This window comes from Equus asinus, chromosome 25, assembly GCF_041296235.1.
Source record: "Equus asinus isolate D_3611 breed Donkey chromosome 25, EquAss-T2T_v2, whole genome shotgun sequence".
In the NCBI taxonomy this organism is placed as follows: domain Eukaryota; kingdom Metazoa; phylum Chordata; class Mammalia; order Perissodactyla; family Equidae; genus Equus; species Equus asinus.
In genome coordinates, this window is record NC_091814.1 from 42,890,394 (window position 1) to 43,109,402 (window position 219,009).

The window sequence follows — 219,009 nt, forward strand, 5'->3', positions numbered from 1 at the left end:
TGCTCTTTGCACTCCAGCTCTTTCCCATACTTCAAGGGGTCTCGTGCCCGTACCTGTAACGTCCCGGTCTGCACATCTGAGCTCATTCCACACCTCCTGCAGATAGCTGCTCCTGGGTTCCTCAAGAGGATAGACCTTGGGAAAGGCCAGGACAGTCCCCAGAAGCTGGCCTGGTGCTGTCGGGGCCGTGAGTTCCAGGGTCTCAGGTACTCACAGTATGATCTAAGAAGGGGTGAAGAGCAGGTTTTTGGGGTGGGCACATTCCCTTGGCCCATGGGCTTCTTGCTCTGTGGAAAGGGGCGTGGCCAGAAGAGGCCTAGAGAGCTCAGAGGCCAAGATAGGGGCTCCTCTTGCCCCAGTCTTAACGCATTTCTAACAAGGTAACATTTGAGCCAAAGACCCAAATGAAGTATGGGAGGGAGGCTTGTGGCCATCTGGGATAAGAGCATTCCAGGCAGAGATCTGGAGGTGGGGCCTTGTGATCCCTTCAAGTGTTCATATTCTCTGTGCCCAAAGTCTGGAACTGTATAAATTATTTATTGATCAGGTGGAGTGTTAGTGCCTCCCCAACTCGCCCAGCCAATTCCAGATGCTGGGTACTCCTCCTTGGGAGTCAGCTTCTACTACCCCACTTCCCTCACTCCCAGAAGCCGCTGGGACCAGGCCTGGCCCAGGGTCATCAGGATAGGTGATCCCCTATCCTAACCTTGGATTCCAAGTGTTGGAATTACTCCAGCGCCCGGATCGGGCGCCAGTAAAAGTCAAGTGCCTTCAGATGTCTCTCTTGTTAAACTGGGTTGTAGTTCTCCTCCCCGGGGGCCTGGGAATTAAGGAAGAAATGTCTGCTGAACATGCTGACTGCCTGGGAAAGACTCCCCAGGTGAGCACACACAGATTGGCTTGTTCACATGTCTCTTTCAGAGCATCAGAGATGGAAAAGAATACAAACTGTTTGAATGGAGTAGAGAAAGTTTCTTGGCAATGGGGCCAAAGGAATTAGGACCAAGAGTTGTAAAATCTGGGCCCTCAATACCTCAGAATAGGGATTTTCAACGTTTTTAAGTCGTGGAAGCCTTTGTTTAAAAGACTCTTGAAAGGAAGCTTAAACAGAAAAAAAGCAAGCTGAAGGGTGTGACCTAGAGCAAGTCCACTTCCAATGGTCTGTGGGGCTTCCTGGGAGCCCGGGGCTCCGAGGCCACCATTTGAAAACCACTGGTCTAGAACCAAGAGCAGAAAACATAAGAATCACAACTCGCCCTGCTTGCCCTTCCAGGAGTGCTGGGATGAAAAGGTGGCAGAGAAGGAAATCTCCTCCCGGGTGGGGTGTGGAGGGGGAAGGGTGCTGAGGAAAGCATTGAAAGTGGGAGGGGCTTCGGCATCCCTGCCCAGGTGCCCTGTTCTCCTTCCCACATTCAAGCTGTAGGAAAGTGAGTCAAGACGAGCAGATGGGAGAGAATACTAATAGTATTAGCTAATACTGTGCACCTGCTGTGCTAAGCACTTACAGATGTTACTCATTTAATCCTCACGCCAACTCTATGACGTTGATAGCGTTATTGTCCCATTTGCACAGATGAGGAGACTGAGGCTGAAGGAGCCCTGTTGACTTTCCCACTTGTGAATCATTCATGTGTTGTGTGTGAATAAAAGAGAGGGAATCTGGGAGTCCGTCAACCAAAAATGAGATGGATGGTGAGAGGAATGCAGCTTATACACCAATACAGATAATATGATGAGCAACTGAATAGGGCTTGGTAAAATATGTCACAGGTAGCAGAGCATTAGATGACTTTCCACTTACTCATTTGCGTTCAGGATCAGAGAGGGTGTGTTCAGCTGGAAGGCAAGTGCCCAGCAACAGGAAGTGTTGCTTTATACCTTCAAAACTCGCCTCTTGGCCTTCCAGATGAACCTTTCCATAACTGGGGTCAGTTAGAGTACCAATTCTGACGGTCGGAGGAGCGGTAGTAAAAGTCTGTATCTGTTAGGTATGGCAGGAAAGAGAAGGCACATTCGAAGGGTTTGCTGAAGAGGGTTTAATTGGGAGGACTCTTACAGAGGTGTGTGCAGGGTGAAGGGAACTGACAAGAGATGAGAGGTCCCTACTGACTGACAACAGCAGGAAGTCCTTTTGGCACGCCTCCGCTGGAGGAGCCGAGGGGAAGGAAATGTGATGAAAACCACCGAGAGCTGAAGTCAGGGAGAGGGGCCACCCACCTGGAGCTGTAACTGAAGGAAGCCATCATGCCAGCAACTCAGGGAAGCGGGAAGGGGAGCCGGAGGCCCCGGGAAAGCCTCACTTCCACCTCTCTCTCCTCCTGTCCTCCTGTGTCTTGCCAGTGTCTCCCATTGGCCAAACCAAATCAAAGCCAGAGGGTGAGGGTGCCCGATTACAATCCATAGAAGTTGGCTTCCAAGATAAAAGGCAGGTTGGAGAGTGGAGAATACGGTACCTAGTACAGGATCCCTACACTTGGGCCCTTTAAGGCCTTCAGAATGTGAATGGAAAACACGAAAACCCCTGATGGTCCCTCTGTGAGTCTCTTGGGTGGGAGTCGGGGGCTAGAAGTCTGCCCGGCCACCGGAGAGAGAAAGCCCGCGAACAGGGCTGCTACGCAGTTGATTCCCAAGCTCCTCGGTCTTTCCTGTTCACACTTAGTCCAACTGCCTTATTCTTTACCTGTAGAGGAGACTGAGGCCCAGAAAAGTGAAGGGACTTGCTCAAGGCCACACAGCACGGTAGTGGTAGAGTCCGATTTTGTCAGGCTTTCAACATAGCTGTTGAAGTCTTGAGAAGGGGACATCTGTGAAGGCGATATTTGGGGCAGAACCCTGTGTTCAGGTAGAGCTTCCCCGGTCTCCAGGTCACTTGCTGGCAATTCAAAGGGAATAGGCATCTCACCCCCTCAACCCCCATCCCCCACCCGCCCCCCCACACACAAAGATAAGCTAATTATTTCAAGTGGAATGTAGACATAAGGTTTATACACTCAAGGCCTTGTTGTTTGGCCTCTCTGGCCAATGTTCGAGATGAGGACTCTTGGGAACCTGCAAGTCATCAAGTGAGGCCTGAAGTCAAAGGCAAGAAGGCCGCGTTGCTGACTTGCTGGGTGGAGGTACCCAGTCCTCCCCATAGTAGGCTTCTGGGCACCTTGCCAACTTTGTGATACTGCACGAAGATTTATTCCAGGAGCTTTAGGCTTCTGGAGTAGATGACCTCATTTAAAATATTTCCTGCTATGACTTAAGGGTGTATCCCACAGTTTTTGTATAACAGATAAGTGCATATAACTATAAAGTATAACAGTGTTCCTGTGAAAGGACAGAATTTATGAACTTCTTTGTTTATAATGAGAGCGTTCTCAGAATGTGCCTGAAGAGAAGACAAGTATGATGATGTCAGTCTGTGTCAGAAGCTGCACGGTGCGTGTGTGTGGAAGGAGAGGGGTGGGAGGAGCAGGGACAAGTTGGAAGAGGGCAGTCAACTGGCTAGAATGGGGACACCCTCCTTCTCCCGCAAGGCCAAGTTTCGGAACTCTCTTGGAAAATCCTGGGGTGTGGTAGACGAGCGCTCGGTCTTTAGAGTTAGGATACTTGGGTCTCAATCCTTGGCAACTGCCTCCACTTCCCTGAGCTTCAGTTTCCTCATCTGTAAAATGGGCACAGAGGTCATTTTAAATGCTGAGTTCTCATCTGTGAGTGCTGGGGTCATCGTGTCTTACTCAGCTGTGGTTCTGCCAGTCCTCAGACTACTCTAGTTCCAACCCACGGGGGAAAAGCAATTTTCTATTTTGAAATTATATTTTTCCTGTTTTCTTAAATGTTTCTTTTAAAAATGAAATGATTAAGGCATGACTAGAAAGAGCACAGTGAAACTCTTCTGTATGATACTGTAGTGGTGGATCCATGTCATTATACATTTGTCAAAACCCAGAGAATGTACAACACCAAGAGTGAACCCTAAGTAAACTATGGACTTAGGGTGATTATGACGCATCAAGGTAGGTTCACAGGTGTAACAAATGTGTCCTCTGGAGCAGGATGTTGATGGTGGGGGAGGCTCATGTGGGGACCGGGGGTATCTGAGAACTCTGTACTTCCTGCTCAACTTTGCTGTGAACCTAAAACTGCTCTAAAAAATAAAGTGTATCAAAAAAAAATGAAAAATTATCCTTAATGCAACAATTAAAAGTTCACACCCTATTTGGTCCCTGAAATAGTTTGGAAATTTTGCTGGCCCATAAAAATCACAAAAAGGAGTTGATGTGGTTGACTTGTTGTTGAATGTGTAAAGGCGAGGCCAGACCTGGGTATGGGGGCCGGGTCTTGCTGTCAGAGCGAGGGCGTTTCTTGTGCCCATTACCCAGCTGCAGAAAGACGTTTTCTCCGATCTGGGGTGCAAATCGTGGAGAGAGAAGGCCCTCGGTGAACTGTGCAGGGGGACCGTGACCCTCCTGGATCTCAGCAGAAAGCTAACAGGAATATTCCCGCATTTTGGAATGACTCAGGGTTTACTGCAGGCTGAGCCTGTGCTAAGTAAAGGGGTTTGGGGCAGGGGAATGGGGGTGTGTGTCAGTGAGTAATACCCTTGTGTCCCCTCTCTAAGGAGGAACAAGCACGGGCTGAGCCACACTTGGGAGTCCTTTTTCTAAACTCACCAACCAAGTCACTCGTCCTCCCCCCAGTGAGAGGGAGGTGAATGAGGGCCAGAGAGAAGCTGGGAGCATGCTCCTGTGGTTTGCTCTCCTGTGGGGATGCGTTGGAGCGGAATTCCACTTGTCAACCTTGGGTGTTCTACGTGTTTTGTCTCACTTAATCCTCAGAACAATCCCGTAATGTTGTGATCTCCATTTTACAGACATGGTTATTGAGGCGTAGAGAGCTAAATAACCTGCCCAAGGTCACACAGCTGTAAGGGTGTTAAGAGAGCAGAGGTAGATTTGTGTGTGTGTGTGTGTGTGTGTGTGTGAGGAAGATTGGCCCTGAGCTAACATCTGTTGCCAATCTCCCTCTTTTTCCTTGAGGAAGATTGTCACTGGGCTAACGTCTGTACCAATCTTCCTCTATTTAACGTGGATGCTGCCACAGTGTGGCTTGACAAGTGGTGCTATGTCTGTGCCTGGGATCAGAACCTGAGAACCCCAGGCTGTCAAAGCAGAGCGCACAAACTTAACCGCTACACCCCTGGGCCAGCCCCTAGATTTTAACACAAGGTCTCTGTGTCTTCAAAGCTCATGCTTAACCACAGATCTGCACTGCCCTCCAGGGTGTCCTGGAGGGAGCTCCTGAGTGGTGGGCTTAAGACCATGCCCTCCAAATTCAGCAGTGCTAGTGAAAATGGCTCAAGTACATATTCTTTGACTATATCTGTGACTTTGTGTCTATAAATATATCTCACAGATAAATGTGTGCAAATGTCTACAGGACTATCTCTCAGGCAGGGCCACTGGGGAGGCCACCCTGGGTCTTATATTTAGGGTGAATCATAGGGCCCTGTTCTTAGTGACTTATAAGCCACCCTGAGGATGTCCCTATGTACAAATAAACTTAATGCACATGTTAAAACTGGAAATTTAAATGTCTGAGGCTTAGCTAATAACACTGGGCCAGACTAGCTGTCAGGGGTTTCTTTTCTTTTTCCTGTCACACAGCCATTAAAAATAGTGAGGTGGACTTATATTAATGACACAGAAAGATGTCCAAGATATTTTACAGTGAAAAAAGCAAGTGATAAGACAATATGTATCATATGATCACATTTTTGTAAATATTTCAAAGACATACATGCTTATCTATGCATTATTCTTAAATAAATGCAAGTCTAAATTTATAGAAAACCTCTGATTAACTTTCCAGCATTACTTGTTGTGTTACCTCTTGAGAGGCCGTGGTGGGAAGGAAAGTTTTTATTTTATGACCCTGTTTTCTTTGAAAGCATGTTCATGCTCATGTATTACTTTTTAAAAATCAACTTTATTGAGGTATAATTTACATACAATAAAATGCACTCATTTTAAGCGCACATTTCAATGTGTTTTGAGAAATGTGTATAGCTATATAACCAACAGTTTAATCAAAATAGAGAGCACTTCTGCCTCCCCATAGAGCGCCCCTGGGCACTTACGAGTCCATTAGGAGCGGAATTTCTGGGTCATCGAGTTGGTGTATATTTAGTATTAGAAGTTGTCAGACCTTTTTTCAAAGTGGTTGTACCATTTTATATTCCCACCAACGATGTCTGAGAGTGCAGGTTGTACAATACATCCTTGCCAATATTTGGTTGTATCAGTCTTTTTTAATGTTAGCCATTCTGGTAGGTGGGTAATAGCATCTCATTTTGGTTTTAATTTGCATTTCCCTAATAACTAATGTTTGGACATCTTTTCATGACTATTCTTAAATCTTTTTTGTGTGTGAAGTATCTATTGAAATGTTTTGCTCCTTTTTTTTTTTTTAAAGATTTTATTTTTTTCCTTTTTCTCCCCAAAGCCCCCTGGTACATAGGTGTATATTTTTAGTTGTGGGTCCTTCTAGTTGTGGCATGTGGGATGCTGCCTCAGCGTGGCCTGGTGAGTGGTGCCACGTCCGTGCCCAGGATCCAAACCCGTGAAACCCCAGGTCGTCAAAGCAGAACGTGCGAATTTAACCACGCGGCCACGGGGCCGGCCCCATGTTTTGCTCCTTTTTAAAGATTGGGTTGACTTGTTACTGAGTTGTAAGAGTTCTATATGTATATATATATATGTGTGTGTGTATATATATATATATACATTAGATGCAAATCCTTTGTCAGATATACACCTTGCAAACATTTTCTATTGGTAAATAGCTTGCCTATTCATTTTCTTAATGGTGTCTCTTGATGAGCAGAAGTTTTTCATTTTTATGAAGTCTAATTTATCAATTTTTTTTGCGGTTTGTGCTTTTTGTATCCTAAGAAATTTTTCCTTACCCCAGGTCACAAAGATTTTCTTGTATGTTTTCTTCTAGAAATTTTATAGTTTTAACTTTTACATTTAGATCTTTCATCCATTACGAGTTAGTTTTTCTGTATAAGTTCAAGGGTCAGAGCTCATTTTTTCCCCATACAAATATCTGGTTGTTTTTGCAACATTTGTGGAGAAGATTATCTTTTCCTTACTGAATTACCTTGGTAGCTTTTTCAAAAGTCAGTTTGCCACATATATGTGGGTCTATTTCTGGACTCGAGATCTGTTCCATTAAAATATATGTTTCTATGTAAAGATATATATATATAAGGATTGGTATATCCTTACACCAATACTGTACTGCCTTATTACTGTAGCTTTATAGTAAGTCTTTTTTCATTGAGATAAAATTAATATGCCATAAAATTCATCCTTTTAAGGTATAGAATTCAGTGGTTTTTAGTATATTCACAAAGTTGTGCAACCATCACCACTATCTAATTGCAGAACTGTATCATCTCCCCCAAAAGGACCTCTATGCCAATTAGCAGTCACTCCCCATGGCCCCTTTCCCCAGCCACTGGCAACCACTCATCTACTCTCTGTCTCTATGGATTTGCTTATTCTGGACATTTCTTAGAAACAGAATCATACAATATGTGGCCTTTCGTGTCTGGCTTCTTTCACTTAGCATGATGTTTTCAAAGTTCACCCATATTGTAGTGCATATTACTTCATTCCTTTATATGGCCAAATGGTATTCAGTTGACTGGATATACTACTTTTAGCTTATCCATTCATTATTTGATGGACATTTGGGTTGTTTCCACCTTTGGGCTAGTATGAATAATGCTGCTATGAACATTCATGTACAAATTTCTTGTTTGAACATGTATTTTCTCTTCTCTTGAGTATGCTCCTAGGAGTAGAATTGCTGGGTCCTATGGTAACCCTATGTTTAACTTGTTGAAGAATTGCTATAGGAATTCTTTAAATCAACTAGAAGAAACCCTGTAATTTGGTTTTTCTTTTTCAAAATTGTTTTCCTATTCTAGTTCTTTGCATATCTAAATGAACTTTAGAATCAGTTTGTCAATTCTAAAATTTAAAAAAGCCTCCTGAGATTTTGACTGGGATTGCATTGCATCTAGAAGTCAATTTGGTTTGCTACCTTTTAGTTTTAAAGTTAGCTAATTTTTTAAACAATGCTCTTTCAGGAGTCAGCTCACAGCTAGGAAGCAGGGGATCCAGGCCGGATTGCTGAAACCTTTGCCACATGCTTCAGGAATGAAGCAATTTCAAGATAGCTCGTGCAGGAGACGAGGCCCGCAGGCCCTGCCACGAGCTCTCTGAAGACGTCCGCTCCGTAATCGTGTCTGTTCTGTACACTGATGACCTCATCTGATTTGTTTGCTTGCTGTTAGCCTCAGCAGCTCTTTTTCAGTCAAGTCTTTGAAGATTCCAGCCTATCTTAGCAGTGTTGAGACAGATATTTAGTACAGAGCTATGAACTGGAGCCAGAGTGGTGGGGGTAACTCTAGAGGAAGCAAGAGAATTTCAAAGGGATGTCAAAACTCAGAGGAACAGGATCTGAGCCTCTTGGTCAGCTCAAGGGGCTGCCTGAGATTCTGAGTTTTGTCTGATTAAAAGAGCACCTTAAAAAGACTCTTGGTTACACTCAACAGAATCCTAAACTTAACTAACTGAAGCAGGAAAGTGGAATTGATTGCCTCAAAGAGCCCAGTCAAGGATAGCGCAAAGCCATACCTGGCCTCAGAGCCTCCATGACACCATCTTTCTCTCTGCCCTTCTAGTCTCTGTACATTGGCTTGATTCCCTCAGCCTGGCTGCCTCCAAAAGTCTAGAACTCTGGTTGTATGCTTTCATCTTTGAGATCAGAGGGAGAAGACAAAAGTTCTCTTCCTGGGGCCGGCCCGTGGCCTAGTGGTTTAAGTTTGGTGACTCCACTTCGGCAGCCAGGGGTTTGGTTCTTGGGCGTGGACCTACACCACTTGTCAGTGGCCATACTGTGGTAGCGACCCACACACGAAATAGAGGAAGATTGGCACAGATGTTAGCTCAGGGTGAATCTTCCTCAAGCAAGAGGAAGATTGGCAATGGATGTTAGCTCAGGGTGAATCTTTCTCAGCAAAAAAAAGAAACAACCAAACTTCTCTCCTGACCCTGGTTTTAAAAATACTGGGGAAAAACTCTGGCCAGGCTTGGGTTATGTGTCCATCCTACATCAATCACTATGATCAAGGAGATGGGGTATAACCATTGGCTCATCCCAGGCAATGGGCTTGTTCCTATAGGTAGCAGTATGAACACGGTAACTGGCAGTGCCAACAAGAACTACGTTTGGAGTAAGAAAGGAGCATTTTTCCAAAGTAAAAGGAGTACTGTTATCAGGGGCAGAGGTCAGAAGGGGCCACGCAGACCAAAGCAGATGATGACCACCACCAGAAGGCACAAGTGTGCAGATCAAACAGGAGAATGTGAGTCTGCACAGTGCCCAGGCTAGCAGGGCTTGACTGACAGTTGTTTTTTTAAAATAGTAGGAAAGGCTGAGGTCTGAGTACATCTGGAGGTCACAATACCTATGTCAAAATGTGTCTTGAACACCAGAGATTTTCAGGTGTCCAGGTAAACTCCATTCAAGCCTCTTGGGTACAAAAAGGGGGAGAAACATACATAGAGGAGAAAGAATATCTTGCAAGAATTTGCCTCGTCTACCCAGCAGGCACTAATGCTTATTGGATGAATTGCCCAAACGAAATATTGAGTGTTTTTATGTTCTCAGATGACCACATCAGCATCCAGATGTCTCATTTTATTTTAATTAATTAATTAATTAATTTTGGTGAAGCAGATTGTCCCTGAGCTAACATCTGTGCCAGTCTTCCTCTAGTTTGTATGCAGGGCACTGCCACAGCGTGGCTTGATTAGTGGTGTGTAGGTCTACACCCAGGATCCAAACCCATGAAGCTCAGGCCACCTAAGCGAAGTGTGTGAACTTAACCACTACGCCACCTGGCCGGCCCCTGTCTCATCTTACTTTATGATGGCGTGGTCATCAGCAGACACCCTGAAGGATTTCTTGAGGCTCCACCCCTCCTTCTTCATGGACCTCACTTGCTCCGTGCTGTTGTCCATGGTTCAGCCATGCCCCTTCAGCCCTGGTTTCCACCCTCCTGCCCAGACCCTGGAGAGGATGCTTCTGTTGGACACAGGGGCTTTCTGGATTGGCTGTGCCCAGATGCAGCTACCCTATCTCCCTATTGCCAAGCTCTGCAGTTTGGTGGTTGGCCCTGCCTCATCTGCAGCTGGGCACTGTCGGCTCTGGTCTAGAAGGGGCGTTTGAATGCATTATCTGCTACTGTACTTTCCTGGAAACAGAAAATGCCCTGTCAGCCACTTGGTGAGCCTGAATTTTCCTAGCTGATCTTCGTGGTCTCCTCTTCCCAACTTTGCCTTACCATCTGAAACAAGCTACCTATCTGCCAGTCCTCTCTGGCAACTTGTTTATATCATTCTTGTCTTCAAAGTGATCACTCTTGTGATGGTCTCCCTTGCCCATTCACCGGTTGTATGAGATGGGATCTCTCTTCTCTTCTCTCGTCTTTGCATATCCCAGCTGATGCTCAAATGGCAGTAAGAAAAAAGATAATGGTATCATCAGAGCAGCCATGAGTCATTGAGCATCTGCTGTATAGCCAGGGTGGTGCTAGGTGCTGGGACTATGGTGCTGAATAGAGATGGACGTACTGAGCAGTTAACAAAGATGAAGCTTCAGGCGCCTCTCTTGCACAGCCTGGTGATTGCTGGGAGCTGTTGAGTGTTCTACATAGGCAGAGGAAGACTCATGACCATCAGGAAACATTTCTATGAACGTATTTCTACTAAATTGTCTAAGTGAGCTCTCAGAAGGGACCTAAATCTCCTAAGCTCTAGGAATCTGTGGCACTTTCTATTCTCACTCTAAATGAATATTCATTTATAGTTAATTTTATATTTATAATTGTATATTTATTTTCTTAAAGAGGACTCCCCCCAACAATGATAAAATCTTCAGCCCCCACAAAACTTGAATCTGCCCCTGGTGGTGAACATAAGACATGGTCCTTGCTCTCGAGGAGTTTACAGTTTAGAGGAAGAGATGCTGATCAAAGAATTGCACAAATAAATATATAATTTTAAAGTGAGAAAAGGTAATGAAGGAGAACTATGGAGCATGATGAGTGCAACAGGAGAGAAGGCGTCCCAGAAACTTTTCTGAGCTCAGAGCTGACGGGTTGAGTCGACTGCAACTAGGCCCGGGGAGGGGCTTGATGCTTCTGCTGCACTGTCACTTAGCAAAGAGTTCTGTCCCCCAGTCCCAGACCTGCAGCTCTCCTGGACACAGGCAGAGAGGCCATCCTGGCCGGTCAGTTGCAGACTTCTTCCTGGTCTCACTCCTCGGCACCCTTTCCCGGAGTACCCCATTCCCTGCTTAAACCTTCCGGTGACTTCCCAACCACACAGAAAACCCACATTCTGCCCCACGGCCTAAAGGCAGTGCCGCCTCTCAGACCCCATCTCTCCATCCTGTGCTCGACCCCTCACCGGCCATGCCGCAGCCCTGTGCCCACTGAGGTGGTTTTAATACTGTCATTGGCCCTAAGTGGCATTAATTTTGTAGGCATATCGACTGTACTTAAATGCACCAACATCTTTGAATATATATATATATATATTTCAGAATAAAAGCTTTAAAAGCAATGTTTAGACTTATGTATAAGTAATTCCTTTATTTTATAGTGGGTATGACTTCTCAGTAATTATTGTGCATACTGAGGAATTATTACAAAGCGAGAAAGTCTAACCAAATGTAAAGCAGCTTTTACGATTAAGTTAACAAGCAATGAAGATACGATTACATTTATATCATTTAGGTAAACATTTATTAACATTAATTTGCAGGTTTGTTTTTGATTTTGGAACCAATCTCCCCCTACTCCCCGCCTCGCCCCCCGGAACAGCAGACATTTTCTCAAGACCCAGAAAAGCTCAGCGGCCTGGGAGCTATTTCTGGAACGCCTACGGGATGACACCGCGCTGGCTCCTGCCACAGGCCTTTGCTCTCGCCGTTCCTCCTGCCTGGTCTGCTCCTCCTGTGGCTACGTCTAGTGAGTCCGAGAAGGAGAGTCCCAAATGCTCCCGCCCTCACTCACTGTAGTCATTCCCTGGGGTTGCCGTAACAAAGTACCACGAACGGGGTGACTTACGATACAGATTGATTGTCTCCGTTCTGGAGGCTAGATGTCCAAAATCAAAGTGTCCTCAGGGTCGGCTCCCGAGGCTGTGCGGGAGAATCCGTTCCGGGCCTGTCTCCTAGTTTCCGGTGGCCCCAGACGTTCCCTGGCATGAACATGACTGTCTTCTCCCTGTCTCTTCATACCATCTTCTCTCCGTGCCTCTGTCTCCGTGTCCAGGTGTCCCGTTGTGATGAGGACACAGGCGGGTTGGATTAAGGCCCACCCTAACAACCTCCTCTGAACTTGACCACCTCTGTAAACACTGTCTCCAAACAAGGTCACATTCTGAGGTACCGGGGGTTAGGACTGCAACATCTTTTTGAGGAGGCACAATTCAACACACAACACTTGTGATTTATTTATGCGATTCTCTATCTCCTCAGTTAGAATGTTCTCTCTGGAGAACCTGTCCTGACCCGCCTCTTTGGAGCCCCCTTCCTCCCGGCTGCCATATCTTTCCCCCAGCTTAGCAACGTCGCCGTGGCAAGGAGCCCCTTCCCGGAACTTCTAATTAATTCCGTGTTCAGATCTATTGCCCCCTAGCCTGGCTTGAAAAATTTTTATTCTAATTTTCCTCATGATATTTTCTGTGACCATGAACTATTTAGAAGTGTGTTGTTTATTTTCTAAATGTTTGGGATTTTTCCTAAATGTCTTAGTGTTATTGATTTCTAATTTAATTTCATCGAGCTCATATTTGAACTTTGTACAGTTTCAGTCATTTTAAATTTGTTGAGATTTATGTTATGCTCCTGCATGTGGTCTCTCTTGGTGAACACGCCACACACAATTTAAAGGAACACGCGTCCAACGCTTGCTGGGTATGGTCTTCTGATCAGTTGGGTCAAGGCGGCTGATAGTGTTGTTCAGCCCTCTTATCTTTACTGACTTTTGGTCGAGTTCTATCAATTGCTGAGAGCAAGAGAGATTAAAAATCTCCCACTGTGATTGTGGAAGTGTCTATTCCTTTCTCCTGTCGACTTTTGCTTCATGCATTTCGAGACTCTGTCATTAAGAACATACACATTTATGGCTTCTTTTTTATCTATACATTCCAAAATGTCCCTTTTTATCTTTAGTAATACTTTTTAATCTTGAATTCTATTTTGTCCATTACTGATATACCCTCTACACTCTTCTCATGTTACCGTTTACATCGTTATGTCTTCCGTCCGTTTACTTTCCAGTTATTTGTGCCCTCATGTAGAAAGTGGGTCTCTGAGACAGCGTAGGCTTGGGTCTTGCTTTTTATTCATTCTCACAATCTCTGCCTTTTAATTGGAGTGTTTAGGTCATTAACACACAAAGTAATATTGATATGGTTGGATTTATATATATCATTTTATTATTTACTTTCTGTTTTTCCTCTGTTTGTTCCTCTCCCTTTCCTGACTCCTTCTGGACTACTTGAATGTTCCTAGAATTCCATTTTAATTTATCTGTTGACTTTTTAGCTATACCTGTTTGCAATTTTTAGTGGTAGATTTAGGGCCTTGGTACTTAACGGGGAGGCATTTGCCCCCAGGGGACAGTTGGCAATGTTGGAGACATTTCTGACCGCCACAAGTAGGGAGAAGGGTACTACTGACATTTAGCGGGTTGAGACCAGGGATGCTGCTCAACATCCTACAATGCTCAGGACAGGCCCCTGCAACAAAGAACGATCTGGCTGAAAATGTCAATAGGGCCACTATTGAGAGACACTGACTTATCATCCTCTCCTTAGAGTTAATATTGTACCGCTTCGCATAAAATGCAGAAACTTTGCCATTGTAAAGGTCTATTTGCCACCCCACTGCCTCTGTCCTTTGTATCAGGGGCAGCAAACCTATGGTTAGTGGGCCAAATTCAGCCTGCTACCTATTTTGGTACACAAAGTTTATTTGGAATATAGCCACACCCATTCCTTTACGTTTTGTCTCTGCCTGCTTCTGCACTACAATGCAGAGTTGAGTACTTATGACACAGACCCTATGGCCTTCATATCTAAAATATTTACCATCTCGCCCTTTACGGAAAATTTTGCCATCTCCTGCTTTACATTATAGTTGTCATATGTATTAATTATTTCTACTTATATTATAAAACCCATGAGAAAAATGTTATTTTTTTGCATCAGATAGTCATACGTATTTTAAAGAAATTAGGAGGAAAAAATAATCTTTTCTATTTATCTCAGTAGTTACCATTTCCAATGCTCTTCATTCCTTCTCGAAGAGCTGAGTGTCAATCTGGTGTTATTTTCCTTTAGCATGAAGAACTTGATCATTTCTTGAAGTAACGCTCAACTGGCATGAGTTTTCTTAATTTTATTCTATCTGAAATTGTCTTCATTTGCCTTCATTCTTGAAGGATGTTTGTACTAGATACAGAATTGATTTTTTTTCCTTTCAGCACTTTAAAGATGTTTCCATGGCTTCTGATGAGCAGTTAGCAGTCATTCATATCATTGTTCCCCTGTATGTAATGTGTTGTTTTTCTCTGACTGCTTTCTCTTTCTCTTTGCTTCTCAACAGTTTGATTTGATGTGCCTAGGCATGGTTTTCTTCATATTTACCCTTCCTCAGGTTCACTGAGCTTCTTGAATCTGTACATTTATATATTTCACCATATTTGGGAAAGTTTCAACCATTATTTCTTCAAATATTTCTTCTGCTCCATTCTCTCATTCTTCTCCTTCTGTGACTCCAATTATAAGTATATTATATACATCTCCCCCAGGTTCCACAGGTCTCTGAAATTTTTCTCTGATTTTTAAAGATTTTATTTTTCCTTTTTCTTCCCAAAGCCCCCTGGTACAGAGTTGTGTATTTTTAGTTGTGGGTCCTTCCAGTTGTGGCATGTGGGATGCTGCCTCAGCATGGCTTGATGAGTGGTGCCATGTTTGCACCCAGGATTTGAACTGGTGAAACCCTGGGTGGCCGAAGCAGAGTGTGCCAACTTAACCACTTGGCCAAGGGCCAGCCCCATTTCTCTGATTTTTTAAAAAATTGGTTTTTCTTCTTTGTTCTTAGATTAATTTCTATTGATCTATCTTTGAGTCATTGAATTTTTCTTCAGTCCTCTCTATTCTGCTGTTTAGCTGATTCCATAATTTTTAATTTTAGATATTATAATTTAATTTATTTCATAGATTGTAATTTTTATTTCTAGAATTTCAAGTTTATGATTTCTATTTTTCTTCTGAGATTTCCTACTTTTCTATTTATTGCAAGCATATTTTTCCTTGCATCATTGGGCATAGATATATAGCTGCTATAAGTCTTATTTTCTGATTCCAGCATCTTACTCATTTTGTGGTCATTTGCCATTGAGAGTAAGTTACATCTTCCTGTCTCTTCATATAGCAAGTAATTTTCGGTTGTCTCCCAGATGTTGTGAATATTATGCTGTGGAGACTCTGGATTCGGCTGTATTCCTCCAAATACTTGATTTTTTTGGTTTAGTTTAATTTTAGCAAGCAATCAACTTAGCTAGACAAGTTACAAACTGTCTCTTGGGAAGCAGCTCAAAATCAGTTCATGTCTTCCTGCTCCAGCTGAGCTGATCTGACTCTGCACCACACACGCGTGGTTCAGGGGTCAGCCAGAGATTTGGGCAGAGTTTATACACAGAACTTAGGACTCCCCCTCTTTGACTCTCTCTTCTGGAATTCTTCCCACATTTTTCAGTGGCTTTTCATGCCCTGAACTCTGTCCTCTGGTTCTTCAGGCCAGAAAATATTGCTGGTTTCCTATCAAAGTTTTGGCTGCTCTGCACACAGCACCAAGTGCAGCCTACCCTGAGGCTAAATGCCATAAAACGGGGTACTTTATTCCATATTGTTTCTCTCTTCCCAGTGTTGACTCTCCTCCAGGATCTGCCTCCCTTTTCTACTCTCCAATGCCTGAGTGCAGTTCCTTTGTGTGTGTGTTTCTCTAGAGATTAGACTTCTTCCCTGTGAGAAGGTCAGTCCACAGGAGCTTGCTTGGTCACAGTGGAAAACAGAAGTCCAGCTTTAAAATTTTTAAATTTGTTTTTATATAAATAAGACCATAGCAACAAACAGAACTCAAAACACAAGAAATAATTTATCCACTATTATCTTTTCTCGATTTGTCCATATTCCCTTCCATTTCTTATTTTTATTCATATCCAACTTTAACTTTGCTATGACAATGGTAGACATACAACTTTGTGCCCCCTTCCACATGGCATTATAGCCAATGCCATGACGGGGAATGTTTAATAGCTTGCTCTCTGGGGGTGGGGGTGAGCCCTTCTTGGTAGCATTGCTAATTTCCCTGGTGGGAATACTCCCACCATGGCTGATTTCGCACTACTGACATGACATCACCGAATGTGGAGTAGGAAAGAATGCACACATTTGACTCTTTCAAGTCAGTATGGGCTGGCTCCAGCACACCACTAATTATAGTGGCCGTATAATGTTCCATCATGTAAATGGATAACAATTTACTCAGTTATTCCCACAACATTGAATACTGTGGTTGCTTTTGACGTTTCATAGTCATAAACACTTATGCATGTCTTCAGTGTTTGTATCTCTTTTCTCAAAAAGTTTTTCTCAAAAAGGTCAAATACATAAACAATTTTATGATTCATGATACACACTGTACTTTCCAAAATTATTGTGCCAATTTATATGACCACAACTATATACAAGTGTTCAAACTTTTTTTTTGAAAGGGTACCAACACCTTCTACCAGGGATTCCACTGTGAATATAAAATAAAAAACAGTGGGGCTGGCCCTGTGGCCCAGTGGTTAAGCTCCCACACTCCGCTTCGGCGGCCCAGGGTTTCATGGGTTCGGATCCTGGGCGCAGACATGGCACCACTCATCAGGCCATGGTGAGGCAGCGTCCCACATGCCACAACTAGAAGGACCCACAACTAAAATATACAACATGTACAGGGGGGATTTGGGGGGGAAAACAAACAAACAAAAAGATTGGCAACAGTTGTTAGCTCAGGTGCCAATCTTTAAAAATAATAATAATCATAAACATTATCAGTGCATTCCCTCTCTTCCTATTTATTTATTAAAATTCTAACACAGGGGCTGGCCCTGTGGCAGAGTGGTTAAGTTTGCATGCTCTGCTGCAGGCGGCCCAGTGTTTCGTTGGTTCAAATCCTGGGTGCGGACATGGCACTGCTCATCAAACCACGCTCAGGTGGCGTCCCACATGCCACAACTAGAAGGACCCACAACGAAGAATATACAACTATGTACTGGGGGGCTTTGGGGAGAAAAAGGAAAAAAATAAAATCTTAAAAAAAAAAATTCTAACACAAAACCTTATGCCAGAGAAAAGTTCTGGGCTCGACATTCTGCTCTAGAGCTCCTTCTGGGAACCTTGGCCTTGAACAATGGAACAGGTCCACAGAGCTGCCACATAACTGCTCGTGTCATCTAGAAATAGAACAAGGGCACAAACAACAGAAGTGAAGTTTTTTGATAAGACATATTAGAGGGGCTATTTCCTTATTTCTCCGTATATCCCTTATCCACTTTCTTTTATTTGTCTTTCTCCTCCGCCATTTGAACATTTTTGTGAGATGTGAGGGAGTTCTATTCCATCTTCATTACCCTGATAATTTTCTTTTCTCTCCTGCTTCCCATTCTGGGGAAAAATCCTTTTTGTGGCATTAGGGGCCTGGGGAGAGGAGTAGAGAAGATGTTTGGAGAAGAGACCATGGTGTCTAGCCCTAGCATTACTTTCCCGGTCCTTCTGTCTTCAGTGACAGGTTTCAAACCTTGAACTTGGCGTGGCTTCCACGCCAGAGCTTACCCGCTTCCTACAGACCTCCGGTTGCCAGAGGTTAATCACCAAACAGTGTCTGTCCCTGTCACCAGGGGAGACTCCAGGCCGTCCAGAGGTGCACCTTTCCCTCGGCTCTCCTGTAAAGAGGGCCGGAGAAGAATCCCGAGCCCTGGTCTGCAAGCACTCTGTAAGTGCTGGCTCCTTCCCGAGCCCTGGTCTGCAAGCACTCTGCAAGTGCTGGCTCCTTCCTCCTCTGCCCTTTCCTGGGAAGCAGCCAGGCTTGCTGGATCCAGGGAGGCGCTGTGATGTGGCGGAAGAAAACCTGAGCTGGGAGTCAATTAGACCTGATTTGCATTCACAGGTCCTCAGCTGACCTGTGTCTGACCCCTGCTTTCCATGGGCAGAATGCTCCCTCTCTTTGGTCACAACGAGACTTATTTATCTGATTTTTGTAAAGTAGCCCTTCTCTAAACCTCCAGAGACTTTCGCAGGGAACCTGGGTTGGAAGACTTATTGCCACTCTGGGGCAGCCCCAGAGAGCAGACAGTCAGCCAGTGGCAGGGCAGGACCAGCCTGATGACAGCTGCAGACATGGCTGGAGGAGCTCCCATGGAGAGCAAGCCCCAACAGAGAGTTTTTACTCCCTTTGCTGCAGGTATCAGGAGAGCAAACTCAAGCCTGAGTTTTTCAGGCCTCCTGGGTCTGGGTGGAGGTGGAAGGAATTGCTCACGCTTTGGGAGCGAGTGATCTCAGAATGCAGAGGCTGCTACCAGGCAGACACCTTCCTCTACACTCATCTCCAGCCTTTGGGGAATCTCCACCTTCCGTGGCCGGGTGTCATAAGATGGACTCACCCATAAGGAAAGAACACACTTGGACAGGGCTGGACAGTCCGAGAAGCACTTGGGCACACGCTGGCTCGCTTGATGGAAGTAGGGGGGGCCAGCATGATTAAAATGATGAAGCTGAAGAAACTGAGGCTCAGGCAGGCTAAGAAAGTTGTTCCAATTGTATGTCTAGTAAGTGAGATACTCCGCAGCCCAACCTGGACCCAACGGACCACTCACAGTCCCAGCGCCAGGGAGAGAAGAAAGAGACGGCAAAGGCCACTTGCTGCCTGGAGCAATGCTGCGCCACTTGTGTAGTCAGGTGGCTTCCCGCCTTCTAAAATAAACTATTTTAAATCTTCTTCTCTCTCCTCAAACCTCCAACGAGCCTCCCTCTCAGCATATCCTCATGTGAGACCTCACTTCAGTCATTTTGATGACAAACCAGAAGCCATCAGTCAGGAACTCCTTTTCCTCCCACCATGAGACTATGACCCCTTGCACCTGTGCTCATCTTCTTTGTCTTCCTTCCAGCTCCTTCCTCCATCAATACCACTCCTGCTTTTGCTCCGGGTTGGGGCTCTTTTATCACTCAAGGACTTTCCTCTAGATCCCTTCCACCTCCCCTTGCAAGCCTCTCTACCAGATCTCTTCCTTCAGCAAACAAACATGTTCTCTGGCTCCCACTAAAACCAATAAAACAAAATTCCTGGATGACCATACATCCTTCCCCGACATGGTCCCATTTCCTTCCTTCTCTTCACAACCAAACTTGACAACAGAGGCGTCTATATTCACCGCTTCCACTTCCTCACACCGCCCTTTATTCCTCAACCCGCTCCAGTCTGGTTTCTGACCTCACCACTCTGCTGAAACAGCTCGTCAGGTTAATGACAAGCCCGTGCTGCCCATCCAGTGCTCACCTGTCTTCCTCGTAGTCAACTGCACGCGGCCTTTGACTCACTCAGGGCTCCCTCTTTCTCGAAACACTTTCTTCTTTTGGCTTTTAGTTGAAACCACATGTTTTCATTTCCTATTGCTGCAGTAACAAATGATCACAAACCTACTTGTCTTAAAACAATGCAAATTTATTATCTTACAGTTCTGTAGGTCAGAAGTCCCACTGGCCAAAATCAAGGTGCTGGCAGAGCTGTCTTCCCTCCTGGAGGCTCTAGGAGAGAAACTGTTTCCTCCGTCATTCAGGTGGTTGGCAGAATCCAGTCCTTGCAGTTGTAGGACTGAGGTTCTATGTCTTTGCCAACTGTCGGCTGAGGGCCGGTTCCCAGCTTCTGGAGGCCACCACATACCTTGGCTTCTCCATCTTCAAAGGCTGCCATGGTGGGTCAAGCCCCTCTCATGCTTCAAATCTCTTCTGCCTCTTCCATCATCATGTCTCTCTGACCCCCTCTTCTACCTTCCTTTTCCATTTGTAAAGACAAATGGTTAGTTTGGGCCTACTCAGATAATCCAAGATAATCTCTTCATCTCAAGGTCCTTAACCTTAATTGCATGTGCAAAGTCCCTTTTGCTACATCAGGTCATGTGGTTTCTGTGCATTAGGGTGTGGATCTCTTTGGAGTCCACTGTTAGGCCTACCACACTCTCCTTGCTCTCCTCCGACCTCACCAGCACCTCCTTCTCAGTCTGCTTTCCTGCTCTTCATCATCCCATGACCTTTCACTTTAGAAGCCCTGAGCCTCAGCCCTCAGCTCTCCTCCTTCTCTCCTACACTTTCTCCATAAGCAATCTCACCTACTCTTGTGCCTTTAAAATACCATCTGCAAACCCATGCTCCAAAATTTTTATTGTCAACCCTAAATTCACTCTTGAGTTCAAGATTCATCTATCTGACTCCACATTTCCACTTGAATATGTAACTGCCATCTCAAACTTAGAATGTCCAAACTGAGACTCTGAGTTTTCTTTACAAACCCTGTTTCTCCCCTGGCCTTGGCCATGTCAGTAAAGGCATCACGCCAGCCCCTTGCTCAGGTCCCAAACCTAGGCAGCATGCTGGATGTCTGTTTTTAACTCACCCCTTCATGCAGCCAATCAGCCAGCCTCATTCACTTGCTTTCCACCCACTTGTCTCCACGCTCACCACCCCCAGCCTGACACAGACCCACCGCCTTTCACCTGGACCACTGCTCTTGCCTCCCAGTTTGCGCCCAGCCCTCACTCTTACCTCTATCCCATTCTCCACACTGCAGCTACAGCAAGCTTTAAAAATATAGCCAGATCAAGTCATGTCCCTGCTTAAGGTTGTCCAAAGTCTTCTCAACATAGTTACAATAAAATCTATTGCCAAAAGCCTCGCTACTCAGTGTGGTCCATGGACGAGAAGCGTTGTCCTAACCTGGGAGCATGTTAGGCATGCAGAATCTCAGGCCCCACTTCAGACCTTCTGAATCCGAACGTGCTCCCGAGATGCTGTGCAGGCACGTTACACTTTGATAAGTGCATGGTCTGACTTCTGTCTCCTATCACCATTCTCTTTGCTAATGAATCTTCCTTCTCTCCCCCTCCCCTGCCCCAAGAAGGCAAGATGAGTGAAGGCGGGGCCCTGATCTGTCTTGCGCATTCCTGGGGCCTAGAAAAGTGCCCGCCCCAGACATATTTTTTGAATGAATTAGCAGCAAATGCTCACCCTTCTCTCCATCCCACTCCCTCCTGTTCCCCTCTCTCTGCAGTTTCCGATCTATTGCAAGCTCTGGCCTGAGGACCGATCAGGCTGCCGGAGTGTCTGGTTCTTAGAGTTTTCCAGGTCTCCAGGAATGGCTCTTGCCCATCCCCAGTCACGAAATGAGTTTTTTTGCAGCGCTCAATCTGTTAACAACTTTGAGGATGCCTAAGTCCAAATAATTACATCTAATTGATCACACTTACATAACACTTACTATTTACCAAGCAGTGTTCTAAGCACTTTACTCACATTGAATAAGCCCACTTATTCCTCAGGTATTCCTTATTGTAATTATCTCCACTTTACATGGAAAACGTGGAAATGTGGAAAACAAGGCAGAGAGACTAATTAATGTGTTCAAAGTCTCACAATAAGGAAGTGGCAGTGACAACCTCCTTAGGCCCAGATTGGAGGGGCCTCCGCCCTGGGTGGGCCTCATGCTTTAGAAGGCCCTGCTCTGGAGATGTCCCTCCCCACAAGGCAGAGAATCTGTGAGGCCAAGGGGAAAGCCCAGACCCCCGTTCTAGACCAGGCTTGGACACCCGGGACTGGAACTCCCAACCCAAATGGCCACGAGTCTGCTTCCAGGGCCTCCTCCCTGGGTTCTCCTTCCTGTGGCTGGATGACACCCCTGAGTGGGCCCAAATGGCGGCCAAGTGGCAGGTTTTTGCAAAAGGCATGGGCAGAGCTTGAATATGCAGGCCTAGTGTCCACGCACGTGTGGGAAGGCTCCTCAAGCCACATGACAGAGCAAGGCTGAGAGGAGGGCCAGCCTTGGGTTGGGGGCCCACTTTCCCCACGCTTCCTCGTTCAGACAGAACTCTGCTGAGCCCAAGAATTCTAAATCCTAAATCCAAACCTAGCCTCCCAGGTCATCATGGAAGTTTATGTGTCAAAAGAGGAGAGAACATATCTTATTTCACAGTTCCTTAGCTTGATTGATAACTTTAAAATATTTAAAATGTTTAGACGCATGGTCTGCGGCCTCCATTTGTCCTCCTGCGCTGGCCCCACAAATGTTGGACGCGGGTCTGGGCGGACCGGCAGCCTGGCCTGGGCGTCCTCCCGCTGCTGGAACTCAGCAGCCTCGGCGCTCCGAGTCACGCGCCTTCTCAGAGGACTCTCTGCTCCCGCAGGCCCGGCACGGTGGCCGTCCAGTCCTGTCCTCCAGCTCCTGCTGCGGAAGCTCAAATATTGGTCATCTCTGCTGTATCCAGCAAACACTGGGATGCTCTCTCACCGGTGCCCTATGAGGTTGAGGGCTTAGGGAGGCCTCCTCTGGCTCGTGTCCCAAAGCCGCACGTGCCTTGGGTTCAAATCCCAGCTCCACCACTTATTAGCTGTGTGAGCTCGGGCAAATGACCTAGACTATCTGTGTTCTATCTTCAAAGATTAGGCGGGAAAGTCTACACACTCGGAATTGTTGCTCCGAGGCCCAGTGACAATGCAATATGGCTCAGCTGCCTCTCCTGGAAGTTGCCCAAGGCTGACCCCAAAGCACAGAGTGGGCCAGAACCAAAATAAAGAGCAACAGAGACCATACTGGTGAGTGCTGGGGCCTGGGCAAAGCGAGCTGAGAGGCAGCGGGCAGGTTTTCCCTGCGGGATTCTGCACGCACGCATCCCTGGCCTCTGTCTTCTTGATGCTCTATTTCCTTTCAAATGCTCCTGCCCGTGAGCTGTGCCCGCCGTGGCCCACCCCTTTGCTCATCATGACTGCACCACACACTGACATACACAAATTAGACATGCAAATTGTTTTAGGTTAGGTGATTTGTAGTGGCTAAATATAGACCATCGCTTGACAAGAATTTGATGTTCTTATTGAGAAATGAAGGCTGTCTTTCAACCCATTATGAAACTCATCTCAAGCAAGACGTTGCCATGGGTGGGGCTGAGAAGGAAGTCACCAGGGTTTTCTAAAGAACAGGATGTTGAAGCTGGCATTCCTTCCTTTGCCCTATTTGGGCAGAAGCGAGGTCCGGATTCATACACAGGAATTGAACCTAGGTGGTCCTAGTCGAGGCCAAGCTACTGTCTGAAGGGCCTGGTCGCAGTGCTGGCTGCAAACCCAAATGATTTTCTTTCTTCTCTGCACCGATACCTGGAAGTCAGGCTTCAGCAACCTGTTTCCCGAAGAAAACAAGCACCCAAATTCAGGATCTGAGGGCTAATGCTGGTAGGCGTCTGCGGACAGATGCAATGAGAGCTCTTGGTCTGAGTATTTGGCTTCAAATCCAGCTCTGTCACTTGCTAGATGAATGATATTGGGCAAGTTAATTACCCTCCCTATGCCTTAATCATCTTATCTATTAAATGGGTCTACTAACAGTATCTGCTTCATGGGGTAGTTTTCTGATTAAGTGAATTAATGTACATTAATATGTGTCAACACTTGGATGCAAAACACTTATAACGGCGACTAGCAAGACTAGATACTCAGTTATGCTGCTTATCATTATTAGTAACATTCGAGGAGACCATGCCAGCAGCTTGGGAAATGGTGCCACCACATTACATTTTTAATAAACTGCCCAGTGGTCCTGACGTTGGCCTGAGAGTAGGTGTGTGATGAGGACATGAGCCCAGGCTGTGGGGGCTTTGCGGGCTGTGCTAGGGGGGTTGGTTCTATTCTGAACAAATGAGGAGGTATTTAAAGTCTTTAATTTTGCTGTGGACAGTTCTTGGGGTCTTATCTAGGATGTGACCTGAGGCCTGAGGTTGCCCTGCCAGAGTTACATGGGAGACGATGGAACTCATTCTGAGTTCTGAGGAAGATGCTCCAATAGAAGGGACAATGACCAAAATAAACAATGGAAAAAAGGCTTGGCTTTGGGAGCCAGGCAGACCCAGGTGAGTCCAGGTTGTGTCACTCGAAAGGTCCGTGTTTTTGGGCAAACAAAACCTCCTTAACCTTTAAATTTCGATCTCCTCCCAGTAAAACAAGCCTTCCTCATAAAGTGGTTGTGGGGACTAGATCCAGTGATGTATGCGAAGTCCTCAGCACAGGGTAAGCTAGTGCTCAATGAGTCATCCTATGTATTGTGACGGTTTTTGCTGGAGAGTCTGAGAAGCAAACCTGGCAGTTGTGCTGGTCCACATTGTCCAGGAGGAGAGAAGCTGAGTGGAGACGGGAGCAGCCAGGCATCAGAGGGGAGGGAGAGCATTTTCTGGGCCCAGGTCTGGGTGCAAAGTCCCTCAAGACATTGGCTCCTTTCCACGCTCACCAAACTCTCTTCTAAGTATGATGCAGCAGCTTCTGGGATAGGAAAGGGGAGGGGGCAGAAATGGGGGGATTTGGGTCTTTGGAAAATGACACTCTCCACTGTAAATTAGTACGATGGCTTTCTGGTTTATTCTTCCAATTTATGAGGCTTATTCTGATTTCTCCAGAGTGCCTGCTCGTCTCTGGGAGAACTGATATGTTCTAGTTTCTAAACCTCTCGCATTGGGGAACTGACCCCTGGTTGTGGTAAATTACACCAAGTATTTAATGCCTCGCAGTGAGGCCTCTTGACCCTCCTTTGAGGCCTCCCACCGTTCAGACATTCATACCTGTGAGCACACCTGTCACCCTGTGGTTGCTAAGGAACAGACTAGAGGAATCATCTACTAAATAAAGTTAAAAATGGCCGTAATGTGGTCTTATCACAGCTCTGTCCTCCCGTGTGAACACTGCTACAATCAGGACAGCCTGCCTTTCCATTTTGAACTCATAGTTTCCCTTGGCAAGAAACACCCTCCGAGCCTTCTCTTCCTCAAGCCAAATGCCCAGGACACACTCCCTTCTGAAGGATTTCTTTGGTACCGTAGGTCACAGTCGTCTCCCCCCAGTGAATAATCTGAATTTATAAGTGCCACGAGGCATCTTGGCCCCAGCCTTCCTCGTCTCTGTCAATGGCACACAGGCCACCTGATGTCGGGCCCAAGTCCCTCCTTCCCTCACCACCTGCATTCAATCGAGCAGCAGTCCCGTGGCCTCTGCTCTGAGATCTCCCCTCTCCATCTCTCATTTACAGCTCACACTCCAGTCCACGTTACTGTCGTCTCCTGCAATAGCTTCTTCATTCGTTGTTCTGCTTCAGCACTTGCCCCATTAAAATCCATTCTGCACCCAGCAGCCAGAGGGAGCTTTTAAAAGTGCAGGCTGGATCATGTCACTCCCCAAGTCTCCAAGGTGACACAGTACCTTGAATACATCCCAACCCATCACCATGGCCTTTGTGGTATGGGCCAGTCTCAGTGGCTGCCATTCTCTCTTGCTCACATCAATCTTTTTTCTGTTCCTCATTCCCATCTTAGGGCCTTGGCACTGGCTGTTCTCTCTGCAGGGGCTGGAATGCTCTTCCCTCAGATCTTCTCACAAATGGCTCCTTCTCATCCGTCAGGTCTCAGCTCAAATGTTAGTTTCTCAGAAAGGCCATCTCTGCCCTTCCCTGCCCCCATCCCCTGTCTTACTTCCCCTGTTCCAGTGTCTTCCCAGATCTTATCACTACCCTCCTTATGCATCGGTTTACTTGTTTATTGTTTGTCTCCTCACACTAGAATGTAAGCAATTACAACAGGGACCTTGGTTTCTTGCTTTCTGTTGGGATCCATAGTCCACAGAGCAGTTCCAGAACATGGTAGACATTTTTGGACTGAATGAATGGATGGATGACCCTAGCCCAGGATGGGTATTACCTAATGGTGTCCTTTACTTATTAATATGTGTGGGTTTTGTCTCCACACCCTGATTGTAAGTCATGCAAGGGAAATTTGAAGATCAAGAGTAATGGCTTCTCTGATGCTTTTAAAACTGGAGAAATTGCTCCATTCTGGGGCTGTCTGGCATACGGTTGTACCCATTGGGTGGAGGGATGGCCCTTCTGGTCAGACCGGAGCACACAGAAGGGTGTTGGCATGAGAACGCAGCAGGTCAGCAAGTGTTCCTCAGTGACACCTTTATTTAGTCACAAACTCATCATTTTACCAAGAAAGTCAGCGGCTTGGCATCTATACATTCGCAGACACTGCTGGTTGTGAAATAAACAGCCATATTCCCAATCTGCTTCCTGACCCACGGGACCTGTCTTCAGAAGCTGAAAATTCTGGATACTTGCTTTCTGAGTCTCTTACGTTTTGAGGAGGGCACTGTGGCCAACAACACATAAAGGAGGTTCGCTGGGGACTTATGGGAATAATTTTAAATATCTTTTAAATTAAAGTTTTTAATCTTTTTTGCTCATATGAACCCATTTCTTGTTTGCTCACATGAATACTTTTTCAATAAACACATTAATTTTCTAATGTCATTTAAAAAGAATTATCCATTGTAATTTCTGGGAGTAATTTCACTCTCCAATTAAAAGAGAGAATAAGATAAACAGAAGTCCTTCCCTCTCTCCTCGCTTTGGATGTGGCTGTGTGAAGACAGGGTCCTTGGAGCCGATCTGGCCATCTGATCATCATGACCAAGACAATTGAGGAGGAGTTGACACAAAGCTCTGACACTGAAAAGTCATCGACCAACCTGGTGTTATCTACCTCTGAATTCCTTGTTGTGTAAGAAATATAAGCCACTGGTTTTGATCTTTTTTTTAAAATTGCGCACCAACATGCTTCTGGATTTCCTCAGCTGTAACTGCTATGGAGAAATCGCTCTTTTTTTTTTTTAAAGATTGTCACCTGAGCTAACATCTGTTGCCAATCTTCTTCCTTTCTTCTTCTTCTTCTTCTCCCCAAAGCCCCCCCATACATAGTTGTATGTTCCAGTTGTGAGTGCCTCTGGCTGTGCATGTGGGACGCCACCTCAGCATGGCTTGACAAGTGGTGCCATGTCCGAGCCCAGGATCCAAACTGGCAAAACCCCAGGCCTCCCAAGCGGAGCGCGCAAACTTAACCACTCGGCCAGGGGGACGGGCCCTGTTTTTGATCTTTTAATCAAGTATTCTGTTCCTTGCAGTCAAATGCATATTAACTGTTCTGGTTCTTCTCAGTAGAGTTTCCTTTTCATATTGGGTACTTCACATACTGAGATCCTTAGCTCTTCTTGTAAGTAAAGATGGAGAAACCAAAAAGACCTTGTTTCCATTCACTGGCCCCTCTTTGAAGAGCAGAATCCCGCAGTGGTTCAACTTCTTCAGAAACCAGCAGATTCTCCTGTCTGCTGTTCTGGGTCTCCCAAAATGATGAAAATAGTGCAGATGCTTCTTAAGACAACTCTCGTGTTATGTATATTTTGGACAACTCCACTTTCAGGAAGTAGAATTAACAAGATAATGACCTCAAAGGCCGGAAGCAGGGACTATAAATACTGTAGCTCCTGAGGAATTCTTGAGTAAATGCCTTTTCTATCCCTCTTCTCTAAGTGAGGAAACTCAACCTTGAGACTCACACTAGGAATTTGAAGTTTAATCCATTTAGCTCATCTAATTGTTTAAATTAATTTTCTCAAAATAGTAGCAATAACGTTGACAGACCAGTTAAGGAAGCTATGTAGAGGATTATTATTTTAAACTTTATTTTTATTTTTTTACTGAGGAAGATTAGCCCTGAGCTAATATCTGTGCCAATCTTCCTCCACTTTATATGTGGGTTGCCACCACAGCATGGCTGATGAGTGGTGTAGGTCCGGGACCCAAACCTGCGAATGCCGGCTGCCGAAGCAGAGCACACAGAACTTAACCACTATGTCACAAGGCCAGCCCCTAGATGACTATTATTTTGAAAAATATTTTGACTGGACTTAAAATGGGTCATCACGCATGCCTCCCTGTGTTGTGGAAACTCAGAATCCTGGAATGTGTTTGGAGCTAAAAGAGTGGTTTCACGTTTCCTGACATGCATTCTTAAGGTGGGAGAGAAGTTGCATAAAATGTATTTTAAAATGATATTCTTTGTTCAAAACAAAAGCACAAGAAAATTTGATATCTATTTGCAAAAGATGCCAGTATCATGAAAACAAAATAAATTTTGGTAGGTAGTAGAGTTATAGAACCAAGAGAAACTTTGGCCTCCAGAGTGTGGTTCTATGCAAGTTGACACACTGAGGCCAGCAGTTAGTGACACAATATGTCAATTCTTTCCCCTACCCTATCCACCTACCATGAAATGTACACCTTTCATCTTTTTTTTTAATATGCAAAGGTACTAAAATATTTTTAATTATGTTAAATGAACCACTTAAATTCTACATGACAGCAACACTTTTTAATTTCTTTGAATCTAATTCTTACTTGAAATGAAAAATATTTAGGTTGAAAAGCTGCGACCCAAATATAGCTTCCGTAGACAACAGTACGGCAATTGTTTGTAAGTTATAAGAGGAAGGAGAGTATAATTCTATCTAAGTGTGCCCTGTGCACATTTAGCAGAAAAGTAAATGAAAAGAGGTTGAATATGTCCTTTTTGGTGATTCTTTATTTTTTGGGAAAGAGAACATGAATTTTTATTATAAGGTGATACCTGTACATAGCAAAAGAAGGCTTTTAAATGTGTACACACACACAGAGGAGTCTTCAGCCTCATCCTCCCCTCTCCAGCATCCAGAAGCAGCCATGGTTAATGATCTCATTGCAGCATCTTTGCTCTGGTCTTCACCTCTCTATTAAAAAAAAAGCTATCTCTTGAGTCATTAGTTTTATACTTTAGCCATTGACTTCCTGTATTCCTCAGAGTTTTCCAGAGAAACAAGTGGAATGTGTGTGTGGAGGGAGAGAGAGATGTTAAGGAATTGGCTTGTGTGATTATCGGGGCTGGCAAGTACACAATCTGCAGAGTAGACTGGCAGGCAGGCTGGAGACGGAGGGAAGAGCTGATGTTGCAGCTCAAGTGCACACGCAGTCTGGAGGCAGAATTCCCTTTTCCCCCGGGACCTCAGTCTTTTTTTCCTCTTAAGACCTTCATCTGATTGGATGAGGCCCACCATATCATGAAGGATAATCTGCTTTATTCAAAACCTACTGATTTAAATGTTAATCTCATCTAAAAAATGCCTTCAAGAGACATCTAGACCAGTGTTTGATCAAACATCTGGGTACTGTGGCCTAGACGAGTTGACACGTAAAATCAACCATCACACTTCCTAATATGGTAGACGCAGATTTAGCTGACACCTCCCTTCCCTTCCCCCATCTTCTCAATAACAGTGATATCCCAATATTCAACACTTACATTATTGTGACTATGCACATTGCTCATAGCCGAGAAGTGTACCATGATTGTCCCTTACTCGTACTATGCTTTCTTTTCCCTCATTTTCTCATTACTCACTCTTCTTTGAACCTACTACTACGTCTTTTCTCACCCTCCAACAGCTTCTCAATTAAAAGTTGTATGTGGCTAAAAAGAGGTCATTTCTTCTCCTCCCTTCCCCGCTCCCTCCTGCCTGGAGACCCTCCTTCTGGAGCTTTCTGTCCCCCTGCTCTGATCTAGACTGATGGCTCTCTAGGTGTGCAAGACAGCTGTCGGCCTGGGAATTTCCCTCACGGTCTTCCTGGGGAAGGATCTCATCCTGTTTCTGAGTCTCCAGTCTTTCTTTCATGGTTTCTGCCCTCTGAGAAAGGACAGGAAGGAAGGACTTGGCGTGTCTGAAACTGACCACATTCTACCTTAACGCTTGATTCATTGTTTGGCCAAGTGTAGACTTTTGGATGAAAATAATTTTCATTCAATTTTTGAAAATTCTGCTGTATTTTGTTAAAGCTGCCAATGTTTCTGTTCAGGAGAGTGATGACGTTTTTACTCCTAATCCTTTATCTGCAATGTTTTACTTATTTCTATGTTTATAGAAATGAACATTTCTATAAAATGTTTATTTTATAAACTCAGAATAGTTTCTTTACCCGTGGAGTCCTAATATATCACAATGATATGCCTTACTGGGGGTTTATTTATGGTGCTGGGCACTCATTGAACCATTGCCAACTGGAAACTCACATATTTAAGTTCTGGAATTTTTTCTTGTACAATTTCTTCATGTTTTCTCTGTTCTTGTTAGATGTCCAATTAATTAGATTTTGGATTTCCTGGATTGGTAGTCTAGTTTTATCTGTTTCTCTCCTATTTTTATCCACCTTTTTGTTTTGCTTTCTAGAAGATTTCCGCAACTTTATCTTCTAACTTTCTACTGAATTTTACATCATGGCTGCTATACCTTTAACTGTCGAGAGCTTTGTCTTCTATGACTCATTACTCTTTTAGAGCACCCCCTTCCTATTTCATGGATGCAAGGTTGCCTCAGCCGAGGATTCTAATTATAGTTGTTTTTTTGTGATGTTTTCTTCTCTGCCGTGCATTGTTGTTTCACCAGAATTCGTTTTTTTCTTTTTGGTTTGGTCTATTTCATATTGGCTTCTCTCAAATGTCTTGAGATGGTTGGCTATTTGTTCACGTATGGGCGATGTGCTAAAAATGGATGAGTAACTCAATATGGATGGATGGGTGGGGCTTCTGACCGGCCAACTTCACTGAAAGGAGGTCAGGTAGCAAGCCAACTTTTTCTCTGGAGGAATCTCCAAATGTCAGTAACTACAGGGCTTTCCTCCAAGGCCATTCCATTTTTCCAGAGGAGCGTCCCCCAGTCTTCTTCCCGGGAGAGGGGATGTGAAATAAGCTTGACCAGATCCCTCCATTCCGTCCACAGACCTTAACTCAATCCTTATTTCAGTTTGTTGCCTCATTTTTGTGCTTTATTGTGCCTGGAATCCTCAAGTTTAGGACCCCTCTGGTTCAGTTTTTCCAGAGAATCAATTATCCCCTGAGGGCATTGGAGAGGGGATTGGCAGTGACCTGGATCCTCAATGTAGGGCTGGGTCCCAGGGGCGTCTGAGCATTTCAGACTTCTAGCAGTTTCTCTGTTTTCATCCCAGTTGGGAAACGCAGTCATGCGCAGCTGGCCGCCTCCTGCAGGGTAACATAAGAATGGGCCTTGGGGTGGAGCTCTTCCTTACCAAGAGCTAGAGTCCTCACAGCGTGTGCTGGGTTCTCACTTTGCGGGTGAATACCTGGCCCTGCTTCAGACTCAACGTGTACTCCTTTGTTCTGCTTATGCACATGTGTCACTGGCCCTTGATCAGGCATGTCCCCAGCTTTCTGTATTTCAGACTTCATGGGGAGGGGTTGGGGTCCTTCCACTGCAGCACGAAGTGAGGTGTGTGCCATCACATCAACCCCTCGGGCTTCAGAGTGGACCTGCTGGCCATGGGGGACCGAGGCATTGCAAGGGGCTGGATCTTGTGCACTTTCTCTCCTCTCTTGCTGTCAGGAAACGCTGTACCACTTGACCCTGGGGTGCTGTCTGTTCTCAGCGACTTCATATCACACACTGGTCTTCTTCCCTGCACGGCACTTATCTGCCTTTTAACCTTGGCCACACAGCCTGGCCACCAAGTGAATGGTGAAACGATGCTTCACACCTTTTTCTGTGGCAGTCACTGCCTCCAGTTTCTGAGCTTTTCTGGGATTTTGTAGAGCATTGGCTTGTTTCTCTAGTACTCAATTCTGCAGGCACTCGCCACTTTTGGTCTCACCATTCTTGGCTCTGCTGTGTCAATTGCCATCCTCCCATCTACCATTTTCATATATTTTGATTCAAAGATACACATATTTGGGTTTTTTCCCAAGATTCAACCTGTCATTACTATAGTGTCCCTTAGCACCACACACACAGTATCTGGCACATAGTGGGCACTCCAATCTCTTTTATGAGTCAAAAAATTCTTAGAATCTGCTGCAATTTGCAAGTCTTTTTCTAAGGATTTCTTTAAGTTCATAGTTGTACAGGGGTTAAAGGTGTAGCAGGGATGGCCAGCATGAGGCTGCCAGGGGAATTCAGGCGAGATGACGGTGGTTGCTTCTAATCTGTTGGACCAGAGATTATCCTGAGCGCCACAGATTTCTCTGAAATTTTTTTATTCTACTATATCTCTAGCTTCATTCTTTTCCAAGCTCATATTTCTACAAGTAAATTATAGCCTCCACACCTAGCCATCAGATGGTTGCTCTTCTTCATGGTCTGCTTAATTGTGTGACTTTTCTGTATGTGTTATTTTGCGAGTGTGATCAGAATTCAAGTCATCTGGGAGAAAAGACATTTACCGTGAATTACAGGGAAGAAGCCCCTCATCACAGAACAAGTGATAATTTGTCAGGTAACTCTGACTCACCCCCGCCCTTGTTGGGTCCTTTTATTACATATTCTTAAGCCCTGTGTATGCTTCCTTTGCGCACCTATTGTAATCTGTCATGCATTGTTTTTGAAATTATTTTCTGATGACTCCTTTTCACTAGAATCTAAGCTCCATGAGGTCAGGAACCACGTCTGCTGTCTTTGCTATCTCCCTAGCACTCAGCACAGTGTTCAGAACAAGAAGGTGTGCTCGACGACTGCTGAACGAGCGAGCGATGACCGTCAAAGCCCAGGCTGTGTGGTGAAGGCTTTTATGCAGAGCAGCCCAGGCTGCTCGGACGTGCGTGGTGAAGGCTTTTATGCACAGTGAATAGCTCCCACACGCAGCTCACCTCATTCTATTGCCCAGTAAGAAATCAGAAATAAGTGAATTTTACAGGAACTGGCTTTCCAAACTTGGCTTAAAAGGGGAAAAGAATGAACATTTAACATGAAATTAATTTATAAATCAGTTTATTTACAGATTTTATTTTTTCTTAAAGTACATTTCAGTTAACAAATCTATTTACACAGGTATACATGGGAATTCATCCCAGTTATTTTACAGATCATACTTACAAACCACACCCTAAGTCTTCTGTGCAAAGTTGCACTGGATGTGACTATTGGCTGAAAATGGCCTGATGACCAGGCTATTTACACATACACAGTAAACGGGTTTGTTTTTTCATGTCTGCACAATACAGTACACACACGGAGGCTGGGCCTCCCAGAGAACGCTTTGCCATGTGTTTCCCGAGAAGGCTTTGCAAAGTCCGGAAGGAAAAGCTATTAAACATAGGTTAATTAGAATGACAGTACCGCCTTTACATCAGTTTACATTTCTCTTCACATTTTTATAATACAAAGATATTTTATTGAGTTGCTGCACAACCAGTTTAAGATGATTTGTAAACATGTAAATTCCTACAATTTGCATTAAACATCATTGTAGTTTCTATCATTTGCTCTTTGAATTAATATTTTATTCACTAGTATTCTTAAGGTAGTAAAAGATGTAAGTTTGAACTTCTTGCAGAAAAGTTACGAGTCTCTAATGCTGTGCGAGTACACACTTTATTCAAGTATTGCAAAAAGCTAAGGCCACTTTTTTCAAGACAAGAAAGTGAACAAAATTGTTTTTATCAATAGGCCACAACACTCTTATGAGCAATGAAATCTCTTTTGAAAGATAATTTCTCAGAGACCTGTAGTCACAGAAGGAATTTTCTTTTCTTTTAGGTAAAAGAAAAACGAATTACCTTCCTAACTAACTACTTTTGAGCTCTTCCCACTTTTCCCTAGAGTAAAAATTCCTGTTTAGACCTGAAGAGGGAGTCTATACCCTGTACTTATTTAACCCAGAGTTAAGGACCCTGGATAGCACAAATTATTTTGGACTCAGAAATAAATCTGAAGCCTATATGTTGGTTTACTACTAAATTCTGATAGTGCTATTCTAAAAGATATTACTGCTGATGCAAAGATCTTTTTCTTAGAGGAATTATGAAGAAAGAGTGAAAGAGGATGGGGGTGTGGGGAGAAGGAACAAAGATCAGAAAGAGGGATATTTAGATTCTTGATTAAGAGGCAGAGCTTGATTAAAGATCTCAACATGAAACGAGTGGCTGGGTATCCATATTTATCATTCCTAATCCTAACAATAAACCTTTTTTCAATTATATCCAAGTAGTTAAAATAATAAAAATCTGCTAATTATAGATTTCTTTGTTTTCTGCTATCAAACTATGGACGACCATTTCTAGCAAGGAGTAAGACTGATGTATTCCTGTCTCTCTGGAACCCAGGACTCTCAAGATAGTCAAGACAGCGGGAGAATGTCAGGACAGCCACTGCTACATTCCTGGCAGCATTCTTACCAGGGAACTCGAAGTCCAGATTGCTGATTCCACAGATTTATATAATCTTTTTTCCTTTTCTGGAATCAAAATGTCATAAAGAGTAAAGATAAACTTTCTTATTAAAAATTGGTTTAGGTCCAAATAATAAGGATGTAGAAAAACAACCTATATTCCTATTATATTATTTTCATATTCATTTATAAAAAATTTACAGCAGCTGTAAAGTTTCAGTATCATAAGGACAACATAATCCTACAAACAGCCAAAGGATGTCGACAAGATATTTTTCTGTCTTCCAAATAATACAAACTGAAAAGAAAAGCCTTTGCTTTTCCTTGGCCACATGAAAATACTATCTCCACACTACCGGTTAAGAACCCCAAGAAACCCTAGCTTCTCTTAGTCCATTTGCTCATTATGGCTACAAGACTAGAGCTCAACACCAAAAGCCCAGAAGAAATGCTGGCAACACATCAATGTGAGCATTTCCCGAGACCCAATCACAACATTTCAGTGCTTTCCTTATTTGTCAAGAGCTATCATACCAGTCATTGTGCAAAATGCAAATATTCCAATGATTATTTCAGTAAGCTTTTCATAATGACAAGATGAAACCAAAGAAGAATGGAAGTGTGCATAGTGAAACAGTTGAGACGCAAAGGCAAGTTTGGAGGGAAGATGCAGAAATGAACGAATGTGCACACTGAAAGATTATACCATCTTTGGGGTTTCTCTAACATATTTTGAAGCTATAACATTCCAGGATATTTATATATGTGAATCCAGTGGATGTCTATATCATGCTTCTAATCAGGACCTTCAATATTAAGGCATTTACATTCACGCCTAAGATTATCCACATTCTTCTAGATTATTTGAAGAAGGACAGGACTGATTAGGAGAAACCAGTCAAGAAGGCAGGTACTGAGGTCCCAGGAGAGCATCACGTATGCTCTCATGTAGCAGCTGGAGTCTATATTTTTTTCAGATACAGGTAATTGTTGTGAGAAGCAATGCTGCAAGAGAGGCAGAATTGAATTTTACAGTGTCTTTACATCATTTTATCCCCTTCCTGCTACTGCAGGTGATCTTGGGAAAGCTCATCTTCTTTTCACTGAATTGAACTGCCTTCTTCGATATGTGTGATGGTTTGTTAAAACCGCAGGTTTCCTGTGCAAAGACTATGAACCATAGAAGCTTCAAGACAGAAGTTTAACTATTACAAGAAGAATCTTTCACTTCTGAATAGGGACACACATTTTCAACTTAATAATTTATCTTAAAATAAATTAAAAAGTTCCAGAGCACGAAACAAGCACACAAACAATAGACAATATCTTTGTGTCTTTGGTGCACACACTCATTTCCTAAATCATTCAAGTAACAGCGTCTCTGACTTCTTGGGGGAAAGATGGGGGTTGAAAGTTTGAAGGCCAAAATGAATTATTTCCACTTTTGCCGTGCCTGGATGCCTGAGATGGTCCTGAGGATCTGGGATTCTGGGAGCAGCTGGCAGAGGTTCAGAAGGAGTAAGAAAAGTGCAGGGTAGACAAGGGGTAGAAGAGCCAGCCCTGCATCAGTCCTTTGAGCCCAGTCTTCAGTGGGGCATTTCTTTGTTTTCATGCCCATATAGAGAAAACTAAAAATAATACAAAGGTTTAAAATTCTTTAGATGGTGCTCAGAAAGCAAGGCTACCATTGATTTCTGTTAACTTGACAGTCCACTTGGTGCTGCTCAACTGCAATAATGGAAGAAAATGGTCTTCAAAAAGAAATGAACTTCAGAATGTGAAATAGGCACACATTATTAAACTTGCCTATTTAGAAGTGGTGAAGGGTTTAATACTGTTTAGAGACTATCATGTCCATCTATGACTTTCATGGTGTAGATCAGGATTACACTTCCACAAAGGTATGATGCATTTATCTATATACTTCTCCTGCCTGACCGCAGACTCAAGGAAGTGATACCCTAGTTTAAGATAAGAGGTAAGTCTGGTGTTCAGCCCTCATCTGAGACCCCGTAGATACTAATACAAGGTGTAGGATTATACTGTGTGTCGACAACAGGAGTACAACCCTGCCCACTGAAAATAACCAATTAATCCAGTGGACAGTCTCTAAAGGCAAAGGCTGTAATACCAGATATACCGCATTGTCCCATGTACTCCAAACCAGCAGTCTTTAGGAACAGGCATGAGGTCCAGAAGCACTCTTGCTATGACGGAGATGGGGTGTGTATCAGGAGGCAGAAAGGCCCAGGACTCATGTTAGCACTCAGTGTTCGATTTATTTGCAAGATGTCACACAAGTAGCATTCTCCCCTGTTTTTCACTGATCTGATTCAGAACATCAATAGTATCTCTGATCAAGGTCTCAAAGATCCCATCAGCCAGCTGCATCTTCACACACAACTCATCCTCATCATAGTTTACCCACTGTGCCTCCTCCTCGTGGAGCTCCTGTACCTAGAGTTTAGAAAACAAAAAGGTTAGGAAATCACTGTCATAAAAAAGCTAGGAAATTAATTATATTTGCTGACTTTGTAGTCCCATCTCTGGAAATACAGACCAAAAAATAAGCCAGAGAAAAAAGGTAACATATAATGATAGCAATACCCCTTTTAAAGTTGCAAAAATTTTGAAAAAACTCAACTGTCAAGTAAAAGTGCCTTCAAAACTGTCAAAATGGCTTTAAATCTGTCAAAATGGAATTTGACAATATTCTAGTATTTTATAGATATTAAGGATTACAAGTATGCTATGTCAACATAAGAGAATATGTATAGGAATTCAAGGGAGAAGACACAAATTATTACAAATACAGACTTAGAATTATAAAATACATATATCCGAAGACAATACTGGATATGATTCTGGACTACTATAAATAAATGAATAAAATTTAATACCCATTAGAGTATTTTTTAAATGTACTATTGCTTAGGTTTATTTTAAAAATCACTGTTATACAACACTTGCTCTTTTTGCATTTTAGGACTTGGGATTCCTAAAGTAAAACCAAAATTAACCAAATTAGAACCAAGATTTTTCGCCTGTTTACATTTTTAAAAAACTACTTATAAAAGAAACATGTTAGACTTATTATACATAATGATATTGTGAGCGGGATGGAAGCCAGGTGGAGAACGTAGATTGTAAACTCTGATCTAGTCACAAATTCAGCAAAGCTAACTGCAGTGACGGGGGTCTCTACTCAGAAGTCTAACTTGGCAAAAAAGTCATGTGACAACAAGCTCCTTACTTGCTCTGATCATAGTTTCATCTCAAAAAAGTCAGAGGAAGCGAAGAAGGGAACTTGTACTTTGGTTCCTCTTATGAGGAAATGAGAAGAGTTGGGAGAAAGAGACCACATCATCCTGAGAAAGAGTGAGAGAGGGAAGAACAGCATTGCCCAACAGAGATCCTGGCCGGGGTTGACAAATAGATGACAAGGTGGCTGCCAAATTCTTTCTTTTTGAGGAGGGTTACCTGAAGGATATGTAAAATGTTCATTTCTCAGTTCCCTAACTTATGCTCCATGAACAGATACACCACCAGAAAGGGTGCTATGGTCAAATAAGCTTAGAAAACTCCCTCTGGGAGTTTCACGTTATACATTAGTCTATTAAAGAGAAATACAACAGGAAAGAAACTTGGTTAAATCAGAGCTTCCTGTATTTATCTGATCAAAGAATCATTTTGTGTGGATGTATAAGAAATATTATTAACCTGCCAAAGAACTAGTGCTCCTCTCTTATGAAGGATGCTGTAAAGAACAGCCTAAGGCCACACTTCCCAAACTGGTGCTGGGGGGAACCATCTTCTAGGAAAGCTATAGGTGTCTCCACAAAAGATTTCATATTTCCCATGAATTTACTTGTTCAAAGTTGCACAGCTTTCCTTTTTACAAGTTCTCTCAGCCTTTAGTATTAAATCTGTTCTCTGAGCAATTTCCTCCCTAATAATAAAATTAGGAAGCACTGTCCTAATGAAATTGTTTTTGCCCTTACAGTAGAAATAGATGCTCAGGACATTATCCATTAAATTTCCCAGTGTACCCTCGATGAGCCCCCACAGTGCCCTTGTCAGTATTAACAAAAAGCTTTGCCCCTACTTAACAACAGGAACTATTTTCCTCTCAGCCAGTGAGAACTAACATCATGTTTTCCGTTTTGCTCTGGCCATCAGAAAGCACAAAGCCCAACTTGGAACTTCAACCACGGCAACTGAGGAATCTCGACCTGCAAATCTGCCTCTACTTTTCTCTTCTGGTTTTTAGAGTCTATTCTATTCTATTACACATTTCCCCTGCCCTTGCTCCTGAAGATGTATGTAAATTAATATATATTATATATAAGTTAATAACATTACATTAAAAAGTCAGTCTAACAATGACTTCATTTTCTTCTTTTTTTTGGCAGGGTATCAGGTTGGTAGAAAAGGGAACTGTGGCAAATAGATTGTGGCCAGATTTCAGCAAGCATATGTCAGGGTCTTTCACCATATCCTTGTGAACCAGATGGGGAAACAGAGACAGGTCAATTGGGTGGATTTGTACTTTTTCGATTAAAGGATAAGACAACTAACAATCTGGAAGGAAGTTTCTGCCTGGAAGACTCAGGAGCTTTCTCCTCTGTGCTCCCAATCTATCTTGTTCACATTCTACTGGAGTAATTACCCTGTGCAATTGTATTCTGTGTATCAGTTCTCCCCCCTGGCTGTGAGCTCCTCAAGATTTTTCTTTTTATTTATAATTTTCCAGTGACCAGGAAAGTGCAAATAGAAGGTATTAAATAAATACCTGGCATATGGATTTTTTAGTGAGTGCTAAAAGGCTGTCTTTGGATCTGTCCAGTTCATCATTTTTAGCAATGACCTAGCATGAAAGCAGGTACACCAATTTTAGATGTAACATGAAGTTGGGAAATATAATAACTATGTTGGAAGAAAGAACTCCAAAATGTGTTGGTAGCTTGGAATGAAGGGCCAAATTTATCTAAGTGAAGGAATAAAATAAGGTCCTGTACTTGGGCCCAAAAAATAACTGCAAATGCACAGGTTGAGATTTGGGTCTTGGGGTCTTCCTAAGCTTTTGTGAGTTCCGTGAGAATGAGATATAGCTACAAATAAACAGAACAAATGTGATTATAAACTGCATTAATCAAGGTATAGTATCTAGAAAAAGGGAGGTTACATGACTGTACTACTCAACAATACACAAAATATTATATGGTCAATTCTAAGAACTGTAGTTAAAGAGGGATACTGACAAAGAGCCACAGCGGATAATGCTGAAGGGCCTCGAAACCCCATCAGACAACAGGAGAGAACATCAACATTTAATAGGTAGAAAAAGACTCAGGTGAAACATGACAGCTGCTTCAAAGGCATGCAGGAAGAATTAAAATTGTTATGTAAAGCCCCAAAGCTGTCAAAGAAAATTAGAATTAATTATGTGAAAACCAATTTAGGCTCAACAGGAGAAAGAACTTCATCAACAGTAAGTAGAAACTCAGGAGCTATCATCGAGTACCTTATCAGATTTTAAGTTGTAAAGGAGATTCAATCATTAGCTAGGTGGTTTCACTCCAGGATTTGTCATTTTAAGTGCAATTCTACCTATAAGAGGGAGATTTTCCAAAGCTACTGTACATAAAGGATATACAAAAGTTGGTCTAATTACTTGTTACTCATTCCACATCATACATACTTTGAGAATGCACTGCCAGAAGTAGCTGATCAGATTCTTAGCTAACCTAAGATATAAACTAATCAATGTCTTTGTGAAGTGGTAATGGGACAGTGAATGAGAACTAGAACTGAAAGAAAGATATCCCTCCTTTTTGGGTAACAGAGGACTTTATGTCTAAAAAATATTCTTTGTATCTTACTCACCTCAAATAATGCCTAAAGATACTTGTATAGTTAGCCTGATAGGGACTTTCCTAGTCCAAGCAACAACAACTAAATTATACATTTTCTTAATCTGGAAGAAGCAAGTGTTTACTATGAAATGTTTAATATAATAGCTTATCATGTTACAAGTATATCAAAGGGAAGTTAACATTCAGTTGAGGCCGATCCTTCCACTTGTGTGGGTTCCATTCCCGTCTATTTGGGGATACTGCTCCAGCAGTATCCTCTCTCCTCTGCATCATCTCATTTTCTCTATCAAATTTTTCCTAACAGTATATATTTCTTTCAAGCTAAAAGAACCCTCTCTTGTCACCATTACCCCCTCCATTTTTCTCTTCACAAAAAAACTTCCTTGAAGTGGCTATTTTTGCTCTCCCTGATCTGTTTCTCATTCTCTCTTGAAACCTACTCAAATGAAGCATTCACCTCATCCAAGCCACCAAAACTACTTGTATTAATATTAAGATCAATAAAGACCTCTACTCTGGTAAATCCAATGGTAAATTCTCAGTTTTTAGCTTACTTGACCAATTAGCAGCATCTGACACAGATGATGCCTCCCTCCTCCTTGAAACACTTTCACCTGGCTTCCAGGACCCCACACGCTCCTGGCTTTCTTCTACCTCATTGGCTACTCCTTCTTAGTCTTCTTTGTTGGCTTCTCCTCATCTTCTTAATCCTTGAAACATCGGAGTGTGTCAGGAATCAGTCCTTGGATCTCTTTTCTATTCATCTACACTCTCTTTCTTGGTCTCATGGCTTTGACTACCACCTATATGTTCACCACTCTCCAAATTCCTATCTCCAGCCTAGGTCTCTTGTCTGAGCTCCAGACTCATATATCCAATCATCTACTCAGTATCTCCATTTGGATGTTTATTAGACATCCCAAATTTAACATGTTCACAACAGAACTCCTGATACTCCTTCCAAACTCACTTCTCTCAGTCTTCCTCAAATCAGCAAATGGCAATTCCATCCTTCCAGTTTCTCAGGCCAACCCAACGGAGTTAATACCTTGCCTTCTCTTATACTCCACATTCAATTTATCAGCAATTCTGTTGTTCCATTTTGAAAATATATCTGGAATATGACCACTTCTCATCATCTCCAATATGGCCAGACTGGTCCTAGCCATGATCATCACTTGCCTGGATTATTACAATATTCTACTGGTCTCCTTGCTCCCACCTTTGCTACCCTTCCTTCAGTCTATTTTCAACAAAGCAGTCAGAGTGATCCTGTTAAAATCACACCCTGATACTTTTGGGACATCATCTCCTATCACTCTTTTCCACCCCTCACTCTGCTCCACACACAGTGACTTTCCTCCAATATGCAAGGCCCAATGTAGCTTTTCCACAGAATGTTCTTCTCCTGTATGAGCAACTGGCTCACTTCCTCATTTTCTTCAGTAGTTTATACAAATGTCATCTTCTCAGGGAGGCCTTCCCCAGCCATCCTATCTAAACTGTAACCCCCCGATATTCCCGTATTCCTTCTATATATTTAATTTATTTTTCTTATCTATTTCCCTCACTAGAATGAAAGCTCTTTGCATTTTGTGTGTTTTGTTTACTAATGGATTCCCAGAGTCTAGAGTACTACCTAGCACATAGCAGGCACATAAGAAATAATTATTGATTGATTGGATGAATTTAAATTGGCCACAGGTGCTCCTTGCAGCGCAGTGGATCCTTTTCAATAATGCTTTAGCAGGGAAATATCTAAATAGTTTCTCTATTTCTTTCTTATTATTGTTATGAAGCATGGTATTTATACATCCATCCATCCATCCATCCATCCAACCGAGTCCCTTTTCCAACTGTACTTTTTTAACAACTCTGTGTTAATAATAATCTTGTCTTTCATCACAATGGATTGTGGTGACAATCCAGTGTGATGAACGAAAAGATTGGAATTGCTCAGAACACTGTATTGAAAAACTTGACAATATGGCTGACACACAGAAAGATGGAATCACAAGATTCTGGGAATTAAATCTACTAGTAGTGTTAGGATCTTTAGAGGTGACAGCTCCTGCCTGTTCTTAGTCAAAGTGCTTTTATCCTCAAGAATGCTAAATCAGGCATAGGTGGCATATTAAAAACACTACAGCTGAAATGGCTTTAAGTGCACATATATTTTTAATAAAAAGATGGAATTTTTACTTTCATATCTCAAAAAATAAAAATCTTCATAGTTATATATCTTATAACAGCAAGTCAAATTTCTGAGCCAAGTTCTAATCTACATAATTTGGACTCTGGCTATTTGCAGACAGGGAGAGCAGGGGTCAAGTAAGAAAACTATTGTAAATCAATGAAAACAATCTATTAATAATATCTAATATTTTTGAGACCTTCCTATCTGCCACTTAACATATAGTATTTCATTTAGTCATAACAACAACTCTATGAGGCTGTCACTTTATAGATGGGGAGACTGAGACAGAGAGCAGTAACTTATTCAAAGTCACAGAGCTAGTAAGCGGTAGGGACAAGACTGGATCCTTACAAGTAGTCTCATTCCACAGATCTTCCTCCTAACTGCTATGCCATATTTTCTCATTTAGTGCAATGAGAGCATTTTGGGGTTCATTACATCCAAAAATATTAAATGAGGCTCAGAAAATTTCAGGGCCCTTTAAAACTACAGATCCCATGCAAAATTACCAACAGTCAAAACTCTAGAAAAACAATAAAACTCATCAATTTTATAAGATGGCTTCATTTTATCTACAGTATTGGGCTGACCAAAATATTAACCACTGTTTTCTCCTCCTCTTTTGAATTACAATATCCAAATATTACTTATAATTATAATTTGAAAAACTCTTGGAGCACATTTAAAAAACAAACTGTGTAAGAAAACTAGCTGGCAAGACTGTCAGTTCCAGCAAAAACGGTAGAGTAAGATAATGCAGGGGCCAGCCCCATTGCCGAGTGGTTAAGTTTGCGCGCTCTGCTTCAGTGGCCCAGGGTTTCGTTGGTTCGGATCCTGGGTACGGAGATGGCACTGCTCATCAGGCCACACTGAGGCGGTGTCCCATATGCCACAACTAGAAGGACCCAGAACTAAAATATACAACGATGTACTGGGGGCATTTGGGGAGAAAAAGCAGAATGGAAAAAAAAAAAAAGATTGGCAATGGTTGTTAGCTCTTGTGCCAATCTTTAAAAAGAAAAAAAAGATAATGCAAAAAAGTTCTCATACAAATACGTACATATATTGGATAAAATACAACAAAAACTATTTGTAATGCATAAAGAAATCTTGAGAAAGAAGGGAAATCTTAAGTACCAGAACTAGTAAGGATTTAAAAGATTGGCAAGTGCTGTAACCACTTAGGGAGGAATTAAGAGCTATAAAAGAGAACAAGGCCAAAGACATGTCTAAGGAAGCACCACAGGGAACTGGAAGAACTGGGGAGAGGCAATGTTCTAAGAGACAATAGCTGAGAATTTTCCAGAATTAAGTAAAGCTATGAATCCATAGATTCAATAAGCAGAGTGAGTCCAAAGCAGGAAAAAAAAAAATAAATCCACATCTAGACATACCAAGAGAAATTGGAGAACAAACACACAAACACGCACACACAATCTTAAAAAGAAACCAAAAAGAAACGACAGGCTCCCCACAAAGACTGTCAGCAGATTTCTCAAGACCAGCCACAGAGGTCAGATTACAATGACGTAAAATCTTCACACTGCTGAAGTAAAAGAACTTTCAACCTAGAATTCAATACTCAGGTAAACTATAATTCAAGACTAAAAGTTGAAATAAAAACATTTGCAGACAAAGACTGAGAGCTTACATTAGAGACTTAAAATTAATGAAATACTAAAGTATGTACTTTAGGAAGATGGAAACAACTCAGAATGAAATAGAGGGATGCAGAAACGATGGTTTCTGTACTATTTTCTGTTCTTTTTTGTACTTAACACGTAAAAGATTTAGAATAGTCAATAAACAGGTAAAAAAATTAACCTCACTAACAATAAAATTATATAGAGCAAAATGAGCTTATTCTTTTAGTAAAGATAAAGAAGTTGATAGCTAATAGCTAGTACTGACAAAAGTGAGAAGAACCACCACCCTCTTATCATGATGGCGAATGTGTATAATTGGTGTCACCTTTTTGGAGAACAATTTGACAAGACATACAAAAGCCTTAACATTCTGAATATACTTCTAAATCAGCAATTCTATTTCCAGGAATTTATCCTAAGGTAATTATTGGAAATAGGTGCAAAGATATACCATACTGCAAGATGTTTATTACAACAATGTTGTTTAGAAGAGCAAAAAAATTACTGACTGGTTAAATAAATTACAGTACCATCAATACAATGGACTACTATATTTCCACAAAAAATAAAATGGAATAAAGTTATTAAAAAGTGATATAAAATAGAGAAACATTTAACGACAAGGAAAACATCTACATTTTATTAAGTAAAAACGATCATATTACAAAAAGAGACTATGATCCCAATTGTTTAAAAAAATTCTCTGTATAAAAACAGACTCTAAGTCTACACATCAAAATATTAAGAGTTATCTAGGTGTGAGATTATCATGATTATTTTCTTTTGATTAATCAGGATTTTCTAAATTTTCTAAAATAAGTGTGATTATAGTAAATACAATTTTAAAAACTTCTTTAAAATTCCTACTTTTGAGACCCTTTTGTACTAAAGGAAAAATTTTTGTTTCATGTGTTATAAAAAATTTTTATTTCAGGGTCAGCCCGGTGGCGCAGCGGTTAAGTTTGCACATTCCGCTTCTTGGTGGCCCGGGGTTCACTGGTTAGGATCCTGGGTGCGGACATGGCACTGTTGGCATGCCATGCTGTGGTAGGCGTCCCACATATAAAGTAGAGGAAGATGGGCACGGATGTTAGCTCAGGGCCAGGCTTCCTCAGCAAAAGGAGGAGGACTGGCAGTAGTTAGCTCAGGGCTAATCTTCCTCAAAAAAAAAAAAAAAAAATTTTTATTTCATGTGTTATAAAAAATTGTTTATAAAAAAATGTAAAAACAGGGCCAGCCCTAGTGGCCTAGTGGTTAAGTTTGGTGCCTTCTGCTTTGGTGGCCCAGGTTCAGTTCCTGGGCGCAGACCTATACCACTCATCTGTCAGTGGCCATGCTGTGGTGGTGGCTCACATACAAAAAAAAAAAAGTGAAAGAGGAAGACTGACAGCAGATGTTAGCTCAGGGCAAATCTTCCTCAGCAAAAAACAAAACAAAAAAACCACATCATTAGAATCTCCAAATCTAATAGTGGGAGAGGTGACTAGTTTATTTAGCATTTCTAGTTAATAATTAACTCAATGAGCTAAAAGTATCATCTTGCTGAACATTAAGAAGAGTGAACTCATGAAAAAAGTTACATGGGTCTAGGTCTCTCTGTAGAAAGTTTAAAAATATTTTATGACCAGCAAGAGGATCTTCACATAATGTATATTCTGTTATTGTCTCCCAATTTCTAAACATCTTCAATTTTTATACACAAACATCACCCTCACCCAAGCTATAATAATCTTACATTTGCAAAAGAAACATTTTGTTTAATATTTGAGAATCTTCTGACAGCTGGAGAGATGTGTCTAAGTGACCCCATCTGGCACAGCTGGAAGCCTCCACCATCCAAGGATAAGCCTTGTTTTTGGTCATCTAATAAAGAGCCAGAAATCAACCTGCTTATTGTTCACTTCTTAGATATATTACTTGTTATTTCTGCTTAATAGTTCAGGTCGGAAGATAGCTCCAAATTGTTGCCTTGCCTCCCCCCACCTCCTTATATTTAATCCTTTCATTATTAAGATGACATTTTTATAACCATGTGGAGTAAAAGCTGTCTGTAACCAGCTGGAAGCCTATGCACTAAACCTCCACTCATTTTGAACTGGAATACTACCTGTGCTAGTTTCCTCATTTACTTTGGCATATGCTCAAGATAAATTTATCTAAGAAATTTTGCTTTAATATACCTAAACAGCTACCTTTCCCTTATAATAACCCTTATTTGTTTTTTTTTTTTTCCTCCACACACTTGTTTCTTTTGAAGCATTTCTCAAGCGATTTTCTAAAACTGCAAATCTGATCTTGATATTTCTCTTGCTTAAACTCCTTGCTTTTAAGATAAAACCCAAATCCTTAACGTGGCTTACAAGGCACTGCAGTACACAGACTCTCTCTCTCCAGCTTTACCTGATGCTCCCACCCCCCTCACTCTCCAGCCACACTGACATTTCAACTCAAATCCAAGCTCCTTTCCCATTTCAGGTCTTTGCACATGTGGTTTGCTTTCCCTGAACTGTTCTTCTCTCTACCATGGAACTCAGTTAACACTGATGTATCTTCAAGAGCTCAGCTCAAAAGTCACTTCCTCAGAGAAGCCTCCCCTGACTATCTTCATTAGATCAGTTTCCTCTGGTTTATGCTTTTACAACAGTTCCCTGTTCTTCTATTTTTATCATTTAATTTGTAATTATACACATGTGTATATTATATATTAACAGCTAGCTTCTGCTGGCAAACTATAAATCCATGAAGATGGAGTCTATGTCTGTTTTGCTTACCATTGTAACATCAGTCCTTAATACAATTCTTGACTCAATGTGTGCAGAGAGATGATTTACAGGGGATATGATAAATTTAACTGATAGGCGGGTAAATGAATGTCTCTTGACATGCTTTTTACTTAATTACTAAAGAGGCAGAAGAAGTAACATCTTGGAAATTAATAATAACTCAAACTTTAAACCACCGTAGAAATATGAGAACAAGTTCACCTTCTCGAGAGGCAAAGATCTATGAAGAACAACATGGTTAAAATCTTGGCTCTTCTTTGTTAGACAAGTCACTTAATATCTTTGAATCTAAACTTCCTCATTTGTAAAAGAGAATATTAGTCCTTCCTGATGAGGATCAAGGCTGCCTCAGGGAGAGAAGTCCAAGGCGTCCTGGCCTACATACTGATCTATATCATCTTCCAGGAAGCATAGGATGTGCTGACCTGATCTCACCTGATTCCTATCCAAAGTTATAGGACCACCCAATAACCAGACCCAACCTGCACTCATACCATTTTAATGATTTTTTCCATGATCTTTCCTTTGTCTTATAAAGAGATAACTCACATACCTATGCCTTATAAGTTTAGCCCTATCCTCAACGCATTGCAGCTCTTTAGTGCCCATGGGTCCTGTCCCCATGCTACTCCGTGCTATTCTCTGAATAAAACAGCACTACTGCCAGACCTTGAGAGTCCAAGAAATCTTTCTTTCGACTCCTTGGCTCACTGAGCCTGCATCACTTCCTACTTCATGTAATTATTGTGAGGTACAAATGAGGCATGAGAAAGAATGCTAAACTGTAAAACACTAAACAAATGTTTATCTAGTATAGTTATTGCTGAGTAAATGAAGCATTAGAAAGAAACATAGTTGGGGAAAATGGATACCTCTAAGCATAATACTTTTTTCATTATATGAATGTAAATATAGACAAGATAGAAAGTTCAGAATGAAAATGTTTAGAGATAAATCTGAATCAAGTAACATCTGACCCCACAATGTGGATAACTGGGCAAATCAATGAAATAAAAGCCTAGCACGGAGGGACATGATGGACCCAGGGCAGGCAGAAACTACCCTGGTACCAAGGGAAAATATTTCAATCAGCAATGCTTTCATCAAAAGATTATTGATCAAAAGGGGAAAATGACAAGAGATTTTCACATATTGTGGTGTGTGGGGTAACTACTGGAGTTCAAAAGTGACTAATCTTGAACTAAACAGCCTGACTTAAGGCCTATCAAACATACATTGTACATCTGCTTAACCATTAAAGAATGCACTCTCTTAAGATAAGAATGCATACTTTCCCTCCTACGTCCTATTGTTAATGCCTGAATTAGTCCCTTTCCTGACATCAGGGTCATGTTGACCTGCTAATTTGCAACTGAATACCTCTTTGAAATTTGGATGAAAATGCATCCTGGGTGTGTTTAATGTTCTTTGTTCTAAAAAGATCTAAGACTGTACTGAAACCCATGCTTCTCCAGAACGCCTTCTAAGGTCTTCCCAGGGGCTTATAATCCTCACTCTGTCTCAAGTAAATTCACGTTATTTCTCCTTAAATAAAAAAAAAAAGTAGCATCTGAGTCTCCTAAGATTTCCTGCTACTTAACATTCTTTTAGGGAAGAAAGGATGACAGACATTTTTTTTTGGATAAACATTTTTCTAATACTAGAGAAATACATTGCAAAATGGAATAATCCTATCCAGCTAAAGTTCTGGATAATAATAATGATGAAATGATAACAGCTAATATTTACTGAGTTATGCGCAGGGAACTGTTCCATATATGCATATATAAATACTCATTTAATCCTCTTAATCATTTTATCAAGTAGGTACTATTATTAACGTTTCTCATTTTGCAGATAGGGAAACGAAGCTCACAGAAGTTAGATAATCTGTCCAAGATCACAAAGCAAGGAAGGGGCAGAGCAGGGATTTAAACTCAGGCCTCTGGCCCCAGAGTCTACACTGGTCCCTTTTTGGTTTAGTACCTTAAACTTTGCTTCTACTCAATTTTTTATTTCTCAAGTTCTCCACACCCACAAAATACTGTTAAGTTAAATATTCATCTACTGAGTTCAAAAGAGCAATTTCCAAAACTGAGGGGCAGAAATGCAGCAAATGAAGAGTTTAAGATTCTACTATCACAGACTTAGGATCAATTATATTCCCTTTCCTTTCAGAATCTAACTGCATTCTGATTTTCGAAGAGATAGTCAAAATAAAAATAGTTCAGTTATACACACTAACCAGGATATGATCCACTCGGTCTCTTTTCTTTCTTCCAAATTTCATCATTTTCTGCCAATCTGTTTTGTGGTTTGGCTCCTTTTTAAGACTGAACAACTTGAGTACTTCAGTTGCTATGAAGTTCTGTGAAAACAAAAGGAATGAATGAAACACAGACAACAAAGTTTCTGAGATTTAGTGCTTATTAATGTAGTAAACAGATTTATGCTAAGTACAATATTTATAATAAAAGATCATACAAAATTCTTCCACTTACAGTTCCACTTAGCAATTTGAAGAGAAAAGCATTCCAAATGCTCAGACTTTATTCACTTAAAGAATTTTTGTTTTTTACATAACATACAAAAGTAAAACCCATTGATGAATCTGCAAAGAAAAATCACTTTAGAGTTCCCTCTACCCAAGAACCACCATTAGCTAACTTCAAGCTAGCAAGACTACTAAAGAAAGCATAAAATAAATCTCTGAACCTGAAAAAGCCCACAGAAATTTTGGGAGCAATGCTATGTGGGCAAAGTACAAGGCTTTGGCCAGGACAGTTTATTTTGAATCACCACGATTTGAATATGTTAAATTAAGAAAACATTAATCAACACTGCAGTATGAGAAGCATGATAATTTTACTGCTAACAATATTCGAACTACCATTCTTAAAAAAAAAACTTTACATAATGCTATTTCAATAATAAAATTAGTGGGCAGCATCATTGTGTGTTATATTGATGTATGCATTCTGATGATTGCCGGTATATATTATACATCTTATCTTATTTAAACTTATTTGTTCTTTGTTCTTAAAATAATTTGAGTTTTTATTACTTCTATGACTGTTCTGTTAAAAAAATAATGTTCTTAATGGGAGAAAGGATACATTTATGAATCAGAATCATTAGAGAAGATTCTCAAACCATCAATGTGCCCCTAAACTCCACCATTCCCTGCCGGCACACACAGACACAGACTCAAGGATGCAACTGTGGAGGGCTGAAGGGACTGAGCACACCAGTTGTTTTGAAAAAGTTCCCCAGGTGATGCTGATACTCCATTCCTCAAAGCTGAAAATATTTTAAAAGTTTTTTGGTTTTCTTTTCTAACGAGTCAAATTCATCTTTGAAAACTTTTTTTTTGCTACTTACTTTAATCTAAGCAGAGGTCTGTAAACTTTTTCTGTGAAGAGCCTGACTGTAAATATTCTAGGCTTTACGGGCCGCACAGTTTCTGTTACAACTACTCAACTCTGCTGTTGTAGCAAGAAAGCAGCTACAGACAGTATGTAAACAAAGGGGTGTGGCTGTGGTCCAATCAAACTTTATTATAAAAACAAGTGGTGGGCTGCACGTGGCCTGTGGGCCATAGTTTGCCTACGCTTGATGTAAGTATACATTATATCTCAGAAATATCTGTTGGTGTTCTGTCAGTAAAAAATATTTTTTAAAAGCTTTCTATAGTTAATAATACTGTACTGTATTTTTGAAAGTTGCTAAGAGAGTAGATCTTAAAAGTCTTCATCGCAAGAAAAAAAATTTGTAAAAAAAAGTGTGTGGTGATGGATAACTAGACTTACTGTGATCTTTTTGCAACATATACAAATATTGAATCAGCATGCTGCACACCTGAAATAACACAATGTTCTAAGTCAAATACATCTCAATAAAACAAAAAGACTAAATTGTTTAGGCAATGCTTCCACGTTATACACCAGAATAATGTATATGTTCCTTTAATGTATTTTGATAGTCCACATTTACTCCTGGATGATATAAGAAAATACATCAGTAAGATGAGTAATTTGAAATACGCTCTCTTGGAAAAAAACAAAAAGCTTTCTATGATCAGATAAGTTTGGGAAACATAACTCTAGAGCCCTGCTACTCAGAGTGGTCCTAGGATCGACAGCATCAGCGTCACTTGGGAACTTGTTAGAAATGCAGAATTTCAGGTCCTACTTCAGGTCCTGCTTCAGACCTACTGAGTAAGAATCTCCATTTTAACAAAATTTCCAGATGATTCATATGCACATTAGAGTTTGAGAGGCACTACACTGGAAATATAACCTTTGCTGAATTAAAGACACAAGTGAATAGGCAGAGAGATTTCTACCAACGTGACTTTAAAGTTGGTTTGTTGGGAGTCCTTGTAGTGTCAGAGTACTTAATCTTTTCAGGGCCTTCTAAGATAACAAACAATATTTTTTATATATCATATTACTATCCTAAATATTTCAAAACCACATTACCAATTTGAAACCTCCAACATCAAAGATGGAGAGATAACAGCTACGTGTTCAGTGCTGGCATGTTTGAAATGTGATGTTTTTAGGTGTACTTCTAGAATACTATACCTATCCCTAAATTACCAGAAACTCACCTAAAACTCCTATGAGTTGCAATAATTTCTCTATTTCCTATTTTTTCCTCAAATATTATATATTATGTATATATAGGAAATGACTGTTAAAAGTTATGTTTTCTTTTGCAAAACTTGAGGATTCAGGATTTCCTCTTACCCGCATCCTACCATTGCTCATGGATTCAATGAATTGACAAGTATTTATTGAATACCCACTATGGGACAGGCCTTGAGGATAGAAAAGTGAATAACACAGAAGAATACCTGCTTTCACAGCATTTATGGATCTGTATAAATAAACAGCAAGTCAAAAAAGGAGATACTCTATGGTTTGCAGTTACCTTGATTTCATCAAGGTTATCTGGATTTTTCACTCGTCGGAAATAACTAGAGTTGATTCTACATGGCTTCATCCAGACAGGTTGATTCAAGTTGGGGTCCTCAGCAAATATTTCCTCAAAAATCTCTTTTGTTAAATCAAAAACCGCCTTGATAGAGAAAAATAAAACAAAATAAAATAACTAAGAATCTAAATTTCAGACAATGGAGAGAAGCTTAAAATTTAGAATTATCCTTCCATGTTACATACCTGTTTGTAGACTCTTTTACTAGTGCTTTCTATATCTAGACCCTTACTGGCACAGCCAAGCAATTTTGTAGGAATACTGATGCTATGAAGATCATGACCTAATTCTTTCCATTTCCAAAGTTCTTCTGCTGCATTATGTACAAGAATTTCTACTTCCTCTGCAGTATGTGGGACTGCCAATAATGTTTCACATGGTTTTTGGGGAGCTCTTTTAGGTTCTGCCATTAGAGGTACAATTGTTTCTTCTGCCTTATTTTTTTGGATCTTGTGAGAAGAACTCAAACCAAAGTCTTCATCAAACCAGTCTTGATCATCTCCTAACACGCTCAGGAACTCCCGGCTGATCTCAAGTTCAGCAAGTCTCTTAGCAAGCTCTTCCTGCCCACTGGCACCAAATACTGGACTCTCCTATAGAAATGGAACCATTCAAACAGAGTACCATTTAGTGACCACAGATCAGTTAACAAATTTTGGGTCTGCTTTTTTTTCCTAAAAGACAAAGCAAATATATTATTTGTATATTTACTATTTCTCCATAAATAAGCAAAACAAAAACAATATGGTGGCTACTAATTAACAATTTAAGACAAAACCACCGTTTCCCATAATTAGCCTTATAACTGAATTTTTATAAAATGTTTATTGATCAATTTTTTTTCCTTTTTGTATTATCATTATTCTGTTTCTGAAGGACCATCTTGTCTCTGGGATATGGAAATAGGATATGAAATTTCTTACCTTTGGTGATTATCTGGCTCAAGGTACTCAAAAGCATTACATTTGTTCAATTGCCCATGAACAACCTAAACAAGTTGATGGTCTGAGTATATGTCACAGTGGATATATTTTAGTTTTACCAGAATCATTATTGTAACCAGTAATCTCTGCGGGGCAACTATGACTGAGTAGATATGAGGGCAAAAAATTTCATAGGCAAAAACGAAGTGGGTTGAGAACCATTGGGAAGCTCCATGGAATAAATTTGTTCAGGGAATTTAATCTGTGGACAGTATACAGGGGTTGTCAATCCAGCATAAACCTGCCAGTGTTTGTGACAACCCTACAGTGACTACTCATGACCTAATAGAGGACAATTATACTTCAGACAGAAAAATAGCTATAAGGCCTTTAAAAACTGGTACAGTGATCTTTAGCTAATAAACAACACATCACACAAAAAAATTATCAGGAGCTACTGAATTAAAATGTACTACCCAAGGTAAGGTTAATTGACATTTTTTTTCTAGTCATCATACTTACAGGTCTGGGACACATATCTGGTGAGGATATCTCTTCTTTTTCATCTTCCAATTCTGACCTTAAGAAGCAATCTGGAACACTTGGTGATTGTTCCTCAAGATTTTGGGATAGGCCTTGGGGTGGTACTTTCTTTTGATCATCATCAAGAAGTTCTTGATTGCTAAGCTGGATTTTCTCATTCCTAGCTTTCTTGATTTGTTGTAGTTGACTGACTGTGTCCTTCACAAAGACTTTTAGTAAACTGTCTGTCAGTAAGCTGACTGTCTCTAGCTGTTGCTTTGACTTTTTTTCCTCACTTAGTGATGACCTCAGTTGGGCTTCCAATTGCTTCTTTTCTCTTGCTAAAAGGTCCAGAAGTGGGGTAGAGAGTTTTTCTGAAGTCTCAGGATATAGGTTCTCTTCCTTTTCTGTAAACTGCTGTTGCTTTTTCAATTCTTCAGAAAATGTATTGTCTAAAGTATCATCTTCTATAGCAATGGAAACCTTTTCTGTGGCACTAGAAACAAGGTCTTTATTTTCCTTTGAAGAAATCAGTAAATCCACTTCAGATTGCTGGTGAACATGGGCTTCAAGTACTCCAGAAATATCCTGGATATTGTCTGTTTCTATTTTAAGGTTTCTATCAACTGAGGCTTCTGTATCGTGCATACCGGGTAGAGATTTCTCATAAAAATATTCAATTGCATCCTTTTCTTTATCAAACTTAGAATTCTCTGTATCTTTTTGTTCTTGATTATAGTATTGATATTGTTCATCTGAGTAAGAGCCTTCATCTTCATTTATGTCTACATAGTCATCGAAGTTTTCTGGAATGTGAGATATTTTTTGAGGAGGAGCAAAAATACCATGCTTCTCTTTGCACACAAAGTATACAATGCCATCATATGTTCCATTGTTATTTCCTTCAGGTTTATCCAACTCCACTCCGGCCCAAAATCCTTTAGCAAAACTAGTCACACCTTTGAATCGAAGAGTTCCTGGCTGAACATTGCCAATTAACACCCTATCACCAATGTGGAAATCAAGTAATTCATCCGTAACAGAAACTGAAGCCAAGGAAGGGGATTCGGGAACTCCCAGCCCGTGCTCTACATCACTGCGCTCCTTACTTTTCATAAGCTCAGTAGGAGACCTAAGTTCTAACAGCCTTTCAGAGTGGACGTTGCTACAGATAGAGAGGCTTTTCTCACTGAGGCACTCACTGATATCATCATCACTACCAAAGCTAGTGGCTCTACTTCTAGAGCTCCTTGTTGGCTGTGACTTATCTCTGCAAGACTGAGAATCTTTCCTGAGTGACAACAAAGATGATACCTCAAAGTCATCTTTGTACAATTCAGCTGAAATGTCTTTCTTGAAAGAAGACACTTCAAAGTCTTCAGAGTATGTTATCTCTTTAGGAGCAAACAGATGTTCTGACAAAGAGGAGTTCCTTTCCTTTATGTTCTTTTGTTGATGAAGGTCTTTTTCTGATTGGCTGTTTGGACTATGATCCATATCTTGATCTGACTGTCTCTCTTTCAACTCTTTTTTATGAAGATTTTCAATGGCTAATCTAACAAACTCTTTCTGAAAATTTGTAGAATCTAAAGGAAGATCTTTCCTTGAAAGAATTTCAGATGAATCTCCATGTTCCAGGTCTAGCTTCATTAAGACATCAGACTTCCTAGATCGTTTAGAATAGGTATCTTCAATCACACTCTGATCCAATTTTGTGTATTTTACTTCTTGTATTTCTGATTTTGGACTAGATTCTTCTTCAATCTTGGCATCTAACACATCCAGAATTCTATTAGTGGCATTTAATTCTTTCAGAAGAGGTAATGAAGGTACATTTTCTAGAGAATCTCCAGATCCTGCTCTGGCTTTCCTTGATGATCTGAGAACTGGAGATGAAGTCTGAAAATGTTCTTCTGTTCGACTGTCCAATTCAGTCACTCTCTTTGCACATGCAGATAAAGACCTTTCTGATATTGATCTATCAGAATCTGCCAGTGAAGCATCTTAAAAGAAAAAAGAATCACATTAAAATTATTTAATCACAATCTTTCAATTTCTGGACCCAAAGTTTAAGCAAAAGCCAAATCTTTGTGAGGAAAAACTCTGGTCAATAAATATGACCTGTTTCGGTTACAACATAAGGTAAGTTTTTCTTTTAAGAGAATATACTTGTGACAACAATAGATGGAACATTTAAAATTACTGAAAATCTCAAGTTTGGAGTAATTCCTTAAGGGTTAACTTGTAAAGTGAAAAAATATGGATCTAAGTTTATTAAGACATTGATCTGCATGATCACTCCCAAATCATGTAAAAAGAGAATTGTATGATGGATAGTACATACATTCTTTAAATAGGAAAGCAATGAAGGTGGGATAAATATACTTCTATATATACTTTTTCTTTTTTGCTTTCTTTTCCTGAAATCCCCTGAGAACAAAGTTGTATGTTTTAGTTGTGGGTCCTTCTAGTTGTGGCATGTAGGACACCGCCTCAACATGGCCTGATGAGCAGTGTGATGTCCACGCCCAGGATCCGAGCCTGAGAAACCCTGGACCACCAAAGCTGAGTGTGCAAACTTAACCACTCAGCCACAGGGCTGACCCCTATATATACTTCTAAAAGAGTGAGTTTCCTGGGGACTTCAACTAAGCTCTTGAACGTAAAAAAAGAAAAAAGATCAACTATTTCTGCAAATATAGCATTTTAAGAGCTAAAATTGCAAAAGACGAAGAAAATGAGTAAGATTTGATGAACTAACAAACCAAGAATTAAAAGTTTTGAATTCAAATCTATGTTGTCACTGTTGCTAGGTAGGCTTTTTTATGTTTCAGTTTTGTTTTATTTCCTCATTGAATTACACTTTATTTTCAATAACTCATCTTTCTTTGGATTAAACTTTAAGAAAAATGTGTATAACCACTTATCCTGAGAAGTAATATAGGCTGAAAATATACATAATCAGATACAAAATCTGATTAAGGGAGAGTTTAAAGATGCTGATGATACACTCAGCCCTTTTAGATTAATGTCTTTATGCCTCAGTTTTTGTCATACATTTGGGACAATAAAGATTGATTCATGTAACTTATACATAACCAACAAATCACTTTAAAATACAAAATTAGCTTAAAATAGTAAATAATCTATTATCTTTCAGAAATTAATTTTTTAATTAAAAAGCTGTAGAGGTAGAATTGTGTAGACATTTGCATAAATCCTTAGTCTGTGTAGATGAGGCATAATTATTTTTTCTAGTTACATACCACCACATTCAGCAATAGATTCCAGGGATCCTCTGGAACGTTCTGACTCTGTTAGTGATTTCCAATTCTTTGCTGTTTCAGATCTGAAGTAGAAAAATTAATGAACAGAAATAAATATATAGCTGATACTATAATAACTGGTAACAAAAAGCAGTCAATTCTGAGACAACTACTTCTTTCTTCTTCTCCACAGGAGCTATTCCAACCTTTGCCACTTTCATCAAGCCTATTTCTGATCTTGCCTCTTTTAATGAGAAAAATAGAGGGCATCGGCATGAACTTCCTTACCTTCAACTTTTCTACCTACAGATTTATCTACATTCACAGCCATCGCAACTGCCTTTCCTTCTGTCTATAGGGAAGGAAAAGTACCTCTTTCATACTTGCTCAAAGCTAATTGTTCGAAATCTTTCGGCCCCAAACCCATACATTTCCACAGCCTCGTTGATGGTACTCCTCAACCATCCATTCTCTTTCCTACACTCTTTAGTCTTTCAATCTGGAGATTGTTTCCCCCTCAGCTTATGTCTCAAGGCTCAAAAGAAATTTCCCCTTCAATTCTTCATTCCTCCATCTCATGCTACTGTCCTCTCCTTTAAGTTAACAGAAAGAGCTGCAGACACTATCTTTATTTTCTTGCCTTCTCTTTATTTGCTAAGTCATAATATTTGGCCTCTACTCCTACCTCTGTGTGTTGCTATTTTATGACATTTAATACTTGGCTCCCTTTTATTTCCTCTGAATCCATACCTTCTGTGGGTGATGTTGCTATATTTATGGCTTCAACCACAATCCATATGCTGATCATCCCCATATATCTAATTCTGATATCTTCCCTGGATAATTCCAATTAGATGAACAATAGGCACCTCAAAATTAACATTTTAAAACCAGAATCATAAGCTTCCCACGAAAGAACACCTGATTTTCCATTTAGGTTAATGGAACTTTGACCCAACCAACTACTTAAGAGAAACCTGGGAGTCCTTCTGGATTTCCCCTGCTTCCCTATACAGCACTTTAATTAGTCAAGTCTACTTCTTAAATATTCCTAAAATCGATCTCCTTTTCTTTATTCTTATTACCACTGATTATTTGAGCTCTGATCTGCTTCTAAGCTTAGCCCTTTCTATTGTTGCTTCATAGTGTAGTCAGAAAGATCTCTCTAAACACAGATCTGATTGTGTCATTCCATGGTTAAAATCCTTCAAGTAGCTTGGTTAATAAAACTACAAAACCATTCAATAGTATAGCATGTAGAAATTAAAATAAAATTTAGTTTATAATACAATGGAAAATGTATATATAACAAAAATACACATAAAATCTAAGCATAAAAAATTCTAGAAGGAAATATACCTACTTATTGACATTCGCTATTTTGGGATAGGTGGGTGAGATATGATTTAAACTTTTTTCTTTTTACTGCTTCCCTCAATATTCTAATAATAATAACAATAAAAGCAACTAATACACAGCACTAATCGTGTGCTGAGCCCTGTTCTAAGTTAAGCCTTTAGCCCTTATAACAAGTTTATTAGTCAGGTGTTGTTATAGGGATATAAATCCCTACTAAAAAACTGAAGCACAGAGAGATTAAATAACTTCCCCAAAGTTAAATAGCCAGCTGGTACTTGGGCCAGGATTCAGGAAATGTTAAATTAATTGTAATGAGCCTGTATTACTTTTGGAACCAACAAGAAAACCCCAAAATGTATTTTTAAAAAACTTTTAGAGGCTTCACATCTTCTAAAAAGTAAAATAGAAACTACTAAGAATGAGTGAGTACTAGGTTTTTACAACTTGGTTTTTATTTATTTTTCCAACCCCTTCTCGTAACTCCAGCAACATCATATTAAGTTCAGCTTCTATGATATGCCAAGCCCTTTGCTGGTTCTGATCATTCAAGAATGCCCTTTTCTCTGAAATGGCCCCTATTTCTCAGTTCCACTGTCTGCCTAACCCCTACTCACTGTTCACAATTTAGTTTAAATATTTCAACCTGACTTATTTTATATGCCATGTTATATATTCTAATGTTACTACTTGGTATCTTCACTATTTGCATTTACTGGCTGCACAATATTCTACCCCTGGAAAGAACCATAGTTTGCTGGACTATTCACTCTTTTTGGACACAAAGATTGCTTCCAACGTTTCATTAATATAAAGGACATTGTGATAAATATTCACATAAATAGAGATTTTTTGGTAGGCCACATTTTCTCAAGCTAGATTTCCAGAAGTGGAATTACTTAGTCAAAAGTTACAGTTTAGGGGCCAACCCGGTGGCATAGTGGTTAAGTTTGGCATGGTCTGCTTCAGTGGTCTGGCTTCATGGGTTCGGATCCTGGGTGCAGACCTACACCACTCATCAAGCCATGCTGTGGTGGCGACCCACACACAAAGTAGAGGAAAGACTGACACAGATGTTAGCTCAGGGCCAATCTTCCTCAAGCAAAAAGAGGAAGATTGGTAACAGATGTTAGCTTAGGGACAATCTCCTTCACCAAAAAGAAAAGTTACAGATTGTTTTTGGCTTTTGAAACATTGCCAAAGTGTTTTTCAAAAAGTATATACCAACTTACAATGCTACCACTAGCAATACTGGAGGGTATTATTTTCATTGCATCCACCAGATTTCAGGATTCAAAATATATTTTTAAATCTGTACCTTATTATAAGTTTGATTTGTGATTATATCATATATAACAATTTTACTAGCGAAACCGAAAATATAAACAAATATTTTTACTTCTGTAATTTCACAGTTACTTAAAAGACAGCGTCCAAAAATCTTTCCTTATTCTTTTTTCAAACAAGGCAGAATATAGGTAAGTTGTCAAAAATTTCTACCTGTGTAGTGGAAGGGGCTTGATCTTGGGTTTTTCAGAAGCTGAGGAGAGTGTTTTAATCTGAGGCTTGGCTGTTGGTGATGTTTCCAAATCGCGGCTAAGCTCGGCTTCGGTTTTCTTAATGAATTCATCATATGACTAAGTTTAGAAAAATCAGAGGAGTCACTACGTAGAATTTTTTACAACTATTTTAAATTAAAAAATAGTATATATTATGGCAACATATTCAAACGGTAAAGAAGATATAAAACTCTTTCTCCCGGGATCCGTATCATTCTCCAGAGCTCTGGAAACAGTCATCCTTGTATATTGTGCATACAATCCTTCTTGAAACAGAGTATGTATAAGTAAGATGTACAATTGTAACCCTAATACCAATTAGGAAATGATAAAGCCCCATCGAAAGAAGCTTAAGACTTACGAAGCAATAATTCAGGCCCTGCCGCATTAAACAACCTCTCTAGCTGATTATATAAGTGTTCTTTAAAGGGTGTCCGAATACTGTAATAGCATTTTTTAGAAGTTTGGCCATTATACTGAATTTCAATGGCAGTAAGCTTCTTGAGGGCTAAGCACTTAGGAATACAAATCCTGAAGAGAGGAAAGGGTGTGTGGGAGTATGACAGCTCAGAATTACAAAATACGTTTTCTAGATATTAGCCAATCTGTAAACAAAACTTCACTAATTTGTAATTCTACTTTGTATGAAATGCAAGGGAAGCCCTCCATCTATTATATCTCTCCCTGATTTTCTGGGCTAAAATCCCTACCTGTACATCTCTCACTATTTGAGACTAAAGCTGTTTTGTTCAACACTGTATGTCCAGTACCTACTCACAGTGTCTGGCCCAAAGTAGGCTGTCAATATTACAGAACGAATGCACAAGCAGATGAGTGCTTGTCAACTGCTATAGTCTAAAACTTGGGCTAAAATCCCTACTACAACTCTCACCATCCATCTTACCTTTCTCTGAATTCTTAATGTTTTGATAAAGTAACTTCTGCTATTAAACATATACTACAGCTATGTGGCCTAGCTAGCTAGGCATATATGAGGACTATGACTTCTCAGATCTGAAAGCTGTACTTCTATGAATATAGTTCACTTTTTAAATCTGTGATCAAATAAAATCAAGGTTTATTTTAATAAGAACTTCTATGTATTATATATTTCTTCATCATATACTATAATTTTAAAACCTAAATACAGAACTTGCTTTTGTCTTCATTTAAACTATTTAATGAAATGTTGAATGAGATCGATCTTTATGGCATTTCTCTAGAGATCCTTCTGGCTGACATATCCATTAATGAACATTTTTGAGCGATGTTATTCATTCTAATAGTATTTCATTTAGCTTTCAGTGGCTCCTCAATACCTATAGTATTGTTTTTAAATCCTGGGCCCCACCCTAGACAAATGAAATCAGAATCTCTGGGAGTGAGCCTGGATATTTGTATTTTTCAAAAATCTCTTCAGTTAATTCTAACGCATAGTCAGGTTGAAGATTACTGACTTCATCAGTCTGATTTCCAAGGTCCTGAACATCATCTTTATTTTTAAATTTTATTTCCCCACTACCTTCCAACATGAACTTCCCAGTATGGCCATTGTATCTTAACCACTTTCCTTACTTCTGTGCAAGTTACAATTCCTGTTCCCATCTCTGTATTGTGTACCTGTGGAAATATCTACATTCTCTAGATCTGTTAGCAGCCCTATTTTCTAGGTGGAAGATAATGTAGTATAATGGTCAGAGCACAGAATTTGGAAATTAGAGCTAGATTAAAATCCTAGCTTTACCACATATGAACTGTGTGCCCCTGGATATCATAAATCTCATTGAAACTCAGTTTCCTCATCTGTAAAACAGGGATAGTAATAGCCACACTTTGTTGCTTTGATGATAAAATGAAAAATACATGTAAAGTAATGAGCTGAATTCCTGGCAGACAAAAAGGCACCTGAATATTTGATAATTAAATTAATAAACGTAGAAGGATTGCATGTTTGGTGTTACCACAACAAGGATAATTAAAAGGAGAGAAATTTTGGCTAAACCCAACAAAGAGGTTTCTAATATTTAAAAGCACCTAGAGTCCAACAGTGAAACCAACTGCCTTGAAAATCTGAAATTTCCTATTACTGGAAGTGTTTGGGTAAAAGCTAAATGATCTTCTCTGGTGATGCCATGAGAAGGGAATCTTGTGATGAGTAGGAAGTTCAGACCGATTCTATAACGAATGTGGTGTTTTAGGAACACTAAGCTGGCAAAATGTACGTACACAATAGGGAAGCAACTAGAGGCAGGCACATTTAAGAGGCTATGCAGATAGTAGAGGCAAGATGTCATAAGGGCTCCAAACAGCTTGATGACAGTAGGAATGGAAAGGGAAGAGCAGGGAGCTTTATAAAAAAAAAGAATCAATGGGATCTAGGGGCTGGCCTGGTGGTATAGTGGTTAAGTTCACGTGCTCCACTTTGGGGGTGCAGGGTTAGGGGGTTCAGATCCCAGATGCAGACTTATACACCGTTCATCAAACCATGCTGTGGCAGTATCCCACATACATAATAAAGGAAGACTGGCACAGATGTTAGCTCAGTGACAACCTCACTCAAGCAAAAAGAGGAAGATTGGCAACAGATGTTAGCTCAGGGCCAATCTTCTTCACTAAAAAAAAAGAAAGAAGAAGAAGAAAAGAAAAGAATCAAAGGGATCTGAATAAACAGGAGAAAACAGAATGAGGAAAATATCAAAACCAGATTTCCAGGCTGGGGTAGAATCAGAGAAAGATGATAGAACTTGAGCATAAAGTCAAGTTCAGAGATATCATCTAGGAGCCATCCAAATAGCAGAAAGAGTTGTACTAATAAAGTTGTGTGGCATGAAACATCATTCTGCTAAAAATTTAAAAATTAAAAAAAAAAAAAAAGGTGGTGGTAATTCCAATAGTTAGAATTATTTATCTAATGGTTCTTTGCTTAAGAGGGCATGGGTATCAATCTTTCTTTCCTAGGCCTAATCTTTCTCATTCAGAAAAAAGCTCTAAGGGCCGCCTGGTGGCACAGTTGTTAAGTGCTTCGGCAGTCCAGGGTTCACTGATTTGAATCCCGGGTGCGGACATGGCACCGCTTGGCACGCCATGCTGTGGTAGGGGTCCCACATATAAAGTGGAGGAAGATGGGCACAGATGTTAGCTCAGGGCCAGTCTTCCTCAGCAGAAAGAGGAGGACTGGCAGCAGATGTTAGCTCAGGGCTAATCTTCCTCGAAAAAAAAAAGAAAAAAGCTTTAATACTTTAATATTTACTTTAATATTTGATATTATAATATTTAATACTTTAATTTAATATTTAATGTCTTAAATAAGAGCTTGTTTTGATAGCCTCAGAATTTTTTTAAGTGTTAGGATAAAATGTAGCACCAAACTAATATTGAAAAATCCTAATCCATTACTTTATTAACAATATTAAAAACATTTTAGGCTTCACATACATGTTAGCCTTGAGATTAAACCCCTTTCCCCATATGTCTAACCTCTAACTGTTTGATCAGACTGGCTTCTTGGGCTTTCAGCCTTTCCTTTTGCCTTTTTTTCTGTTCCTTCTTCAGCTGGTCCACAACTGATTTTCTTTTCCGCAGCTCATCCTTCAGGGCTCTAATCCTACCTTCAATGTCACTTTGGTCAGATGTAGTTTCTGAAAGAGATACAAAATCTTGTATTTAATTTTAACTTAAGAATAAAGTTAATTCAGGACTATTAATGAAAAGCAGCAATGTAATACTCCATTTTAATAAAATCAATCTAACAGTTAAAATTAAGAAATTTGAGCTTCTGAAAAAAATTTATTAGTGATTTGCATTCCTCCTTTCCCCTAAATCTCTATTTTTCATGTGTGTGTGTGTGTGTGTGTGTGAGGGGATGTCCTCCTATTTATTTTCTCTTTCTAATTGTACTATTTGAAACTGCAAATAAATCGCAAGGTACCCTGTCCTGGTAAGATAAGTAGCTGAAAGTTGAAAAACTTTCAGGTTAGTGAAATTTGGACATTCTGTAAGGAATTACTTCCTGGTGACAAGATAATCATATTTAACTGTCCTTCCTCTTAGTTATTAATAGATAGTTTAATAGTTTTTAAGTCAGATTAAAATCAAACTGGAATTTCACCACTTGAAGCTGACTGTGACTCATCAGCTGATGTCTTAATATCACAGAAAGGAGCAATTATAAAGAAACATACTCTGCTGTAATCTTTGGAAGCTTTTAAAATATTTAAAATACCAGAAACGAAGCTAGTTAAATCTTATTTTCTTCCCAACAGTTCATATACATATATGAACACACACAAAGTAGACGTCCAGTCATAGAAAAAATCCTGAAAAAGACATTTCATTCTAATAAGTTTCACACACATGCTATGAAAATAGGTATCATTTAAAGACATTGCTTATTTCACTACACATGGAAATTATATAGAATAAAAATGACTACTTAACACACCTCCTTGAATCACACAATGGTGTCATTTCCACACACTAATGTTGAACAAGACATTTAATATTTTTAGAATAGAAATACTATTGTATACAAATCTGAAGACTACAACATTATGTCATAAATAACCAGCTTTTTTTCAGGTACTTCAGATTAAATTGCGTAAGATCTAGTTACTAGTTACTAGAATTTATTTAAATGCAAAAAGATTATAGTCTGTTTTTGTAGTGTGATCCAAAAATATCTGGATTAGAAATAATGAAATCTAAATTCCCGTCACTTCTATGTCACTGACCTTAGTAAGGTATACTAGGAAAGTTACACCTATCTTATACCAGTAGTGGCACCATAATGAGCCCTTAGCATTGGTAAAGCTCACTATTTACTGATCAACACTCATAAAATAAAGTAATAGTGAAGGCCATTTTCAACTCTGGATTGGTTACTAGTAACTGGCAAGGTGTCTGGCCCTTACTGACTTCTAGAATTGGTGTGAAGATTACATAAGATATGTAAAGCATGTGGCAAAGTACCTGGACTACTATAAAAGCTCAATAAATGGTGGTAGTATTAATACTCACATAAAATAGACATTTTTACATAGCCATATTTTACATAATGTATTTTTTGGATTAAAACTCAAAAAGGTGGTGGTGAGGAGAGAGCAACTGAATATCTCCCTCATGCTTCTTTTAATTTCTGAAGAAAATAATCAGCTGGTTTCAGGGTTAAGAAGTTCTGAACCCTTCGTGATAGGCTTTATAGAGATACAACTGATGATTCCAGCACAACAATCTGGGGTAGGAGTACAGGCTGAGCCAAAAATCATCTTTCTAAAATGAAGTATAAACTCATACCTTTGCACTTTCTAGAACTGTATTCTTTTAGCTTGATAAGCTTTATGTGCTTCCAAAACTTAAGACATTACTTCAATAAAATTTTATAGGAGACCACTACCTCCTATAGACTTAGTTTAAACTTTGCCAAAAAAAGTGATTATTTTAAACTAATCTATTTTAAAAATTGCATAAGCTAGTAGTGATTTTTCTGATAAAAATATCTTTATCATCTATAGTTGTGAAGATTTCATAGTGGTTGATGAGAAACAGAGTTTTTAGATGAAAGGCCTTGGGAAATGTTTATATTTTTAAGTACTAAAGAAACCAAAAAGGTACAAATGAAGAGCAATTAGGGACTAAATAAAAATCTATGAGGGGCTGAGCCCATGGCTGAGTGGTTAAGTTCCTGCACTCTGCTTTGGCCGCCCAGGGTTTCACTGGTTCAGATCCTGGGCGCAGCGGATACGGCACCGCTCATCAGGCCGTGCTGAGGCGGTGTCCTGCATGCTACAACTAGAAGGACCCACATCTAAAATAAACAACTATGTACTGGGGGGATTTGGGGAGAAAAAGCAGGGAAAAAAAAGGTTGGCAACAGTTGTTAGCTCAGGTGCCAATCTTTAAAAAAAAAAAAAAAAGTCTATGAGAGTGAATGGGAATACCTATCTGCCTAAATCTAGTATTACTGCATAGTGTTTATCATCAATATCATCTAAGAGAATCTCTAGAAATTGGTTTTTTTCATCCAAGCAATTCTCTAGATAGAGACATTGTCTTTGTGGAATTCTCTCCTACAGGGTTTTCTGGGAGGTGAGGGAGAGGAGAGGTGGCAGGTAAACCATACTTCAGTTTGGTGAAACAGTCAAGACAGAATAACCTGACGGATAGAATAATTTAATGAAAAAATTAAGTTTCTGATTATTTGACACCACTGACTATACTAATTTGGTTGATAACAAACTTCCATCACTCAAGTGAGAAAGGTATCATATAACCCCACTACATTAAAATTTACAACTTCCATAAGTATTACATATAATGATGTCATCATGAATAGGTAGATAGCATCTATAGCTTAGAAAGCTCAAAGTTATTTTTTTAAAACTATTCTTACTTGGATATGTTTTATCAATAAAACAATATCTTACAAATATCATCATTAATCCTTAGTGTATAACTCATGCACGGATGGTTAAGATATTATTACATTGCTACAGATGGAAAAGACTATCCAATATGGAAAAGAAACTTGAAGAAAGTCTCCAGTAAGTAATAGAGCCAAGATAAGAATCCACGTTTCCAAGTATCAAGTTTTTGTCTACTGACATGTTACTCCACTGGCAGTAACTTTTCATGAATACATGAAAGCAAATATAGAAAAATATTAATAACTTTCAACAGATAAATACAATAGATAACATTCTTCAACTGGCTCGACCCAGTAATTCCATTTCTAAGAATTTATTCCTATTGAAATATTCAACAAGAAAATGTATATATGAAGATGTTCAATACAGCATTATTTGCAATTTTGAAAATTTTGAGGAAACCTAAAGACCATCACAAGGGAAATGGTTAAATACATTATGGTATATCTACTCTATGAAATATTATGCAGTTATTCAAAGAAGGGAGGATCTATAAAAACAAGTGTGAGAAAATTCCATGATTTACTATTGCTTGAAACATTGAAAACAATGGGGGTATAGAATAGGATCAAACCCACCCCCCCCAAAATTTTTTTTCACTTTTCCTTTAGTAAATGTCTAGTCTCAAAAGAAAACTAAAAATGAGCTCAAAAGGCAAACACTCTGTATAGTATTAATCTCAGAATCCTACATGAACTGAGCATTGTCTGTCTAGATATGCTTTCGAAGATCAAAACTCCTTCAAGTCTTTTAGAGTAGAGGCTGTTCGTTCTTTCATAATCTACATTCTACAGAGATTTAGAGTAGGACAGAGGTTATGGGAAAATAGATTATGCTGCCCTCTGCCATTTGCAGTCTATTCTCTACTTTTCCTCCTTTGAGACTTAGGCTATCCGGTTCTACTACCTCCTGTCTCTCCTCATGGTCACCATTAATTCATTCAAGAAAGATTTACTAAATACCTACCATGTACAAAGCAGAGTACCTGCTAGGTCCTGGTGCTACAACTGTTAACAAAACATAGACTCTCCTTCCCAGGAGTCTACATTCTAGTAGGGGAGGCCTGCTGAGTAACGTTTGGTTATAGTTTACGTATCGTCTGGTGTAACAAGTTGAAGCATAGAGCGCTATGGGAACACGTAAGCAGTGCTCGACACGTGGAAAAAAATTCAACAAATGTCTGATGAATAAATGATTGTCTATTAACACCTGAGAATGTAAAAGTTTGGCATATTTTGTATAATTAGGGATATAATTAGTTACCAATGAAAAGCAAACAATTATGCAATTTAATCTTGGCAAGAAAAAAGCCTTTATAAATGCAACAAGGATAACATTATACTAGCATACGGTTAGACAAAGCTTATTAAAGAGGAATTCAAATATGGTACAAAGAAAACAAACTCCTCATTATTAGTCTTACCTGACTGCGTCATTGATAATGACTCGTCTGACCAACTATAACAGTGTTGATGGGACTTGACAGGTAGACGACACTGCCCTCCCGTCCTATGACTTCCTTTGCTAGACTCCTGCTTTGACACAGATGTGCAGCTTTTGGGAGGTGACTGCTCAAACAGAAAATCAAACGGGAACTGTTTTGTGATATAGTTGTAAAGTTCTATTTAAAATTTGAGATACCAATAGTTAAAGATAATATTTACAAAGAGTTTTAAATAACTCTACAACAAAGTTGAAAAAAGTATACAAACTACAAATATAAGACCTCAATTTTTTTAAAGGTACAGAAAAAAGCTATAAAAAAGAATGCCTTTAAAAATGTTTATAATAAACTAGGAGTGGCTATTATATAAGTGACATTCACTCCCTTATTCTTTTTAATTTAAAAAATACTAAATATGGAAGTGCAGATATCTCTGACATAGTGATTTCGTTTCCTTTGAATATATACCCAGAAGTAGAACTGCTGGACCATATGGTAGTTCTTCACTGATAGGTGAATGGATAAAGAGAAAACACACACACACACACGTACAATGGGATATTATTCAGCCATAAAAAAGGAAATCCTATCATTTATGACAACATGGATGGACCTTGAGGGCATTATGCTAAGTGAAGTAAGTCAGAGAGAGCAAAACAAACACTGTATGATCTCACTTACATGTAGAATATTAAAAAACCTTAGTAAAAAAGAGATCAGACTTGTGGTTACCAGAGGTGTGGGGGGAGGCAGGGGAATTGGGTGAAGGTGGTCAAAAGGTACAAACTTGCAGTTCTAAGATAAATAAGTAGTGGGGATGTAATGTACAACATGACGACTATAGTTAACACTGCTATATGGTATATCTGAAAGTTGCTAAGAGAGTAGCTCCTGAAAGCTCATCACAAGAAAAAAAAATGTTTTTGTAGTTGTATGAGGTGACGGATATTAACTAATTTATTGTGGCAATCAATTCGCAATATATGTATGTCAAATCATCATGCTGTACACCTTCAACTTACACAGTGCTGTACGTCAATGATATCTCAATAAAACTAAAAAAAACTTTTTAAAATACTAAATATGTACTACTTTTATGGAAGGAAGGAGAGAGGTAAGGAGGAAGAGAAGAAAACAGAGCATAAGAAGAATGTCCAGAAGAGATTATTATTATTATAAAGGAGATCATTTCTACCCTGACACCAAGTAGAAGTGAGGATGCCTGACTCGATTCCTAGCTATCATCATCTCCTATCCGTGTGACTTTGGGCAAGTTTTCCTAATGGGCTAGGCTTCAGAGTGGGGCTTAAAAGAGCATCTATAGAACCGCTGTGAGGATAATCCACAAAAGGCATTTAGCATACGACCTGGCACTTGGTAAGGAGTACGCAATAAATGTTAGTTTTTATTATAAAAATCACTTTTGGACACATTAGTTTTGATTTCCGTGATATATTTTCTTGTGAGGAAAAACCCTAATTTTTAGCATTTGATCAGATGATGGCTATCCTGAACCTCAATAATGATGCTAGGCAGAGTCTAATCAATTTATAGGAAGTAATAAAATAATAAGATTGTGTCAAAATGGGGAGTTTGGTAGTGAATTCCTGGCAGGCAGGAATCATGCTACAAGTAAATTATACAACAAGGCTATTATCACATAATAACTAAGAAATCACTAACACTGTAATTTAATTAGAAGGTTTTAAAGCACTGGAATATTTGGCAACATAACATGGAACAGGCTCTTCATTGGATAAAAAATATTTTTCCTCCAGGGGCTGGTCCCGTGGCTGAGTGGTTAAATTAGTGTGTTCCACTTCGGCAGCCCAGGGTTTCGCCAGTTTGAATCCTGGGCAAGGACATGGCACAGCTCATCAAGCCATGCTGAGGTGGCGCCCTCACATGCCACAACTAGAAGGACCCACAACTAAAAAAAATACACAACTATGTACCAGGGGGCTTTGGGGAGAAAAAGGAAAAATAAAATCTTTAAAAAAGAAACTTTTTTTCCTCCAAATCCTTCAGGTGCTATTAATACACAGGAATCTGAGTGATTTTTCAATAGGGGAACTGCAACTCATTCTTCATATCCACAATAAAAATGAAGATTCTAACAAAGGATATTCCATTCTGAATTTAGGTGAATTCCTTTTTTAAACATAGAGAGGCCTTAACAATGCTTGTGTTAGCTTAATATTTAATATTGTTATGCTAATCCCTTTATATACTTTATACAATGAAGTTAAAAAAACAGTTAGGTTCCTAGCTTAAATTTTTACCAGATAGTTTTTTTCTTTTAATTAAGTATAGAATTAAGGACAATATGGAAAACCCTCTTATTCTAATAGTGACTATTATTCTAATTTAGAATCAATAACCATTTCAGAGCTGCCTTAAAGAGATAAAACCATTACTTTTATTCTGATTATGAGTTATAGAGCAGTTATTAACTAAATTATAGAAAAGGCACACTGTTATGGTTTAAGGTCTTATTGTTTCCATTAGATGATAAAACACAGATTATAATAAGAACTTACGTTGTTCCCACACACTATCTTTATTAAAGACTTTAGAAGTTCCTATCCCCTCAACACTAATAGACTTAACAGCATGTAATTTTGTAACTGCCACTAAAGCTATAATTCATATATTTATAAATATTTAAGAGTCAATGAAAAGCTTTATTTCTATTCAAATGTCATATACTGTATGTTACAGGTATAGGTGATAGTCAACGTTGTCATTATTAGCAAGAATATAGCTGTTATATCTTTTAGACAGGTTTTTTCTAAAGAAGCTTTAAGATATAAATATACCTTACTAAGATATAAATATACTTAACTAACTTACATGTTTACTAGGAGAGGTAGAGGACTCCAGTTCTTGCGAAAAAACCATTTCTTCAGTAAGTACACTGTGATCTGGACTCCCTGGCCGCTCCTGAACTAAAGACTCAGATGGTATATACTCAACAGCAGGGCTGCCCAATTCTTCGGGAACAGAGCTTTCACTGTGTAGATGAGAGTAGGAAGGTATTGGAGATTCTGCTTCACTTGCTATTTCTAGGAAGAGAGGATGAAAACAAGAAAAAGTACATGATCTTGGTCAAGGGAAATGTTCAACTGTTACACTTTCCATTTGTTTTTAGCATAATTTCACTATCTGCATTTAGATATAATTTCTAATCTCATAAGGTAATGAATCACATTTACTATAAAGTCTGTTAGTCCAAGAATTTTGGCTAACGCAAACTGAGAAAAAATACCTCTAACATATAATCAGCAATGCTAGTGACTGATGAATTAAGTGGTGGTGAACACGCAGAGCGATTACAACTCACGTATTTGTTTAGGAGTGGAAATTTGTCCAACCACTTTGGAAAACAATTTAGTAGTATTTGGAAAAGATGAAAACACTCTATGAGCTAGCAATTCCACTTCTAGGCATACATCTTAGAGAAATCTCGCATATACGCAGCAGGACACATGTACATGGGCATTAACAGGATTGTTCTAATACTCAAAAGCTGGAAGAAATATAAATGTCTACTGATGGTAAAATGAATAAATTGTGGTATATTTATACAACAAAATGCTATATAGCAATAAAAATTAATGAACTAGAGCTGCATGCATTGATAGCGATAAACTATGAATTTTTATTTAGCATTTTCAGAATTTGTAGTACAGTCTTTCCTGTGGAATTTCAAGTCCATTGTGGCCTATGCTCTTTCTTGGAAAACAGAAATATGTCAACACTTAACAGAAAATTCTTGACATTATACTTGTATAACATTAAGAATGTACACTGTTATCCTTCTTTGTCTCCATAGGTATTAATGCCCCACAAGGATTAGGTTACATAGCACTTTGGGTCAGTACTGCTAAAATTTGATATACTCAATTCTAAAAACATTACTTAAGATTTGGGGCCTGAAATCTGTGAAATAAGTTTATTTAACATAAGAAATACCTATACCCTAAAGAATGTTTCACTTTAATCAGCAAAGATGACCTGACATTTAAAAGCATTCCAGTTAAAAATTTAGAAAGGTATATTTTTATATTGTGTATGTGCAGTATAATCAGAATGGGTGAATGAATGAATGAATTCTAAAAATCCTCAAGGATATTCACTTATTCCAAGGCAGAGCATAGGTAAAATTTAAAATGGTTTAGAAAATGATTTAATTTTAGGTAGTGTGGAATAGAAGAATCTTCTACCTTTCTGCTTTATACCCCTTGACATAGATATTTTATTTTTGTTCAATAACAGTAACAATATACTCATTTTAAAAGTTTAAACAATATACACATTGTATGAAGAAAAAAATGAAAGTTGCCTGTACTACTACCTCCTAAGAGATAGCCACCGAAGTTTCTCCAGTCTGGTGTCTTTGTGGAAGACTTCATTTTTTTGCCTTTCCCTTATTTTTTAAATTATAAAAGCAATACAAGAATGTAATAAAAAAGCAAAAAACTTCAAATAATACAGAAGGATGTAAAGTGATTACTTCACACACTCATCTACAACCACTTTGATCTGCCCAATTTCTATACTGCAAAGATAAACCAGGGGCAGTCAGTCAAGTACGGTCGATGTGTCTGTCTTTCTACATCTTTTCCTATACTCCCTGATTTTTTAAAAATTTCTGTTTTTAAATTGTGGTAAAATACACATAAAATTTACCATCTTAACCACCTTTAAGTGTACAGTTCAGTGGCATTAAGTACACACACTGTTATGCAACCATCACCACCGCCCATCTCCTGTACTTTCTCATCTTCCCAAACTGAAACTCTGTACTCATTAAATAACTCCTTATTCTCTCCTCTTTCCAACTCCTAGCAACCTTCTACTTTCTGTCTCTATAGATTCGACTACTCAAGGTGCCTCATATAAGTGGAATCATAAAATATTTTCCCTTTTGAGACTAGCTTATTTCACTTAGCATAATGTCTTCAAGGTTCATCCATATTATAGCATGTGTCAGAATTTCCTTCTTTTTAAAAGCTGAATAATATTCCGTTGTATGTATGTACCATATTTGGTTTATCCATTCATCTGTTGATAGACATTTGAGTTGCTTTTATTTCTTGGCTACTGTGAATAATGCTGCTATAAACATGGGTGTACAAATATCTCTTTGAGAACATGCTTTCAACTCTTTTTAGTATATACCCCGAAGTGGAATTGCTGGATCACGTGGTAATTCTATCTGTAATTTTCTGAGGAACTGCCATGCTACTTCCATAGCAGCTGCAACTACTTCACATTCCCCTAGCACTACACAAGGGTTCCAATTTCTCCAAATCCTCACCAACACTTTTTATCTTCTGTCTTTTGATAATAGCCATCCTAATAGATGTGAGGTGGTATCTCACTGTGTCCTTCACTTTTGAAAACAGAGTTATTTGTCAACAGGAGTCTTGCAACATTTAGACACTATGGACAATATTGGCCAATTTTCAGCATTCCTTTTTCAATATATCTTATATGATGTGACACAAAACTAAATGGAAAAAATACCAAAACTCTGTAAAATGTATAATCTGCATTCACTGGCCAATATGGTAGCCATTAGCTACATGTGGCTATTTAAATATCAATTAAAATTAAATAAATCAAATTCCTCAGTTCTACTAGCCAAATTTCAAGTGCCCAATAGCCACATCTACCTAGTGGTTACCACATCGGATAGCACAGATACAAAACCTTTCCATCATGAAAGTTCTATTGGATAATGCAGATAGAGTCTAACAAACTTAATATGTGAAACATTAAACTTAACAAAATCCAGATATATTTTGATACTGTGGAGGGTCTGAAATGGAGTAGTAGTCAGTTACACAGTAAGTACACTCTTCAAACTGAAGTGGACTTTCCAGCGTGTGGTTGACTTGATTACTACTGTATACCTATTGCATATTGTTGCACAACTACAAACACATACTAAATGTCATACAGTCTCATTCTACAACCTAATCATACCTACTGTGAAAGAATTTAAGAGTCATTATAGCTATATTTTACATTTCAAATCCAGAAACAAAAGGGGCATTTTTTTTTGTTTGGTAGGCAAAGGTGGAAGTCATTGTATCTGTAGACTGTTTAAAAAAAATCAAGCTTTGGAAAAAGTCTGAGAGATCTTTCTTAACAATATTTTACAATGCTTTACAAAAAAAAGGGACATGGCTTGACCTCCTGCTTAGAGTGGACATCTGTCACATTTCCTGGAGCTCAAGCACATTTTTAATTCCTCACTGCTATTTGATAAATTTCCTGCCACAAGAGTTCCCTGCCACCCAAGACAGAACCCAGCAAATGAAATTCTCAGTCTCCCTTGCTGCTAGGACTTAGTCATTGGAACTAGGAGTCTCCAATCTGATGTCTCTGCAGAAGACTTCATTTTGGAATTGAATAACCTGAGGAAGAAGGCTCCATGTGAAATCTATTTAAGGTGGCTTTTGGTAGTGACAGCGGATTTTTCAGTGGTTGCAAGATTGAATCTCTGGTGCAGAAGTGGCATTAGTGGGGAAATAATAATAACAATAGTTTTTGTTAGCTCTGTTGAATAGCAGCTGGACCAGTTTTCTCATCAGGCCAGTTCTGTGGTGTGATTTTGGCACTGTTCCTGGAAGCTTAGTGTGGAGCTTACTCTCCAGCCATCTCAAAAATTTTATGAACCACTGAATATCCTTTAGTAAGTTATTTTTCTGCTTGGTCTGAGTCAGGTTGGGCTGTTGCAACAATGTGCCTAAATAGCTACACTATCATTTATTTCATTATATTGTATTTCCTTTTTTTCTTGATTTTTTTCTTTATGTCACTTTACCTTATTAAGTTCTTCAACTATTTAAAAGCTGTATTTGATGAGATTAAAATTGCACTAAAACTGCCTTTGTGGGGCCAGCCTGGTGGCACAGTGGTTAGGTTTTCACACTCTGCTTTGGCGGCCCAAGGTTTGTGGGTTTGGATCCTGGGTGTGGACCTACACACCACTCATCAAGCCATGCTGTGGCAGCATCCCACATACAGAATGGAGGAAGACTGGCACAGATGTTAGCTCAGGGCCCATCTTCCTCACCAAAAAAACCCCAAAACACACAGCTCAAACTTTGTTTAAAAAAAAAAAAAAGCCTTTGTTTTAATCACATTTACCCAATAATATTTTCCATGATTAAGTAGGTCAATAGTTCCTAATAAATGTAGGCTTGAAGAGCTATTCTTCATTTGCCTTCCAGCCATAGTGAGAAATGTCTACATCTATTATAGCCCATAATGAAACCTGAGAAATTGATTCTCTTTTCCAGGTCCTCTTAAATTCCCTTCCAAGATGGAGAAGTCTATAGCAGAATTTGAGGCTACAGAATGAGGATGAGGAAGCTGACAAAGTAATCCTCTGCTGAATAAACTAAAAAAAAACTGTTGAGAAAAAAAGGAATACTACAGGGGCCGGCCCCATGGCGCAGCGGTTAAGTTCGCACATTCTGCTTTGGTGGCCCGGGGTCCACCGGTTCAGATCCCAGGTTCGGACACGGCAGTGCTCATCAAGCCGTGGTGTGGCAGGTGTCCCACATATAAAGTAGAGGAAGATGGGCACGGGTGTTAGCTCAGGGCCAGTCTTCCTCAGCAAAAAGAGGAGGATTGGCTAAGGGCTGATCTTCCTCAAAAAAACAAAAGAAGGGAGACTACAGATGAAGTGAATTTATTGCATCATTGGTTTTCTTTATGTATTACTTGGCATGTAGAGCTAAATAACATCACTTAGTTGTGCATGCTTCTGAATTTTCTATAAAGGGAATCAAACTGCTTGTAGTATTCTGTGATTTGTTCTGCAATTCTTGTATGCTGATTTGTATAGCTATAATTTTTTCATTTTCATCAAGCATGATATAATATATGAATATACCACAATTTGTTTATCGATTCCCCTATTGATGGAGAGGTGGGTGGTTTCCTTTTTTTTTTTTTGCTATTTCAAATATTGCTGCTATGAACAATGTCATATATATCTCCCAGTATATAGATAAATATCTAAGATATCTATATATATCTATATAGGTATTTATAGATATATTTATATCAATCTATGTATTCTCTCTCTCTCTCCAGCCACCCAACCAAGCATCTGTCCATATATCTACCTAGCTATGTAAAAGTTCTCTACAGAAGTGGCTTTCAGACTTTTTAACTTTAACAATAATATTTATCCTTACTATATGTAACATAATGATATTTTGTATTTTATTTCAACTTTGAACAATGCTGACTGCAATCCACTAAATGGATTTCATGCATCTCTAATGGGAAAATCCACAACTTGAAAAACATTGCTCTAAGACAGCAGTTCTCAAACATTTTGGCCTCAGAACCACTTTACATTGTTGAAAATTATTGAAGACCCCCAAAAAGTTTTAGTTTATGTGATTATAGATATGATTATAGCTATCAATATTTACCATACTAGAAATCAAAATGCAAAAAAATTAAAAATATTTATTAATTTATTGAAAAATAACAGTAACAGGGCCAGCCCGATGGTGCAGAAGTTAAGTTCCTGCATTCCACTTCGGTGGCCGAGGTTCTCTGGTTCAGATCCCGGGTGCAGACCTACGCACCACTTATCAATCCATGCTGTGGCAGGCATCCCACAAAAATAAATGAAGATGGACACAGATGTTAGCTCAGGGTCAATCTTCCTCAGCAAAAAGAGGATTGGTGGCAGATGTTAGCTCAGGGCTAATCTTCCTCAGAAAAATAAATAAATAAAAATAACAATAATAAACCTTCTACATACTAACATAAATAACATTTTCTAAAATTTAAAATAACTACATTTTTCAAAAAAAAAGCTTTAGTTAAAAGGAGAGAAATTGTTTTACATTAAAAAAAATATCTTTGGGCCAGCCCTGTGGCCGAGTGGTGAAGTTCTCACACTTCACTTTGGCAGCCCAGGGTTTCATCAGTTCAGATCCTAGGGACGGACATGGCACCGCTCATCAGGCCACACTGAAGCGGTGTCCCATATGCCACAACTAGAAGGACCCACAACTAAAATATACAACTCTGTCCTGGGGGGATTTGGGGAGAAAAAGCAGGAAAAAAAAAAGATTGGCAACAGTTGTTAGCTCAGGTGCCAATCATTAAAAAAAAAAAAAATCTTTGACTTAACAGAAGATAGTTGGATTCTTATATCTGCTTCTGTGTGCAAGCTGTGGTTATATGTTGTTTTAGTTGAAGCATATGCAAAAAATATGGCCTCACACAGATGATACATAATTAGAAAAGGGAGGAGTATTTTAATAGTCTTTACAGATAATTGGGGATATTCTTTTTTGATGCTATATCAAAACCTGACAATTGATAGTTTCTTAAATGTTACCCGTAATGTGAAATCTGAAACCATATCAATTAACTTTTCATCATCTGTTACATTAAAATCCACTGGTCTATCTTGCACTTTGAATGGATCTTTCATGCATCCATGATTTTCCAAATCAACGTCGGTCATTTGGAAAATACTGGTTCACTGAGTTTATAAAGATGTTCCAAATGTTGACACATTTCATCACACAATATGAAAAGATGACTTTGATTAAGAGCATCACCCACCATATCAGAAAAGTCTTGGAAGTACTGGAAAGCTTGTCAAGCCCATGGTGGGAAAAACATCATTTCTAAAATTCTAATTTTCACTTGAAAACTTAAATTTTATCACAGGCAATAAATATTGTCAGTTGTTTTCCTGAAGAGTCATACTTGCTTCATTTATTTCTGAGAAACTGTTTGCCAAACACCCAAGTTGGAATAACTATAGTTTGTCAGTCATATGTAAAAATGGTACTCCATGACAAAAACGGCTAGTTCAGCTTGCAACTCAAACAACTACATTAAGTGCTTTTCTTCAAGACAACCATCACGCTTCAGCACACACAAGTGCTTTATGCATATTTCCTATTTTGTCACACAGAATATTAAAAAGACACATACTCAAAGGTTGAGATTCAATAAAATTAATATTTGTAAATGTTTGTTCAAAGACATTCTGACATAAAACTGGCATGTTTTTATTGCGAGTGAAGGGTGGTGAAGAATATAATGACTAACTTACACAGTTTGGTGCCACTGCCTTGATTTACACTAAGGCATCAGTAATTTTACCCACCATCAGTGTAATGTCAACACAGTGTAAAAGGCCAACAACATGTTAGTATTATTATAAAAATAACTGACTTCTCAGACCCTTTGAAAAAAATCTCAGAGACTCCCCCAGAATGTCAAAAACCATGCTTTAAGAACTGCTGCTCTAGACTTTAAACCTGGGAATGGATCACTGAATTGTAGGGTATGCGTAGCTCATTTTTACTATTTTATTGACTATTTTTAACGCCTCTCCTTTCAACCTACTTTTCAAACTAAGTTTCCAATTAACACTTACACCAATAGTTCATTGTTCCACCTACACACCAACAGGTTTGCTGGGTATTGTAAATGGGTGGAAGGATGGCCCCCCAAAAGATATGTCCATGTTTTAACCCCCAGAACCTGTGAATGTAATCTTATTCGGAAAAAAGGTCTTTGGAGATATAATTAAGTTATAGATCTCATGACGAAATCGTCCTGGATTATCTGGGTAGCCCTAAATCCAATGACAAGTTTCCTTATGAGACAAAAAGGGAGAAGACAGACATGGCAAAGAAGACTATGTGAGATTAGAGTTACGCAGACACAAGGAATGCCTAGGGCCACCAGAAGCTGGAAGAAGGAATGAAAGAATTGTCCCCTGCAACCTTCAGAGGAAGCACAGTCCTACCAACATCTTGATTTTGTACTTCAGGTGTCCAGAAGTGAGAGAATAAAAATTTCTGTAAGCCACCAAATTTGTGATAATTTGTTACAGTAGCCCTAGAAAATAAATACAGGTATGCAATGGTATTTTTTTATGGTTCTTACGCCCTGATTACTAATGAAGCTGAACATCTTTTCATATGTTTATTAACCATTTGGAGTTGTCATCTGTGAAGTGTCTGCTCTTACGCCAATGTTTTAAAATGTGGTTGTCGTTTTATTATTGATTCATAGGAGTTGCTCACATATTCTTTATACTATTCCTTTGTCATTCATAAGTGTTGCAAATATCTTCTCTGTTTTATTGTTTTACTTTCCTTACGGTGTATTAATGAGCCACAATTTATTGAAGGCAAATTTATCAGTCTTTCCTTTTGTGATTTTTGCTTTGTATAAGATGTTAAAGAAATCTTTCCCCCTCTTTGATGTCATAAAGATACTCTTATATTGTCTTCTAAAAGTTTTAATTTTCACATTTAAGCCTTTCCCTCCCCCATGAGAAGGCTCTTTTTACACTGTCATGTAAGGATCCAACTTCATTTTTCCCTTCCACGAAAATTTATTAGAAAGTCTCTCCTTTATTCACAAATCGGCAAAGTTACCTGTGTCAGAAGTCAACTTTCCATTTGTGTGCGGGCCTTTTTCTGGCCTCTCTGTTGCATGGTCTGTTTGTCTATATCTGTGCAAATATCATATTGTTTTAATTATTATACTCTTTTTTTTTTATTTGAGGAAGATTAGCCCTGAGCTAACTACTGCCAGTCCAGTCCTCCTCTTTTTGCTGAGGAAGCCTCGCCCTGAGCTAACATCCATGCCCACCTTCCTCTACTTTATATGTGGGATGCCTACCACAGCATGGCGTGCCAAGAGGTGCCGTGTCCGCACCCGGGATCCGACCAGCGAACCCTGGCCGCCAAGCGGAACGTGTGAACTTAACCGGTGCGCCACTGGGCCAGGCCCAAAACAATTTTTTTTTTTTAAAGATTTTTATTTTTTTCCTTTTTCTCCCCAAAGACCCCAGTACATAGTTGTATATTCTTCGTTGTGGGTCCTTCTAGTTGCGGCATGTGGGACACTGCCTCAGCGTGGTTTGATGAGCAGTGCCATGTCCGCGCCCAGGATTCAAACCAACGAAACACTGGGCCACCTACAGCAGAGTGCACGAACTTAACCACTCGGCCATGGGGCCAGCCCCTACTTATTATACTCTTAGAAGTCTCGATGTGTGGTAAAGTAAGTTCCTGAATTTTGTTGTTTCTTCTTTAGGAGTGTCTTTGCTTTTTTAGTCTTTTGCTCTTTCATACAAATTTTAAAATGAGCTTATTCAGCCCCTATGAGGAAATCTTGCTGAGTTTCTCATTTAAATTGTTTTAAATCTACAAATAAGTTCAGATAAGTTAAATCTATCTGTGAATATGGAAAATCTTTCTATTTTGGTCTTCTATAATGTCTCCTAATAAAATTATAAGTTTTTCTCCATAAAAATCTTGCATACTTTTTGTAAAATTTATTCCTAGGTACTTCATATTTTTTATTTCTATTATAAATGATATTTCTTTTAAAAATTAGATTTTTCTAACCAATTTCTGCTGGTCTATGGACATGCAATTGAGTTCTGTTAACGGATTTTATATTCAGCAACCTTGCTATAAACTCACTTATTAATTCTAAGAACTGACATGTAAATGCTGGACTTTCTATGTGTGTAGCCTTATCATCTGTAATAATAAGAGTTTTGCTTCTTCCTTTCACTCCTTAGATGAAAATAAGCATCTTCGTCTTATTTCCAAATTCAAATGGAAAGCTTTCTATGTTTTATCATTAAGTATGATGTCTGTTATAGGTCTGGTTTTTCCCTTTATGACTACTTTGATCTGAGATTTATTTGGACTTTTTAGTATGTGTTAAACTCCACTTTGTTATGAAATAACCCATTTCCATTTCATGGACTTTACCCATTTCTTCTAAGCAGTCATTCTTTTCAATTTCTCTAGCATTTATAGTTGTAATTGCTGCCTTCACCCTTAATCATTCCCTTTTTCCCTTTTTTTTTGCTGAGAAAGATTGCCCTGAGATAACATGGTTGCCAATTTTCCTCTTTTTTTGCTATAGCATGGCTGCTGACAGACAAATGGTGTAGGTCAGCACCCAGGAACCCAACCTGGGCCACTGAAGCAGAGCAAGCTGAACTTAACCACTAGGCCACCAGGGCTGACTCTATCATTCCCATTTTTTTAAATAATGAAGTAAATCTTCCAGTTATGTTAGGCTTTAGTTTGTAGTCTGAACAGAGTTAGTTAGTACTTATTACCTTTCTGTTCTGTTCTCTGGTCCTCCAGTTCTTTTTTAGGAGTTTTAGGTTTTATTAATTCTTTGTCCCAGGCAGCCAAAGCTTGTTTTTCCATTTGACGAATTTCTGCTTCCTCTGCATCTAAACGTCGCTTCCACTCCAGAAGCTCCTCTGCATGTTGTCGCCGTTGCATTAGTTTTTGCTCTCGCTTTGTCAGAAACCTATGGTCACACCATGAAGAATAGTGAGAGAACAAATCTACAGGCAGAAATCACTTTGAGAGCTCTATCACTCATTACCTTATCAACAAGCTGTGTAAAAATAGGACATTAATACTATTCCCCTGAAAAAAGCTTGAAATAATAGAAGCTTTGATGAGTCAACTTATTCAGAAAATGAGAGAATTTAGCTTTTACTTGTAATTGTAAGATTAGCAAAGGAAAAATAGCAGTAGATTCAGACAAAAAAACTTCAGAATATCTGGAAAACCATGACTGATAATACTTAACTTACATATTCATTTTTCATACATGATTCTTTTTCATAACAGAAGATATATAATGAATTTATTCTGAAGGCTCAGACCAGAAAACACACAAACCCAAAACAACAAAGACAACAATAGCAAAAAACAAACTCCAAAGCCCCCAAACAAACAAGCAAACAAAAATCATGTTTGTGTCCTTTTTTGACTTTTATTTTCAAATTCAGTCTGGGTTTGCTTCAGGTATAAATGAGTTTGGTTCCTACTACCTAAGAGATGCAAAGTCAGGTGACAATCTGTTTTTCACAGAGAGAACACAGAGCGCCACAGTCAGATGTCTTATGCACATAAATATAACTATTTATTTACTTGAGTAAAAGGATGCACCGAATGCCTCAAATTTCTCAATTTAACCTGATCTCTGAAATTAAATAGCCCAGTGTATCTTAGCTCCAAAGGGTTAGGAGAAATTACTAATCTAGGAAAAGTTATTCGAGTAATTAAAAAACTACTATTAAATTCTCCTCAAATGTAGGTGCCGTAGCTAACTAAAAGATGGGCTGTTCGTATTACTGGTGCTAGATCTGTAGCTGTAGCTAACCAATAAAATGCATTCACGCATCAAACAAACACAATAAAAAGCACAAGAACTGTCACTCCACTTCTTTAACAATCAGCATGTCAAATTAATGTCGAAACAAAAAGGTAAAATCTCTGGGACATTTGACAAGAGGCCTCTAGGCTGTTAGAAAAAAAAAGCAAAAAAAAAAAAAAGCAACCAAAACAAACAAAAAGAACAGAGCATGCTCTATCAAAGAGTGCACTGAAAAAGGTGCAAAGTTACCTGACCAACTGGTTGTAGATATACAGCTGGAATTTGGGATGAAGGTTGGGAAAACAGACACTGAGAGAGGCCCAGTGATGAGACGTAAAGACAGAGAAGAAGTAGTGAACAGGAGAGCAGTGTCTACAAAATAAGGAGGAAGATTTTAAAACCAAGAGATCAAGAGGCAGAAAGAATGAGAAAGGGAAAGCATAAGAGTTGAGGGAAGAACTTTTAATATGCTTCCTGAATAACAATATAAGCTACGTAGTTAAAACAAGCGTTACACTCTGTGTGACATATAAAACATGTACTTTTATGGATCTTACCAATGATTCCTGAATAAACGTGCTTTTCTTCTCAGATGCTGCTTAGCCATCATCTACACTTTCAGGGAAATTTACTTGTTTGTGAATAAAGTAATGAGAAGTACAGTGTGGAGCTGTATAGGTTTTCCCACAAACTTTAACAGAGCACAACAATTACAGCTGCGAACGTAGCATATCAGCAATTCTACATACATATGTAATCCTCAGCAACTGATTTTTTTATCTGTACCTTGTCATATTTTAAGCTTGAAATTAAATCAAAAAGACTACATTTGCCTTACTTAACGTTACCATCATGACAGCTTGAAAATAAGAATATAATTTAGAAAATCAATTTATAGTAAGAATACCTTGTTCACCTCTACAACATAAAACTTACTGCTAACAGAACCTACTGGAGGTATCTTGCTTTATATTTAACAAAAGCTCACTTAAATAATAATACAAAATACAATACCCATCCTATAAAATATCAGGACGCATAATTAAGAATAAACTAAGCTAGTCTGAATAAATACTGCCAGTAATTAAAAAAAACAGATGCTGTGGACAGCTCAATCATAAAGTTAAAGGTAAGAAGAAAATTACAGGGGCCAGTCCCTTGACCAAGGGGGTAAGTTTGCATGCTCTCCCCTTCAGCGGCCCAGGGTTTTGCCGGTTTGGATCCTGGGCGCAGACCTAGCACCACTCATCAAGCCACGCTGAGGTGGCGTCTCACACAGCAGAACCAGAAGGACCTACAAGTAGAATATACAACTATGTACTGGGGGGCTTTGGGGAAGAAAAAGAAAAAAAAAAAAGAAGAAGACTGGCAACAGATGTTGGCTCAGGTGCCAATCTTTTCAAAAAGAAAAAAAAAGAAAGAAAATTACACGTTAAAGTTATAAAAGTAGGAAAAACCCCCCCACTACTTTCTCTTCTTTTTAAGTAGTAAGTAGATCATTATGTATATGAAAGGATAAATAAGTCTAGTAATAGTTTGGAAAGACTAACTCTCTTTGACAGAGCATGCTTCTGTTCACATGCACACAACAATAACTTGTAGATCAAGGCAACATTTATTGCCTTGGAAGGGCAAGGAACAACATTGGTGTGTCACAGAAGTGAGAAAATCTAGGTATAAATCCAGCTACTCATTTAGATTTTTTAAAAAGTATGTAGAATCTTGCCTACATGCTTATCTTTAGATAACAGACTATTTTGATGCCTGTTTCCCCACATACAACTCAATATTTCACCTTCCCTTCATCTACTTATACACACACACACAGACACACTCATATCTGGATTGCCTTGATTTTGTACACTGAAGTTCAATGAAAAACAATTTTACCAAATTTCAGTAAGACAGTGCAATCTTCCTTGCCATTCTTTGTGAATGTATAATAAACTTATTATTATGCAAAAACAAATGCACTTGGCAAAAGGTCCAAAAAAATCTATTCATAGCATTCAATATCACCCACCCTCTTAAGCGTATAACTGCTAAATGGATGCATGACCTAGTACAAAAAGTAGAATAATATTGGAACATGTGAAATAAACTGTAAAAATAACACAGTTTAAATTTTTTTGTCCAGCCCAATGTAGAGGATAATAATTTTCTCTACTAGAACAAGTACTGATTATTTATTTTTCATTTATAAAGATTAATAAGTATATTCAAAAGCTATAGGTTAGAAATGGACATCAAAAGAAAATGGCTAATAGAAAAGAAAATAGTTTAAGAAATAGTGTAAGAAAAGTTTAACTTAAAGCTAGAACTTCTTCCCAGAAACATATTTCCTTATTTAATATATATACAATCTAGAAAGTGTCCTTCAAAAGTTGAATAAAATAAAGTTGAGATAAAAGCAGTACTTCACACTAGAATTAACAATCCTTCAAGATGCTGCATAAGTAAGAAATAAAATTTGTGAATGATGGAGACATAAATGTCTATTAACACACTTTATGGTTGGTGTCAAGGCATTCCTCAACAAGGCCTCTGATGACAACAGAACATTGGACTACGATTAGACATATAATAGAGTTAACATAGTATGGAAATCATTATGTTCCTATAATGTTTAATCTTAAGGAATTGATGAATAATTAATTTGCTTTTAAAGTCACATTTTTACACTCTAAATTTGAGCTGTGCAGTTCAACTCCAGTAATCAGCCACTGAGCACTTTCCAAGTTTCAACAAATTTAGAAGGGTCAGTTTCCTCTGACATAACTTTACGTCATCAATGTAGTTTTTTAAAAAAAAACCTATGAGGTTGAAAGTAGATATGCTAATTTACTTCAACTTTAACTTTAGCTGGCTAAAGCCCAGAAAGCAGGGTTCTATTTCTAGCTCTGCCATTAGGCTGTGTGTGTGACCTGGGACAAATTACTTGATCTCTGTGGGTCTCCATTTCCTCCTGTAAAATCCAGGGACTAGACCAGATGACTTCCCTAAGAGCACTTCTAGTTCCAACGTTTTATGATTCTTTCTTTCTCTATTCAAGCACCTCCTCACACTTTTTAACACCCCAACACACTGCTAGACCATGTGACATAAATGAGAAGCTTTTTTTCCCCACTGAGCTAATTGTAGACTGTGTTCCAACAGACTATAAAACCATGGTATAATGCGAAAGAGCAAAACGATGATCTAAATTTTAAATGAAACTTCTAGTTCTAAAACCATTTGATTCTGAAAGATATTAAAACAAACAAAAACTTAATACTTTAAATCATTTTAAAATTCTTTCTGATCTATAATTCTTTAATTCTATATTGTTATAAATAAAAATGAAACACAGTGCTTTAAATTTTAAAATAGATTAATTCTTTCAAGTCCTTAAACATTTTTAATGATATTCAGAAAGGAAGATAAATGAGGATATGGATAGTATTGACCTAAACGAAAATACAGTCTAGTATTTTTTTCCTACAGCAAAATCTATTCTATTATTTAAAATTGTCTAATAATTCTCATATACTTAAATAAAGAAAATAGCAAAGGTACTATTCCTAAACTAGGAAGTAAAGAAAATAAAAACACATTATCAGATTATCAGGATTTATTTTGCTACTAAGTCTAGAACCCTAAGAAAATTATATTTCTAATTTAAGGCAATGAAATTTAATACATTATTTAAAATTCTAATTAAAATGTCTTCTTAAATGGAGTATCAAAAGGCTTCCCAGGGCTGGCCCCATGGCGCAGTGGTTAAGTTCGGTGTGCTCTGCTTTGGCAGCCCAGGGTTCACAGGTTCAGAATCTGGTTTCGGACCTATACCACTCATTAGCCATGCTGAAGCGGCAACCCACATATAAAATGGAGGAAGACTAGTATAATGTTAGCTCAAGGCTAATATTCCTTAAGTAAAAAAAAAAGAGGAAGATTGGCAACAAATGTTAACTCAGGACTAATCTTCCTCAGCAAAAAAAGCCGCCTCTTGCAAATCCTTAGCTTTTTAAACTTAGCAGATTAATGGTGAAGATTTCAATATTGATCAGACAATACCATAAATATTTTTAGACAGAGTTATGTCATACAATATTTATCTGTTTAACTTTTGGAATATTTAAAACAAAATTAAGTTAGTTTGCTCCTTTAACAGCTTCTAAGCTAACTGGGAATATTTAAAATATTTGAAAGAGATGTTTCACAAGTTTTGTGACTACTGGCTTCATTTTTTTATGCTAACTTGGCCTGCAGTGATCAAAACAAAAAATCACTATATTGTGGGGTTTTTTTTACTTCTTCATATGCTATAAAGTACTTTCTAATTCAAAAGTATATTTAGCTCTAAACACTCACCCATGAAAATTTCCTTGATATGTTCTTTTCACTAAAAATTTCTTCTTCTTCTTAATTTCCTTAGCGATTGATTTATATACACTTCTCTAAAGGAACCAGACACTGTTCTTTTTTCCACCTGCACTATAAACTCTTTGAGGGCAGAGTTTATGTTTGATGCATCTTCATACCCCTCAGAACCTAGCACATTTAGACATTTCCCAATAAATAACTGCTGAGAGAATAAGTATATAATTAATAAATAATATGGAAGAACAAGCTGCTATTAACAAATGACAAAAAAGCACTGTTTCCTATTTTAACACTGAAAGATGAAGATAACACCATTCTTTCAGTGTTTCATTTGCTCAGTAAACAATTTTCCTGAAATGGAATTGGCAAAACAACAGGAAAAGTCAACTGCACGGTATTTTTTTCATGAATATGTTTCACAATTACAGGCAATCAACTTAATATTGTAAATAACACCCCTCACAGTAATTTAAAAAACTCAGATTTCATTTAGCATTAACACCAAAAAGGGCTATTCAGTCTGCAGCTTTTGCAAACATATTTTCATTATTATTAATCCTTTTCACAGTTTAAATTTCTTTTGCCTTTCACTATAGTGAGAAATGGATGTTATTTATAAAATGTCAACTCAATAAAGAAGTCAAGAAAAGCCATAGATTTAAAATGTAAATTTTTGGGCCGGCCCCATGGCTGAGTGGTTAAGCTCGTGCAATCCGCATCTGCGGCCTGGGATTTCACTGGTTCGGTTCCTGGGCGCTGACAAGGCACTGCTCATCAAGCCATGCTGAAGTGGCATCCCCCATGCCACAACTAGAAGGACCTACAACTAGAATATATAACTATGTACTCGGGGGCTTGGGGAGAAGGAGAAAAAAAAAAAAGAAGATTGGCAACAGATGTTAGCTCAGGTGCCAATCTATTAAAAAAATGTAAATTTTAACAAAGGCATTATTGTCTCTGTGAAACATTAAAGAAGGAAATCTTTCATTGTAGCCAAGAACAGTTTGATCATTTCAGAAAAATATCTGTCACAAAATCAGAGTTCAGAGGGTTAACCATGCGCAATAATACATAATGAAAAGTTAGCTAAACTTATTGAGAGGATGACTACTTCTTGACAAGTGTTTTACATCAATAAAATAGTAATCTCTCTCAAGACTGCCTCTGCAAATCTACGGAACAAATGATAGCGCAAAGGCTCAAATGATTTTGTTAGCAGGTGTCTACTGTAGCAAATGACTGCCAAATTAACTCACTATTTATTTGTTGAGCTGACATTCCAACAGTGTTGAAGGAGATTTAACTCTAAAGCCTTGGTGATCTGAATGGTATTTAAAAACTAGTTTTCATACTACTTTGTTCTGGTGATTAAAAAATACTGTATAACCGTAATTTTCCTTTTAATGCATCACTAATTTTGGAAAATATTCCAGTTCATCCTCATCCAAACATTAAAGCTAATTTTTTTGCCACCACTGTCCCTACCTCAACCCTGAGGTCTATTCTCTTTGACAAACTTCTCAAAAGTTTACTGCAGTAGTTGACAAAGGCAGGTAGAATAGTAATACAAAAATTCTAGGTGCTTAATATTTTGGATTCTGAGAAAAAAATTAACAAAACTTAGAACAAAGGCAATAAATTCAACCTTGAATTTATTTAGGATTTTTAACACTAACCAAATCTGAAATAAACACTCAAACATAAACTAATTGCACAGACTGGCACTGGCAGTTTCTTCTACAGATGTGATAAAAATTATTGGAATATTATTCATAGAGACCAGCAATGAACATCTTACCAACATAGACAAGCAAAAGATCAATGAAGAAATTACCCCTGAAGCTGTCTTTTGTCCAACATTTACCATTCAAAGACATTTAGACACAGATATAAAATGTCAAATCAGTTATGAAAATTTATGAGAGAGATTATTCTGAATTCAAAGATCCCTGGAGCAAGATAGCATGCCTATACTGCTATGGGAAAATTTTATCAGGAAAGAAAGAAAGCATCTTTAGTCTAAATTTCAATAAATTCCTATTTGAAAAAAACATAGTCTATCTTATGGCGATCATCCAAAAGGAATACTTACACATTTGTAAATACTTAGTTTCACCCCCTTTTAAAAGTTTGTATTTATTTAAAAAAATATTTTCATAATCAATTTAGGTATTTTTACGTTATGAGATGCCAATTTTAAGTCGCTGAAATACAATTTCAATTAAGCAATGAAGTGCCAATGTAGAACCCTGTACCTACAGTAAATAAGATTTGACTTACAACTGCTTGACCGTTCAGAAACTAATTAAATCACAGGTTGATGTCACATATAAATATAGAGCATTATTAAATTTGGTGATGTGTGGTACACTGTCAAAGGATATCAAGATACAACTTCAGTTCAATCTGTGGTTCAAATTGCTAACTTAAAATAAATTAGCAGCCAATAAAAATTTTTAACAGGTCCTTCTTCCATATTTAAAGAAGGTAGAGGTTATGAAGTCAAGGACAGGATTCACAAGCAACTAATTTACAAGTGTATTTAATTAAATGTGTACCCAAAAGAGTAAACTCCCACATAAATGTCATTTTATATGGTCAAAGCTGACATACAACTGAGCTATATCTAAGTAGGAGTAGCTCTCTTTAAAAGAGCCTTTAAAGAATACTTAGAAATGTTCTAGAAGAATAGTAGACTGCCAAATCATTCAATATCCCAGGAGAACTTCAGTCTTTCTGGTTTCAACTGAGCAATCCACATCCACTCACAAGGTTAAAATTTCACTCTTCTATTCGAATGTGCCTGAAAGCTGTCAGAGCCACGAGATGAGACCTCAGGACATACCATTAACTGCTCCCCCAAGTCAGCAGACACGTCCTTAGATTTCAGAGAAGGTACAAATTTCACACTCATAACTTTTAATCAAAGAAGGAAGAAAACATTATCATGGGTATATGTGCAAATACTACTTTGGTTTTTAAAATACGACACCTGGCTGTATTAAAAACAAAATTTGTTTTATAAACGAGATCTACAGTTAAATGACTTCTAGGTTGATTTAATAATTCTGCTAAAATGCTACCGAATCCATAAATTATGTCATATCAGTCTCATCTAATGAAGGACATTAAACATATTTGCTACTTTCAATGTAAACAGAGACATTTATAAAATTGAATTACTTTTCATCCATGCGGCTTCTCATTTTCTTCAGTTTCTGCATAATGCTGCTGGTTTCACTGCTGGAGATTGAAATGGGGGAAGGACTACGGGTCTCCAAGTCAGTTGGACCAGGACTGGTTGCGTTATTATCCTTTGTACCATCATCACTATGAGAGTCCTGCAAACAAAAGGAGGTAAAGTGTCACAATTTTACTGGAATTTAAGATCTCAAAGTGATCTTAAACACTGTCATTTCAAAACAATACTCCTGAAATAGCTGAAATTAAGGTATTACTTCAAGGTCAAAATTATATCACACGTTTAAAAATGGCTAAAATACAAATTTTATGTTGTGTATATTTTACCTGTATTTATACGTAATCACAAAGTGTAATCGTTTTTTAAACGTAAAAAAAAAAATCCAAAAAACTTCTGCTACTAGAAATCTAGTATCTCAATGTCCCAATTTTTAAAAATTGAACCACTCAAGGAATACAAAATTACAGACACTATAGCAATATAAATCATATGTACAAACACAAAGAATGAAGAGAATACCTAACTTATTTTAATCATACTGAGGGATGGATGTTTTTTCTTTAAATATTTCTTATGGAAAATAATATTTTCACAAATTAAAAAGTAGACAATGAAAACATTTGGGAACTACTGGTTTAATCACTGTATTATTTCTGATGAGCAAAAAGTAAAACTTTAATTACTTAGTAAATCTTTCCCACAAATAGTAATTTATTCTCATAACTTTTCAGAGACAATCATGATAGTTTCTATTTGTGAACAATACAAACAAACCAGGGTATTTCTCATTCCCTTTTCCCTTCCTGAATGATTCAGTCTTAAAGTCATTAGATGGAAGAGAACAACACAGGTATCCATGCAGGGATGGAGGGAGACAGGGTGGCCAACAGTGGGGTGACCCAACCTGCGTGGAATGAAGAGGGTATTTAACGCAGGTGGGTGGCCTGGGTGGGGAAACAGAGCCCAAGTGGGGCAAGAGGATGTCCATATGGGAGTGGTCCTACATTGCAAGTCACAAGCCCAAACAGAATGAGGTGGCATTCCTACAGAGAACAGAATCCAAAGAGGGTAAAGAGGCTATAAAGAAGGGCAAGGAGATGGGGAATAGCCTGACTCGGGGAGTCAGTGCCCAGGTAGGGTGAGAAGGGCATCCACATGAAGAAAGAGGTGGCTTATGGGAGATGGGCTACATAGGAGGAATGACCAAATCATTAACTATATTAAAGAAAATGGTAACTAGTTATCTGTCAGAGAAAGAAATTCCAAAAGAGAGGAAGCTAGAATGAATCTTGTGGGGCTGGATTGAAAATGGAAGGATCAGCATGAACTTCTGATTTATCGGTATGAATTCAATATATACATACTATATGTATTATACATACACAACTAAGTATACATGTAAAATGTTTGTATTTATCTACATCTATATATATTCATATATTCCTTAGATTTGTTGCTTAGGAGGTGCAAAACCTGAATAGCAATGAGCATGCTGAGCACCACATCTTGGTTTCTAAAGAACTTTCCTCTTTGAGGAAATGGCTAATTCCAAGGCTGGGGCAAGTTAAGCACATGATGACCCTGAAACATCTTGTTCCAGAAAACATGGACATGCTCAAAGACTGATGGCGGACATGTCAAAAGGACACAGAAACCTGCTTGAAGAGGCTCCCAATGGCCCGATTTGGGACAAAGTGAGCATCAAAACAAATGATGATAGTAACAGACTGTAATGCTGAGGTAAAAGAGGAATCCATGAGTCCATAATGATATAAATAAAAGAATAAATTTAAGTTTGACGAAGAACAGGAATTTATGTAGTCTCAAAACACCTCCGCACAAAGTACTTATTAATTACAAAGGGAAAGAGAGTAACTTTACAGTGAAGTCCGGTAGACACCACCTTAATCAAGTTATCATCATCAGTAATGAGATAAATCAAAATCAGGGGCCACCTGATCGAATGCAATGAGAAGAACACCACATCACTTCTGTGATATTGCTGCCAAAGATGCACAGCCTGAATCTATTATGAGGAAACACTAGACAAATCCACATTGAGGAACATTCTACAAAATAATTGGCATGTTAATTTTCCAAAGTGTCAAGGTCATAAGAGTGAAGGAACTTCTTCCAGACTAAAGGAAACTAATGAGACTATGAAAACTAAATGCAATATGTGATTCTGAACTTACCTTTTGATATAAAGAACATTATTATAAAAATTGGAGAAACTTGAAGTCTGCAGATTAAATGGTAGTAATGTATCAATGTTAGTTTGTTGGCAATATACTCTCAACTAAGGAAAACATAGTTCTTCATACTGTTTGAAATTTTCTAGAAATTTGAAATTGCTTCAAAATTTAAAGTGTATTTTAAAAATCAAAGTGGAGAATATTAGAGATTTATTTAACTATAACGCTATATAGTCTGGGTTTCCCAACACTACAATGACACTTCACAGTATCTTAGAATAGGTCCAAATTTGGTTTTTGTCTTAATATCTCCTTTGAATCTTATATCACTGTATTAACATTGGATAGGTGAAATAAGTATCACATAAAGACCAAAAATAGTCTCTCCCATAATTCTGAGGAATACTATTTGAATTGATAAGCAAGAGCAAGGCTCTCTGTCCCAAATGAGTTTATAAATGGAAAACATTTTTAAACTAATTTATGAACCATGTGTCCCTTTCAAAACTTGAATATTCTATGGGAAAAAGAAATAAAAACACTCACTATACATAAAGGCACACAAATACAATTTTATCCTAGTTCATTATTGTATCACAGTACTGGAATTAACAAATCCATTAGGTATTAGCAAGCAACATGAGGCAGAAAACAAACTAATAACAATTTCACGCAATTTACCAATTTATTTTCTCCTGCAGACTTTAACTTCTCCTGTAGTTTTATGGTGGTCTGTCGGATCCTTTCTATCTCCTCCTGCTGTTTAAGAATCAGTTGTCTTTCCTTTCGAGCCGCCTTATTGGCTTCCTGAAGACGCTTGATTTCTGCCTAAGTTTTAAAGAGTTAGGAAAGGGATTGAGATTTGGAGGAGACAAGTCCAAAGTAATATTTTAAAAAGAAAATCTAATCATCACATATATAAAAAATAAATAAACATAGTATTTCAAGATAAAAGTAGTAACATTTAAAAGTTTTAAAGTAGTGGAGGAAAAAGTGTCATATAACTCCAACTTGACATGATCCCTTAAAATAATTCTAATTACAACAGACTGATAATTTTACATCTTTCTAAACTTAATATACCCTTCACATTTTTCCATAGTGATACTCCATCTTTACACTTATTTGTCTAAAAGTGGCATATCAAGTAAACTAATTAACGTAACCATTATCCTATTGCTAAACTCTTAGGCCCCATATAATTTTCTACCATCCCAAATAAAGCTTTAATGCCTCTAATTGTTTCATACTATGGATTTGTTCTTTAGGAGAGATTCCAAAAAGTAGGACAAACAAGGCAAATAGGATGAATCATTTTATAGCCCTTAAAATAGTTATAAAAATTTGCTTTAAAAGGGGCCAGACTCGCGGCCAAGTAAAGTTTGTGCGCTCTGCTTCAGCGGCCCAGGGTTTTGCTGGTTCGGATCCTGGGTGTGGCCATGGCACCACTCATCAGGCCACGTTGATTGAGGCAGTGTCCCACATGCCACAACTAGAAGGACCCACAACTAAAACATACAACTATGTACTGGGGAGATTTGGGGAGGAAAAAAAAGCAGAACAAAAAAAAAAAGATTGACAACAGTTGTTAGCTCAGGTGCCAATCTAAAAAAAAAAAAAATTACTTTAAAAAAAGAATTGTCTTCACTTAAAATGCCACCAGATCACTTAAGACTACATTGCACCAAACTCTCTCCACCCAGGATGTTATTAAGTTTTCTGTTGCTAATTAAGTGGTCAGAAGATGATACACTTCACTGTTAATAACTGTTAAAATTTAACAGAGATTGTTTTCATAAATTTGTTTTAATCTTTCTTGTCAATAAAGCATAATACAGAAACTAATAATTTGTTACTTTATAATTTCTTTTAATCATGTTTGATTTTTTCAAACTATCTGAAAATGCAGAAAAGTGCATAATAAACAACTAATTTCCAAAATCCCAAATTGACAACTGTTAGCATTCTGTCATATTTTCTCCTAGTCTTTAATTTTGTAAAGAAATAAAACATTACAGAAAAAAACCAGTCTATAATTCCCTGCCTCAACTCCTTACGGGTAACCAAGTAACCACTATCATGGTACAAATCCTTCCAGCACATTCTTTTTAAAGTCTTCTACAAATATTTGTAATTGTCTGCAAAAAACATTTATTGTTTGGTTTATGTGTTTTTAAATATTTTATAAGTAATACCATACATACATATTTTCAATCATGCTTTATTTACCAGACATTGCTTTTGATATCTCTCTGTGTTGATTTATACCTAAATGCTGCATAAAATTACACTGGAGATATGTACATTTCATTTATCCATTATCTCTATGGTTGGGATAAGATTGTTGTCGACTATTACAAACAATGCTACAATGAACAGCCTTCTACTTTTTGTCTCCTTGGGCACATGTACGAATTTCTCTGGAGCAGTAGTTCTCGAAGTCCATGGGCCCTTGGGGGTCCCTTTTTCATTCTCATTCTCTCATGAGTATACAATGGCATTGTATGCATTTTTAAGAAAATAACTATATTATCCAAAACAGAAAAAAATTTAGTGAAAAGAGTAGTACTTAGATTTTTGTAAACCTCTTTACTGTCTGGCTTGATCTCTTTTTTTTAACATCATGTACTGGTTATTTAGAAAATGTTGGTTCATTTCCAAAATGTTGGTTCAATCTTCTAAATGCTGATGAATTTCATTATATAATAACAAAAAATCACTTTCATTAATATCACCAATGATCTCAAAAGAAAAATTTTTTAGTATTGGGTGGTGGATAGAAATTTTTCAAAATTCTGACTTTTGCTTGAAAAACTGAATTTTACCATTGGCAAAAAATACTGTCAGTTGCTTTCTCTGAAGTTATAGGCATACTTTGTTCATTTTTGAGAAAATGACTGTCAAATACCCAAATCTGAATAAGCACAGTTTATCTTCAAATAATTCTTTCAAGTAAAAAAAAAATGGTATTCCATGAAAAAAAGTGGCTAGTTTAGCTTTTTTCAACTGCACAACTACACAAATGCTTTTCCTTGAGTTAATCACTGTACTCTGGTATCTAGCAAAAGTGCTTAATTGTGAGCTTCCCATTTCTGTCACACAGAATATGAAAACGACAAGTACTCAAATCTCAATATTCAATAAAATTAATTTTTACCACTTAATCAGGACATTCTTCAGTGAAACTAGCTTTCTTTTAGCTGCAAGTGTGTGGCAGTGAAACATGTGACAACTACTAGTACAGTTTGGTGCCCTTGCCCTGATTTGTGCTAGGGCATCAGTAGTTTTACCCACCATTGTTATTGCACCATTTAGTGCAAATGTCAACACATGAAAAGGGAAAATTTATATCCAACTATCACTATGAATATAGCTTTGAACTCCCTGACCCATAAAAGGGTCTCAGGGACGCCCAGACTTCCACAGAGCTCATTTTGAAAATTGTTACTAGCTTAGGACTAAATTTCTGAACCAATTAATGTATAAATTCACCTCATCTGAGCCTAGAAGAAAGAAGAGGGGGATTTTTGAAGGGGATTCTAGGGGGAAAAGGCTTGCTGCTCCCTTAAGAATAAGTCACATAGTTGTCATAGTTGTACAAACTGTTCATTTTAAAATGCTTAGTGGTAAAGTGAATTATTCACTTTAAAATCGTTATTTTATGTTATGTGAACTTCACCTCAAAAAGAAAAATACAACACAGGAAAATATGTTTTTTAGATATAGTTTTGCAAAGATAGTTGGCGAAATTGCTTATAGCCATCTCACTACAACTCAAAATAATTCTTGTTGATACAACTGCAATAAATATCTTAGTACATATATCCTTATACTCTGGTGCTTTTATTTCTGTAGGGCAACTTTCCAGGAGTAGCCAGTTGGATAAGAGAGCATTTTTTCACATTTACTTAAAAAACATTCTGAAGTACTACAAACATAATATGCAGAAAAATCAGCCACTCAAACATCCACCAGTGGGATTGAACAGTTCACCATATGTGTTGTATATCTCTCTGTTTCAAACACAAATAACTACAGATGAAACTAAACTCTATCCAATCTCTTCTTCCATTTCCTCCCCAGAAATATATCATTCCTACATGTGCTTTTGTACTTTTTAATGCATGAGTAATTGCACAGAACATACATTACTGATTGGTGACTTTTAAAAATTTACAAGAATGGTATCAAACTGCACATATTCTTTTGCATCTTGCTTTTCTGTAAAAACCAATGGATTTTTGATAAACGAAGATCTACTGCTGTACTGTTCAATATGGCAGTCACTAGCTACATGTAGCTACTTATATTAAGACTAATTAAAATAAGGGAAATTAAAATTTCAGTTTCTCAGTTGCACTAGCCACATTTTAAGTACTGAAAAGTTACATGTGGCTAGTAGCTACTATATTGGACAGCAGAGATAGAGAACATGTACCATCACTTCAGAAATCTCTCTTGGACAATGCTGATATCTAATGCATTCGCTTTGCTGCAGTACTATACTCTCTTACGGGAATATGCCTTGTTTCATCTATTCTCTTACTGAAGATATGAAGCTGTTTCCATTTTCCCCTGTAAGTGTGTGAAAGTTTCTCTAGGATATATACCAAGACAGAGAATTGCTGAGTCATAGATTATATGTGTCTTCAATTTAACTAGATATAGTCAAACTGTTTCCAAAGTAGTTACACCAGTTAACACTCCCACCAGTTACACAGAACTGGAGTGACAAAACTGGAGACTTCAGGCTTCAAATTCAGTCTCCCCCTCAAAGTATTTGCCAATTCTGAAGCAGCACAGATGGAAAGCTAAGGTGCCAAGCCAGAAAACTCTCAACAGCAGAGCAGAAATCCCCAGTCTCTTGTGCTGGTAAAAAAGGTTCACCTGACTTTCAGCTGAAATCCCTAGAGGGTCACAACCTAGGGTCAATGTAAAGCAGAAGTAGACTGAGGCTTACCAACTCTGCAACCCAATACTAACCCAGCCCAGTCCTTAAACGGCTTACAGTGAACAGCAGACCACCCTAACTGCATAGCAGAGGAAAGGATAAATCTTCTCCAGGGGAAGATATCATCTGGAGCCTTTGCAGTTATTTATACAGTGTCCAGCATTCAATAAAAAATTACTAGGCATGCAAAGAAAAAGGATCATATGATAATAAAAAATAAAAACACAACAGTAGCAGACACGGAAGTTAAAATGACTATGAAAAAGGTGTTCAAAAAAACAGAAAAAGATAGAAAAACAGATGAAAAGGTAGAGAATTTGAACAAAGAATTAAAATCTACAAAAAAAAGAACAAAATGAGTATTAGAGTATTATAGAACTAAAAAAAGAGTCAAATTAATAACTCATCAAGGGCCAGCCCCAGTGGCCTACTGGTTAAGTTTGGCTCACTCTGCTTCAGTGGCCTGGATTCAGTTCCCAGGTACGGACCTACACCACTCATCTGCCAGTGGCCATGCTGTGGCAGCAGCTCACATAGAAAAAGAGGAAGATTGGCAGCAGATGTTAGCTCAGGGCAAATTTCCTCAGCAAAAACAAAACAAAACAAAAAGAACTCACTGGATGGATTTAACAATACTCATGACAGTGCAGAAGATATAACTAATGAATTCAAAGACAGGTCCATAAAAACTTTCCAAATTGAAGCATAGTAGTTTTTTTTTTATTATTTTGAAGAATGACATAAAAACAAAACAGAGCAGAAGAGAGATGTGGTAAATGGTCAAAAGGTCTAAAACATGTCTATTTGGAGTCTCTGAAGGAAAGGAAGGAGAGAATGGGGCAGAAGCAACATACAAAGAGATGATTTTCAAAGACTGATGAAATACAACAAACAATAGATTCAAGCTCAGCAAACCCTAAATAGTATGAATACAAAAGAAACCACACCTAGGCACATCATAGTAAAACTACTGAAAAATCAAAGATAAATTTTTAAAAATCTTAAAAGCAGCCTTCAAAAGAACAAAATTGAGACAGTTGAGCTCTCCACAAAAACAATGGAAACCAATAGACAACGGAAAATAATATCATTAAAAATGCTGAAAAGGGGCCAGCCCGGTAGTATAGTGGTTAAGTTTGTGTGCTCAAGCAAAATAATTCTGTAGCTAGTAAAAATAATTTCAAAGATGAAGGTGAAACAAGTACATTTTCAAACTAACAAAAACAATGTGTTATCAGCAGGCATGCAACAGAACATTAGATTCATCAAAATTAAAAAGCACACTATTAAAGTAAAAACACACCACCACACAAAGACAGAAAATATTTGTAAATCTAGTCTTTATTTTATAAACAGAAAGGTACTGTAACACTGTAAAAAGTTATTTACCTATTTTAACTAAGAAAGAAATTTAAATTATTTTAAAAGCCATTTTTTTCTGGATTAAAAAGACATGACTTCTTTTTTAAAAAAAAATAAAGTTGAGAATTCCTTCAAGTTCACATGATCAGTGATGTTTCCTGGGGCAAACTTAAAAGAAAACTATGTAAGTAATAATCCAATGCATAACGCAAATGATTAAGTGCATAAATCATCCAACACAGTAGCTAGTACCTGGCAACATCTCAATAAGGGGAAAAAAAACCCTAGAATCTACTAAATACTTACCAGGCACTGTGAAACACATTTTTATATATGCTACCTCACCATATCAAGTATAATCTTACTCCTACAGATTAGGAAATTAGGTCTCAGAGAGTTACTTAACCTTGACCATGATTATAGTTGCAAGTGACAAAGCTGGAATTCAAATAACAACTACTAATATTTATTGAGCACTTACCTTTGTGCCAAGGTCTAAGTTTATTATTATATGTATTAAAACTTATTTATTCCTCCCAACAACCCTCAAAGCATATTGTCATTATTATCCTCAGTTTACAGATAAGGAAACTGAGGCACAGAGAGTTTAAGTTACTTGTCCAAGGTTATGAAACTAATAGTTGGCAGATTTGGGACATTAACCCAGGCGATCTGACTCCAGAGCCTGAATTTTTAAGCACTACAGCATGCTGATCTCTAGGATTCAAACCCGAGGTCTTTCTGAATCCACTAAGCCAAAATATTTGTCAATTTGTAATTAATACGTCTTGAAAATCTATTTGGGGAAACAGTGACTAAAAAGTTAATCCAAATAGATTCTGTCACAAATATCTCAATTTTTAAAATACGCATTTCAAAAGATTATTTTATTTTACATACCAAATGAAGGCAGAAGGTTTGACTCTATACTATATTAAGTTAGCAGTGACACACAATCCCAATTTAGGAGAAATATGTAGATTATCAGGAAACTCCTGTAATTATAGTGGTATAGGCATAAACAGTGGTAAATATCAACTAAATCTCATTTAAGGCGGTGATAAGAAAAAGAGATTAGGTAAAATAATAGATTCCAAAATCCAACTTGCCTCTGATAAATTCTCTTAAAGGAATGTTTTTCCTAACTTACCTTTTCTTGCTGCAACCTTAAGAGCAAACCACGCTGTTTCTTTCGGAGTGGGGGCATTTTGTCATCTTCTCCTTTGTCTCGTAGATGTCTGCAAATATTTCCCATTGAGACGAACATTAAATTTCTATTCTAATGTCAAGAAGTCTCAACCACTAAAAAGTCTCTAAACCAATTTAACATTTTCAAATGTGGAAAACAGCTGGTGCATGCAGCAATTCCTATCCCAACAAATATTTTACTGTGTATATAATATATGCAAACCCTAGACTCTGTCCTTTAAAGACAAAATAGCTTTGAGAAATTTACAGCAGAGTAAAGGAATTAAGTATAAAATAACAACATAAGAGTCAGTTAAGCAATAAAAGAGAAATGCAAAGAAAGTGTATGAGTAGGTCTTGAAAGCAACATGATTCAAGGATGACTGCTGCATTTCTAGCTTGAGAAACTGGGTTGATCAAATCAAATTAAATTAAATGAGGAAACAAAAACACCTTTAAAAACAAAGCATTTCCTTTTAATGAAAGGAGAAGTTGAACAGTGAAAACTATGTTCACTGAAAGAACTTACTTTTTCTGATGCTCTAGCCAGGCCAATTCAGCCTTAGTTTTCTCCTTCAAGGCCTTTTCACGGAGACGCAGCAGTGAAGACTGGTGAGCTGCCCTCATTTCCTCTTCTTTCATATACTGTCGAACCATCTCCATAGTAAATTTGGAAAAGCTGTCTTGTCCTCCTGAGAATGGCATGCTCAGCTCCTAAAGTAGAGAGTTTATTTTCAGTTTATCACCATTGGAACTTAATTTCATTAAAAGAGGTATGCACTTATAAAAATAAAATATGTATACAAAAAGGCTGCCAACCATGTAAGAGAACATTCTTCAAAAAAGGCACACAAGAAGGGGTAATATTCATCTTCTAATTTATTCAGCCAATAAAATTTTAACAGCTACTGTAAGCTAGGTACTGTCCCGGGGATATAAAGTGGGGTAAGAATTTGTGCCTGTTACTCAAAAGGCTCATAATTTAGTAAGAAGAATGATATAAGTGTAAATTAGAGTGAAGCAAGTGTAAAAGCTAAAGAGGTAACTTTTGCTCAGATCCTCAAAGGCCTTATATACCATTCCAAGAAATACATCTGTTTTCTACCTTGTGAGGAAAGCAAAGCCAGATTCTATAACAAAAATACAATGTAAAATTGATCTTAGGAAAATCATTCTGGTAGCTGACAAAGGAGTTCAAGCACAAAATGTATCCTCACGCCTTTTCAAGAACACACAACTATTTATGAAGAACTCCCACAGGTAAACTGAAACACACCTTGGCAGAAGACAGTGTAGTCTTTTCTGGGGAAGTTTCTTCATCAGAGTCATCATGATGGCCTCTTTTCTTTTCCATATTAAATCTGCGATGACTCTCAGAAGGCAATAAAGATCGAAACGATTTTTCTTCTATTTCATCTTCTGTCATGGACTCATCAAATTTCAGGGAATATTCTGTTGCAACAGAAGTTGAATCTAAAAGAATATGGAGCAAGTAGATTTTATCATTGTAACAATCTACAGTAGGTATTCAATTAGTAGCCCTTGCTGCCTCTTTATAGGACAATCTAACATAAACTCATAGAACTGATTGCTAGCAGGTAATAGGTATGGAATAATAAACAAAATACACTTAACTTACAAACAAGAAAAAAATCTCTACAATATCTAAAAATACTAATATAAGAAATATAGTAAAAGTGTAATGTACTTCATACATAAAGAGCTCTTACAAATCAATCAGAAAAACCACTAATAACCCTAAAGAAAAATAAGAAATGGTAATGATCAGATGCTTCACAGAGGCCAAAATTTAAAAAGTTTATTACTAGCAAAGAAATGCAAATTAAAAATTTTTTTAGAATTCATCAATTTAATGCTTAAAAACATAACAGCTCTTTTAGGTTCGTTCCTGTGTGCCTGTGACATGTCCCTACCCCCATGCATTTGTTTACTTAACATCCTTACTTTCTGGTACTACTAGATGTTCGAGGTTCATTTTGTATTTTCCCCGCCCAGTCCTAGAATCAGTCACTCCTCCAAAGAGCTCTGGTTTCTTTTATTGGAGAATATTTAGAAACCAGCTGGGTACCAGTTGTCCTTCTTACTACTGGGGTATCGTTGTTTCTTGACTCTCTTAGTGGGCAGACCTAGGTAATATATGCATATATACTAACCCATGTACACACACACACACACGCATACACACACACCCCCACCCGTTCCAGTATTCATCCATCCAAACATGGATTCATACGTAAGCATCTGACTGTAATCCAGGACCACAGCATCCATTCTAGTCTTCCTTTCTTGTGTATCTGTAACTTCCCTCTCCAACACTGAGAAATCTGGTTCCCACGATCCAACATCTATTTACTCATTTGTTCAACCCCAATATATACGCAAAGAACTGGGATTTTTTTTGAGGAAGATTAGCCCTGAGCTAACATCTGTTGCCAATCCTCCTCTTTTTGCCGAGGAAGACTGGCCCTGAGCTAACATGAGTGCCCATCTTCCTCTACTTTATGTGTGGGACGCCTACCACAGCATGGCTTGCCAAGGGGTGCCATGTCCGCACCTGGGATCCGAACCAGCGAACCCCGGGCCGCCAAAGTGGAACGTGGGCACTTAACCGCTGTGCCACTGGGCTGGCACCTATATAAACAATTGTTAACCAACACCTCTGTGTGAAAAACAAATTTACCAACTAGAATACAGTTTTTCTATACTGTTCCTTTTGTATTTAGGCTTATAATGTCCACTCAAAAATACCATTTTCCAAAGTTACTTAGGCCAGCCCCTTTTTCCTCCACCCCCTTCAGTGTGGTTATGCCATATATTTGTAACAGAGTTAGATTCATTTGCCACAGGCTAACTAAGCAGTTTGCATACATTAAAGTTTACTCTTTGTGATTTGCAGGTCTAGGGTTTTGACAAATGCATAGGATCAGACAGTACATACAAAACCACACAGAACGTACAATACCTTACATTAGAGTTGATTCACACTAAAAGTTCTCCTGTGCATCTGCTTTATAGTCAACCACTTCCTCTTCCACCTAACAACTGGGAACCATTAATTTGTTTTCCATCCCTATAGTTTTGCCTTTTCTGGAATGTCATATAAATGGAATTATAGAATACGCAGGCTTTTGGGGCGTGCTTCTTTCAATTAGTAAAATTTACTTAAAATTCATCTATGTTGTTGCATGAGTTAATAGCTTGTTCCTTTTAATTACTGAATCTTATTCCATTGTATATTTACCAGTTTGTTTATTCATCCATCTCACAAGACATCTTAGTTGCCTCCAGTTTTTAGCAATTATGAATAATGGTGTTATGAGTATTAGTATACAGGTTTTGTGTGGATATAAGTTTTCAAATCACTTGGACAACTACCTAGACATGTGATTTCTGGGTCATTATAAAATACTGTGAAAATGTCTCCAAAGTAGCCATACCATTTTGCGTTCTCTTCAGCAATGAATGCAAGTTTCTGGAGCTCTGCATCCTTGCCAACTTGTTGTCAGGTTTTTTGAATTTTACTCATTATAACAGGCATATTGTAGTATTTCATTGTGATTTTAATTTTCATTTCCCTAATGACACATGATATTGAAGATCTTTCCTATGTCTATTTGCCATTTGCATATTTTCTTCAATGAAGTGTCTGTTCAGATCTTTTGCACCTTTTTAAATTAGGTTGTGGGTTTTCTTGTTGTTAAGTTTTCAGAGTCCTTTACATATTCTGGATACAAGTCCTTTATCCAATATGTGATTTACAAATATTTTCTACTAGTCTGTGGCTTAATTTTCATTCTCCTAACAATGTCTTTCACAGAAAAGAAATTTTTTAATTTTGAACAAAGTACAACTTATCAATTTTTTCTTTCATGGATTGTACTTTTGGTGTGGTATCTGAGAAATCATTGCCAAACCAAAGGTAACCTAGATTTTCTCCTATGTTTTCTTCTACATATTGATGTTTTAAATGGTTTAATTCCTTTGGATCTTGGTTGGTCTGTGAATTCTAGCTGCCTATGCTCTCCAGGCTCCTAATTCCATTTTCTCAACTCAGGGAGACTGCTGGGCTCCATGCTCTGTGGTCTGGAGACTCTCTCCAGGTAGTAAGCCAGGGGTAATAACAGCGCTCATCTCATCTGTTTCCTGTCTCTCATGAATCAGTATCATTCACTGCCTAATGTCCACGGTCTTAAAAACAGCTATTTCATACGTTTTGTCTGACATTTTAGGAGGGAGGGCAACCTGGTCCTGTTCCTCCATTGTGGCCAGAAGCAGAAATCCAAATAATTTAATTCTATATTGTTTGAAGAAGTTAAATAAATCAAAAAGTCACAGTTTGTGACATTTCAAATTAGTCACTTGACAATTATTTATTCACAGTTTTTGGAGGCCACACACCATGGTAAACACTTGAGTTACACCATTAAACAAGTCATATATGTTCACTGTCTATTCTTCTGAGTCTCACAGACACTATCAATAATTAACTGCCATCAGTACTTTAATTACAAACACTACTATTAACAAGATAAAATTTAGTAAAGGTTAAATTCATTCTGTAAGAGAAACGCTATTATTCCTCTACCCTTAATTTCTCCCATGAGGTGGAAATTGTCACTATGAAGCCTGATCCTAAAATGAATTTCATTAGTGTTTAATCCAGCAGGCCACAAAATATTTTTGATTGTGTATATTTATCAGTAAAAAAAATATGAGCATGCTTGTCAATATTTATAAACTACTGTCTTAGTCTGTCTGGGCTGCCGTAACAGAAGACCACAGACCGGGGGGCTTAAACACCAGAAACTTATTTTCTCACAGTTGTGGAGGCTGGAATCCAAGACCAAGACGCTGGCAGGGTTGTTTCTGCTGACACCCCTCTTCTTGCTTGTAGACTGATGCCTTCTGTGTCCTCACAAGGCCTTTTCTCCATGCACGCACACTCCTGGTGTCTTCTCTTCTTCTAAGAACACCAGTCCTACTGGATTAGAGGTCCACCCTTATGACCTCATTTAACTTTATCTCCTTAAAGGCCCTATCTCCAAATACTATCATATTGGAAGTCAGAGCTTCAACAAATGGATTTTCAGGGGACACAATTAAGTCCATAACATTCCACCCACTGGCTCCCCAAAACTCATTCCTTCTCACACGCAAAACACATTCACCCCATCCCCACAGCCCCAAAAGTCTTAACCCATTCCAGCATAAACTACAAGTCTAAAGTCTCATCTAAATATCTCAATCAGGTATGTGAGAGGTATGTGAGACTCAAGGTAAGATTCATCCTGAGGCAAAATTCCTATCTAGCAGTGAACCTATGAAACAAGACAAGCTAAGTGCTTCCAAAATATAATGGTGGGACAGGCATAGAACAGACAACCCTATTCCAAAAGAAAGAAATTGGAAAGAAGAAAGGGTGACAAGTCTCAAGCAAGTCCAAAACCTAGCAGGGTAAATTTCATTACATCTTAAGGCTCAAGAATAATCCTCTTTAGCTGGATGCTCTGCCCTCCAGGCCCACCAGCGTGGCTGCCATGCTTTCCAGGCCCACTGGGGTGGCCATTCCTCCTCACCCTTGAGGGGCAGTCGCACTCCCTCGGCCATCAGCAGTGGCCTTGCTCCTGAGACCCTGAGCAGGGGCAGCCTGGACAAGTGAAACTAAGGAGATGGCCCCACCCTCTGAAACCAATGAGGGGACAGCCTTGCCATCTGGGCCTGTGATGGCAGTGGCTGCTCTGATTTCTGAATCACCCTCAGGGTTATTCTTTCACTTTTCTTGAAGGATAAGGCTTATTCACAGCTGGACAGCTCTATTGTCTCATCCCGTAGAATCCCAGAAATCTGAAAGCCTTCCTATATTTCATCCCATTTCTTGCCCTTTAGTCCAAATTGGCCATGTCTCTGCTGGGATGATCCCATCTCTATTCCTGGTTTCTGCTGAGATGGCTGATTAAATCCATGGGTAATCTCTTTATGGAGTGATTGTTCAGTCACACCCTTGGTGTTCTCTCCAGAAGAGCTTTCTCATTTTTCACAATATGGATAGGCTAAAAATTTTCCAAATCTTCAAGTTCTGGTTCCTTTTTGCTTTACAATTCCTTCAATTTATCTCTCCTCTCTCATTTTACTATAAGCAGTAAGGAGAAACCAGGCCATGCCTTCAACACTTCCTTAGAAATCTCAGCTAAATAGCTGAGTTCATCACTTTTAACTTCCACTTTCCATAAAATACTATAATGCAGTTCAGCCAAGTTCTTTGCCACTTTATAACAAGGACTGCCTTTCTTCCAGTTTCCAATAACATGTTCCTCATTTCCATCTTTATCAGACTTCATCAGCATCACCATTATTTAATGTCCATAGTCCTACCAACAATCTCTGCAAGGTAGGCTTTTTCTAGCATGCACCTCAAAACGCTTCTAACCTCTACTCATTACCCAGTTCTAAAGCCACTTTCACATTTTAGCACTTGTTATAGAGCACCCCACTTCTAGGTAGGACTGCCATAGCTACAGACTGCTATACCCATATATTATATTCATTATAAAATTTACAAATATTTTAAAAGAATGAGAAAAATTTAAATTTAAATATTTTCTTCTTGCACTCCAAAGACTGTCTTGCCTATTCTACTTTAAAGACTATAGTTCTAAACTATCAAGCCAAAACAATGCTTAAGAGCCAGTTATTTAAAAAATAAATTCTAGAATGGAGGCTGTTAACATTCTGACTTTGTCTTAAAGGTGCCATTTATTGCCAGATTCTGTTTTCTTCATTATGTTATTTACTACTTATTATTTGATAGGAGTACAGCTTTGTTTATGATCTAGGAACAGTTAAGTAATGAATTTTAATCTAGTTATTATATCTGATATTAACATTTATTTAAAAAAGTATCCTTATTGTATTGTTAACAATTTAAAGTTAATTAATAATGTAGTTTCCTTTTTATGATTACGTTACATATCCATAATAGGAAAAAGTTATTTTTTTCAGTGTTGAGTATACATTTTCCATTCATATGCATGTTCTGCTAGAATTAGTTTTGCCACCTCTTAGGATTGTGACACACAATTGTGTAAAACATTGGCACGGGCTACCAGCATAGTGTATGGCCTTGAAATAGTTTCACCTGGACACATTTAATATCAGACATGTAACCGTGTCATTATCACCATGTTCTAATTATATTAACCAGCTCAATCACAAATATCTCAAAGGGCTGGAAGCCTCCCCAAACAAACAAATATACATATATGTGCAAGAAAAGTTACCTTTCTCATCGGGAAGAGATGGTACGCTATCACTCCGCAGAGAATCATCTGCAGCAGTCTGAACCTGTTCATCAATAGAACTCTCCATCTTTTCACCATGAAGTTTCTTCTCATTTTCCTTAGAAGATAGAACTGAAGGACTTTCTTGACGGCTGCTACCACTACTACTTCTGTTTATGGATATTATGGAAACAAACCAAAAAAAAAAAGGCGACAAAGTGAGGATCATTAACTTCAAAGTAAACTTATTTAGACAAAGAAATGTGCCTTATGATCAATATATAAAATGATGAAAGCTATAACATAAAACATAAAAATGCTAAGTAGACACAAGTCTGAGAAGAAACTGCTTTAGAAAAGATGAGTAGGAAGGAGGAAGGTTTCACTTTTAAATAATCATGATGGGTATCCACTACTCTCAGGCGATCACTCCCCTTTATCCTTTTATTTTAAAATCAAGCTCCTGGGAAAGGGGGCTTCTACTTGCTGTTTCCACTTCCTTACTTTTCATCAACATCACGATTTATCACAATCTGCTTCAATCCCAACTATTCTACTGGCACTGTTCTTGTAAACTATACCTGAACTCTAACTGCCAAATCCAACACATAATTTCTTTTTCTGCACAACATTAGATGATGTTAACCTCTATCGTCTTTAAAAGCTCTACTTGCTAAAGCAAATGTAGTAAAATGTTAACATTAGGGTAATCTGGATGAAAGATATTCAAGAACTTTCTATCATTCAACTTTTCTATAACCTTGAAATTATATCAAAATTAAATGTTAAATAAAAGAGCTCTCCTTATATTCCCTGACTCTACTCTCACCTGCTTCTCTTGCTTATCTTCCTAATCAAGTTTCCCTGTATTTCTTCCACTTCCTTTTAATTTTTCTATCTTTCCTTAAAACAATGGTGCTTTCTAGAATTTTGGTTTTGGTAGCTTTCTGTTTTATGCTACATACTCTCTTTGGGCAATCTTACACACCCCTATAATTTAAACTACTATCATTTAGATTGAGCCTCAAATCTGTACCAGTAGCTCTGCCCTTCTCCTGATTTTAAGCCTCAAGTTTCCAAATGCTTAGTGAACTTGTTTTCAAGTTCAATGTTTTCCACCCTCCTCCTTCGCTTTCCTTAGTTTATTCATTCACTTAAATATATATTTGTTGTCAGTACTGTTGAGTCGATTCTAACTCCTAGCAATCTTGTACAGCAGAGTGGAACCCTGCCTGGTCTTTGTGTACTATCCTCTCACCTTCTGGCGCTATGTCAGACAATGTCCCACTGCTATTCATAGGGCTTTCATGGCCAATTTTTTGGGAAGTAGGTGGCGAGGTCCTTCTTCTTAGTCTTAAGTCTCAAAGCTCTGCTAAAACCTATCCACCATGGATGACCCTGCTGGTATTTGAAATACCAGTGGCATAGCTTTCAGTACCATAGCAACATGCAACTGCCACAGTTAAGACAACTGACAGATGGGTGGTGTGTTTCCCTGACCAGGAAACGAATCCAAGCTGTGGTGGTGAGAGTGCCAAATCTTAACCACTAGACCACCAGGACACATAAATATATATATTAATATTTAGAGTTATAAGGAGCTTATATATATACACACATACATATATATATATCAAGGAGCTAATCATGAGCCAGGTGCTGAGATCCTCTGCATAAACAGATCCTTTCTGCCAAGGTGCTTGTGGACCCCTTCTCCCACTCCCAAGGAAGGTTTGGTCACTTCTGTCTCTGTGTTGATACTGCTTTTTGTGTGTGTTCTTATGATAGTATTTATCAGAATATTATCCAATTATTTGTCTGATTTAATAAATGTTTTTAACAGGATAAATCATATAATAAAGTTATAAGTAAAAGATACAATGCAGGAGACAGCAAATGCTTTGGAGTCAGAAAGATACGGGGTTAATCTCAATTCTTCCACTTAGTAGTTATATGCCAATCATTCCCTCAATAAACATGTAGTAGATTGCCTACTGTGTGCTAGGGCTTTTGATAAGTTCTGGGGATACAAGAATAATATGGTCTTCATTAGGATGGGTATAACGAAAAAGAAAGACAACAACAAGTGTTGGTGAGGATGTGGAAAACTTTTATATTGTTGGTGGGAAAGTAAAATGGAACAGCTACTCTGGAAAACAGTTTGGCAACTCTTCAAAAAGTTAAACAGAGTTACTATATGATCCAGCAATCCTTCTCCTAAGTATATACCCAAGAGAAATGAAAACAAATGCCCACACAAAAACAGTTAAAAAGTGGAAACAATCCAAATGTCCATCAACCGATGGATAAATAAAATGTGGTAGATCCATGCAATAGAATATTATTTGGCTATATAAATAAAGTACTGATATATGATAGAGGAACCTTGAAAACATTATACTAAGTCAAAGAAGCCAGTCACAAAGGACCACACATTGTATGATGCCATTTATATGAAATGTCCAAAAAGACAAATCCGTAGGAACAGAAATAGAAAGTAGATTAATGGTTGGCAGAGGCTGGGGAAGAAGAGGCATAAGAAGTGGCTGCTAATGGGTACAGGGTTCTATTTGGGGTGATGAGAACATAGACCTCAAAGAATTCTAATCTAGATAACTGACGAGTAAAGGAACAAGGATATAGAAGCTAGTAAAGGCTGTAAGAGTTATGTTCAGAGTATTGTGGGAGAACATAGAAGACAGATCTACAGCAGACCAGGGGTAGCACTGATTCTTGAAGCAGAAGTAAAAGTAACCCAAATGAAATGGACGGAGAGGGTCTAAAGGAAGACGCATTAGATGCAACGGCACAGAAGACAAAGAGAGCATGGTTTTAGAGATCTGAAGTAGTTAGAATTAGTGGAGTGTGACAAGAAGGGAAATGCCAAGAGACACAGCTGCAGATGGACCAAAGGCTCAATAACAAAGGCACTTTCATGTTATATTAAGTGGCTCTGAGAGAATACTGAGGGTTTCAAACAGGTGAATAAACAACTGGCTGCAAATTTTAGAAAAATCACTGATTACCATGTGGTTAATGAATAGAGTGAGAAAAGGTTAGAGGATGGGGAAACGTATTAGGAGTCCACTGTAGTAACTCAGATCGTGGCCTAAATGAAGTGTCAGTGAAGGTTAAACGAAAGTCACATGGTTCCAGACACACAGTATGTACTCAATAACTGTTGGTACTTACCTCACATTGATTTTCACATGTTTTTAGAATCACGATTTAATTTTTTAATTGAGGTTTTACTACACTCTGACAACGTAGGTATCCTACCTCTAAGAATTCTGGAAAGAAGCCCCTAAAACCTTCCAATCCAAGGACAGAATCATAATTGAAAACTATAGATGTTAATAATGTCCCAAGTACCAATGACAAAGTACTCAATCTTCTTTTACAATAATAAAAATTAGCACATACAGTAATGTCAAGAAATATGAATGTCAGCAAAGCAATGTAGATTCTAAGAAACAAAGGCTTTGGAGCCAGATAAACCAAGGTTCAATTCCTTGGTGTGCCACTATCTATGTGACCTTCGGTGAGTTTCTGAGTACCTCTCTGAGCCTTTGTTCCCTCATCTATCAAAGGAGGATAATATCTGTCTTGGAAAGTTGTTATGAAGAGTAAATGTAGGAAAAACAACTTATACAGTGCCTGTACAATGTAGGCTCTCAAGGAATGGTAGCTATATTATTACATGGAACAACTAATTTGTAAATCAGCTAATTAAATGGGGGAAGCCAGAACTTTGAAGGGAAGACACTATCTCATTTAAAGAAATGAGACTAAAAATTAAAAAAAAACAATGTCTAAGCCATTTATCAGACTTTACTAAATCAAACTCACCTTCTATCATGATTCTTGTATCTTGAAGACTCAGAATAACTATCATATGAGGGGGAATACTTCCGATGCTTTGAGTCAAGGGTCCCTTCTTTACTCTGAGACAGTGAAACAGAATGACTTTTCCTACAAAGAAAAGAAAAACTGATTAAACATTTAAAGTCTCTAATAAAAGAAAAATTTTAAACACTGTTTAACATTAACGAGATAAAATCTTGAATTCATAGAAATAATGAAGTCACTGTTACAAAGTTTTTGAGAAAGAAAGGCATTCACTCATAGAAAAGGGTATATAGCACATTAAAGAATATCTTCTCATATAATAAATATGAGAACTACAAATCACCCCAAGTATCAACGAATGTGAACTGAGACTTAAAATCTACAAATTAGAGACTGTCAAAACGTGATGCAAAAAACGACACACACAAACATGATCACATATCCAGCCCTGCCTAAAATACTCTCTGATGACCTTTCATTGCTCCTAGAATAAACTCCAAAAGCCTGAAGGTCTGCAAGGTCCTACCATGATCTGATCCCTGCAGCACCTCCTACCATTCTCCCCTTTGCTCTCTGCCTCCAGTCACACTGGTTTCCCTTTACTTTCTTTTCCTACATTTGCATGTATTGACCTGCCTACTCTTTACCTCCTGTATATCACTGACTCCCTTTCTTCCACTAAATCTCACCATAAGCTTTACTTCCTCAGGAAAACTTTCTCTGACCTCCTTGCACTCCCAGGCTATTCAAATTCCTTTCTTACATATCTCAGAGACATACGTTCCTTTTTTTCACAACACTTATCTCAGTTTTAAGTGTTCATTCACTTAAGTGAATATTTGATTAATATCTATCTTCCCTATATATTCCCAAAACTATATTCCTAGTACCCACAATAGTGCCTGAAACATACTAAATACTCATTACATGTTTGTTGAATGACTGAATATTAACCTATCTGTTTCAGCTCTGGTCCTCAGTTGCTTCACGAAGTCGGGAGCATGTTGCCGCTGGTGGTCATACAGTGTTACTAGTGGAGCTCCTGAAGCAGTGACAGCATCTGAGATATGAGTTCGAGTTAACTCTGCCATCTAAATATGAACACAAACAAAGCAAAAGCAGATGTAAAAAAGATAATATCACAGAAGAACTGAGAGGGAACATAGTGTTTTGGAAAGATCACTGGATTGAAAGCAAGCAAATTCTGCAATAATAGGTAAAATATTGTGGGTAAGTCATTTAGACGCTTTATGTCTCAGCAGCTTCCTTATAAAAATAATGGGTTGAACAATATGATTTCTATGGTTTCACCCAGCTATAACAATCTATGAATTACATAGAAAACCTTCAAGTCATAGAATAAGACACAGTAAACCAAAAATCAAATCTTGCTTTAAGAATCAATTCAGTTACTACTTCCTAAGTCTTTTCTGACCAAGAAAGTGAAGCATATTTTCCCTACTCTTAGCCACTACTGCAATTGCTGCATGCTTTATTCATACAGTATTCATTCAATCACTGCCTTGATGACTTGACGTATTTTTGAAATCTTTATTACTGTTGTCTAAAATTTTTTTGAGAAAAGAGACTCCACTTTATACTTATTTGCACAATCCCATAGTACTCAACATATAGCAGGTTCATGGCTTTCTAATAACAGAATCACTTCAACAAACGGTTCTAAACTGTAACTGCTAAAACAAACTGAAACTATATCTATAGATTATGATATTCTATATGGAGACAGCAGTAAAACTATTTCTGGCTTTATCCTTGGTACAGTAAAAGAAAAGACACCAACATCACTCTGGATAAAAATGAAACATCTTGATACAAAGCAGATCAGTGGCTCCCTGGGAACCAAGTTGGTGACTGACTACAACGGGACAGGAGGGAACTTTTTAGAGTGTTAGAAATATTCTTGATTTCTTGATTATGGTGGTGTTTACAGGGATAGATAGATAAGATATAGAAATATAAAGATATCTATATATATGTATTTGTTAAAACTCATCAAACTGTATACTTAAAATGGAAACATTTTATTATTTGTAAATTACACATCAATAAAATTGGTATGTTTTTTAAAAGTTTACTCAAGGGCAGGAATTTCTAGTTCTTCTCTATCTTTTTTTCTGGCTCTATATCATTCACATGTATAACACCCTGCAATAAATGTGCTTCTTATTTCAATAGGGTATGGCCCCCATTGAAAGTCACTAATTGAAAGTATGCATTTGCAGGGCCAGCCCTGTAGCCCAGTGATTAAGTTTGGTGTGCTCCGCTTTGGCAGCTCGGGTTCAGTTCTCAGGCATGGACCTACACCACTCGTCAGTGGCCATGCAGTGGCAGCGACCCACACACAAAATAGAGGAAGACTGGCACAGATGTTAGCTTAGGGAGAATCTTTCTCAAGCAAAAAGAGGAGGATTGGCAGCAGATGTTAGTTCAGGGCGAATCTTCCTCAGTAAAAAAAAAAAGTATTCATTTGCTGGATGTTAGAAACCCATTACTGCAAAGAGCAAAGTTACTGACATTGACTAAAAAGAACTAGAAACAAAAATGTTCTCCATGGCTCTTACCTCACAGATCTGGCGTGCTGCATCTGTGGTGAGGCGAGCAGCCTCTGTTTGCTGGGCAGCTATTTTACAAGTTGCTTCCTGCAGGACTTCAGTCACATCCCGTTGTGATTTAACCACCTGCTGTAATGATTCCGCATGGACCTGTAAATAAAAACGGGTGAATAGAGAACTTATGTCTCAGTCTCTCCCCATTCCAAATTAGTTTTTATTAGTAAATTTGTTTCATGGATTGAATGCCTTGTAAAAGAAAAAACCATTTGACTACTATTTGGCTTTCATATCTTAAAATCTAGAGTTTAAAATCTGGAATCTTAAAGTCACTGCTGGACCTTAAGTCTTAACCACTGTTCACGAGCTGATGTGTCTGCAGACAAGGAATCACTATACACCTCAGTTTCCACTTCTCTAAATTGGAGACAAATCTTGACTACTTAATTTCACAGGGCTGTTACAAGAATCAAATGACATGAAATTAACCCATATGGCATAATGTACTAAAACATTATTTATACCTTTTCTTTTTTATTCCTATATAACTAATAGAATACTGAAGTAATTTCAAAGATAAAAATTTAAGTTTAAAGAACCAGTACACACTGCAAAATAAGTTACCTGAGCTGCTTTGTTTCGGGTTTCTTCTAATTGTCTCTGACACTCCAGAGCCTCTTTTTCAGCCTTTAATTTCAAAAGGGCCAAGTCTCTTTCATGGCGCTGCTGCTGTGCCTTCGAAATAAAGAAATAATCAACTACTAATTCTATGATACTAAATTATTTTAATACAGTGACTATATTTAAACTCAATGCTATTTTTCTAACACAAATATTTTGAAGCAACAAATTAGAGCCTAAAGGAAAGAAGGTAAATAGGATAGACGTTAACCATTTATCATCTATCAAAATGTTTAGTGACCACCTACTATGTGTCAAATATGTAATAATATAAAACATTCCCAAGGCCTACAGGACTAAGAACTGATAATAAAAAGTTGGTGTGAAACTAAAAGCTATGGTGCCTAACTCTTTGAAAGAGATTAAAATGTCCTGTGTGTAAAAACAAAGATAATGCTTCACACCTCACACTTCTATGATTCCTTTATTTTGATTGGAAGAAGCAGTTTCATAAAAATGTTGGCCCAAAAAAGGTCTTCTTTTCACCAGGACCCTTTCTTACCAGTATTCCATAAAATGCTATCTATAAATTTATATATTGTCATTTCTTCTGGAATAGTGCTAAATAATATAGCTCCTCTAAAGGTGGGAAGGCTGTGTATAAAGCCATATAATGCCCTGTCCAAATCTGGAAACCCAGAATTATAACATATCCCTAAAATGGTAGAAAACCTCAGTGCTTTTTCAGATTTCAAGGTAAGTACGCGTGGCCACTGCAATGGGGCCATTTCCTCAATCCAGTGATTTTTAACAAAGTTGTTATCAGTCCCTTCCTACTCTCCACCAGAGAGCATTTGGAAAAGTCTGGAGAGTTTTTGCTGTCACAACTGGATAGCACTACTGCTATTTATTGGGAGGGGTGCATGAATGCTGAACTCCCAACAAAGCATGGGATAGTTCCACACAAAGAACTGCATATAGGTATTTTGGGAGGAACAACTATAAAATGAAATTGAAAAAAAATACCATTTATGACAGAATCAAAAGACATAAAATATTTAGGAAGAAATTGCAAAATGTATAAGACCTCTACAGTGAAAATTACACTGCTGAGAGAATATTTAAAAACCTAAATAAATAGAAAAAGATACCATCATGATCACGAATTAGAAGATGCAATACTGTCAAGATGTGAATTCTCCCCAAACTGATCTACAGATTCAATGCCATTCAAATCAAAATCTTGTCAGGCTTTTTTTTTTTGGTAGACACTGATAAACTGATTCTAAAGTTAGGCAGAAATGCAAAAACGTTATAATAGCCAAAACCATCTTGAGAAAGAACAAAGTTGGAGCAATTACACCCTGATTTCAAGACACAGTGTAAAGCAATAATAAAACAGTATGGTAATGGCATTAAGGACCAACAAATAGCAATGGAAAAGAACAGAGTCCAGAAATAGACCTACATATAAACGATTACTTAATTGTTGATAAAGGTACCAAGGCAATTTAAGTCTTATTGAGAAAATGGTGCTGGAACAACTGAATAACCATATGGGGGAAAGATGAACTGTGACCACTTCCTCACACTCCATAATTAACTTAAGATGATTCACACACTTATATATAAAAGCCAAAACTATAGAGCTTTCAGGGAAAACATAAAAGAATATCTTTGTTAAGTGTACGCTAATATCTTATTATTTATTTATTATTTTTGAGGAGGATTAGCCCTGAGCCAACATCCACCACCAATCCTCCTCTCCTTGCTGAGGAAGACTGGCTTTGAGAGTACATTAGTATCTTGGAGTAGGCAAAGATTTCTTAGAAAACAAAAGGCACTACCGTAAAAGAAAAAAATTAACACTAAATTTCATCAAAATTAAAATATTCTGCTCTTCAAAAGAAACAGTTTAAAACAATGAAAAGGCAAACCAAGGACCAGGAAACAATATTTGAAATATATCTGAAAAAGACTTGTTTCTAGAATAAAGAACTCCTACAACTCAGTAATTAAAAGATGAACAACCGGGTATGAAATAGGCAAAAGATTTGAACATTCACAAAAAAAGACTTAAGAATGGTCAATAAATACACAAAAATATGATCAATCTTATCAGTTATAAAAGAAATGCAAATTAAAACCAGCAATGAGATACTACTTTGCACTCACTAGCATAACTAGAATACCAAATAACAGCAGGATATGGAACAATTGGAACTCTCATACACTGCTGTACAATGGTAAGATGTTACAACTATTTAGTAAAAGGGTATAGCAATTTCTTATAAAATTAAACACATACTTACACTTGACCCAAGCAAGTACATTCCTAGGTATTTAAGCAAGAAAAATGAAAATCTGTGTTGAATACAGAAAGCTGTAGAAAATGTTCAGGGGCCAGCCTGGTGGTGTAGTGGCTAAGTTCGCATGCTCTGCTTCAGCAGCCCGGGGTTCACGGTTTTGGATCCCAGGCATGGACCTACACACTGGTGGCTCATTAAAGCCATGCTGTGGTGGCATCTCACATACAAAATAGAGGAAGACTGGCATGGTTGTTAGCTCAGCGACAATCTTCCTCAAGCAAAAAGAGGAAGACTGGCAACAGATGTTAGCTCAGGGCCAATCTTCCCCACCAAAAAAACAAAAAAGTTCATAGGAGGAATATTTATAACCGCCAAAAACTAGAAATAATACAAATGTACATCAATAAGAGAATGGATAAAAAATTTTTGATACATTAATTCCTGGAATATTTGGTAGAAAAATAAAACTATGGGTAAAACAACAGAGATGAATATTAAAAACATTATGCAATATAGAAAAAGCTAAACACAACAAGTACAAATTATACTTCAGTTTATATGAAGTTCTAGAACGAGCAAAAATAAACTATGGTGATAGGAATCAGAACAGCAATTGCCTCTGGGAGGAGGGGTTAACTGAAAAGGGGCATGGGTGAACATTCTGGCGTGAGAGAAGTATTCCATATTTTGATTAGGGTGATTGTTACACGGTTACACTGGTCAAAACTTATGAAACTATACACTTAAAATTTGTGTATTTTATTATATGTAAATAGTACCTCGGTTAAAAAAAAAAAATCCCAATAACACCCCCACCGAGGAACACTGCTTACACACTGGATTTTTGTTAGCAAAGGAAAAGTCCAGATTATCCTGGCTTTATCAAAAACCCATATCTCAGAAACTTTTCTCTTTGGTACAAATAAAGCATTAAAAAGAAAAAAACTCAGTCACCTGACTTTGTCAGTAAAAAGAGAAAATATTGAGAATATTTGATTAGCTGATTTTCATACTGTCATTAAAAAAGTAGAGAATGTGGAAAATGAAATATTTGAGAGAGAATGATTATATTATTGTTCTACTGCCAAACATTGCATGTTTAATTTTCTTTTCAGTACTCTATATGATAGTTTTTCCTAGGGTTATTTATAGCTGCTATATGGCAAACTATTCTTTTCTACTTGGCAGGTTAAACTTTTTTTTAATTCATCATTGACTATTTTAGATAGCAAAGAGAAGAGGAAAAACACAGAAAGCTAAAGAAGAAAACTCCACGAATACCTTTATGATCTGAGCCAGAGACACACTCTCCTGTTGAGCAAGCGAAATGCCTCTAACTCTTTCTACATCTGATAGCTGGCGCACCGACTCCTCAATGGCACTCAAGTAACTGAGTTCTGCTACCATACGATGCTGGAGGCCAGCAGGAGAAAAGCGCTTAGAACCTGGAGGGCATAAGAAGTGTCAAATGTAAAAGTTCACACGAAATTACATCTCAGATTCTAAAATTCACTTCTCATTTTAAGAGCCAAAAACAATACTAATTTCCTATGTAGGAAAGACAGTGACTTCTTAGTACAACGTATCTTAGTAGTTACTCCTTTTGTGTGTGGGTATGGGTGTGTATGCATGTGCATGCATGTGTCCATACAAATATAGATACCTACAAACACTTAGGAGTACATATATGGGATACATTTTTCAGGTGTACCTGACTAATGCTGGCAAGATGGGAAAAATCACCACTATTGAATCACTCATACTTTTCAATATTTATTTTCCTGCATAGTCTTTGTTTACTACTTCAAAAAGTAATCACAATCACTTGAGGGGCCAGCCTGGTGGCGCAGCAGTTAAGTTCGCACGTTCCGCTTTGGTGGCCCGTGGTTCACTGGTTCGGATCCTGGGTGTGGACCTATGCACTGCTTGTCAAGCCATGCTGTGGTAGGTGTCCCACATATAAAGAAGAAGATGGGCACAGATGTTAGCTCAGGGCCAGTCTTCCGCAGCAAAAAGAGGAGGATTGGTGATGTTAGCTCAGGGCTAATCTTCCTCAAAAAAACCAAAAAAGACAACCCTCCCCCCCCACCCCCGAAAAAAGTAATCACAATCACTTGAAAGAACATTTCCTTATGGTTCAACGGAAAGAAAAGAACTTTTCAGGAAAAAAATTAACATCTCATTTTTTAAATTACAGATGCATGGATCTACTTGCCTGGTGCTGAAGCCATCTCTGTATTTGTTCTGCTGGCAGCCAGGTTCATATCAGTAAAAGCTGCATTAGGCTTAAATCCTGTTACAGTTGGAGTCATTATTACTGAGGATTTAGATCTTTCTAATGAAGTTCCTGGCAGGTCAAATGGCAACAATTTCTGGGAACTTGGAGATAGGGGAGAAGTTGGAGTTTTCTGAGATCTTCCCTTGTCTGATGAGACACTAGAAGTTTTGTTTCACAAAGACATTAGAGAAAGGAAAACTACTTCAAGAACCAGCTAAGTTCCTAAGAACAGCATGCATTATCTTCTTTAACATTAGCTTTAAAAAGCTGTGATTCAGGCATTTATTCACTCCACATAGTTGCTACGCCAAATGAAGGCCTATGAGGACTCCTCTTACTGCTACATTTACAGTGGTCCACAAGCTAGGGACAAACCCTGCGCACAATAAAACGGAAAAGGAGTCTCTTGATTAAACTGGCACCTAACTCTCTCCTCTGCAATGAATATATGTCATGAATCACTTATTGTAGTATGAGGCAAAACCCTCTAAAATACTTAGACTTCATATAGCAGAAAAATTATAGCCATATATAAAAGGTAAGGTCAAGTCTATCTTATAAAAAATGTCTTAAAATATGTCTTTGAAAGAGAATAAAATATCATTTTGTATTAAAACTTAAGAAATGACAAAAACTACTCTTTTGTTATTCCTAACCCATAAGTCACAACAAAAAATTATTTTCATACTCACCATCCCTAAGTACTTTACACATGTCCTTTTGTTTCTATCCATCTTTTAACATTATAGTTCTTTCCTGAACTTTCTGATAAGAAGCAACCTCTCCCAACAGTTTGATTGGAACAATTCTCAAGGCATTTAATTCAACACAAGGCACAGGTCTAGCTCTTCTTCGAGAAATTAAGCTCACTAAAGGTATTGTTTCTCATAACAAGAAGCATTTTGCCTTGCAAGAAATATTTATTTATTAAATAAATGACTCAAAGATACTCTATAAAGCATGTTAGCATAGTGAACATATTTCTAACATTCAAGTTTACTTTTTGCTTTAATAAAATTATGAGTTTTCAAAGGTAAACATTTTTCTTATACTCAGCATGTAAATACTTGAATAAAATTGTTCTTGAGAGGCACTTGCCTGTCTACAGTGACCTTTAATTTTCTATTGATTATTTAGAGAAACACTAGTTTTAACAGTCTGACAATTTCATTTATGGAACCTAAAAAGAATTATCATTACTTCTGTCTCCTAATAGATTTCCATGAAAGAATTCCAACATGACATCGAAACAGTACTCTGTCTGAATTTGAACCTTATGGTTATACAAGATGAATTTATATTTGCTCTGCAGAGAAGATTCACCTAGACTAGCATTTCCAAAAGTATGTTTCCAACGATGTTAATAAGTTTTCCAAAAAGTAAAAAGGAAAGAAAGGGGAAGATCTTGGGGACAGGGTGTCTACAGCCAAATAAGTTAGAAAAAATGGGCTAAATAATTTTTTGAAAAATCTGGACTCCTCCTTATTAACCCTCGAATTATTTTATCCACTGTAAATCACCATATATGGGGAAGAGGGGGTCCAGATTAGAGTATAGGGCATTTATCAAGCTTACGTGGCTATGGATTCTGTTTTAGAAATGTTTGATTTTGCAGATTTTGCCAATTAAATCATCAGAGTATCTCTAAAGGAAAGATAAAGTTTCCCGAATTTCAAAATCACTGACAAAGAAACTAAGATTCAATTTTAAATATAGCAATGATGATATTAATGATACAACATTATTTGTAACATGAAAGCACTAAAAATGATTATCTGTAACACTATACTAGAAAAAGCACATAGTTTTAAAAGAAAAAAATAAATCCATGTCTTCTCAGAGCTTAAATTTCCACAAGGACAAAACCAGTGCAGCAGATAAAAAGTCATGTGGACAAAGGAGTAGGAACTGTACATGAAGAATAAGTGATGGTTATTTGTAAGCAATAGGCTAAGTACATAATATATGATATTAAAAAGAAGAAGAAAAAACCCACAGAGTGCACAAGCTCCATAACCAATATAAGAGTGAGATTTCAAAATCTGCTTGAGCCATCTAATAAATTGAGCAGGAGAGAAAAGTTCAGAGGAAGAAATAAACAATGAAACAAAAGGATGCTAAGTAGTTGTGATGAAAGAGTGGAAGAACACATTTGAGAAGAAAATGTATAGACAAAGGAAATGAGATAGTTTATGGTAGCATAGAGAAAAACACTTCAAATAAAGTTATTGATCCATAGGGTAACTATGAGCTCCCCAAGTACCCTAAAGAGAGTAGTGATAGTAATAAGATAACAATTATTCACTAAAATTTGGTTTAAAAGCATTGAGTCAAGAAAATAACTGTGGGAAGAGCATTTAGAAGAAAGGTGGGTTGTGCTAGAGGCAGAGAATTCCTGACAGAGAAGTTATAATACTTTGAGTGAGAAATGACCATATTCTAATACATAAGACTAGAGCTACAAACAAAACCAAAAAAATCTATTTAGAAAATACAAAAATTTATTAAATGGATTCTCTGAACATCAATGACACTGTAACTTTAAGTAAATATGAATTCTAGTATAAAATATACATTACTTTACCTTAAAGAAGGCCCAGAAAGATCCTCCAAAGTACTATCGGTGTCAAGAGTCTCCTCATAACCTTTAACAGAAATTTTGCTACTGGTCCCAGATTTCTTTCCTTGAAGAGAGCCACGTTCTGAGCCAGAGTGTACTTTTTCCTCATCAGGAAGTGAGTTCTGAACATTTCCAGTGAGTGAATCCAGCCCTGTAAAGTAAATTTCTTATAAAGCTGATTCCCAATATTAGAAGTTACTGAGAGATAACTGATACCTAGATTTCAATAAAATTATAAAAAGTGCAGGCCAGAATGTTTTTAAATTGACTTATTTTTAAAATTTGCTTTTCATCTCTAAAATAAAGCAGTTCATTCTCTGCTTCCATTTAAGGAAAGTGAAGTTTCTTCCATTAATAGCTCCCATTTGCTATTAAAAAATAAATTGTTTTAAACACATGGATAAGGAGAACAGACTAGTGGTCACCAGAGGGGAAGGGGGTTGCGGGGAGGGCAAAAGGGGTGAAGCAGCATATGTATCATGACAAATAAAAACTTGACTACCGATGCTGAACATGACGCAGTCTCTACAGAAACGGATATATAATATTGCAGACCTGAAATCACACAAAGTTATAAGCCAATACGACCTCAATAAAATAATTAAATTTTAAAAATTAAAAAAAACTGTTCTTAAATCAAATGGTAAAAAAGATAAGCATATTAAACAAGAATTAAGAACTACTCTACCCCTATGAAAAAGTAACAAAAAAGAAGTTTTTTAAGGATAAAACCCAGAGCTAGGAGACAAATGTTATCAACTGCCAAGTGAACTACAAAATCCTTTTGAAAAACTCTATGGCAAAAACAATGTAGCCAGATTCATAAAACTTTTCATATCCTCTGATTCAGAATCACTTATAGGGGTATGTTAAAAGATTATTTAAACAATTATGCAGATATTCAATGTATAACTTTATAATTAAAAAATTTCAACCTATAGTTCCAACAACAGAAGAGTTGTCTAAACCACACAGATAATAGTAACTTAAACACTTAAGTAGCACTTTGTAATTTAAAATGCACTCCATATATATTACCTTATTGCTCTGAAACATCTTATGAGGTGGATACTGTACGCTCAATTTGCTGATGAGGTAACAAGAGATCTATGAGGCTAAGTAGCTTGCTTAAGGATATACAGTCAACAGCAGAAATAGGATGTAAGTCCAGGCTTTATGACTTAAGTCTAGTGTGTCATTCACCTTGATATGTTTCAATAGCAGCATGAGAAATATTTATCATGTGAAAAAAAGAAGCAGAAAAAAGAACTGCATGTATATTTTAATGGTAGCTAAAAATTTTTTAATGTAGATATATGGTTAAAGATCAAAAGAAAATGGAAAAGTCAAAAAAACAATTGTGCTGTACATCCATGTCCACAGCATCATTATTCACAACAGGCAAAAGGTGGAAGCAACCCAAGTCCTTCAACACTTGTTTATGAACGCATAAACAAAGTGTGGTACATATATACAATAAAATATTAGCCTTAAAAAGGAAGGACATTCTGACACATGCTACAACATGAAAGAACCTTGAAGGCACGCTAAGTAAAACAAGCCAGTCACCAAAGTACAAATATTACATGAGTATACACTTATATGAGGTACCTAGAGTAGGCAAATTCAGAAGCATAGTAGAGCAACTGTCACCAGGGGCTGGCGGGAGGGGAGAAGGAATTATTATTTAATGAGTATGAAGTTTCAGTTTGAGATGACGAAACAGTTGTGGAGATGGATAATGGTGATCATTGCACAACAATGTGAACGTACTGAATTCTACTGAACTGTACACTTACCAATGGTTAAATTTCCTAGTCAAATTCATAGAGACAGAAAGTAGAATGGTGGCTGCCAGGGGTTAAGGGATGGTGGCGATGAGGAAGGAATGGGGAGTCATTGTTTAATGGGTACAGAGTTTCAACATGGAATGTTGAAAAAGTTCTAGAGATGGATGGTGGTGATGGTTGCAAACAGTGTGAATAAACTTAATGCCATTGAACTGTACACTTAAAAATGGTTAAAATGGTAAATTTTATATTAGCTATCTATTACCACACAAAAAGTAGACAAGGTAAAAATTACACTCTATTATGCTGTAGTGATAGTAATAAGGTAACAACTTTTCATTAAAATTTGGTTTAAAAAAGGAAAAATGAAAACAGTCATAGCATATGAAAAATACTAAACCCAACTAGCAAAGAAATGCAAATCACTTCAATGAGATGCCATTTTTCTAGATTAGCAAATACTTTTGAAGTAATGAAACCTTGAGAGTCATTCAGCACACGCAGGAAAGGATACTCATTCACTGTTTTCATGGGAGTGCAAACTAATACATCCTTTCTGGAGGACAACTTAAAATATATAGAAAAACAATTTTCCATCCCCTTTGACTGAGAAATTCCACCTCATTCATAGTAATTCATCCTAAGAAGCCAGGTAAAGGTGTGTACCATGAATTAGATATGCTGATTGCATTGTCACAATGGGGGGGAGGGGAACACACAAATAATCTAACGGATTATTAATTGAGTAGAAAGGATTCTATAATTTAAAACCTATTTATGATCCCTAGGCTAGAAGCAAATTGTTAATATTGGCTATCTCTATTTTTTCTATAATAAAGATGCATTCTTTTATAATAAGAAGACTTTGTTCATTTAATATTGCTCTTTGAAAATAAATACACAATTTAAAAACTGCTCGATTTCAAACAACTAGAAATTGTAGACAATAACAATGGTCTATGCAAGAAAGACCTAAACTCCAATTAAGGGACCCATATACAAAGAAATGTTTGCCTCTACTTTAAAAGATCACCAAATGAAAGTATATTTATATGTTTTAAATTAACATAAAAAAATTTTTTTCCTATGATTACCACTTTAATCTACCAACTACTTTTTTTTTTTAATTGAAGTATGATTGACATACAATATCCTATAAGTTTCAGGTGCACATCAGACTGATTCAATATTTATATACATTACAAAATGATCACTGTAAGTGGTTACCATGTGTCACCAAAGTTATTACAATATTGACTATATTCCTTATGCTATACATTATATCCCCATGCCTTTTTATTTGAAATGTCACTATTTTTTTATAGTAATTTTATTGAGATCATAATGGTTTATAACATTGTATAATTTTGGGTTCCATGACATTTATTTTATAACTGGAAGTTTGTACCTTTTAATCTCCTTCACCTACACACCTCCCCCCCAACCGCTCCCCACTGCTGCTACCCACCAGTTTGTTTCATGTATCTATGAGTCTGTTTCTGTTTTTTGTTTATTTGTTTTGTTTTTTAGATTCCACATATAAGTGAAATCACACAATATTCGTCTTTCTCTGTCTGACTTATACCACTTTGCATAATACTCTCTAGCTCATCCACGTTGTCACAAATGGCAATATTTCACTCTTATTTATGACTAAGTAATATTCCATTGTGTATGTATACCACATCTTCTTTATTCATTCATCTATACATGGACACTTACATTGCTTCCATATCTTGGCTATCGTAACCAATGATGCAACGAACATAGGCGTGGTTATGTGTCTTCGAATTAGTGTGTTCGTTTTCTTCAGATAAATACCCACAAGTGGAACTGCTAAATCATATATTAGTTCTATTTTTAATTTTCTGAAAATTACTCCATACTGTTTTCCATAGTGGCTGCATCAATTTACATTCCCACCAACAGTGTATGAGGGTTTCCTTTTCACCACATCCTCACCAACACTTGTTATTTTTTGTCTTCTTGATAATAACCACTCTGATAGGTGTGAGGAGGTATCTCAGTGTTGTTTTGATTTGCATTTGCCTGATTATTAGTGATAGTGAGCATCTTTTCATGTGCTTGTTGGTCATCTGTATCTCTTCTTTGGAAAAATGTCTAGTCAAGTCCTGTGCCCATCTTTCAACCAGGTTGTTTTTTGATGTTAAGTTGTGTAAGTTCATTATATATTCTGCATATTAAATATATAATATTTAATTTGGATGTTAAATAATTGTATTCCAATTTTGTATTAAATATTTGTACAAATATTTAATTAGATATTAAATTAGATATTTGCAAATATCTTCTCCCATTCAGTAGATTGCCTTTACATTTTCTTAATGGTTTCCTTCACCATGCAAAAGTTTTTTAGTTTGATGTAATCCCATTTGTTTCTTTTTGCTTTTGTTGCCCTTGCCTGAGAAGACCAGTCCAAAAAAACATGGCTAAGATTGATGTCAAAGAACTGACTACCTATGTTTTCTTCTAGGAGTTTCATGGTTTGAGGTCTTACATTCAAGTCTTTAATCCATTTTTTATTATTTTTGTATATGCTGCAACATAGCAATCCAGTTTCATTCTTTTGCATGTAGCTCCAGTTTTCCCAGAACCATTTATTAAAGAGAGTGTCTCCCCATTGCATATTCTTGTCTCCTTTGTTATAGATTAATTGACCACATATGCATGGGTTTATTTCTGGGCTCTCTGTTCTATTCCATTGGTCTATGTGTCTGTTTTTGTGCCAGTACCATAGTGTTTTGATTACTATAGCTTTGTAATATAGTTTGAAATCAGGGAGCGTGCTACCTCTGGCTTTGTTCTTCTTTCTCAAGATTGCTTCGGCTATTCAGGGACTTTTGCAGTTCCATACAAATTTTAGGACTCTTTGATCTAGTTCTGTGAAAAACACCATTGGTATTCTGATGGGGATTGCACTGAATTTGTAAATTGTTTTGGACAGTATGGACATTTTAACAATATTAGCTCTTCCATTCCATGAGCATGATATATCTTTCCACTTATTTGTGTTATCTTCAATTTCTTTCATTAATGTCTTATAGTTTTCAGAGTACAAGTCTTTCAGTTCAGTTAAATTTATTCCTAGGTATTTTATTCTCTTTTAAGCAATTGTATATGGGATTGTTTTCTTAATTTCTCTTTCTAATAGCTGTTATTGATGTGTAGAAACACAACTAATTTCTGGATATTAATGTTGTATCCTGCATCTTTACTGAATTCATTTATTAGTTCCAACAGTTTTGAGTCTTTAGGGCTTTCTATATTTAGTATCATGTCATCCGCGGGTAGTGACAGTTTTACTTCTTCCTTTTCAATTTGGATGCATTTTACTTCTTTTTCTTGCCTAACTGCTGTGGCTAGGACTTCTAAAAATATGTTGAATAAAAGTGGTGAGAGTGGGCATTTCTATCTTGTTCCTGAAAGCTTTCAGCTTTCCACCATTCAGTATGATGTTGGCTGTGGGTTTGTCATATATGGCCTTTATTATGTGGAGGTACATTTCTTCTGTACCCACTTTGTTGAGAGTTTTTTTAATCATAAATGGATGCTGCATTTTGTCAAATGCTTTTTCTGCATCTACTGAGATATCATATGATTTTTATCCTTCATTTTGTTAATGTGATGTGTCACACTGATGGATTTGTGGGTGTTGAACCATCCCTGCATCCCTAGAATAAGTCCCACTTGATCGTGGTGTGTGACCCTTTTAATTTACTGTTGAATTTGGTTTGTTGAGAATTTTTGTGTCTATGTTCATCAGGGATACTTTTGTGGTGTCTGTCTGCTCTTGGCATCAGGGTAAGGCTGGTCTCATAAAATGAGTTTGGAAGCATTCCTTTTAATTTTTTGAAATAAATTGAGAAGGATAGGTATTAACTCTTCTTTAAATGTTTGGAAGAATTCACCTATAAAGCTGTCTGGTCCTGGGCTTTTGTTTTTTGGGAGTTCTTAAATTACTGATTCAGTTTCATTACTTATAATCAGTCTATTTGGATTTTCTATTTCTTCATGATTCAATCTTGGAAGGTTGTATGTTTCTAGGAATTTAATCATTTCTTCTAGGTTTTCCAACTTATTGACACAGTCTCTTATGATCCTTTGCATTTCTGTGGTATCAGTTGTAATTTTGCCTCTTTCATTTCTGATTTTATTTGGGCCCCTTTTTTTCTTGATGAGTCTGGCTAAAGGTTTATTGATTTTATTTTCTTTTCAAAGAACCAACTTTTAATTTCACTGATCTTTTCTATCATTTTTTTAGTCTCTATTTCATTTACTTCCACTCTGATCTTTATTATTTCCTTCCTTTTATTAACTTTGGGCTTTGTTCTTTTTCTAGTTCCTTTAGGTGTAAGGTTAGATTGTTCGAGACTTTTCTTGTTTTCTGAGGCAGGCCTGTATCGCTATGATCGTCCCTCTTAGATATGATTTGGCTGTCTCCCAGAGATTTTGGAAAGTTGCGTTTCCATTTTCATTTGTCTGAAGTTTTTTTTTTTTTTTTTTTTTGAGGAAGATTAGCTCTGAGATAACTGCTGCCAATCCTCCTCTTTTTGCTGAGGAGGACTGGCCCTGAGCTAACATCCATGCCCATCTTCCTCTACTTTTTATACGTGGGATGCCTACCACAGCATGGTGTGTCAAGCGGTGCCATGTCTGCACCCAGGATCCGAACCGGCGAACCCCGGGCTGCCGAGAAGCAGAACATGCAAACTTAACCATTGCATCACAGGGCCAGCCCCTCAAGGTAGTTTTTAATTTCTTCATTGACCCATTGGTTGTTTAGTAGCATGTTGCTTAGTCTCCACGTGTTTGTATTTTTTCCAGTTTTCTTCTTGTAATTGATTTTTGGTTTCATATCATTGTAGTTGGAAAAAATGTTTGATATGATTTCAATCTTCTTAAATTTATTTAGACTTCTTTTGTGGCCTAACATGTGATCTATTCTGGAGAATGCTCCACGTGCACTTGAAAAGAATGTATTCTGCAGTCTGGGGATGGAATGTTCTGTATATATCTATTAAGTCCATCTGGTTTAATGTGTCCCTTAAGGCCAATGTTTCCTTATTGATTTTTCTGTCTGGATGATCTATCCATTGATGTAGGGATGGTATTAAAATCCCCTACTATTATTCTACTACTGTCAATTTCTTCCTTTATGTCTGCTAATATGTGCTTTATATATTTATGTGATCCTATGTTGGGTGCATAAATGTTTATGAATGTTATATCGTCTTCTTGGATTGACCCCTTTTCATTATGTAACGCCCTTCTTTGTCTTTTGTCACAATCTTTCTTTTAAAGTCTGTTTTGTCTGATATGAGTACTGCTACCCCAGCTTTCTTTTCACTTCCATTTGCATGGAATATCTTTTTCCATTTCTTCATGTTCAGTTTGTGTTTGTCTTTAGATAAGAAGTGAGTCTCTTGCAGACAGCATATAGACGGGTTTTGTTTTTTGACCCATTCAGCCACCCTATGTCCTTCGATTGGAGAATTTAGTCCATTTAAAGTAATTATTGATAGGTATGTACTTACTGCCATTTTGTTAGCTGTTTTCTGGTTGTTTTTGTAGTCCTTCTCTGTTCCTTTCTTCTTCTCTTGTCTTCCCTTATGGTTTGATGGTTTTCTTTATTGTCATGTTTGGGTTGCCTTCTCTTTGTTTTTTGTGTATCTATTTGTAGGTTTTTGGTTTGTAGTTACCACGACATTCATATATATCAACCTCTCTATATAACAGTCTATTTTAAAGTGATAGTCCCTTAAATTTGAATTATTCTAAAAGCACTACATTTTTACTCCCCTCTCAATGTTTTTGATGTCATATTTACATCTTTTTATTTTGTGTATCCCTTAACTACTTATTGAAATTATAGTTGACTTTACTTTTGTCTTTCAACCTTCATACTAGCTTTTTAAGTGGCTGATCATTGCCTTCACTAAACATTTGCCTTTACCGGTGAGATTTTTTTCATTCATGTATATGGCCTTTTCTTTTCCACTTAAAGAAGATGCTTTAACATTCCTTGTAAGGCCAGTTTAGTGGTGATGAACTCCTTCAGATTTTGCTTGTCTGGGAAACTCTTTATCTCTCCTTCAATTTTGAATGATAACCTTGCCAGGTAGAGTTATCTTGGTTGTTAAATTTTCCTTTCAATAGTTTAAATATATCATGCCACTTCCTTCTGGCCTTCAAAGTTTCTACTGAAAACTCAGCTGATCGTCTTATAGGGGTCCCTCATACAGTCATGCACCATTTAACGACAGGGATATGTTCTGAGAAGTGTGTCGTTAGGCAACTTTGTTGTATGAACATCATAGAGTGTACTTATAAAAACCTAGATGGTATAGCCTATACCAACCTAGGCTATATGGTACTAATCTTACAGGACCACCATGGTATATGTAGTCTGTCATTGACCAAAACGTTAAGTAGCACATGACTGTATGTGACTTGTCTACCAACTATTTTCAACTACATTGGGAAGGAACGTTTGTATAGAGCATGCAGACACTCTTTCACCACCAGATGGAGTATACACAACAAAAGTTACACTGATTTTAGAACTTGGGGATGAAGGAGAAACTATGTGTAAGATGTTGCTGTGGAAAGTAAAATATATATAGGCTTTTTTAAGACACTGTGAGAGGGGATCAGGGAAACTGAAAGCCAGAAAACAGTATCTATATTTCATCTAATCATGCTTTAGATTACAATTTTTAAAAACCTATATTGAGTCATAGTGCTTATAACCATATTCAACATATGCTATTTTAAGTTGTACAGTTATTGTAATAGAAAGTAACCTAGAGTTCGGAGTCAGCAGTCAGAATCCACGCTTTGCTAAGTTAGTGACCTTAGGTGATACTTAACACAACAAAGCACAACAGTTGCAAAATAAAAGAATTGAGCAAGTTTGGCATTTCCCTAAATGCATTCAGCTGAATTCTAATGCAATAACATGCTGTTTGAAGAAATGATTCTGTGGTCAAATAAATTTGTAAAATACTTCATACTACAGCCTCATCCTCATCCTAAAATAAATAATGTATATTATCATATGGAAAGCGTTGATGAATCCTGGAGGAATGAAGGTTGTTTCACTCTAAAAGCATTTCTGAAATGTATGGAACCATAGTTCTTTTATCCTCAGAACACTATGAAACAGCCTATCCCACTGAATCAGTATTTCACAAGAAAAGACAGATTTTGGGAAAAGCTGGCAAAATGATGTTTAATGTTCCTACCAAAGACCTTGAGAATACTTCTAACCTGTAAGAGAGTTAACTAGGTTAATGATTAAGAAATAATTTCTCCTGGCACTCTCATACTGGAAGTATAAAGTGGCACTACCTTTCTGAAGGGCTATTTGGCAAAGTGCATCCTAATTTTAAACATGGCATATTCTTTGCCCCATATCACACTTATAGGACTTTCCTTTAAAGGAAAGAACCATCAATTCAATGCAGCAGTGTTTATAATGGAAGAAAAATAGAAAATAACCTAAATGTTCACCAATGGGTAACTAGCTAACTAAATTACAACATATTCAAATAACAGAATAGTAGGTAGTCACCAGAAAGAGTAACCCAAATTTACTGACAGAGATAGATATCTGTAACCACTGACAGAATAAAACAGCATGTAAAAAATAACATTGCCTATTTACCTATGCCTACAAATTGTCTAGAAGGATTCTTACTAAAAATGTTAACATTTCACACCCATTAGGATCTCTTTTATTAAAAAAGAAAAAAGTGTTGGTGTGGATGTGAGGAAACTGGAACCCTTGTGCATTCCTGGTGGGAAGGGACTATGCCACAGCCGCTATGCAAACAATACGGCAGTTCCTCAAAAAATTAAACATATAAACACAAATTGACATACAAACACAAAGTCCACATCTGGGTGTATACACAAAAGAACTGAAAGCAGGGACTCAAACAGATATTTGTACACAAATGTTCATGGCAACATTATTCACAATAGTCAAAAGGTAGAAACAACTAAAACGTCCATCAACTGTTTAAAGGATAAACAAAATGTGGTATATACACACAACAGAATATTGTTCAGCCTTAAAAAGGACAGACATTCTGATACATACTACAACATGGATGAAACTAGAATACACTATGCTAAACGAAATAAGCCAGAAACAAAAGGATAAATATGATATCACTTAAATGAAGTACCTAGAGTAGTCAAATTCATAGAGATAGAAAGTAGAACAGTGGTTAGCAGGGGCTGGGGGAAGGGAGGAATGGAGAATTACTGTTCAAGGGGTACAGAGTTTCATTACGGGGTGATGAAAACGTTCAGGAGATAGTGGAGATGGTTGCACAACAATGTGAATGTGCTTAATGGCACTGAACTGTACACTTAAAAATGGTTAAAACAATAAAATGTATTTTGTGTATATTTTACCACAATAAAATTAAATTAAATTAAAAATGTTAACACTGATTACCTCTAGGTGGCGGGATTACAGGTGATATTTTAATTTTTAAATAGCTTTCTATATTTACTGATTTCTTCTCCCCCACTTTTTTTTCAATTCAATGAGCAATTTTTTATAACTAAAAAAAACAATTTTGGAAGCAAAATCATTCCCTAGGGGCCATCTGTGAGTTTAAGAGGTCTTTGCCTAAATTACTGCATCTTCTCACCTCTAGGCCTACAGAGCAAATTATAGCCAAGAGTAAGAGGGGACCGAAGGGTATTCTCAATCACTCAAAGATACTTAGAGTGCCAGCAACTGTGCTAAGTACACATTATATTTGTTAATTTCATATAAGCTTCAAAATTACCATACAAAGCCTCTATTATCATCTTTATAGATAAGAAAGTTTGAGTATTATATTTAATTACGCTCAGAGATGTACATGATACACTATAAAGTTTTTCAAAAAGCAGTTACAAAACAATATGATTTCAATTCTGCTTTTTTTTTTTTTAAGGATTTTTTTTTTCCTTTTTCTCCCCAAAGCCCCCCAGTAGTACATAGTTGTATGTTCTTAGTTGTGGGTCCTTCTAGTTCTGGCATGTGGGACGCCGCCTCAGCGTGGTTCGATGAGCAGTGCCATGTCCACGCCCAGAATTCGAACCAACAAAACACTGGGCCGCCTGCAGCGGAGCACATGAACTTAACCACTCGGCCACGGGGCCAGCCCCTCAATTCTGTTTTTTAAATAAAGACGTGTGTGTGTGTGCATGGTTTTATGTTTTATCGGAAAAATAAGCACCAAAAATGTTAACAGTAGTTATGTCTGAGCAGAAGGATCAATGGAGATTTATATTTCTTAGACAATTGTTTATCTATGATCCTTATTCTTTTTTCATTGCAAATGTAGTCCTTTTGTACTAAGCAAAAGATGTATAATGTTATATATCAAAAGTTATTGTAATGATCAATATGAAAGCTAATCACATATTATCATAAAGAAATTCATCTAACTTCTTATGGAATCAAATCATAACTTTAGATCACTATCACAAAATCAATGGTGAGAGAAAAAGTCACCATGTAGAATTCCACTTACACTCTGTCTTTTCCTTTTTTCTTTTCTTTCCTTTAGAAGAAGTAGACGAACGAGACGATGTAGCAGACTGGACCCCTGATGAACGCTGGGAGGTAATATCCACAGAGGAAAGATCACAGGCAGACTTTCTGCTAGAATGGTCCTCTGGAATGCCTACATTGCTGCCACCGATACTGTCAAAGAGTAAATAATAGTGATTAAAGAAATAAAAAGCAGCTAAAACTATAGATATTTTAAAATCTATTTAACCACAAGGAGACTATAACTATAATCAAAGATGCCTTCCACTTTTTTTTTTGTCTTCTTACTACCATAAGCCTGGACTGTTCCCTATGGCTCAATTTATTACTGAGAAAAACCTCAGGGAGTTGTTTACTGAAGTGAAACCAATAAAAATGGACAATTCAGACACATAAAAGAAAAAATAAAATGTTGGATACTGGAAAATGTGACCTCAATTTCTACTCAAATTTATAATTTCATACATTATAATTATTTTCCTTCTGATAATCTTATAGGGAAAAATAATTTAATATGTTCTACTTCAACCTAGAAATAAAATGCAATAAATCAGGGATCAACCCAGTGGCATAGCGGTTAAGTTTGCACACTCTGCTTCAGTGGCCCAGGTTCACCAGTTCAGATCCTGGGCACGGACCTACACACTGTCATCAAGCCATGCTGTGGTAGCATCCCACATAAAAGAACTAGAAGGACTTACAACTAGGACATACAACTATGCACTGGGGCTTTGGGGAGAAAAAAAAAAGAGGAAGATTGGCAACAGATGTTAGCTCAGGACCAATCTTCCTCAACAAAAACAAACAAAAATCAATAAATCATATTTATTGGTTGATATTAAATGTCACCAAAATTAAATCCTTCAAGTTTTCATTTAAAAACTTAATCTTTTCTTTAGAGCTCAGAATTTAAAAGCACTATAATTGTAATAATACTTATTTTCATTAGTCCAACTAGATATAACTAATTTTAAAGAGATCATCCAAAAATTTTATGCGGATTATAATTTGTAACGTGCAAATAAAATTATATTAAATGTGAATAATTACAGATTATTTTATATGGTAACAAAACTTAGGGGAGAAATTCTTTCTAGCAAAGTTTGATCCACTTACTAAATGACTGTGCAAGTAGGTTAACCTTGGTGCTTCAGTCTCTTCTCTGAAGTAGTGAATAGTAGAAGCAACCCTTATCACATCAGGCCATTAGAAGAATGAGCTCATACAGGCAAAGCCCTCTCAGTCCTCTCAGTGCCTTGCATATTAAGTGCTCAATGAATATTAATATTATAATATTTTCTTTGCAAAATTTTAGATGTTATCCCAATTATTAAAAAAATTAACTCATTACTTGGGATCATAGAGTCAAGAATCTATCTGGTCGTCCTCAATTCTATCACAGACAACCATTTCTTAATCTTCTTACATTAGTATACCACAGGCTAGTTTCCTAATACTATCCTCTACTAGGGATTCACAGATTAATTTAACAACTTACATTATGCTTACTATGTGCCAGCTCCTGTTGTAAGTACTTTGCATTTCACTGAATATTCATAACACTCTATGAAGCAGTTACTATTATTTTCCCCATTTTACATAGAAGGAAACTAAGGCACAGGGAGGTTTGGTAATATGCCCAAAGACAAACAACTAACAAGAAGAGACAGGATTTAAACTCAGGCAGTCTGGATCCAGAGCCCATGCTCTTAATAACCACTATGCTATGCAGCCTCTACAAGCATCTTTAAACAAGTAAAATTTGACTAATATTCAGATCACAGTTCTCATTTGTACATTTTTCTCACTCTTCAGATTTGATTCCATATTGTCAACATATTCTTACTTTTGTTCAAGAGATGATTTTTTTTCTGTCAAAGTCCCACTCCCTGGAGAGGAGACAAAATCATCTTCGTATGAAACACTGCTTAGAGGGGTTGCGGTGGCATTCAAAGGCCGCAGTGCTGATATTCCTCTTTCCAACCTGTCTTCACTCCCTGTTAAAAGTAATAATTGAGATGCCTTTTAAAACAAAAATTTTAAAAACTACAAGCAAAGTGCTCTACAACAAGAGGATTAACAATGTGGATATGGGGACATTTTAGTTTGCTTTTATTAGTGCTACTTTTCAATTTATCCTTATATCTAACAATACATTTTTAACTTTTTATTAGGAAAATTTTCAAACATACATGAAAGTAGAGAGAATTGTATAATGAAACCAATGTATCTATCACCCAGCTTCAACAATTACCAATATATGACCAATCTAGTTTCAATTAAACTTCCTATTCCCCTCATCTCTCACTCCCCTCACAGATTATTTTGAAGCAAATCCCAGATAACATATCATTTCAACTCTAAATATTTCAGTATAATTATAAAATCTTGATTAAAATCTAACAGAAAGATTTAAGAACAAACTCAATTTTCTTATGAAAAAAACAAAGGTGTTGATTTAAAAGCAACTTGCTTTCATCAAAAGAACTTTAAAATCCAAAGAACTTTAAAATTACCACCTACAGAAATAAATGTTAAACAAAAGAGATGAACAGCACATATAGGTCTACACAAGATCATAATGAAGTGGCTAAATAGGAATTCTAGGAAAATGCAGTGTGATATCCAATTAAGCATAAGATGAACAGATGAAATCAATTCATTTGTCAAATAAGTTGCTCACTAAGTAGACTAGAAATTAAAAAGCCACAGCACCAATTGCTGACTTAAGGCTCAGCCTCACTCCAACTTGGAAATTCTAAGGCTCTGTTAGTATAAGACAGATGCAATCCACCTATGGCAGGAAGAACAGAGAAAAGGAATTGAGCTCATCATAGAAAAGGAAAGTTGTGGTGCAGGACCTCAGGGATAATAAGGGAACTTTACAAGCTAATTGTTTCAGGATCCAAATATACAGCTCCATTACTGTTCAAAGTCTGACTGTTTTTCAAATTAGTTTGACAAACAGTGATAGATTTGTTTCTATATTAGAAATGTTACAGTTGCCTCTCTCAATTCTTGACCACTATATTCCCAAAGATTCACAAATCACTGTATTAAGAAATATACCTATTTTCTATCTAAATATATAACTATGCCACAGAAAAACTAGTATGCACTTGATACATACCAATGCTCAACATCACCTATGAATTTCTCTAAATTAGACCAAAATTTTTACAACTACCTATCAACTATTCTTTTATGACAATAACAACTAAAAAATGAAATTAGTCTTTAAGACTAAATTACAATGCTAATTGAAGCTTGCAGATAATTTTAGATTAATTTAGACAATAAGTCTCCCTTATCCTCATAATAATGAAAATTTGTACTTAAGCATTCTCTTGTACAGAATTATGAAATAATTTATCTTAACATACAAATATTAGGAGGCTTATTTTTCTCACCTTTTCCATACAATTGATATGATTTTGTAAAAATATTAATGACACTATGTGGACTTCCCTTTGCCAATTCTTCCCATGGTCCTTTGCTTTGTGTGCCACCTATGTGCCCAAAAAGTGGCAGGAATTTTTCAGCTTCCTTCTGAAACTCTTTGATGGGTTCATAAGTATTTCTTTCTCCAGCACAGAATTCCTTTTCTTTTAAGATTTCTGCTACTTTCAAAGGGGGCTGTCCATTCTGGCCCCCCTCTTCTTCAGACAGACTCCCTTCACTAAGAAGAGGCCCCTCACTGACTGAATCTGTGCTAGAACCAAGAGACACTTTGGCTTTATCTTGAGAACAAGCTTGCATATCAGAGCTAGAAGAGTCAGTCGGCCTCTTACACAACTGTGCCAGCAGCCCTTCTGGTTTGGGACCAGGGGACCTCATTCTGAAGCTTGATATGGCACTATGAGGTCTTATCATCTCCGGAAGCTTTTTAAATTCACTAAGGTTACCTACACCAGGAAGATCATCATCAAAAGTTGCATGAGATACACAGGTTCCCAGCATCTTTTGAATTCGGGCAGAGAAAACATCTTCAGTATCCTCTTTCACAGGTGGACTTAGAGCCTTGGTCCAAGGTCCATCTTCTTGGGGTGTTTGCTGCACATCATAGTCAGTGTTCCACACTGACCCATAATTAATGTTAGCCCCAGCTAATTTCTTGGCTTCACTTTCAATCCTGCTGGACAAAGAAGCAGCTGTTGCTTTCAAGGCTTCAATACGATCCAGTTTACTCTTATATTGGCTGGCACTAGGTTTTAACAAGGCATCTGGATGAGGAGCTGGTGAGGTCAGATAAGGTTGAGGTGTAAAAGTTAATGGCCCTGAAGCCATATTTTGATTCTTCCTGGTTGGTAAAACAGATTCAAAATCCTTATGCAAAATTCCTACATGCTCTAGACTCAAGAGATGGGAGAGCAGATTTCCAGCTGTTCCAACATGAGGCTGTGGTTGAGAATAGTGGACTCGTGGGCTCAATCTGTCAGGCTGCATCCATGTAGGTTCCATCAAGTCCCTTCTGGAAGTGAAAGTCACAATATGTTAGTTAACAGAGTAACTCATAACTAAGCCACCATTTTTTCTTGAAGTTTTGGTTTTTTTCTGAATATAAGAGTAATGCATACTCACTGCAAAAAAAAAAAAAAGAGGACAGATGGAGAGGGTAAAACGATAAAGATCACTCATAGTTAAACAATGAGAAACAGGCACTATTAATATTTCATTTAGAATTATATCTTCCCAAACATTTTTCTACATGTACGTTGTGTTTTAGTGCTGTTATTTTCACAAAAATGAAACCTTATCATACACACTGTTTTGCAAACTGCTTTCTTCAACTAAGGCATCATAATTTTTAAACTATTAATTAAAGAGAAGGCATTATAACCTTTAAAAATCTTTGGACAAAATTCTTTACAACATTGGCTCTACTCTTCCCTTTAAAAATAATGTTATATAAAAGAGAAACGCTTAAGATTATTAAATATTAACATAGGTATGATATACATTACTCCAACAAATATTTAATAAATGTTGAACATTTATGTTTAACATTGTACATGCTAAAGAAATAAGGGGATTATTACAATCTAGTTCTAAAAAAAATTAATGAACATCAAACACTGAGTCCCAATGCAAAACTATGAGTACCAATTATAAATAGATGATACAGGCTAGGGTGTCCATAAAGTCTAGAAACAGAATAAAGATGTCCTAGCTGACATTATATATAATTCATGTATGTTTTCAGATGATGAACACCTGTGTTCACACTATATATATAGTATCCCTTAACATAGAAAGGTTAAAGGCTGATATTAACTATTAAGAAGACCCACAGAAAAAATAACATGAGGTTTCATCCTTGGCCTTGTCCAATACTTTTGGATGATAACATGAAAATATGCTTATCAAATCTGCAGATGACAGAAAGTTGGGAGGCACAGCTAACCCAACAAATTATCAAATTATGATTCAAAGTTATTTGGACACGCTACAACCTTAGACCAAACTAGTATGGATAAACAGGAAGTCCTACCAATTAAGTTCAAAAAATCATCTGGAAGAGGGTAATCAGTGTGTTAAGGGAACTGAAAACCATGTCATGCAAAGTTTGGCTGGAGGTTATGTTGTAGCAGTCTTTTATACTGAAGGGCTGCTATGAAAATGGAATGAAGGAAGAAAAGACTAGTGCACACATTCCATGCCACCGAATACAGACTATTACAAATGCAAGGCGTGAGGTTATTTAGGACCAAAACTAAGCTGGCAGTAATGGGAATACAAAGGAAGTTATAAATATAAAAGATATTGTTGAGTTTTCTCATTGAACTCACTGCTGAGTCTGATTTTTTTATCCAAGATCTTTAAATTCAAGTATTTAGAACGCCAATTTTGTGGTAGACACCATGGTGATGGTAGAAGAACAGAAGACAAAAATAGAAAGACTTAATCCAGTTAAGACTTAATCCTTACCCTTTATTTTTTTCAAGATCTAGCAAGGATAAGAGATTAATAAATAGCTAATGTTGTAAGTACTAATACAAAGATATTTAAAGTTCAACAGGTTGTAGATAGGGAACAATGAACTCTGCTAGCCAAGGAAAGTGACTTTTGAGTTGGATCTTCAAGGTCAGATATGTAACTTGGAGTTTTCCAGGTAACTAGTGCAGAATGATGGGAAATGAAGGGCAAGGCAAAAAAACGCTTGCTTTTACACATGAAATAACTGAGATATGTTAAAACTATTAACAGCAATGGGGAAGCTAAGGAATGAGTAGAGAGAAAGTGGAGGCAATAGGTTAGATAACACAAGTCGGCGAAGTGTGATATTAAAAGAAAGGAGCAGAACATGTGTAAGGTAATAAAGTCCAGGAATGGATTTGTTTATGTGTGGTTTGTTTTTAATATTGGGTAACTTGTTTAGAGTTAGAAGGAAACTCAGGGAAAGGTAAAAATTGAAGACGTGAAGCCAGCAGGATATGTCTGACAACAACAATGGGACTGAGATGAACTGGAAAGTACACCTATCTAAAGGTATTCAAATTCAAAAAACTTTTTGTTTATTTATGCTTAAAATTTGAAATGCATTTACAACCTTAAATCATAGGAAACAATTCATTTATTGGGAGGCAGTGTGCAGAGTGGTTAAAAGCACAGGCTTCTGGAATCAGACTGCTTAAGTTCAAATCCACCTCCACCACTAACATTTCGACTTTTGAGAAAGTTAATTCAATTCTAGGCCTCGATTATCTCTTCTGTAAAACAGGAATAACAACCGTGCCTAACTTAAGGAATTACAAGAATTAAGTAATATAATACAAGGAAAGTACCTAGATCAGTGCCTGGAACCTAACAAGTACTCAATAAATGTTAGCTATTTTTGTAAGTATTATTATTCTCTATTGGTCAGGGACACGATGGGGTGAGAGGACTGCGTGTATCAAGCCAAAACTGGAAAGTGATTTGATTTTTATTTGTGCATTCTCAAAGAAGAGTTTCACAATCTTTCTCTTCCCCAAATGGTTATTTTAAAGAATAATTTATAACCATGCAGTCTCAAAATCACCTTAACTTTCATGCATAAAGTTTTTTTTTACTTTATTGCAAATGATATATTACAGCAAAAAACTTTTTTTTAAAGAAAATATAAAGTAAAATAGCTCTTGATCACCAAAAGTAAAAGCAAATCCCTTCTTAGTCCTTGTTCATGTGTTCACATGCATATCTAAATATATCTTTTGAGAGGTTAAGATGGATAAACTGGTATGAGCCATATGAAGAAATTCTGAATAGTAACATATAGAAATGCTTTTTGAAAATTATCCACTACAAATACTTTAAAATATTAATTTCACATGATTCATTCATGCAACAAAATTTAACTGTATGTTTACTTTAGAGAAGGCAAGAATGTTTCCAACTGCAGGTGATCCCCAGGAGCTGACGTTTACATTGGCTATTAAAGGACAGCTAAGAGTTGAACGGTAGAGCAGGGCATGCAGTAAGGATAGATGTACACCATGCTTAAGTATAAGTATTAAGTGTAAGAAGATATTAACCAATTTCTAAATAAACTTGTTCACACAGAAGGTCAGTCAACAAAATTCACTGAGCATAAACCACTATACTGAATTCCATGGAAAGAGAGAACCTTAAGCATCTTTCATTCTCCCCTTTTTACCTTGCAAGAGGCTGTGAAGGTTCTGACAGAGACATGTCGCTACTGGAAGATGCACTTGGGGGACGTTCCTGCACTTTGTTTTCTTTGTCAGATTCTCCAGATGGTTGATACCCTGGTCTGGTCTAGGAGAAAAGGACATCAAATTTATCTGACTGTCATCACAAAGATAGATTCAGGAAGCACATAAGATACATATTAAGTCACCTGAACTTTACCAAGATTATGAAAGGTAGGGGCTTTTTTCTCTCAAATAAAATCAATTCAAATTTAGTTTGTCTTAAAAACAGCCACTACAATTTAATAGTAAAATTACATCTGAAATCCAACAACGACACCTGATACTAACTGCATAATTTGGAGGAAGTAATACTCTTTCTAAATCTCAGTTTTTTCAAATAAGTAGAAATACCAACAGTACCTACCCTTCTTGAGGTTACGAGGATTTACTGATGCTTAAATCTGTAAAACCTTTAAAATAGTATGTGGCACATGACACGTACTCAATCTTATTCTTATTATTCTTAAAAACAGTAGCAGTACTCATAAAATTATTACACTAAAGTAGGATATTCTCTTTTCAGCATAGATCACAAACTAAGCTTTTTATTAACATAATCTAACTTTACTTGCTTAGTAATAAAATGAAAACTAGGCAAGATTGTAACTAATAGCAATGATGAGAAGAAAAGAGATCACTAACAATCACTCTAGGAAACCCTAATTGAGGACTTACTTTCAATCATATTTATCAAACTACTCTTCACATAAAATAAATTTCATGAAAGACCATCATTATTACAAATATTGTTTGAGCATATGTCTGAATATTAGGAGCAGTAGGTACTTTTTAAATAGTACAGCAAATAAGTTTTTCCTAACAATGAATTACTGCCCTCTGTATTCTGTCACTCCTACTACCTGTGTTTCCTGGGTAACATGCTGATGAGTCGGCTCTTCGAGCAAGGTCTTTTCTAGTAGCAATGTGGAGTAGGTTTCCTGCAGTCTCCTAGTGGCTGATGGCTCAGGAGGCACACTTTTCACTTTAGCCAAGGCTTCTTTCTGCTTCCGGTAGAGCTCCTGTAATCGTTTGTTCTTCTGCTCAGTGGCCTCCTTTTGAGCCTTCTTCTCTTCATTTTGCTTCCTTTTCCTTTCCTCCTGCTGCCTAACAATGTACTGTCGCACTTCATCTGTGTCATAGTGGCGCTTTTTGGAAGTAACAGGGGGATCTTCATTAGCTGTTATTTTATCAGGCTTTCTTTTTACTGGGCTATGACTCCTAGGAGCTTGTACTGGTGCTGATGACTTCTGATTTTGTGACTCTCCCATCTCTTGCTTTGTAGCCCGAGCTGTAGAATCCAATTGTAGGTCATCAAGAATTCCACGAATTTCAACAGGTAAAAAGTCCTTATTTAAGGCAGGATTTTCTTCCTGTTCATTATCTGGAAGAGATGGAGCTAATTTCTTTATATTATTTTCAGACCGAACTCTACTTCTCGAACGTTCTGAATTTCGTGGAAGATGTCTATGTAACACATCCAGCCTGGGATCAGATTCTGCTCTTCCAATATGACCTCCTGCAAAGTATGAACTGTTAGTGATGTATTAAAATTCTATACTCATTCCTAAGATTTATTGCACTAAGGAGAAAATTATGGAATTTCACTTTATCCTAAACTCAAATTCAAATATTCTATAAAGTCTTCTAAAGAATATTAGAGAAAAAAAGAAAAACACCTTTTTTTTAGCAGTAAGAGAATTTCAATCTTCTGAAAAACTATACTTCCTTGGCATTTTAAAAAAAATGCATCTTTTAATATATCTGAAATAAGCACAGATCTTACTGTTGATGTGAATATTTAACTATTAATAATTACTAATTCTCTCTCATGTGCATATTTAATGTTGCTATTTCTCTCCCTCCCCAGATCCCCAATACAGTTGTTAAAAAAACCAACAATGTTAAGCTGCCACAACTTTCCAATGAATAACAGAAAAAATTAAATATATAGAAAACAATCATTTTATCATCTGAATGTTTGTTGATGTGGCTTACTTTTAGACTGAGAATGCACATGAGTTTTTTTACAAGCTAGATGAAAGTGAAGAGGAGCAAATACAAAGTATATATTCACTTCCATATGCCAAATTATAGTTGCAATTCTCTCTCTTACTGAATCCATCCCAGAAGCACAAATTAATTGAGGGAAATTTTGCTACTGAAAAGGAAAGCTGGCCTAGAGGTATTTATATTTCATTTCCCAAAATTAGTGTTAGTGAAAAAGTGACTAGTTATTTTAAATAGATTCAAAATATTTTGAAAAGAGAAAAGCAATGGACTTGAGGGTCAAACTAAAGAGTTGTGGATCCTAGATCACATTTTGCCACCCACAGACTGTACACCCTTGAGAAAAATTACCGCTCTCTCAAGGCCTGTTTCCTAATCTGTCAAATAAAATAACCAACCTTGTGACTCTACCTGCGTTTGTTTATGTAGGGATAAGACATCAGACTTGATTCTGTTAAGGTCCCTAAAGTCTAATAAGATTTGATTAAATGATGTTTTGCTATTCATAATGACAGCTAACTGTAATTAATAAACACAAACATAATTCTTAATAAAGATCACCATAATACTTATTTGCAGAGATTATCCACAGACAAGCCCAACAGAACACTTCCTCCTTTTCAAGCTACACTCACAATTATAAAGCAAAGTCTTAAAGCATTCTCAAAAGAGTATTTTCACCTTTTCTAAGCACTTATACAAGCAACTTTTACTGCTTTTCTCAACAATTTTAATTATTGAGATAATTTAACTTAATAATTAAATCACTCACCAGATTTAGTAGTTCTTTCTCTTCCACTTCTGTCACTTGACGCTGTTCTTCGCTCTTTTTGCTCCATTCTGGGTGCAGGTCCCAGAATCTTCTTTACTAATTTTTGCCCATCTCGCCATGAAGATGTACTTATCAGACGACTGCTACCTAAAATATATATATATATATATATATAGGATTGAATTTAAAACTTAAATTGTAGGTGTAAGAAGTATATCTACTCAACCACACAGGTTTTGTAATTAATCTTATGCTTAGCTTATGCCAAAGTCAAAAGGTTTACAATCTAATTTTATTTTTAACCCTAAGTCCCCAAAATCAATTGAGAGTTTGTTTACATCTCGATTTACCCATACATCTCAAATAAGTATAAAATGCTTTGAAAGTTAAGTACCAAACATTAATAATTTCTTCTTCTTCTTCTTCTTCTTTTCTTTTTTTGGTGAGGAAGATTTGCCCTGAGCTAACATCTGTTGCCAATCTTCCTCTTTTTTTTGCCTTGAGGAAGATTAGCCCTGAGCCAACATTTGTGCCAATCTTCCTCTATTTTGTATGTGGGTCACCATCTCAGCATAGCTGACAAGTGGTGTAAGACTGCGCCTAGGATCCAAACCTACAAACCCGGGCCACTAAAGCCAAGTGCACCAAACTTAATCACTATGCCACAGGGCCGGCCCCTGTTAATGATTTCTGAAACCTCAAGAACCAGGGCAGTGAACCTACCAATTTTGGCACAGAACAAAAATATGTCTTAACTATAATAAGCGTTTCATTTACCAATACTGGGAAAATATCTGGCAGAGAGTAAAGCATATGTTTGCTGAATGAACAAATGACTTAATCTAAGTATAAGAAAAATATCCGAAAAAACATATAACAAACAGTTAGTAGCAATTACCTTTAAAGGGATGGTATTACAGGGAATTTCACATTTTACAGATATACACCAAAACAAAAAAACAAGGATGCTCAAAAAGCAAATATTGTCAACATTTTAAATTACCCTTATTATAAAAGTATGTACCAATAAATACGGCCGTCTACCAAGAGAAAAACTTTTCATTTACTACTTTCAGACTGTAAAAAAATTAAAATTAGACCATCTCAAAATAGAATAACTTAAAAAACATGACTTGAAAGACTGTTTATAAAATAGAAACCATAAAAAGTAAACATAAAATAAATATATAAAAGTACTTAAATGCAAAGTAATATAAGAACTGGAATGAAAATAAAAATAATGAAGTAACACTTTAATTAAACTAGAAAAAAATACTTTTACATTCATAGCCAAAGCTGATAAAATCACAATAAAATCATTCTACTTATACAATTATGGTAGAAATATAAGTGGATATAGTTTCCTTAAAAAAAAAACCATAGTATTACATGTTAGGGACCCCTAAAGTGTTCATTCCCCTTAATCAAATAATCCAAGGAAGAGAAATATATCCAATAGAAAGAAAAAAATAAAAATATTCACTGTATAATTTTTCATAATATCAGAAGTAGCCTAAATATTAAAGAATGGCAAATAGTTAAACTATGTTTCTACTAGATGGAGTGCTATGTGGCCATTTCAAATTATAATTTCCATAAGAAATAACAGAAATGTTCTTGCAGTAAGATAAGGGAAAAAGATTAAATTTTATGTATATAATGATTACAATCACTTACAATTATGATTTTAAAACTACTATAAAGAAATACACAAAATACTACTAGTACTTTATTTAAGAAAGGCAGTGGTTTGATCTGTTTTCTTCTATTTTTCAAGTTTTCTGTGATGCTATTCTTTTGTATTTATAACAAAATACATTCCATTTAGAGTTTCTTTTAAAAGGGTTTTAGTTTGAAAGTTTAAATGGAAGCATTGTTTTAAAGAAATTATAAAGAGCCATGAATTAGAAATGTGTGCTGTTTACTTTAGAAACGTTTTCCTATCTTCTTAATAACCTTAAACAGTCTATCTAAAATATTTAAAATTTTTTAAATTTTATGCTCAATCTTTATGTTCTTAAGCAAAATGAGAGAACAGGCTTCTCTTGAATTGCAGCTTAATTTTCTGAATCAAAAGCAAGCAACCACAGGGCTGGCCCCATGGCATAATGGTTAAGTTCAGCACACTCTGCTTCAGCAGCCTGGGTTTGTGGGTTTGGATCCCAGGTGTGGATATACACCACTCATCAGCCACACTGTGGTGGCAACCCACATACAAAATAGAGGAAGAGGATGATTGGCACAGATATTAGCTCAGGGCTAATCTTCCTCGACCAAAAAAGAAGTGGAAGACTGACAACAGATGTTAGCTCAGAGTGAATCTTCCTCAGCAAAAAAAAAAAAAGTAAGCACTATACCAGGTAGTTATTTATAACTTGGCTTCTGAATATGCTGGGTGGTTATTTCTAAATTCTGGCTTTCTGGAACAGTCTCATGGAGTCATTGGTAGAAAAAGAGGATTTTCATTGTAGATAAACTATTAATACAGCTTTAGCACATTTAATGACTCTGTGTCTCAGTCATTGCCACAGTGCAGACATGGGAATTAGCCTACCACAAAACTGGGTAATACAATCCAAGATCAGTGTTTATAAGTTATTGTGGTCCCAGTGCTTCATTTCAAACTATGCCCCTGACAAGAGTATTATTTAACATCACGTGAAAAATAATACTTTGTCATATTTTTTAAATGTAAGAATTAGTTTAGTTTACATTCAGATAATTCGTGTTCCTATAAAATTTTATTTTTTATTTGTATATAGCCAGGGTCATTCTATTATGACATCTAGAGTTAACAATGGGTACCCACAAAATATGTTATTTGCCACTCTATTGATTATAGTCTATGACCAGAAAAACAAGTGCCTGGTCAAAAACCAGTGCCCCATCACTCCTGCTCCATGTTCCCATAAGACTTTGTACATCCCCTACCATACATTCATCACACTTTATGGCAACTACACATCTACTGTGTTCCAGACAGGATTATAAGTTCCAGGAGAGCAGGGGCTATGTACATCCTGCTTACCACTGTATTGCCTAAGCTTAGGCTAGCACAACGCATCACATATAGCAAATACTCAAAAATATTTGCATAATGAATGAATATATGATCGATTCCGAATGTCACCAAACTGAAAGTGACAAGTTTCCAACTTTCTCCACTCTCTCAGCCCAAATTATCCAGACATGAATATGACACGCCAAATAGCCATTTATAGTACAGACAGAAATAACAATTATTATTAATGGAATCATACCTAACATTTGAGTGCTTACCATGTGCCAGGTACAACTATATTGAATCCTTTTAGGTATTAACTATTTTAGTTCTCACAACAACCTTGTGAGAGAAGTAATTACTGCTTTCCTATTTTATATATAGGGAAATCAAAGGACACTAAAATTAACTCATTTACCAAAGGAACAAAGCTAGACATGACAGAGCTAGGTTATAAATCCAGGCAGTCTGGATTGAACCTGAAGTACTGATCACTATGGAATTAAGGAATTCTCTTTTTCCCATGCTTGATCTAATCACAGTCCAGCCTGACCGCTACGAGATTGGACTGCCATATTTTGCTTATGCAACATTAATTCTTTTATAAGAATAAGTGAAGGGACTTAGTGACAGTCATAAGCAATCCCTTTGTATATAAAAGTTCACTACATAAAAATCATTACCTCTAATCTGATTAATTTCTATTAAAAATAATGATGGAAAAAATTTGGGGGGTGATAGATGTGTTCAGTATCATGGTGAACATATGGTTTCATGAGACACACACATATGAAAACTTATCAAACTATACATTCTAATTTATGTACAGTTTATTCTACGTCAATTCTACCTCAATAAAACACACATACATAAAATAATGATACATAAAATGTGTTGAATTTTTATATGTGCCAAACAATGAGAACATCTGGTTAACAAACATTTATTTCCATCTAGATGCCATTTCAATAATATGTAACTTTAGGATAGACATGATATTAAGAAAACTAACCTGTTTTGCATTCTGGACTTGATAACTGTGTTACCTTTTGGACTTTTCGTACTGGCTTAACCACTTTCTTCTCTTTACTTTTTTCAGCAGGTTTCTCTTTCATAGAGATATCATCTGAAAAGCAGAAACATTTACAGCAAATATCATATGATTCCTACCCACTCACTCATCCTTCCCCCAGTATAAAAATCAGTATAAAGTATATGATTTAGGTAGGGAGAAAGAAACCTTCACTGAGGCTACTTCTATGACCCATAAGCTACCAATACCAACTCCTCTTATGGAAAGGTCTAAAGATTATCACTACTCCACTGTTAGGTTCCAATTCTTTGTTATTTTTTTCAGGAAACCCTTGAGGAATTTACCTCACTTTCACAAACAGAAGCCACTGCAACAGTAATGCCTTCCAAGCCAGGAGCATATCATTTATAGAATCTCAGAGGTGAGTACTTTCACAGATTCCTATTTCATTTACAAATTCCTAAGTAACTGAGATATTCACAAACTTTTACAATAAAACTTTATAAAATACTTAATGTAGTATTCCTAAATTAGGGTTTTTTATGGTTATGCTAGTGAAATATGTCAAGGCATTTCACATATAAATTACTATTCACTAATTTTAAAACTTCAATCTGGGAGAATATACTGACTATACATATAAATTTGAAAATTAACCTCAATTACAGATCTGAATAAATGTACTTTAAAATACATAGAGAACTCTGCATTCTGGGCAAAATCAAAGCAGGTGTGAGTCAAAGGCCCTAAGGCAGAAGCATATTTAGTGTCTAAGAGAGACAGCAAGGAGAGCCAGAGTAAATGAGCAAAGAGAGGAGTAGTAAGAACTAAGGTTAGAGACATAATGGAGGGCCAGAAGAACTTCAGGTTTTACTCAAGAATGAGATGAGACATTTTTGGAAGATTTTGTGCAAAGGACCCATATGATCTAAATTAAATTTTAACAAGCTTACTTTAGCAGCTGTGATAAGAACAGACTCATCAGAAGAAGGGCAGAAGCAAGGAAACCAGTTAGAAGGCTACTGCAGTTATCCAGGCAAGAGACTCACGGTGGCTTGGACCTAGGTAAGTGACAGTAGTGGGGAAAATGGTCTAAATTTTAGATGTATTTCTGACACTATTAGATATAAGGTATGAGAGAAATAGAGGGGTCAGGGATGACTCAAGATTTTGGGCCTAAACAATTAGAAGGAGAGGATTAACTGAGATGGAGAGACTACCAGTAGAGTAAGTTTAAAGGGTGTGTCATGACCCCATTTGCTTAGCTGGCTCGCTCCATTTTGTATATGGTAAGCTTGAGAAACTTATTATATACACAGGGGAGCTGTGGAGTTAGCAACTGGATATAAGAGTCTGAGCTAGGAGAAGTCTGAGCCAGAGACACAAATTTGGGAATCATCAGCAACAAAGAATATTTAAAGCCCTGAGACTAGATGAGCTTGCCTAGTTTGTATGTAGATAAATAAAAAAGAAATTTAAAAAGGAAAAAGAAAAAAAGAGAAAGAGAGGGAAAGAAAAGAGAGAAAGAAAGATAGATCCAAGCACTGAGACCAAGGCATGAGGGAGTCAGGAAAAAAACAACTGAAAAGGAGCAGCTAGACTTAGGAGGAAAACCAAACGCTTATGGTATCCTAGATGTCAAGCGAAGAGTTTCAAGGAAAAAGTGATTAGTCATGTCCAATGTTGCTGAGAGATCAAGTAAGATGACAAATGACAATTACACATTGGACTTTGCAATGTGGAAGTCTTTGATGATCTTGATAACAACAGTCCACAGAGAAGTAGGAGCAAAAACCTAATAGAAACAATTCAAGAGTAAAAGGGAGGAGAAAAATTGGAGACAATGAGTACAACCCAACTTTTTGAAGTTTTGCTATAAATAAAAGGAGAGAAACAAGGCAAAAGCTGAAGAGAGTATGGCCAAAAGAGGGGTTCTTTCACGATGGCTGAGATAACAGCATGTTATCAAACAGTATGTTCATGGACATAACTTCATAGACAGCGAAAACCTGAAGATGCAAAAGAAAGAAAACAGGGCTGAAGAAATGTCCTTAAACACACAAGAGCAAACGGAATCTAAAACACAAGTAGATGGGTTGGTCTTATCTCGGAGCACAGAGTTCACCCACCACAAGACAGAAAGCTGATCCCATAATCTTTGCTGTTAACTATTACATTATACTTCCTCCCCACATGAGGAAAAAATTTCTGAATATAGTATTCCAATAATAATAATAGTAGGAAAACTGGACTGGACAGTTAATGCCACAAAATTTATTAGCAGACTCCCTGTGGGGGCTTACTAAAAACATCTCAGGCTTTAGAGTCAGACAGAGCTGGTTTTGAATCTTGGGTTCAATTTTTAACTACTCTATGCAACTGTGGGAAAACTACTCTTTGATCCTCCATTTCCTCAACTGTAAAAAATACAAAAACCTAAGTACCTAGCATCTTGACCAAAATCATACTAGGTGTTCAATAAATAGTAACATTAGGAGTCTGACCTTCCTATTTCCCTCTTCCAATCTTCCATAAGCTCCTCCTATTTCCAACTGTCTAACATTATTCCCTTCCTATAACGTTCATTTTTCTTTCTGCACTTTGCCCCCATGTTAGTATCGCCTTATGTGCTGCCTGCCAAATTACTAATCATTTCAAACATCTCAGAGATCTAGCAGAAGTCAACTTCAACTAGACTCTGCTAAGTTTCCTTCAAATCAGACAGGCCTGACTGAAAGTCCCTCAGTTTAAAAATAGCCTAGTTTCTGTCTCATCAGCCATGTATGCTAATTTTAACCCTGGAGCAGAGCCTAGAAGCTAAGAGAGCCTTATGACTGAAACCACTACTACTTTAGTATACCATGCAGTTAGAAAAGGGAAATATCTTTAGTTTGGGGACAATTTTATGTTTAAATATTATAAGTTAGCATGCATGATAAAACACTCAAAATCTAAGAAAGCTCTACTCTCACCTGCAAAGTGAAGCGCTAAGTCTCGATACAGTTCTCTACTCATGTTTTGAAACTCAGCCTCCTGCCACACTTTCCCATCAGGTGTTCGAATCTTGGTCTCAGAAGGATTGAAGCCTAATACATACCAACAACAAACATTCTTATCACAGTTACTTTATAAGTTTTGTTTTACTCTGTTTTAAGTGAGATATAATTAACATACTATAAAATTCACTTGTGAATTTCACAACTCAGTGGTTTTTAGTATATTCACAAAGCTTTGCAACTATCATCACTAGCTAATTCCAAAGCACTTCATCACCCTGAAACGAAACCCTGTACCCCTTAGCTGTCACTCCCCACACAACTTTCTCTCTTCCCTGGGAACTACTAATCTATTTTCTATCTTTACGGATTTGCCTATTCTGGTCATTTAATTTATTCATATAAATAGACTCATACAACACATGGCTTTTCATGTCTGGCTGCTTTCACTTAAGCACAATGTTTTCAAAGTTCATCCACCATATAATGTGTATCAAAGCTTTATTACTTTTTACTGCCAAATAACATTCCATTGTATGGAAATACCAACATTTGTTTATCCATTCATCAGCTGATGGACACTTGGGTTGTTTCTACTTTTGGCCTATTATTAATAATGCTGTTATGAACATTTCCTGTACAAGTTTTGCGTGGACACAGGTTCTCAATTCCCTTGGGTATTATACCTAGGAGTGGAACTGCTATGGCAACTATGGTTCTCAGTTTCTGAGGAACTGCCAAAATGTTTTCTAAAGCAGCTGTACCATTTTACACTCTCATCAGCAATGTGCAATGTATGAAGCCTTCAATTTCTCCACATTCTCACCAACACTTGTTATTGTCTGTCTTTTTTATTATGGTCACCCTAGGAGGTGTGTAATGATAGCTCAATGTGGTCTTGATTTGTGTTTCCCTAATAACTAGTGACACTGAGCAGTTTTATAAGCTTTTAAAAGAGGAATGTATAAAATTAGCTACCACATAATGTGTTGACAAATACTCTTTGGAAAAAGTAAGCTTAAGTGAGATAAAGCAATACATATTTGTTCAAAAAGATTAGAAAATAAGAAGCACTAAATTAAATGATAAAAGAATGTCAATCACAAATCATGGATTTCGGAGATACAAACTATCCTTCTCAAGACTAAGAGAGAGACGACACTATTCATTCTTCTTTTCTTTGAAGACAAGCATTATTTACTACCATCACACAGGCAAAATGAACCCAAAACGTGGAAAACAGGTCTTTAAAATATACTTGTTCAGTTTATCAACAAACTTTACACATGTACTATTTCTTAGGAATTATCATCCTAATTTCCTACTTCACATTTATCACTACTCTTTAAGAAATACACTGAACTTGAAATGTTATTTTGAAAAATAATAAAATAATGAATTTGCATGATAACCAGAGTAGTATAAAAAATTATACTTTCAGATGGGCTCAACTTACCAAATAATTGGCAGCCAATAAATATTTGTAAAATTAAAATCAATGTAAAGAATAGGCTGGAGTCAAAAATTGTTAAAATCACTTTAGAGGTGTTAAATAAAACGTACTGGTAAATTAATTACATGTCTAATAGAAAATAATCTATTCAGCTCTTGGGCACAATAGTATAAGCTTAATTTCACCTGACATTTGTGACAAGTGGCACAAAATTATGCCTATATCTATATAAGGAATAAATTTACAAAGTGTTCAGTCTACCACAAGATATAGTTTGTAATAAGAAAGTGAGGCAGTTCTATGAAAATCTCTCTCTCTCTCAACTGTTCTCTTCACCATCACCCCCATTCCATCTCTCTACATTCAAACTTACCATTTTTTCTCCTCTCCTCTTTAGGAAACATGTATCTCTATGGGAGCCTCGCTTTATATTTGCATCTTTATTTGTAAGTTAACTTTAAGAAGCTTTCAATATCTGTTTCAGTTTCTCTTTCTGTCCCCTAGACTTTATTTCCATTCTTTGTCCACTTTCTTACCAGTTGCATTTACTGAATAGAATAAAAAATTTACCGTTCACTTACTTATGTCTAAGACACTGTACTAGGCTCTGAAATAAAATAAAGATGACAAATAAAGGCTCCTAACCTTCATGAGCATTTATACCAGGAAGAAAAAGATGTGCAAACAACTAAGTATAGGACAAGAAAGAATCACATAAACACTGTTTGTGCTCACTACTTCAACTCTTAAAGCAGAATCACAGAACACTTCCTATGTTTCCTTTTAAAAATGACAAACACAAAAACATAAATGAAAAACCAAGGTTCAGAACGGGTTTAGTATGCTAACTGTATAAAAAAAGAAAGAAAATAAACATACACACTCTCTCATTTGTTTGCATATGCAAAAATTATCTCTGAAGGAATACGCAAATCGTTAACACGAGTAACCTCCAGAAAAGGTACCAAGTAGTTGGAGCACAAGACTGATAAGAAGTTTTCTTTCTTTTTTTAAAGATTGGCCCTGAGCAAACATCTGTGGCCAATCTTCCTCTTTCTGTTTCTCCCCAGAGCCCCCCAGACACAGTTGTATACTCTAGCTGTGGGTCCTTCTGGTTCTGCTGTGTGGGACGCCGCCTCAGCATGGCCTGATGAACAGTCCTAGGTCTGCGCCCTGAATCTGAACCAGTGAAACCCCGGGCTGTCAAAGCAGAGGGTGCAAACTCAACCACTTGGCCAGGGGGCAGGCCCTTGATAAGAGGTTTTCAAGGTATGCCCTTTTCATTTTTTGAAGTGTGAACCAAGAGAATTTCTTACATATTCAAACAAATGAAATTAAAATGTCACTTTAGGATACAGTATATTAAAGACGCTTTTAATTTACACTGCCAAAAAGCTGGCATAAAAAAGTTTTTCACTATTGGGAAAAATAAATCCATTGCTCAAGACATTGGAAATCATATTCTGTTATGACTTCTCAAATGCATACTATGTTTCATAAATTCAGCCCCCAAACACTGTATTTACAAAATATTTTAATATGAAAGCTAGGATATTAAAAAATTAGTAAGTAAAAGGAATATGCAAAATCCAGTAACCAACTCAAAGACACTTATATTTAAGATTTTCATGCTGGTTCTTTAGGTTTTTTTTTTTAATCTTTAGATTTTTGTATTATTAAATAAAATATGGATTCAAATTGACCATCTTCACCTTGTCTTGGTGGAATAACTTTTAGTATTTCAGAATTTTGACTTCTAGAATGAAGAAACCTTAAATGTACAATCTGCACTTAAAGGGTCTGACATCAGTACAGCAAAAGTTTTGGATAATCACTATCTCAGAACCAACAAGAACAATCTGACCCCAGTATTTGCTATTTGCTCTGTCAACAATGTGAACAATCACTACATGGTACACATATGACTAGAAGGATGTGAAAGAATTTTATTGATAACACATTAGATCAATCCTGGATAACAGAGCAATTTTTAAGTATTCTAAAGGGAACTGCTCACAATTTTACCACAAATTAGCTAGAATAAAATGCAAATTTTCCATCTTTTATGTAATTCACAATGAATATCACTAGCAAAACATAATAAGCAACACAAAGTAAAACTGATAATTGCTCAAACTGTACAAAGGAAAATTTGTTCTGGAGAAAAAAATGACTGATCACACCTTAGGACTACAAAAAACTATGAAACTGGTCAGGGAAAAATTAGGTAGAAAAATACTAAACAAAATTGACTACAGCCAACACTGTCCTAGTTTGCTAATAACTTAAAATTAACAGAAGAAATAAATCTTGAAAATATTTTGATCTTCATACATTTATCTATAAAGACTGAACTCTGAGTACTATCACAAAAAAAGGCTACAATTATGATGGCAAAAGTTTTAATGATAAAAGTCTAACATAGACTAACCTGATTAATGAATTAACTCTGTTAAAAACTTTACATGGATGACCCTATGATGATAATTTCAGGAACATAAAAATAACAAACTCCTTAAGACCACCATATATAAAAACGTGATTTGGCTAAAAATGAAAATTCTTTCTGAAAAGCATTTTCTCAATGGAAATCTATCAATGTTGGTATAAATCTGATTTAAGTATTTATTTTCTTAAACATGAGGAAAATAACCCTTTGTGTCGAAGGTTAAAATAATGGGATCAGAATGTCACTACCAAAATATTCTGTAACCATATTAACTGGAACTGACTGAATTATCTGTTAAATATTACTTTAGAAAGAACTTCAAGTAACAATCCAAAGGCAGAATAAGAGCAATATTCTTTCAGTTCTCTGAAAATGGTACTAACTCTTATTTTCTCTTTTGTTAAACTTATTAAATGTTCACATAGTTGTTCTCAAACTATAAGAATCTCCTGAGGGAATGTGTTAAAAACTCCAATTCTGGACTCTATCCTCAGAAATTCTAATATAGGTCCAGTGTAGGATCTGCATTTTTAACCGAGACCTTGAATTACTTTCTCATGCATTTGATTTGGGAATCACACTTTGTTCTAAAGATGATCCTCTCTACTCGAATTCATCTAGATAGAAAGGGGGACAAGGAGGCAGGAAGAGAGAGAAAGATAAAAAGACTGATTACAAACCTTTATATGTTGGAGCAGGTGGTGCTGTTGCCACTTTCCTGACTTTTGCTGTCACAGAGCTGTCAACATTAACAACCATTACTGGATGGTCAATATGACCCAGATTCTGGACCTGGCCATTTGTTTCTTCTGAGTGTTCCCACTGTTTCCTAATCCGTTCCTTGAGTTTTTCCAGTTTGACATGATGTTGTCGCCGCTTTAAGATATCTAATCTTTGGGAGTTAGAAGTACTAGCAGAAGATGGAGAAGAGTCAGTTAGCCGTAACACTTTTGGATCAACATCATGGCCCATGTTACTCACAGAAGTCTTCAAATTGTTCTCACTTCCTTTTGCTCTATTAGGCTTTTCTTCCTCAGTTCTCACAGGAGCTGCCATTTTAATCAAACATTCAGAATTTTGCAATGCATCAATTACTGGTCGATCATTTAAAAACCTAACAACTGTATCACTGATGACAGATGATTGGGAGCTCTCAAAATCACAGCAATGTATATTCCATTCTCCTCGATTGCATATCATCTGGTTTCCACTCTCAGGCTTTTCTTCATTAACATCCACACAATATACATGCTTTGACTCTAAATGGCTGGGACTTATATTAGAAGGTGTGCCATGGATTTCCCTATTATTGAAAAAAAAAAAAGCTTTGAATTAAGAGTACAAAAACCAGTCAAACTGAAACCAGTCATACAAACTGAAGGGAAAGCTCTAAGCTAACATTAGAGACTTAAAAAACCTAGAAATTCCCATAGATTGAAAATAACCATTATTAAGGCTCAATGCCCCCGTTATCAAGTTAGATGGCAAATAATCTAAATTATAATCTGCATGTTATAAAATAAGAAATATGCAAAAGATGTGTGGCAAGATTTCCTTAAGAACCTCAGAAAACAGGATTATAATCTGACTTTTGGATATTCATTTGACACCTATTACCAAAATGTATATTTTACTCCTTTATGAAATATTAAGTACTAGGAGAAAAAGTTCTCAAATACTGGCATTTCAATGTATAGCTTCTAAATAATGTATCAAATTAACAAATAGATTGGAAGTAGAAATAAAGTAGAGGTACAATAAATATTTTCCTCCAAATAAATGTGCTTAGTAAAGTTAAAGATCTGTGAACCACAGACCACTTTTTTGGCAGTTTTGAACCATGAAAAGTCTATCTAGAAACCCTGGAATAAGCAAAGAAGACTGGGCGTAGCCAAAGTACATATCACAATGTCCATATTCTCTATTCATAACAGCACTAGCAAAAGTCTTCATTCAGAGACTATTTTTATTTTACAAATCATTCTAATAAGTTATATTTTAGGAACAGGGAAGGTTTATTAAAAGGGAGGGTAATAAAGACAAATAAGCCTCAGCAGAAAGAAGAGCACATGAATCATGAGGAAATACCCAAAAAAACTATAAAAGCAGACATAGCAACAATCTGGATCTACAATGTCTAAAAGAGTAGACACTAGCCATGTAGCTACTGAGCACTTGAAATATGGCTAGTCCAAACTGAGATGTGCTGCAATGTAAATTACATACCAGATTCTAACGATTTAGAACAACAAAAAAGTAAAACATCCTTGTGTGTGTGTGACTATTAAAAATGTTTAAATTACACGAGTGGCTCGTATTAACGGTTCTATTGTATAGCACTGATATAGATGTTTCATATAAAGACATAAAACTCTAAACAGCACAGAATTTCTTAAAGCCATGACTCTGTTACAGCATAACATAGTAATCATATCTATTGAGAGTACATGAGTATGCGCGATTTTCTAAGGAGATAGCCTACAGCTTTCATCAGATTCTCCTTGAGGTCCACAACGCAAAAACATTAGATCCTGTTCTGAGCGGTTGACTATTAAACATGGTTAGGGCTGAGAACTGAGTTTGCAGCTCCCGCTATAGATCAAGACTAAATGTCATTATTTTCACTGTCTTGATCAGACTGCAACAATTCACAGTTAAAATCATTTAGGTCTAAAGTTAGCACACAGAGAAAATAAAATAAAGCATAAAACGGTAAGTTACATATCACGCCTCAATCTTAAAAAGAGAAGGACAACTGACCAAAAGAAAAAGGAAAGTAACTTGACAGTCTTTCTTTCATTCATGCACTCATTAAATATTTACTGAGTTCATGTAAGGTGTTCACTATCCAATTCTTTCAATTTTCTGTAAATGTGAAAATTTTCATAATAAAATAATGGGGAAAAATACTTATGAAATATTTAGTAGATGACAGGCATTAAAAAATACTTTGAGAATAAGACAGATTTACAGCCTTACATAAACTAATATAATGGGTAGATATGGAATCAAAATAGAATGCAACATGAAGATGCGCTGCTAGAGGAAGTGATGTGTATTATGGGAGCACAGAGGAAGAATTAAACAGGCTGGGGGAATGCAGCAGAGTAGAAACAGATCTGGCAATGTTTTGTACTGAAGGTGATAAAAGATGAATTTTAAGTCATGAATGGAGTTGGCCAGGTGAAGGGCATTCTATTCACAGCTATCCTATGGGTAATTTTTCCTTTTCTTAAAAGATATATAGTTTACACAATTTTAAATATCAGGCTTTATTCTTTGCATGAAGAACACCAGAATATAAATAGTAATTTAGTTTCAATTCTGATAATGCTTATGTTTCTAGGCAAGTTGTTTAATATATGTGTGGTTAAAGATTCTGAACTCTGATTATTTTTCAAATTTTTCCCTTCTCCTTTTTCTAAACTATGAACTTTTACACAGATTAAGTCCCTGGTAGTCTCTATGTTTTTTCATGTTTTTTTTTTTGCCGAGGAAGATTCACCTGAGCTAGCATCCGCTGCCCATCTTCCTCTTTTTTCTTTTTGCACGTGAGCCGTCATCACAGCCTGACCACTGACAGACAAGTAGTGTAGGCCCATGCCCAGGGAACCAAATCTGGGCCGCTGAAGCAGAGTGCACCAGGCTTAACCACTAGGTCACCAGGGTTGGCCCATTCTTTCATCATTTTTATCACTTCAACACTAGTGACAACTCTCAAATTTATATTCCCAGTCCTGACCTTTCTGCACACATTCCTACTCAAATTTTCAAATGCCTACTGAATATTTTCACTTACATATTTCAAAATTGCATTACATTTACCATATTGAAAACTGAACTCATAATCAACCTCCATCTCTCAAATTCCTCATCTCAAATTTAAGAGTACAAACATATACCCAGTACTATCAAGCACCATCAGGAAACTCCTTGATTTACTGATTCACACTTAACACTAAAAATGTTTATAAATGTAACAAAGAAATATGAGGTCCAGTGTTTATTACTTATTACTATTTGCTACACTAAGAGCTTTAACACATTTATATCATTAGTAAAATGTCCCACAGATACCAAATTCTATAATTTTATCTGTTGAATATCCTAAATTATCAGCTAACAAAAATGTAAAGCATTTGATATTACCCATACCATCAAAATTCATACACCAATCCTGAACATCTGACTGAGTAGGTTGCTGAAAGGAGCCACCGGCAACCAAGTAAAACAATAAACCAACTCGCATTCTCAAGAACAGAGAAATTTTAGGTAACTGATTAATGCTACCAAAAAATAATAAGAAAAAAACTACACTATACAAAGTTTATTATGCAGAACACCCAATCTGAGATATTAAGGGGAAAAAAGCCACAATTCCAGAGACTGAATAATTTGTCTGTAGTAAACATATACATTAAAATGGTGGTGGCCTGGGGTAAATATTACTACTTCTCCTCCCCAAATATTTAATCTGTAAAAGAGTAGAAAGTCAGTATTTCATAATATAAAAGATTTTTGCTTTATCTTTTTGGAAAATGAAAATGGTAACAATACTAGAGCCAGAGGACTATGAAAAACTCAGAAAACAAACTATAACCTTACTGTAAATATTACAGGCTAACTCTACTTGACAACTTTTTCTTTTGTAAACACTAACCTGTAAGAAACCAAAGGTTCACGAAATTCCACACGATTATTTTTCTTTACATTACTCTCCAGGGTGGTAGCTCTAAGAGGACTACGAGATTTCTCTTTCCGTGATTTAGAAGATTTGGAGGTTGGAACATTAACCCAGGAATCATCCAGGTATCTACCATCTGAAGGAAAAGGAAATTTGTGAGAACATGCGATATAAAATGAAACTGTCTCTGAATTTGGCTAGCCTCTAAGGAAATAACTTTGGTATCTATTATTTCTGGCATCTCTAGTTGGATATTATATAAGTAGTTGGAAAACATTCAGGTTAAAATATTACAGTAACTCAATCTATAGAAAATAAGACCGTAGTCTGAGCAAACAATGCAAAATAAAATTCTACATATAAAATTCCTTTTTGTCAAAGGCTCTCACTCAAAAAAAATATCAGATAAAACCCAACAGACTTACAGGTTTTAGTCCATTATTTAAGAAACCACAGAATTAAATATATAAAAGATAACCAAAGAAAATATTTGCATTGTGTCAATTTATGATAGTATCCGTAAGACAGACATTCCATTTATGATTTTAAACCCCAAGAAAAATATATAAACCTTAATAAGTCAACTAAATTTCAAAGTGATATAATGTAAGTGTGAATTAAAAAAAGAAAAAGACATATATAACCCCAAAGGCTCAAAATCAAATTCTTATCACTAAAAACAAATGAAAACTCACTGTCAAAGGTAATGTAGTGGTGCTAAGGTCCTGATCAAAAGATGGTGAAAACATCATCTACAGTTACTGAATACGAGGCTGCTTCATAATGCTCAGTATCAAAGGGAAAAAACTAAATGCTGGGGCCGGCCCAGTGGCACAGGAGTTAGGTTCGCACATTTTGCTTCAGCTGCCCAGGGTTCACCGGTTCAGATCCCGGGTGCAGACATGGCACCACTTGGCATGCCATGCTGTGGTAGGCGTTCCACATATAAAGTAGAGGAAGATGGGCAGAGACGTTCACTCAGGACCAGTCTTCCTCAGCAAAAAGAGGAGGACTGGCAGCAGCTGGCTCAGTGCTAACCTTCCTCAAAAAAAGAAAAAAACTAAACTAAATGCTAATGAAGTATGGTCTCCGACAAAAGAGTAAGCAGATACATGGGACTGTAAGAAGAAATTAAACTGAAACAAAATTAACACAAAAAACTTATATTCAATATATTTATATCTTTGGAAATAACCTCATACATACCTTTCCTACTTATTTTTCGGGTAGCACTTGCAGATTTCTTGGTATCCATGACAGAATCAAACACAGCTGTACTTGTAGGGGCTACTTCTAATTTGTTTTCAATGTGTCTCAGCTAAAGTTGAAACACCATCACAACAAACAGGTTAATTCTATAAATAAACCAGCTACCATTGATTTACATAGTTATTTAAAACTACATTGTCCACTACCTTCCTCCAAAGTAGAAAAAACTCAGGAACGCTTTATTTTAATGGAACAAAATACTTTTTTCATTATTTACTACTTCAGCTAGGCTAACAACTGGCACAATGCTGCCCAAGTTTGGACAAGAAAATTAAAAAGATTCTGAAGAACATTAGAGTTCCTATTTGCCTTGTTGACTTTTTTTTAATTGTTGAGTTTTTTAAGCAGTAAATTTTCTGACATTATATGTTGCATATCATTATGCTATACCTTGTGCACTTTACTTGCAAAAGTGAGGAAAGAATGATTCAGCTGGACTAAAATTTAGGGCTATTCAAACAGCCACAGCTTTTTATAGTCTTATGTCTATAAAATAAGTTTCACAATAAGGACAAAATTAACAAGATAGAAACCAGGTTTCCATACACTTTACAACGTAAGTCAACTTTTGGTAAAACTACCAAAGTTCTCAATGATTTTAAAAGCATTTTCCCCTAAATAGTAGAGTATCACATGCTTACAGAAGAATACAGAAAAAATTTAAAAAAAAATGAAATTAAAATTATCAAAATTCTAGCACATAGAGATAAAAACTTTCTGTAAAATTCTGATTTATCTTCTTTCAGATTTTTGCAGGGCAATGTACTCACAAAATTGGAAAAAGCCTTTATATACTAATACTTCTCTATCAGGCTTTTCCCCCCATTTATATTATGAGCCCCTTATCATTTTTAAAAACCCAATAATTTTGAAAAACAACTATTAACAATTCATCTCTAAATTAGTTTAGTTCTAAATTACACTGGGGGATAAAAACCATTCCTACATTATCTATAATGCTCATGTCAAAGAGAGAGAATATATGTTGTTGTATTCAGCGGGCCAAAATTTGACCCTGCATTATGACCAAATCTAGGCCATAGTACCTTTTCCAGACTGATTTTCAAACCAGTTCAAAAGATTAGGGGACAGAAAATACTATACTCAGACAGTAAAGAAATAAGTGATTCAAATTCACGTAGAATATAAAAGAAAACAAAAAAAGGACATATTAGAAGAATAATTTGCCCAGAGAGCAAATGAAAAAGAAAAGAAAAAGGAAAGGGTCTCCCTTTGAAGGGACTATGCAGCACTTGCCAAATTTAGTTTCCTAAACTCCAGACAGGAGTGGACAGAACACAAATGAGAGCAAGTTGCCCATAGTCATTCTTCTTCAGTAGTGCTGAGAGAAAAAAGTCTGTTATTGCCGCTAAAAAGAAGAGATAACTCACAGTCCATTCAAGGAGAAGCTGCTCCTTTCATTTCCTGTCTTCTCTAAGGCTTTTACACAGCCCCACCTTCACAAATTCATTCTCTATGTTTTAAATCTTCATTTCAAAATACCAAATGAGCAAATTTATTAAAGGAGAAGGACTAGCACAAAGTATTTTAACACTTCATATGTCATATTGTTAATACTCCTGATAGACAAAGCAGTGTCTTGATTATTCCTTTACTATTTAATAATTGTCATTAATGTTCATTTTGTAATATGTTGTATACAACTTCTTACCAAAATCTTTGACTTTATTTTCCTACCAAAAAAGCACTACAGATGGGCCAGCCTGGTGGCGTAGATGTTAAGTTCATGCCCTCCACTTCAGTGGCCCAAGATTCACAGGTTTGGATCCAGGACACAGACCTACACATCACTTATGAAGCCATGCTGTGGAGGCATCCCAGATATAAAGTAGAGGAAGATGGGCACAGATGTTAGCTCAGGGCCAATCTTGCTCAGTAAAAAGAGGAGTATTGGCAGTGGATATTAGCTCAGGGCTAATCTTCCTCAAAAGAAAAAAGCACTAGAGAAAAAATTTTAATCTATTCACTCATAACAGGAAATCAATTTTAAACCAGAAAGAAATAAATGGAAACTATAACTACTTACAGCAGCCTTGGTCTGAGAAAGTGCATCCCACGATGTGGTTATATCTGTTGGGGAACATTGATATTTACTGAATTAAAATCTCTGAAGTGGACCTCAGAATCTGCATTTTAATAAGCTTCCAAAATGCACTCAAAAGTTTGAGAACCACTTCATTAGGCAGAACTACTCCACAGCAAGTGTTTTATTATGTTGAGTCAAAACATGGTTCTTCTCCATTCCTATAAAGCTGAGCTTCTCGATATATGGTATAGTATTATATTAGACACTGATCCCCTTAGTCATTAGGACAGCTGCACTAACACCTGCATCAACACCCTCATTAGACATCTCCAACATTAAGCAGTATTCTCAGTTTACCCCAATGAGCTGAACAAATAGAAAATTTTGTGTTGTACTGTATTTCACATTATGATGTGAAAAGATTAAAAACTACTCCAGACTTTGATCTACCAGTAGAAACAAAGGTAAAATCTATTTAGTCTTTAAAATAATAGCCCTTCAAGCAGTATAAGGCCACATTATTTCCCTTGAGTCATCCTTCTCTGGAATATTTTCATTTCCTTCAAATGCTCCTTATGTGACATGATTTCCAGATTCCTCACAAACCCATTAATCATCCTACAGATGTATTTCAGTTTGTCAATGTCCCTCAAAAAATAGTATGCCCTAAATTAAAGTTACTGCCAATGTATCATTTTAAAAAAGAGTTCAGGAGCCGGCCCAGTGGCACAGTGGTTAAGTTCACACACTCCGCTTCGGCAGCCTGGGGTTCACAGGTTTGGATCCTGAGTGCAGATATATGCACTGCTTATCGAGACATGCTGTGACAGGTGTCCCACATATAAAATAGAGGAAGATGGGCACAAATGTTGGCTCAGGGCCAATCTTCCTCAGCAAAAAGAGGATTGGCGACTGAAGTTAGCTCTGAGCTAATCTTCCTCATCAAAGAAAAAAAAAGAGTTCAATGAGACTACTACTTGTTTTCTGTGCACTATAGGTCTATAACTATATTAAGAGCTATATTATACCATTTGTGGACATTAAGTCAGAATGTCTAAGAAACTGTATAAAACTAATTTTGCATATACTGATTCTTTTTTTAAAAAGGATTTTCTCCTTTACAAAACAGTTTACCATAGGATGTCTTTGAAGGTGACGTAACATATATTTAAAACAAGATTAAATTTTTTAAGTTATTTATCTACTTTTCATAAATCAAAGCATATGCATAATTTTCATTTATTGATTAGCCCAGAATTTTTTACACATGACCTAAACAAGTGATTAAGTTCCAGTTTAAAAAAAAACCAATCATACCTTGAACAGTATCCTTGCTTGGAGAGTTCCTTGTATTTGGTAAAGGCACCTCTTTTGATTTGCTGCTCCTCATCTTGCCAATTTACCTGCAATCACATCATCAGCATTCACTAAGCATCAATATTATACTAGTAAAGAAAATGCCCTGACTTATCCTGCCTTTCAAGAAAGTCAGAAAAGAATTTAACCATCTTTAAAACTTATCTTTATACCCTCTTAAGAGTTCCTGATAAGCTAATAACTATTTTTTCTTGGAAAATTAAACCATTAAAAATTTATATCATGATGAAAAATCTATATCTGATGAAGATATGGAGAAACTGGAACTCTTGTGCACTGTTTGCAGGAATGTAAAGTAGTACAGCCGTTGTGGAAAACAGTACTGCAGTCCCTCAAAAAACTAAAAAGAAATTTACCATATGATTCAGCACAAAAGAACTGAAAGCAGGGTCTTGAAGACATACTTGTATATCCATTTTCAGAGCAGCATTTATTCACAATAGCCAAAAGATGAAAGTAACTCAAACGTCCATCAACAGATTAAAAGATAAGTAAAATGTGCTATATACATACAACGGAATATTTGTTTGTTAGTCCATGGAGTTGATTCCAACTCCTAGCGACCCTGTGTACAGCAGAGCAGAACCCTGCCTGCTCTTTTTGCACCATCCTCGCATCATCCAGCACTGTATCAGACAATGCTTGCTATTCACAGGGTTTCATGGCCAATTTTTTCCAAAGTTGGTGGCCAAATACTTCTTCCTAGTCTGTCTTAGTCTAGTAGCTCTGCTGAAACCTGTCCACCATGGGTGACCCTGCTGGTATTTGAAATACCGGTGGCATAGCTTTCAGCATCACAGTAACACACAGCCACCGCAGTGTGACAACCAACAGATGGGTGGTGTGGTTCCCTCACCAGGAAACAAACCCAGGCCCGAGTAGTGAGAGTGCTGAATCTTAATCACGAGACCATGAGGGCCAGCCTAACAGAGTATTATTCAGCCTGTAAGGAGGGAAATTTTGACACATGCTGTAAATACAGATGAACCTTGAGGACATTATGTAAGTGAAATAAGCCAGTTACAAAGACAAATACTGGATGTTTCTACTTATATGAAGTACCTAGAGTAGTCGAAATTATAGGGACAGAAAGTAAAATAGTGGTTGCCAGGGGCTGGGGGCAGGGAGGAATGGGGAGTTATTAATGGGTATAGAGTTTCAGTTTTGTAAGATGAAAATAGTTTTGGAGATGAGTAGTGAAGATGGTTGTACAATGATATATGAATGCACTTAATACCACTAAACCATACACTGAAAAATGGCTGTGATGGTAAATGTTATGTGTATTTTACCACGATAAAAAAAAATGAAAGGAAAAAACTTACATTATGACTTAAAGAGAAAGATCATGATCTGCTTATGCTGACTAGAGAGCTTGATGATAAAAGTCATACTATATTTTCCTATGAATATAGAGGAATTATTCTGTTATAAAAGTCATATAACAATAACACAGAAAGTTTGGAAAATACAGGCTGGGAAAACTAATCCCTACTCCCACAATCATAACACAATCATTACGATATTTTGCATAGTCCCTTCTAATTTTTTTTACTGTAATCACTGTAATTTCAATTTTGTGTCCTACTTAACAGTTGGACATTCGTGTGGTTTTAAAATATATCCACAAATTCTTTGATGCTTTCTTCAAGAAAGAGAGCTTAATTTTTCTCCCACTGAATATAGGCTGGACTTAGTGATTCAGTTTTTTTTTTAAAGACTGGCACCTGAGCTAACATCTGTTGCCAATCTTCTTTTTTCTTCTTCTTCTTCTTCTCCCCAAAACCCCCCAGTACATAGTTGTATATTCTAGTTGTGAGTGCCTTTGGTTGTGCAATGTGGGACGCTGCCTCAGCATGGCCTGATGAGAGGTGCCATGTCCATGCCCAGGATCCAAACCAGGGAAAGCCTGGGTTGCCGAAGCAGAGCGTGCGAACTTAACCACTCGGCCACAGGGCCAGCCCCAAGTGATTTGCTTTTAACAGATCAAATGTGCTGGAAGTGACAATGTGTGACTTTCATGGCTAAGTCATAAAAGGCATGTCATGAGGCCAAACAGCCTTATGAAGAGGTCCATGTGGCAAACAATGGACTCTTTCTACTTATAGCCATATGAGTGACCAATCCTGGAAGTGGAGTTACACAGCAATAGATTACCAATACAATACTATGTCTCATTTTCTCTATTAAAAATAAACATATTTGTGTATATGAATTTTTGCTCATTTGAATTATTTATCTAGAATAGGCTCTACAAAGTGTGTTAAAACTGAACTAAAGAATGAAGAACATGCTGCTCTTGAAATCCAATGTTGAACTGTTTTCCAACTTACAATAATATGAACCCGCCAGTTTTACTAGTATCTTTTAATATGGAGTATTATCTATTCTTTTTACTTTTGCTGATGAAGTAGGAAGACAACAGTTACCTTAATTTGAATTTAGCAGACTGCTAGCAGGACTAAACATTCTGCCATAGATCTTAATCTTAGCTCTTCATTTGTGAATTTTCTTTTCTCATCCTTTGCCCACTTACCTACTAGGATCTTTTCTTTTCTTTTTTGAGGAAGATTAGCCCTGAGCTAACATCTGCCACCAATCCTTCTCTTTTTGCTGAGGAAGACTGGCCCCGAGCTAACATCTGTCCCCATCTTCCTCTACTTTATATGTGGGATGCCTGCCACAGCATGGCTTGACAAGCGCTGTGTTGGTCCACACACAGGATCTGAACCAGAGAACCCTGGGCTGCCAAAGCAGAACGTGCGAACTTAACGGCTGCACCAGCCAGGATCTTAATGCTCTTCTTATCAATTTATTTAATCAATATCAGTTGATTAAATAAAAAGTTTAATAAGGTCATTAAGTCTTTATTATATTTGATAAAAATAATTTTCTTCAATTAGTTGTCTGCAAAGGCAATTCAGTATGCTGAATATTAAAGACCTAAATTTAAATTTAAGAAAAGGAAAAGCCTACCTACTAAATCTAAATATGTAAAACTAAAGGCATAATTAATTTTTAAGGAGCTAATTTCACCTATAGTAAATAATTCTGGTTTCTAAATTTACTAGGAAAAAACTTCAAAAATGTTCTAAAAATAAAATTTTTCATAGATTATACAATATGGCTCTAAGAAAAGTCAATCTAGATTTTTAAAAACAGTCATGTAGGATGGTAGAAAAACTAAAATCAACAAATATGCCAACAGTTTAAAATTTTTCCAACTATAAAAACTTTAATCAGAGCTGCTAACACAATTCAAAAGTTAACTCATTTTACTTTCCTTCTCATAAAGATACTTGTTTTGGTCTAGCCAACTGTCAAAATGGCAACTAAACAAACATGCTATTCTATATTATTAAATCTGTCAATGATTTGACAAAAGTTTTCTTTATGCAGACTTCACTTTAAAGTGAAAATAAATGCTAAAATAGATAGTAATTATCAATTTTCCAATGGGACAGAGAAATAGATTAAATAACCAAACACTAGATATCCAGAATCTCTATGCTTAGGGGTTAATTTTCATCAGGCTGAGACAGATGAGTAAAGTAAATGAGTAAATCAGTAAAGTAAAGATGAGTAGATGAATAAAAACAAAAGAATCTATATCTGCTTCAAAATAAAAACCCTATTAATGGTCAATCATCTTCAAATGCAAATGACTAATTATTAGGAGTATGACATTTATGTAAAATTTCATCCTGTAAATAAATTATAGTATATTCACCATTTAACAATGAGAATGAACTAATTACAACTACATACAACAAGACAGTTGGACATCACAAATGTGTTAGGTGAAGAATGCCAGAAACAAGTGTATGTGCTGTATAATTCCGTTTTTATAAAGTATCAAACAGGCAAAAATAATCTATGGTGTTAGAAGTGAAGACAGTCATTATGTATGGATTGGTGGAGGTGACTAGAATTGGAGAAAGGAAGGGCTTCTAAGGTACTGATAATATTGTTTATTGATTTGGGCACTGATTTCATGGATGTACTCAGTTTATGAGACTTCATCAAGCTGTACACTTATAAGGCTTTTTCAAAAGTATACTTCAATTAAAAGTACTTATAATTTCAATATAAATTGAAGTATTTATACTTCAAACTATTTTCAGATAACATGAAAGAATTATATCCTAGTTTAAGTTTATAATTATATTCAGTTCTATAATGTTTAGTCTCATGAAGCACCTCAATTTCTAAATAATCCACCTGTCAAAATCGCTTGTTATCCCATGCCCAATAAGTGAGCATTATCAATAGAAAGTATTTAAGTAGGTCTGTTCTTTATGTAAGAATATATTATATATAAAATATCACTTTTTATAAAAATTTAAAAAAAGAATACCTGAGGAAAGAGTATAATGAAAAAATCTCTTCATAGAAAGAAGAGACTCTAATCTGTCAAAACTCTTACTATGTTTAAAGTATAAATCTCAATTTGCAAAATGCCTTTTCCAACCACTTTAAAGTGTTTACCAAGTCAAACACATTAAACTTATTCAAGATTATTTCTTGGGCAATAATGAAGTCACTTTCCCAGTTCAATGTTTTATAGAGAACATAACAACAACTTTACTCTACAGCCATATGGGAATTTTGGAATTATTTATTCATTGTATATCCGTATATTCTCTTTTGCCAATTTAATCTGTCACGAATTAAGAGAGGTGGACAAAAATCTACAACTACTTTTTGTCTATTTCTCTTCATATTTCTGTAAATTAACATTTATATAGCTTGATATTATTTAGTGCATAAAGGTTCATAGTTGTTATAGTGTCATCATGAATTCTATATTTCTGCAATAAAAACTGACCATCTTTGAGAGTGACATCAGCATCATGGCAGAGTAAACTTGCCAGTACTCTTTCCCCTCCAATACACAATCAGAAGGTCATTCATACTCCAACAGAGGACAGCCAAACACAATACAGAAAATGTCAGAGAGATCCACGCAGCCATATGACAGAGGGCGGAGAGGCTGGAGGTGGAATGGGGTAGGAGAAAACTTCACTCTCTCTCCTAACAGACTATGATCCAGGACTGTGGGAGGCCTCTGAGAGGGAAGGAACAGGGGAGGGGACGTTCATTCACAGGAACATCAAGAACTCCCAAGGGCCCTTGCAGCCTAGAGGGAAGCTCTCTACCAGGGCAAAAGCTTTTGCAGGGGTTGACCCTATCAAGCCAACAACCCAGAAAAGCAGATAGCAAGAGCAGAGGGAGAAAACCCCAAGAGCAGGCAGGAGAAAGTGCCCCTCCCCCAACATGCTCAGCTCAGCTCCAGCCCCTGGGATTTCAACTGAAGGGAGACGGCACAGAACACATGGCTCTTGACCCCGACTCAGTGGCGATAGGTGGTAACTGTGACCAAAGAATGCCAGGATGCTAAAAAAACAAAGCCAATTCCTCTAGTAACGTCAAACATTATATTAGATCTCCAGACCAGAGAGACAATGACAACTACCCAGAAGTCAGTCCTGAGGATGCAGAAATATGTAATCTAAATGACAAAGAATTCAAAACAGCTATCATCAAAAAACTCAATGAACTAAAAGAGAATGTAGAGAAACAATTCAACGAGTTCAGGAGCTACTTCACAAAAGAGATTGAAACTATAAAGAAGAATCAATCAGAAATATTAGAGATGACAGACACAAAGGAAGAAATAAAATGAAATATGGATTCCCTGAATACTCGAGGGGACACCACAGAGGAGTGCATCAGCAAAATGGAAGATAGACAGGTTGAAATGCTCCAGATAGAGGAAGAGAGAGAACTAAGACTAAAAAGAAATGAAGAAAGAGTCCGAGAAATATCCTTCTCAATTAGGAAATGCAACATAAGAATTAAAGGTATTCAAGAAGGAGAAGAGAAGGAGAATGGAGTAGAAAGCTTGGTCAAAGAAATAATAGCAGAGAACGTCCCAAACCTAGGGAAGGAAATCTATGTGGAAGAGGCTGCCAGATCTCCTAAATATGTCAATGTAAAAAGACCTACTGTGAGGCACATAGTGGTGAAACTGACAGAAGTGAATGACAAAGAAAGAATACTAAGGGCAGCAAGGCAGAAGAAAATAACCTGCAAAGGAATCCCCATCAGGCTTTCAGCAGATTTCTCTGCAGAAACCTTATAAGCTAGGAGACACTGGAATGACATATTCAAATATTTGAAGGACAAAAACTTTCACCTAAGAATACTCTATCCAGCAAAAACATCCTTCAGATATGATGGAGTAATAAAAACTTTCCCAGACACATAAGCTAAGGGAGTTTGTAGCCATGAGATGCCACCTGCCCCGCCCCCACAGGAAATCCTCAAGAAGACCCTCATACCTAAAAACAAAAAGGGAGAAAGGGGTTACAAAGCATGGAGTAAGGAGATAAATAGGTCAACAGAATCAGAGCAAGACAGCAAATACTCAAGTACAGCATTAAAGACAAAAGGAAGGAAAACACCAAAAACAAAGATAATCTTGTCATTTTAACCACAAACTCATAACACAAGATGGAATAAGATGTGAGAAAAACATCTTAGGAGAGGAAGAGGAAAGTGACTGAATCGGTCTAGTCTAAGGAAATTAGAGGCCATCAGAAAAGGGACTATCTTATCCACAAGATTTTGAATACAAACCTTAGGGTAACCACTAAACGAAAAAGCAGACCAGAGACACAAATAATAAATAAGGAGAAAACAAAGAAACACAACGTAAAAAACTACATAACTTGATTGGTAGACCAAAATACACAGGACGAGAAACAAAGGAAATGCAGGAGAACCGGAAAACGAGTGATAAAATGGCAGCATAAACCCCTCACATATCAATAATCACCCTAAACGCAAATGGATTGAAGTCTCCAATAAAAAGACACAGAGTGGCGAGATAGATTAAAGAACAAAACCCAACAATATGCTGCCTCCAGGAAACACATCTCAGCTCCAATGACAAATACTGGTTCAGAGTGAAGGGATGGAAGACAATACTCCAAGCTAATGGCAAACAAAAGAAAGCAGGTGTTGCCATACTTATATCAGACAAAGTAGACTCAAGATAAGACAGGTAAAGAGATACAAAGAGGGGCAGTATATAATGATCAAAGGGACATCCCATCACGAAGAAATAACACATAAATATCTATGCACGCAACACAGGAGCACCAAAGTACATAAAGCAACTATTAACAAACCTAAAAGAAGACATTAATAATAACACAATAATAGTAGGGAACCTCAACACTCCACTCACATCAATGGATAGATCATCCAGACAGAAAATCAACAAGGAAACAGTAGAATTAAATGAAAAGCTAAACCAGTTGGACTTAATAGACATATTTAGAACACTCCATCCCCAACAGCAGAATACACATTCTTCTCAAGTACACATGGAACATTCTCAAGAATAGACCACACACTGGGAAACAAGGCAAGCCTCTACAAATTTAAGAAGATTGAAATAATAACAAGCATCTTTTCTGATCACAATGCTATAAAACTACAAATTAATTACAAGAAAAAAGCTAAGAAAAGGACAAAGATGTGGAGACTAAACAACATGCTACTGAACAACCAATAGATCATTGAAGAAATTAAAAGAGAAATCAAAAATATCTGGAGACAAATGAAAATGAAAATATACCTTACCAATTCACATGGGATGCAGCAAAAGCCGTATTAAGAGGGAAATTCATTGTAATACAGACTCACCTTAACAAACAAGAAAAATCTCAAATAAGCAATCTCAAACTACATCTAATTGAATTAGAAAAAGAACAAACAAAGCCCAAAGTCAGCAGAAGGAGAGAAACAATAAAAATCACAGCAGAAATAAATGCTATTGAAAGAAAAAAGGCAGTAGGTAGGATCAATGAAACAAAGAGCTGGTTCTTTGAGAAGATAAGTAAAATTGGCAAAGCCCTAGCCAGACTTAACAAACAGAAAAAGAAAGCAAGCTCAGATAAATAAAATTAGAAAGAGCAGAAATAACAACAGATACCACAGAAATACAATGGATTATAAGAGAATACTACAAAAACCTCATTTGCCAACAAAATGGATAATCTAGTGGAAATGGATAAATTCTTAGACTCATACAACCTCCCAAAGCTGAATCAAGAAGAAATATAGGGGCCGGCCCAGTGGCACAGTGGTTAACTGTGCATGTTCCGCTTTGGCAGCCCAGGATTCGCCAGTTCGGATCCCAGATGCGGACATGGCACTGCTTGGCAAGCCATGCTGTGGTAGGCATTCCACATATAAAGTAGAGGAAGATGGGCATGGATGTTAGCTCAGGGCCAGTCTTCCTCAGCAAAAAGAGGAGGATTGGCGGCATATGTTAGCTTAGGGCTAATCTCCCTCAAAAAAAAAAGAAGAAATATAGAATCTGAATAGACCAATCACAAGTAAAGAGACTGAAACTAATCAAAAGCATTCCAAAGAATAAAAGCCCAGGACCAGACGGCTTTCCTGGGGAGTCCTACCAAACCTTCAGAGAGGATTTAATATCTATCCTTCTCAAGCTATCACAAAAAATTAGGGAAGATGGAGTGCCTCCTAACACATTCTACAAGGCCAACCTTACTCTGATACCAAAGCCTGAAAAGGATAACATAAGAAAGGAAAACTAGAGGCCAATATCGCTGATGAATATAGATGCAAAAATCCTCAACAAAATATTGGCAACCCGAATACAGCAATACATCAAAAAGATCATACACCATGATCAAGTGGGATTTATTCCAGGGACAAAGAGATGGTTCAACATCCGCAAATCAATGTGATACACCACACTAACAAAAGGAGGAATAAAAACCACATGATCACCTAAATAGATGCAGAGAAAGCATTCGACAAGATCCAACAGCCATTTATGATAAAAACTCTTAACAAAATGAGGATAGAAGGAAATTACCTCAACATAATAAGGGCCATATATGACAAACCCACAGCCAACATCATACTCAATGGGGAAAAACTGAGCACCATCCCTCTGAGAACAGGAACAAGATAAGGATGCCCACTCTCACCACTCTTCTTCAATATAGTACTGGAGGTTTTGGCCAGAGCAATTAAGGAAGAGAAAGGAATAAAAGGAATCCAAATAGGGAGTGAAGAAGTAGACTCACTGTTTGCAGATGACATGATCTTATATATAGAAAACCATAAAGAATCCATCGGAAAACTAATAGAAATAATTAACAACTACAGGAAAGTTGTGGGGTACAAAGTCAACTCACAAAAATCAGTTGCTTTTCTGTACTCTAATAATGAACTTACAGAAAGAGAACTCAAGAATACAATTCCATTTACAATTGCAACAAAAAGAATAAAGTACCTAAGAATAAATTTAACTAAAGAGGTGAAGGACTTATACAATGAAAACTATAAGACATTATTGAAAGAAATAGATAAGGACATAAAGAGATGGAAAGAGATTCCATGCACATGGATTGGAGGAATAAACATAGTTAAAATGTCCATACTACCCAAAGCAATCTACAGATTCAGTGCAATCCCAAATCAGAATGCCAATGACATTCTTCACAGAAATAGAGCAAAGAATCCTAAAATTCATATGGGGAAATCAAAGACCCCAAATTGCTAAAGCAATACTGAGAAAAAAGAGCAAAGCTAGAGGCATCACAATCCCTAACTTCAAAATGTACTACAAAGTCATAGTGATCAAAACAGCATGGTACTGGTACAGAAACAGGCACACAGATCAACGGAACAGAACTGAAAGCCCAGAAATAAAACCACACATATACAGACAGCTAATCTTAGACAAAGGTACCAAGAACATACAATGGAGAAAAGACAGTCTCTTCAATAAATGGTGTTGGGAAAACTGGACAGCCACAGGCAGAAGAATGAAAATAGACCATTATCTCATGTCATACACAAAAATAAACTCAAATGGATCAAAGACTTGAAGATAAGTCCTGAAACCATAAAACTCCTGGAAGATAATATAGATAGTACACTCTTTGACACTGAACTTAAAAGGACCTTTTCAAATACCATGTCTTCTCAGACAAGGAAAACAAAAGAAAAAATAAACAAGTGGGAGTTCCTCAGACTAAAGAGCTTCTGCTAGGCAAAAGAAACTAGGATCAAAACCAAAAGACAACCCACCAAGTGGGAGAAAATCATATATCTGATAAGGGGTTAATCTCTATAAAATATAAGGAACTCATACAACTAAACAACAAAAAAAACAAACAGCCTGATCAAAAAATGGGCAAAGAATATGAACAGACATTTTTCCAAGGAAGATATACAGATGGCCAAGAAACACAGGAAAAGATGTTCAACATTACTAAGCATCAGGGAAATGCAAACCAAAACTACACTGAGATATCATCTTATGCCTGTTAAAATGTCTATAATCACTAAGACTAAAAATAACAACTGTTAGGGAGGGTGTGGAGAGAAGGGAACCCTCATACATTGCTGGTGGGAATGCACACTGGTGCAGCCACTATGGAAAACAGTACGGAGATTCCTCAAAAAGCTAAAAATGGAACTACCGTATGACCAGCTATCCCACTACTGGGTATCTATCCAAACAACTTGAAATCAACAATCCAAAGTAACACATGTACCCCTATGTTCATTGCAGCACTATTCACAATAGCCAAGACATGGAAACAATCCAAGTGCCCATCAACTGATGAGTGTATACAGATGATGTGGTATATGTATGTGTGTGTGTGTGTGTATATGTATATATATATATACACACAATGGAATACTACTCAGCCAGAAAAAAAGACAAAACCATCCCATTTGCAACAAGATGGATGCACCTGGAGGGAATTATGCTAAGTGAAATAAGTCAGACTGAGAAAGACAAACATCAGATGATTTCACTCATATGTGGAATATAAACAAGCATATGGACAAAGAAAACAGTTCACTGGTTACCAGGGGAAGGGGAGTGGGGGGGTGAGCACAGCAGATGAAGGGGAGCACCTATGTGGGGACAGATAAGAAATAATGTACAACTGAAATTTCACAATGATGTAAACTATTATGAACTCAAAAAAACAAACACCTGACCATCTTTGTCCCCAGAGAAACGTGTTTAGTATTTAATTCTGTATGTTATGCTATTAATAAAAAGCAAGCATTGCTTTATTTTATTATATCTGCCCTATCCTTTTAATTCTAAACTTTCTGTGACACTTTCTTTTAGATATATCTTATATACAAAAAATAGGTAGCATTCTTTATCCCAATGTAACAATTTTTGTCTTTTAAGGCTGAGAATGGGGAGAATAAACTTGCGTATTAATAGGCGTGTGCTAACATTTTTTGAGTATCTAATTGTGCAAAGCATTGTGTGTGACACAAAAGGAAGATGAAATGGCCTTGACCTCTACAACCTCAGAACCTAGTACAAGTATTCTTAACCTAGGGATCCATGAATGAGATTCAAGGAATTTACAAACTCTGAAATTGTATGCAAAATTCTGTACATATCATCTATGTACATTTTTCTAGAGAGGGAAATCACGGCCTTCATCACATTCTCAAAAGAATCCACTAATCAAGTGAGGTAAACACATACATTAATTAACTGAAAAATATAACAGTCTGGACAATACCATAATATGCATACAATTATCACAAAAGGAGACATTAATTCCTCTGGGGGAGATCTGTTAAAGCTTCTTGGAGGAATATCCTTAAAGACACCATATTAATTAAGGCATGCCTAATACATGTGTAGTATGAAGGAGAAAGAAGGGATAGAGACAATTTTGCATCAGGAACCCTAAGGGCATCAGTTTATCATGCTCATAAAAGTTAAGTACTGTGATCTAGTAATAAGCTTGTCACAATCCTCCACTTCCGCAAAGGTAGATAACCATGGTTTTCTATATAAATGCTTCTAAGAGTTAGACTAGATAATCCAAATAAGTTGACATTTTTAAATTTATTTCATGAATTGTATTTTTCATGGCAGAATAGCTAAGAGCCACGTTGTCAATGATTTTGACATTCAGGAAAGAGTTAACAAATTTTCAATAGCCTGTGAGACTGCTTTATTTTCTGAGACATTATCTGTCAAGGTCTAAACTTAAACGATCATCAATCATCCACAAAACAGACTCTCTTCTTTACTGTTTTAATTTACTATAAATAGTTAAGGTATACCAAAAAGTGTAAGACATAATATAATACACACTCATGTACTCAACCTCTCAGTCTAAAAAACAAACTTTTATCAATTTGGCTAAAGTCCCCGGTCTGTCTGTCTCTACTCATATCCATCTCCCCCCATCCAGAGATAATAACCACTATCCTGAACTCGGTATTTATCATATATATCCTCCTTTGACTCCCAAGATTTTTCAAAAGTCAAAAATGGCAATCCTTCCTATTCAACATAAAACAACTCATCTCAAATTATACCTTTAAAATGTTCCTGAAAAGGTTTGTTAAATGAAATTGTGTATGTTATTCAATCACTGTGTTTGCCTACCCATAGTCCCCTTTCTAAAGAACAACCACAACCCCCCTTCCACAACCCTGCCCCTCACCCCAGCTATAGCTAATTGGATAAGGAATGAGGAACTGATTGAAGGGTGGCCTAATCAGTCCCTGGCAAGAGGAGATCTAAGAATTCTGGAATGAAATGTTAGGCAACTACATCACTGAGCTGTGAGGAGCCAACCTGAAAAATCACGATGAAAAAGCAAGAGGAAGATCAAAGAAAAACAAAGGAGAGAACATGTGGCCTCCCCAAAAAGGAAAAAGTGGCCTTGTTCCTATGTATTTTCCAGGTCCTATAATACCAGTGCCTCATTTTCTGCCTTTGCATCCGTGAGGCCACTCTGAAGCCTTACAACAAACTTCCCTTTATTTCCCTTTATTTCTGGGGGAAAAAAAACACATCCCACAGAAAAAGAGGATCCCATGAAATCATGCAAGCCTCTAAATCATATACTTAGAGGAAAAAAGTTATTTTAAAAAGATATATTTGAAACTTATTTCAAATATACTATAGAAAAAAATGTGTTAAGAAATATACTGTTTTAGGGGCCGGCCCCAGGGCCAAGTGGTTGACTCCGCTTCTGCAGCCCGGGGTTCACCAGTTCGGATCCTGGGCGGGGACCGAGCACCACTCATCAAGCCATGTTGAGGTGGTGTCCCACATAGAAGAAACAGGAGCATCTACAACTAGGATCTACAACTACGTACTGGGGGGCTTTGGAGCTGGGGAGGGGAGGAAACATAACAGATGTTAGCTCAGGGCCAATCTTCCAAAAAAAAAAAAAACACTGACCAGCTTAAACTAGTTTAAAAAAAGAAAGAAAAAGAAATATACTGTTTTAAAAAAGAGAGAGAGATGGGGCTGGCCCCGTGGCCGAGTGGTTAAGTTCGCACGCTCCGCTGCAGGCGGCCCAGTGTTTCGTCAGTTCGAATCCTGGGCGCCGACATGGCACTGCTCATCAAACCACGCTGAGGCAGCGTCCCACATGCCACAGCTAGAAGGACCCACAACTAAGAATATGCAACTATGTACCTGGGGGCTTTGGGGAGAAAAAGGAAAAAAAAAAATAAAATCTTTAAAAGAGTTTTTTAAAAAAAAAAAAGAGAGAGAATACAGAAAATTTCAAAAGCTCAATGACAGTTCCTTTCAGAGAAGGTTATCTCCAGGCACCAGAAAACATTTTTTTTAATCCACTGATGAAATTTAGCCTTTATCTTTCAAATTCATCATCTTATATATAGTCAACTAAAAAGTCTACTTTCTAAACCAAAAATCTAAAGTCTAAAAAATTATTTTGCCTGCTTTAAGGGTTTATTTTTATGAGTCTCAGAACCAAATTTAAACGTTAAATATATGTCCAGAAAATCTAGGCAATATACCTTTCTAGTAATACAATTTTCCAGTTGGGTATAACACTAGTCTGTTAACATTTGGAGTTTTAAGTTTCAACTTGAAACTCTCACTACTCTTGGGATCAATAAAACATATCTCCCCTATTTCCCTTACCTCTTTTTTTTTTCTTTGATTGACAGTTTCTCTACTTTTGCCCAATTCATCAGTGGTAACATTTCCAAAGGTTCCATTCCTAGGCCTATTCTTTTCTATCTCCTTCCTCCCAGGAAATTTCACACACTTTCATGGTTTCAACTACTTCCTAAGTATCATCATATTTCTGTTCTAGATCTTTCTCCAAACTCCGGACCCAAGTTTTCAGTCCAGTAGATAGTCTACTTCAAAGTCCCACTGACACTTCAAATTTATCAAGTTCAGAACCAAATTCACTATCATCTATCTTCAAAATTGTTCCTTCTTCGATGGGCACAGATGTTAGCTCAGGGCCAGCCTTCCTCAGCAAAAAGAGGAAGACTGGCAGATGTTAGCTGAGGGCTAATCTTGCTCAAAAAAAAAAAAAAAATTGTTCCTTCTTCTTACTCTCTTAGCAAATGGGATTATCATGCATCCAGCTCATCTTTGACATTCCTGCCTCTCCCTCACTCCATCATTTACTGAGTTACCAAGTCAATACCATCTTTGAGATGTTTCTCTGTTATGATATATAAAATACGCCTCCATAAAGCTTTTGAAAAACTTTTTTTTAATATTTCTCTCTCTCTCTTCTTGCCTCCATTCAGAGCATCATCTTTAGCCTAAATTATGGTAAAAGCTTCCTAAATTATTCTGGTCCTAATCTATTCTCCATACTGCAACCAAAGTGCTCTTTCTAAAACAGAACTAGCAACTCTGCTTTTATAACTCTTCACTGACTATCACCTATGGGATGAAGTTCCAAATTCCTTAGCATGACGGAAGTCAGAACCTTTCACAACCTTAATCTATAGTCTTACCCCTTGCTATCTTCACTTTATACCAATTGTTCCTGTCAAATGGCCATACCTAGAGTGCATTCTCTGAATATCCAGAAATTTTCACTATCTCCATATCTTCTTTTCCCAAATTTCTCAGAGAGTAATACCCTTCGAGGCCAAACTCTAATGTCATCTCGTACAAATCTTTTCCAGATTGTTCCTTCACAGAATTACTACTCCATCTGTTTCCCATAGCATTCTGTTCACTTTTTATAGCCCTTATAGTTATATACACACACACACACACACACACACACATCATTCATTCATTCAATGAACATCTGTTGAGCACTTAATGCTCCTAATCTAGTGGAGGAGACATACATATAAACAAATAGGATACAACGTGATGAGTTATATAATAAAGTTACAAATAGCACATATGTATCCGTCTCCCCACAAGGCTGTACAGTCCTTAAGGAAGGTATCTTCTTATTCATCTCCATATCAACAGAGCCCTTCAATGAACAGATAAACAAATGGCAGTGTTGGAAGCTGTTACAATCTCACTGTAAACAGAAAAGAATAAAGAGGGCTGCCAGTGAAAGGACAAATAGGGAGGGGACTGGGGTAAATCAATAAAAATAACAAGAAAACACGATCAAAGAAGCAGAAGAGGTGGTTAAAAAGTCAGGCCTCAAAAACTATTCATAAGACAGGAAGAGGAACACAATAAACATGTAGCAGCAGGCCAGTAAGCTATGGAATAAAAGAAATGGAAAACAAAGGAATGGAATTCATATACTATTTTGCAAGTAGCCTGTAAGAATATATGGTAAAATAAACTACAAGGCACACACACAAAAAAGTATAATTGACCTTGCTGATGATAACAGGGCAAGGAAGAGGGCTACAGGTGGCCATATAATAAACTAAATGTATGATGCCATGGAAACAATAGGAGTCATTCAATAAAAGCACATCATCATTAATGTGCAACGAATCAGAAGACTAGAGCAAAAGACAATGCTATTGCTCTCGCTATAACCAAGTAAAAGCCTTATTACAATTAGGCCAAAAAATAATATAAGAACTACGTATAAACTGAATTGGAGGTTCATTTATTCACTCTCTGGACATAAATAAGGTAATGAGCAGTTAAACTGGAGCAATAAAACACTGTCATCTGGAGTCACTGAACAGCAGAAACTACTCAGAAAGGGAAGATATTTCTCCAAGCTACTCACCCAGAGCAAAGATTACTTACTAGACCATGGCTTCAAACTCTCAAAAAATCTTAGTGTTTCTTAGGGGGTAATGGTGTGGCCCCAGCTGAACAGATTACGTGCAGGAACTGGAGGTACCACTGCCAACTAACAGGTGACAACTTTGCAAGCACATCTACCTGTTAAGAATTCTGTGCCTGTTAGCAATCAAGTTCCCTGATTCTGGAAGTATGGTGATGACACTGAATGCCCATCCTCAACAGACCTGAACTCTACCTGATCTATACTGAAACCCAGTAACAAAGATTCCAAGATGCAAGAGTCTCCCATGGACAGTAAGAAGCCAGAACCCAACATGGAAATTGAAATAATTGGAATTAGAAATCCAAGCACATTGTCCTAGATCATATTCAATTAATTCAATCAGGAAACTTAATGTATTCCTTCTCCTAAAACCGACACCATACCATTCCTTCTCCTAAAATCCCACGGGTTAATGTGAGCTGAAAGGGGAAGATTGGGTTCTTAATACTTCTTTTTCTCTACTATAATCTCTGGTTCTTTCATTCACTAGTACAGTCTCACTTAGGAAAATCTGCTTAAAATTAGGGAAACATTTATAATCATTCCTAAAAAAATCTGGTATATCTCTTCAAATATTAGTAGCACATTTTCCTCTTTTTCCCATTCACCGCCTATTTCCTTCTATGATATTTATCCCTCTTACTTCTTTTCTGTTTTCCACATTAATCACTTATCTGACTTCCTCCCTCCCTTTCTCATTGTTAATTTCCTATTTTTACATCTACTATTCATACATGTTTATGATTAACTTTTCTAAATCTAAAAAAGATACTCTATGAGTAAACCTACAACATAATAAAATTTCTCTCAAAACTCAAAAAGACCTTTACCACACTGAATGAGATATTGGATATATACATGTATACACACACACATATGAATAGACACTTATTAATACAAATTATGATAATATGCTTGGCTTTTTAAAAAATTTGAGCACATGATATGAATTAGTATTAAGGATAATGCTCAAACTATTAGTCTTAAGATGCCAGTATAACATATCAAAATGCCCCTTTAACCATAGTCATCATATCTGCTAACTGTTTAATCCATGGCAAATAGGGCCACACAGAAAACATCCTTTGAATTTAAATATCTTTTAAATATAATACTTTAAAATCATTACTCCCCTTTCAACTTCTGTAACTAGTTTTTTAGCCTATAAAGATAACTCTCTCCCAAATAACCCACACAAACATTCTCAATCATTTCCATTGCAAGTGAGTTTCAGAGCAGCCACACAATGCCTTCCTCCAAGCAGCAGCAGAGTTCTTGTCTCCTGAGCCTGCTTTCTCAAGCAGCTCTAGGAGAATCACCTGGATCACATGTTAAAAACAGATGCTAAGGCTTCACCCCCCTGCCCCAAGAGATTCTGAATCAGTGGGTTTGAGAAGACGCCAAAAACCTGTATTTTTAAAGGTCTACAAGGAGGTCAATACACAGCCAGCTTTGAGAACTACAGCTTTAGAGATTATCTTCAATTCTACTCTTTGAAGCCTGAAGCCTCCAAAACCACTGCTGACTCCATAAAGATGAGCATCAGTGCAGAGAACGAATCCTGTTCCCCAACCACCTGAGAACATCTCTCTTCCAAAGTTCCAGAACACTTGACAGTAACAATCCCTTTAAACCAAAAGCCAAAATAACAGATCTCTACGGGAGGTGACCATGAGGGCAGTTAATAGTCAATAATCATAGCTACCATTTTCAGTGTTCCGTCTACATGGGGCAAGGACTACATTGTTTTCCAGATATTATGTTCAATCCCTGTCACAACCCATGAGACAACTATCCGTACATCCATTTTACTGATGAAGAAACAGTATCAGACAGACTATGGAATTAGTCCAAGGTCATTCAGCTAATAAATGACAGCACTGGAAATCAAATCTAGATCTTTCAAACCTCTGACAGCATTGTAATGGTCATTCACATAATGCCTCTCATAACTTTCAAACTCAGCCACAATCTATAAACAATCCCCTATCCTCTCTCATAATTTCATCATAAAACACCCTGCTTTCCCACTTAGATTCTATTCACTTTAGAACTTCTGTTGCATTAACTTCAATGCACTTTAACTTCTTTAGAGAATGCTTGTTTAACCTACATGCCTTGACTGTTACCAAACTCACCCCAAAGGACCATGGCTTCCTCACAAACGTCTACAGATGAAACTTTTTATTGTCTCCTCCCTCTTTAACAGGGCAGGTAAGGTGTTTTAGCAAACTCCTTGATCCCCCCATTGTTGCATCAGACTGTATTCTTCCACTCATGAAAAACCTTTTCCTCAATCTGACCCATACCATCCATTCATTCAACAAATATTTGGGGAGTGCCAAGCATGTAGTAGGAATGAATAGTGCTAAGCAGTAGGGATACAGGAATGAAAAGAACAAACATGGTCCCCATACTCAAGGAGTCTAAAGGCTTGCTCGCAGGGTTGATATTCAACTAATATTACAAATGGGATGAAAATAATAAAGGAAAAAATGCAAGTGCTATGGAAGCATATAACAGAAGAAAGTCATCTAATCTGGGAGAGGAAAGTGTCATCTAATCTGGGAGAGGAAAGTGTCATCTAATCTAAGACCTAAAGGATGAATAAAGGAGTTACCTAAGGGTAGGCAGGAAAGAGCTTTCCAGACAGTAGGAACAATAGGTGGAATGGCCTTGAGACAAAAAAGACATGACAGTGTAAAGAAGCCAAAAGTCCCACGTGTTGGAGAGGGAAAATGGTGCGAGACGAAGCTGGAGAAGGGAAGGAACAAGATCATGCAGGGTCTCTGAACATGATTACACGTGTGTTTTTAAAGGATCAAGTGTTGGCCCCTCCTCTCTTATGCATTGACCATAGTTTTCAGAAACCAGTAACACAGAATCTGTATCACTCTATTGCACTTTGTCTCCTTACTACACCGCAAGCATCTTAAATTTCAGAAAACTTAAGAATACTTTTATTATTCATTTAAGTGACCCACGAGTTTTATTCTAGTGTCCATTTTACAGTGAGTTTAACCGGCATCTTGTAGAGAAACAAGTTGTTTCATATAAAAGTCAAAGCATAAATGGACAACACTGCTTTGTTCAGATTAAAGTCAAATATCACCAGGACTAAAACAGAAACCATTATTTGGTATGGTTCTATTCACATCATGTAAAATAGAAATGAATGCTCAAAACAATAACCAACTTCCAAAAGTTAAGCTAAGGAAGACTCTTAACTTGCCAATAGAAAATGGAAACACAATTTCACTAAAGCTATAATAAGTGATATAAAAAGAATCTGGTTAAAATGATATAAATAAAAACACAGAAGTACCTAAAATCAAATAAGGATGCAACTTTAAACAACTATTTGCTTGATAGCAAACATAATCTAAATCCAATGAGAAGTCAACACTTCAAGTGGCACCAAAATATTCACCTCACAAGAGAAGTACAAAGGCTCAGAGAAAATAACAGCCAAGAAATTTAAAAGAATTATACTTACCATTTAACCTTCTCTCTTATTATGCAAGCTAAGAGTTCATAAATAGGAGGAATGCGAAAAGAACAGAAAAAAAACTTTTAGAGGAAAGGAGCCATTCACCTGTTTCAAGATCTCTCCACCTCCAGGTTCCCTCAAGAAACTTCAACCATCAACTATATTTTCTCCCATGTGTATCTCTAGCCTCCTCCCCTCACCAGGATTCTTCCCATTAGCATTTATACTTAACCAAGTCTTCTTAAATTAAAACACACACACACAAAAGTCCCTCAACCCAGCACCCTCCTCCACTACTGCTCTCTTTTTCCTTCACAAACTTCTCAAAAAAGTTTATTGAATACACTCAGTCTCCATTTAGAGATACTTTTCAATCACTCTTCAAGCAATTCCAAGGTGGCTGCCATCCCCATTTCTCCACCACAGCAGCTCTCTGTGCTGGCTTTGGCAACCGAAACCACCAAAGCCCTCTTCATGTCCAAATCTAACGGACACTTTCAAATAAAAAGTCCTCAACCTGCCGACCTCTTGGCAGCATTCATCACAGCTGACCACTCTCTTCAAACAGTTTTCCCTTGGCTTCCATACCCTACACTTTAATTTTCCACCTCCTCTCTAGTTCTCTTTCTTAGTCTCCTTTGCTAGCCAGTCCTTCTCTTTTAAAGCTTGACCTTTGGCTCTTTTCTTTTCAAACACTGTATTCTGGGTGACTTGGGCGACCTCACCCATGCCCAAGGCTTCAAAGACCATCTTTACGCCAAGGATTGCCAAAACTCCAGTCCAGATCTTATCTCTGATATCCTAACCCACATATCAAACGGCTTCAGAAAGCTCAGACACATCAAACTCAACTTCTCCAAAAGCCCACTCATGATTATTCCCAAAAAACAAACTTGAAATATTCCCTATCTCGCTCAGTATAGTTGCACAGCCAGAAATATCCACAAGAGCTGATCACACTATACGAAGGACCTCTAAGGTTCTTTTCTACTCTGAACTTATAATCTATACCACCAGTTCTCAGAGTGTGGTCCAGGGATCTCCAAGAGTCTATGATGAGACCCCCTTTTGCTGAGGGGGGGGGGGGGGCGGGGCGGTCCTTAAAGGCAAAACTATTTCCACAATAATATTAAGACATTATTTGTCTTTTTCATTCTCATTCTCCTACAAATGTGTATAGTGGAGTTTCCCAAAGGCTACATGACATATGATATCACAAGATACTGAATGCAGAAGCAGATATGAGAATCTAGATGTCTTCTATTAAGGTAGACATTAAAAAGATTTGAAAAATGTCAAACGATGCCACTCTTCTCACTAAATTTGTTTTTTGTTTTGGAAAATATAGTTATTTCTCATTTAAAAAGTTATTTATTAATATGATATAGGTTTATTATTTTAAATAAATTAATAAGTATTTTTAAAATTTCTAATACAGTAAATATCAACAGATAAAGCCCACATAAACAAAAGCTCTTTGAGTTTTCAATAACTCAAGAGTATAAAGTGGTCTTTACACCAAAAAATTTGAGAAATGCTGATCTATACCCATCATTATACACAAATAAGATATAAGATGACATTTTTTAATAATCTTTTTTTTTTTTCCTTTCTTCTCCCCAAAGCCCCCTGGTACATAGTTGTATATTCTTAGTTATGGCATGTGGGATGCCACCTCAGCATGGCCTGATGAGCAGTGCCATGTCCACACCCAGGATTCGAACCGATGAAACACTGGGCTGCTGCAGCACAGTAGGCAAACTTAACCACTCAGCCACAGGGCCGGCCCCCAAGATGACATTTTTAAACAGCCAATTCTCAATTATCTTCTAGCAGTAAATTTTCCTTTCACATTTATCGACGGTGCTCTCATTCAGTCACATAGACTCACTCAGCTGAATTATTTATTGGGCTCCTACTATGTGCCATGCCCTGTGGATAAAAGATTAAAGAAGTGACTTTGCTCGGGATCTCACAGAGAATATGTTCCATACCTTTGCTACATTTCAGTTCTCTCTTCTCTGTCAGACCCTATGTAACAACCATCTCTGTCTGAAAGGTTGAGAAAAGACAACCCTGCAATAGTCGTACTAGTCTCAATATAAAATGGACAAAATTAGTAGGGACCAGGCAAGGAAAAGTGGAAAGCGTTCCAGCTCTAAGTCAGACCTATTACATTGTTCAAGTAAATTCTCAGAATAACCAACATTCCCATAATATAGTAAGAACGGTCATGCACTGCTTAACGACAGGGATACGTTCTGAGAAATGCATCATTAGGCAATTATGTCATTGCAGGAACATCAGAGAGTATACATAGACAAACCTAGATGGTATAGCCTAGGCTATATGGTACTAATCTTAGGGGACCACTGTCATATAAGTGCTCCGTCATTGACCAAAATGTCATTATGTGGTGCATGACTGTAGAATATACAAACGACCTGAGAATTTTGCCTCACTTCTTTTTACATACAAAATACAAACTCCAACAACTACTTTTACAAATACAAGGCTGACCTACTGTAAATCCAGGAAATCCAGAAGAAACTATGTAACATCTGGTACGAGTTTGGCCTCTGGAGTACAGGAGGCAGAGTGGGGGCCACAAAGAACACAATGCCGCCCACTGATATGAAACTAAGATCTAAACTAGAGCCTGACTAAAGGTAAACAGAACTGAAGACAAAGAACAGGACCAGAAACAACCGGGGAAAAGAAAAAACAGAAATAGGAGCCTATACTTTGCTTATCCATTATCTAGCTATCCCGAATATTTACTCTTCTAAATAAATTTCAAGGAATATATCCCCACGAAGATGTCTTATAGTTTGCAAGTCAGGATTATTTTTTACTCTGAAGTGTAAAATTTTCACTACAAAAGCTTCCCTGATACATAAAAAACTGATAACACTGGTTAACTCCGAGGAGAGGGAGTAAGGGTCCAGGATAGGAAGCCAATTTTTCAGCAGATATAGCTTTGAATTTTTTGAAAGCACATGCACTTATCACTTTTTGAGGGAAAAAAATAATAATTTTGAAAAGTTTCCTTCCACATTCAATAACTTAGCTAATTCAGAGGCTGTTAAGGAAACAAACACAACTACATTTGCTTTCATTAGAAGCCTTTACTGACTCCTTGACGCAGTGTAGTTACTCCCACTTTGTGAATCCACGGCACTTTATCAGTTCTCTTAGTCCCAGTACTATTATTTACAAATCTGTCTCTTACAGGGGACTGTGGGGATGATATTTTATTCCTCACAGTACACAGCACACACTAGGTGCTCCAGATCTGTTTGCTGAATGATCATGGTCCCAATGATAGTCTCAGAACCCATTCTTAAATGCAAACAGTCAAAGAAAAAAAAAAAAGAACCCCAAACCACAGATTATTTCATACAGTATGAACAGGTTAACCATTCCTAAGCAGAAAATTTCTTTCATGGTAATATGTAAAAAAAATTATAGTTATGTGTACATATAAATTTCATATTTTAAAACAAGCCCAAAGTTAAAAAGAAATTCTTTAATAAAATACTCAAAGATTTAAACATGAAAATAAAATGAAGCCTATTAACTTGTAGCCAGTGCTAATACTCATGAATGATTTTTTTTTTTTTTTTTCCTTTTTCTCCCCAAAGCCCCCAGGTACATAGTTGTATATTTTTCGTTGTGGGTCCTTCTAGTTGTGGCATGTGGGACGCTGCCTCAGCGTGGTCTGATGAGCAGTGCCATGTCCACACCCAGGATTCGAACCAACGAAACACTGGGCCGCCTGCAGCGGAGCGCACGAACTTAACCACTCGGTCACGGGGCCAGCCCCACATGAATGATTTTTTAAATCTAGTTTGTTTGTTTTGTGAGGAAGATTGGCCCTGAGCTAACATCTGTTGCCAATCTTCCTCTTTTTGCTTAAGGAAGATTGTCACTGAGTTAACAACTGTGCCAACCTTCCTCTATTTTATGTGGGATGCCACCACAGCACAGCTTGACAAGTAATGCTAGGTCAGTGCCTGCGATCCAAACCCATGAACCCTGAGCCACCAAAGCAGAGCACACAAACTTAATCACCATACCACCAGCTGGCTCCGAAATCTAGTTTTAAAAAGGGAGAGACGCCACAATTCCACAAGCAGCTTCTACAAGTCCACTTACAACAACAAAAACTTTTAAGTGGTTAACTTTTTTAAAAAAAATCACCAAAACCTATCAAAGATAAATCACATTCTTCAGTTTGCAAAATATCCTGCTACCTGTGGGAAAAAAAAAATCTCCTTTACACTGTTATTTCTCTATAGTATTTAAAATAATTCACCATTCACAAGAATAAACTCAAAATGGATCAAAGACCTAAAGATTAGGCCTGAAACAATAAGTCTTCTAGAAGAGAATATAGGTAGTACACTCTTTGACATCAGTTTCAAAAGAATCTTTTCGGACACCATAACCCCTCAGATGAGGAAAACAATAGAAAGAATAAACAAATGGGACTTCATCAGACTAAAGAGCTTCTTCAAGGCAAGGGAAAACAGGATTGAAACAAAAAAACAGCCCACTAGTTGGGAAAAAATATTTACAAGTTATTTATCCAACAAAGGGTTAATCTCCATAATATATAAAGAACTCACACAACTCAACAACAAAAAAATCAAACAACCTGATCAAAAAATGGGCAGGGGACATGAACAGACATTTCTCCAAAGAAGATATACAGATGGCCAATAGACACATGAAAAGATGCTCATCATCACTAATCATCAGGGAAATGCAAATCAAAACTACACTAAGATATCACCTTACACCTGTTAGAATGGCAAAAATATCCAAAACCAAGAGTGACAAATGTTGGAGAGCCTGTGGAGAAAAAGGAACCCTCATACACTGTTGGTGGGAATGCAAACTGGTGCAGCCACTATGGAAAACAGCATGGAGATTTCTCAAAAAGTTAAAAATAGAAATACCTTATAACCCAGCCATCCCACTACTGGGTATCTATCCAAAGAACCTGAAATCAGCAATTCCAAAAGTCTCATGCACCCCTATGTTCATCGCAGCATTATTCACAATAGCCAAGATGGTGGAACCAACCTAAGTGCCCAGCAACTGATGATTGGATAAAGAAGATATGGTATATATATACAATGGAATACTACTCAGCCATAAAAAAGGACAAAGTCATCCCATTCACAACAACATGGATGGACCTTGAGGGTATTATGTTGAGTGAAATAAGCCAGACAGAGAAAGACGAACTCTGTATGACTCTACTCATAGGTGGTAGTTAACATACAGACAAGGAGAACTGATTGGTGGTTACCAGGGGAAAGATGGGGTGGGGGGAGGGCACAAAGGGTGAAGTGGTGTACCTACAACATGACTAACAATAATGTACAACTGTAATTTCACAACGTTGTTAACTATCATAATCTTAATAAAAAATATGCAGCATCTACACAAATTTTCAGAAATGCATCTATTGTATAAACATAGTTCAACTTTATTTACAACTAATCAGAAAACAAAGCAAACTAAAGCTGGAAGTTAAGGGTCATCTAGCCCCAAGTTTTTAATTAATTAGTTTATTTTTTTGGTGAGGAAGATTGGCCCTGACTGAACATCTGTTGCCAGTCTTCCTCTGTTTTGCTTGAGGAAGACTGTCCCTGAGCTAACATCTTTGCCAATCTTCCTCTATTTTATATGTGGGATGCTGTCACAGCACAGCTTGATGAGCAGTGTGTAGGTCCGTGCCCAGAATCTGAACCCATGAACCCCAGGACACTGAAGCAGAGCATGCAAACTTAACCACTATACTACCAGGCCAGCCCCTAACCTCACATTTTCCAATTATGTAGTAACAATCCATTTGCAGGTCAAAAAAAAAAAAACCCAATCTGGTGGTTTGGAGCTAGTATTTCTTTAATGAAACCAAATAGAACTGAATTGAAAATATCAGGGTATATCAAAAGTAGACAGGTATTTTTTTAGTAGAACTTTCATTCCATTTTATATATATGTATATATACATATACATATTTACGTATATTATGTCCCCATAAAAAATACATTTCTTACTGTGGGTGTCCTAGGCCAAAGAGTTCAAGAGATTCCCAAGCTTTCTCAGTTCACAGAACTCTTAAGTGTCTCTCTAATTTTTTCATGGTGCCGCTAGTCAAAACATATCTAAGACTTCCAGTTATTAGGTAGTGAGGACCATACAACCTAATAAGTATTTCTGTTTTGACTGCTTAGTAGCTGTTTGAAAAATACATACAAATTGAAAAAAATAATATTTTATTACGAAATAAACACATTACTTATTAATGGGATGTGTCCACCTAATAGACACATTATACAACTTCTTGAATCTTGAAATCACTTTGAACACCACCACTTTCATTTACTGTTTCTCATTGATTTTTAGACAGTACTTGCTTTTTATCACAGCAACCCTCCAAAACCAGGTTTTTTGAAGACATACTGTCATGGAAAGGAATGTAGCACAATCTCATGTGCACTACTTCAAACTAATTGTTTGAGCAGTGTCCCGCAGATGTCAAATACTACTATGTTTCCCTCAAAAATTTAAAAATATCTCACTGTGCTCATGTGAGTTCACTATGGTGACCCAAGGTACCTTTGGGCAGTTTGCGAATCTTGGGTTTAAGAAACACTAAACTAACCTACGTACTTACTTTGTAAGTCAAGAAATGAGATTTAAGGTCACAAAGGTAGCAGAAAAATAAATACATTTAATCGGAATTTTCATAGATTAATTTTAACCTTCCATCAACAAAAGTTTTGAAATAGAATCTAATTATGTGATATTTGGCTGATGAAATCTGTAGAGCTCTGAAAAACAACTATATTCAAAAATACATGAATATGACTGTATAATTGAAGAAAAATTCTGCTTCGATATTTTCTTTTTTTAGGAAGAAGGTTTCAAAAATTATAAAAGTGGGACTTGCAATAAACAATACTAAAGTGTCTAAAGTAAAAAAGGGAAAGTTATCCACTCCCGCAGCAATAACACAGCTAATAGTTTAAGGCCTATCCTTACAACATTTTCATATGCACATACAAAATCAAACTACACTTCTCTGCCTATGTGCTTGTACAACAGAGAATCATATTCCACAGTGTAGTACACTTTTTTCACTCATTATACTATGAACATTCTTCCATGTCAGTACATAAGAGTAACTGCAAACACTTACATAGTGCTTACTATGCTTACTTAGGGCTTAAATATTAACTCATTCAATTTTCACAACAGCCCTGTCAGGTAAGAACTATAATTATATCCACTTTAAGTAACTTGCAAATGGTCACGGCTAATAAATGGTGCAGCTGGGGTCTGAACCCAAAAAGTTTGCTGCACTCTAGGACAAGCTCGGTTGCTTCTCAAGAAGTAAGTATAGCTACCCCTCAACCTGTTAACAAGTGCATTGTGTCTCACAGCGTAAATATACTATAACTTCAACTACTGCCCTGCCAATGGACATTTAAGACATTCTCTGTTATCTATAAATGTTGACATTTATTTGTAATAATGTTAAAATGACCATCCTCATAGATTTGTTCTTGTGCTCTAGTGTTATAATTTCTATAAAACTCCTAAAAATGAAATGATTCTATCAAAGAATATGTGTACTTTTAATTTTGATAGATAATGCCAAATGTCCTTCTAGAACATTGTTCCAGTTGTACCACTTTATAGTCCCAATGACAGAGGGTTGGGATTAATTTTTAAGTTAGCAAATATTTTTGATTCATGAAAACAGTCCTGTTTTCAGTTTTTAATTAACACTGATGTGGAACAGCTTGCCAGGTTGTTCACAATCATCCTCGGATCTGATAACTATCTGACACATTAAACACATGCAGACTTAGCAGCTGTACAGCGGACTCCACACCCGCTCACGACACTAACTACAGGTAAGATATTCCCCACGTGACACTCTGTGTTCTTACGTATATAACATGAGAACTGGACTAGACAGCCTTTAAGATTTAAAAATCCCAATGCTGTAATTAACAAGTGACTTAAAATTATTATAAGCCTATAATTATAGCACTATTATAACAGGCGAGGGTCTTAAAGCTTCTATTTTCTTTAAATTACAATAACTATTGCCAGAACACCTATGCAAATCATTAAAATAGTCAATAAAGTTTTCAGGATCCACCTGTGGCTTATTCTCAGTGGCTTTTTAATCCCAGACTGTCATTCCTCTACTACCTAGCAAACTTGAAATACCTCTGGAGTATATTCCTAAGAAGAGCTGAGGTGTGCCTAGGAACTATGAACTAGTGTTTTGTTTTGTTTTGTAAATATTATGCCAAGACCACTCTTTAGTCAATTTATTCAACCAGTATTTATTGACTGTTTTACTATGTGCTAGGCATTGGGGGCACTGTAGTTAATAGAGCATTTCTGCCATCATGGAACTTACAGACTAGATGAGAAGGGCAAATAATAACCCCAAATAAGCAATAGTAAATGTAAAGTTATACTTGTGATAACAATGAACAAAAAGTATTTGTACAGAAAAAAACTATGCAATCTTTCGATTATTCAGGGTTTCTGGACTATTTATGACAGTAGAAATTGTCTGACATGAGGGAAAAAAGTCAGTAAAGAAAATTATTTCACAACTTATCCCACACTGCAAAAACAGCAATCACAAGTGTAGATGGTGAATTAACTTTTTAAGTCAACAGTTATCTCTACAATAAAATCACCAAGATGTTACTACTTTTCAGTATGCTACTGACTATGTGGCTTGAATATTTGTTTTACATAACCAAGAATATAAATGATTTGAAGTACCAAAGATGATAGAACTATCAGTATCCAAACAAAATGAGCGACAACAAATTACCTACAATTTCTTAGGAATATTATTCAAGCAAAAAGTTCATACAGAAGTAAAGCAATCCATTATAATAATTCATGACTTGTTAATAATTAACAAAATGCTACGAAAATACTAATGTTTTTAAAGAACTGACAATCATCAGCATAAGGAGCAAGTGGTATGTCAAAAAGAACAAGAATAGAATATTTTTTATTAGATTTTAAAAAATCAAATGCCAAAAGTATGTATATTAATATTCAATTTAAAACAAAACTAATTCTAGAATGAACTAAACTTCCTGTGGTGATCATTTCACAATCTACACAAATATCAAATCATCATGTTGTACACCTGAAATTAATGTTATATATCAATTATACCTCAAAAAATAGATAATTGGAAATAAAATTAATTCTCGATCATCTGCAGAAATAAGAGCAGCAATCACATAAATAAACGAACTTACTTATGTGTCTGTCAATTTCCACAACTGCAAAACAAGGATGATATTTGCCAAACCTACCCACAAAACTGCTGTATAGACTAAATACAATAATGGATGTGGAAGCACACCAAGCACACCAAAGATGGTATCAGTTATTTTAGACAGCAGCTTCCTTTTTGCTCCCACTATAACTTACAGCAATTTAACAAATAAAATCAGTTAGATAAGGACTTTATCTTTTTTCTGTCCATGATATGGTAGAAGCGTTATAAAAGAGGCAAAAGATGGCAATCCAAAGCATTAGAAAAAAACTCAAAACTCCATAATTCATAAATTGATTACCCCACAGGAGGCTGGTTGTTCAAGTATTAACACTCTTACATTGTAAGACCAATATATGTCAGAAAAATTCTTTCACATATGCATGAAATTGTTTACATATTATAACACACCATCATTACAAAGTCCTGCTACTGACTATAAAAAGATGAGATACACATGTATTTATCCACACATACAATGTATTCCAGCTTATGTTTATTTTCTGATTAAAGTATCTTAAATCCTATGCAATGAAGGTTCAAAGGTTCAGAAATATTTTATTACACTGAATGGAGTTTGTCAATTTAGCACACCAAAACTAATTATTATACTCCCATGGGTTTGAAGCAACTTCTACCATAGCTCTAACAACCAATCCCCCTAAGTCACAATCCCATTTTATTAGCAGAACACTGCCTTATTTAAAAACAATCTTTTAAACTAAGAAATTTTTTAAATGGAGAGCAGCCTTTAGTATTTTATCATTGCTTCTACAAATCTTTTCAGGCTGTTACTAGGTCTGCCCAAGATAGCCTTTCCTTTAAAATCCTTAAAATAAAGGAGGAGTATCGTGTTAACATGGCAACAGAACCATTAACGACTTTTCCAAATTCAAAACAAGGATCACCATCAAAACAAAACAATCAGGTGGAGTACCTGCATCCTGATCACTATTCCTGGCCACCTGTTTTTTCCTATACGAAGGATTTACAACTGCACTAAAACCACATTACAATTATACCTATGTGCGACTTCCTACCTGAAAACTAAAAACCCAACCAAATTCCAACCCATGTTTGTGACACTAACTAAATATTATTTAGCATGTTGGGCTACATTTAAAAAGAGGGCGGGGAAACATGCTGTGTGAACTTCCAAGGCGTAAAGCTTTTTAAACCTCCCCCTATATCATGTGTGAATAAATCAGTAGACTACATTCAGCAGCTGCTAGCCTGGAGCAGAAGATCAAAGTTTTCCCTATACTTAAGAATGTTTATCCCCACCAAAAAGGAACAGAAACTAGTCATCCTTGCCACTGGAGCCAGTTTCCCGGAATTTCCCCAAATATGCCTGATCTCCAAATGAAGAAGGGGCACTTCTCTGGGCACCAAAGGCGAGAGGTATCTCAAATCTTTTGCCGACGAGAGGAGGGGCGGGGGAAGAGGGAGAGGACCGACAGGTAAGAAGGAAATCAAGTCTTCGGCAGGTACCGGCGAGACCTGAAACCCAGGTGTCAGGAGGGCCCTCCCTGCAAAGCCTCAGGACCCAAGAAGGTCCCCCGAGGGGGACGCCAGGCTGGGCCAGGGCTCCCTGCGCCCCGCCCCGCCTCTCTCGCCACCACCGGGGACCCGGGACCGCGGACAGAGGCAGCGGAGGCTAAGAGAGTGTCCGCGGTCCCAGCCAGATCCTCCCGCAGCTCACCTGAGAGTGTCGCCTCCGCCCTCGGCTCCCACGGTGCATCCCGCAGGGCCTGGCGGAGGGTGCAGTGACGCCGCCCCGACCGGCCCCAGGGCTGCCGGGCCTGGCCTCCCCGCTCCGGGGACGCACCGGGTGCCCGCCTCGCACCGGCTCCCGGGATCCGCGGATCTGCAGAGAAGGAAGGAGAGACGGAAAGGCTGCCTCCCCTCCCCCACAGCAAGCCAACCCCTGAGCTGCGGCTCTCTGCAGTTCCGTCTGGCGCAGGTCTGGCCCCTCTCCCCCGCCCGGGAGTCACTTCAGCAGCGGCGGCCCAGTCGCCATTACAGCCCAACAACTGACACGGAGGAGGAGCGGCGCCGGCGGCAGTGGCGGCGGCGGCGGCGCGAGGCAGGGCGGGAGCAGTCGGGGCCCGGGCAAACATCGCGAGAACTGTCCCTAGACGGTTCCACAGGAATGCAACCTTCGCTTAGGGCCATGTTGAGTGTGGCCAAAGGTGAAGGCGAGGTAAAACGAGGAGAGGGACCACGAGGGCGCCATGTTTAGTGTGGCTAAATTTGAGTCTTGCGGATCTTGGGAGGAGCCAAAGTAGATCCGCAGCGGAGACCTCCCCCCTCCGCCCTCTTTCCTCTGACGCTAATTGGGCCTTCTGGCTGCGCATTTCACCCGCTAACCGAAAAAACAAGCTGGGGTTTGACATGGATGAACTCGAAGTCTGGAAATTGCAGCTTCTCAGAGTTTACGATGTTTCACCAATTGTCGTACAAGTAAATCTTCTTTACTCCAGTCAGTTTCAGAGTAATTGCGGCTCTGCGGCTGCTGCAGTTTCCCACTGCTGTCTCTGTGGCCGTTTCATTCGCAAGTGTTACGATTCTTTTCAGCATGCACTCTGTCTAATGGCTTAAGACTCCAGAGCAAGTAAAACGGAGTTTCCTCCAGTTAGGTATTGGCATTAATATAACTGTGCTTTGAGAAGCTCTGCGATCAACGTATCTTCTAATACCTTTATCCACTTTCCCCAGTCTCCTCATGGTGATATCTATCATCTGTCAAGACAGTTTAAATGACATCTCTTCTGCAAATCATGCCACCTTCCGCTACGTGTTCACTGCACACAGCTCTCCACCCATCACACTCCTCCACCTTCTGAACTCCAATAGCTATTACCCAGAGACTGTTTCTCATTTTTAAGTATCTTGAGGACTCTTTTATCTCCCTATACCCAAGAGGACCTCACATAGTAACTAGGACGTTGTAGGTGCTCAATAAATGCTTGCTGAGTAGATCTTATCAATAAAAGCAGGAGGCAGCTACTGCCCCCTCTTCTTAGGGCCTATAGCTGTGTCTGAATAGGAAATAAGTGGATGTACAAAAATCCTGCGCGTATATTAAATGTGTACTGTGTCTCCAGGAAGCTATGCTGGAGGGAAGAACAGGAAATGTGGGTATCCCAATGGTGCAAATGGTAGCAAGAAAAACAACCTAAGGAAGGGGTTATTTAGGTTTTCCCCGATCTTTCTATGAAAGCAGTGGGATAGATGCTTTTCATGTTACTTTACTGAATTTATACAACCACCTTATTAAGTATTATACTCACCTTTTTAAAAAGAGGGAATAAGTTCTAAAAAGCTAAGTAATTTGCCCAATATTATACCATCAGTAAAAGGCAGATGTAAGATTTGATGAATACTCCAAAGCCTGTTTATACCTTTCTACCTCCACGCTACCTCCAAGGCAACAGAAAAACATCAAAAATTCCTGTCCCAAAGTGGGGAACAATGTTGCCCTCATATCAGCCTATGCACAATTTCCCCCTCCATACCTGGTGCTGATCCTTGCCCTCTCGCGTACCTCCCAAATACCTCAAACACATCAACCTCTCTCCTTTCAACATCCCATAACTCTTAGTGTTTATACCCTCCTAATGGCTTTTGAGTATACTAAGTTTTGCGATATTTGCTCACAGTTTCATGAGAGTAATTAGTCTCTGGAACAAGATTGGAAGCTTAATGAGAAAAGGGTTGTCACCCTTCCCACTAGTTTCCACAATGCTAGGCACATAGTAGGTGGGCTCCCTTTTCTCTCCTACTTCTTAGTAGACACCAAGATTGGACTTTTCTGCACTTTATAGTCTTCATTGATTACTATGGCTTTGACTGTCAACTGTCTTCATATAACTGGATCTTGGCCCCCAAAGTTCAGACTAAAGCTGCAGTTGTCTGCTACCCATCTCCACATAGATGTAGAAGTCACCAGCACCTCCAGCTCCCAAATTAAGTTTTTGTTTTTTCCCTCCTCAATCCCACAAAGCCAGCTCTTCCTCCTGCCCTGTTTTTCTGTTAATGGCCCTTGAAGAACCCCCTTCGGAGAACTGACAGGCTCAAAAGTGTAGAAATATTATATAGTCTTCTCTATGCCTTATTCCTACCCAATCAGTTGTTAAGTCTCTAAATACCGTTGAGACATATTTCTTAAATCTACTCCCCTTTTGTCCAGTTGCACCACTGCTCTTCTAATTCAGGCTCTCCTTTCTACTGTCCAAAAGATTTCAGTTGTCTTCCCAGAGTTCAGCTTGAGTTTTGTCCCTGCCCTCCTCTGCCTGCCAAGTTAAGTAGGAAATCATCAGCGGCCAGCCCGGTGGCACAGCGGTTAAATGCGCACATTCCACTTCAGTGGCCTGGGGTTTACTGGTTCGCATCCCGGGTGCAGACATGGCACTGCTTGGCAAGCCATGCTGTGGCAGGTGTGGCACATATAAAGTAGAGGAACACGGGCATGGATGTTAGCTCAGGGCCAGTCTTCCTCAGCAAAAAGAGGAGGATTGGCGGTAGATGTTAGCTCAGGGCTAATCTTCCTCAAAAAAAAAAAAAAAAAAAGAATTCCTTACCTCAGTCATCAAGGCCTTTCTTGATATTGCACCAGCCTCGCTTTCTATCTCCCTGAAGTAAGGCAGCATGGAAAAGTAGAAAAGGCGGGATCTGGTGTCAGGAAGACTCCAGTTCAAATCTTGGCTCTGTCACTTACTTTCCTTGTGACCTCTCAAGAACCTTCATTTTATTGTCTATAAATCAAGGCTAATGATATCTACCCTATAGGTTTGTCTTAAAAAGTAGAAATCTGTCAAGAGCATAGCACATAAAAGACAGAAACAAACGGTGGCTATTATTACATCCATAATTGGATATACGTTTGAGTCAAACTGGATCTTAGGCACAGCCTGCTCATTCGTATCTCTATACCTTTGTCTCTAACCTGGAGCACATGTCACCTTGGGTCACAATTTCAGCCACATTCCTTAAGTACAAGCTCAAATGCTACCTACTCCAGGAAGAATTCCATGACTGCCCCTACTTTGCAGATGCTCTTCCACCCCTGAGTTTTGCAATGTTGTGTACCTCCCTTTGGGCTGTATCTACTACTGATAGTTCTGCATTTATCTCACACTTACCTGTCACGTTACACTGTAAAGGCCTTTGTCTCCTTCATGGTGGATTGAAAGCACACACTCTGGAGTCAGAAGGCCTGGATCAAATCGAGTAACTTTGGTCAAGGTACTTAACCTCTTTATGCCTCAGTTTCCACATCTGTACAGTAGGGATTACAATAGTACCTACTCCATAAGGGTTTGTGAGGATTAAAAGAAACAATCCATGTAAAGGAAACCACATGGTACTTAGTGCATAGTAGATGCTCAAAAATATTGGTTATTTTTACTACTTTTTTGTAAACTGGACAGGTGCCTTGCATATACTAGGCACTGAATATTTGTTGAATTGAATTGAATGTTTGTTGAATTTAATTAAATTTTGGGTGAATAGCTACGTGTTTTCTCTCCTGAAAATGTGAAGTTTGACATTGCTCTGTGGCCATAACAAATTGAGAAATGGAGAAATACAGCTCTGGTGATGTAATGATGTCATTTACTATTTGAGGTTAATTGAATAAAATTGTGTGTCCGGATTAGCTAAAGACATTTCTATTGACATGTCGAGCCTAAATGCCAAATCTGATCTGTAATCTTGTCTACCACCTTTTTAATAATAAATCCAACCATTCGGATTGCAAATCTAACAAATTATGCAATTCTAACAAACTTCTCTAAATTCAATCTTTTGGCTTAGCCTTGAAACTTTTTAGTTTGGTGTTCTGATGTGCAGATTATGCAAAAACTAAAACTTATCAAGAAGAACTTTCTTTGACAAGAAAATAGAGATAGTCATTTATCTTCATATATATAAATATTCGTGTGTGTGTGTGCATGAGCACACAAGCCAAGGAAATATTGGTCAGAGAAGTCTCTGTGACATCAAATCCAGAGAGCAAAAGGAGAATAGAAATATCTATAAAGGCAGCATTTAACTGTATTTGGCTGTAACAGGATATTGAATTGGAATTTTGGGGTGAGGTCCTAAGATAAACTGATAGCGGCAACCCTAGTAAGTTCTGAGACAGGCCTCCAAGATGCACATTTTCAAAGGAGTAATATGATACCTGTTATGTAACTCTTGGGCCCCTTACACAAGACCGTTCGCCTTGGTCACTGATATGAAAGGATTGAGAGATTGTAGATTCCAAAGATTTGAGAGGAAGATTTTTTTGGAAACAACAGGCAGTGGATTGCAGAGGCAGCTTCTTCCTCACCTCAAGCTAGCGAGAGGGGCTTTGAGGAGACAACATGGGGAGCTCAAGGTGTGTGCCAGAATCTGGAACCAGAGTAGCCTGAGACTGGATTCAGGCCTGAAAAAGGTACAGCAGGCTTGGCATCTGAGTAGAGGATAGAGCCCAAGAAGTTCACTGTTCCTGCTCCGAAAGGGGAGTCGGAGATCAGTGAATCCCGGGGCCCAGATGGGACCTGAAGTAGGAACGCATGGAAGTAGCATTCTACTATTCAAGAAAAGGTGGGGAGATATGTAATATTTGCTTGTGCGTATATAAAACATCTCTACAGGGATACAGAAGAGACTGCTAACACTGACTTTCTATGTAGAAGGAAACCAATGGCCGGGAGTAAGAGGGAGGTTATCAGTCTTACCGTTTTGTACTTATACCATTTTGAACCATGTGAATAACCATTCGACAAATAAATACTTTTAAATAAATAAGAGGTATTTTCCTAAAAAGAAATTAAAATTGAAGGAATCCTCCCAAGAGGGTGGCCTGCCAGGGTGGGTGGAAGCCAGAAAGAATATTTGGCTGGGGGTAGAAGATGAGGGGACACTGGGAGTGGCCAGCTGACGGAGAGGCAATGCACAGATCCTGGGGTGTGTAGCTGCAGAGGCCAGGCGGGAGAATGCAGGGAAATACTCCAAGAGAAAGAAATGGCTTTAAACAGCTACTAAGCCTGGGAAAAGCAAAGCCACCTTATACCAGTACCAGTCAGACGAGAACGTTCTTGCATCCCTTTCAGCTCCTCCCTGCCTTCCCATCTTCCTGCCTTCCATCCTGGGCATGGCAGAAGCTGTAACTAGCAAACCTGAGGAAAATGAGGTAGTCCAGACAGAAAAAGAAAAAAGGAGAACCATGCCCCCTCCCTGCAGGGAGACAGCACAAATGCAGGAAGCATTTGAATGTTGATTCATATGTTGGGCTGGACATTCAGTTACCGAATTAAGAGTGTTCGTTAGCTAATGTGATATAAGACTTCCTATTAATTAAAATTGACATATACAGGGTAATACCACTTCCGTAAAGCTTAAAAACATGTACAATATTGGTATAGATTATTTCGGAATACATCAAATGTAGTCAAATATTTTTAAGTGCCAAGGAATAAAAAAAATACTACATTCAGAAATGTGATCATCTCTCAGGGAGCAGAAGGGGAATCAACATATGGTGGGGGTGAACACCGGAAGCTTCCACTGTGTTGGCAATGTTTTATTTGTCAAGCGAGGTGTAGAAACACAGATGTTTGTATTATTATTAATAGCTTTTTTATTTCCAAAATATTAAATAATACATTTTAAACATAAAAATAAATAGGAATTTTAAAATCCATGTGGGGAATGGGAGGAAGAACAGCCAAGAGGGAAGAGTAAAAGAACACAAGAATGTAATTTCCCTCAGTAGAAATGGTATCCGACTGATCTGGGGCTCAAGAAACTCTTCAATTGTAAAACCGGACGGAAAAGTACAGTCATTCTTTCTATCAGGGTTTAAGCCAAGGAGAGAGTTTATATCCAGGAAAAAACAGCAGCAACTTCTTTGTGGGTAAATTACGCACGGTTCAAGTAAGAAGCAACCACTACTACGTGACGACGGTGGAGAATCAACTGGACTCATCTCTCGACTCCAGTCTCCTGTTCCATAGCAGCCGAGAGAGGTCACCTCGTCCCCTCAGCCCAGCCCCTCCTCTACCTACGTTCCTATGAGAGGAAGACGTGTCCGTGAAAAAGCAGCACAGCTATTTCTAAGTAAAAAGAAACTCAAAGATAACGCTAACATTGTCCACATCTTGATTAAATCAAGCCAAAAAATGAAATTGTCTTCTATGGCATTTATTGATTGCATTCCTATTACATTCTTTTGTCAAAAACTTTTTAAGCCTAAAGGTCACATGCAAAATTCTTCGTTTCACCTTGGCCTTATTTTCTGTGACTTAAAAAAAAAAAATCAAGATACTAAAACTGGAAAAACTGCAAGTTACATTTTCAAGTATACATTTCTCTAATAATAAAATAGCTATTTCAAGTCAAGAAGAATGGTCAATAAGTGGATTCACCTGAAAAGTAGAGCATCAAATATTAATAATTCTAAATAAATAAAAAATAAATTTCAGAAGTTTTAAATGTTAATGTGACAGATAGTATTTTCCAAAGATGGCCGCACCAACGTATTTCATCCCACATGCTCTTCTTATACTGTGATGTTGACATTCCTCCATTGAAAGATGAGGTCTGTGTCCCCTCCCATTAAGCCTAGATGGATCTTTGTAACTGTCTCAACCAATAGAATACAGCAGAAGTGATGCAATGTGATTTCAGAGGTTAGGTCATAAAAAGCGCTATAGATTCTGCTTGGTGCTCTATCTCTAGGAAGACTGCCTTGGGAATGCTGATATGACATGAAAAAAGTCCAGTTGAAGCTGCCATACTGGAAGAACACACAAAGGTAGAGAGAGATGCCCAAGGAGTCCCAGGAATTCCTGTTCCCAAGTGTTTAAGTCTTTCCAGCAATAACTGCCAGACAGAATGATGATTCCAGATGATTCCAGTCCCTGTCTGTGTTAGTCAGGCTCTAATAGAACCAACAGAATATGTAAATATATGTGTATTTTATATATATGTGTGTGTGTGTTTTATATATATATGTTTTATATTTTTTATATATTTATGTACACTTTATTATATATTTTATGTTTATATTTTAATTCTATATAGAGAGATTTATTTATTTATTTGTCTGTTTGTTTGCTTTAAGGGAATTAGTTCACACAACTATGGAGGCTGGCAAGTCCAACATCTGAGGGTAGGCTCGCAGGCTGGAGACCTAAGGAAGTGTTGATGTTGCAGCCTGAGTCCAAAGGCAGTCTGCTGGCAGAATTCTGTCTTCTTCATGGGACCTCAGTCTGTTTTCTCTTAAGGCCTTCGACTGATTGGATGAGGCCCACCCACATTATGGAGGATAATCTGCTTTACTCAAAGTCTACTGATTCAATGTTAATCTCATTTTACAAATACCTTCATAGCAACATCTAGAATGGTATTTGACCAAATATCTGGGTACCATGGCCTAGTCAAGTTGATGCATAAAATTAGCCATCACACCAGCACTTAAGCCACCCCAGCAAATGCCAGCTGGAGCCTACACAAGCTGCCTCACCAAGTCTTTCCCAAATTATAGACTTGTGAGCAAAATATTCTTATTTAAGCCACTAAGTTTCAGGATAATTTGTTGTGCAGCATTAGTAATTGGAAGTTAAATTTGTAAATCATAGTCAGTCTATTTGTTACGTCATTCACTTTTATTTCCACATTTGTTTTAGGCAAGAGTGATTCTAAAGCTTTGTAACAACCAATAAGATTGGGAGCCAAGCAGGTCAGAGGTCCCCCTTTTGGGCCGAGGATAAACTCCTTAGTTGTTAGATCTTGGGCATCAGTTTGCTGAGGGACAGCAGCTATTTAGGAACCAGTGTGGAACTATTTTAATATGTAAACAACCAAAGCAGCGCAGACCGGTTAGATATCAGCTGAGAATTAGGTATGATACCTTATTGCAGTGTTTGCAGTGGGCTTTGGCCCATTTGTTTCATCATCCTAACAGCCCTAGAAAAAAAACACGACAAGAATTTGCCTTTGGTAAGAATGCACTGGACCACCTCAGCAGAGTCTGCTTTTCACCAGACAAACCTGCAGGCACGAGTCTATGCCCAACAGCACTGTGTTTCTCAGGATGGGTGCCACTCAGCCCCAAGACCATGACTCAGCTCAGAGGAATTGCCCTGAGATTTCGAGATTCTGTGAGAGGGCACGTGATGGGGCCTACTGCTGGTCAGAAATACATAATGTGGAATGTACCTTAAAGTTCTTCGTGGTCACAGATAAAATACACCAATAAAGAAGCAGTGTTTGTCTACCTCATCGAAAAAGAGGAACTTGGGATTTGAGCTCATCTGTGGCTCAGAATCTGTCTTCTTAACTGTGAAAAGTTACCCTGACCAATGCAGAAAGCCATAACTTGGAAGAAAAATTCTAATTACACAGACTCTAATACAAATAAAACAGAGCTCTCTATTTCACTTCGTTTACTTCCAACCTCTAGTTGAGTGAATATTAAAACAGATTGGTTCTGCCTGTTGCTAGGTAAAAGATTTACTACTATCTGGGAAAGTCAAGATATTGCTGTTAGGAAAGAGATCCGAGAGGTTTTCAATGTACGTTGCAGCTAAATGAATTTAGTAGCAAACAAGCCCAAATAAGCACAAACTTATCTTTGCATGGTCTAGAAATTTATTTTCTAACTTTAAAAAAGACCTTAAAATTGCCACTCCAAATAATCTATAAATGTAATTCACATTAATTTTGCACAAACCAGTTGCCGAGAATGAAATCCGTTTGATAAAATACCTCAGGCTTAATAAGGGCTTGAAACTTTCATATTTGAGTAGCCGGGCATTGTTGATCCAACCTACAGCTGATTCCAAATCCTCTACTCATACCGACTTGTCCTCCCACTCTAGGACAAGCAATTTAACCTGGATGCACCTAGTGTTAGCAGGGATTCTGGTTTTAGGGTATATATCTTTTTTTGAGGTGTGAGATGCGACTTGAAGATTTGATGGAACTATAAGGGCAAACAATTAAGCCCGCAGGAGGACTACACTCTCTCCCACCCTGTTTTGAGTTATTGGTTTGTAGTGGTCAGTAAAGTAGCTAGGATTTAGGAAGTATATCCTGTAATGTGTAAAGTCAACACAAAAAGGGTAAACATGCCCTTTGTGAGCATGCCCTTCTCTGCGATCACAAATAAAACATAAACCTGTTTAACACAGTGCTATGCATTTAGCTCTAACAGTTAATAAAAACTCATTGAGTAGTTGGATGGATAGATAAATCCATTCCATCAGTGAAGTAGACTGGAAGAACTAGCTGGAACTCTAAAGCAGAACAAAATCCACTTCTTAAATATCTGGTTATTCAGATCAAAGTAGCTTTTTTAGGATTGAATTATCTGGAAAATTGCTTTAAATCCACATTTCACTTTTCTTTTCTTTTCTTTTTTTTGTTGAGGAAGATTGGCCCTGAGCGAACATCTGTGCCAAACTTCCTCTATTTTATATGTGGGATGTCACCACAGCATGGCTTGATGAGTGGTGTGTAGGTCTGCGTCTGGGATCTGAACCCATGAACCCCAGGCCACCTAAGCAGAGCACACAAACTTACCCACTATAACACTGGGTCAGCCCCCACATTTCACCTTTGACAGCTAGTCCCTCCTTTAACATGAGCACTTAAGTGTTTTTGGCATAGAGCCAGGCAATGGGGTTAGTGAGTTTCTTACTTCCTCTATTTCTGGTAAGGCCAAAAGCAGATGAGGATTTAGCACAAACTTGAGGCTGACTTTATTTTTTTTAATAGAGGATCATAGATTCATTTATTGTAGCAATTGTGAGACATTGAAAACAATGGGTACATCTCAAAAACATTGCTTAATAAAAGCATTGTTGCGTATGAAAAAGCAACTTGCTTGAAGGATGTCTGCAGTCTGACTTTTGCGTAAATAAAAACCAAAATAATTCTATCTATATTCTGTGGTACATGTATACATACAAGTATATAACAGTACATAAAAATAATAAACTCGGGGCTGGCCCAGTGGAGCAGAGGTTAAGTTCGCACGTTCTGCTTCTCAGCGGCCCGGGGTTCGCCAATTCAGATCCTGGGTGCGAACATGACACCACTTGGCAAGCCGTGCTGTGGTAGGCGTCCCACGTATAAAGTAGAGGAAGATGGGCATGGATGTTAGCTCAAGGCCAGTCTTCCTAAGTAAAAAGAGGAGGATTGGCAGTAGTTAGCTCAGGGCTAATTTTCCTCAAAAAAAAAAAGATAAACTCTGGTGTTGAGAATCATCTGGATTAGGGTGAGCCTGGCTTTTGATCATTTTCTTACTATGATCTGCTTCCATCTTCTCAGGTTTCCTCAAAAAGATTTGTGAGACAACCAACACATTTAACTCTAAGCACTAAGTCTTTCCCATTTCTCCCAATTAAGTTTTACACTTAAGAACGAGAGTACTTCTGAAACGTGTGATTTTAAAATGTTTTTAAGCTTTAAAAATTATATTTTCCTGTATTGAATTTCCATGAACCTTCAAAGATTAGTCTCTTTTAATGTTGAGTGCCTTTTTTTTTCTTTAGCATTTTCCCTATTGGCATCCTTTTAAAGAGCTTAGCTAACAGATGTGGTAATCCCTTTATTTAAGAAAAAGGCAACCCCTTTTTCTTAGAATACTCTTAAAGAGAAGAGCATCTCTCTTTAGAGCATCTCTGTTTCAATCTGATTTATGGACTAATAATACAAATGAACTATGCAATGGAACATCCTAAGCAAGACAGCTGCAAATAAAAAAAATAAAAGCTGAAGAATATAAGAATGAGGTTATATGTAATCAAACCAGGTTATATTCTGCAAGGGGTGAACCACCCTATTTACAGGCAGTGGAAAGTTTTAAATTCTTGACAGGAGACTTTCTGTGGCCCTTCCAAAAATAGAAAAAGGCAGCTGGGTGCCCAGCCGGGAAGAAGACCCACAGGTTTCAGTAAGGCTTATCAGCCACTAAAAACACTCCTGGAATCTCCTAGGACTGGACGCTCCCCACCTGTTGAACAAGAAATGAGAACATGTGTGCATTTGGTTACAAATCCTGCTGCATTGACAGAAGGCCCACAAAATATTATAAGGAGACAAAAGCAGCTGGAACTGTCTGACAGAAATGCTGATCTTTATTTTATATATAAATGGTTATAACTAATACATATGTACTTTAGATAACTAATATATATATTTATATAACATGTATATAAATAACTGGTACATTACCTCTAATAACCTCAGTTAATCACCACAGAGTCTTGTTTAATTCTCATCAAAACCTGTGATGTGTTACCCTCATCCCTCTTTCACAGATGAGGAAGCTGAAGCTTGGAAAGGTGAAGTGACTTGCTCATGGTCACAAGGTTGGAGAGCAGTAGACCGGACCCGGAACCTCCATCTTCTGAATGCACAACGCATGCCTGTTCCACTTCACAGCGTGGCTGCACCAAGCAGTTAGATGTTCTTTCGAGAGAACACTGGGATGTGGGTTTCTGTGCTTTGGCCAAGAGAAAAGATATGAGTGACTAAGTGAGAAATAGTTCTGGTTGCTGAGTTCAGGATCTCTCTTGTTCCCCCAACTTCCCAGTCACCTTTTAACTAGCTCACATGGGTGATGAGGAAAAGATGTGTGTATCTGTCGATGTTTATATGCAGCTCTCTGTCCTAAATTAACTTGATTTCCTGTCAGCAACTCTAATCCTGAAAACTTAATTTTTGTTCTGTGATTACAGTTTACTTTTAGCACGGGTATTTGATAGAATAGAAACAATTTATATATTTTTATTTTTGTTAGAAGTAGTGACATCCATCACACACTGAAAACTTTGTGTTCATGAAGCAGACTACAAAAGATTTATAGGAGCTTGGAGATTATGACAAAAGTGTAAGAGAGAGTAACATTCCTAAAAGGACAATAAGAAAGAACCGCCCCCTCCTCTCATAATATGTCCCCATAGAGATTACAGAATTTTCAGGGACAATTCTAAATTGAGTGGGGATAGAAAATAGAATAATTTCTAGGCCTCTCCTGTTCATGCCCCACCCTATCAAAAACAATGTATGACACACACACAAAATAGCCATTAGGACACTCGATACGAAGTGATATTATTTCACGATGGTTCTATATTAGATACCAAAACGGATCTGCTAAATAACCTAAATCCAATGTGGATACTTTGTGGAATCTGGGAGAATTTATTTTTAAATCACCTCTTAAATTTCTCCCACCGAAAGTAACCATGACTTACAACGAAAGCATTTTCATTGAATTGTTGACAGAAGACAATATCAGTTTTAAAAGTACATTTAGTACAAATTTTACACCAATAAATGTCTTTGGGTATCTGGAAAGCTGACATGGTGATACGAACAGAAAAGTAGATTAGATTCCTGAAATGAATTTCTGGTTCCATCACCGACTCAGTGTGCATGTTTAAGCAAGTTATTTAATCTCTTAGTATCTTAGTTTCTCCACCTATAAAATGGGGGTAATAATATTTGCTATTAGATAATGTCAGCAAAGCACTTGGAGAACCTCAGATGAAAGGCGCCAGAAGTGTTTTGTTATCCGAAGCATGACCTCATACCGTCTGAAAAATGGACCTTAGCAGGCTTGCAGATTACCCCAGCACCTTACTTCCAAACTTTCCTGTTCAACCACTTTCGGGCTTTCTTCATTTCTATTTATACTCTTTATGTATTTTAACTTCATCCTGCTGTTTGTGTTGTTTTGAGGAGAGTTGATGCTTTAAAGAAACGGCTGGACCATGCTTTAATTCATTCCCCGCTTGTTTTTTTGTTTGTTTGTTTAAACTCACATGCTTATGTTTAAGATTTGGAACAAATGAAAAAGCACTTAACTTTCTAATTATGGGAGACAGCTATAGCTATGAGAGATATATGAGCCTTATCCAACTATCCCTCTCATTTGGGTTACTTATATTCTATTTCCTATTAAAAGGCCATTTTTTGCATGCACATATATATTGATATTCCTCCCTGTACACTTTTTGAAAGATTTAAGGCAGATGTTGAGATGCTGTAAATTTTTATGTTTGTGTCCCTCTTCTAGAACAAGATAACACTAGATAAGGGCCAAAGATTAGTTGCTTAGAACGCAATCCGAGCTTAACCTATAGTCCAAGCAGCTAATACACATTGATCTCCTCGAGAAAAATGGCAAACGTCAAAGGGCTACTTCAGGAAGAAGCAGATGACTCAAAAAAAGCAGAGCTGCTGATTCAGTAGCAATTAAAACTCAGAGGTGAAGTCAGAGGTAGGAAGTTGGCTGCATTTCCTGAACACAAAAGCACTTCATTCCCTCTGTGTCTGTCAACGTGCTTATCCAAGGCTAATAAAAGTATTTCAGAGGAGAAAACCTTTGGTCTTTGGAACCCACCAGTTAACAACGTAATATCTAATTGCTTGGGACTACTTCCAAAGGAAAAGATTTCACTGGAATCTGCCCATTAAGAGGTTGTATTTCAAGTGGCAAATATTACACCACTCAAACACAGCTTGAGTCATCTGTTGAACAATGGGCAGACTATGGACTACAAGAGATAAAGACTCTTTCAGACGAGACGTCAAGCAAAATGCTTTGGGCTTTACGGTGTTTTCAGATCTTACAACCTTTGCCAATTTTATAGAGTCAGCATTGACAGAGATTTTAAATATTATCTAGTTCAACCTACATTCAAGTTAAGAAATCAGAACCACAGTAGGCTTTTGTTACCAGAAAGGTATTCTTCCTAATAGAGTTCTAAACATTTTTGCCAGGTTTTATGTCTATAAAGACGTGTAAATTTCATCAGATAATCAAGTGATCCCATAGGTCTGGCACTATGTTTCCCTAACTTATATCCATTATATGTTTAACGTTTATAAGATATAGTTTAATACATTCTCACTTCTTAATGAATAGATATTATGATGGGATGGAATGTAGCATGATGGTTAAGAATGTAGGCTCTGGAGTCAGATGGTCTGAGTTCAAATCCTATCTCTACCAGTTACTAACAATACAGCTTTTTGTCTTTATTTCCTTGTCTAAAACAGAGAGATGGTAATAGTCCTTACTTCAAAGGATTATGAAAATTAAAAGAGATGCTATATGTATGGTACTTATCATGGTGACTGGCACATATTAAGTGCTCAATAAAAATTATTATTCACTCCATTTATACACCGAGCTTTGAGTGTGACACAGGTTGGAGTCTCTGAGAAGTAGATTCTGAGACATTTAGAGTATAGGCTGTTGACTAGGGAGCGCCCTTGGTATGAACCAAGGAAGGGAGTGGGGAGAAGGAAGCAGGACGGAGGAGAGAGAGAAGTCACACTATAATACATGTCCCATAGTCTCAGCCAATCCCATGGGGAAGTTCTGGAGTGCAAATGGCCCATCCAAGTGGCACTATGTTGGGCTTAGAAGGCTGAGCCTTTGTATCCCCTCAATGAGTCATTGAATGTGCACCACTCTCCCCGTCCCCTGGCACGACCTTGGGCACAGTGACTCTCTGCAGCTAAGGCAATCCGTGAAGGCTGTCCACTGACCGCACTCCCTGCAGCTGGTGCAATAAATTCTTCCTTGTAAGGGGATCTAGGTGGCACATCGTGTTCAACACTGGGTGGTCTGTGCAGCATTTGGAAAATAATCTCGACAAATTACAGTTGCTTGAATGAAAGTGAGGTCTTTAAGGATAAGAGTAGGACAGCGATACTGAGTAAGGCATGGAAACACGAGAGAATGAGCTATATGTGTGTGATGGAAAGCTTTCTCATTCTTTATAGTCCCCCAGATTTTTGTAGACAGTGGATTCTGGTAATCGCAAGTCATTTGTTTAACGAACATTGTGATGGGTTGGGGTTTGTAATAGAGGTGTAAACTGGGAGAAAGCCCAAGTACTCTGCATAATAAGGGTCACCTAGGAGGGTGGAAATAGAAGCCAGCCACAACTGATGCCACACAGAAAGGGAGAGGAGAATCATTGGTAAGAATTTAGCTGAACAAAAAAGGCTAACATTATACCCTTTGACGTGCTCGGGACTTTCTAAGAGCTTCACGTGTATTAAGTGACTTAATCCTCACAACAACACTATAAGATAGTAGTTACATTATTTTCCCCATTTTAGAGATGAGGAAGCTGAGGCATAGAGAAGTAATCTGCCAATGTCATTCACCGAGAAAGGTGTGGACCTGAAATTTGGACTCAGGTGGTCAGACTTCAGGCTCCAGATTGTAGCGGCTGTGCTCTTATCGTAATTTTCCCTCTGTCTCTGTGGAATTGCCAATGCTTTTGATGCAAATGGACTCTTTCTCAGGAATTCAAGGAGGTGCTGTTTTTGCATTAAGGCTGAGAGAGGGCAAAAACAGAGGCTGTGTGGTATGCAGGGGCAGCTAACATCTAGGTACACGTAGATATTTCAAAAAAGCTGAACGGTGAGTCAACACTGCAGGCCTTTAGTTACAAAAGCATGATGCCAGTGTATACAAACATGAGTCAACAGGTAGGACTGTGTGATGACTGTCCCACTGTACTCGAAATTCTTCAGACTCTTGGTGCGTCTGCAACATTGGGTTCCACAAAGCTGAGCAAGGAGGATAGAAAGGAACAGAGTTAAAGAAGAGCCACAAATAAGAATCTACAGCTTGGAAAAACAATCCAACCTATACAGAACCTGAAAAGATTGGGAAGAAAATGCCATATATGGGCTTCTAGAGACTATATACATAATGGTAAGAATAGATGTTCTCAAGCAAGACTGCCTGGGTTCAAATCTCTGCGTCACCATTTTTTACTTGGGTGTTCTTGAGAGTCACCTTACCTTTCTGTACTTCAGTTTCCTGTCTATTAATTTGAGACAACAGTACCGCACAAAGGGTCACTGTGAGAATTACATCAGCTAAAGCACGTAAAGTGCTTGGAACAGTGTTGGAGCATTAATACTCAATAGATAGCTAACAAAACATAGAAAAGAGTGAGGGACAAGAAGACATATTCAAATATAAAGATCTTTATAAGAGGAAGACATAATATCTTCATTGCAGACCAAATAAAAGGAAGTCCACTTAAACTAGGAGAGATTGAGAGTAAGTAAAAAAAATTTGCCCATCAAGAAATGCACATAGCTACTATGGGTGAATGTTCTCTATAGAGGGCCGTATAGCATGGAGTAGATTATTTCTCTCTCTCTCTCTTTTTTTAGATTATCTTCTTGAGTTTAGCCTAAGAATGATGCTCTCTAAAAGTGAGAAAACAAACCTTAAAAAATGAAGTTTGAATCAGGGGTACATGGTCACCTACCACCTCACTTGCCCAAGACTGAAAGCTAAAGAAAGCTCAGTGTTCTTTTGGGAGACTTCTAACAAATTAGTAATAGCCATTACATATTAAAATGTACCTGAAGTTGTGATAACTGTACCCGTTTTTCAGCACAGAAAACAGAGAAGCAATGGGAAGAAATCAGAACACATTTGTAGCAGAGCTACAAAAAGGACTTGCTTAGGTCAAATTTATCTAGAGAGAGCCAAGACCAGGACCCAGATTTGAATACGTTAATATTGTTCCTACTATCTTTAATTTCCTTTCATTGATTTTTTTTACTGAGGTCGTAATAGTTTACAACATTGTGATTTTCCATTGTACATTATTATTTATATTATCAGTTATCATATAAATGTTCCCCTTTACCTCTTATGCCCACCCCCTAACACCCTTCCCCTCTGGTAACCACTGATCTATTCTCTTTGTCCATGTGTTAGTTTATCTTCCACATATGAGTGGAATCATGTGGTATTTGTCTTTCTTTATCTGGCTTATTTCACTTAACATAATACCCTCAAGGTCCATCCACGTTATTGTGAATGGGGTGACTGTTCCTTTTTTATGGCTGAGTAGTATTCCATTGTTTATACATATACACCATATCTTGTTTATCCATTCATCAGTTGATGGGCACTTGGGTTGCTTCCACATCTTGGCTATTGTGAATAATGCTGCAATGAATATAGGGGTGCATAAGTCTCTTTCAATTGTTGATTTCAAATTCTTTGGAATAAATACCCAGTAGTGGGATAGCTGGTTGTATGTTATTTCTATTTTTAATTTTTTGAGAAATAGCCATACTGTTTTCTGTAGTGGCTGCACCAGTTTGCATTCCCATCAGCAGTGTATGGGTTTCCCTTTTCTCCACATCCTCTCCAACATTTGTTATTTTTCATCTTGGTGATTATAGCCATTCTAATGAGTGTAAGGTGATATCTTATTGTAGTTTTGATTTGCATTTCCCTGATGATCAGTGATGTTGAGTATCTTTTCATATGCCTGTTGGCCATCTGTACATCTGCTTTGGAAAAATGTCTGTTCATATCCTCTGCCTATTTTTTGATTGGGTTGTTTTTTGTTGTTGTTGAGTTGTGTGAGTTCTTTATATATTTTGGAGATTCTTTGTCAGATATATGATTTACAAATATTTTCTCCCAGTTGGTAGGTTGTCTTCGTTTTGTTCCTGGTTCCCTTTGCCTTGCAGAAGCTCTTTAGTCTGATGAAGTCCCTTTTATCCAGTTTTTCTTTTGTTTCCCTTGCCCGAGTACACATGGTATTCGAAAAGATCCTTCTAAGACTGATGTCAAAGAGTGTACTGCTTATATTTTCCTCTAGGAGTTTTATGGTTTCACGTCTTACCTTCAAGTCTTCACTCCATTTTGAGTTAATTTTCATGTATGGTGAAAAATAATGGTCTACTTTTATTCTTTTGCATGTGGCTGTCCAGTTTTCCCAACACCATTTACTGAAGAGACCTTTCTTTCTCCATTGTATGTTGTCAGCTCCTTTGTTGAAGATTAGCTGTCTGTAGATGTGTGGTTTTATTTCTGGGCTTTCAGTTCTGTTCCATTGATCTGATTTTCTTACCAGGACCATGCTGTTTTGATTACTATCACTTTGTAGTATATTTTGAAGTCAGGGATTGTGATGCCTCCAGCTTTGCTCTTTTTTTCTCAGGATTGCTTTAGCTATTCAAGGCCTTTTGTTGCCCCATATGAATTTTAGGGTTTTTTTTGTTCTATTTCTGTGAAGAATGTCACTGGGATTCTGATTGGGATTGCATTGAATCTGTAGATTGCTTTAGGTAGTATGGGCATTTTAACTATGTTTATTCTTCCAATCCATGTGCACAGAATCTCTTTCCATTTCTTTATGTCATCATCAATTTCTTTCAATAATGTCTTATAGTTTTCATTGTGTAGGTCTTTCACCTCCTTGGTTAAATTTATTCCTAATATTTTATTCTTTTTGTTGTGATCATAAGTGGGATTGTATCCTTGAACTCTCTGTTAGCTCGTTATTAGAGTATAGAAATGCAGCTGATTTTTGTAAGTTGATTTTATATCCCGCAACTTTGCTGTAGTTGTTATTTCTAACAGTTTTCCAATTGATTCTTTAGAGTTTTCTATATATAAAATCATGTCGTGTGCAAGCAGTGAGAGTTTCACTACTTTCTTGCCAATTTGGATACCCTTTCTTTCTTTTTCTTGCCTAATTTCTCTGGCCAAAACCTCCAGTACTATGTTGAATAGGAGTGGTGAGAGTGGGCACCCTTGTCTTGTTCCTGTTCACAGAGGGATGGCTTTTAGTTTTTCCCCGAGTATGAAGTTGTCTGTAGGTTTGTCACATATGGCCTTTTAATGTTGAGATACTTTCCTTCTATACCCATTTTACTGAGAGTTTTGATCAGAAAAGGATGCTGGGTCTCGTCAAATGCTTTCTCTGTGTCTACTGAGATGATCATGTGGTTTTTATTCCTTATTTTGTTAATGTGGTGTATCACACTGATTGATTTGTGGATGTTGAACCATTCCTGCATCTGTGGTATAAATCCCATTTGATCATTGTGTATGATCCTTTCAATGTATTGCTGTATTCTGTTTGCCAATATTTTGTTGAGGATTTTTGCATCTATGTTCATCAGCGATATTGGCCTGTAATTTTCCTTCTTTTGTTACCCTTGTCTGGCTTGGGGATCATGGTGATGTTGGCCTCATAAAATGTGCTTGGAAGTGTTCTGATTTCAAGTTTTTGGAATAGTTTGAGAAAGACAGATATTAAATCTTCTTTGAATGCTTGGTAGAATTCTCCAGAGAAGCTATCTGGTCCTGGGCTTTTATTTTTTGCGAGGTTTTTGATTGCTGTTTGAATCTCTTTACTTGCGATTGGTCTATTCAGATTCTCTATTTCTTCTTGATTCAATTTTGGGAGGTTCTATGAGTCTAAGAATTTATCCATTTCTTCTAGATAGTCCAATTTGTTGGCATATAGTTTTTCATAGTATTCTCTTATAATCCTTTGTATTTCTGTGGTACCCATTGTAGTTTCTCCTCTTGCATTTCTAACGTTATTTATTTGAGCCTTCTTTCTTTTCTTCTTAATGAGTCTGGCTAAGGGCTTGTCAATTTTGTTTATCTTCTCCAAGAACCAGCTCTTAGTTTCATTGATCCTTTCTACTGGTTTTTTTTGTTTGTTTGTTTCAATTTCATTTATTTCTGCTCTAATTTTTATTATTTCCCTCCTTCTGCTGACTTTGGGCTTTGTTTGTTCTTTTTCTAATTCTATTAGGTGTAGTTTAAGATTGCTTATTTGAGATTTTTCTTGTTTGTTATGGTGGGCCTGTATTGCTAAGAATTTCCCTCTTAGGATCACTTTTGCTGCATCCCATATGAGTTGGTATGGTGTATTTTCATTTTCATTTGTCTCTAGATATTTTTTCATTTCTCCTTTAATTTCTTCAATGATCCATTGGTTGTTCCGTAGCATGTTGTTTAGTCTCCACATATTTGTCACTTTCCCAACTTTTCCCTTGTAGCTGATTTCCAGTTTCATAGCATTATGGCTGGAAAAGATGCTTGATATGATTTCAATCTTCTTAAATTTATTGAGGCTTGCCTTGTTTCCCAGCATATGGTAAATCTTTGAGAATGTTCTATGTGCACTTGAGAAGAATGTGTATTCTGCTGGGTTTGGATGGAATGTTCTTTATATATCTATTAAGTCCATCTGGTCAAGTTTTTCAAATAATTCCACTATTTCCCTGTTGACTTTCTGTCTGGATGATCTATCTATTGATGTGAGGTGTTAAGGTCCCCTATTATTATTGTGTTGCTGTTAAATATCTCCTTTTAGGTTTCTTAATAGCTGTTTTATGTACTTTGGTGCTGTGGTGTTGGGTGCATATATATAAGTGCTATGTCCTCTTGGTGGAGTTTCCCTTTTGTCATTATATACTGCCCCTCTTGGTCTCTCATTGCCTTTATTATCTTGAAATCTCCTTTGTCTGATATAAGTATGGCAACGTCTACTTTCTTCTGTATGCCATTAGCTTGGAGTATCATCTTCCATCCCTTCAGTCTGAGCCTGCATTTGTCTTTAGAGACGTGTTTCCTGGAGGCAGCATATTGTTGGGTCTTGTTTTTTAATCCACCTCGCCACTCTGTGTCTTTTGATTAGAGAATTCAATCCATTTACATTTAGAGTGATGATTGATAAATGAAGGCGTAATGCTGTCATTTTATCACTTGTTTTCCAGTTGTTCTGTTTTCCCTTGTTTCTAGTCCCATGTATTTCGGGTTGCCAATTCACTTTGGTAGTTCTCTATGTTGGTTTTCTCAGTTTTCTCTTTATTTATCATTTGTGTCTCTGTTCTGATTATTTATTTAGTGGTTATCGTGAGGTTTGTATAAAAAATCTTGTAGATGAGATAGTCCATCTTCTGATAGCCTCTTAGTTCCTTAGTCTAAGCAGGTTCCATTCCCATCCTCTTCCCCTTCTAAGTTGTTGTTGTCACAACTTATTCCACTTTGTGTTGTTTGTGGTTAAAATGACAAGATTATAGTTATTTTTGATGTTTTCCTTCCTTTTATCTTCAATGTTATAATTAAGTGCTTGCTGACCTGTTCTGATAGCTCCAATTTTCTGATTTTTGTCTGCCTATTTATCTCCTTGCTCAGGCTTTGTAAACCTTTTCTTTTTATTCAGGTATGAGGGCCTTGTTGATCATTTCTTGTTGGGGGGGTCTTGTGGTGATGAACTCCCTCAGCTTTTGTTTATTTGAGAAAGTTTTTTATTTCTCCATCATATCTGAAGGATATTTTCGCTGGATAGAGTATTCTTGGCTGAAAGTTTTTGTCTGTGAGAATTTTGAATGTCATTCCACTCTCTCCTAGCCTGCAAAGTTTCTGATGAGAAATCTGCTGAAAGCCTGATAGAGATTCCTTTGTAAGTTATTTTCTTCTGCCTTGCTTCCTTTAATATTTTTTGTCATTGACTTTTGCCAGTTTTACTACTTTGGAGAAGGTCTTTTTACATTGACGTAATTAGGAGTTCTATTAGCTTCTTTTACTTGTAATTCCAGCTCGTTCCCCAGGTTTGGGAAATTCTCTATTGTTTCTTTGAACAAGCCCTCTGCCCCTTTCTCCCTCGCCTCTCCCTCTTGAATATCTATAATCCTTATGTTGCATTTCCTTATTTAATTGGATATTTCTCAGAGAATTTCTTCATTTCTTTTTAGTTTTAGTTCTCTCTCCTCCACCTGAAGCATGTCTATATTTCTCTCCTCCACAACTACTAATTCTATCCTCCATAATATCAACTATGTTATTCAAGGATTCCAGATATTTCTCTCATTCATTGTGTTTTTCATCTCCAAGATTTCTGATTGGTTTTTCTTTATAGTTTCAATCTCTTTTATGAAGAATTCCCTCTGCTCATTAGTTTTTTCCTGATTTCATTGAACTGTCTTTCTGAATTCTCATTTTTTCATGATAGCTATTCTGAATTCTCTATCACTTAGATTGTAAATTTCTGTGGCTTCAGGATTGATTTCTAGGTGCTTGTCATTTTCCTTCTGGTGTTTGGAGTATTAACATATTTCTTCATACTATTTGATGGGGTGGATTTGTGCCTTCAAATAGTGATAGAATCTGGTCACAGATTCCACCTGCCGCCACTGGGGGTGGTCAGGAACTGTGTCTTCTGAGCCCACCACAATCCCTGGCATCTGTGCCTGTCCTTTGGAATCTATGCTGACAGGGCCCATCTGCAATTGCCCACTCGCCACAGCTGCTTTTCAAATGCATGGGCATGTGCTCTTGAAGGGAGTTCCTTGCTCTGGCTGACTGGCTAAGCTGATGCACCAGGTTGGGGGAAGGGTGCTTTCTTTCACGTGCATGATCCTGTGGGCATTCTTGCTCTGCTTTTGCTATCTGTTCTCCTGGGCTGCTGGCTTGATGAAGACACCCCTTCAATAGCTTAGCCTCCTGTGTGTGGAGCTTTCCTATGGCTGGTGGATAACTGAGTGTGTGAAGGCATTCCTGCAGACAGCTGCCCCTTCTCTCTCTCTTCTCAGAGTCATGCATGGTCCTGTGCCCTAACTCACTCCCAGGGAAGGCGAGGAGATGCCCTTACATCCTTCCACTTCTTCCCAGGGGTACAGCTCCTCCACCTTCAGATGTATCGCTGTGTGGGTATCTCAGATGCCTATTGTGTTGTGTAAATGTCCTCTGTTGGTTTATGAACGTCCTTTTCATTGTATCTTAATGGGGAGAGTCTAAGGGAAGAGCTCACTCTGTCATGATGCTTACATCACTTAATTTTTTTAAAAAAAAGCTAAAATGAAAGGAATTAACCAGTATAGCTTCGTGTTATATAAAGGTCTTTACACATTTGAAGATATATTCAGTTGTTCCTTAACCGTATTTGCCCACTCCTTGGCTTGACCTTAGGAAACTGCCCTACCCCATACCCACTCAATGGTCCCTGTTAAAGGGGGGACCTAGGCAGCTATGTTTAATCATATATTCTTTTCAGGGGTCATCCATACACTGCATTGAGCCAATCAGGTTTACCCTCTTGGTATGTCTAAGTTACAAAAGGGAAGCTGCTAATGCATAGCAAGCCAAAAGTAGAGAGGCAGAGAGAATGGCTGCTGAGGTCCCCATCCAGAACAGTCTTCACAGTTTCCCTATTTTCCTGTCTTTGAGTCTGAGATGTATATTCTTACAACACCCACCCCACCTCCCCTTTTCACTTTTGCTGGTTGGACAGGGTTTTTATTTACATACAAATTCCTAACTCTTTAATTCAAACTGTTAAAAAAGTCAACATAAAGACATGCAGAGGTAAGAACTTACTCTACCACTGTATGCTTAGTATTTGGAAAGAGGAGATGTATGAGCTAAGTAGAATGAAGAGGTATTTTTAGTAGTACAGAACTTTGAGGAGTCCTCTATGAGGTATTTTCTATGTAACATTACATTCAGCTACCAAACCATGTCATTTCTACTTCTCAAATATCTTTCTTATCCATCTTCTCTTCACATCCATAGCCAATTCTTATCTGAACTATAATACTCTCTTAGGCAATATGAAAAGATGTTAAGGAAACTTTTTAAAGAAAATTCGAATTCCAAATCTCACTGTAGAAAAACCTCATGGCCTCCCAGTTTTGTCTCTTAACATTCACCTTCCCTTTGAGGATCTCACACTAACGACCCTTCATTGCAAGGTTTCCCTCGCACCTCTGGGATTGATCCCCTCCCTCTTTCCTCAAATTACTCATAGCGCTATTGAGTCCAGGCTGAAATAGTTATATAAAGGTTTAGGAATAACGGGGAAAAAGCAAATAAAACACTGAGAAAGGGGCTGGCCCCGTGGCCAAGTGGTTAAGTTTGTGTGCTCCTCTTCGGCAGCCTAGGGCTTTGCCACTTCAGATCCTTGGCACGGACATGGCACTGCTCATCAAGCCATGCTGAGGCGGCATCCCACATGCCACAACTAGAAGGACCCACAACTAAAAATATACAACTATGTACCAGGGGCTTTGGGGAGAAAAAGAAAAAATGAAATCTTTAAAACACTGAGAAAGATGCAACTTACGTATTCTAGCTAGTTAGGTAGGGCTTGCAATTTTTATTCAACAGATATGAGCACTTTACGTGATTACCACTGTGTATATATTGATGACATTTTCTTGCTATCAAGAGGCAGATGGTAATGGGTGTGTGCTAACTGCTGTGTTAGGGGTAATACAGGATGAATTAGAGAATAAACAAGGGGCACCTAAACCAGTATTTGGGGGAAGGGAATTAAGGAAGGTTTCAGTGAAGTTCTGCCTAAAAAACTAAGGCCTTAAGAACAAATAAGAATTAGTAGAGAATGAAAATGGGGCAAGGGAAATGCACATTCCAGAAAAGTCCAAGAATATGCAAAAGAGTACAATGTGTAGATTGGGAGGGGTTTCTCCCAGTTTCTGCTCAGGTGACAGGCTATAATTTTCCCTACCATCTAGAAGATCCCACAAGCAAACCAGGTCTTCTCTGAATCCAGGCCACAGAGAGATAGGTATTCAAGGCAAGAGTTTCCTCTTTTTCAGTCAATAGCAGTCTTCCCAGATTCAGAACTCACATCTTCATCCCAGGTGGCTAATGCCAGCAGAATCTTCATACCATAAGATTTTACTCTGACCTTGGTAAGGACAATGCAGCAGAATAGTCCATTATCTTTATGCATTCAAATGCTTCCTTACACTGCCAACAAAAGACCATTTTCAAGACCTGAGGTCACAGGGAAACTGGGTTTTATATCATTACTTTAGGCATTAACTAATGGTATGAACTATGCAAACCCTTTCTTCATAGTTTTCTTCAGAGAATGAAAATTAAGTTTACTTCCAATCTTTGTTTTGAGGATTGGAGGGTTAGAAAACTTCCTTAAATATAAGAAAGTCATTTGAAAAAAGGAACCAAACTAAGCTTCTAGAAATTTTAAGACCAGTACTGTACTGTGGTTTTCCCTGGGCCAATGTTGTCACTCAAAGTCACAATGTACCTAGTTTCTAGAGACCCTAGTTCCTACTTTCAAGCTGATGACTTAATAAATTTTCCCTTCCAAAGGATTATAATAACATGAACAGAAAACAAACTGTTTTAGGCAGCAATGATCTCAAATACAGATGTTCTTGAGCATGCATTCTTTTTTTTTCTTTTTTTTTGGAAGATTAGCCCTGAGCTAACTGCTGCCAATCCACCTGTTTTTGCTGAGGAAGACTGCCCCTGAGCTAACATCTGTGCCCATCTTCCTCTACTTTATATGTGGGATGCCTACCACAACATGGCTTGACAAGCAGTGTCACATCCACACCTGGGATCTGAACTGGTGAACCCCGGGCCGCCAAAGCGGAACATGCGAACTTAACTGCTGCGCCACCGGGCTGGCCCCTCGAGCATGCATTCTTACTGGGGGCAAAAATTGGTTATTGGGGGCAAAAAACTCTTAACTTTTCA

At 37.5% G+C, this 219,009-nt stretch overlaps 1 protein-coding gene across 4 annotated transcripts; it reads right to left on the minus strand.

Moving 5' to 3' along the window:
* Nucleotides 1–33,108: 33,108 nt before the first annotated feature.
* CEP350 (centrosomal protein 350) lies at nucleotides 33,109–193,744 on the minus strand. Of its 4 annotated transcripts, XM_070498074.1 has the most exons (39): nucleotides 193,369–193,744; nucleotides 162,640–162,725; nucleotides 161,323–161,366; nucleotides 159,213–159,324; nucleotides 157,983–158,142; nucleotides 154,003–154,625; nucleotides 149,397–149,510; nucleotides 146,404–146,517; nucleotides 142,391–142,537; nucleotides 140,472–141,127; nucleotides 139,554–139,675; nucleotides 135,328–136,388; nucleotides 133,764–133,914; nucleotides 131,898–132,070; nucleotides 120,512–120,698; nucleotides 117,865–118,085; nucleotides 116,931–117,094; nucleotides 113,344–113,454; nucleotides 112,732–112,872; nucleotides 111,104–111,240; nucleotides 110,150–110,272; nucleotides 106,301–106,470; nucleotides 100,279–100,475; nucleotides 99,532–99,716; nucleotides 98,965–99,052; nucleotides 92,183–92,329; nucleotides 89,288–89,445; nucleotides 81,989–82,111; nucleotides 80,682–80,881; nucleotides 70,370–70,581; nucleotides 67,496–67,640; nucleotides 63,128–63,288; nucleotides 59,592–59,728; nucleotides 56,736–56,818; nucleotides 53,470–55,472; nucleotides 52,210–52,617; nucleotides 51,962–52,108; nucleotides 49,272–49,394; nucleotides 33,109–36,981 (listed from the first exon to the last, which is right to left on the minus strand). In XM_070498074.1, the coding sequence occupies exons 2-39, from the start codon at nucleotides 162,710–162,712 to the stop codon at nucleotides 36,817–36,819; spliced, it is 9,486 nt and encodes a 3,161-aa protein (XP_070354175.1). In that variant the 5' UTR covers nucleotides 162,713–162,725; nucleotides 193,369–193,744; the 3' UTR covers nucleotides 33,109–36,816. The 4 variants fall into 4 exon arrangements, with proteins under 4 accessions (XP_070354175.1, XP_014700762.3, XP_070354176.1 ...); XM_014845276.3 differs by lacking the exon at nucleotides 81,989–82,111; XM_070498075.1 differs by lacking the exon at nucleotides 149,397–149,510 and having other exon boundaries at nucleotides 193,369–193,732.
* Nucleotides 193,745–219,009: the final 25,265 nt, after the last annotated feature.

Bases quoted from the DNA above. Each gene is read 5' to 3' on its own strand.
- CEP350 (XM_070498074.1), bottom strand. From the start codon at position 162,712: ATGAGGAGCAGCAAATCAAAAGAGGTGCCTTTACCAAATACAAGGAAC. The intron at 136,389-139,553 runs GTAAAAAGGGGA...TTTCACTTCCAG, and splicing joins CCTTCACAGCCTCTTGCAAG to AAGGGACTTGATGGAACCTA. The intron at 89,446-92,182 runs GTAAATTGCGTG...TTTTGTTTGCAG, and splicing joins CTGCAGGAGAAAATAAATTG to GACTCTCATAGTGATGATGG.